The sequence below is a fragment of the Watersipora subatra genome, chromosome 3 (genome assembly GCF_963576615.1).
Source record: "Watersipora subatra chromosome 3, tzWatSuba1.1, whole genome shotgun sequence".
NCBI lineage: Eukaryota > Metazoa > Bryozoa > Gymnolaemata > Cheilostomatida > Watersiporidae > Watersipora > Watersipora subatra.
Window position 1 is genome coordinate 5,572,145 of NC_088710.1, and position 288,358 is coordinate 5,860,502.

Below are 288,358 nucleotides of genomic sequence, written 5' to 3' on the forward strand. Positions count from 1 at the left end.
GAGCCAGCTCAGTTCGAAACATGCAAGGTTTGAATGGACAGAGAAATGTAAGCTGGCGTTCCAAGAGCTTAAGGAGAGACTCACCTCTGCACCCATCCTTGCTTACCCGAACCATTCACTGCCCTTTCTCTTGGACACAGATGCCAGTGGAGTTGGCACTGGAGCAGTACTGTCACAAATCCAAGATGGCCACGAGCGAGTCATTGCCTATTTTTCTAAAATGTATACTAAAGAACAAAGGAACTACTGTGTCACGCGTCAGGAGCTTCTGGCCATCATTAACGCTGTGAAGCATTTTCGTCCTCTTTTGTTTGGAAGGGAATTCACCATTCGTACCGACCATGCCTCACTACCCTGGCTTCTCCGGATGCCCAATCCTGCAGGTCAGCTAGCACGGTGGCTGGAGATATTGACAGAGTATAACTTCCAACTGCTGCACCGCAAAGGTCTGAAACACTGCAATGCCGATGGACTCAGCCGGCAGGTCTGCCATGATTGCCAGCAGTGCCAAAGAATGTTCCCCGATCAGAAATCGATGATACGACAACTACAAGTTGATAGCCAACCTTTGGATTGTTCCACAGCTGCGTGTGCTACTCAGGGGAAGATTGATGTCGTTGATATTGCTCTGGCGCAGAAGGTAGATGAGCAAATCAAAGAGGTTTATCAGGCTGTGAAGGAACAGGCTACCATTTCTGGTAGAGAGCTTGGTTGGCATGCACACAAGCTGCTCAGACTTTGGGAGCATTTGAGATTGACTGAGGAGGGTGTGCTACAGGTAAATCTGCCTCAGAGGAGCTCGCGGATGTGGAGGACAGTCTGCCCTATGAGCATGAGGGCTGAAGTTATACAGGCCACTCATGCAGAAGCTCATCTAGGTTTCAACAAAACATTGGCGGTAGTGCGCCAAAGGTGGTATTGGCCAGGCATGACAAGTCAAGTGAGGCAGTGGATCCAAGCCTGCCTACCATGTCAGAAGTCCAAGCCTGCCTCTCATAAGAGCCACAATACCAGGAACAAACTCTGGGCAGGAAGACCCTGGCAGATTATCGCTGTAGACCTGTGTGGTCCGCTACCGGAGACTACACGAGGGAATACAGAAATTTTGGTGCTGGCTGATCACTTTACGAGATGGTATGATGCTATCCCCATTCCCGATGGACAGGCCAGCACAGTGGCTCGTGTGTTGGATGAGCGGATCTTTAGCTATTTTGGCATACCAGAAATCATCCACACAGACCAGGGATCACAGTTCCAATCGGAGTTGCTTGCTGAATGTTGTAAGCTGTGGAATTGTGACAAGACACAGTCCGCTCCATACCACCCTCAAGGAAACTCGGTGGTCGAGAGGTTGAACCGAACAATGGGAAACTCTCTGAGAGCTATGCTCACCGAGTCAGAACACTTAGAATGGGATCAACTGGTTCCCCAGATTATGCGTGCAGTGCGCGCCACCCCCCATTCGAGTACTGGTGAGACTCCAAACTACCTCATGCTCGGTAGAGAAACACGCCTGCCCCATGATCTACTCCTCAACTATCCGACTGGTGTAGACTGCTCTGAAAATGAGTACGCAGTTCGTCTGCAGAATGATCTACAGACAGTGCATGAGAGACTACGACAGCAACAATTCCGTGCCCCTAGAACTGATGACAGTGAAGAAGAATCTAAGTTTGTGACTGGCGACAGAGTCTGGCTCAAGTCATACTTTAAAGGAAAGGGTCGGGGAGCCAAGTTACAGCCGAAATATGTTGGGCCCTATTCCATAACTAAGGTACTCCCATTCCAGACCTACCAGATGGAGCGAAGAGGCAAACTGACAGTTCAGCACGAGGGCAGGATTAAGCTTTATCGAGGAGACTTGAATGAGCCGGTGTCTGGATCAGTGCAAGACAAACAGGATCCTCTCCCAGAGGAGAATAACCCTCCAGTAACGGTAGAAGAGAGGGCAACTTTGGCTGCACGGCGTTCTGGCCGGAATGTCAAACAGCCTGCACATCTCTCTGATTATTGGCTAAATCGGATGAAGCGTGTTTCGCTCCCAGATAGACCAATTCTGGGACAGAATTCTGTCTTAGGAGGGGACAGTGTAATAAAAATGGATGATAAGTACGACACTGAGTTTCTGCCATTGTCGACGCAGAACAAAACCCTTGAAATGGAAATGGTGGCCCTGAGAAGGGCTGAGGTGGTTGGTGAGACTACTGGCACTCAGAAATCGATTTTGACTGGTGAGTCCAGTAGCCCGAGAGGGTCACTGTCGTCCCCGATAGGATCTACCGATGGGCGAATGGTCTTGGACCCCACTTCATGCTTGTAAAAGCGAATGAGCTGTCAATCAGTGTGTACCCGTAATTGTAGACGTCATAATGCGCAAGAGTTGATGACGTCTTTTCTAAGCCTATAATCCGGCAGCTTCAAATTGCTAACTCAACGGATCTATATTACGCTCATCGCAATTCAGACAAATTTGAATAGTCATTTATAAGGCGCACGCTTAACACTTGTTCAATGTAGAGTGTATGTATGTGTGATACTAGCAATTTTTTTTATGTTAACCATTTATTACCATATTGTTCTAAGATTTGCATGTTACTATACAAACACACAAAAAATTATTAATACTCGTATTGCGTGATTAGTTAGTGACAAATGTTATCGTTTTTGTATTCGAAATATGTTATTGTGGAATTGGTTGACCTGATTACTGTGCAGCCAATCAATTTGTGGATTTTTCTTGGGATTGCTATATAACCTGCCGGTTTGATCATTGTTGGTGTGTTACTGCTTGGTACTGAGAGATATAACACCAATAAAGATACTGCGTTCTTTATAATAAGCTCTGTTTGATTTTCAAAAGCAAATAGGGTATAAAATTCTTGTCACTGTTTCTGCCTTTAGCATTGTGATATTAGCCAGCGTATCATAGCTGCTTTCACTATAAATGCTATTGACCGAACATCAAGAATTATTGCGCTTGGCTTGCTAGGGTGTAACAATTGAGAGAAGTCGCCATTGAGTCTGTTTATCGGCTCACTCCCGAGTCTGTTTATCGGCTCACCCACGAGTCTGTTTATCGGCTCACCCCCGAGTCTGTTTATCGGCTCACCATCGAGTCTGTTTATCGGCTCACCATCGAGTCTGTTTATCGGCTCACCCACGAGTCTGTTTATCGGCTCGCCATCGAGTCTGTTTATCGGCTCACCATTGAGTCTGTTTATCGGCTCACCATCGAGTCTGCTTATCGGCTCACCATCGAGTCTGTTTATCGGCTCGCCCTCGAGTCTGTTTATCGGCTCCCCCACGAGTCTGTTTATCGGCTCACCCCCGAGTCTGTTTATCGGCTCGCCATCGAGTCTGTTTATCGGCTCACTTCCGAGTCTGTTTATCGGCTCACCCACGAGTCTGTTTATCGGCTCGCCATCGAGTCTGTTTATCGGCTCGCCATCGAGTCTGTTTATCGGCTCACCCACGAGTCTGTTTATCGACTCGCCCACGAGTCTGTTCATCAACTCATGGAGTTTGCGTGAACTCGCTCTTGAGTTGGGAGTTGGCTATCCTCAACGACCAGAATTTACTTCAAACGCAACCAACTTTCAAATTGTGTATAGTACACAGTAGCTTGCCATTTTACTTCTAATTTTGCATTTCAGAGTTATAATAAACATATTTCTTTATTGTTGTTGAATTACATACATTACAGTAAATTAGGCCTACAGCTTTATAACACTTTAATAACAGCTTTTATTTTGCTGCAGTTTGCAGAAATCTTCGAGACGCATGAACGCTCATAGGTTTTCTATTATTGCTGTATTACTATATTAACAATATTGGTTATTTTAATAATATCAGTGCATTTTACTTATAATATTGGCCAACATTGCATTTCTCCTATTGCAAGGGAGAGATATAAACGTGTAATATTTTCCTTTCATTGTTGTTGTTTGTCATGACCAAACACTTTTTAAATAAATTTTCTAAAAACCTATATAAATACCACTTCTCGATATTGCTACCTATTACGTTTTGAAATGTAATCAAAATTGTGTATTGTTTTTTCTATTATTACTATATTAATAAAATTGATTATTCTAAGAATATCAGTGCATTTTACTTCTAATATTGGCCAATATTGCATTTCTCCTATTGCAGGGGGAAAATATAAACATCTTTTCCATTCATTATTGCTTATTGTTGTATATAATAACAACCACACCCAGTACATTACAGCTACCATTGCAGTTATCCTATTGCACTGCAGAGCCATTTGATTGCTAATGTTGCATTTCTCAACCATCAGTACCCTTTATTTTTTTGCCAGTATCTCTGGCCATCTCTTTGGTCGTGGGCTGTATGACAGTGGAATTTCTAGTACTATTGTTATTACTACTGTTGCTAACTAACTACTACAGTTTCATTTTAATTTTTAGACTTCCAAACAAAGTAACTGAGAACTCTTGTTATTTACAATGGTATCGCAACCGCAGAAGAGTGAATAAGCCTGATCCTTGGGCACTTATCTGCAACGAACATTTCAATGATCCATGTTTTGACAACAGGTTAAAACGTTCGGCTGAAGTCATTTAAAGGTAATATTTTTCAATGTTGAATGATGCTTTTCAATGATTGAATGTAAAACCATATTGTCAAGCACAGTGCTGCAAGGTTGTTCAACTTAAAGTAGACATATCTAAAAAAAATTTAGAAACTTCAAACAGCACGCAAAACAGTGACAGCTGCCACAGCAAATGCTTATGAATATGTCTGCAGCATAGCAACTGTGTGATCTGTTCTCTGTGATTCTTCATCTTCGTTTCTGGGATTTCATGTCCAACGCATAAATTATGCTGTCCTTTTTGTCGTGTGTTAACTGTGTAAATGTTTTTTCATTTCCTAATTGTTGTAATAAAACTACAGAATACCCCTGCAAATCATAAATTCTAAATTGATAGCAATAACTTGCAATTTAGAACACAAAACATCTGTTTCAAACAGAAAAAATCAAAAAATCGATTTAAATAAAAAAAACAAAATAAATCAATAGAAATCGAATTTTTTGATTTAAAAAAAATCATCGATTTTTAACAACCCTGCCTACAACACAACAGAGTAAAACATGGTGAATCTTTTGATACCAAATAACTGTAATGTGAATTTTGTTGCAAGTCAACCTTTAAGCTTTATGCCTAAGATGGTTGTGAATGACTTCCAGTGAAAATTGCCACATTTTCATTTTACATAGCGATATGGTAGCATTTTGAGCTGTTTTATTTTTGTTTATTTTGTTAGTTGTATTGTTGTATATTAAGGGTACTATGTTTATGTGAATAAGACATTCATTTTTGTTGATTTTATGTAATTGTTATAATTGATGCTTTTGTTTAGGTGGTTGGAATAATAATCCTACTGTTACTCAGTTTAAGGCTACCTTTCGCAAACTTATCAGCAAATGTGGTACAAAATCAAATGCTAGTAAGACAGGTAATGTTACTGCTCAAAACGAGATTCTCATCATACAGACTACTCCAGAAGTTGATCAGTTTGTGGAACTCAATGATTTCAGATGTCAAATTTCTTTTATAGGTAGCAGTATAGTCTATATAGCTGGCTACATTGTGCAAAAGCTAACTAAAGTGCTGTCGTGACATTGGCCGTCAATCGCTGGTTACCACTATGTCAAGTATCCAGTACCGACATCTCTATACTCTACTCAAGCTACGAAACAATGGAAGATTGGTGCGTCCATCAGATGGTGTCATCAGGATCCTGCTAGTTGCAGATCAATACTTTCGCATTAATACAAAGCCAGATCCACTCCATTGTGTGGTGTATTTTATCAGTAGTGTAAGATCTAGTAATGTGTTATGCTTTGGGAAACACCTTACGGATATTGCAGATGACATATCCAACCACTGCGTCATTGATGAAAAACCTTATTCAGTCGTTTTATGATCTCCGACAGCATCATTATGATAAAATCCTACACTCAAACTGCAAGGTGCATCTCTGTGGCATACAATACTAAAGTAGTACTTTTTAAAGGCCAGTAACAATGTAATCACTGTAATATTCATCTGCAGCTGTTGTTTTTCTGTTATTCCTAACCTAATTTAGTTCTAAGAAACTCTGATGCACCTTGGCTCATTATCCAGTGCTATACAAATCTCTTTTTACAGTTTCTGTAACGTGTATGTATAAGTTAAATCATCTGATTACACTAAATCCTGCATTTCCTTGTTTGCATTATTTTGATTATCCTCTATTACAACTGTTTTTAATTTCCGTTTAGTTGTTGCAGTAGTTCATTCCATCTTTTACAGATACTGTATTATACATATCATACATTCATATGCTATTATTGTTGAGTTATACTTTGGTGCTGCCATCTGTAATTTCTTATAGTTAAATGTCAATAAAATATGCAGGTTCAGTGAGATAATATTCGGTGTTTGAATCTACATGTATTGGCTGTATATCGAGTTGAATAGAAAACAGGAAGTTGATTATAATGATGATTGTAACAATTAATATAATTGGCCTATGCCGAAACTATTAGCAAGTAAAATGCAATGTAAGAATAATACATGCATGTAACAATGTATGAGATAGAATATAGCTAATTACTAATTTAGTTACGTGACATCGGTCCTGATTGATACCTAACAATTATCACTTAAATCTTTAAAACAGTTTCTGTTTTGGCAGCATACCTATGTGTTGTTTTTATCGAAATACTTCATGTGCTAAGTTTTTCCATATGCATTTATGCATATGTAATATAAATTTTAATATAATGGAACAGTTGTTATTTGCCTGAATGTATCATTTGCTGGGTTTATGCATCTGTAATACAACAGTTTGTATGAATAACATGGTCCACGAAAATCTATTTCACATCTACTTATCATTTGATATATCCCACTCCATATGTTATAAATAGGTTGTCTTCTATCAGGGCACTCTAAACGTTGTGTAGGAGGAGTTTTCATTAACACCCAGCTGGAAAATAACTATTCAACATGTACATTTCTGTCATTTTTCACTATTTGTTTACAAGCGGAACTAGCATTCGATTAGCTCTCCAATATGGCGCATACGTTACGTATCACTAGCAATGTAAAAGTCACGTGATTGCCATTCCAGGAGTTTTAAGTTCAATGATAACAACATATGGCATCAACGCCTTGGACATGCGAGCACAGCTAGTATTCAAACTGCCCACCAAAATAGGTTAGTACTGCGTGCTGACTTATTTAATGTGAACTTTGACTTATGTGAGCCCTGTATAGAGGGCAAGATGACAAGAAAGCCTTTTCTAAGTCGTGGTATCGTGAAAACTACTAGGCCACTCGAATTAGTGCACACTGATGTTTGCGGTCCAATGCAAACAGAGTCTCTAGGAAGTAGTAAATTTTTTGTCTCGTTCATTGATGACTTTACCAGATATGCATTCGTGTACTTTGTAAGCCAAAAGTCAGATTTTTTGAGCAATTTAGAGAGTTTGAGATGTTTGTTACAAACAAAACGGGGCTAAGCATTGGTGCGTATGTAAATGCAAAATTTGAACAGTACTTAGTCTCGAAAGGCATACATCATCAGCTAACAGTAAGATACTCGCCAGAACAAAATGGTGTAGCCGAAAGATTCAACTGAACTGTGTGTAAATCAGCGAGAGCCATGATCATTGATTCTGAACTGCAAAAGACATTTTGGGCAGAAGCTATTGCTACGGCTACGTACGCAAGAAATCGACTACCCACCAAAGCAAATTCAACTACTCCTCATGAATGCTGGTTTGGCTGTAAACCTAACATTAGTCATATGAAAGTCTTTGGCTGTACAGCTTATAGTCCTATTCCCGTAGCCCTGCGCCAAAAACTTGATAGCAAGGCAGAAAAGATGACATTTGTAGGCTATTCTAGCAGATCTAAGGGGTACAGACTGTGTAATCCCATATCGAATAAGGTTGTAACGAGATGTAATCTTTGATGAAGCGAAACTTGGACCAGGTGTTGTGAATAAAAGTGATAAGATAACTCCTAGCAAAATAGAAGTGCATACTGATAGCCTACCGCCTAGCAATTCAAACACATCAAGTGTTGAGCCTGTGTTACGTCGATCTAGTCGCACTCACCATCCACCTGTAAGATATGGTACTGACGAATACGCCGGTGCTAATCACAGTGCATGCTATGCTCTTGGTATCATTGAACCACAGACTTTTGCTGATGCTGTAAATAGCCAGCATTCCAAAGAGTGGCTAGCTGCAGCTGAAAGTGAGTACCGGTCTCTGGTTGCTAATGATACATGGGAGCTTAATGACTTGCCAGAGAACCGCCGTGCTGTCAAATGCAAATGGGTATTTCGTGCAAAGTATGATCAGAATGGAAATGTTGATATATTTAAAGGTCGCCTAGTAGCCCGAGGCTTTACTCAACAAGCAGGAGTAGACTATGATGAGACGTATGCACCCGTAATAAGATACTCATCATTAAGAGCCTTGCTTTCTTATGCTGTTGTTCATGACATGCATGTACATCAGATGGATGTGGTGACTGCTTTTCTCAACAGCCACTTAGAAGCAGAAATATTTATGCGCCAGCCGGAGGGTTTTGTAAAACCTGGTAGCGAACACCTAGTATGTAGACTCAAGAAATCGATTTATGGGCTCAAGCAGGCACCTAGATGTTGGAATGCTGTGTTAGATGAATTTTTAAAATCACAAGGCTACAAGCAATCATCAGCCGACCAGTGCATTTATACACATGACAATGCAATACTAAAACAATAATTGCTGTTTATGTAGATGATCTCGTTATAATGGCAAGTACAGAACCTGCTTTGTTACACGCTAAACAGAAACTGGCTGAGCGATTTGAAAAGAAGGACCTTGGAGAGCTGCACTTCCTGCTTGGTATGGCAATAAAACGTAACAGCGATTCTTTGAGTATCAACCAGCAACCATTCATTAAGCAAATCTTGAGACAATTTGGAATGGAGAGTTGTAATCCAGTGTCTACACCTGCAGCCACTGATGAAAAATTGCTCAAATCAGATGGAAGCAAATCAGTGGACCCAAAGCTTTATCAATCAATAGTTGGTAGTCTCCTATATCTGGCAGTTGGAACTCGACCTGACATAGCACATTCAGTGGGAGTTTTATCAAAGTTTAATTCTTGTCCGACTGTAACGCATCTCATAGCTGCCAAACGCGTGCTACGGTATTTGAAAGGAACTCCTGACCTTGGACTACACTACATTACAGTAAAGAAAATTCAGCTCTGTTTGGTTACTCTGATGCTAGTTGGGCTGATGATATTGATGACCGGCACTCGACTACTGGAGTTGCCTTTCTTCATACAAACAATCTTATCACATGGCTTAGTGAGCGTCAAAGCATGATTGCACTTTCAACCGCGAAGTCGGAATACATAGCGTTATTTAACGCAACGAAGGAAGCAATTTGGCTAAGGCAACTGCTCCTTGATATCGATGGCTCCATTTCTCACCCGACCGTCATTAATGTTGACAATCAATCGGCCAGTGCTATAGCCACCAATAACAAAAGTAACAAACGTCTCAAGCACATGGATATAAAATATGGCAAAATATCATTATGTTCGTGAAGCAGTTAATAACAAAATTGTAGCTACAAACTATTGCCCTAGTGAACTGATGCTAGCAGACATTTATACTAAACCACTGCCTCAAACTCGTTTTGTTAACCTCCGTCAAACGCTGGGCATAACACTTTAGTTTGCCACTTGGTTGTCTGTGTGTGAACTAAGTGGGAGTGATGGATATATCATTGTCTAGTTCCCAGAGTTACGTGTTTATATAAACTCATCATGCTTATTCATTGGTTTATCTAAGCTGTGCTTTATTGCTTTAAGCTTTATTGCTTTATGGGCTTTAAGCTATGCTTGTGCTGCATACCTTGACAACCCAATACGTAATGCTTGCTCTGTCTATTGTATCTCAGTTGGTTATGGTATCTTGACAAATAAACTTCAACTCATTTCACACAAACTCATAATTCTAACAACAGTAACGTACAGTTACTTTCCTTCATCTTACACAGACATAGTGATTATAGTCTGTGTGTTCGGTACTGCAGGTTCAGCTTTGAAAAATCAAAGAATTATACGTAAGTGTTCATTTGGAGACCGCAAACAAAATTGATTATAACATATTTAAGATTAAAGTCTTGTTGTTCAAAACTTGATAGTTGATCTCTGTTGTACGCTAGTACTAAGTCCAGGTTGACGGGCTATTACATAGAGCTAATCATTGTGCTCTTGATCTCCAGTCTCATTTGTGTCTGCTGCAGTCCGTAAATATACTTCTAACCTTTGCAACTTGTCTACCATTTCTTGCATAGCTGTAAAATATAAAATATATCAGTAACAGCCACTCACTGTTAGTTATACAGAGTAAAAACTCAAAATATGTATAGGTTAGGTGACTTCATCTAGATATTATATTTTCCAAACTTGCAGTGTTTCGCAATAAAATCTGTTGCAATAAAATCGCATCCTACACTTGCCAAATATTTGAAGAAAGCCACTGAAATTTGTTTATTGAAAGAGAATTTCCAATGACTCACTGTATGTGTGCTGATCTAACATTTGAGTTGCTTTCGAGTCCATCCTCTGAACGTTTTGCTGTAATCTTTGAGTATCTTGCTTATGATTGGCTATACATCGCTGCTGATTCATGAGCTCCATATTTTGCCTTAGTACACTCTCCTGTGTGTCCTTCAACTCTGCAAGAGACAGCATTTTTCACTCTACTCTCACAAGCTCACTGCAATCCATTGAGAACTTAACATATTGAATTGCTGACTTACCTTGTTCATGTTGTCTGCATGCTCTGGTTATCTCTTCAAATTTAATTTTCAGTTCACTCATTTCTTTCTTCTGTACTTTTACCTTCTTTTGAGCTTCCTGCAATTCTGCAGACAGAAAACAAGCAAGTAGAAATATGAACACAAGCTAATAAAGGTGTCTCAACTTGGAAAAATACTGCTGAGTATATAAAACAATTTATGCACTAAAAGTTTGCAGATTATTTTTCCAAGTAACATAAAATTTTTTATTGAACTCACAAATAAATTCCTGCTCCTTTATGCTGCACTTGAAATGTTTTCCTGGTACCAGTCAAAATTATTAGACAACCATAGAGAAAAAACTGCAATGAGTCTTTGTCGCTTGTCTCAGACGTCAAATAAGCTCATTAACAAGGAAACCTTACATGAGATGTGAGCATGAAATGTAAAAGATGCAATAGCCTTTGTTTCTATGTTAGCTCTGTAATCATAAAAAAAGGATTCAGTTGAACTTTCACTGATAGCCAATGGCCTTTTCATCCTGTCACCTTTGCCAAGCGTTGTTTTAAGGAAAGAATTGATTCAACCATCTGATATAAAGGACAAAAATGGGCTGACAAGGTAGCACCTGCACTTCAAGACTGAAACTAGCCAAAACAACAAAAACCAAGAATCAACTAAATTAAACAGGTTGGGTATGTCAGAGAATTTTAAGTTAATCAGAGGCCTATGCACAGTAGTTCAATAGTAATTAGGTAACTGGAAAGGGCTCACTAACTAGTTAGGTAGAAAAGATCTACTAGTAAGGCAGTAGAGAAGGTTACTAGCTAGTAAAGTAATAGAGAAGGTCACTAACTAGTACGCAAACTTAGGCTGAGTTAACTCACCAACCAAAGTGCTGAGTGTTGCTGGCACTGGCAGCATGTCTACAGATTCTTTCCTTGTATTCTTGATGCTTAGCAGCTCTTGCTGTTGATTGATAGGTAACGGTGAAAGTAAGTGAACCATCAGTGACGACTTTTTAAGCTCACCAGCGCTATGCAGTACAGTATTTCCATGACTGTTCTGTACCTTTAGCAGATTGAACCTGTCATCAATAGACAGACCCTGGAGTATGTAATCGAGTATTTCCATTTCGGTGTAGCCAGTGTCATAGCTGTGTCTGTCGTAAACAGCGAGGTGCATGCATGTGTTTCCGAGACGATTAGTCAACCTGGTAACTTCGTACCTTTGCGATGGATCTAAACCTTCTAACATGCTCGCCAAGCCCTCCATGTCATGAATATATGCTCCTCTGATCACGCATGTCTCACTGCTGTACTTGGCTCCCCTAATCTGGCTTAACAGCCTGCAACGTACCTCTGCCTCCGCCATGGTCAACTGTCGTTTAAACTTATCATTTGCCGGCTTTCGGGAGTCGATGTAACTTTCCATGAGCGATGACAGCTGATCGTCACCTGGTCCCATCACTATTCGTATCTACTGCTGGTAAGAGAAAAAGTATCAATGATTTACTAAACATGTATTGTATCTTGTCTGTAAGATAATGGCAACAGCTGATTCGCTTCTTGCACTTTGGTCTTTAGTCCAAGCTTGTTATCCATTGGTGATTGTGAACCGGCCTATTTCCTTATGCTTGTATAGGCATCAAGTCCTGCCATACGACTTCCTCATAAAGTTGTCAAACAAAAAATGGCTTAACAAGGAAATGTAATTAGCCTGAGCCCTATGAAATGGCTGATTCAGAAGGTCCGTTACCACATATTTGTTATGAACTTGGTGAAGACACTAGGCTATATGACTCGGTGTTGACACTCCCTATCTGCTAGGGCCACTAATGTAAATATGTGGTTTCCTATCACCGGTATTTCGATATCTACCCAGTTTAGTCTCAAGGTATTGCTAAAAGGAGAAAACAATTACAGTGGAGACCAGATCCTTAGATAGGATTTTCTACCTTTCAGACTGTCTACAATGTGTTGATCATGAGTAAAATAAAATTTTACTTGCGGGAGTAAATCTAACTCGCAATATAACACTGACAAGCAATGGAAAAATATACAAAATTTTAAGAAATAAAGAAAGTTTTAAAAATACTTCAAATCTGCAGATCTTAAACTAAGTGTTATGAACAAATTGCGTACCACATCTAACAATTGTTTTGAAAATATCATTGCTAGCTGCTTTAATTAACAACCTTTTACCTAATGTCTATTCGCTGATCAGAGAGACATTTTAAACCCTATTTGTCAAACCATTTATTTAATTTTGATGGGTAACTGCTGCCCTTTTTTTATGTTTGTTGAATGGCATAATTTAAAAAAACATTTGTTTGAAATTAAATTATTGCCTATAAAGTAATATATAATAAATGTTATATATATAATAGACGTTATATATATATAATAAATGTTATATATATAATAGACGTTATATATATATAATAAATGTTATATATATAATAAATATCATATATATATAATAAAAGTGATGTCTAATAAGTGAGCAGCCTTGACTGAAATACGTACGGCAATGTGTTGGTTAGAAACAAAAATATAAGAGACTTTAAAGAAGGTATGACTTTTTATATTCTATAGCCTATTTTTATAGTTCTTTTTCAATCACATAAGCATACATACTGGCCTTAGATATAAGAGCTTATACTGCCGATTCGATCACATAAGCATACATACTGGCCTTAGATATAAGAGCTTATACTGCCGATTCGATCACATAAGCATACATACTGCCTTTCGTTATAAGAGCTTATACTGCCGACTTGAAAAGCCTTCGCTTTGTTCTTTACGATGTATAATATTAAAATTGTTTTTAATGAAACGCATCTATTTTGACACAGCTATTTGATAAAGATGCTGGGAGGATAGTAGATGCAAATTTTGGGATATTTTTTCTCTTTGTACCAATTGCCTGAATTAGAATAGGTAGTCACACTTCATCATTTGAATAAGACTCGACAAAAATATATTGTCAATAAAAGTGAGCAATGGGATTGGATGGCAGCACAAAAAATAATGTAGCAGAATGAAGATCTACCTAAATCAACATTATTCGCGCTTGAAGTTAAAATCTACATACATGCAAGCACATATAACAGCACATATAAAAATAAAACAAAGAAGTCCATCACTTTGAAAAAAAATCTACAAAAATAACTAAGTAGTATATAAATTGGCCAAACAGGAAGCTAATATATTGGAGTTATTTCCTCCTGATGTACAAGACTAAATATGTTGAATAAATCTGAATGATCTCATCTAAAACAGACACTAATAGTCAACATTGCTATTGAGCCTGAGAGATTCGCTCGTATGATATATGAACAATGCTATAGATACATACATGAAACATGATAAATTAAGGGAGAGAGAGACATAGATCACACCACATTGGAATGTTTTAACAACGGGATCAGAAGCTAATGCTCCGTGTGCCCTTGGTTGGAGCTGGGGTCTGGAAGAACACCAGCCGCAATATTGTCAGGCCCCGGAGGCTCGACTATCAAAGGATGGTTATTGTATATGAAGTCGGCGCTCGGCGTCGGACCAAACTGAGCCCAGGCTGGCACCTCATAGCCCAGCCACTTGAGAAGCTCATAATAGGAGAAGACAAAAGCCCGGGTGATGTCTTGCGTGTGATCCATGCCTTGTGCCTCCATGTTCAAACTCCTCTGGAACATTAGCCTCTGCCTCAAAATCTCCTCCGCCTGTCTTCTTTCTGCCTCCCTCCTCTCTAGCTCCTCCATGACTCGCCTGTTCTCTTCCTCCATTCTTATCCTCGCCTCCTCCTTAGCGATTCGCCTCAATCGCTCCTCCTCTTCCTGTCTCCTCAGATATTCGATTCTGTCCTCTTCTGCCATTGCTGCTAACTTTGCCTGCTCTATCCGCTGCCTCTCCGCTTCTTCAGCTTCTCTCAACGCTTGCTCCTCTACAAATGAAACAGCGAGCTATCACTCTACTGTTCTATTAGCATTTCAATAAATACTTGCACGAGGTCCTGGGGCTAACTTAACAAGAATGTAGTACGACCGATAACTCAGCAATAGGCATATTTTATGTCTACCATCTCTCATTTATTTTTAAGGTAAAGCTTCCAGTTTCAACACTTATTACTTCAAGTCGGTTCAGATTTTCTAGGCAGTGTAGGTATATGATTGTAGGTAGGTATATGTGTAGGTATATGATTGTAGGTAGGTATATGTGTAGGTATATGATTGAGTAGGTAGGTATATGTGTGGGTATATGATTGTAGGTAGGTACATGTGTAGGTATATGATTGTAGGTAGGTATATGTGTAGGTATATGATTGTATGTAGGTATATGTGTAGGTTTATGATTGGGTAGGTATATGGGTAGGTATATGATTGTAGGTAGGTATATGTGTAGGTATATGATTGAGTAGGTAGGTATATGTGTAGGTATATGATTGTAGGTAGGTATATGTGTAGGTATATGATTGTAGGTAGGTATATGTGTAGGTATATGATTGTAGGTAGGTATATGCGTAGGTATATGATTGTAGGTAGGTACATGTGTACGTATATGATTGGGTGGGTAGGTATATGTGTAGGTATATGATTGGGTAGGTAAAATTGCGATAGTCTACCCTGCACATTTTTAAGAGAAATACAGTAGTTTTTGGGGCACATGATAACTGGATCAAGAGAGTCTGTAAAAAGTAGATAAGAGCACTCATGGCATTGCACCAGCAACGGCCATAGCCTGAGATCTCTACCAATATTTAATATTTATAGACCGTGATAATCAAATGCTCATCTTTATGACAAACGCTTTCAGTATACAGTAATCCTCCACTTTTCAAGGTTGATGGGGACTGGGGCATCCTCCTCGGTAATAAAAAATTTGCAAAATAAAAACTAATTTTTTAAAGTATATGTATTAGCCAAATTTTAGCACCAGAATAAGAAAAATGTTTTCTAAAAACAATGTATTTATTTCCTATATAATAAGTAAATTGAAGCTATCTTGATTGATTTTCAGTTATATTTTAAATCCAATCTCAGTATTTTAAGTTAGGAAATGCATTTGTAGAATACGGGCCGAGTTTTGACTTGAACTGGTCTGAGTATTCGTACTTGTGATTAACGGGGTTCGTCTTGAGAAGTGAGTCATATTTTAGTAATTGTGTTTTATGTATGTATATTCATGTATTTGAATTTTTTAATGATTTTTTTAATGAATTTTCTTTTAGTTTAAAATAATTTTTTTTTAGCTGCGAACTAACAAAACTGCAAAAGGTGAGCCTCAATGTAGCGAAGGATTGCTGTATGTTGAAAAGGTATTTATTGAATTGACCTTCAGATCGTTGACAGAATAATTACTAAGGCTAGTCTCATATAGCAAAAGGCGGTGCTTAAAAAATCCAAACTTTGTGGACAAACTAGATGAATGCTCACTGGACACCACAGATGTTTTTTTGACATTATGTTACGGGTGCTCCCTACGGCACACTTATATCAACCAAATAAACAAGAAGATGTATAACTAATAGCAAACAACTAATAATGAATTGTATAAAAATGTGACAGGCCTGGAAGGTGTGTATTTTACCCGATGCCTCCAAAGTTTGTTATGAATGAACGCAACAGCTCGAACCAAACTCAAGCATTTCCCGTGTTACAGTCATGCAATTCTTTGATTGCGTCCGTCCGGATTCGATATGAAATAAACGATTTGTGAAAACACGAAGTAATTCCTTTAAAGTGATTCCTTTAAATCATACAAGGCGTCCAATCAACAATGAGATATGGTTGCGCATGAGTGAGCAGAATAAGACATGGCCAAAGCTGTTTGCCTACAAATTTTTGAACATAAACCGCGTTGCCTGCACTCCAATCCAATATCTACTTTTCCATAATCTGTTATTTATCAGTTTCAATTCTATTCCATAACCTTAAAGCTTCAATACGGGCTATCGTTTATTGAAGCCGCTAGTCAGCTGTGAGAGCTGTCCATTAGCTCCGACTGATATGACAAAAATTTGAGATTGAGTCTCACTGTGAAATTTCTCGCACAAACGATTGCCATTATTTCACATATTGATTAAATCAGGAGTAGAGTTAAGGCCCTCAGGTTTTCATTGTCCCCCGCCAACTCAGTAGTTCCATGAATTTCAACTTTAGTGTCGACTACTGACAATTTGAAATGTCTGCTAAACTTTTTGAGCTATTCCAGTTTTTATGGTCAATCTTGTGCAACATCTTGTGAACAGTATGCATAGCTTGCTTGACTCTCCACCTCATAATCAGGTTATTCATAATATATTCATAATATATTATAATATATATAAGACGATATATAAGACAATACAATATACTATAATATATAAGACAATATATAAGACAATATATAATATACTATAATATATATAAGACAATATATAAGACAATATATAAGACAATATAACATACTATAATATATATAGGACAATATATAAGACAATATAATATACTATAATATATATAAGACAATATATAAGACAATTTAATATACTATAATATATATAAGACAATATAATGTACTATAATATATATAAGACAATATATATATATATAAACAAACCTTTACGTCGCTCCTCTTCTTCTATCATCCTCCTTCGCTTCTCTTCAAGTATTCTTACTTTCTCCTCCTGCCGCTTGCGCTCCCTCTCTTGGGCCTCTCTCTCCGCTCTTAGTCGTGACTCCTCTTCTCTTTCAAGTCTCTCGCGTTCCTCCTTCTCCATTTCCTTCTTTCGTCTTATCTCCTCCTCCCTATCAATGACCGAAACACCAGGCATTATTTGAGAAACCTGAACCGCGACAGAGTATCGGAGCATAAGCAGTAACTATATATGAACAAAGAGAGGCATTGAGGTGTGGAATATCTCACGAAACTTGTCCAAGGTCTGTCTCTACTAGTGAGTATACATAAATGTCTGTTTAAATTAAACGTAGTGTTTACTCTACTGGACTGGTAATTGACTGATTGATATTTGAGTGAAGAACCTTCCACACTTGACTGTCTATCGTGGCATTTAAGATATTTCATCAGCTATTTACTATCCACAAACTAAACTTGATCTCTCAAGCTACAGAGTGTACAACTATGTAATTATGTGGACCATATGAATACAGAATCTTTGTAAATGTTCATAATCAACAGATGTAAATAGACTCGCTACTATGCAAGAAGTTGCGAACTGATTGGGTGTTAACAGTGAATCTACTGTTACAATTGGTTGGTATTCCACTCTCGCTGATGCTTCAGGATCTCAGTGGTTTTGTAATGTTTTAGAATTTATAATAGACAATTTACTGAGTGTTTTAAAATATGAGCTGGCCCCCCAACATTTGAAGAGTTGCGGTAAATGCTTGGAAAAATATATGTAACAAAACACAATCTCTCCATAGAAATGCCATAGACCATACTGGAGTAATGATTACCTTGTTAGACACATCTATATAAAGCAAATGCAAGTGCTATCTGTAAGTAGGGGTCCAATACAAAAATGGGAAAACAATATATAGTAGGCGCTCCTACACTTACATAATTAGTTTCAGGAACACTTACTTTATAGGGATTGTATGTTATAAGAACAGTCAAATACATGTAAATTGTCTATTCTATTCGAAGATCTTTCCAAACTTACCCTTTTGGCCATTTAAAATGGGAAAACTTAATTTTTTTAATTGGTGGGCTGTGCCGTAACTGCAGTATTATTAGTTTGCATCGACAACTTTTTTCCTTTGTCAGATCAATCTCACTAGTTTTATAGACCACTTTTGCAATAAGTAGATGGGGAGTGCACATCTTTGACGTTGATTTACAGCAATTTTCGGATTATTTTTAAACAGCGAAGTCTATTCTGCAAAGTACAACTAATAACAAATATGTTATACGTCTACAATAAAGCAAAACAACAAAGTATTTTTACTGCAAAAAAGCGGTATTACCTTTTCATCGTCTATCTGTATCCAGGTTAAGATAAAAGAGAACTTTCGACGCTCTCCACCTCGTGACATTCAGATTGGTGGACTGCACCAATCGATCGCCTTTGTATTTTTGAACAATTGCGCAATTACCCTATTCTCTGTTTTTTTCAACATATCTGATGACCTATAGCGACGAACTAGAATGTCTCGGAAGTTGAATACATAATAAATATAGAGCTATGCGTACATATTTTTTTCTTTCGCAAGTTTGGCCAGATAAACTAACATTCAAATTGAATTTGAGAACTCGCCTCACTTGACACAACGTTTTATGGAATTTTTTACACAGTACGAAGCAAAAACTTCACATAAATTTTGTACATTATCTGGAATCTACGTTATAGGAGGCATATGTTATAGGAGGTATATATTATAGGAGGTATAATATGTTATAGGAGGTATATGTTATAGGAGGTATATGTTATAGGAGGTATAATATGTTATAGGAGGTATATGTTATAGGAGGTATATGTTATAGGAGGTATATATTATAGGAGGTATAATATGTTATAGGAGGTATATGTTATAGGAGGTATATGTTATAGGAGGTATAATATGTTATAGGAGGCATATGTTATAGGAGGTATATGTTATAGGAGCGTCTACTGTACGTACAAGTAAAGAACTAGTTTAAGGTACTGTAATAACAATATTATAGGCAATATTCAGATCTCAAAGGAGTCATATTAACGATGTTGGTACACGTAAAACAAGCGATTTGTATTCAAGCCAGTCACCTTCTCAACCTCTCCTCCTCCATTTGAAGTCTGATTCTCTCTTTCCTTTCTGCATCCTCTTTCTCCCTCTTTGCTGCCTCCTCCCTTTCTTTCCTCCTATTTTCCACTGCTCTCCGCCTTTTCTCTTTGGCAGCAGCCCGCTTGGCTGCCTGAGCATCTCTATTAGACAATCCAGGTGGTAACGAATCCTACAAAATTTATAAAATAATGAGAACTTATAGCTCTTAAACAAGGCATTTCCTGAAACTGATAGCTGAAAATGTATATCATTGAGTGAGTATTTTATGAAACTAATGGCAAAATTATTATTAATATTTTACCGCTCATTCTTAAAGCTGTATTGAGTGTGATATACGTGACACGTGACATCAATGATTCGCGGCAGTAAATCAGTCTTAATATACATGTAATAACTTCAGCTCAAATACAGTACTTGATGTAAAAATTGACAGCTAGATGTTATTATGCAGAAAATGTCAAACCAAAAAGCTCCCCAATATACATGTACAAACCACAGAGCAGTAAAACAACCTCACAATCTGAAACCTCCAAAGAAGAAATTTACCTGATCCATGGCACCCACCAAAAGCACACAAATCACTCATGCAGCCGTGTTGTATTAATCCAGCATTGATGTCCTAACCATGAACACAGACATAAGTCCACGAAATTATGCGTAAACGCAGCACCGAAAAATTACTCTTGATTTTGAAATAGCAATGGTGGTTTTCATTGTGTGAACTTGTGTCTGCAATGGTATTATTTTGGTTAAAAGTGTGATCTTAAATTGAGCTGTGATGAACAGGAAGGCAGTTGAGTGCCCGCAGTCAGTAAAAGCGCACATCGCTCAAACAACACTAGATACAAACCTCGTCATCGTCCGTAGTAATGTCATACTGGAGTCGCAAGATAAGATAACTCTAATTAGCATTTGGTGAGAACTAACAGAACAGACAACAGACACGTCTAGGGTAAAGGACTAGATATCTACTCTCCACCTAAATAACATCACATACCAGAGCTTTTTGAGGGAACGAAAACTATGGGATACTAACTATGTACTCCCAGCATCTACCGTTTAATATACAAATTTTATAATAAAAAAATTGTAACTTTATAAATTTTGGACATGGTTAAAAAGAATGTAGCAGAATCTTATCTTTATACTAGGATGTTTACTAGTGCATGGATAGGGCACTGTTATTGCACTAATTTTGCTGAAGTTCTCTATGATTTAAATCATGGAAAATATTGTCAGTAGAAATATTTGAAAAATAACAGCTTCAATTACTAGCTTCAAACTGCTTCAAAATCTCCAACAATGTGCAAGTTTTTTGTCTTGCAATACTCAAGAAGTTGCAAAAATATGCTGAAAAACAGATGTTAAAGCTGGGATTGGTTCTTGGTGATTAATTGGTAAAAACTACATATGCAATCAGGAGAATCCCCTTTACTAGTTCTAACACAAAGGTGTTCTACTACTTATAACATAAATAAATAGATGATTAAAGATGGAATCATTGTATGCTAAAGCTTTGAGTATTAAGGGATCTATAGACATACACTGATCTCATGCTAACCAGTCACTACCTTCTTTTGAGAAAGATTCTGCAATAAAAATAAAAGCTCTCTTGAATTAATATCATACATTGACTCCTGAGAATTAATTACAGTGAAACCTTAATATACAAATTAATTACAGTGAAACCTTAACATACAAATTAATGACAATGAAGCCTTAACATACAAATTAATTACAGTGAAACCGTAACATACAAATTAATTACAGTGAAACCTTAACATACAAATTAATTACAGTGAAACCTTAACATAAAAATTAATTACAGTGAAATCTTAGCAAATAAATTAATTACAGTGAAACCTTAACAAACAAATTAATTACAGTGAAACCTTAACATACGAATTCTCCGATATGAAACAATTCCAGCAAATAGTCGACTCTATACCAGAACTTCTTTTCAATAGACATTATCAGACGTTTCTTGAAGCCTTTCAGTGAAATGAGACAGTTCTCGGTAGGCTTCCTTAGATTGGAACTTTTGAAATATTAGCGAGATACCAAAATACATGTTTGATAAATACTTCACAGAGCCCAATCCTACATGTAAGATAAACAGAGCTGTCTGAAATTCTCTGCAACTTCAATTAAAACTTTTCAAACAATAAGCACAGTGTCGCTGGATCTGTATCCTAATTTTAGCGCAAGCTAAAATGCTATCAACAAATTGAACCCACCTCTTCATCGGCTGTGCTCACTGTACCAGTAGAAGCAGTAGGACTCGCCGATGGAAAACTAATTGGTTTAACTGAACCCAGCTCTGGCTTTAGTTCCTCTTCTTCATCTGAGAACTCGTCTCTCACAATTACAAATTCCATGTCAGCCTCTACCTCTGGCTCAGGCGTCTGTAGACAATTTCATACATATACCTATCTATACCATAAATCAGGGTCTCAACAGCAGGTGACTTCACAAAGTTTAACATCTCAGCACTCTATAAAAGCTTCACTTAAATTGCTTCTTGTCTTATGCCAGTTAGACGGAGGAAATATAAACAATGTGGAGATGATTAAGGGGTGATTATGCGAAAAACCAACCAAAGCTTCTGAAGTAAGCATATCTAAGCTTGAGAACCATGGTTTGCAAAAAGCGGCCACAAGAGTTAGAACCACGTTCAGAAAAGTAGTTTCGTTTGTGCCTCATAATTTAGCGATTATAGATTTTGGAGAATCGAAAAGATAGTGTGTAAAAAATCAATAATTGTTAATTTTTTGATAATTTGTTAATAATAATATTTTGTCCAATCAAATGTGAATTTTGATTGCCCTCATATTACACAAATTGGGCATGATCGGAGCTATACATTTGCGAGCCTTTACACTTCGAATACATCAATTACTTCTCAAACTGATGTTTTTTAAATTCATAGCTTCTCCTAACTTACTATGTGGCCACTCATTTATGGATAAATATTTCCTAATAAATCAGTACGATTTAAAAACTGTTATTCTGTAAAATCTGAATGGTAACAATAAACTCTGCTACAGAGAAATGAGCATCCTGTTTTTTAGGACTAAGATGATGTCACCACAACATACAGGTACATTCAATAAACAAGGTAATTATTAAGTGCGGTAAGAGTGATGCAAGCAGACTTGTTAGAGTTTTTTTCATGTCAGCTTCAGGCAAGAAACTCACAAAGGCTGCAGAGAGAGTGATGTGGGTATACAAAGCATTAAAACAGCTTTGAACAGTTATGTTTAGGTAGTGCAAAACTGATTAGTTGTCAATTCTAAAAAATTCAAACAAAATTAGACGAAAAAGTGCATATTGGATACACGTCAGACACAGGATGAGATTCCCTAAAACTTTCTGAACTTCCTCATTTCGATTTTTTAATGAGCTAGTTCCATATTATGTGAGCGTAACTAGCATCTAAAGAAAAAATGAAGCAATCAGAGGGCTGTTAGGAAGATAGTGGTTCTGTTTTTAAATAAATGGAATGGACCCCAAATTACATAGTAAGCTAATTAGAAGACTAATATGGAAGCTCATTATGCTATTTCCTATTGACATCAAACTTGTGTTGGAAAATCTCAACACAATCACACATTGGATCACTACAGGCTCCCGTTTTGTAGCCACAAACCTTCTTGCTATAAAGTTCTGATCACCTAAGTAGATTTACATGTATCTATAAATCACAACAGCCACACATTCTTAGTACTAAGGTATTACAATCACATGTGACCAACCAATTCTGTCAAATCATTGCCACATGTGTACCATGCTAGAACATAGCACTAGCGTGTGTATTTTACTAGAGTGTTATAAATCAGTAGTATCCCTTCATAGGGCATTATGGTCAAATCTACTGCTTATTAGGGATTGCAGCCATATATTATAGTTTTATGCACCTCTTTTGAGATATCGCAGCCATGTGACGGCACTGACCATCCATGGTAAGGCACTATAGTTATGCATTATTTTTAATTTTGACATAACAGCCATAGGTGGAACTTAATACAAATTTTCTTGAGCATTACAAACACATGTACATATATTCTTTTCTTAAACATTAGAATACCATGACTGCCTTACTAGTGCATTTTGAATACATGTCTGCCTTGTTATTTGCCCTCTTTATAAAGGTCGTATTGTAACATAACATTACAAATACACATTACATTTGTTTCTTTTCCAACAGTGATACAGTTGTATAAATCAATCACATGATAGTGTGTTTGATGACGCTTGAGATCATATAATATTGCCCACCCAGGCTTGCACTACTGTCAAAATACTGTCACTACATCAAGCGTAAAATAAAAATTTACGAAAATGACAGCACTTTGAGCAGTGGTGTATATTACAATCAGCAATGATGGTCTGTGCCTGAGTATTGCAGTTAAGTTTACTATGAGCAATAATAACACCAAGTAATGTGTGTGCATGTTGAGACACAGCGTAGTAATTTTTTGAGTTAATCTAATAAAATTTTTACAACCTTGAGAAGACTGTTGATAGAGTTTACTGCAGGTGACTCAGACCATAAAAAACGTAAATACAGTGCGCCCCTGGGTTACGAGATACCAATTATACCAATTTTTATTATGTGTTAATACCTTACAATGTAGAACATGTTTTTTTATCCTCGCCATACAAAATTTTTTCGCCATTTGATACTAACAAAATGTTTGCTAGAAATTAAAATTTGGCAGTTGGTGTGCTGAATACATCGAAATAGCGAAGGGCCGATATGCTATTTGCCAAAAATCGCTCTCACAATGTCTGAAAGAAATATGATACTCGCTCTCTCAGTTCAGCGTTATCTGTTATGAATTATAGAGAACAAAAAACCGGGAACAAATAAGTGATTAAATTTTAGACGATGACAGAGTTGAAGTCTCTTTTAGTCAAGTACAAGCTAAAACATAGCTTTAAGTTTGTGTTTAGCAAGCTAAATTCATTTTGGTTAAACTCAACATTTATGTTATACATCTGTCTCGAAGGTAAAAACTCCCTGCGGTACGCACTGCACGTAGTACAGTGTAACATTAAATTTTATTGCAGTATTTTACAATAAAACTAGTTGCCAAAGACCTACACTATTACCCTTGACCTTGATGCATACGTGAACAGTGCCAATAAACCAATAAATAAGTGCCATAACCAATAAATACACTAAAGTTACTGTAGGTAACCATAGTTACTAAGGTTAACATATTATTTTGTAGCCAACTTTTAATATGTACATTATGTTTAGAGAATTTTGATGATTTTCACCAGGGTATGTTTAGATTTGATAATTACTATGGGATTCTGTGCTTCTCTATACAACATTCTCACCATACGATGCAAACACTGGAACGAATTCAAATCGTATGGCGAGGGTTCAATGTACGACGATAAAATTAACACACGAGCATCAAATTAGACTATAGCTAATTCATAAACTTTTGTAAACTGGGTTTAAATTCTCCAAAATATTGCTTCGCACCGAATTGCGTGAGTTACACGGTGGAAGTTGTCATCGTGCTCATGTGCCTAGTAACAACAGAATCAAAGTTAGGATTACTCATGCAAGAACCAACACCAGTAGGTAGAGAGCCATAGCAGATCATAGCCGACCCTGTAGGTGTTTAGTAAACAAGCATTTGAAGGCCATTTAGGGGTCAAAGGAGACAAATATTAAGATTAGTGTTGGTTGTGAGCCTGCCGTTACCTTCCACTCCTCCTCCTCTGGTTCTGGAGTGGGTTCCTTTGGTTCAACCACCGGAGTTGGTGGCTTCGGTGTCTTAACCGGTGACACAGGCTTTAATACAAAAGCAATAGTACATATCGGATGCAACTGCGGCACCTACCTATGACCTTAGCGATCCAAGAGCAAGAATCAGGGTGGCAGCAAACAATAACCTAAAGCAACTGATAGTATTTGTATAGACACACAAACGAGAAAAAACTGTAACCTATATAGTGAAAAAAGTTCTACAAAAATCTTACAATGTAAGTGGTATAGTCACTAGGGTGGCTGTGGAGTAGAGCCAGTGGCTCTGTACATGGGACTACTATCTTCTACAGACACATAGATAAAAAACTGACTAAGTTTGCAGAGATTTATCGAATAATATGAAAGGGCTAACTGCTGCCCTTTTTTCAATATTGGTGTATCGCCTAAATTAAAAAACTATTCTATTTTTGAAATAAAATTATGGCCAATTAAGTCTTATATATATAATATCACTGTAACAGATACTATTAGGTATACAATATTCGATATTATCTACCCAATAATATCATAAACGATTAGTTAGATTTGGTCAGCATCACTCTATAGACACTATCTAGCGTCACTCTCTGTTCAATGTTTGCTAAATAAATCATTTAGGAGTAAAAATAATAAGTTTTATTTTATAAAAAGTTAAAATTAACGAAACGAATTATAGTGTGTAGCAAAGCAATATTCCTAGCTATATTATCTTATAATGGTCAAGTATTTATTTCAGACTCTCCTGGTGGTTAACTGTTATATGCTGGCAGTGCCACTGTCAGAACTGAGTGCTAGATTAGCCTCACCTTTATAACACAGTTTTAAATTTCACTAAAAACTATTTTTAAAAGATCTTGTAGCGAGTCTAATTATAGACGTTTTTTCATCCCACCAGCATTCAGAATAGATCATGGTTTATCTTATTACAATTCTTTGAAAGAACTTTAGCCATTTGTATCACCTTTTAATAGTTTTATCTCCTTTTATTAAACGTCATCTTGTGTTCAATTTCTTAACTAATTGCTTAAAAAATACCAATTATTCTAGCCAATGTCTTTGGCTGTTTGCCTGAAAAAGATTAGACAAGAGAAAACAACTACAAAATTCTCCATGAAAACAGCTATCGAGTTTCATAGCAAATATAATTGGACAAAAGTTGTACCAAGTCTGACATTCCCATGTATCATTATTTGTGTTATCTTTTATAAGCTTAAAAAAGTGGGGAACCATGAGACAAAGGTAGGTTCATAAAGAGAAAAAACTGGAATCATTATTTGAACATAATATCTCCCATCTAAATATAGCATTACTACGCCCACTCTCCGATTTTGCTGTCCGCAGGAAAGCCCGCTAACGCAATGTACAGCTACTGTATGCAATGTACAGCTACTGCATGCAATGTACAGCTATTTTATGCAATGTACAGCTAATGTATGCAATGTACAGCTACTGTATGCATTGTACAGCTATTGTATGCAATGTAAAGCTATTGTATGCAATGTACAGTTACTGCATGCAATGTAAAACTACTGTATGCAATGTGCAGCTACTATATGCAATGTACAGGTACTGTATGCATTGTACAGCTTCTGTATGGAATGTACAGCTAGCGTATGCAATGTACAACTACTGTATGCGATGTACCGTCAACTGTATGCGGCGTATAACTAGTGTATGCAATATACGACTATAGTATGCGATGAATGGCGCAGCACATGCAATGTGTGCCCAGATGTCTAATGCTCACCTTCTCTACAGGAGAGGCAGCATGTCCCTTCCCTGCAATGCTAGACGGTTTACCCTTCTTTTCTTTTTTACCGGCATTCTTCTTAGCTGGCTTCTTTGCAACTGACTTTTCTATCTTCTTTGTCAGCTCCTTCTTGGGAGGAGATGGTTTAGCGACAATAGGCTTAGCTGGTAGAAAAGATAACAATTCTAATCTAAGGTCTAAGGACAAAGAACTGCATCCATATGCAATACTTCAATCTATATACAGCAGTGCCTGCCATGACACGCCTTGCAATACAATGTATGTTGCAGCTCATTAAATAAAATTTGTCAAATATTTTTGTTTTTAATGCATAGTAAGCGCACATATTTTTTCCTGCAAAAAATTGATTTCTGTGGTCTATTTCTAAAATTAACTCCTGAAGTATAACATCACAACACCAGTCAGAAAGGAAAGGAGCCAAGCCAATGCTTGCTTTAAATAATACATGAAAACAAGTTGTCCAGTTTGCTGTACTGTGTTTGTAAGATGTTAAAAAATTTAAAAGCCTCTTTTATAACCTATAGCAGGAGCGCAACAAATCTATAGCATTTGAAAAGCAGAGCAGCGAACAATAATGTACTGGAATTATGCATACAACAACAATTCAACTGTACAGAGTGAAGTATATTGCAAAAGCATTGCTGTGACGCATGGAAACAACAAAGATAGCATTTGAAACCAGGGAAACAGGTTTGGAATACAGAGTGGTACAGAGAACGCTGGCAGTGTATGGCAACACAGTGCAGTTACGCGTAACACAGTGCTGCAATGCATCAGCGGTCGGGGATTACCAGGGATTCTCAGCTCAAAGATTGGATAGTCCTTAGGTTCAGGTACAGGGAAAACTATGCCGAAGAAGTGATGGTCGGAGCCAAACTGGAATGGCCGTGGGAATTTTCGATGATGATGCGCTTAAGATGACAAACAAAAAGCGATTGTTAGGAAGCACATTGTTAAGACACAGGGGTTAGTTCACGCAAGCTCTAAGGTCACATGATGAAAAAGAGAATGTTAGATGGAAACCTTGCATTACCTATAATCACATGTATTCAGAGACACTGAATGAAGATTTAAATGAAGACTCGTGAAAAACCTCAAAAAACAAAATTGTCCTGTTCTTTTGTTCACTTTTCAACCTAAATGTCTGGTGAGCCAAAAGAGGTGGACTACAAACTCTGAGAGAAATACCGGCAGCAACACAACCTATCTGCTGCCACTTAATGTTAATATGTTTACAAATGAACTTACACGAGATTTGTGGAGATTTGATCAGAAAATGTCAGAATTTTTCTATCATTTGCGATTGTTTTTGATGCCTAAAAGGATTTGATTGTCACAATCTTTCAAGGTTAAAATCGACGAAACTTGGATCAAGATTAAAACGCTCAGAAGAAAAATACATGCGGACTGACGCCACTAGTCACTATCATCGCTAGTTGATATCAGCTACTGCACCAAGTTGAAGCGTTTCCCATCTCTATTCTGTCGGTCTCTTAGCAACTATAGACATCATAATTGCACTTTCAATTGATCTGAACATTTTAATTGTGATCAAGTTATATAGACTTTAATCTTGAAACATCCTGGCATCAGATCACCTCAAACATAAAAAACAACTGAAAATCATAGAAAAATACCGATAACTTCTGAGAAAATTTACTAAAACTTTTGTGCAAGTTTATATTTAACAATCACTCTATAACAGCAAGCACTTGCTAGTAGTTATCAAACAGTTTTATAACAGCAAGCACTTGCTAGTAGTTATCAAACAGCTTTATAGCAGCAAGCACTTGCTAGTAGTTATCAAACAGCTTTATAACAGCAAGCACTTGCTAGTAGTTATCAAACAGTTTTATAACAGCAAGCACTTGCTAGTAGTTATCAAACAGCTTTATAACAGCAAGCACTTGCTAGTAGTTATCAAACAGTTTTATAACAGCAAGCACTTGCTAGTAGTTATCAAACAGCTTTATAACAGCAAGCACTTGCTAGTAGTTGTCAAACAGCTTTGATTAGAAACACAAAGCAAGCATTAGTGTATGAAGTTCTTTCCTTCCCACAATAGCATTACCTTTGCCAGGCTTAGTCTTAGTTTTAGCTGGAGGAGATTCTATCGGGGCGTAGAGCTGTTGCAGCTCAGTCTTGTCGGCCACTTTACCAACAACAAACTCAGTTTCGTGTTGTACTTTGGTCTCACTCTTCTTTGGAGTCGACACTGCACGAATATATCGACAGGGACGGGGTTAATGGTAGCGGACAGACAGAATGGTACACCTGGTCAGACGCAGAGTGCTTCTAGCTGAGACATAGAGTGCTGCTAGCTGGTGTAACGGATACACCTTGAGCAAAACCTTGTCGGTAAGCATTGAATGATGTTGATCGATAAACTGTGATGATGAAATCAGAAAGACTGAGTGAACTTAATAAGGAAAATGCCATGAAGCTAACACATTGACACACAGTGAGCGAACTACATAAACATAATTGGCATGCGTGGTAGGTAAGCATAGGGCCTCACTGGTGGCTTGACAGTGTTATTTCTACGCATGTAGTGAGTCTCTAGTGACCTAGAACATTCATTTCACGTAGAAATAGAGTGACATCAGTAAAAAGTTCAAAATAGTATCAGTGAGATGCTGCTGCATAGACATGAACTGATACCGGTGTTGGCATGCCACAATAGGTCAGGACACATGCTCAGTTGCAAACACAACCAAGTCAACATATATATTGAAATAAAACTGAGAGAATAGATCAGCCTTAGAAATATTTACCACCAGAAGAGGACTTCTTGGACAACACAGAGCCACCTTCACCAGATCCACGTCCAGTCTTTGACCCGGATGAACCGGGGGCTGCTGCCTCACCTGGCTTTGCAAGCTCAGCCGATGCAGTAGACTCTCCAAGCTCGCCTGGCTTCCAATGGCCAACGACGGAAGAGCGCTAGATCAGACAAAAATGTGCCTATAGAGACAATATACTAAAGTTGACGAACAACAAGAGCTTGCATAATGCCAAGAGCTCTGCTACAGCATACATATCTAGTAAATAAGCAATTTCTCCAATTATTGAGATGCAACTGGTGATAGTAAGTAATCTTGCGTATCTTATATGTAGGTCTACTGCAAAAAACATTGCAAAAAGGCAATAACAAAAATTTACAACTCATCAAAATTAAATGAGATAAATTATTTGAAAAATAATCAATGTGTAGAGGTATTAGTAAAGTGGATTTACAATTTAAATTTATGAATGTAACTTTTATTCAAATCACTTGCGGAACTAGCAACAAGAATTGCCATGCGATTTTGGTTTTTGATCGACTATTCTTAGAAATTCTTCTTAATTTTTTTTCCCGTTAGGTGTAGAGACCGCAAATATTCTCCCTCCTGATATAGGACTATTTGGTGACCATTTTGCCTATAAGATTTGGCCCAGAAGCAATTGTGGTTGAATGCCCTTCCTAACCCCACCAATGATCCTTATGTGACTCAAACAGCTAACATACTGATAATAAGTCAGCACCCTAACCACTGCAACACCGCTGCTCTCTAATTGATTACCCTTAGAAAGGGTAAACAGAAACCCACACTCAGCTGTCAGCAGTAATATGTCACTGGTGCTCAGCAGACCAACCATTTAGCAATAGATTATTGATTATCAACAATATAAAATGGCCATACGTAAACTAATAATTAAAATATATGTAATCCTAAAAAATTGCACAGCATCATTGGCCAATTAACGCAAGAAATCACTTCCATGCTGTGCAGACCGATTATCACAAATGTTGCTGGTGCAACCTCCAGTCACTGTTTATACACGAGACAGTAAAATTCCCACATAATGCTTCCATCAAATGATGGTACTAGGAGCTAATCTTCCAAAATTCAGCATTATCAGAGTCAACTCCGCTGTTACAAGAAATAACTACAGTACCTGAGACATAACTCTGCTGACGGAAGCGCTGCTATCAGTAGAACCTCCAAGAATTGATTCAGCAGCGGAATGTTTCGTAGCCCGAGAGCGTGAAGGAGTCTAAAAACAAGCCACACAGAAATAATGAAAACAGTAAAATAGTCTAAAACATCGCACCCATTGTAACTAGCGTGTGATGCTGAACAAGAATGAATAGAGAAACATGATTGGCCACCAACATTACACATTATGCGTATTAGCGATCTTATTTGATGAAATCTTTTACAGACCTCATAAGCCCAAAAAAGGAACGTTAGCAGGAAAAATGTAATAATGCCAAAATATCTTTAAATTAAGGAATATATTTCTATTTTGCGGTAAAATTAAAGATTAATTCATGCCATACAATGTCTCCTTGAACACCATGGCGCATAGGCAGTGGCCAACATGACAAAATGAATAGACCATTATGCGAATGGTTCTTGTTTAGAGCTGAAAACAGTGGTTATGTATTCATGATGTAATGAGCTAAAAACATGCCATAGCCAGTTGCCGCAGTTTGATGAGACGCTCAAAACAGACAGAAATTGGGCCTGCTCTACCTTAGTCATTGCACTGCCATTGCAGCGTCACAGCAGTCAGACTGTAACTACTACTACTAGCAACCATTGCTATTCCTACTGCTACTCTTAGGAAGATATAGAAACAAAAATAGATTGTCTTTGCTGAGCAGAAAAAGGAAGATACCAGATTTATCTCAACGATGTTGATACCGAGAAATTAATTATTTAGCAAGGAAAATATGCCAGACATAATTGAAACACATTTACTACTTAACAAAGACTTTAACAAGCTGATAGAGATAAAAACCCAGGGGACTCTAGTAGTTGAAGTATCAGTGACAAGAGGCTTTGTAACTGAATATGACAGATACGAAGACCCTCAGGTACCAAAGAGCCTCAGGTTGAACCCTTAGTGATTTTCAGGTGACCTTATGAGTGTATGAAACCGATGAGAGAAAAGCATGTATCCTACTGAAGTTCCTAGGTAAGAGAGACTGTCGCAAAACCCAAAGAGATTTTAAATGTTCGCTTGTGTCAGGCTAGAAGATAGCCATCTTATTAAAGATGAAGTAAATATAATATATACAACTTCGAATGAAACAAATACAGATAATAAAAAAGATAATACTTGAAAAAAAAGACAGTCAAGAAAAGCATTCCCAGTTTCTTTCCTACTCTCAAAAAAATTATTAAAAATATTCAGCAATAGTACATTAAGTTCACTAATAATATAGTTTACAGAGATCCTCACTGGTGTTAAATACAGTTGATTATAGCTCTTTATGTGTTTATAACAGTGAAGTCATGGTCTATCTATTGGAAGGTAAACTAAAGAGCAATGATATAACACAGGTGGGTATAAGTATACTAGACCTACTAAAATGGTTACGAGTGCATTTAGAATGACAAAAAGGGGTCTTGCATGTAGTGGGTTGAGAATAAGAGACAGGGAGTGGAATTTTCCTATAACTACATAGTCTGAGTAAGAGCTCAATCTCAGTGTGGAGTTAGCTAACTTTTTGTTACAGTTTGCTAGGGGATGATGAGCATTGTACCCTTAATCAAATGTAAAAGGAACTATGGCTAAAATTTTCAAAATTGAACTAAAAAATAATTTTATGCCATTTGCTGAATTTGAGCTCAAATGAACATTGTTTTGCCAATTTTTCAAATACTGCTTACCAACAAAGAGTATATTTCTATGTAGGTGGTAATAATATAGAACCAGACTGTACTAGTTTTCATAACTAGATAGTGCGTGTAAAGTATTGTGACCTGTCAGCTAAGCTTACATTGATAAGACACTAATGGGCTACCAACAGCTGGACAGCAGATCTACATGTACTTAACCTTTTCAGCAATCGCTGTCATTCCGTAAACTCCCATAATAGGTGTATGCAGTTTTCAAGAACTACTGACATGGATAAAGTGAATACCTACTCATCGTATAGCAAATAGCCTCTTTTATAAAAACACAACGTAACAACATTCCAATCAAGTTCTAGTGCAGCTATTATTGAATAGTAAAACCAACAGCTTGAATAATGAAGTCGACTCTCAGAAGTACTACCTAACCATTTAAAGTAACATTTACAATAGGTACTAGCCTTGCAACAGTCATCCCTGTTGAACAGAGTTAGTGAGATTAACTTTACAGCCATTTATAATGCTAAAGACAGTACACTAGTGAATAGCATTTCCGGGTTCTATAGCTTTTAAACACCTTCAAAGGATTGTTATAATAGCACTTAGGTTGAACTTACCATGCCCTCAGCATTAGGTATGGATGGGGCATAATCATTCGCCTTGCTGCCGGCAGCAGACCGCAGTGGAGTAGACATTTCTGTAATATGAAAATGGCACCATAACATGTGGTGTGGTATGCCACCAGTAATGAATAGCTCTAACTGTATTGGACAGTAAAATGAAAAGCACTCATACTACTGACTTTGTTCTAAAAATAGACGTAAGTCTTAAGAACAACTTACCAGATTGTTTTAGCAAAACTTGGCAACTGGTGAGTGGCTTACATGTGAGTGACTGATGATAAACACACCAATAGAAACTGCTAGAACAATATTCTCAGTTCTCAAACTCTATACAATAAGGCTGACCTGCTTGGGCACTGCTGCGCCTAGAAGACTTTACGGAAGGAGAATGGCCGTGAGTGCCGGGTACACTAGGTGTAGCTGCGGCTATACTCGGAGATTGAGAAGACAACTTCTCACCAGTACCTTCCTCAGCTGCTACATACTCATCTACTGTCTGAACTGCAAAGAGAATGTCAACTTGGACTCTGAGCCTATGAATATACGCACAACTATACACATACAGTATTTATATTATAAACCCTTCAACTTGATGACGAGAATTCATTCAGGTTGTTAAGTAGATACATGTAGACCAAGTGCTGAGAATCACAAGCAAAACCTTTTCTATTTAAGTCAGCGCCAGCAGCAGGACAACTCAATAAGGAAAGAGGCATTTGATTGGATAAGAATTTACAAACAAGAGGTTGAGTTGAGCCTTGTCAGTTATCAGAGTAAAAGAAAGTTTATAATATAGCATACAGTATACAGACGGTTCCCAACCTACGAACGAGTTACGTTCCGAACGATTGTTCGTAAGGTGAATTTGTTTGTAAGTTGCTTCAGTGCTATATTTTGTATTATAATTTATGTTTAAGGCCTATATAAGTATATTGAAGGTTTATATAAGTATGTTTAAGGCTTGTATAAGTAACCTGTATTGGTTTGTACTAAAAAAAAATTTAATAAAATGGAGATAATACTTTGGTGGACGCCGGGCCATGACACTGCATTTCTTATCTATTGTATGTCTTGTCTTTTTTATTATATTGTTGTTTTAATCGTTATGCTATCACTTATCGTTGTTGTCTTATTTTTTGTACGTGTTGTCCGTTTATTATATCGTTGTTTCACTCGTTATGCTATTGTTATATCTGATATACCGTCATAACACTATCACTTATCGTCACTTATATTGTTGTCATACCAACGCGCTAGCGGTCCTATTTATTCACCTTGTTAGCCGGTGTTCTTACCGTTTGCCGTTAGCCGGAACGGTTGATATTATTGAATATAAATGAGTGCGCTCATTTAGTTGAGCAGAGCAGATAGCCGCAAGCTCCTCGGCTAGTGAAATTTCCTTCGCTAATAAAAAGCTGAATGAAACTACAGGCAACATCTTCTCTTTATTTATTAGTAGAGATCATGCCAAGTAAAGGCCGGCAAATCCCTTTACAATACATATGTAAAGTTCAAACAAAGTTCAAACAAATAACTCAAAAGTTATTTGAGTTACGAACAACGGTACATACGTTTGTATGTACCGTTGTTCGTAACTCGAATGTTCGTAAATAGGGAACCGTCTGTAAACATAATAATATACAACACAATATATAATCTATACATAATAATACACAATATGACATATAATCTAACCATGCAAGCTTGTAATAATCTATGGAAAGCGCCAAATAAAAAGTTTGTTAAAGGAATTGGAGTGACAGCGTTAAAACGGTGGTTCTTCAAAATATGAATAATACTTCAAAGCAAGTACAAAAACAATGATTCAAAACAAAACACTGGTTTAATTTGCAGTCAATTCTGATTTGTGTCCAACTAGACTGGCTTATCTAAGTTTCAGCATGTCGTGGTTAATTTCACTAAAATATAAATAATGAACACCTACTGCAAATATCAAAAGGTGTACCACGAGTAGTAAGTGTACCACAAGTGACAAGTGCCCCACATGTGACAGGCGTACAACGAGTGAAAAGTGTGCCACAAGTGACAGGTGTGCCACAAGTGAAAGTGTGCTTTGAGTGACAGGTTTACTATGAGTGATAGGTGTACCATGAGTGACAAGTGTGCTAAAAAGTGACAGGTATACCATAAATGGCAGGTGTGCCACAAGTCACAGGTGTACCATAAGTGACAGGTATAGCACGAGTGCCAGGTGTTCCACCAAGTGACAGGTATAGCACGAGTGTCAGATGTACCACAATCATATATTTACCGAGATCTTCAAGACCTTCCTTAACAATTTGTCCAACCGTAGCGGCATCTGCCTCCGGAACCTGATCGGTACTAGTAGGAGACGTGTCCTACAAATTATTACATATGTTTTCAGGCAGACCACCCAAAATGTCAAATTTCAGCATTAAAATTTGTATCGACAGTTTAATAAAAGCAAGTCAAATTGGAAATTACTTGCAGCTCACTGAGAGCTGAGCTGGCACACGAGACAGTTCATGCCAGAATATCTCAGAGAAAAGACATTATATCAATTTTAAAGGTGTTTTAGAGATTGTATTCATGTCTGGACCCAAGCTGAATAATATAAATTGTTTGAATAATATCCGTGTGGCTCAGATTAACAGCATTTGTATTGTTTTTACTTTCTTATTTACTCAGCTGCCAGCTAAGCTCAACGAGACATGAACAGAGCAAATAGCTGATTCATAGCTGACTTAAAACTCGCTATAGTAAAGTATAAATTTGAAAGTAAGAAATTGCTGTGTTTTCAACTTATCTGTTGGTAAACAAAGTGTTATTTCCTCTAGTTTTGAAGTTGTACCTTCAACAATCTTACAGAAAACCAATACCACATTTTAAATATATCATATAAAGGTTTTGAATGTTCAGCCCTGCGGTTTACCGACTTCTTGTTTGATTATTATTAATAGCCTAAATATCCTATAGTGTCAAAAGAAACTGACTGGTTACTGAACAATAGCCTCAGAAACAGCGGTTCACATTTCATCCTTTTGTTAACTTATGAGATTTAGCTTTTTACTTTGAACTTGAAGCAATACTACTAAAAAGTGCTGTCTGACCTAACTTTAAGAAACTCTAAAACAGAAACCGACAACAAAAATAAATTTGATCAGATTACAGTTTTCATAAGTATGAACCACAAGCTGTCACAGAAAAAAAGAGAAGAAGAGGGAGGGAAGGAGGGTAGGGAGAGAGGAATCTAAGGCTATAGCCTGAACAGCTCAATAGCAAGCAAGCCATGCTGGCAGATTGTGGCAGTGGATGATATAAAGGATTAAGAATGGTTTATTTTTGACATCTGTTACAGTTTTTTTTAATTGCGGAAGCTGTTATTTAATTTATCAGATCATCATGATAACACGAAATCTTCAACTAAGTTAAACTTGTTATTCTACACATTATTGCAATAAGTAACTGACCATAAATCATAACATCAACTATTTTTTATTCCAACATACTTTTTATCAAATGCCAAAATAAATATAAAAAAATATTAAAAAAAAATTAATCTGTACCTTTTTTCAATTTGCTACTGACTATCCTTATTCATCTTGTAAAGCTTATATGATTTTGTGTTTTTCTTTTTACATAATTTTGTATTATTCACGGAAGCAGCTATCAGAGCTGCAGAAATAACCACACAGATGTCTAGTCATCAAAGAGCAACTTAGCAAATGTCAAGGTTAACTCAGACACACCACTAAAGCTCATTGATGATCAAAGTCGTAGCATAACAGAACAGGAAGTTGAATGAGAAAGCAAATTAATAAATAACACATCAACTTTTTGCAGATCATAAAGTTTTGAAGGCCGCACATTAATTCAAAATCTGCCATAGCATTTTATTGTCATTTTACCATTTTCCATATTATTTATGATATACACATTTATTATAATCTAACTCCAAGATATGTCACACATTACTTAACTTTGTTGCAAAAAAGAGAATTTCAACTAATTGCATATCTACATCATATTCCAGCATATCTTATTCCAATGAATGATCTTTGTAAATCTTTGTATCTTTTTACTTTAGCTTGCTAAATATTTATTTTACTTCAAATGAGTTTTCAATCAACAGGTTTTCAACTCATTTCAACTTACTTGATATAAAAAATTGCATAAAACATCTAATAATTATTTTGAAAATATCGTTGCCAGCTGCTTCAACAACCTTTCACCTGATATCCGTTCTCTTAGCAGAGAAAGGCATTTTAAACACTATTTGTCAAACCATTTATTTAGTTTTAATGGCTAACTGCCGCCCTTTTTTCTTTTTTTTTGTTTTATGATTGTTGTATGGCATAATTTATATAATATGGCAGAATATATATATATATATATATATATATACATATATATATATTCTGCCATATTATTTTGCCATTTGTGAGTTTATATATATATAACCTCAAAAATGTTTCACACAAGAGCGATGTTTGTTTTTAGGGTCAGGCTTGATGAAATCACAGGAACTATGAGAAACTGACCTAAAACCAATAAGAATTTGGTGCTATCTTTGCTGGCTATTTTACTACTGATATAAAAGGATACAAATACAGTGAGTATAGCGCAGTCTTTGCCCTAAATATATACTTCGTCTCTAGTCTAACACTATGCCTAGAATATTTGTATTTATTCTTCAACACATATGACAAACATCAGTTTCCATTCCGCAATACCAACATACTACATCCACCATCGTATGTTTCAGATTATGAATTTTCTGTTGCTACAACCTACAATACACTATCCTGACTCCTCCACAATACTATTAGATTATCAACTTTAAAATCATATTTGTTCAACTCACTCAATAATTCCTCATTTCTGTCTTTTCATTTTTGGCATGTAACAAAATACATCATTTTGTTAATGATTACAAATGCTAAGGAAGAGTTAGACATTCACGCACGGCTAGTACACTATTATTATGGCATCCATGGCAATATAGAGTCTTACAAGCAAGACTGCTGCGTAGCAGGAGCGGAGTTATGAGCGAGTTAGGGAGAGTTTGCACTGCATGCACGCAGACGACATTCAAGTTACTAGTCAAGGGCTACTAACTGAGGATAACTTTAACTTCCACAGGTTCTTCAAATTCCGAGGCTGAAACGTGACAGACATGATGAAAAGACTGGAAGCCCTAATGAACAACAAATGTAAGACCACTAAAGTTAAAATACATCAACATTTAGGAACCAAGGAGTGATATATGCAAATAAATTAATTTTCATTAAGGCTTGCTTACTCTAACAATGCATTTTGTTTATTTATTGATGACAGCGAAAGCCAAAAAATTCCAGATACGCTGTTCTGAGGATCTCAGCTGTTAACAAATTCCACTATCCCTTATCAGCAAATAAAATGTGAATGCTTGCAACTATTGAATGTGCGATTGTAATTTCTGGTTAAAAATTATATGCAATGCAAAAAAAATAACTTTTTAAGCGTTCACAATAAATAAAATTCAAGAGACTATTGACACCGAATGCTGATTGGCTACTATAATGAAATTTTTTGTTGCAATTGGTCACTTTTACATTTTTGCCGATAACCAGAAACGTTAATGCTTTTTTCTGTCATTTATCAGTTAGACTAGATAACAGAGCTGCGTCTAAATCAGTGGAGACTCAAATGCTTCTAAGCTCAAATATTGAGAAAAATTCCCTTAGTCAAATAAAAATAATTGGCAAGTGAAATACAGCGGACCCGGCTATACGACATTAATTTGTTCTGTTGTTGGCTTTGTAAAGCGAAAATTTCGTATAGAAGGCTATAGAAATTAATAGTAATTTTTTAATGCAAACATCCCTTGCTATAACAACATCAAAATTTTATATAAATGATGTACATATTAAAAATTAACAGCAAAACTGCATATTAACCTTAGTAACTATAGTTACCTACAGCGACTTTAATGTATTTAGTGGCTATGATCTGCAATAAAATATAACATTACAATGCCAGTATATACCGTAGGAAGTTCTTACCTTGAGACAGACGTATAATATAAACATTGAATTTAAATTAAACTAATTTAGCTTACTAAACAAACACTTAAAAAGTAAGTTTTAATATGTATTTCACTAAACTTTAATTTTGTCATGGTCATAATTAATCGTCTTACAAAGAATGCTGAACTGAGAGAAGAACAGAGAGCATCGTATCTCATTATGGATCTCATCGTATGTCATTACCTCCCGTCGTAACCCGAGGGTGCACTGTAGCTCGAATTTAATGACTGACATTGCTGATGTTTTTAACCTATGCTAGAACGGATCTTATGACATGTCTGTTACTACGTTAGCAGGTCTGTCCCCTCCCGAAGGTCAAACTACATGATAGAGAAAAAATTGAGCAGGGTTCCATTTCTATGGACTTTTGTAGCTACTACCATTCATAGTGCAATTTCATATCCTTACCGCTGATGCTGATTCGTCGGCAGACTCGGCCGCAGAAAGCGAGTGAGCCCTGCTAGAGGTCCCAGGAGAGTGTTCCTCAGGTAGGTTGCTCATCAACAATTCAGCCGCATTCTAATAAGGTATCCAGTTATAGTAGCAAGCTTAGAGGGCTCATGTTTTATTATGTGAACAGAGCAAACAATTCATTTCTAGCTTAAAACACCAATCTGTGGTGTTTTTGCTAGAAATAAATTGTGAACACAATTTATTACAATTGTTTTCACAAATTGCATTACTGCAATAAAACACCAATCTGTGGTGTTTTTTTATGACAGTAACATGGAGAATAAGGTTAATCAATTGAGTCATACTGTTGCCTTATGATCATTTGCTATGATATTCTGCTTTAGTTACTAAATATGTTATGTTTTGCTCATTCTCTAAGTAAACCCGTTTTTTATACAAAATATATGTGCGTCACAAGCCATAATGAAAACAAACAGGAAAATGATGTTCAAGTGAGTGACCAACGACCTTCACTTAGGGTACAGGAACAAGCTGCTGAGAGTACCTTGACATCGACAGCGAGATCGTGGCCCGCGTCTGGACTCTGTTGAAGCACTGCCTTAGCGATCCCCCTTGCTTGCTCGGTGAGCGCTTCCATGAACTCACTTTCCGAAATTTCTTCTGGCATTTCTGGCTCCGCTGTAATACAAAATGCTGAGAGAATGAAGGACAACTCGATGTCGAGTGTACCAACAGCATTTTGTAAGGAACATTGAAAGATAAATTTACAAATCTCTTGCTAACACTAAGGCATCCAATCATTAATAAGTTTAACAACATGTCAGCAAATCTCCTACTTTCTACAATTTTTAGCGGCCAGATCTCTGTTTCAAAAACAGAATTAAAATATAGATGTGATGCCAAACCTAAAGCTGTGAAATGCTTGGCATCAGAAAACTGAACATGCCACATACAATTACTACTCAATTTATTTATTTATTTATACTATATATTGCAGGTTGTCTCGCTACTCTATACTAATATTTGATTTTCAAGTTTACCATTGCTACATTGTCGGCTAAGTGTACAATGTGAAAAGAAAGTGCTTGAGCGGCGGCGTTAGTAATAGGCTGCTCGAAGTTGGAAATGAAAAGGGGTATCCGCCCCGTTTCATGGCAGTACCGTCAATGACTGTGTGTGTTGCATGAACAACGTATAACAATTATTTTGAAAATATTATCATTAACTGCGTTAAAGTTCAACCTAATATACATTCTGTTTGAAGAGAAAAGTATTTTAAATGCTATTAGCCAAACCATTTATTTGATTTTATTTACTTACTGTAGCCCTTTGTATGACTTGAAAAACATTTCTGTTTGAAATGAAATTATAGCCAATAAAAAACTAAAGAAAGAGAAAAAGCAATCATATAAAATAGTAACTATGAATCTATATATGTAAATCTCCAAGTTTGTTGTCTGTTTGTCCGTCTGTTTGGATATCTGTCGGTCTGTCCGACAGCTATTAAAATCTTGGATATTAAAATTTCACATTCTGCTGTACTCAAACTCACGAAGATTGCAACCACAGGTTTGCTATACAAGGCGTATTGATCAAAAATACTATCATATATCATATAGCGTGTGCACACGCTAAATGGCGTATTATTTGAGCATAGCGCTCATGCGTTACGATGCCCCTGTTATAAAATATTTTTTGCCTAACTCTAAGAAACTCGATGTTTTTTTGTTAATTTTTCCTTGGGGGGAATTTTTTCTGCCACACGATATCGACAATAATTTCTCTTGAAATTAAAATTTGGCGATTTGTGTACTGATTATATACATTTTTAAGAGATATAAGTTGCTCGCCATGTCGAGTTCAGCGTTATCCGTTATGTTAAAAACGAATTCACAAACGAATAAATGATAAAATTTTAGTTGAAAGTTTGAAGTGTAGTACAATCTGCTAGTCTAAACTAATAAACCTGCAAAAGAAATATGTAACAGTAAATTATGTACATTAACTATCAAGAGTGAAGTTACATTTGTACTCATTATTAGCTATTTGCTAGGTAGCCACTGCAGGTAGACCACTGCATTATGCACTTCTATCTTCAAACCATACAAAAGTTAGGAAGAGAAGATTTTAATACTGGCCCTACTCAATCTAAAGTAATCAAGGCTAGCAAATACAAGAGTTGATGGAATGGCATTACGCAAGAGAATAATCTATATATATATATATATTTATCAAAGTTTGTGTGTGTATTCTTGTATTCGTGTGTTTGTGTATTCGTCTGTGATTGTGATTGTCCAGCTATAGCTATTATTATTGCTTCTGTTAAGAAATATTTTGGAACCAAAGTATTTGCAATACGATGCTTCTTCGTCTTTTTTTCGTCAAAACTAATTGTTGGTTTCGTCCCATGATATCGATAATAATTTATCTCAAACTTAAAGTTTGGCAACTTGTGTACTGATTAGACACGTTATTAAAAGATATACGCTGCGGAAATTGCCAAGGAAAGTTATCCGTATCCGTTATCTGGTATATCCGGTATCCGTTATTATAAAAACCATTCAAAAACAGATAAATGATAAAAATTGTGCTAAAAGTTTAAAGTTCACTAATATACATACTAAAAATTCCTTCAAGTATGCGTTTAGTGAACTAACTTCATTTAAGTTATATTCAGCGTTTATTTTACATGTCTGTCTTGAAGGTCAGAACCAGCCATGTAATACATTGTAATTTTATATTATCTTGCAGATCATAACCACAAAATGCACGAAAATCATTGTAGGTACCTATAGCTACTAAGGTTAACGGATCATTTTGTTACTATTTTTTAATGATGTTGACTTTTACCAGGAGGTGATTGCATTACATAACTACTATGGGTTTCTATACCGCTCTTTTAACGTCTATAACCTATGATATTTTTGCATCACAATGCTGAAATAAACTAAAATCATATAACTATATCAAATAATTTTTCATTGTGATCGTAGCAAAAAAGACTATATTTAGCCATTGCTTGCTAATGATTTCACATTTACATTTAAACTTTACATTTTTATTTTTTCTCCTAATTTATTTCAATGAGACACTTCTTTCAAGTTTTAAATTTAATAACTTGAAAGAAGTGTCTCATTGAAATAAATTAGGAGAAAAAATAAAAATGTAAAGTTTAAAAGTAAATGTGAAATCATTAGCAAGCAATGGCTAAATATAGTCTTTTTTGCTACGATCACAATGAAAAATGACCTAAGAAAAAAAATAAAACAACTGTGAAGGTTTTCAAACATTTTCAAACAACTGTAAGTTATTAAATTTAAAACTTACAGTTGTTTGAAAATGTTTGAAAACCTTCACAGTTGTTTTATTTTTCTTCTTAGGTCATTTGAACTGCGCAAAAATACTTTTCTTATAATATAAAGCTTAAAAGTTAGAATGGAAAATGTTGTATATATTAAATGAAAATAATTTTTTTGTCCAAAGACCTTTTTATTACCAAGGCAACGCCAAGCATTCAACTAGTATGCTATAAAACAAGCTGTGAAATATTGATCCACAACCTTTTATTAACTGTATGAACAGACAGCCATTTTAGTGATACGGTAATTACTTTATAAGCGAATCTAATAAAACATTTTAGCATACGCTGACCGCGCTTGTTATAAGGCCAGCATTTGGTTAAAAATTAAAAGCATAAAATTTTTTACTATAATAAAAAACATGTCAGTCCATCAACTTTAAGCCACAGTTGGATATTGAAAAAATATCAGGTCACACGGGATTCAAACTCTCGCCTTTTGATATGGTAGAACTGTGAAGGGTAAGTGACTGGAGTCTCGACTCCTCATATACACTAAATAGACTACCTCCAAGCCTAGTGAATTCCTAATATCCCAGCCAGAGGGTGACAACTCCTAGTACTTACTAGTTATATTAAGGCAAAATATACAAGTGTAATTAACAACCAATCCAACTCGTTGCTATATTTGGGTCAATCAATATAAGTAGACAGATGAATATGGAGTGATTTGCCGGCAACACAGACAGTTGAGATAAATGTGAAAATTACCTGCAGGTGTTGTGGTCTTGCTCGACTTTACTGGTGAGCCTATAGGAGTAGGGGTAAAAGGCTCTGAGGCTAGGGGTACAGAATCGGGAGTGACAAGCTCTTGGACCACTGGCACAGATATAGTGTGAACACTTTCTTCTTCCTCTTCAAGAACAGGGGTTGGGTCCAAACGCGTTTCAACTACCTCATTTTGTTCTTCTATAAACCAGAAATATAATTAGGTGGCAAAACATTAAAGAACAAGCGAGAATACTTCATAAGCAGTAAATACCACAAGCAATCATGGCGGTATTGTATAGAAGGAACCTGTTGTCAAATGAGTTACTAAAGAGCAAATTGACATTAGACAAACTCTCAAGTTCATTGAATAGTTACCAACAAGACAGTTCAAACAAGAATGGCTACTGGCATAAAATATATACACATCCATATTTAAAAAGGATATACTTGATTGTAAACAGAAAATCATTACATATATAGATAATATCTACATATATAAATATCAAAGTTTGTCATCATTTCTCTGTCTGTCTGTTTGTCCAGCATTTAAAATCTAGAAATAAAAAATGCGCTTCGTTATTGGATTTGAACTCACAAAGAATGCGATCGCGTGTTTGTATACACGATGCAACAAATCACAAGGCCAAGCCGTTCTTACCACTCTCATCGGTCTTACCATATACTATATACCCTTTCCGCGATTGCACACGTTAAATGATTATTGAACTACAGTATGCCCTCGGGTTGCGATGCCCCTGTTATAAGATTTCTTTGCCTTACTATATGGAACACAATGCTTTTTGGCCTCGCCGTACGAGAACAAAATTGTTTTGCCTTTCCGCCATACGATATTAACAAAAACCTTTTGAAATAACATCTGGCAGTCTGTGTACTGATTACAATGAAATAACGGAAATGCTGATAGGCTATTCCCCAAAATCTTTCCCACAAGGCCTGAAAGAAATACAATGCTGCTCGCTATCTCAGTTTAGCGTTATTTGTTATAAGTTGTTTTAAAAACGAAACCGAAAAGAGATAAGCGATAAATTTTTAGCCCATAAAAAAACTGAAGGAAAGTTAGTTTAGTAAAATACATACTAAAACTTAGCTTTACGTATGTGTTTAGTAAGTTAAATTCCTTCAAGTTAAATTCAACGTTTATGTTATACATCTGTCTCAAAGGTAAGAACTCCCACAGTGCGTACTGCACATTGTACATTGTAAAGTTACATTTTATTGCAGATCATAATACACTAAGTTGACCAATGTCAGAAATTCATCTAGTATATATATATAACAGGTAACAGTGCATCTTAGGTCGGTACAACAAATGCGCAACAGACATTCAAGGCGCTTGCAACGCGCAAGCATTGTGGATACAACGCACATACACTATCATCACAATGCACATACACTATCATCACAATGCACATACAACGGTCAATTGAAAATAAATAGAATACTTTGTGTAATGTTTTAGACCTGTTTTATTAACAGACTATAAATAGAATATTGAATAATAGTATAATATTATTACTACTATTATTATTACACATTAATATTATTAATAGTATTAATGTGTTAACAGAGTCACGTTGTTAATTACTTGTGTCGGCGCGTTGTATCCACAATGTTTGTGCGTTTCAAGTGTCTTGTATGTCTGTTGCGCATGCGTTGTACCGACCTAAAATGCACCGTTACCATATAATATATATATCTAGTATCCATATATATGTAAACTAGATAAATTTCCAGTAAAAATGCCTTTGCATAGAAAATTTATTTTTATTCAACATATAACAGCAGTTACCATTCTAACCTTTAAATTTTTCAACCTTCATATCATGAGAAAAGTGTATTGTGCAGTTCATCTAAATTAAAATAAAAAATAAAACAATTGTAAAGGTAAATGTAAAATAACTAACAAGTAATGGCTAAGTAAAGTCTGTTTTGCTAAAATTACAATTAAAACTGATTTGATCCAGTTGATAAAAACTAAAAAAACCAAATGAAAAACACAAATATGTTAATATGTTAATAGGAATAATACCAACTAGAGCGCTTGAACTATTTGTTCGAAAACAAAATAAAAATTACGACTAGGTTGAATTATTAATAACAATGAGTAGATAGAAGTGTGTGTATAAAAGAGGTTACTGCTGCAACAGAAGCTATGAATCAAAACTTTGAATATGACGATACTGGTACATCTCAATACTGGTACATACCTAGAAATTAGATATCGAATTACTTTTGTCTGATACTTTGTCTGACCGAATGAGAAGAGAATGTAGAGGTATATCCTACTGGAGATAATACCATTGACCAAGTGAAAAGACTTTAGCTTTAAAAGATTTAGTTGTCGAACCTAAGGAAAAACTGAAAATAAGAATGTAACCAACATATTTGAAATTAAAACAGCACATTAGAAAATAACAAATTAAAACAATACGTAATGGTAAAAAAAAACCTTTTAAAAAAAATGCAAAAGTTAATATTAACAAATAATACAAAGTGCATGTTTAGTGTGCGCAATCACAAAAAGGATATACAGTATATAATAGGAGCAATGGGAAAGATAAGAACGGCGTAGCCTTGTGGTTCCACGCACTTGTCGGTAGACTTGCCATTTGAATGTCACAAGTTTAAATCCAGGACAAAGGTGATTTTTCGTCGCTATAGCTAAAGTGACGAACGACAGACAAACCCTGAGATGTATATATACTGTATAAACCTTAAAACCTCTATTTGAACGCCAAAGCGTTGTAATTTTCAACCCTTCTCCTATAGCGGCATTTTATTACAGGTGACGTTTAAAAAGAGGGTAGTACTTTTGACTAGCTCGTCAGAATTTTGGAAAAGCAAATTTAACCTTTTTATGGGTGAAGTGATGCTAATGTTGTCTATATTTTGCACTCTCTCTCGAGTGGAGTAACATTAATGATATCAACATCGGCATTTTTGCTAAGCCGTTTTTCATACACGGCAAAGTATCAGACCGAGTTAAACAAGAAACTAATTTGATTATAAAATATTAAATGGATACCGTTGTTAATTATTTCGACGGTGTCGCTTTCAACATTTTAAAGAAAAAAATGCAAAGCGTTGGAATTAGAAAATGGACTTTGATACACCATAACAATGGCTGCTACATTGTACAGTGTTTGTGAAAAGCTTTTCATTGTTCATCAGAACGTTTTAAAGTCTTCAGATCAGATTGTAAACCACATTATGGATGAATTGGAAGACTCGGATGAATCGACTGTAGACCTGAGTGACTTTGAATCAGTGTATAGCATAGACCTATTAACTATACTTAGTATAGGTAATAGGTTTATGGTGCATAGTTCTGATGATTGTGACGATTAATCATCTCGGGTACAGTGTCACTAAAGCCATGTCAACAACAAAACAATTAATTGTTATTGATGTAACCAAGTCATTATTAGTACTATTTTGTGGACAATTTTTTACTGATCATTTTCTTTAGTGGGCTTGTAAAGATCAAAGAATGTTAAAGTAGAGGTCAAATAGAAGTGGCGCTCAACCATAGGATGACGCTGTATTTTTCAACCCTGCTCTTATACTGGCGTTCTATTAAAGGGGGCGTTCAAACAAAGTGACATTCAAATAAAGCGGCATTAAAATAGAGGTTTTACGATATGGATAATATGGATAAAAAGAAGAAAAATACTTAGCTGATAGTCAGACTCCATTTTGTGTTTTGGCCAGATTATATTGAAACCTTTAGATTTTCATGATTTTTGGTAGAGTGAAATCGAAGTTGTTGAGCACTCTCTAATAGCTGGCAATGGACAAGATGGATTTAGGCTACTCATTGAACAGTGGCTATCAGCTAAGTGCTTTCATCCTCTTACCCATATTATTACTAATTTACTCCATGGAAATTTTGTTTTCAGTGTAGAGTTCTCTTTAGTAAGCATTTTAGTAACACCAACTGCGCACATAAACAGAAGCCACTTTTCATAGTGTTTCAGACCTTTTGGCAATTCAGTAGGATAGGGTTCCTCCTGCTCGACTTCGTATCTCCAAGATGTGATAGCGGCTCCTGGATCAAAGTCTCCAGCCATCATATCCACTAGAAATTTATTAAAATAACGGCTTGTTACACATAAAAAACTAAGCTGTTCAATAAAGCTGTTAGCATTGATATCGCAAGCAGGTAGGTGTCAACATGCGCAAGCCTGTCACACAACCTAATGTCAAGTGTCAACACGTGTGTTAGCTACATGCCACGCGTCCCTGAGTGTCAACATGTAGACACATTTCAGCCTAGTCTTTTGCAACACATGCAAACAATCATTACAGGAACTTTCAGAATATCGAAACTAATATCTTATTAAACCAGTGTCCGCTTTAGGGGGATAGTAGATGCACATGTCTGATATCATCAGATGTTCACTTATCAAATGACTGGCTCAGGTCTGATAGTGAAGTGTTACAACACTTACTGCAGATAGAAATAGAATACAAACTCAAACCATAGCAACAGACAAATTTTTAGAGAGAGAGATCATCCGATTGATACCTTCACACAAAACAATCAAAATATTTGAACGCCTAGAGATTTAGCAGAACCAAACAACACGCCACTCGTATTGCAAGCATAACAACAGATCCATAAAAACCACTCTATGCAATCGTATATGCTTTTACAGTAATAATATTCATCAGCGAGATCTGGCAGTCAAATAACAAACTTACAGAAGATAAATTACAAACAATTACGGACATACAAGTTATTATAGGAAAGATCAATTATTCAAAATTTATTAACTTTTGATAAAGGAAAGTGATGGCAAAAGACGAGTCTTGCATATTTAGAACTGTAAATACTCTATGTAAATAGACTAAATTTTGCATAATGTGATGATTAAGATATGGAAGAGGCGCATGCTGCAGTTACATGAACATTCTTTTGGAATTATCTACTCTATGAAAAAAAATAATATAACCGCATATGCGAAATAATAGGGTTTTTTTTGCACCTCTCAATCATGCAAAATAGTAAAATTCAAACTAAACTTTTGGCACCATTTATTAACGGAAAACAACCTAAAACAAAAGTGTGTAAGTGTTACTATGTGCTGCCGTAAAACTGTCGTATTGCTATCTATTGGCCATCAACAGAAAACGCAGCGAGCTTTACCAGAGATACTCACCTTTTAGCAAGGATGAGCTGGGATCTATTAAACATCATAACATGAATGAGTTAGGTTGGGGTAAAGATAAGACAATTGTTACAAGTGCACACAACTACCGAAAGACAGATTTATGCTGGGTAAAACGGAGCTGCATGCAGGAATAGAGTAAAACACAGATAAGCAATACAAACATGTATAAGCAGACATATACTAGCTGATTCAAATGAATGTTTTTCTGGTATAAAGTGGAAAACCAACTATAAATTCACCAATTTATATGAACAGCCTTTAATATGCCCTTTTTCACTTTAGGCACATACCAATAGTCTTTAATATTATACAGTACGGGAAAATTAGAAATTACAGTCCGATGTATCTACTTCCTCTTAATAAAACATTATAAAAGAATACAAATACAAATAGAAAGTATTATAAGAAAAAAACCAGATAATTAACAAAAGTTTAATTTCTGGAAAAATCAATACCGTTAGCTACTGGCTATCTAATGTGACGAATCACATTTACAGATATAAAATACTAGTGATTAATGATTTACTGTTTACACATCAGGTTTTCCTGAGTCAAGATTATAAAATTTCGCACAGAATTACTTACTATAAAACTTAGTTGAGACCCAACCTGACGTTACAATGTTAAATGATTGTATAAGGATGAGTAATAGCTAACTCGGAACAAGCATATAATTTTCACTTTTTTTGAAGTTCATAGTTAGGCTACCAATATTCTTAAACTAGCAAGTTTGAAGTTTAAACAATGAGCTCTGCAAAACTCTTAATGTATTAATATAAAAACTGTTACTCCTTTTCATTTATTAGACAGAACATTCTTGGTCCAATCATGCTAGAGTTATAGACTAGAATTACAGATTATAGAATAAAAATATGGATTTTCCTGAGGGCGTCACTAACCTTGTCGAGAGGTAATGCCTTTAGTATAGGGTGCGTCTAATCCCTGAGAGCTGAACCTGCTCTTTTTAGAGAGCATTGACATTGTAGAGATCACGGACTTCTTATCATCCATATCATGGTCCAAATCAACTATTTGATTGCAAAGAAAAACATATTGAAATAGATGAACATCTAGTGGACATCGCTATTAGCCTAAACCTGCTGCAAAATGATGTATTGAAGTCTTTTTAATAAAACAAATATCAAATAATTCTCTTTTTAGAAGAAAAGGTCTGTTGGTGTGAAAGCGTCGGGATCAGCCATTTTAATCGTGGCCAGAGCAGCGAGTGAAGCCAATCTATGACAAACACTCTATACGAGTAAGCATGAGAAGGTGAGGCAGTACATAGCTCAAGTCACTAGACATAGCCCCATGCACTCACTACCACCAAACAGCAGTATCTAATGTTCCGATGTGTGTAGGGTTCACTTTGCACAAACTAAAGCAGGTGATGGTACAAAACTTAAGCTTCTTTGTAACTACTGCAAAGGCGTGGGTTGCCATGACTGTACATCATGCTCTCTGATATAAATTATTGTTAACAGTAAAAGTTCAAAACTAAAAGCACTCTTTTTGAATCTAAGTTTCAGTCACTTCCATTGGTATGATCTAAAAACTCAGATAAGAAAGCAGAGAGCAAAATGTATAATTTCTCAAACAGTTGGGGAGAGCAAAATCAATGGGAGATAAGCTGACAGATGCCGTAGAATGACATGAATGAAACGTACAAAAGATATAAACAGAGTGTTTTTATCAGTAGAAACAAAAATGTGGCTTGTTCTGTCAGCTTGTCTCTTAACTACTAACTACTAGCCTTGCGAGAGCAGATCAATGCTACTCATTAAACTCCTTGATTGGCTGGAGAGCTTTGTGCCAGCTTCCACTGGCTCAGCAACTGGCTGCCTCGACAGGCCATCACCAAATCTAGAGTCAGCCAGATCTAAGTTGTTAGTAAGCTTGCGCAAGGCACTGTCACGCCGTGCAGCATTCTCATAAGGGAATGTGTTAGGTCTCACAGGGAGCTCCACTTCCATGTCGGTTGCATTCGCTAAATCATTCAAGGAAGAGCTGAGTCGATGATGCAGCATGGTGAAGGTCGAGTCGAAGACTGGTACGGATGCTGGTACAAAAATTGAATCAGCAGGCTGTGTCTGAACTCTCACTGCATCAGAATTGCGCTGCGAAGTGGCATGCTGAAGATTTTCTGAAACGTCGGACTGACTGCCGCGAGAGCTGGTTTTGGAAGTAGACTTGACAGCCTTTCTTTCAGGAGGGAGACTGAGGACTGCCAGTGCACTAGCGAAGTGACCATCAAAAGAAAGCCCAGTTTTCTTGCCTGGCTGATCTGTGTCGACGCTTGAAGCCTCGGAGTGGGAGACTGCTGAGTCCATTTCACCTCTTTTCACTATAATGATGTAGCCGTAGAAAGGAACAAATGTGACTCAGTCGACTTAGCAATAGTAATAAAGCAAATATTCATGAAAAGTACCTTCTATGAGGAATGTTAACTATCATTGAACAAACCAGTACAATTTGAATCTTCTGACTTTCAAACAACGACAACTGTACAACTTATGACAAAACCGAAGAGTTTTAGCTTTAAAACTATGACAGCAGTCCTTAAAAAGAACTTGTAAAAATTATTTTCAAATCTTGTAGAATTAATTAGACAGTAGCAAAGCCCAATAGAAAGAAATGAATAATAAGGGGTCTACAACTTATGACATTGATAAGTGCTTAAGACGCACGGCAACTTGAATTTTAGTGTAAGTCGGAAAATCATGCTTAAATTACTCTGCATCTACGGGAACGTACTTCACCGTGAAGAATAAAATAGAAATATATATATAATATAAAATTATAATATTAATATAAAGATAAAATATGAGAAAGGCCTAAAAAGTATTGGAAGGAGAGAAAACGACTCCTTATCACATGAATTGAAAATAGATAATAAAAAAGTTATCAAATGTGTGAGAAAGAAAGAACCAAAATGGTTTATCAACAAAACTGAGTGATGCCTCTTCCTCTCCCACAAACACATAATCTACATGCTGAGAACCAGTTCAAGAATGTTTATGTCGCTTATTGACAATAAGATGGAGCTACATAAAATATTATTTTAGATATTTGCATGGAGCGCATCCGCAACCTTGAAAAAGCCTAAGTAGGGAATGTCGTAAACTGACAACTCCCTGTAAAGAGATTTGTTAAAACGAGCTGATACAAATGATGAATAACTCCCATAAAAAATAGCAGAAGCTGAGAATTGAACCCAGGGTATTTTCCTTAAATCTGTTTAGATGCTTGTCACATCATTGCTTTATTGCGACTTTCTGTACGGCATAAATAAAAAGTGGTAGAAATGTCTCTAGCAGTATAGCAAATGCGCTCTGTCGATTCACTTTGAAATTTACGCCACAACGAGGTCATCTGAAAGCAGTAATTAATTGAATGAAGACAACTAGGAGGTAGTTGACAGGCCAGCAACAGGTAACGCTGACAGACAATGGGTAGCAACTGGGTTTAAGGTTAACTGACAGCAAGTTAAATTATACCTATTTATACCAATATAATTATATTTCTTTTTTAGCAATGATTTTGATGTTACAAGAATAAAAACCAGTTTCGGAGACAAAAACATTAGCATTACTCTAAGCAAGCTGTAACTTGAGGCAGCCATTTTTTGAGAAAACACAGACTTATCAGGTACGATGTCAACACCCAAGATTAGCCAAAAGGTGAATGCGAGAAAAAAGCACTTTTGTTGGCTGCCATTCTTAAAAATGCTTCCTATCCAGTTGTCAAGCTATGTTGTTTCGGTTACCCAATATGGCAGATGATAATAATACAAGGTCGAAGCAGATTTCACAAATGCAGAAAATTTTTTTGCCATATTTATATGTTGTGTTCAAACTTGCTAGTAATGATTCTAGAATTACAGGAACTAGCTTGTGTGGCTCATTGTGTAGAATGCACTAGCAAGAAATTCTTCTTTTACACCAATAACAATTTTAAAAAATTGTTCCTGCAAATAAACTATTCTTGGAATTCATCTGTTTCAATCCTATCAGCGCATGCTCTGCTTTCAAGTACATATATAATGATTTTGAATGGACAATTTTTAGATCTAGTTCAAAAAGTGGTCGAATGTCAATGTCAGTACAATGTCACAATTATACAGGGTCTGATACATATTTTTTAAAGATATAAAATTTTTCTGCCCATTTTCATGAATGAAAAATGCTGGTAAAACGTGATATTTGATTGTAATTACACAAAAATATTATCGAAACCTCAGTATGTGTTGTTATCTTCTGCTGCTAATGCAATAAACATTTGTGGTGTCAGTTAACCTTACAGATACGTAGCAGATATATAAATGTGTAGCAAAGTGTCGAACATAGAAAAAGAGAGTCAGCAATGTAGAAAAAAATTTAGTTGAAGAAAAACGGCTGTCTGTTGATTTCTAGCAAATTAGATTTACATAAAAAATGAAAGACAAGACAAATGCCAGACATAAATAGAAAGAACAAACCCACCTTTGCTGTCAGCTCCTCTGACTTGACTTTTTCTCACATCTATCATGACGTCTGACACAGAGTTAGAATTGCTAGCAGTTAAATTAAGCTCGTTAGTAGTGCTTTCAGCGAGGCTGATGCAATCACTGGCAGTGAGGCTGACATGACCATGGGCAGCATCTTCTGGACTCTCTAAAGGAGCAGCTCTAAGCTCAACAATGACACAAGCTCAGCAAGTCTACAGGAAACCGGCTGGTGACTTCTGATATAGATAGAATTGTGTATCTCATTAGCTTGGAAATCAACAGTCTGGTTTCCTATAGCGTGGTTAGTGAAAGCTTCAATTTTCAGCATAAAGCGGGGAGGGAGGATTGCAAGCGAGGTGAAAAGTAGGAAAATTCTTTAAGAGTAAAACAAGAGCCTGAGGCTATGAAAACACATGCACAAGGGGACGATATGAAACCACATGCTACACCCTATCACCATCAGCATTACTTACTACTCTCTTGGTCTATATTATTTATCCATACAACAGTATAAAGTTTATGAGGAACATTCTGGAACAATAATGTTCAAGAGCAACTTGAATACTTAGCAGCCTTGTGATTAATATACATCTCAAGTGAAAGTACATTGAGATTGACTTATGTATAGTACAACACTAATGTTCTTCCTAGCAATACTGGGTCTGCTATACACTAGATTACATATATTTAACCAGGTCTTGTATTCTGGATGCCATATACTTAGAAAAGGTTTAAATGACAACCTGGCCTGATGAGCACACAATAAAATAACCAATTATAAAATCCACCCTTCAGCATTTAAAATATTTTTGAAAAAAAGTTGCAATAAATAATTTGCCTTAAAATTGAAGTAATTAGAAGGATTAAACTAAAACAACTCATGTACAGAGAGTTCCAACATCATGAATGTTGTAATGAGAATTTTAGTTTTCCAAAAAAGGGTCCAGTTTATTTCGCACACAGGTGTATGAGTGACCATTATAAAGTTTAATCATTGTTAGAGTAGATAAGAGTTGAACTTGGAGGTCAAAGGGTCAGCGACATTGCTATAAACAGTTTAGCCATACTCCTCCTAGTTGAGGAACTCTAACTATTCGATGTACCTCACACATTCAGCTGTGTGGCGATATTCATGTAGATTCACTTTTGGCAGCCCGGTTATATTATAACTACAGTATATGTAAAATTTGGCCATAAACATGTGAGTCTAGATGCCACTGCGTGCAGTATGTACTAACCTGAGTCTAATGAAACCTTAGATACAGACTGCTGTTTGCTAAGTGTAGATGACCCATCAGCAATAGAAGCCAATGGTTTCTCCGCAGCAAGTGCTGACTCTCTCCAGCTGTTATATTCCAGATCTTCATCTGCAATGTTTGACCATAAGCCAAATACTCAATGCCTCTTGCGATCAATGTGCCCTTTCTAACAACATTATCACCACTAAAGGTTGAATCATGCTGTAAAATGGTATTTGAGTGGCAAGATGAGGCCTCTTAATGCTTAACTTTATATATAAATCTCAGATAAATCTCTCATTTGTCGTCTGTACATCCATTTACAGTAGATTTAGGAACGCAAAATCTGATTTGCATTGGATTTGAACTCAAAACCTACAACTCTGCAGACAGGCGTACTATCCATTACACTGTGCATCCAACTGGCGATACTAATGAATAATTGTGCACTTATTTATTACACCGGTTAAAATATGCATGCTACAAGTGCTTGTGAAGATACTATTGGTTGCTAATATTGTGCTTGAAAATCATGATTGGGTGAGAGATCATGAAACGTAACAATAATAAGTACAATTACAAGCACAATCTGGCTTCAGACGAACGGACAGCTCTTGTTATAGTAAAGATTTAGACTAGCTTAAATTACTCAAATATATTTGGTAATTATTTTATTACCCGCACAAGACTGGGAATTCATCTATTCTTGTATATACAAGCGTTACCCCTGGTTACCCCTGATCCGAGACAGTATTAACAACTTTCCAATTGCTGTGAAAACCCTTAAATAGTCAATTCCTTTTAAAATGAATATTCTTTAAAGCTAGCGGATTTGTTGGTCATTCGACTTGAAGCCTCAGAATTATGCTGAGAAGGTATTAAGCAGAAAACAACCAAAGATTTGTAATTCACCGAAAGTGAATTACAAAATTTTCAGCAAGTTAACTGGAAGCGGGTGAAAATAAAGCGAAACTACACTGTCAAGTTTTCTAGGGTACAGGAACAGATGATAAAACATATCCTCAAATTATTTTGGGTCAGGGTTAAAAGTGTTTACACCAAGAGTTGCAATGAGTAGATGACTCCTAGTTTGCTCAGTAATTCTTATTCTCTCTGAATAGCCAACAAACTCGAGGGAAGCGTTCAATAGTTGACGAATTTTCCTTTAGAAGTTGGAGACATTTTTAGTGATTATAAAAATAATTTTAATGTTCGTTGCTTATTTTGAAATAAATGTTACATAACAATAACCTTTACTATAATAAGATTGTGTTCGTCACTCTATTCGAAGTGAGGCTAAGAGGTTACGATGAAAGATCGCTTTGCCAAAGATCTGAACTTTCAATGTTCAGCTAAGCAGCTGACACTCTAACAACTGCGTCAATCAACTGCCTTCCAGGACTTTTTAATAATTGTGCAGATGTAGATGTTACTATCAGTGCTTTATCGCACATATGAGGGTCTCTCACTAGACTGTCATGGTGCTAGTAGCAATAAAAGCAATAAATAATTCAGCAAAAAATAATAGCCTTTGATAGAACGCAAATTAACAATTTCTGATACAAACAGCAGAAAAACATAGTAATCACCAAGCAGCTTAGTGATTGGCTGACAGCTGCACAAACCAATTAGCATATCATTTGTCAACAAATAAAAAGTGTGTGACTTGACTGAAAGCCAAAGAATCTAGTAGGAGCAACTTAGCCGAATTTGACCATGAGAACACAACTACCTAACCAGCATGCTGCAAACTTTACAAGCATTCCGATTAAGCATGTAACAATATTTTATTGGCTGTTTATCTAATTTTCAAACCATACATAGAGGTTACGTGGCCTGAATGTATTAAAGCTACGCAACTGCAAGTGATTCATTGTAACTGTACGCACCTGCAACAGTAGAAGGAGGGGCTTCATAATGAGCTGGCAGACTAGGTACGGATGGGATGTGCTCTCCTAGAGTCATTGGTTTAGAGATCTTCTGCTCGACCTTTGTGATTGGAGGGAGGATTTTATGCTTTGTGTCGAATGATGACCTTAAGGAACCAGCGGAACCCACTACAATGAATAACTCTTACTTATTGGTTACAGTCATAAGTTACAAGCTGTAGAATCGCAAAGTGAAAACTGCAACCTGATTTGATCTCTCCCTTATTTGGTGTATGTTTGTTTAAGTACATCATCATGGTGAGGCAGTTTTATGTCCGCATATCCAACACGTAAATGATGCAACAACTAAAGCTCATTGTGTCGTTGAACACTAGTAGAATGTAACAGTATCCAGATTTGACATAATGTTATAGAGGCTCCAATTTAGTACAAAATAGCCTCAGAACTGTGATAAACTAGTAGACAGTAAACATTATAAACATAGAAAGTGCTGTAAATTTATAAATCCCATGCTTTATGTAATACTAGTTTTATTGGCCATGATCACTACTTGACTATTAATGTAGCCATGAGAAAATGACTCTGGCTGTCAGCAACTAGACGTGGTACACCGTGCTATCTCGGTAATGGCAGCGCTATGTGGCCACACGAAGGTTTAGTTTTTGACTAATTTAACAGGTACAAAAGCTAACTGAGTGTCAATATATATACCTTTTGTTTGGATATTGAGAGAGTCATTTGAAACCTACTTGTTCACCAAGGAGTTTGCTACTAAATATTTATCGAATGACCTTGACAGTTTATATTTACTAAAGGTTAACTGAAGACAGAACATAGTATTGTGTTAACAATAGCAGACAACATTGCAGAAGTGGTTGCATAATATTTTTGTGTAATTTTTGAACCAAATGTCAGGTTTACCAACATTTTCAAGTCATGAAAATGTACAGAAAGATTCACTATCTTTGTAAAGTATCGACCAAAACAGTTGTATTACGATTGTTTGTTTTTAAACTGAATTATCTAATCTAAATTCCTTGTTCATGAAATCAGAGGATGTGTTGATAGATTTTAAACAGGCAGCGTCAACAATAGCTAATTTTTACAGACAATTTTCCAAATTCCCAATTAGTGTAAAGGAGAATTTTTTGTCAGTACACTTGAGAGCTGATACGAACAATCTTATTGGTGTAATTCCATAACCGTAATTCTATAACGTGTAATTCTATTGCTCAAACATTAGCCTCACTACACAGACTTTTCAGCATTAGTAGAATTTGCTTCGACCTGTCATTATAATTATTCGCCATGTTGGGTAACTAAAATGATACTGTATGCTGTTATATGGGGAAAATCTATCAAAATGGTGACCAACAGAAATGCTTTTGTCTCTCGTTTAGACATTGGCTAATTGTCTGCAGACGACATCGTAATTCATATATATATGTTTTGCCAACAAAAGGACATCCTTATGTCCCAGTTTAGAGCTTGCGTTGCGAGTGTTTTTGTCTTTAAAGCTTGTTTTTTTTTTGCAATAATAAAAGCATTGTTGAACAATGAAATATTGTGCTAACATCAATTAACCTTTAAGAAAACAATCTGAAATTCATGATGTATTATATAGGCCTACGCATTAACTTTTAGATTGGTCTATTTTCCATGGAATGAAAATTGCAAAAAAACATCTGACTCACAAGAGCTGGTAGTAGTTGACACTTGAAGTCCAAAACCTTTCGTGCCACGAAATCCTTTTTTGTCCTTCTTCACTTTCTGTTCTTCAGAGATGAGCCCCTAGAACAAGGTTTACAGGAAGTTTATGGCATGATAACATGTTACCACAACTGAAAATGCGTAAGTAACTTCTTTTGGAGTACACGGTATCATGAGCTGACAATCTTCAAGTTACTGTATTCAGTTATTCACTTCAAGTAAATTATTCAGTCACTCCAAGTTATTGTATGTGCTCAGTAGAAGGTCAAGGTTAAAAGTAGAAATTGTAGGTATTATTGAGCTACATATAGTCACATCTCAGAAAGGTTACCTGAGGGTCAAGGTTAAAGGTGGAAACTGTAGGTATTATTGAGCTGTCCAGAGCTGTCTGTATTGCATTCATCATATCAAACTCATACAACTTGGCACTAGCTTTACGTTTCATCTCCTCATCTTCAAGGTGTTTGGATACCGTCTCTTGGTATTCCTGAGAAAAGTGTATAAACCTGATTGTGTACTGCTTATAGCATAAGTGTAATGGCAGCGTTATTATGTAACATTATATACTGATGCATTAGTTTTTGAGAAAAGACCATCATGCTGACTTCTTGGCGGCTACACCGGCTGCTTATGTTTTCATCATCGTAGTTATACAAAACTATAAGTTCGCATAACGCCTGTGTTAGTTGCTTATTGACCAATAGAGTTATCCTTTCACGGATATTTTGAACACACAATTTTTAAGATGTTTTGAACACAATGCTAATTATGGCAATAGCAAATCATAGTTGTCATAACTTTTTAAAATGCAAAACATTGACTCATTAAAAATATTAATGAGTGAAATGTGAGGAATGAAAAAGTGCTCCAAAAGAACACCAACCTATTTTACCTCGCGATGATACCTTTGAATGAATATGACTAATACTGTAGGTGCTAGTGTCAATAACTGACATGTACAGCCAGTTATTCAAGGTGACTGATAACATTATATATATATAAATCTCAGTGTTTGTCATTTGTCATCCGGATGTCCAGCTATAGCAATAAATTTTTAGAACTAAAAACTTCACTTGGCACTGGGTTAGAATTTGGAACCTCTAGTTCTCCAGCCAGGCATTAAGCCCACTACACAGCCAATTGGTGCAAGTGATTTATAATTGTGAACATACTTATGCAGCGCTTGTGAAAATACTGGCAAAACTGATGTATGGCGTCATGACGCATCGTAAAATTAAGCTGACTTCACATCTCTCATTATAGTAAATATTTAGACTAACTCTAGTTACTAACTTAGATAAATACAGAAAGTAAACAAATAAAAATTTAACTAAAATTTAAAAACTAAATTTAATATTTAATTAAATTAACTTTCATTTAAAATAAAATTTGAATAAGAATTAATTTTCATTTATATAAATTAAAATGAAATGAAAATAGTTGCAAAACCCTTGGTTAAACTAGCAAAACAAGCCTAAATTACAAATATTACTCATAAGACTGGAGATGTTGAAGAGGCATTTAGCCAGCTGATTTGATGAAAAATTATGAAAATTTACAATTCCGACAGAGCCTCCTATAAGGTAAATGCCTCCTATAAGGTAGTTATATATACAACAGATGAACATACATTAGTGCTCTCTACGTGCAAACTGAATAAACAGACTCCTTGAAGTGATACACATTTATATATCAAAACAATAAAGAAGAAATTGTCAAATTAAACACCGCACAGTTGAAGTAACTATAATACAGTTATAGTTCCGCCGAAAGACATATTAGATCTGCAGCAGCAGACGTCTGATTGTAAACCGAGTACAGACCTGATATTCAGCAATCTGGTGAGAACTAAACAAGAGGGAGGTAAGGCATTAGGTCAGTTGTATAATCTCCAAAAAATTAAATAAAAGTAGTTTTAAATTCGAGATAGAATACAAAGAACCAAATAACGTGTCACTACTTACAAATGTAAGAGAGAGCATACGCCAAACTAAGGCATGAAGTGTAGAAATATAAAGTAGCTTAACTCAATTGATAAATAGATATACTTGCTGTCAGCCTAATGATTCTAGTATTAATTCGCCATTTCATTGATTCACAAAAACTGGCTATTTCCAACTGGCTATTTCCAACTGGCTATAAGTTATTAAAAGTACTGGAAAGGCGCCATTTACATATTGGTGTATTGAGAGTCGCCATATCAACATCAATACACATAAAGTGCATCTGTTAATTTACATACCAAATGGTTTGTCACATTTAAATTGGTTCATACTCTACACTACCTCTACTGTAGTTGTAGAAAAAGTTATATTTAGCATTGTAAAATACTGAAACAGCAAATTTGCAATATGAAGCATGAATATTTAAGCTGGCTACAAACAAAAAGGCAGTAATCTACATGACACAGGAGTGTAAGCTACTCCAAAAGCCAAAATCTTGGATCCAAGAGTCATTTAGTGAGTGATAATTGCGGTATATGAGCAAAGAACAGGCCTGACAAGCTGTAAGAACCATAGTCTACACTAGGACTCACGCAGTAACTGAGCAATCACTCAGTTATTATAGCCTTAGCGCTAAGAGAGATGGAGGTAAGCCAAACCTTCTGTTTTTTGATGGCGTGTGTAATGGCACTCTTCACTAGCAGCTCTGTGAGAATTCCTTCTTTGGTTGAACTGTCCAGTTCGCCGTAGTTTAGCTCTTTGTTGGCAAGGAGACTGGTGACCTTTATAGAACCTTGACTCATCTCTGACTCCATGCTTACAGGCCTCGGTGTCTCCTCTATCACTGATATACATAAAAGTACAAGAAAATGATAAACTCTTTGAAAGCTCAAAGACATGATAGCTCTATACATAGCTCTATGAAGGCCTACATAAATGAAGTATTGCATGACATGGACAGGAAGCAGCTCATTGTCCCTACTCAGATAAACAGTGATGGATAAAATTCAACTGTAAACATTATTCAATCACTCTGAAACAAGTCAGTTTAAAGTGGTTTCAAGCTTGTCTCACTTATGATATATTAGATTGAATGACAAAAATCCATTAAAACTGTTTGTTTAGAAAAATAAATAGATTTATTTTTAAACAAACAGTTGCAATTAATGTTGTAAAGGATTTTAAGTTGAGGCCTTTTACATGTCTGTAACAAGCCTTAATGCATATATTTTTACAACAAACAAAAATTTCCGCAGACAATGCTTCTAAGACCAAGAAGTATGTAATCATTGAAGACACACATAGAAAAGGAGGCAATGTTTCAATTTTAGACAGAAGCCTACTAAAATACTGCTAATGCGTATGACTACGTACCCACAACAGAGTCCTCCTTAGACAGAGAACCTGGGAGTTTGCTCTGTCGATAGAATGTGTAGCCATCTATAGAACCAGGGGCAAACAACCACTGTCGTAAGATCCGATAAGGTAGAGGTATTCCTGATACGTCATAATCACTTTTCTTTTGGTAGGGTTGTGGCTTTATGTATCCTGACAACCAAGAAATACATGAAAGATATACGGTAAATGATATACAGAGACGAAAGGCTTGAGATTACAAACTTTAAAAGCATCTGCAAGTGCTTTTTTATATCCATATTTAGATACCCGCTAAAATTGTGCATTCCTATCCATATTTAGACAACTGCTACAGGTTCTATCAAATATCTATATACATGAATATATATATATACAGTCAAACATGGATAATTCAAACTGCACGGGGCCGAGTGAAAGTGTTCGAATTATCAGAGTGTTCAAGTTATCAGAGCACTGTCACAAGTGCATGTATTTATCAGTAGATACATGTACATAAACAAACTCTACATAAATCAAAAGCATAGATTGCTTGTTGCAAATTAAGAGGCCTCTCAGGTAGTTTTACAAATTTTATCAGAAAGTATAGATACTTTTTTATCACTTGAGATTTGTTAGTTGTTTTAGGTGATGTGACTGCCAGGACATTTTTAGATTAAACATCCTTTATTAAAAACTTTATTACATGCCATTGTCATAAAGTTGACAAAATTTGATCGCGGTTAAATGCTCAGAAAAAGACATCTTTTTTTTCTGAGTGTTTTAACCGAGATCAATTTTGCCGATCAAAATCGAAAAAAGTCCTGGCAGTCACACAACCTAGAACTACAAGCAAATATCAAGTAATAGAAATAGATAAAAAATCTATTTCTGATATTTTATCCTTAAATATCCGCATATAATCACTCTTACAATATTTATTTTGCATGTCGAGTCTATCTTTATTATATTTATACCGCTAATACTTTCTAACATTTATAGTTTGGCCATAACTAAGCCAATGTGTGAGCAACTCTATTAATCACTTTTTATACGGTTTTTCACTTGATTCCATGATACGGTACAGGAGAAAATATATGTACACTACATACGTATAGGGAGCGTTCTCACTAGGAGAGCAAAGTAGTCGCAGCTCCGCGACTAATGAGAATTCCTTTGGAGTAAAACGAACAAAAACCATGTTTTTTCTTTTGGCAAAGAAACTGTTCGAGTTAATGATGTTGAGGTTGAGTTATCTAAAGCAATTTATCATTTCGTGGGAACGAACCAAACAAATCCATTCGATTTAACAATGTGTTCGAGCAATCCAAGGGCAAGTTATCCGTGTTTGACTGTATAGACATAAATGTACTTCTGCAGTTGCACTTTTATATTCATATCTGAACACCTCTGGCAAGAGCTTTTTATATCCATCTTCTGCCTTTGTGTTTTTATATACGTTTAGGCACCTGCTGCAGGTGCTGTTTTATAACCCATATCTAGATAGCTGCTGTGGTTGCCCTTTTATATTCATATTTAGACATCTGCTGCAGATGCCCTTTTATATCCAAATTTAGACTCCTGCTGCAGGCGCCCTTTTCTGTCTAGATTTAAACACCTACTGCAGGTGCCCATTCATATAACATATACCTAGTTCTTATAAGACTGTACAAGAACAATTGCTATTCTCATTTGCTGTAAGCAGCAGCCATTAGAGGATGCCTAACAAAGAACACTGCGCGCAACTATCTTTAGACTGGATGTGAAAGTGACCATAAAATAGCAGATGACCAAAACGGTCTAACCCTACACACCTTTGTTGGTCAGTTTGTTTAGGAGGTTGTAATCCCAGAGCTTAGACCAACTTGAGAGATATCGTTTGGCCGAGAAGCCTGGTTTGTATTGTCTTTCATAGTACTTTTTAGAACGACTGTGGACAAACCCGAGATATATGCCATCAGCATCCTCCTCATTGTACTTGAATGACTGTAACACACAATGTTGAACACAGTTTGTTATTCATGCTCTATGTAACACTTCGTGGCGGTTTAGCGTAGATTTTACTGCATCTACGCAGTGTGTCAAAGCTAGACAGTTTCTACTTACGGTACACAACCAGCTAGGCACTTAGCGTCGACATGCATGTAGACATTCTTAGATAGATAATAGATAAGGTTGTGTCTATCAAGAAATAGAGCCAATTGTATGTGAATGCCATAGAGAAAATACTCTTTAGGCATGTGGAGTCGGTAAAAAAGCCCACGGAGTGCCGGGACTTTTGGTGGAATGTTAACTGTATTGAGCAAATCCCAAAGCAGTCGCTCAAGGCTGGTTCACGTTATATCACAGTGTGCTGGTGTTCATTGTTGATTATGTGAACCGTAAACCGATGGCATCGACGAAGCAGCGCGGACACATTGGGAAAGTTTGTAGCTGTCAAACTTTCGTGATATTTTGCCGAACATCGATGACCGCCTGTACAATGTAAACCATGTCAGCGATAGCAATTCGCGATCCCTGATAGCGTGACTTATTTATTTCCATTTAAGATAGTTGCTGCGGGACTAGTATTCGATTCAAGCACAGGAAAACAAAGGGGTTTCTTCGCAAAAAATGAAAACACTACGTCACGGAGTGTTCGCTGATGCAAACGCGAATGGGTATGTGATAGTGTGAGCATTGCTATCATCGATGATCACCGAAGTATTATGGCATCAATGCCGAGATACGGCGATGTAGTGTGAACCATCCTTTAGGCATAGCTGCTTCTTTTCTCTAATAAAATGTACACTGAATACGGTGATGGTATACATGTAAGTGACCATGAGAATGTTATCCGTTAATGGTAGTAACAATGTGATTTACTAGTCTAATCTGTATGCAGGAAAGCTAAAGGAAAAACTTTCTGAAACACAAAAGGCTTTAGATAAAATCTCATCAATCTACAGATAATTTTTGAATACAGGTCTATGACAATATCTGATCAAGTCAGTAGCACTAATACTGATGACAGGTGTTAAGCAAATAAATTAAGATTATTCATATATGACAATTATATGTATTTAATTTAATGTGTTTCTGATGCCACTATAATCAATAAAAATAGAGATATTCAATGAAGACAAGGTATATGAATAAGACCTTAACACAAATATTAGACAACATGTCCCGTACGCAGAAATCCTATAAATACTAATATCATGTAAGTCTTTATTGGTGAAACCCTTGCATAGTATTGTAGCTCGATTTGCCAGCCGGCGGAAAATTGCTGATACACTTACAATAAATATTAATGAGTGAGTGATTTCATCTTTCTCTCACTAATCAATATCAAGGTTGAGGCCAGAAGACATCATGTCTTCTGGCCTCAACTCTCCTTCTGCGCTACTGAACTAGTCGATATTAGTGTGCAAACAATTTTTTTAATAGAGCAAATCTTATACGCGTTACATTTTACACAAATAATGATAAGCATTTAGCCCAAGCACAACTTTTTAGCCTAAAACTAGTCATTCATATAACACTGTAAATATAGACCGTTTTTTACATACGCAAAGGTATTAAAACCGCGCTAAACAAAGAACCACTATTGGCCTAATACAGATATTAATTATTTTTATAGTGTTGCTTTCAAAGTTTTATCAAAAAACCCAAAAATCTTTGGAGTTGGATAACGGACTTTGATACGAACAGAAACAATTAAAAAATTAATTGTTATTGTTGATGTAACCGAGTCATTATTAGTACCATTTTGCGGAAAATTTTCTACTGATCCCTTGCTATTTTTGGTTCGTAAAGATCAAAGAATGTCAAAGTAGTGGTCAAACGTTCGATTTAAGGGCGACTCCTATTTTTTAACCCTTCTCGTATAGTGGCGGTCAACTAGAAAAGGCGTTCAAATAAAGGTGGCACTCAATTAGAGGTGGTGTTCAAATAAAGGTGGCATTCAATTAAAGGTTCTACAGTATATTAAAGATATTTTATTGTATCTTCATCTTAGAAATGTGTAAATGGATGTGCAGGTTCAGCAGTGCAGACAAACCTAATTAAGAATAGTAATATAGATACGATGGTTAACTTACTACTCTAGTTTAGACTAGATAGAGTTTAACCTAACTTAGCTTACAGATTCGATATTCTTTTTATAAGTAGCAGATTATCATACCTTTATGTTCTAAAGTAACTCTAAGATTAAACATAGATAAAACTCGGAGCCACAAAATAACTGCACTAATAGTAATAAAATGAGTAACTGTAGAAACTTAACTGGAAAGTCAGATTTTAGTTCTGAGCGACAAATCTGTTTCGCGGCGTCGCTTGTTAAATGTTTTCATTGTCTATGTTTGGTCTATGTTTATGCTAGATATTCGTATGCTTATACATTTTATTTTCACCAGCCATTGAACTGACACTTTTAATATATTGTTTGTGAAACTCTAATCAACAATTATTTCAGGTTTAGTGTAAAATATTAGTTGAATTTTTACAATATACATGCTGGAGAATTTATATGTTGATATGACGGTAAGTAGAGGCTTGACTAGATTAAATTTATAATATATCAATACATAAATACAAAAGGTTGGCCATTAACTGCCAAACAAATTCCTTGAAGCCTGCATCTGATCTTTAAAAGATAAACAGGCTACATTCATTCTAACCAGAAATAATCGGGACTAAGACCAGAACTAACACATATTTATTAGACTGAGGTCTTAAAACTATATTTGCTATTGCATAGAACTACTCGCTATAGCATTCATATAACACATAAACTAGTAAAATCTAGGTGTAGATCTTGGCGCCCAACTAGTTAAAGACAGGCCTTCCACTCAGTGCCACACAAAGTACAATAGAATAAGAGCTCTAGTTACACAACTACCATAGAACTATAATAACTACAGCACACATAGAACAATAGATGCGTAATCAATAAGTTATATTAATTACTATGAGCCTATTGATTGTAGGTGACAAACAATCTCGCTACGCAAACCTTGGACGCTCCGTATGCCAATATTGATTTAGCCAAGTCATCTACAGTACGCAGCTCTGGACCACTGACGTGTTGTTTTTCTGAATTATGCTGCCCAGAGAGTTGTTTGTTGGCGAAGTCCTCAGAAAAAAGAAGCAGGGCCCCTTTTCTAGTGGTGAATGTTTTGGGCAGATAAACCTTGGACAAAGCCTACAATCAGGGAACTCACTCTATATTTTTATAACTTTACTGCATCGCTGTATAGCAAGATGAAAACAGCTTTGCCTCATATTTAAAAAACACCACTTTACTTTGTAAAACTTAGCTGGTCTCAACCCTAATACATGTATATCCAAAGCTCGTACCTACAAGTTATGAGCTTGAATGCACTTTCAAACAAAAGCAATTTACAGAGCTTCGTACAGATTTAAAAAGATCAAAGACTAATCGAATTTCTAAACTATTTGTAGTTAGCCTCTGGTGTTAGTGCTGCCGGTGTAATGTCAAATGTTACAGAATTACATCGGATCGCTGACTACCAGACAGATTGCCAAATGTCTAATTAAAGGAACAAGAAAGTAAAGGACCTTAGTCTTGATAACAAGATGCCTATTGAAAGTACAAGAGCATACTTGCTTGTTAGCCTAATTTCTTCTTAAAAGGTACTGGAAACTTACTTTACAAAGCGAGGACATTCATACAATCTAGTGTGTCACCAACTTATGTAGAGCTTCCACAACATGTTGCCTACAGTTACTAATGAGAAGAAAGCAGCGGCAGTGATGTGCCAATGATGTTTTAGTAGGCAGTATTAGAACAGATAAAGTGGTAAGCATGATCCCTTCTGACTAGCTGAGTGAAAGGTGCATACATGTATGTGTTGGAGAACTCTATTACTACCTACTGAGATCTCTATCAAAAATCCTACTATTTTTAATTAGCCAATATTCAAACCATTCTCAACTCAAGCCACAGTAAACTGATAAAACAAACTTATTGTGTTTATTTCCTACTAACAATTTAAAGTCAAAGAAAATCATTTGTTTTTCTTTAAAACAAGGAATGTGCAGCTCAATTGAAGACTTATCATTGAGGATTGTTTGCTCTCCTGGATAACACCGATGACCTCTTGCAAGACTCTGACCTCTAATTACATTCTGGGTTTGAAGACCTCTCGACTTGAATGGCCTCTTCACAATAACCAACAGATAACTAATAGTCTGCACTGAATTAGCTCACAATGGTTAACTTCTGGTAAAGGCTGTTACTGGCCTTAGATATGAACTTATAGTTGTTTAGGTGTTATAGGTGTAAACTGCAGATGCCACAATTTGGTATTTGTTGCAGCTGAACTAAATTATCACTAGAAACCAAGGTTACTATCTTTTGAACTAAGGCTACTATCATTATGAACCAAGGCTACTATCATTATGAGCCAAAGCTACTATTATTATTAACCAAGGCTACTATCATTATGAACTAAGGCTACTATCATTAATAACCAAGGCTACTATTAGTATGAACTAAGGCTACTATATTACAAGCTAAGGATACTATGTTATGAACTAAGGCCACTATTATTATAAACTAAGACTACTAGATAAAACTTACTGAGTCATGAGAAGCCACCGGATAGTTCTTGCTTCTGTGTGTGTCCGAGCCTGGCAAGTGCTGTTTTGACGTTTCATCTTCTTTAAGATGGTGAAACTGGGGAACATTGGAAGACTGAATTGGTGGAAGGATAGCTGGAACATTCCAAACTCTCCTTGTATCGTCTAACCAGTTATTATAGTCCTGAGGAACACAGATAGAACATGATAAAACTATTTAGACTTGACATATGAGTAATTTGGGTGCCGCTAAAAAGAACCATATTGTAAGGTAGCCCCAAAATAAATCATTGATTCCATCGGTATTATGTTATCTGAGCCAGAAACACAACAAATAGCCTGGGCACCTTAACGTGGCTAAGAGTCATGGGAGCCTCAAACCTGAACAATGATGATACAGAGAAACCAGAAATTAATGAAGGTATAGGAGGAAATTAGAACAGAAGCTACAATTGTTAGTCAGCAAAGAGGAAGAAAATCTATGACATGCATAATCTGTGTAACAATCCTTGGATTAAAGAATAAAATATATTAATATTTCTTACTTGCAGACTCAAAACGTCAACTTCACAAAAAAATATTTACTTTTGTCAGTATTGGCCGGTGAAGCAAAGTTATGAATAAATAGAATCAAAGATTAGATATAAGTAACACAATTCACGTGATTGGCTATGTAAAAGAGTTTTCCTAGTTGAAACTGTTTTACAAGACAATACCTCTGGCTCTAGCTTCACTTCAATCTTCTCATGGTTGCCAAGTTGCACTTCTCCGACACCTCTACTCAAGAGGGACAAGTTTGTCACTTGGGTAGCACTCATTACGCTAAACAACCAGATTTCCTTAAGAAGTGTACCATACTAAATTCAAATGAATCGTTCACTCTGCAAAAAGAGTAAATGTTAGTTTTGCAAATAAGATGAATGTGAATGGTAAAATTGAAGCAGATAACTTTATAAAAACACACGCATCTGGTTTTTCATGATTCATTAAGCATATCACAAAGGTTGCATTGAGATCTTGGTGTATTGAGAGCTTCAGTATGAACTTCAATACAAAATAATTGCATCTGTTAATGTATTAAACAGAATCGTTTGTCACACTAAAATTGGCATACGCTCTGCACTGTCTCTACTGTGATTGTGAATAGTCTGGTATACAGCACAGCAAACATAATTTGTACTAAAGCATTATACTTTAATTATCTTAATATTTGAAAGCATTTTAAAAACAATATTTTCCGCAAACTGCGATATGGACAAAAGTACTAAATATAATAAATTATACAAGTGAAAATACACGAAAGACACACATAAACTATGTAATCCTGAAACAAAATTTTATCGTCCCACATGTTTACATATCTCCACTAACTCAGCGGGTAACTTATTCAATTGATAACAATGCATAGCTATCCAGCTTCTAGGTCGTATAACGCATTAAAACATATAGATCTACTAAATCATGTAAACCCTATGAAATTAGGTATTGCGACACCATAACATTGCAACTATTGAGATGACAACAGTTGACAGCAATTTATTTTTTTAACAAATTAATGCAGGTAAGGAATTAAAAAAACGAAGCTATAAAAACGATACAAAGCACCTAAACGTAATGTACTTTTGAGAGATCACATGGAACGTAGCTAAGTAACGTGACCACAAACTGAATTTCCACAGTTAAGAATTCGATGGAGAAGCATGTACGGAGAGTGAAGAGATCAAAAGCGGAAACTTTAATACGCATGCGTGTGCTTCATATTTCCAAGTTACGAAGCGCTGAACAAAAGTTAACTGATGGCTATGTAGCTACACCAAATCTATAAAGAAAACGCTGTTTCTAAAGCGACAAGGTTTGGTTCAGCATAGAAAAATAATACCAAAGAATGAATAGTAAAAAATTTAGCAAAAACTCGATTAATTTTTTTTACAAGTTTCCTTATTTTGTATTTATTATATAGCCTTCGCTTCATGCGATTCAACTCGCACAATTTGTTAGTTTTGCATGCAATTTAACTGGTCTGTAAGTCGTTATAATGCTAATGTTCACTACAAGCATTGGACGAAATTGCTTTTTCGACACCTGCACTGTTCTGGTGGTCAATCAAAGATTGACTTTTATCACTAAAACCAATGATATACAGCCTCCCAGCATGGGGGGGGGGGCTGTATATCATTGCTAAAACTCTCAATGTATGAAGCCGGTTAATGCATTTTCACCAATGTCGAATAGAAAACTAGGCGAAGCAGGCTGGGTCGTTTGTAGCGTTAGTAACTAGTGCTTATAACATAATGCACTTTTTATTGGTTTTCATGTTGCACAACAGTTGCCTACTGTCAATTTTATTAGGTTTGCAATGTAAGTGAAAACCGAGAAACTACAAATGCACTTATTATTTTTCAAAAAATTGTGTAACATTTTTTGCAGAGCTTGTAGGTTTATACTTGAAATGATAATAGGCAGTTGATATTTTTGATATGTCACATGCGTTTAATAACTATGATAATATTTGCTAGCTGGTCATTTCTAGTTTTATCGCTGCTCAAATTGTTACACTGAAATTCAAAAAGGTATTTCCATTGTTACTGTAATGCAATTTTGCACACATTCTAGCCTGCACTGTAGCCATTCTATATTATTAATGAAATATAATTTTCACTGTAAAATTACAGGCGACGAAAAGAACAATGGATAGTTACCCTGTGCCAGATAAAAGTGGGCCATCTCGGCCTAAGAGACAGGCAACTTCTAACACCCTCTACAATGTTGGTACGGCATTTTTCTGCACTTGAACACACTATTGTAGGAATCCCATATGACAACTTATTGTAGTTATTACCCCAGACTGTAGGAATCCCATATGACAACTTATTGTAGTTATTACTCCAGACTGTAGGAATCCCATATGACAACTTATTGTAGTTATTAATCCAGTTACTCTATTACAACTTTTGGAGATTTAAACCACTTTCCTGCTGCACCAGTATTTGGCTCTCAACTGTTGCTCATCTTGGTATCTATTGGTAAGTCTGACCCTAGTTTTAGTACTGCATCACTATATGTGACTTTTTATTGTCTGAAGTTTGACAACTCCTTAGTATAAACTATCTGGTAATATTGAGTTCTGCATGGTGCAGAAGGTTATGCACTGTTTGGCCTCATTTAATATTAAATATTTTTACCTAATTAAAAACGTCGGTAATTTTCTGATTTATTTATACCAATGAGAAGATCGTCTAAAACTGGAACACAAATCATTGGACTTTTGATTGATAAGTTTCTGATTGGCTGATACTTGAAAGATTTTTAGTTTGACTGGCTAATCTGGTTTTCATCAAAATCTGTTTGATAATTGGCTAGGGTACACATAGTTCAACCATAGCTTTACAGCTTGGTCAGTAAACTCTGATCTTTTTGTGTAATCAGTAGACTCTGTGCTTCATTAGAAATAAAAACAAAAGAGTCTACTCTCTTTTACAGTATGGGTGTCTTAAATTAGTTGAAGGCTACTGAAAATCGGTGCAGAAATTAGTCTAATTTTTATAGATTGTTCCGATGCAAATCTTTTCATTTCCTACTTCAATCACAGACTTGATGTGCTCGTCTTTATAATGCTTTAGATCAAGTGGAGCAGCAGGCGATTAGAGACCGGCAGCAGATAAGCCGATGGGATAGAGATAGTCTTGAGGATAAGTACTTGAAGCTTCAAGAGGACAACCTTCTTCTTAAGAGACACTCTCGCAAGCAGGAAGAGAAACTAAAAAGGTGACTCAGACATAGAGATAGCATTCTGTTTTTCTTTATTCCATCTATAGGTATATGTCTATGAACAACATCAAGCAGAATCTTATTAACTGCCAGCAAGAATCAACTGTGAAAGCAAGTTTCATTTTATTCCTAGAGGTCACATATCCTGTGCGTGTTGTCTTAGTTGAATTAACCAACAGTTTTGTCTTACCTGTAGGTTTGCAGTGAAGCTGGTAAAACTGAACACGGACAAGAGAAAAGCTGAGGCAGCAGGTGTGTCAGCGATATTTATATGGTTCTGTGTTCTCTATTCTTTATTTTCTTTTAAGATTTGATCAGCTTTTGTTTTTACCCTAGCAGCTGGTAGGAAGCCAAAATTGGTAGAAGTTAAAATAAAATATCATCGGTCAGTTGCTATGGTTACAGCAGCAGTGTACTAATAGTGACATCTGTTTTGTATCACTAGTACACTGGCGGTCCCGTGCGCCGTGAGAGATCGTCATGTGTAATAATTATGTGCACAGTTATTCTATGATGCAGCAAGGTGGTGTGGTGGTAGCGCGCTTGTCATCAACTCTGAATATCATGTGTTCAATTCACGTGCGGTGCAATCATTTTGTGTAATACTCTTGGCACATGGCTCTTATTATAGTAAAAATCTGTCGCCTGAATAGCATTATTATAGATCTATTTTAGGTAGAAATATGGTGAATAATGGCATTGTCTATTTTGATAAGATATTTTTTCTTAAACGAAATATGTAATTTTGCGCCTAATGCCACCCGTGACTCCCCTACCAATTGAGGCAGACTTATATCATGAAGGAAAGTAATTGTAGTACAACCTGCAGTGCCTGTCAGTGTGGTTCCTTCGATTGTTGACTTGAAAACTATGCTGCTGTAATACTGCAAAATAAGACTGTCTTGTGATGAATAGATTTTGTGGCAGTAATTTTGAAATTTTTAGTATGCAGTTTGTTTCCTAGTTTTGCGATCATTTATGGATCTATATAGGCTTGGTTTGTCACTCTGGAAGAACTGAACAGAACTGATGCTGTTGGATACCTCTATAACTCTCAATGCTTCTATTTATTATACCAAACCTTATATTAACTTTTAGTTTTGAACCAATAGAGTTTTGTTAGCATCCAAAATTTCAACTCAAATTCCTTCAAACTACAGACCTTAAATTATGGGCTCCTATCGTGCACTCATTTTAAACAAGATAAAGTTTCTGTAGCAGTTCAAAGCACTGCACCATGGAGCCTTTTCTGTTCTTAGACTGCTGCTCGGATGCCTCGGATTCAAATCAAAAACTTATGGTTTTATAAACTCAGCTGATTGTTTTAACTATAGGTAAAATTCTTTTCAAACGAAAGTTGTTTTATATCTAAAACTATCTTTCTAACCAGCGGCAGCATCTGGAGTGACCAAAAAGCCGCTAAGAGATGTCACGTCGTATGAAGACCAGATAGAGAAGCTGACGATACAGCTACACAATGCGGAGACAGAGAAGGCCGCCCTGAGTCGTAATGTTCATCTCCTGCAGAGCCAACTCGACATCTCTGGGCACAAGCCTCTTGTCACCACTGATGTGCAGTCTCGCATAGACACAGTAAGTTGGCATGTGCGAGATTATAATGGGTGCGAAGTGTTGTTATGCAAGGTCTGTGTCAGCAAAACTGTAATTTTACAGACTTTCCAATGCTCTGCCGTGCGTGTCAGCCATATGGTTGTATAGTAAAGGCTATCTTTACAACTCTGACCAACTTGTCATTGACCAGTGCTTTTAAATTATTATTATCAAACATCACATGGTTTTTAGTTCCCAATATTGGCTGCATTCCCAAGGACATTCTAGTATTCGAATGTTTCTAAATTTCAATTGTCTGCATTTCTGATGAATGCATGCTCACCATGTTTATGCACACAATGTCTGAAGGACACATGAGTGGCATGTTGCAACTCGGGCTTGCATTCCGTTCAATACGAGCTGAAAATTATATAAATTTGTTTCTTGGTTTTTTGCGATCCAGTTTTTGGAGCAAAACATTCAGGTAACATACACTTACTCAAGTTTCCTTTGAATGATGCATTCATTTTAAACAGTTGAGTTTAAACTTTTCAAAAAACATTCTAGACTCAACTCCTTACAATGAATGCAACTAACATAATTCCAAGAACTGTAGTGTTTGTATAACAGAAGGGCCAGTGATACCCCAGGAACATAGGCTAATTGACTCCATGTTCATATTGTTTAACTATTCTTTGACTGTAAAGATGACATATTGGGGATGAGCTTTTATCTATGATAGAGTCAGCGCAGAGAAACCTTTCCTATATGGCATGCGAGGCAGCCTCTGACTTTTACAATCCAATGAATATGCCTTTGTATGCCTTCTTTCTAGGGTATAAAGAAGGATGGTGTGAAGCGGAACCTGAGAGTTGTTGGACCTCCAACAGCAAGGGGCGTTACAAAACCTTCCCCTGGCAAGTTCCCTCAGTATGGCCATGGTCTCTTGGAGGAAGCCAGACAAGCTAATTCCCAGCTGTATGTAGTGTTCACTTTATCCTGCTCAAATGCTGATGTTTCTGTAGAGGCTTTTGATCAAAACTAAAGGTAGTTTTGGATTGCCTGCATGTACTGGTAAACCTGAAAATATTGGTCATTACCTAGGTAGTACGATGAGTGATCATTGAGGTCTATGAATGCCCCTGAACTTCGGAGTTATCCTCTCAATAATACTTTAAGGATATTTCATTGATTATTGGTTATAGGAAAATTGATGAACAAATCTCATAACATCATTTTTAGCATTGACTAAACGCATTTGGAATTTGACAAGCGGCTAGTTAGGGTAGCTTACAAATATTAAACATTGGAGATCACAGACTACAGTTTTTAACAACTCATCGGAAAGGTATCCCTGACATCCATTATTAAAGGGGCCTAAATGATGGCATATCATAATGTATGCCCGCCAATGCAAAGACTGTATAATTCTTTGGCGGCTTATGAATATGTGATTGACATGCAGGAAAATCCAAAATCACCAATGTGAACGGCATGTTTTCTCTCGATGTTTTCATCTCCCTGCTAATAGATATTTGAGACATTTTCCCTGCTAACATGTTTAATAATCAATTGATTAAATATGTTTTTTATGTGTGGTTGAGTTTGTTAATATGACTTACCATATATGTCACGTCTGTAGCTGTCCATTACCTAGAAAATTATTTTTGTATTCGCTTTCGCATAAGCCAATCTTCTTTTCTGATTAGAGGAGCGGTGTTGGTCACTGTGTCTGTCAAAGTGTATTGGGTATAACCTACCGGTGAGTTCATTTGCAGGAAGAGAGGCACTAGGTTTGTATACCTTCCTCAGTGTGCCCAAGTGCAATCATAACCTGGTCGTGTGCTCCAGCTTGATTTGCTCGTGAATAATAGCTGTCAGATGGCAGCATGTGCCTTACGGTTGTAGGGTGTGCTGTTGTAATACAAATTTAGAACAGCTAGTAGACAACTATGTAAATATAATATTACTCTGTTGAATGCTGGAAACATCTGGATGTTATTACACAACCAGACATTTTGTAGACGAACTGACTGGTTTTACCTTCTGTTCATGCTTCTTACCCATGGCATTATATGAAAATGTTGTGAGCTCAGCATGTCATGTGTCATGATACCTTTCAATTGTGATTACAAAGTGACATATGGCCATTCCTTTGAGTATCTTCTATCATATGTCACATTATATGCAACCTATGTTGCGTAGTCTAGTACGCTGATCATAATATCTTGAGGAAGGGGACCTTTGGTTGACTTGTAGCAGTTCTTCATGTATCCCTCCATTAGCAATACTAAGTAATATTGAAGGTACATATGCAAATTATGCATTTAATCGCCCCAGCCCCGTGATACTAGAGAACACAATCTATAATAGTTAAAAGGTCATGGTCACTGCTCAGATACAAGCCAACAGTTGGTGTAAGACAAACAGAAGGCACTCTTGATCAGATTCTGGGGTTTAGTTTTGCTGATTCATCATTAGCTGATGTAATATCATGGGTATGAGTGCACTGGCATGACATCATGGGTATGAGTGCACTAGCATGACATCATGGGTATGAGTGCACTAGCATGACATCATGGGTATGAGTGCACTAGCATGACATCATGGGTATGAGTGCACTAGCATGACATCACTCAACTTTCTTCTTTATATACAAATTTCAGTTGTGTGATTAGATCTAGATTTCAGTGATATTATACTGTAATTTCACATGCTCACAATTCATACGCAAAACAACTTTCATGATTGTCACTGTCAACATCGACATATTGTCACTGTCAATATTCAACTGTCAATAAAGAGGGTCATACTTACCCTTAGCCCACGGCTCATAAAGTGGTAGTATAACTTTTCACATGAGGAAATCTGACACCTGTTGAATCTTTGTACAACAATTAACTGCTGATATAAAAAGTATAATTATTTTATAAATTGTACAAGAGGTTAATGGGCCATATTTTTAATGCATCTGTGACCTAAGGAAGCCATTTTGCTGAGAGTCTATGTAATAAACTATGTGAATGTTGGCTTTAACTCTGCTCTCTTATATTGTGTCTTGTTTTGTAACTTACCTTTATTAACATGAGATGTGTGGCTGCCTGTTGACTGCTTGCTTTTAGCTCCTCACCTCTGCCTGCTACTCATCCAAACACAGGAGTGTCTAGATCCATGTGCAGTAGCATCGGTATGCTAGTTTAGACCAGCTCATGCTAGGTTATCGTGACATGAAATCTAACTGATATCCAAAATAGATTTTCTGTACGCATTTGTGACCAAAACTGTCAGCTAATGGTCTGACCTTGACTCGTGTGATGTTCTACAGAGCCTATGAAATAGACCAGCTAAGAGGAGCCCTGAGGAAGAAGGATATGGAAATAGAGCAAATCCATGAACAGGTTAGTATTGTAAGTCGTCTGCAGGTCACAGCAGCCAATCAGTCGCCTGCCTGGTCATGGCAGCCAATCAGCTGCTTGCCTGGTCATGGCAGCCAATCAGTCGCCTGCCTGGTCACGGCAGCCAATCAGTCGCCTGCCTAGTCGCGGCAGCCAATCAGTCAACCGCCTAGTCACGGCAGCTAATCACCACAAGCTATTCGCATGATGACTCAAGTCTTGCTGTCATATTTACCTAGTAGATTCAATTTTCTATGACTGAGTGCACGACAAAATGACAACATAATTTGAACCCAGTGACTATTTGACATTGTGTGCTCCACATTCTTTTACAAGGCATTCCTAATCTAATATACTGTCGATGTAGCTCCTGTATGTTTGTTCACAAATTCCTTATAAGGTTTAAGAAATTGGCCTTTGCGGTTGTATCTATTATGAGCCAACAAAGTAATTGTTGGCTTAGAATAGAATAATTGTTGCAAGTACCTTGTACAAAAGTACAAGGTACTTACATAGTATAGATGTGTATAGTATATTAATAGTACCTTAATAATATGTTAATAGTATGTTATTAGTATGTTAATAGTATGTTATTAGTATGTTATTAGTATGTTAATAGTACGTTAATAGTACGTTAATAGTACGTTAATAGTATGTTATTAGTATGTTAATAGTATGCTAATAGTATGTTAGTAGTATAGGTGTGTATATTCGTAATATAGATGTGTATAGTATATTGATATTATAGATGTATACAGTTTTCATGAAAAAGTATAGAGATTTTTCTATCACTTGAGATTGGTTTGTTGTTTGAGGTGATGTTATTGCCAGGACGTTTTTCAGATTGACATTGGCAAAACTTGATCGTTGTTGAAATGCTCAAAAGAAAAGACATTTTTTTTGAGAAAGACAGTTTTTAGGGTTTATATCCTTTGGATTTAGATGAAAATCATTCAAATGGTAGCATCCAAACTTTTTAAATAAAATATATCAACACACTATACGCATCTATATTATCGATATACTATACACATGTATAATATCAATATACCATACATATCTAGATCTGTGCTATTAATTAATATACTATACACACATGTACTATACACATCTATACTATGAATATACTGTATACATCTATAATATCAATATACTATACACATCTATATTACGAATATACACACCTATACTACTAACATACTATTAACATACTATTAACATACTAATAACATACTATTAACATACTATTAACGTACTATTAACATACTATTAACGTTAATAGTACGTTAATAGTATGTTAATAGTATGTTATTAGTATGTTAATAGTATGTTAATAGTATGTTAGTAGTATAGGTGTGTATATTCGTAATATAGATGTGTATAGTATATTGATATTATAGATGTATACAGTATATTCATAGTATAGATGTGTATAGTACATGTGTGTATAGTATATTAATTAATAGCACAGATCTAGATATGTATGGTATATTGATATTATACATGTGTATAGTATATCGATAATATAGATGCGTATAGTGTGTTGATATATTTTATTTAAAAAGTTTGGATGCTACCATTTGAATGATTTTCATCTAAATCCAAAGGATATAAACCCTAAAAACTTGATAGATTATTGTTATGCCATATATCTATATATCTATATATCTATATATCTCTGTTTGTCTCTCGTTTGTCCAGTTATTAATGTTTTGGCAAAGAAAAATCACCTTCGTGCCATTGTTTATTTTTTCTTTTAATTTATTGGATCTTAAAAACACTTTTCTTGTGATGTGAAGTTTAAAAGTTAGAATAGTAAGTGTTGTGTATATTAAATAAAAGCAAGTTTTTTGCGCAAAGACTTTTCTACTACCCGGGCAATGCCGGGCATTCATTTGATTAGATTTCATTTGTCTTTTCATCCTTTGCACATGCATAATTGTAAATACAAGCGCAGTCTGATATAATAACGGCGCTATTAGATAATCAAATTTTATTTCAAAGTATATATAGGCGGCAATAAAATTGCAGTTTATAAATTAGAACTAAAATGTTGACATGTTTTTTTGCAAAAACATGTCAACGCGTAATTATCATTGTTAACAGTGTACTTATTCAACCTATTTAGAGACCTCATACTTTCAGTAATATTTGCTAAGATTCATTTTGACAGCGTCAATGCCAAGTCATCGGCTCTCTGTTGCAGATGCGTATGAGGGAAGTGCAGTTTGACGAGGATATCCTTGAATTGAAGCGGCAGGCAACTGGCCAAGCTAGGTCAAACCTGCAGGAAAATATTGACCTCATGCGTTTACAGCGTGAGGTCAAGGACAAGTCTACTAAACTCTCTGCTGTTCAGGCTCAATATGAAACTCTCAGTTCGGTCAGTATTTCACATTACTAGATTTCTGGTGGTTTCATGAATCCTAACGAACATGTTCTCACTTTAGCCAGTTTCCGTTCCAGGCATCTAAGTTTTAAATGTTGTGTACAGTTGAAAGAAATAGTGTGGAACCACTCACAATAATATAGTATTTCTGAAATTTCTATAACTAGTTGTAAGTTGTTTTGAAAAATGAACAAAAAAAAACAATACTATAGAAACACGGTATCATTTTAATACTCAGAATCGCTTCTATCTGTTTTTCTTATCTTGTAGTCTTTAAAAGCAATCCTCTGGCTGTTATGTCCTTAAGCAGTGTTAGGTGTGAATATATTTTCACTAGATGCTGTTTTGTGAAATTAATGCTTAAACTGTCAAAATGATGAATTAACACCAATTAACCTTTGTTAATATTTCATTAATACAGAGCAAATCTCAGTGAGTGAGAGTAGTATGCAATTAAGATAATTAAAATTTGACATTGTAAACAATACAACATTATCACAGAAAATAGTACATTTTACGAATAAAATACGTAACTTTGTTATATTTTAGTGATTGTATCGGGCTTATTTAGTCCTAAAGTTCAAATGTACGGAAAGTCTGCAAATTATAGGGTCGCTCCATGCTTTTGCACATGTGTCCATCATACACTAAACAGCCAACAGCTGAAGTTGGATCGTGTTAGTCACCAGAATCAAAGAAATATTCGAAAGAGTTGTATAATGTAATTTATGTCTGTCAACATGGCCTACTGGCTCTCATCATGGCCTTTTCTCCTATCAGACCTGGAACTTTGATTTATGCTGATGCTGAAAATATATTATGACTCCGGCTGTTCACTCGTCTAATTGTATCAAACTGTAAATGTGGGGGAGGGTCAAAACATTCCGTTAGTACTATAAGGGTTCACTGTTTGTATGCGATAGAAATGTGCACATTGTACAAGCTGTCGTGGATGCTTGGCAAACTATCAGAAAGGTTTGGCAGCTGCAAAACTTCTTGATGCATCTACATTGCCTTGACGATGCCATTGGTTTACGACGCACATAGTTGCCGAATACTCGCCAAGAGAATAACGTGGACATGTATGAACTATGCCTTGAGAAAGCTGGTACTAAGTAATTAAGCTTTAAGTGTTTACCAATGTGCCCGTATTATTCAATTTGACATCGACCAACGAGCGGCAGCAAGAGCTGCACTTTTTCTCATCAACTTCGTAGAATAACGCTTTCTCAAAAGGTTTTTTATTGGTTACTTGCAAAAACGGTCATTAAGTTTTGCTGACCCAGTTTATAGTAAGGTTACCATGTTTTGCCTTTCATAGAACTTGACCCACATGAAAGGCAGCCATGACGCGCTGCTTCGGCAGCTTGAAGACTCCAACAATCAACTCAAGCAGGAACAGTCGAGGGTTGTCGCTCTGCAGTCTCAGATGAAGAGGAGTCCTCCTGATGCAAACCGATTGGTTGAGTTGGAAGAGCAGCTGAATGCAATTGGCAGGGAGAACGCCATCCTTAAAGAAGCCAATGAGAACCTTGTAAACAGGCGAGCATCAGTAGTCTTCTCTTTGTAGTGGATGAGAGAGAGAGAGATTAACTTCACAGTTGCTGCTAATCAACTTCTTCCAGTGCTTCCTCTGCATAAGAGGCTCAGTGATTATAAGTTTGCTAGTCTTGTTTCAACTTGAGTTCTTTCCATGAGAGGTTCAAGTCTGATTATTAGTCATGTGACTTTGATCGCTATTTAGGAGGAGTAATAGTCACCCACTAGTAGGAGTAGAGGAAGTGAAGGTGTGGGTATATTGTGTACTTCTGGATGTTTATAACCATGCTGTTGATCGCTGTTCTGAATCCAGCCATACCAACAAGCAGCATCCAGTCTCTGCTCTCTATTAACCCGTCTGTAGCCAAGTGATTAGTTTCTACTCTTGTAATAGACACCGAATGGACATATGATGATAGCATATCTGTATATTATAGTGCATTTGATATGGAGAGGGAGAGGGAATGGAGGCAGAGAGAAAATGCTCTCAAAGTGCAGATTGCACAGCTTGAAGCAACACTCAAGGCAGACCTTGGTGAAAAAGGTAGCTTATTATTCCCTATATCTGTAGTACTATTAACATAGATGGATTGATGGACTAATATATAGGTGAACAGATTGACCATTAGATAGACAGGTAGATAAATAAACAGATGAATATGTAGTTTGACACATAGATGTATAGGCAGATAGATGGTTAAAGAGATAGATAGAGAGATGCATGTGCAGTAGATGGATAGATAGAAATATAGATGGATAGACACATATAAAATATGTTATAAATAGATAGGTAAATATATATTTTTACGCGGCTGTAACCTTCCGAACATTGACAATACAGGCCATCACACACTGGGGAGTGGATCAGCAAAGACTAACATACAAGTGCAGCTGGTTTTTAGTATTCACTTTAAGTTAATATATATAAAAAGAAATGACAATGGGTTAATATATATAAAGAGAAATTACAAGATGCACGCACAGACAGATTGACAGACAAACATATGATTAAAGCGATGCGGATATAATAAGCATAAGATATAATAATATATAATAGGATTAATAGACGAATACTGCAGATACAAACAGATGAGATATACATATAAAAAGTATTCTGTCGGCTAAATATGTTGTTCAGTCAGCCGCTAGTTTTTTGTATCTGCCTGGAGATTTTATGCACGCTCTTTGACATCAGTCTAGCCTGAGTTTTTTGGTATACAGGGAACATACTGGACAGGCTGACAGCAGAACGGGAGGCTACTGAGCGACAAGAAAAGCAGCACCGGGAGTTGCAGAGAGAGTATTACAAACTCAAAGAACAGCATGACGAACTCAAAGAGAAGATGAAATTCTTCACAAAGGTTCTGTTCTGTTAGTGCTGCCTTGTCCGCTGCCCTCACAGCTGGGGAGAGTTGATTGTTTGTTGCCCTCTCTCTCCTCTCCCCCTCTCTCCCTTTCTCCTCCTAATCTTTTAATATGCTGATTAATATGCTCAGATTAGATTCATGTGTAAAACATCGTTCTGCACTATTGACCACACATGCCCAGAATAGGAGTCTTCTCCTCATGATGATGGCTACTCAGTTGAAAACTACTAAGCTAGATAGTTTTAATAGAGAGGTCTGGTAGGTCCTGTCTCTACGCATAATGTATGAAGATACAATATAACTTATCGCTTTTCAGGAGTCAGCTGTTGACTTTACAGAGATTGAAGAAGCTCTGGTCTTGGTGAAGCAAAGAAAGGAGAGGGAAGAAGACAACCTGGACTTCCTTCATAAAGTCTCTGATGAGAAAAATAAAGGTAGGTTATGTGTTACGGTAATTATTTATTCTCAGCTATGTCTGTTATTAAAATATCTAATACTTTCATCGCAGTTCTCGGTTAATATTTCATTGGAACCTTATTAAAAAATCTGTAATGTGTCGGTAGTCATCAATTTATACCGGAGCTTATTAGTCCCTTTTTAGTCAGCTGAAGGTTTGTTTGGGTAGTTTGTCAGTGATTTGATGATATGTAGTCTAAGAAGCTGGGCAACCACTTACACGATGTTTGAGATTTTGCAACTGCTGACAGATACCTGCAGCTGCTGACAGGTACTGGCAGCTGCTCACAGATACACAACTGCTGACAGACACCTGAAGCAGCTGTCAGGTCCCTGCAGCTGCTTACGGATACCTGCAGCAGCTTTCTGTTTATAATTAATTGGAATAATCATTAATGTTTTGTAGTCTGACTTTTGAGCTATTTATACAAACAGATGTTTTATATTCTGAATTGAATTTCTTCCCATTTATATACATTTGAGTAGATTAATAGATAGTTTATCACTAAATGAATGCCTGGCATTGCATCAGTAATAAAGTAAATTTTTGCATGAAATGGTTTTTTCAGTTTAGTTTTTTTATTCAATGATTTTCAGTAACTTGAGCTAGTCTAAATCTTTACTATAATAAGACCCGTGTCTATCCTTCTAAAGCTGGCAATAGAAAAGAAGATTGCATCATAATCTTTCACGCAATCATGATCTTTAAGCATGCTAGCTGAAGGGTGCTATTTTAAGCAAACCGCATTAAAGATTGTCAGGTGCATAAGTATGTGCATAATGATTCCATAGTAATGCTATTTGGACTCGTAGTGAAATGGATAGAGTACCTGTCTGCAGAACTGGACGTTGAGAGTACAAATCCAGTGCTTTTTCATTTATCGGTTATTCAGTGGGTTTTTCATTTATAGAATTTTATCACTATAACTTGACACATGAATGAAAGACAAACAAACACTGCGATTTGTATATATAGTTTTATTATTTATGTCCAAATTTGCTTTGTTCTGCCACATTTGTTAGCATTAGCACCACCTGATGCGCTGTTTTTTCTTCCATATTCGATAGCCCTTCTGGAAGTTTCCAGCAGTAAGCCATTTTATAAAATGTTTCCCAAGCCAGGCACCCATAGCTCTGTTATATAATTGATAGTTTTAATGGTATTATATGGGATTACCACTGTTTAGACCCTGCTTTGAATAACTACTTTATTACATGGTAACACTGCTAAATTGTCACTACAGACTTAGAGAAAACTCTCAAGATGTTAACAGCAGACCACGCTGAAACAATCGAAGAGCTCGAGAAGACGAGGAACATGTTGATAGTCCAACATCAGATTAACAAGGACTACCAGCAGGAGGTGGGTCAGCTAAGTTCTGGTCTCATCCGTATATTATCAGACATACAACTCTATTGGCTATCTATGTATGAATAATCGAGTCTTTAAAGCCTTCAAACTAAGCTCAGATGCCTCATCGCTGGTATTTGGGAGCATTTATAGACTGATAGCCTGAGTAGGAGTTGCACATTCAATAGTGGAGTACTGTTATTAGTACCAATGGTAAACCTGCAGCAACTTGTGCGCGTTCAACCGATATCTAATAAAAATAGGTTTTTCAAGATTATACAACTCCAGATTTACTTGTGGTCTCTTGTCTCGTTTCAAAGATGGATATCAGTCAAACCATAAAATAGTTTCTGTTTATGCGAATCAGTCTATTGAAAAACCCGTTGGACTAGGTCACAGATGTGAGTATTAGTAGGTATACCATTAGTTCCATCCTGGTAGGGTAACCAACAAAGTATGCCATTGTGTCCTGGTTGGTCAGAGCAACTTTGTCCCTTAAATCATGCCTGTTTACTTGTAATGCAAACTGATTTTCTGCGGTATAAGATGATGAGATCTGTCCTTTAATAGGTGGATGCAGTCAACCTGAAGATGGAGGAGAACAAGGTGGAGTATGAAGCTAAGTTAGATGAATACGCACAGCTGCTTGATATTCGGGCAGCACGGATTCGAAAACTCGAGTCTCAGATGAAGGATGTGGCCTATGGTACCAGACAGTACAGTATCAAGCCTGATGATGAGCCCATGGGGGTAGGTTTATAGCCTGAGAACTATGTCACGGTATCGTGTCTCTGTCTCCATACCATGGACACTATGCAAGATATCTTGTATAAGATTGCATATTGGTATATTGGTCATATTGGTATACGATGTGATCTATGTCATCATTTTATTAGTACTTGGAATGGTTTGCATCTTTACGCTCTAGGTGTATTTACGTGACTGTCTGGTACACAGGCTCATTGCTGATGTGCTGACACTTGAGTATATTTAAATGTAACTTTATGGGTTGTAAATTGCAGTCAGACACGGAAGAAGTGGATGAAAGTGTCCAGTTGGAGAGAGGGCAAAACTTATTTGAGATTCACATTGGTGAGTTAATCTAACTAAAGTATAATGCACTTACTATGTAACTTTAAATAGTGACCCGTCGTCTGCTGAACTTCTAGAGCTTTCTGATATGTATACACATGTATATATCTAGTATCACAGACTATAAATTGCCTTAGCTCTCTTCATATGAGAATACCTGCAGACTGTTATCAGCATGTAATCAGATTGATTACATCAATCATAACTAATCATAACTAATCAATCAATTACAATGCACTGTACCTGACTACTGGACGCTGTTCAACAGGAGAACTACTCCTTAGATTATATCACTTTAATATATAACACATTAATATAGTTCATAAAGATTTTATGTGAGGCGAGCTTACCTCTTTGATTATCTTCTAAAATGCAATCCTTAAGGATAGCTGAAGGTTATGTCTCATGTGCATAGGAAGTAATCTGTCATTTGCATGGGTGAGCCATGGACTGCTTATCTAGTTAGGTATTGTATTGCTAGTATTCTAGTGTTTGGCTGCATCTAATCCTGTACATTGTCTACGACTGAAAGGCCCTTCAAGTTAGCTCTAGCACCTGCCCCCATTCATTGTAGGTAAGATGGACTTGTCTAAGGAAGGTCTGAAAATCATAGGGGATGAGGAACCGTCTCTCTTCTGCACCTGGGAATTCTTTGAATATGAAACACAGGCTACACCCGTAGTCAAGTCATCTAGGTAAAAGGCTTAATCATTTTGTATCTCCATCAATTACTAAATGAATGCCGAACGTTGCATGGGTAATAAAAATTTTTCCATAGAAAATCTAATTTTAATTGCTGCTAAGTTTCTTTACCCAATTAATTTGAGTAACTTAAGCTAGTAAATAAGAGCCATTATTAGAAAAGGAGTTAGAAAAAAGATTGTATCATGATCCTAAAGTCTTCTAGCTAAGGCATGAGTATCTTAGCCAATCGGCGTTAAAGATTGCTTTTACAATTGAATAATTGCACATCATACTTATTACACCTGCCAATGTATCCGCTTCGCCTAGTGATTTAGCACATCTGTCAGCAGATTGTGCAAAATCTAGTACAAAGCGCATCTTTCTTTTCTAAAACTTTTCGCTGTAACTTAACACGCGAACCACTGAGAAACACTGATGTTTATATAGGTATGTTAGCTGAATGCCTGGCGTTTCCCGGGTAATAAAAGTCTTTGCACAAAAAATTTATTCTTATTTAACATATAACAAAAGTTAGCATTCTAACTTTCAAATTTCATATCATGAGAAAAGTGTATTTGGCAGTTTAAATAAATTAAGAGAAAAAATAAAGCAACTATAGAGGTTTTCAAACTTTGTCAAACAATTGTAACTTTTAAACTTCATATTAAGAGGAAAATATTTTGCCCTGGTCAAATAAATTAAGAAATAAAATAAAACAACGATAAAAGTGTTTAAAAGTAAATGTGAAATAATTAGTAAGTAATAGATAAATTGAATCTGTTTTGTTACGATTACAATAAAAGATGACTCGGTAATGATACAATTAATACGAACTGAAAAAAACAAAATAAAAATCCTGAATACGTTGAATTAATAATAACAATTCTTGCATAGAAGTGTGTGTATAAAAAAGGTTACTGTTCCACCAGAAGCTATCCATCAAAACTTTGAATACGATGATACTGGTACCTCTCGATACTGGTACAGATGTAAAAAGGAGATATTGGACTGTCTTTGTCTGACCGAATAGAGAGAGAATGTAGAGGCTATTCTTACTCGAGATAATACAATTGTCTCTGTGAAAAGCCTTGACCACGATTTAGCAATTGAACCTTATAAAAAAGCCGGAAATAAAAGTTCACGAAAACACAAGAAAAGCATCGCGTTTCATAGGGCTTCAATTGATACGTCATTTAGAGCCTGCAATCGAGAAAAGGATGTATGCAATGTATAGTAAGAGCTATGAATCTTAAGAGCCTTCGTAGACCAATGGATTGCAATTGGATTACTAACCTTCGGTTGCGTTCTTAGTGAGCTCAAATCCAGCAGAATGCGAGCTTCTAATTCCAACTTTTAATAGCTCTAACTTGACATACCGAACCACACACATACATACAGACAGATGACAAACTTTAAGTTATATATAGATTGACAGACTATTTCAATTTCTCATGCAGGGTATTTACAGGCTAGGTTGGACAGGTCTTTGAAATGTACTTTTACCCATTGCTGGTTATAAAAAGAGACTGTACAGAGTTTATATGAACTGGTCTTGCAACGCTGGTTGAGGATTTTACATTTTCATGTTAGTTGTTGCTCCACTTCATTGAAGGCTCACGCTGCAGTGCCACACTGACATATTACTGAGGACTGATGCTGCAGTGTCACACTGAGATAATGATTGACAGTATAATTATGAGCTTTTATATCTATTACATCATCCAACTTTCTTCCATATATTTTTACTGACAGCATACCCTCATCCATACTGGGCCACACTAGGGTTTTTCAAGTTTTAATTGAGTTATCTCCCTTTTTCTTGTTACCTTCTTATGTAACATGTGTTTCTATTCCAGTCCCAGATTTGAGTTCACCTCTCAGTACATCGTCAAAGTGGATGATTTCTTCCTTCACCACCTTCAGAAGGTTTGTTTTCTCATTTTTACCTTCTTCATTTCGCATCACCTCTATTGATCACCTCTATTGATCACCTCTATTGATCACCTCTATTGATCACCTCTATTGATCACCTCTATTGATCACCTCTATTGATCACCTCTATTGATCACCTCTATTGATCACCTCTATTGATCACCTCTATTGATCACCTCTATTGGTCTGAAAAAACAACACCTGGGCAATCTCAATCTGTTAAAAACATTATTTCATGGTTGCAGTTGTTTCCAGATATAGATTGATAACTCTGGTTTATTTTTTATCAAATAGTATTTTATGATTGGCAGTCTCGTAATAAAATCATTTGCACAAGTCCTTATGGCCCAATGAGGGTACTTTTGATCTGATTGCGAGAAGTGGAATTTCAGATACCCATGTTTGTGGCTTCATTCAGTTTTTAAAAACTGAGAGTGATGAATAAGGAAGCCAAGCGAGATTGTTTAGACAACATTATAAGGAGTAACTTTCTCTTGTTTATGGCCAGGAATCAAATATACTCGAGGTCCACCAGGCACTTGGTACCGACTACAGAACTATTGCCTCCTGCAAACTAAGGTTCAGGGACATCTTTGACAAGCCGCATGGCCGAGTGCACGGCGTTGCTGATGTCATCAGTAAGTCAATGTTTCCTACAGCCTCTGCTTCTGAATACTGCTCTTGTACTACATGTATTTCGTGCTGTTTACCTTGAACTCGCGCTAACTTTTCAAGTAACAATAGGCATGTTAATGTCACATGTGTATTGCCTTGTATAAGGTTTTGCTTTTAACGAAATTGTAATCTTTCGTAAGGGGTTTCGACAAATTCAATGCATTTTATTTTTTATGCAGTTTAATCAAACCTGACTAGAACAGTAAGTGCAAGTAGCAAGTGTATTAAAGTATGAAACATTCTCCAATGACATGGTACCCAGGCTAATGTTGTTCAACAGTTGTTTGCTATTCTCAGGAGGCCATCAAACTCTGAAGGTTTTTGTAGGTTTAGACAGGAATGGTGCTGTGCTCGGTACTCTAGCATTCTGGGTGAGGCTTAAAGTACCGATGGACCAGGCACTCCGTCTGTATAAGGTGAGTTGCTGAAGTCTTCTTGTAGACATACCATATTAGTATGTGTTTTCTTATGTTCCCTTAGTACTCAGGCTATTTCTGCTCATGGGTGTCTAAGGACGGGAGCATTGCTTCCTCTAACAGTATCAGTAGGTATTCAACGAATTGCAAATACCAGATTCCCTGTTCATATGCGAACAAGTACCTCTATAAAAGTTTAATTTGGATCATGTCTATCTTTTCAATGGTGGGACAGAAAACAATATTATTCAATAGGAATGTGGAATGTTCATGGGCAATGTCTATGAATAGCTTCATGCACAAACTAGAAGCTAGAAACCTGGTCTATTTTTCAGCATAAAAATGAAGTAAACCCACTTATAATTGTTTTGAGTAAGGTGGTAGTTTGATAGTTATGATTGTTAGTAACTTGCTAAAGCCAATAATAGAAAACTCAATCTGAGTACATATTTCTTAGAGGAGATTTGACATTCACCTAGACAGGCTGTCAGGTAAAATTAGCCAGAATATATTATGAGCATCATTTTAGCATGACTATTTCTATAATTTTTCAATTGAACTAAAGATTATGCAGTACTTTATCGTTGCCGCCATGCATTATACAGGAGAGAATGAAAGCTCTTGGCTACATTAGCTCTAATGAGCGAGGTGAGCAGACGACCTTGAAAGCATTGGATGACAAGGCTCATTTGAAACCTCCAGACAATGTCAACCAGTTGCATGTCAAGGTCATTCGAGCCAGCAATGTTCATTCGAGACAAGCGGGTGAGTTTAGAAAGCTCGTAGTATGATTTTATGTATTTCTTAGAGTGATTTTTATACTACGAAAGCTGCCGGGTAGAGTGTGAATTCCCATTTATGGCACTTTATAGTTTATGAATGATGTGCATGAATCTATGGCTGATTCTTTAAAGATTGACTTGCAACAAAATTCATATTACAGTTATTTGGTATCAAAAGACTCTCCATGTCTGACTCTGCTGTGTTGTAGGTGCAAAATATGTGGAACTGTGATTACAAGCTTTTTAAAGCTCAAAAACGGACAGATTTGAGCTCAGATTTGTCTGCTCAGATTCACCATGTCTGACTCTGTTGTGTTGTAGGTGCAAAATATGTGGAACTGTGATTACAAGCTCTTTAAAGCTCAAAAACGGACAGTTAATCGCAGCCATCATGAAACTGCCGTAGATCGGAATTATTTTATTTTTCTGACATAGTAATTACATTTAGTTATTGTCTTGTCATGTGATGTTATCACTGAATTGAAAGGCCTATAAAAGGCTCAATATAAAACTTTTCATACCACTAGTTTCTGACAAACACTTTGGGTTTTACCAAAGAGCCCTTACCAAATATAGATGCTCGCGACTTTACAGTTTTGTTTCGGCTTGGTCTAATCATCTAGTCGTAATCTGATCATGTGACCAATACTTCGCGAACAATTTCTGCAGCATTATTCGATTATCACAGGTGACCAACAGGCTTGTCATGTTTATCAGACAATGGTATGTACTCCTTTGAGGTAAGGTTAAAAAATTAAACGAATTTTTACGGTAGGTTATAAGATATCAGTGCTGAACGTGACAGTATTACAATGACGATTGAATAGACTCTATTCTATCGTCATTGTAATGCTGCCACTTTACAATGACGATAGAGTAGTCATTGTAAAAGCAATAGAGCAATAGACATGGTTTTATTGAATGCGTGAAGTATATTTCTGAAAATATTTCGAAGAATGAGGTTGCATGAAAGTGTAAACAGAAGCCATGTTGTACAATTACGTCCCATTTGAGCCGTTTTGGAAAGAGATTCTAATCTATGGCGGTTTTGTGATGGATGCGATTACCGTAACTGTTCGTTTTTGAGCTTTTCAGAGCTTGTAATCACATTTCCACATATTTTGCACCTACAACACAGCAGAGTAAACCATGGTGAATCTTTTCATATCAAATAACTGTGACGTGAATTTTGTTGCAAGTCAACCTTTAAGTATTTGAACCTTTAAAGCCTTCCTGGCTTTTAGAAAATTTAGGAATGATAGTAAGAAACTTAAAGTACGGCCATACGCAACGAATTATTCGTTGATTTGATCGAATTCACGAAATTCACAGATTCATTTGGCCGAATTTCACAGAATTATTTGAGCTGTGCATGCACACTGAATTCGTCGATGAAACGCTTTTAATTGGCTGAACAATTTTTATAACTGGTGGTGCATCCACGGCAATTGTATTTGTAACAAAATCGCTCTTCCAACAGGCAGCATGTCACCGGTTGATGTTGGAATGAGTAAAACATAGGATTTGCTGTTATAAAGTTTGTTGAATAAAAACTGCATAGAAATTGGAATCGTCTGCTCTGGCTTCCTCAGTATCACTCTTAGTGCAGTTTCTGGTTCAGTTCCACCAGTGGAAGGCCGCTGCAGCATTTGCTGCAGACCTGTTGTTTGAAGGGGCTCAGTTGATATAAACACTAGAATAGGAGCTGACACGAGCATTTCCCAGCTCCTTGACTTTCATCATGAAGTTTTAAAAAACCAACATTCAAGAATAAAATGCTATGATTACTGATAATCATTGATTATTGGCATGGGTTATTGATAAATTTGACTGTCTACCAAATGAACAGGAGTTGTGCATATTTATAGTGTAATTCTAAATTGTTCTCTTGTATTTGAGTTTCTTTGTTTTGAGTCGTCCAAAAGATCTGCTACTTGACAAAATAGAGTCTTAGGACTCCCGGGATGCGAGTCCACAAAATGTTTCTTTCTTGCAGATGTACAGCCTTGTCCGTACTGCGTCTATAAATTTTTTGACTTCCCTGATCATGATTCGCCGACCATCAACAACTCCAACTCACCTGAGTTCAATGACCTTCACACCTTCCCTGTCACTATGGCTGCTGATCTTGACAGCTATCTCAAGTCGTCCGAGCTTGAGGTAGGGCTACACTTTCCTCTATACCTAAAACACTCTAGCTAACATCAAATGTTTAATTACTACAATGAATGATTGAGAGAGAAAGTAACTCTGTTTATGCTTTAGAGGTATATTTTAAATGGATGCAAAAAAGTCTACAAATGCATGCCGATTGGCTGGAATCTTATGCAGTCTTGCTGTTTTTCATAGGTGTATGTGTTTGACGATACGGACCCAGAGTTGGCATCGTACCTTGGTTTAGCCAGAGTTCCTCTCCTAGCCTTAGCTCATGACAAGGCCATCAAAGGCACATTTGAGTTGCACCAGGTGGGCAAGTTCATGACCTCTTGCACAGTTTGTTCTCTTTTTTTATAAAATTATTTATCCATCAGTTGTCTGTCTGTCTGTCTGTTCTAGAATTTGCTAAGATGAGTATCCAGCTTAGCTAGTAATTTTTTATCTATACTCTATATTTCATTCCTTTTAGCCGGATGGAAAGGTGAATGGTACACTTGATCTCTTCATCAAATGGCAGTACACTTACATGTCTCCTCCCGTAGGTACTCAGGTTAGAACTCAGGTAAGTTATCATCTAAGAGTATAAATATTATTTTTTCCACAATTTAAAGTAGTGTTACCAATGCTGCCCAGTGAACTGGGTCTTAGTTGTATTGCAACACAAAGTCTGTCTCACAGGTAGTGCACACAACTCCTAAAGCCAAGGGGAGCAGCTTGGCAATGATGCCCGGAGAGAGTCTAGATTCGACAATAGAGAGAGAAGGTGTCTCAGTTCCTCCGGCTGCACCTTTGCCAGCTGATTTTCATGATGACCTTCACCCCAGGAGTGCTGCTAGAGTGAGTCATCAGCAATATTGGCCAATAGCTGCCATATAGGAAATTATAGTTACATTATTAAATTTTATATTAATATGTTGTTCATAATGCCAACTTATGTAATTCATGTACAGCAATCTCTCACTACTTTGCAGTTCAACTTTCCCAGCTTCAGTACTTCGCGAGGTAAGAATATTCATAAAAAATTAAAAATCATTAATAAAAAAGTTTGAAAAATACTAAAATACATAAAATAAATAAATCTCTTTAATACTCTTGTTTAGAGCAATTCCAATCATCACAGTTTGCTGTTTTTCTTTTACGTTTTGTAAAGTGCCAAGGTGCAAAATGCTCCATCATGCCTCTTAAATGTTGTCGACCCTCAAAGAGGACAATGTTTACGACTAATGGAACAATGACTTTATGAGCTACGAGCATGTTAGCCTTTATTTTCCAGATTTTCAGTTTTGCGGGGCGCTGATCCCGATTAATAGCTAAAACAGGGCTACAATTACTGAATGTTTGTTGCATTTTGGTGTTTGATACTTAGCTACTTGATAAATGTCATTGGAACCATGTTTCTAGTCGTATTGCTACTGGTCAAGGACTAGGTTCTCAGATTGGCTGGTCATTCAATAGGAAAAAATTGTCATACACGACGTCTCACGTTTTATCAATTCCGCAAAGTTTCTGCTTGCATGATCTCTTACAGCTGAATATGTGACTGCAACAGTAAAAGTAGTGGAGAATTCGTAGAGTTTGTTTCGTGGTCGACATGAATGTAACACTGTTGTATATTACAACTTCTGTCCTATCTTAAGTAGGCAGTGTGGTAAGGTGTTGTTTTATTGTTGACTTCCGTTATAGACTCAGTCTCCGCCCACCGCCATGCGAGATTCTCCGCCCACTGTTATGAAAGATTCTTCTCCACCCAACGCAATGAGAAAGTCTCCGAAAGGGAAGAAACTAAAAACTGTAGAATTCAGTGAACAAGTTGTCATGGCTGAAACACCTGAGGGTTCCAAGAGCGGCAGCGGGGAGACCTCACCTTCCAATACCGCTTTTTCACAACCGCAGGTTCTCTCTGTGCACGACAGCACCCCATCGACACCTCAGGATACATCTTCATACTCTGTAGCCTCTGCTCACACATCTTCGGCTGATGGTCAAGCGGCGCGAGTGCAGAGTGCCACACATCAGCAAGGTTAGTTATGGATATAGTCTACGGTCGACATGTATATTCGGTACAGCCGATGCTATATGGTAAACGTTTAGTTTCAAATGAAATAACCAGTACATTATCATAAAATAACATATTATCATTTTGCGTGAAAACTATGAAGCTTTGTGGATATATAAATCTATGGCTAGATATAAAGGATTATTCTCTCTGATTATTATGACAAATAACCTACGTCAAGGTAACCAGATGGCAATCACCAATCTCAAGTCATAGTTCTATGCGACAGGTTGTATCCATATTGCGGCGGTAACGCTATCAACCATGTGTAAGAGTACTACTGTATTTTATTATATAAATCAAGACATCTGCCCTTTAGTCGTAAATCTCGGCTTATTTTGCTAGAGATATGATATTTATGAAAAATTTGAAATTCAACTTTGATGACACGTTGTATCTTTTTAATTGACTTTAAAATCGGAGATGAAGTTGTTAAATAATGTGGGCCGGAAGAATGCAGCAAACTTTATGCAGTAATAACCTTTATACAGTAATAACCTTTGTACAGTGGTAACCTTTATACAGTGGTAACCTTTATACAGTAATAACCTGTATACAGTAATAACCTTTGTACAGTGGTAACCTTTATACAGTGGTAACCTTTATACAGTAATAACCTGTATACAGTAATAACCTTTGTACAGTGGTAACCTTTATACAGTGGTAACCTGCATTAATACAGTAATAACCTTTATACAGTAATAACCTTTGTACAGTAATAACCTTTGTACAGTGGTAACCTTTATACAGTAATAACCTTTATACAGTAATAACCTTTGTACAGTGGTAACCTTTATACAGTAATAACCTTAATACAGTAATAGTCTGTATACAGTAATAACTTTGTATACAGTAATAACCTTTGTACAGTAATAACCTTTGTACAGTAATAACCTTTGTACAGTGGTAACCTTTATACAGTAATAACCTTTATACATTAATAGTCTGTATACAGTAATAACTTTGTATACAGTAATAACCTTTGTACAGTAATGACCTTTGTACAGTGGTAACCTTTATACTGTAATAACCTTTATACAGTAATAACCTTTATACATTAATAGTCTGTATACCGTAATAACTTTGTATACAGTAATAACCTTCGTACAGCGGTAACCGTTATACAGTAATAACCTGTGTACAGTGGTAACCTTTATACAGTGGTAACCTTTATACAATATAGTAATCAAAAGATTAAGATCAAAAGCCATAAGACATGTGCTATGTGAGCGGAAAAGTGAGAAAGTGCGAGAGAGGCAGAGAAGGGTGGAAGGGGAGAGAAAGAGAGATAGAGAGAAATGGGAAGTGGGGGGAGAGAGAGGAAGAGATGGAGTAGGTGGAAGAGGAGGGAGGAGGGGGAGAGATACAGATACAGATCACACCTTTTTGGTATAAACAAAACCTTTTTGCCGTATGGGTTATGTGTATTTCATCTCTTGCATGTGGCCAGTTAAAGCCAAATGGTTATGCTATGGATGTTTGCTTTATAGATAAGGCCTCTTCAAAGCACCAGGTAGCTACTGAGAAAAGACAGACAGTTGCTGCAGAAGTACACCAACCACCTGCTGTCACTCCCCAGCCAATACCCAAACTTAAAGGTAGGTTCAGGAAGGTCCTTTGAATACACAGCAGCAATTATAGTTAACACTAGTCTTGACTGATAATGCTTGCCTTAACGTCACTAGACTCTGGTGAGCTTTCAGAAGACCAAACTGATCATGGAACGTCAAAAAATTCTGGAGTTTCCGGTAACTATGTTCGTTAGTCATTTTTTGTGTTTCGTTCATACGTCAATCTTCGTCACTCTCATAGACTTATTCTTTACTCGTGTCTCTTCTTTCACTCAAGTGTGGCAGTTCGCACACAAATCCATGATACTCTGAACAAGTCAATTTGAGAGGCTCGATAGCAAAATCTCTTTCCAAAAACTGACATTTCAAGACTCAAAGTAAAAGCAGAAATAACATGCTATATTATAATAAAATATATATATATCACATTTTGTCTAGTGGCAGTAACATTATCTACTTTAAAATGTACATATATAGGCTATGGATGTTATTATACTGCACTATACTATTTATAGGTAACATAATTATATTATTGAGTTATTTATAGGTAATGTATTGATCACATTATAGGTAAAGTATTACATTGTTGATAAGATAATTGTTAACACTGTTTATAGGTAATGTATAATATTTAATCGCTCTACACTCATGGTAATTTCTATGTTGTTGAGGTGACGGCGCTTGTCTTTCATAGATGTAATTGTTATTCTACATACTTAATATATTACCTAAATTTGGTGTTATATAGGCATTGTTATGCATCATACGCTGATGAGCTAAATGCTTTATAACAATCATAGTGATTCCAATTGAGTATATACGCTTATCATAGTACAGAATAGCACGAGTTACTACTACATTGGTACATGGCTAGGACGAGTTACTACTACATTGGTACTTGGCTAGAATAAGTTACTACTACATTGGTACATGGCTAGGACGAGTTACTATTACATTGATACATGGCTAGAATAAGTTACTACTACATTGGTACATGGCTAGAATGAGTTACTACTACATTGGTACATGGCTAGGACTAGTTACTACTACATTGGTACATGGCTAGGACTAGTTACTACTACATTGGTACATGGCTAGGACTAGTTACTACTACATTGGTACATGGCTAGGACTAGTTACTACTACATTGGTACATGGCTAGGACTAGTTACTACTACATTGGTACATGGCTAGGACTAGTTACTACTACATTGGTACATGGCTAGGACTAGTTACTACTACATTGGTACATGGCTAGGACTAGTTACTACTACATTGGTACATGGCTAGGACTAGTTACTACTACATTGGTACATGGCTAGGACTAGTTACTACTACATTGGTACATGGCTAGGACTAGTTACTACTACATTGGTAAATGGCTAGGACGAGTTACTATTACATTGGTACATGGCTAGGACTAGTTACTATTACATTGGTACATGGCTAGGACTAGTTACTACTACATTGGTACATGGCTAGGACTAGTTACTACTACATTGGTACATGGCTAGGACTAGTTACTACTACATTGGTACATGGCTAGGACTAGTTACTACTACATTGGTACATGGCTAGGACTAGTTACTACTACATTGGTACATGGCTAGGACTAGTTACTACTACATTGGTACATGGCTAGGACTAGTTACTACTACATTGGTACATGGCTAGGACTAGTTACTACTACATTGGTACATGGCTAGTTGTTGGGAATATACAATATTATTTACCATAACTATGCTTGTACTTCGATTCTTCAAACTTATTTTTTGAAAAGAGAATTGTTTTGAAGTCCTTTTTTATTTTTTGAAGCCCAGCTGTTCAACAAGTGCTTTACAATAATAACTGGCATTTCACAAAAGAAAGTTGCTAATCTAATAACACAACTTGTATCTCTAATCTTTCTATTCTTAACTTCATCACTAGTCAATCTTCCCCTGTACAACCTGTTTTATTAGAACTACTTTTCCCTGTCCAATCTGTTTCATTAAAATTACCTTCCCCTGATCAACCTGTTTCATTAGAACTACTTTTCCTTGTCCAATCTGTTAAAACTACCTTTTTCTGTCCAACCTGTTTTATTAGAACTATCTTTTCCTGTCCAACCTGTTTCATTAGAACTACATTTCCCTGTCCAACCTGCTTCGTTAGAACTACCTTCCCCTGATCAACCTGTTTCATTAGAACTACTTTTCCTTGTCCAATCTGTTAGAACTACCTTTTCCTGTCCAACCTGTTTCATTAGAACTACATTTCCCTGACCAACCTGCTTCATTAGAACTACCTTCCCCTGATCAACCCATTTCATTAGAACTACTTTTCCTTGTCCAATCTGTTAGAACTACCTTTTCCTGTCCAACCTGTTTCATTAGAACTATATTTCCCTGTCCAACCTGCTTCATTAGAACTACCTTTCCCTGTCCAACCTGTTTCATTTGAACTACCCTACTAGTCAGTGTATTATAGTGATGCAAGTCCTACTAGTTGAAGCTGGTGTCTGATGATTATTTCTTCGTGTGCATTTGCTTGTCCATGGTGTTGTATACATACCACAATGCTGATTAGCTGATTAGTGCTAAACTTTCACCAATACAGACTAAATGACCTTTTGAGTTTGAAAACCATTAATAGCTGAAAAGCCCCTAGCCTAAGAGCTAATCTACATGTATGTTAACGGCCGGCTGCGTGGTGAAATTTCAAATGTTCAAAATCATATTTACATTGGTCATTTTACCTTGGTCATTGACCTTCGCTACAACCTTTTGACACGTATACTTTATTTAGTTACCAAGCCGTCAGTGGGCAGTGAAGATGGTGATGCAGCAAAGAGGGAGGAGGTCTTGAGTAGCACTGCCAGTGGTAATCAAGAGGCTGAGGACGAAGACACAGCGTTTGATTCATCCAGTAAGTTCTGATATGTTCTGATTTTAGGAGTAGCATCTCTATAGGTTTACCTGTTAGATGTTACCTGAGGATTACTGACAAGTAGGTTTACCTGTTAGATGTTACTAGAAAATTACTGACACATATAGGTTTACCTGTTAGATGTTACCAGAGGGTTACTGACACATGTAGGTTTACCTATTAGATGTTACCAGAGGGTTACTGACACATTTAGGTTTACTTGTTAGATGTACATTTTTGTAAAATTGTAGATTTTATTAGAAATTATTGACATTTTTCTATCATTCTCCATTTTTTTGTGTGTTTGAGATCATTTGACAGCTATGATGTTTCCAGATTAAAATCGACAAGACTTGATCACACTTGAAACATTCAGAAGACAAATACATGCGAAATGACTTCACGAATTGTTTTCATCGCAGTAGTTGATATAGACATTTGCTATCAAATTGAAGTGTTATGTGTCTCTATTGTCTGTCTCTGTGCAGTTATAGACATCACAATCATACATTCGCTTGATCTGAGCACTTCAAATGAGATGAAGTTTTATCGATTATAAAACATCCTGTTGCAGTCAGATCACCTTAAACCTTAAATCTGAGTGTTTTCATCGCGATCAAGTTTTACCAATTTTATACGTGAAACATCTCGGCAATCAGATCACCTCAAACATCAAAAACAATTACAAATGATAAAAAAATACTGATCACTTCTAATAAAATGTACTAAAAATCTTGTGGAAGTTCACCTTTAGTTATTCCAAACATCTTTTAGCTGCCATCTCAATTCTGTCAATGAGATTTCTGATGAATCTATGAATGGTTTTACACTTTTAACTTCAAATGCAAATCATCATTACATAGTGTCTATTAGCATAGTATGACTTTGGTGTTACATCTATTAGTAGTTTGACTAGTTGAGTCTCTTCACGCTTATATCTGTCTATAGTCACCGACATGGAAGAGGCAGATTCGCTCACCTTAAACCCTGAGTCGAGCACTCAAGGAGGTACGTACTTTGAAGAGTCTGATGCTGGGTCAGGCTCTCTAGATGAGGAAGTGGAAGAAGAGATTGAAGAGGAGGTGGTTGAAGAGGAAGGAACAGGAGAAATGAGTGGCAGCGATAGTGAAGGAATCATGATGCCACAGCAGCCAGACAAGCAAAGTCTGAATGCTTCAATGCAGGTGCTCTTGCTGACTCTACATTGAGTCTGTATTTCTGTCATGTTCAATCGTGCCTGTCCTCAAATGACTGTCCACCTTTTTGCAGAATTATGGTACAGCCACGCGTAACGATTTTATCATTGGTTCTGACTGAAATCACGGAATGAACGAAAAACACAGAATTGTTCGGCTGAAATTCACAGAATTGTCTGAGCCGTGTGTGCTCACCGAAATTGTCGACGCAACGCTTTTAATTGGCTAAACAAATTATTAGCAAGCACTATTCTAGCAGCTTTTGATAATTATATAGTCCAAGACACATAACGTGACACGCAAAAAATACTAAGCCGATTTGTCATAGTAAATACGATGCAACTGACTTAATTGCGCTAAGGAAGGCAACTCTTTTTATAACGGAACTTTTGTTACTAAAAAGAAATTAATATTATTAAAAAAGAAACAATTTGTAGCCATGTTGTCCAAACAATAAAGAACCAACAATAGCGCAATCAAGTTGGTTAAATCGTATTTACTATAGCAAATTGCGTCAGCATTTTTCTTGTGTGTTGTGCTACGTGTTTTGGACTATATAATTATCAAAAGCTGCTAGAATCGTGCTTGCTAATAATTTGTTTAGCCAATAAAAAGTGTTTCGTCGACGATTTTGGTGTGCATGTACAGCTCCGACAATTCTGTGAAATTCGGCCGAATAATTCTGTGTTTTTCGTTCATTCCGTGATTTCGGTCAGAAACAAAACGCTAAAATCGTTACGTGTGGCCATACCTTTACGAGTCATGTTCAAGTCTTCCGTCGTTACAGTCGTTGTGTTTCCTACTTGTGATATTTCATAGCTTTTCTGGCTTGTTACCACAGCTTTTCAATGGTAGGTCTTGCTTAGCATTGACATCTTCCCTATGTTTGTGGCAGGAGACTTTGGGTCAGTCGGTAGTAATAGGAGCTGATAACTCCTCATCACCCATGGTAAACTGGTGGAGTTATCCCGATTGTAACCCGTAACCCTTGCCTAACTCTACCTTACAATTACCAGTTTGTCTCATTACTATGCCTTTGCACTAGATTCACACTTTTCGCACGATTCTCTGAAACAAATGTCTGTCTGCTATTGATGTGAGGCTGGCTTACTTTGTCAATCTCCATGTTTGATTTTCTCATAAGCTTATTCATAATCTTACAATTATTTATTTTTGAAATGCGTCCTTTTAAATCAATTTTACTCCCTTTGACACGAAGGCTTATGCGTGTCATCTGTAACGCATTGTCACTTTGACACCTCGCAGACGTAAGGACCTGTAAACTTATGATTGACAGCTTGGGGAGATTGTGGTTGTCGAAGTGTCGCACTTAACCATAAGAGAAGATGCCCAGCTTATGTCAAACCCGGACATCAGGAGACTTTTTGTGGCATACAATTTTCTCGCCGTCAATCCCGCTGACCTGGAGACTCCTATTTCTTTGCCCAAACCAAAGAAGGCAGGACAACAACTCACATTTAACTTTAGAAAAGGTATTTCTATTTGTAAATGTTTTACAGATGTGTTCGGTCATGTATTAACTGTAGGAGTGCCTTTAGGGGCTATTATGTTGAGTCTATCTGCTTGTCAAGCATGCTTAACTTTTCACCTTCAATCCATTTTATTTTTATCAGTCATCTAATTTTAGAGCTTTTCATATTGATTTGAAAAGAACCAATGAGCATCCATTCATATCTGTGCCATCGATCTGTAATTAGTCCCTGTATAAACCTTTGTAAATACCTGCGCAGTTTTCACAAAGTTTAGCGCTAGCACAGGATTTCTTTAATCTTCAACTCAAATTGTTTCACAACAAAAATCCACGAAAGCGTTCATTGAGGACAATTGTCCTTAATGCATGCGGAAATGGATTCTTGAGTTTTTATTGGAGAGATCATGGCACATCTATACGTTACATGAGGGTTGTACGATTTCCAATTGATCCCGGCATTGCTTGAAGTGGACCTCTGAGAGGCCGAGACCTGTAAGTCACCTCTTATAACATTTTCTTCATAAGAGAAGGCAATTTCCTAACATCACCAAACATCACTCTAATTATAATAAACTTATTCTTCAACTATGGAGTGAGGTCGCATGGATATGTTGTTCGTCTGCCTAACAGAAGGTTATGATTTCATGACCTGTAGATAGAATTATTTTATCAAGCACCTTAATTACCATATATATCATTTCTTCAGTGCGACAGTTTCGAGATTACAATATGAGAGTTTCATTATGAGGTAGGTATAAAAACAATTTGATCGTATTAACACTTTGCTGTTTTAATCCTAAGTTTTGCATCATTGGCATTTCTTTTAGTGTTCCATGTGGATACAGAGAGCAATTATGAGAGAAGACAGTATCTGGCAAGCATGCTACTTCCCAACTCCCCTGACAATGGCGGGTCAGTACTTGTTTAATATTGACACTGGACTAGTGTTTAGTTTGGTTAAGTGATTACATATCCTGGCCAGTTTGTGCTTACAGCTGTCTCACTGGCCTGACTTATAGAACCAGCATAGACATCTCATGCCAATATAATTTTAGTTTATTGTTTAGATAATCTATTTGCTGATCAAAAAGGCCCGTGGCAGTACTTCTCTCAATTCACAAATAGAATATGAATAGATACATCTATTGCTTGGGCTAATAATTGTTCCAATAGTTTTGCTGGTTAATTAACTAGAGTTGGAGGGCATAAGATCTGCCCTTTAATGAGGCCAAGGTTTGAATATGCTGCAGGCGCAAAAAGCCTGGTAAAATTATGTCTTGTCGCGACCACTCTATGAAACACAATAGGTTCATGACCACTCTATGAAACACAATAGATTTATGACCACTCTATGAAACAAATATAGATCACTCTATGAAATGGAATTGAAGCAAAAGATTTTTGGGGAACTTTGTGTCACGGCCTTCCAGCATATCTGCTTTTGTTTTAAAGCTTTCGACAAAATGAGACTAGTCCCTTTTGTTTAATATTTATCTAATTCACCGTTTAAATATGGAATTTACTTGAGATCACGTTGAAATTTTGATGTACATGTAAATTGGTTTTTAATTTACAAGCAAATCTCTATTGATCAGTCCAGTAATGACAACGAAGTGTCACTATCAAGCACGGTTAGTGAAGATCAGCTCACCAGACCCATTACTCATTTGTATCACACCTTCAGTTATTTGGGAGTTTTTCTCATATTCTTACAGCTTTTTTCAATATTCTCGTAGATGTAGTTTTTTTAAATTTTAGAATTGTGTTCAACCTTGTCTGTGAACCTCCTGAGGAGGATGATGATGCCGATTGCTTTGACATAGGCACTGCTTTTGTCTCACTCGTAGACGCTCTTAAAGCTAAGAAAGACATCACCGAGGCGAACATACCAAGTAAGTGTTACCTCTCAACGCTATATGGATCTCACTTTCCTCTCTCGTTCTCTTCCCCCTACCTCATTTCTTCTCTCTCTCCTTTCTTCTCTCCCTCTCTCTCTTTTAGCCTTTTCTCTTTTTCCTCCCTTTCCTTCCTCATCTCTCTCTTTCTCTCTCCGTCTCCGTTTATAAATAATTATTGCTGCTAAGTGTGCCTTATTTTGTCAAATGATGTAGAAACAAATTGTAGGTTTGACTTTTTGCTTCACTCCTAGTCATCATTCCTAGCTGTGATCATGTCAGATGTTAGCTCAAGGATACTAAACATTGCTGAAGATATAATCTCTAAAAGTTACCTACTGTTAATTCTGCGTGAAGTTAATGATACAGTTTTTAGCTTTAATGAGGTTCTGTAGGTTTAATGGGAAGGCTGCTTCATTTCTTCATCTATGATGTTTTATTGATTATCAGCTTCTGATGAGGAGTTACATGTCTGTTACTTTCAATATCATAGCCTGTAATTGTTCACCAGCTCTCATCGCTGTTTTATAGTATTTGACATTGATGACGAGTCGACAGAGATCGGTACGCTGACTGTGTCAATTGAGTGTGTGGCAGCACTGCAGGCAGTTAAAGAAGAGCTGCCGAGTGACATCGCTTAGAGCAGCACTACCATATGTCCACTGACATCAACAAACACTAATGTGCTGTCATAGTCACTGTTCTAGTGGAGTTGGACAATCTTACATAGAAATGTATTGTGATACTTTTATACAAATGACCTCATCAAGCTAGTACTTCCTGTCAGTATTCTTTTTTTCATACTGCATTTTTTCCCTCCCAACCGTCCTTTTCTTGCTATCATATTGTTCTCGTACGACTGTAGGTAATAAATGCTCATAGATGAGAAAACCCTGTCTAGATTTTTATTTGAAAACTTTCATTTTGAGATCAGAGGTCAATACTTCAACAGTTACAAGTAGTAAGATGTTTAAACTCAGGCTTTTGGCTGGATTTCAGGCTATAACGCATATCTGAGTTGGTATTGACACAGTTATAGCACACATTTTTGTCATGCCTGTAAAGTTCCTGCTGCAAAAAGATCTTATTAGCTCGAGTTCCAATCTGGTGTTCTCCGTGGTTTAATTTAAAGTGACACGACCCCTATCTGGCTTCTGCTGGCTGTTAGTAGAACCCAATAAATATTATTTTTTTCAACTTTTAATATTGAGCCTCGATTGCTTGTACACAAAAACAAGGTTTCGGTTTCAAATATTGGCATAAATTGTAAAGCCTGGTTTTTATGCAAGTTTTTTTAGAAACATTAGTAAATTTATCACAGATCATGGAGCGCTGTGCACTAAACTCAATTGACCAAGGATCTTTTCTGTTAGTACCAAAGCTATGCCTTGTGAAATCATTAAAACTAGTATACTAGCAGTTCTGTGCACCGTAAGAGATCATCATCTGTAGTAAGTATGTGAACAATTATTCTATGATGCAGTAAGGTGGTCGAGCAGTACAGATGGTATTGTGTTTGGCTGGTAAGCTGAATATCTGAGTTTGGTTCCTGTGCAGGGCAATCATTTTTCCTAAAGCACTTAGTATGGCTTTGAACGAATGTGAATCTTATTATAGCAAAAGCTCCTGAAATTGAATCTGTGCAATCATGTGTGCATAATAATGGCCAGTTTTACCGCCATTGATAGAATGCGAGTGAACCTGGTCTCTGTCGTCACGGGACCAGCTCCCATTGAATGAAAGATAACATATACAATCGGTAAGACTTAAGTGTTGCTTCTTGAAAGAAATGATATCATGCTTGTGGTCTATGAAATGCTTGCGTTAACATCATGTCAGCATAATGTAGACAAGGTAGCCTGCTAGACAGCCCGGCAGCAATTAGAGCTGAGCATGACTCAAGTTATTAATGCTACTAAAAGTCCTCATCATATATGGCGTTGGCATTCTATGTACAGTGAGAGACAGCTTAGGCAGGTGCTTGTGACAGTATGTCTTATTTGAGACAGCTGTACAGTCTAAATATGTCAAATCCTATAGGGATATATTTTCGCAAGACGCATAGTAAGTTGATTAGACAGAGTAGCCTTAAAACTATCAATCACTGTGTTTGCTACAAGAGTTAGTAGTTGCCTTCTTCGTGTGTTTTTGTGTCTTTTCTACATTAATTTGCGATTTCTATTGGTGTCTTAATAATAATTATTATAATAAAAATTATTACAATGATAACACACTAACCTAATAGCAGTTATTATTATATAATAATAATTATTATTAGGTTAATATAATTATAATAGTTATTATTATTGCACTAACCTCCGAAAATAGATAAAGCAATGAAGTAAGCAATCTGTGAGCCAATTATATTTATAGGCTCAAATAAAAAAAAGTCACATTCTAAGCTGCCGTTTATAAAGCATGGACTCCGTAGTAAAAACTTCTAAACTAAAAAATTACATTAATATTTTCTTTTTTATTGCAAAAAGGAACAATGTTCAGCAAAGCTAGCTTTTCTCTAGCGTTGAATAACTCAAGCTGTAATCAGCTAATACAGCAGCAGTGCTGCCAGCCAAGCAAAAGAAACAGAGAGAAGAGGAGAGAGATAGGCAGCACTGGAGGAAACCTGATAGCCAGCTCCACTGCTGTAAGAGTGGCTCTTACCATTTGATTTTCCACCACTCTGATGTCCACCTCCCCCCTGGGCATACCCTCCTCCCTGGGCATACCCTCTTGAGTCATCATAGTTACGACTTGTTCCCTTGCTCCCATTTTTCTCCCAAGAATTCTTGTTGTGGCTCTCCTTGGATCTGTATCGGTCATTGCTTTTGGAGTTGTAACCCTTCCTAGTTTCTTTCGATTTCCTTGAATCCATGTGATGGTTATGGCTTGAATGGATTTTTCCATGTTTGCTAGGGTAAAGCTCTATGGAGTCGACACCATAGATTGATCGACGATAAATTTTTCCCTTCGGTGCTGAAATGATACATCATAATGAGATGATGATCATCATCAATTGACACTCTATTCAATGTCATTACAAAAACTAATTACACAGAGAAAAAGGGATTATTGCTTTTGTTAAAAAAGCATGAAAACAACAAATTTGCAGAACAGGAAACCTGTTTTAATCGGGAATAAGACTTTTAATAACTCAGTGATTGAGTATATTAAGAGTCAAGCTGTTTCTTACATTTTATGATTTTCCTCATTTTATACGACTTTTCTAACATTTACTGAATATATGGATCTTCTAATTCTAGCCAAAGAGCTGACGAATCGTTACCCAACTTCCTTTAATTGAACATTTTACCTCTATTGTTGTGAAAGCTGTAAACTATTTTTGGCTATTATAACATTTTCAACTACTTTACAAGTTAACAAACTGATAACATATGCAATAAATAGCTCGTTAGCTTGCCAGCACTGTTCACTGAAGACTGTTTCAATTTTACACAAAAAACAAAAGTTCTATATAAATATTATCTTAAAATTAAAAGTAGCCAATTTTTCCAGTTTTATGGTATGAACGGATGTACAAAAACTGCTAATACAGCCGCGCTGTTGTCCACCAGGCCTCGTTTCATTGAGCATCGTGCAAATGGCAGAATAGAGGAGACAAATCCAAAAATATCCCACATTCTATTCATCTGATGAAAAAGAAGCTTCTTGATAAATATTGTTGGATACTTATTTATACAATCTCACCTAGTGCATAGGATAATATGAACTTCACAAAAATTTGTAGAATTTTTCCTTTTGGTTGCAGTTATGCGGTGCTTCAAATAGTATTAGCATAAGTTCCACACACTCAACATGGTCAGCGCCATATTGACTAAATACCCATATCTTTTTGTATGGATTTGACTGAGGAAACACTTTGCTACAGGGTAACCATTGACAAAAGGCTAAAAGAAAAGCCTACAGCTATAATTCAATTCTGAGAAATAAAATTTAGCATTTCTTCTCTGTAGAGTCCTTATCTATTAAACTGATAGTCCAGGCTAAGCAAACTACAGAGTTGAAAGCACTAAAATCCCATTGAAATGCATAGAGCGATTTGATAGCAAAACTGATGGACTTTTAAAAAGCTCAAATAGTTGACTAAAAGAAGTCAGATGAGCTCACAGCTAAAATTTCCCTCTATACCAAAAATACAGTCATTTGAAACAAGCTTGCACTTTCACAACTATAGCCCTGGAATGAGAACAACTAAATGAAAGCTTATAAAAAATGTAAGATGTCCTCACCAGAGCATTGAAGTCTAACTTCAACAGCGTGCAGTAAGTGTGTGTTGGCACAAGCTTTGGTAGGGTGCTTGGAGACAGGAAGGACGATGTGGCACTCCTCTCTGTTCACACATTGAGACTGCATATGTTGGCCCAACCCTTGCCATTCCATTAGCCTGTGCTCACTGCAGAAGTCTTGGCCTACTTGTGTGAGCTTGCTGGTCTTGCATGGAGTTCTACAAGCATGCAATACATTGTTTTATCAGAAGGTGTTGTAAAAATCTATAGTATGGCAGTTTTTTCTTCGCCACATTGTTCGTGAGCACAAAATGAGTTTGTTTGCTGTGCTTGAGAGAAGAAAAAGACCAGCAATACAAACCTTTGACACTTTGTGAGTAAATAGCGATGGCAGCGAGTGGCAGCACATTGATGATGAAATACAAAACTATGCGTCAGCGACTGAAACTACAAACGTCACCAGAATAAGCTAGTAATAAAATTAAAGTTCTATAAATAGAATTTGTCTCAACTGCGGCAAAAAAACAGAAATAAGAACTTAATATCATTATCTAAGCTGATACATGTATAGGATGATACTAAATACGTGGGCTATACAGGATTATAAAATATAACTATAATTTGTACTTGAAGCCGTTATTGCAGTATGTCATGAAAAAAGTAAAAACCTTGCTAGACCTCTTGGTAGTAACAAAATCCCTAAATAAGATCAGCTGTAACACATTTGTACAAACACCTTTACAGCCAAACAGCCACCAAGTTTAGTTATATCGCAAATGTTGAAAAGAAGGAAACCAAATAGCTTTTGCCATACGCTATTAGATTTAAAAAGGTCAAACCTAACCTCTTGTATGATTAGACAATAATTTTTAGCTAAATACAATTGTCTCTTTTTATCGTAAACAACCTGTTCAATAGCGTTGTTTTCTTTCAGACAGGAAATAGTGTCAACAAAAGTACAACATAATTTGGCATGAGTATTTTGACACTATTAATGTAGCAACACTTTTCAACACCTGCCAACGCTTGTCAACAAGTATAGATAACTATAAGATAAATTACTATTAGCTAAAACAATTTTTAAATTATTTTTTACATTTTTGTGGCCAACGTTTATGTAACAAACTTGGCTATTCTGATTGAAGTCTGAGATCCTCAGATTGCCTCCTTTTTAAGGCAGTCAAAATAGACAATGGATATGCAATTCACCTAATTGGAAATGCTGTTGGTATGCATGACAAAATGCCCTATACTTGAGATCTCTTGATGACTAACAATAGATACGAAACTATCAAACTCTCTTTGTTATAACATGACTACCTATATACCTATTACCATAAATTGTAGATTGAAGCAGGAGGAATGAGCCTGCATTGGTTCATGCAAAGGAAGTACAAACTGGGTGTGTGATTGTGGCTAATTAATTAGCAAGCAGTAGAGCCGCCCTTAATGACAGAACAGTCGAGTGATGTTTTACTTAATTTAGCAAAGTTCTATACAGGCAATGTTAGTTAAATTAAAGGCACCATGACATTTCTTCCCTTTCTACTTCAGAACATTCTCAAGAATAGGTACAATGAATCGGTACACTGTATGCTTATTAACATGCTGTGTACTGATCTGTAATACAAGTGATTTTAGGAAAAACACCTGTATTACTGTTTTAGGTAGACTATGTTGCTATGAACATACAAAGAGACTTCACCTCTATATTGCTGTACTGTAACTATTTATAGAGACACTTACACATCAGCAGAAGTGTAGTATGCATAGGCATCAAGTGAAACAATCCTTTTGTTGCCAGAGCATCTGATCGTGACTTCCTGTCCGGCACAGAATGTTTTTGTTTCTACTCCAACTATCTCTTTCCTTTTGGTAGCACTGACCTCTTTAATAAGAAATAATAAAATAATAACATAGAATTATTAGCTATATAGAAACTAGTCAAAAATAATGAAATTTACATATGTTGAAGACCATCAAAATGTTGGACTGCATAACTGATAGAATGACTCATAGATAGGGTTGATGCGTTTTGTTATTTTTTTAATTGGATCCTCGCTATTACTGTGATATTCAACTGAAATAAACTAGACCCATTTGTTGGAAGACCAAAATTCTCATTTACGCCACTGATACTCATTATGCAATTAGTTAATAACCATAAATTATATATTAAATTAATCCTCATTTTGTCATGATTTCAAATATGTAAACCAAACATCTGTAAACTTGTACGTATTTGAATGATTGTATAGGCTTAATTTTGAACATTTTTTTAATGGTTGAAGATAACAGTCTGTACGGATATGATCACCCTACATATATTTTTATTTGCTGATTTTAAATCATATAGGCCTACATGCATATAACTTGAAATAAACAGATTTCACACACCTCTACCTGTAAGATTTTATGCTTTTTATAACAGTTAATCTGCATGAATATAGTTCATAAAGTTTTCCCTTTAACTTTTTTCCAAATGCATGAAAAGTTAAAAAAATTTGAAGTCAGCTGGGTACCAAAAAGCCACAAATGCACAGCCCAATGGGGATGTATTGCGCAATAAAAACTCTCATAGATGCATGTACAATAGAAGACAGAATTAACCGAGTTAACAAAATGAATAGACAAACGATAGCCCTAATTTGTAGCAGATAGGTACACATATACAGTGTAAAATAAGCATGTTTACAATTTACCTGAAAAGTAAATAGCATTTATCACTAGAAACGCTGTCCAAACTTTCATAATGCCAATTTTCAACTGCATCTCAGATGCCTTGATGTGATTCTTGGAGTATACTGCAGACTGAAGATGCTGAAGATGGTGCGTATTATTATATCATTCAATATCAGTTGCCATGGTTACAAGCTCTAATGTATTCATCTATTACGTAGACCCATAAGGCTGGACATGTTACACCCAAAGTAAACGGTGAACACCTAAGAATGTTGATAAAATATTTATTGCCTTTCATTGACCTTGGCTAAATTTAGCCAGACAGTGAATAACTATTGAGAAGACTTTAGGGAGTTGTGAATACATAACACTAAGTCTGAACAATAGATGTAGATTCTCAACATTTTTATATTCACTGCTGAGTTGTTGGTGTCTATGCAATGTTCTCTAAACTTTGTTAGAAATAGTTTCTTGACCTCTGTTTTTATTTACCTTTTAAAGTTATTCTCTAAATATTTGAACATGCATCAGTTTCGTTTTACAATTTTTTATAGAAACCTAGCTTGTGGAACCACAATTGAGGCTAATAACTTAAAATGTTCCAAAATATCAAAATGCTCTTGTGAAGTGTATATTTTAAAGGATGCCAAGCGACGACATTACACTATTTATAAAGCTGGGAGTTGTCCCACCATCTATGCATGATAGAATTCAAGACTCAAATATGAATAGCTGTGGTTGATTAAAATATTTACGGTTCAAAACATCACTGAGACAATTCTTTTTAATTGTCAGCTAGCTACTCATACTTCCAGAAAGTTACCTGATCAACATTTTTCATAAAGCTTAGACTGTGCTCATTAGCATTCTTAATATTCAATCTATTTTCAGTATAAATTCATTTACCTCTGTAATCAGTTTACAACCAACCATGTTAAGTTTACAAAAGAATTATTGATGCTAACGCAACACCGACCACCATATGATTTCAACCATAACATGAACTATCTTATGGCAAAACTTAAAAACATAATGTAAACAACTAGTTTGTGAATTTAAATCCAAGTTTTATTTAAGAAAAGCCATGAAACATTGGATTAGTTTAAAAGTTGATGATTCTCTGACTCCTTATACTGGGAAGGTTGCTATAGAAGAGAGGTTTGCGCATTTAGTCTGTTTTACAAAAGCATAATATGTGTGTTTTCTTTAGAATCATTTTAACTATTTGTCAGATGCTTGTCATGAATAGCTTAACTGGTGCATAAGTTTACTCTCTATTGTGTGAGTACAAAATAACTTGATAATTGACTAAACAGCATCAGGTGACCGTGAAACCTAGTAGCACAAGCATGAGCAATTTGCTCTTGAGGAACAGACAAAATGGCTGCCAACACTGGTGAACTAGAGAGTTTAGTGAAAAGCTACATCAAAGCTAGCAAGCCGGCGAGCTTGTCATTTAGAAAGAAGATGAAGACGACACCCGCACATCAAAGATATGAACTCATGAAGATAGGAAGTGGATATGACACCGCTGCATTGGTAGGAGCTTGGATCCACGATCTTGACGGTTTGACATGCATGATGAATGGACTATCTCCAGATCAGAAGTATGAGATACTGCTAAGCAGGAATATGTATAACTCTATTGTTTTAGAGTGCGCAGTTGCAAACAGAGGTACCTATGACACTGAGTACACAGCTAAAGAGGTAGCGAAATATCTAGTAGGGGATCTGTCTAATGAGCAAATATTTGAACTACTAAAAACTTACAACGACTTTAAAAATACACCTTTACACTCTGCAGTTGCAGAGAAGAACATGCAAGCGGTCGTATATCTTTTGAAGCGGTGCACAAAGGAACAACAAAGCATGCTGCTAAAGATGAAAAATGGAAAGGGCCAATCATTACAAAGCCTTTCAGTATCAGCAACAATTGGCACTACCGTAGGTCAATACTCTTTGCAATGGATCTACACTGACAATTCGTAGGGCAATGGAACAAAGCTGAGCTTGCATTTATAGTAGGAGTTCATCTCTACTAGTAGTTGCTGGTAACTAGCTAGATGCAATATTTACTAATTTAAGAAAAATAACACATTTCCTCTTTTTACTAAAATAGTGACAGCAAAAGAAAAACTGCCCTCGTGACTTAGGAACAGTTAGCTTATATACATGTACATAGATACAGGTATATAAGCATAGATAAATAGGTTTATATCGATGCTTATAGCAAACTCGCCCACTGAGCCGAAGAGACAGTAGTCTGCAGAAACAAGGCAGCATAGCCTTACTAAATTACTTGCTACTATCAATGATTTTTTTATTCCATGATAACTTATTATTAGGTAGTAACACATTATACTTCTTATTCATCGTCAACGAGAAATTGTTTCTACTTTGTCTTGCACAACAAAATTGGGTAGACAATTACTGCTTAACAAGTTTTGATGGTAGTCTGATCATTTTGTTGACAAAATTGTTTTGCATAAATCAAAAGCTGTGAGAGTCAACATACATGTAACAAACCTATTGCAGAGCAGATACAAGAAATCACTCAACTGCAAAGAGATAGTTTAGAACAGCAAAGAAAGATTTTGGTTGAGGAGAAGGTGAAATCTGATCTAAAAATGATGCTGGCAGAGCAAGCAGCTCAGCATACACAAGGTGTACTTATTAGAACTAAAGTCTGTAGTCTTTACTATAATAAATCTGTGTTCGTCCATCTCTATGAAGCCACGCTTAGAGCGTCAGAAAAAACTGCTATGCACAAGAGTCGAACCCAGATATTTGCATTCGAAACCAAACACGTTTTGAATGCTTTGTACTTTTGATCGTTCATTACTAAGAATTTTTATTAGTATATCATTAGAAACTAACGTCACAATTGCAGTTTTTTTATTTCTTAGCTGGTTACAAGTCCCCTCAGTGTTTTGGCAATACCTCAAGAACTAATAGTCCAATTGAATTATATTTGGGAAATAAACTGGAAACATTTATCACACAGAAATTCAAATTTTTTGTAATTCTATGTACGCTGAAAGTGTAGAAAAAGAATGCAAAGAACAATTCTGAGTTTACCAGAGTTTGGGATTACATGAAAAAATATATTTCCTAAATATCTTGGCCCCAGGCTTCAAAGTAATAAAAGCTATACAAACATTAACAGTCAATATATTAAGTGTCAATATATTAACAGTCAATATATTAACAGTCAATATATTAACAGCCAATATATTAACAGTCAATATATTAACTCTCAATATTTAACAGTCAATATATTAACAGTCAATATATTAACAGTCAATATAGTAACAGTTAATATATTAACAGTCAATATATTAACAGTCAATATATTAACAGTCAATATATTAACAGTCAATATATTAACAGTTAATATATTAACAGTTAATATATTAACAGTCAAAATATTAACAGTCATTATATTAACAGTCAATATGTTAACAGTCAATATATTAACAGTCAATATATTAACTGTCAATATATTAACAGTCAATATATTAACAGTCAATATATTAACAGTCAATATTTAACAGTCAATATATTAACAGTCATTATATTAACAGTCAATATGTTAACAGTCAATATATATTAACAGTCAATATATTAACAGTCAATATATTAACAGTCAATATAGTAACAGTTAATATATATTAACAGTCAATATATTAACAGTCAATACATTAACAGTCAATATAGTAACAGTTAATATATATTAACAGTCAATATATTAACAGTCAATATATTAACTGTTAATATACTAACAGTTAATACATTAACAGTCAAAATATTAACAGTCATTATATTAACAGTCAATATGTTAACAGTCAATATATTAACAGTCAATATATTAACAGTTAATATATTAACAATCAATATATTACCAGTCAGTATATTAACAGTCAATGACCATTAAATTGTTGTGACTGCCAAACGATGTAACTTGTGAATGGTTTTTGTTAGAAAATGGCTATTATCTAAAGTACGGTGTAAAAACATGAGCACAAATTACTTGCTACTCAAAAGGATGTTTGTAGTTTCAGTTTGAGCTTTGCAGTGATAGACATTAATAACTTTGAAAAGAATTTCAAAGCTTTTTATGACAATTTGTTAATTTCAAGTAAATAACAACCGAAAACTTATAGACAAGTCTAATCCACTTTATTTGGTACTCTTAAAGTTAGCTAAATGGTGTGAAGCAACATAATTATTTTTTCCTATAAAATCTGTGACTTTTGTCCATATATTACAATAACCGTTTTATCATTTAACCAGATATTTGAATTGCAAGATTCATCACACTAATTTTGCAGCTATGAAGAAGATGGAAACCAGGTTAGAAGAAATGGAAAAAAGGCAAAAAAAACTTGATGTGTATTTACGTACTGCTACAGCCACTGATGAGTCTGGAAACCAAGAACACGAATAAAAGCTACAAGTAACATATAAACCGATAAGATAATTCTAAAACACTGATTTAGCATGGCTCAAGGACTTTGCTTGTAACGTTTGTTCAGCAAGAGCTATGAACTGTATTTAAGATTTACATAATTTTTAAGATACATCTACTATTTGCTTAGCTAAGCTTAAATTACTTAACTGATGTACATTGAAGACCTGCGTTGATTTGTACTTTATCAGTCTACTTTGCGTTTCTCATCGTGCTTATAAAGATTCTGTTGGTTAACACACACTCACACACGCACGCACGCACACACACATATTAGAGAGAAAACTTAGACTATGCGATAAAAATTAAAGGAATATAATTTGGTAGTATTTTTATTTTGCACAGATGAGATTGAACTTTGACCCTAAAGCTGCTGTCTACCATTTTTTATTCTCAAGCTGCATTCAGTGCGCGGCAGCTTATTAGTTCCCGTAACATTTTCTCATCTAAACTTACTGTAGCAAGTTTTTTTACTAATTGATTACAAACCTTGCAAACTATTTGACAGTTTTTCTCTATATTAACTAAACTAGTGAATATGAATTGAATATACAAGGGGGAACAGAGAGGTGTCCGGTTTGTTATATTTTTAATTTATGTCCTGCAGTGCCGTATGATTTTGGGTCCCATCATTTACTATTTTGGTTTTATCTATAACACTAGTTGCTAATAATGAGCTATTAGTCAGAACACAGATATATGTGAATCCATCCCTCCAGATTTTGATTGGATAGTAACTTAACCTAGTCATAAACCAATTCACTTCCATGCCGAATGTCATGTAATGTTGCGTGTTGTACGCGTGTTGTATAAAAATTAATAATATGTTGTTATATGTTTAGATATGCACAATAAAATGGAATTATAATTTGTATCGGTTTATTTTTAGTCATGTACCTGGCTAAAAGTGTGTGGGAAATCAAGTTTGTGAAAAGGCATAAGGAACTGAATAAAAAAGGTTGGGAACTCCTGAATTAAAGGTCTGAAAAAATTAACTCAAGTGCAATTCAAAAGACTTTATAAACATTTTTTAAAGTCTTTAGACAACAGAGCATAAAGATTCTTATATTTCTGAACTCGGAAGGATGAGTCTGAGTCCAATTTCAGTCTTATGTTAAGAATTTGTAAGACGACCAGATGTGTAACTGTTTAGAGACTGGCCGTTCACTAGGTTTTTGTAATATACTTCAAATCACAGTCATTGTAAAGGAGTGCAACATAGAAGTAGAGGTCAGCTGACTGTATATTGAAAATAAAGCTGCAGTGCAACATTATAAAGAGAAGATTATGTTTGAACATGTTTAGCGAGGAGTGTCATCCACCATTAATTGGGGCTTGTCAATTGCAGATATCAATTTTTGTTAGGAGATGATTGATAAAGAATGGTAGATTTTCAATGAAACTTGTAAATATTATATAAAATATATTAGAGCTGATCATGATGCTAAAGAGGAATATACTAGCAACTACAAACATGCCGCTCTAAGATGGAAACTTTACTAATACAACTATAATGCCATTACATAATCAATCTAATGTACTGAAGTCTGGATGAAAACATGATAAAGGATATAATACAGCACTTTCATTTAATATGATAGTGTCTGTGAGCGCCCTAAATTGTGAACATAAGTCACTGCTCTGGCTGCACACTAAGATTTCAGTATAATCCATCCTTTCTCAGTCAGGACCAAAAGACTCCACTAGACAGTATAAAAGGGTTTAAGAATGAAGTTGCATTGCAATTAAGTTCTGTACCAATTATAACTACAGCTATTTACAGACTGTTATCAGATTCCGAATGATTAGCAAAATATTTGACATAACCATACCACAATAATTATTTAAAGTTGACTTTCCTGTAAATTTACAAAATAGTGTGCAATTCTTATACCTTACAACTAAATGCAAAGTTCAACTGTAAAGAACCTGCAAAAACACCTCACAGTTAGGCTTTTACTCATCCCTTAACTTTTTGTAGTTTCCGTCAACTCACCTTCTTTTTAGTGAGAACAAAGCAATTATCAATGATATGTTATACTTCTAATGGCTCATATCATATACAAAATATGATATTCATAATACTTAACGTAACATCATCGGCAAAAAGGGAAAGAAGCTATACTAGTGTACAGCAAACATCTTATAACAAGCTATTCTCCGCGCATGAGTCATAATTTGGCTTTTGTATGGTGACACGCCTAAAGCCAGTAGTAAGTTCTACTAGCTTTAATAGTTAACTAGTTTTATGTCAATAAGCCAACACTTAACACTTATCAGCTATCTGATAAGATAACAGTAAAGCTCTCCCAGGTAAACTGCGCAAAACTAGATTAGGCTAAACTCCACCAAACTACTAGTAGCAATGGCTGCCAAAATTGAGGTACTAGAAGAAGAGCTGAAATATTATTGCGCAGGGCCGACATGGAGCGTAGCAACGTTCGGCTTAAGAAACCTTCTTGACTCAACAGATGCAGCTACAAAGTATGAGCTGGTGAGGAGAAAAACAGAACATGATACTGGAGCCACGACAGCCGTCATAGTAGCAGCATATCTGCACGATTTAGAAGGATTGAAGTCAATGCTAGACGGCTTGAGTGTAAAACAGAGGTATAAAATCATGAAGGTCTGTAACTCTCATCACAATTCACCTCTACATGCAGTTTTTTTCCAAAGTTTCTCCTATTCTTTCGACTACACCGCACAGGAAGTAGTGGATTACTTATGGAAAGGCCTATCCAGTGATCAAAAGTTCACCCTGTTGAGATTAAAAAACGATGATGGAAGCACTGTATTGCATTTGACAAATACAAATGAACCAGAAAATCATGTTCTTTATCTGCTTAGAATGTTTACAAAAAAGCAGCGCAAGGCCTTGATAAATATGACAAATAATAACGGAGAAGCAGTAACAACTCAACCAAATCCATTTCCGCAAAGAGATATACTATCAGGTAAGTGTGCATTAAAAAGATATGTTTAGCACTGGTATAGCTGTTATCATGTAATGAACATTAAATTTTGTGACTTACTGATGTTTTCTAGGTCGCTTTAACATATGATTGTTTTCAATTTTATATGCGAGTATAGCTTTCTATTGCCATTGGTACTCATCAACAAAGTGTTTCAATACGTCAGCATATTGTCAGCATATTGTCAGCATATTGTCAGCATATTGTCAGCATATATCAGCATATCTTATCAGCATATTGTCAGCATATTGTCAGCATATATCAGCACCAGCGTATTGTATCAGAGTAATGTATCAGCATTTCGCAACAAAATATCACATCAGAATATTACATCATGGCTGCTGAACTCTGTCCACCATTATGTAGAGTTGAAGCAGAGCTTTATAAGTCATTTGTCTGTAATATGGTGTGTAGTTTACTTCACTCAAATGCAAAAGGTATTGTTTGACAGCCTAACAGTACTAGTCTAGGATGCAAGATCTACAACTGCTAATTTAACTAGGCTTGCAACTGCTCTCCAGGACACTCTGGCCCTATTTAATGTTTAATAAAATTTTGTAGGTAACACGCAAAAGCTTTAGATGAATTCTTTACATCATGTAGACTTGACGTTATAAGAGAGTCTATCGTAGTTCTGGTCAACCACTCTGATTGGTTCAATTTCTCTAATGTGCTGATTGGCCATTCCTCTGTTAATCAGCCAAGTTTGTAGTCGTATACCCTTCACCCAAACAAAAACAAAAGAAAACCAACAAGCATTTTACTTGAGGCTTGAACACTCAAAGAACCGAAATCAAAAGTCTGACAAATAATTATGCAAACATATAAGAAGCCCATGCTGACCTGTCTTGGAAAATATTTTAAGAAATTGAAAAGAAACAGACGAACACATTTAACCTAAAGCAATTGAAAATGTCTCTACTCAATGCTACTCACCTGACTCAATACATTTATTTTAGAGGTTTTCATTTATTTTTAGTCTAGCTTTGGTTTACAGCTTCCTATTACTCACAAGGATGCGTGTGGAGATAATTGTACTAAAACTTTAGTCTTTGAACATTCTGCCAAATATACTTTGTAATAATTTTATTTAAATGAAGATAAGTTAATGCAGAAAAAAAATTAAAGGCAAGAAGGTTGAGACGGGTTAGGTCTTGAGGAGAAATAACGAGTACATGAAAATTAAATGCTGAAGAAAAAGCCGTTCAAGGCAAGAAGGCAGTGAAAACTGCAGCATGTTTTTCGATAATTTCAAGGAAGACCTGAAAGATCTGAGAACAAATTTGACAATAGAAGGCCAAAAGAAATTGAAAATAAAAACTGCTGTGGTGACTCTAAACAGGTTATGTGCCACAACAAGAAGAAAGAGTTTTCGACTGACTGAAATATGGTTTGTTTAAAAATGCATCTGCCTTTGGTAGCCTTAGTCTTAAAAAAGGGTGTACAGTCATTAATATAGTTTTTTTATGTAGAGTGATGAAAACCTTCCTTCAAACGATGTTGGTGATTTAACTTTAGCTCATTAAAAATATTTAAAATTAAAGTTTATACTAAAAAACTTTACGTGCAGTAAGTGACAAAAGGTTGAAAGCATCTTTCATATAATATGAAGGATTGTATGATATCAAATAACTAACATGTGTTTATCATTTTCTCTAGAAAAAGAAATAAGAAACTGCTAAAACTAGAAACCTCAAGTAAATATATATGTAGTGTAGTTTGAAATGATCAACACTTTATTTAGAAAAAGTTTATTTAGAAAGAGTTTTATTACAATATGTTCGCAATTCTTAAAAAAAACTAACTTTCATAGTTTTTGGTTAATACTAAAACTTACTGTAGATCTGCCTCATTTTAGTACTAGACAAAACCATTCCACACATTCAATAACTTGATTCTCTCACGCCAAGAGTTTCTTTTACAACAAAGAGTTGAATCTATTACATAAGAAATGTGGTTTGCAGTTCCGTGCACAGTGAGAGATCATCTTCAGAAATTACTACATCCATAATTATTCCTTGACATAGTAAGTTGATTGAGAGACATGGTAGTAGTGTGCGTCTTTGAGTCTGAAGTTTTTCCTGATGCTTTGGACAGATGAACGGACAGACAGATGGACACTGGTCTTATTATAATAAAGATTGTAGGCAGGAGATGCTTTTAATCAATAATAAAGCAACTTTTGTTTTTCAAAAATTTAAAGTTTCAAGTGGAAAGTCTTAAAATAAATAGCTATAGAATTCATGCGAAACATGCAAAAATGTTCTAAGTTTTTGTAAAGAAAAGTTACTACTGTCAGTTTCTCCTGACAGGTAACATCTTGTGTCAGAGTATTTTTGCAAATCTAATAGCTTCCCTTACGTGTTGCTTTATCATTTGTGTTGATTTTATGGACAAGCAATAAATTAGTCTGAATAAAAATTGGCTACTGATTTTTGCTCCTCATGCTAAAGATTTTATCATTGGCTCAGAGGAAATGGTGAACTCAAGTTTTATGCAAAGCAAAATGATGAGCCCAAGTATGGCGTAGAGCAGCATGAGGAACTTAAGTTTCTAAAAAATGTGCTAATAGCCAATAGCCTACCAGTTTCAAAACTCTTAATTCAAGTAGTTTTCTCATCAAAAAGTAATCATTCATCTTTTATACCAGCAGTATTAGTAAAAAAATATAGGAGAGAGCTGTAGGAATATACATGTACATGTATTAATAATGTCAAAATTTTGTTTGGTGACAACCCAGCAAAATATGCCTGACCAGGCTACAGATTTAATTTAAGATACTTTTCTAAATCTGGATTAGCTATGATGGATGTTTTACGTACGTAATCAAGCGATGAGAGTTTTAAATTTTGGAAGGGTCTTTCTTTGTAACATTCAATTCCAGAGCTAAAACAGCATTTCCAGAATAGTTTACACATTTTTGATTGTAGATGCGCTGTCAGAATGGCTAGCGCACTTTGTATTGCAAAACTAATAGTTACGATGTGCTGAAAGCAATGAGCCAAACAAGCCATAAGCAGAAAGTTAAACTTTCTGTGAGTAATGACAGAGATGCAAGTAGTGAGACTTTCTAGACTTGACAGTATCAAGGATACTATGTACCATAAAGTAAACTCAAATATGAATAGATTTAAGTTTAACGAGAGCTATATGCTTTATATTACATAGTCACGTATATATAAATATGTTTATGTTGCAGATAGTAACAGCAAAAAGAAACACAAAAAAGAAGAAGAAATAACAGATATGGCAAAAGCAGAGAAAATAAAAGAAAGAGAAGAAATGAAGGAAGAGAAAGAAAAAAAAGAAAGACAAAAAGTGGAACAAAGAAAAGCGAATAAAGAGAAGATAGAAAGGAGAAAAAATGAAAGGGAAAAACAAGGTACATGGTAAAAGTGATGAAAAGTAAAGGAAAAGGGAATGGGGTAGGGAGGAGAGAGTAGAAAAAAAAGCAAAACAATCAAATTTAAGTTAAAAATAGTGAAAATGAGCTGACGAAGGAAGTGAAAAAGCAGAGAAAATTAGAAAAGAGCACAAGTTAGAGAGGGAAAGGGAAATGATTAAATAAGTGGGTAGCCAACAAGAATATGTGGTCATAAGATAATTGAAAAGTTGAAAAGTGGTGGAGAGGTTGTAGAGTAAGGAATATCAGTAGGAAATAACAGAGATTAAAGAAGGAATTAGGGAGAAGTAAAGGATCAGATGTCCAGCTGGTAGCGAAACACAATATAGTCAAAATAGAAGAATTAATATTAAGAAACTGTTAAAACTTGAGAGACTTGAAAGAAATTTGCTCCAGGTCGATGATAACAACAATGTCTCTTCACAGCGTTGAGGAAGACGCAAGATAAATTGGAAAAGCTAAATAAGCAAACAGAGAAGCAGCAGCAAGAACTTTCACTTCTAAAAAGAGAAAGTCAGGTGCAACAGAAAGAGATTAAGATACAGCAGAAGGAAATAGATGAGCTGAGAGCCATTTTAGCAGTTCAGTCAGACCAGCATAAACAGGGTATGCATGTTACTCGCTCTCTAGAAATTATATCTGGAAATGGTGCTTAGCTATTAATATACATTTTAATTCTATGGAAATCAGAAATAGCTGTTCAGTAGAATATTATAATATTGGTTTGTGGAACATCAGTATAACACAACATGTCTATTAAAGTCAACTGTCAATGGGATGTGCTGTAGTTAGAAACTGGTTTGATGTTGTGAAGATCCTTAAATGCTCCGTAACATGAAAAGAGTGAGTATGGAATATATCTTGGAACTCTGACAGTAGCGCTATTGTTCACAATCTTGTTCAGAGTGATTGAAAACTGTTTTTAAGTTTAAAAATCTGTGCATGATTTTTGCCAATAATGACGAAAGAGAGTCTACATAAACAAAAGGCTCTATAGTGCAGCCTAAACTTATTGTTTTGTAACAAAAAAGCTTCAGCAAAAAAACGAAACTTGGCTTGATTTAAAAAAAAATCTCAATTTATTGACAAATCTTCCACTTTCCACTGTACAATAGATTAATGAGCTATTCTATGTTTTTGTGTGAGCTAAAACACCAGTCATACATTTTTGTTTAATAAACTTTTAGAAAAGTTTTGTAGATTGTAAGCTATTAGAAAATATTGATTCTAAACCAATTTTTGCAGTTTGTGAAAAAAAGCTAAAATATCTTATATATGACTATGTATTGTTTTAGAAAACTTTCAATATTAACAGTCATTACAGGATATAATGATGGAATTCAACTAACATTTCAAATGAGCTGGTGTAAAGAATCCTTGTCAATGACTAAGGATTTAAAATTATCTTTTATTCTGTATTTTTTAAATTCAATGAGTATACTGCTATAATATTAGCTCTAAAAATTAAAGCATATGTAATTTTGTTTAAAGATGTTTCAACTTGATGGTAATTTTAATAAGCGCATTGCTTCTTGTAGTTCCTATTATATTTTTTGCTAGACAACCAAACTACTGCTTAATAATTGATAAAAGATAAACTTCAAACTAATTGGTCAATATAATTTAATGCAAATTCATTGCAAGCAGTCTAAAGGTGAATGACCTCAAACTTATACTATTCGTATTAGTGTGACTTTAGCCATTTGTAAATAAATATAGAGTGTCATATGAATGCTGCTCGTATACTCCTGGTTATCTTATTCTTACAGCTCTACAAGAGATGGAAGAGAAATTACAAAGGCTGGAGATATGCTTACGAAATCCAGTAAGCATTACTGCAACTGGGACTTTGAACTCAAGATTTTCTGAGATAGAAAACAACTACAAATAAATTTAATGGCTCAAGTGTTACCGAAAGGTATAGGTTTGACATCACATGCTTCAACTTTTAAAAGTTTAGTTTTTAACAGACGGTGGCAAACAAACTTTGCATGTTTGAAAAGTAAATAGTAGGTTTCAATATTTATCTCACAGCTTTACAATTCTTCCATTCTAACAGTGTTGCGGTCATAACTAGAGAATCATAACTTTGCATTGATATGTACTCACTAATGCCCAGATCTAAAATTCAGTTTCAATTGCAGTAAATACTTGTCAAGATATCCATGTGTTTGCACTGGCAGTGCAGTGGCAGTAGTAAACATGTCATTGCTGTGCAGTATTATAGCATTAGACACTCTTACTACTCAGTACACGGTATACATAGTGTACAGTGCAACTATTTGCCAATGCGAAGTAATTGAAAATACTGCAGTGGCGGTTTTACCTAATGCACGGTGTGAAGCATTAGATGCAGTTTGAGTGTTGCTTGTGTACATTTCACAGTGCTAGATGCAGTAGAGACTTCCATTACCCTACGCATACATGTACATGTATGCGTAGCAAAATGCATTAATTAATCCATTAATGATTGCTATCAATGCTATCAATGCTTTCTATTTCCTCTCATCGCCATCAGCTTAATCAACCACTGGAATAGACCCGATGCTTCAAAACTGACCAATTGAAACATACATAGAGCATGTACAGAGCATGTACAGAGCATAACAGAACATAAACAGAATAAGCACAGGCTTCATTTCTAGATTGCTGGAAGAAAAATAACCAACAACAACTGTTAAATGATTAACAGTTTGTTTTTAGCAATATTTGTAAATCTGATGACAGAATGAATGTTAACATTATAGTTCCTTTACACTTTCAGTGACTCATTTGCCAAACACTTTGATGATTGAATAAAAGAAAAAAGTTTGCAAGAAAACAAGACATAAGTAAAGCCCGCCAAATGACACGGTATTTTCTATTTCCCGAATAAATCCTCCTGAAAAATCATTTGTTAGCTTAGGTTTTGACATACCCATTAAATTAAAAAGTTTTCTTATGTTATTTTTATAGAAGATTATAGCTATTATTGCAGTCATTGTATTTTTTAGTACAATAATGTTTAGAACAGTGTTATTTTATGATTTTCAAAAACTGGATGAATAAAGAAAAGTTATAAAAACCAATAACAATGACTTTGGTAAGATTATATTAGTAGTGTGAATGGCTGTTCTGCTGGATGTATGAACCTTTGCGTAAAAAAATAATGCCCTTTTAAACAGAACATGAGAAGACAAGTTCTTACTTTTAAGCATTAATCTAATAATACAGGCCTTTCCCATTTGTATGACAGATAGCGTTTTTACTATTTGTGTTACCTACAACAAGACTCTAAGTAACAATCAGCATTGTTTTGAAAAAAAAATTTGGTGATGTGACGGAAGGCACAAAGCATATACGTGTACAGTTAAAAAGGAATTGACCAAAATGTGGAACTGCGTAGTGTTTACATAGACTGAAACAGAGGCAAACTGGCACACATACGCACATATGCACACACATATGCACACATGCACACTCACACATGCACGCACACACACATGAACACACGTGCTTGCATACACACATGTGCATGCACACACATGTGCACGCATACACACACAAACAGGTGTGTGCACACACAGGCACACATATGCATGCACGCTCACGTGCACACCCACATGCATGCACATACAGACACGCAGAATACAGCATGCGCTCACACACTTGTGTACATGCACTCATGCACTTGTGTATATGCAATCCCGCACTTGTGTACAAGCACACATGCACTTGTGTACATGCACTTGTGTACATGCACTCACGCACTTGTGTACATACACTCACGCACTTGTGTACACACACTCATGCACTTGTGTGTATGCACTCATACACTTGTGTACAAGCACACAAAACAACAAAAGCAACTTTATTAAAATAGATTAGCTCTTCTCTGATAGAGTTATGAAGCATCATTCAACTGCAAGTCTATTGTTAGAGAGCAGCGAGAAATACTCATCTCAAGTAGATACATTAAGAACCAAGCATATATACTACCACCTAACATGATGATGTAACTGCTATCATGCCTCACGGAGAGGGCATGGCGCAGCTGGAGACAGGCAGAAATGGTTAAGTGGTAAATTCATAAATGTGATATTTTGTGCTGAGTAAAAGCCAAATCAAATAGAACTTTTCACGCTATAGTTTAACCACTCAAGTTCAATCTGATAGACATGAAAGCCAGTTCTATGTGCCGTAACATGCAAACTATGGGATCAGTACATATACAAAAAATTAAACTGCACAAGCTTAATCCGTCTAATGAAAATACTTTTCGCAAAACGAGCGAGAAAATTGCTTGTCGTGTTAACCTTGCAAGAAAATACTTGGAAAATGTTCAAAGCCAAAACCTTGGTAGCATGCAGCCTTTGTGTAATTTTGCATCTATGTGTGCAGGTAATTTTATGCTGGCTCCATTCAAATAACCTTACGTATTGACATATTTAGAGTTGTGTTCTCTTTTCTTTGTGTTAAACTCCATCTTTAGTGGGTGATGAAAACTGGAGAGACTTGCCCCATTTGCTTGACTTGACTTGAGCAAGTTTTACCAATTTCAGTGGAGAGACTTTCTCTCCTGAAATGCTACGAAATTTTTTGGAAAACAGTGACAAAGTATTGTTAAAAGCCAGTATTCATCAGTTTCATGCTTCAACGAGGGGAAAAATGTTGAGATTAGTTTATGCCTTTATGTATGCAGAGAGGGTTGGTATATCATGATACAGGTTTAGCTACTTAATACTTAAAATCTTCCATCCTAGACTCAACCTATGTTTTTATTTTAACTCACAAGAACAATATTTTAGTAGTTTGTGAACAGTGATGTAATCAGAGTTACTGCAGTATTATGGGAAAGCATGCTGTAGCAAAATCTTTTGAAAATCTGATTGGGAACCGCTTTAGAAAGTTTTTTTGTAGTAAGAACTTGCTATAATAGAGCTTTTTTTATACCTAAACTCAGGCTACTGTGTTGTAAGTGATCAGATCAGAAGTCAATATAATTATGTGTAGTTGTCTTCGCATTAATAAGACGTTATCCTATGTTACTAGGACAGTAAACTAGTCTACTGGCGCTTATAGATACACAGTTCAAAGTGTAAGGTAGGGAAGTGGAAGCTATGCAAATAATATTTAATGTACATGCATGTATCAGTGAGTGTCTCGTGACAATAATAAAATCCTCTGATTTTTCTCTACCTGAATCTAGTTTGTAAAAGTTTTCACAATTTTGAAAGCTACGCCACATTTTCTGCTCAGATAAAAACTGTTGTGTGCCTATACACAACCTTAAATTTGCATTTCTGTAGAAATGTCTATAGAGTGTTACAAAAAGTGATTTTGTAACTTTCTAGAATTGAACAGTAGCTGCTTCTTCTAAACACTTAGAGCAATTGCTTTGAAGGAAAGCCTTTTTAGAAATAACCTTTTAGAATTCAAAATCATCACTAAATGCCATATCTTTTATACAAAATAAATACTACTAAAAATGCAAACTTCGTTTTGCTTTTTGATAGTTTATCTGTATTTTCAAACAAATCAACATTTGATCCAACTGCTATTCTGTCGTACAGTATAGTGTCATACTAGCAAGTAGAAACGGATATAACTGGTTCAGCATCTTAGACTAGCATAAAGCTGCTAGCAGTCATAAACTTTCAACGCTCGGTGAATTTTTGAGTTTTTATTACAATGTCTAAAGATCAGCTCTGCAACAAAAACAGCCTATTGCCACTTTTTATAAAGGCATGATAGCCACATGCAGTGCAAACAGAAAACTTCAGTCGTACTCTAGGTAAAGAGAACCTACTGTATGGAGCCAGAAACAGCTAATGAAAAAAGAGCTACACATTTCTGAATAAATATATAAATTGCTGCTGAAACCAAAATTTCAAAAAAAGTTCTCTAAAACATGGCTTCTGGTAACATTTTTAATGTACATACTATATGCAGTAGGAGAGAACCAATTCCACTCAAATGAGAATTTCCTTTCAATTTTGTTGGAAAGCTGGCAATCTTTCAAAGCTGTACATAGACAGTTAGATAGTTGCTGAGCTACCGCTATGATATGAATATAGCATTATTATAGCTAACTTTTCATCACTGGATAAAAAGCGGATATTTTCCAATATACATGTAGGCTATACTGTATTTCAATCGGATGACATTTCTGCTATTTTTAAAAAGCAAGCCTAATCTGCTATTTAGGCTGGCTATTTCTGCGCTTCAGCTTTATCTGCACTAATTATATGCCTCATTATGCTAGAGGTCTTCAGTTTAGTGTTTGACACCGTAGAGGATTTTTACTTGTAAACCTTTACTGTACTACCGCATTGTTGCAAAAGTATAAGGTAAGTTTTCTTTATGGTTTTGATTGCACATACTGTAGTTTTATACTTTTTCTATTAAAGCTACACAGATATACTAAAAATTATTTTCTCTGTAATTTTCAACTGCATCCATTTTTGAGTGCTGCAGGAAAAGTTCTATGTTATTTATTTATCAATGTTTGTCATGACAGTTTTAGTTTAGTTTCCTTATAACAGACAAGAAGTAGCAAAACTTAGCGTTTAAACATGATCAGTAGTCATCAAACATGAAGTCTGGTCATCAGAACTTCACACACTCAGGTTTGTGTTGATGAACACAAAATTGAGGTACAGTGCATCTCTGCCATACGACATTAATTCGTTCCGGTGTTGGCATCAAAGGTATAGCAGGGTATAAAAATCTAGAGTAATTGTTTAATGCGAACACTAATCGTTGAAAAACATAAGTTTTATATATGCACTGTACTTATTAAAAATTAGTGACAAAATGATATATCAATCTTAATAACTATAGCTAACTTATAGTTTTAATCTATTAACTTTAGCTTTGTTACAAGGAAACCCTTGTCTTCTTCCTTTAACATCATTATATCAAAATTAGGACCTTTGATTAATGAATTAACAAAACCAATTAATGTGTGGTTACATCATATGCGTGTAACAAGTTGAGGTTCATAGTAAATTTAAATGTATATATATATATGTATATACATATATATATGTACATGTATATATATATACACATATAATATATATGTATATATATATATACACATATACACATATAATATATATATATGTGTATATGTATATATATATGTGTGTGTGTATATATATATATATATATGTGTGTGTGTATATGTATATATATGTGTATATATATATATATATTACTTTGAGTAAGCTTCCCACACAGTGCTCGATATTATAAAATAGAACCTGTTAAACAGAAATGAAAGTTTAAAAGTTATGGTTAAAACCCTTTTGTTACTATTTAGTTTCATGATCAGAAGAAGCACTTATCAGATGATTTGTATACATATATATAACAAAAACCTTTCATTTCTGTATATGTATGTATATATATAAATCGCAATGTTTGTTTCTATTCTGTCTGTTTGTTCGCATGCCCAGTTATAGCTATAGAGTTTTGGGTATACAAAATTTGCTTTGTCCTGAATTTGAACTCAGAACCTCCAGCTCTGTAGATATGTATCTATACAATACATTACGCTGTCTAGCTAGTTATACTTTGAAATAATTGTGCACCTACCTATTACACCTGCAAATCTTTTATGACTTTATGCTTTACACTCCAGCTAGGGTTATGCATTTAACCATACAAAAAATGTCGTCCCCTATGTGAAGAAAAATGCACAAACTCATATTGCCAAAAAAACTGTTGCAAACAGTAAAGAGCTGCAAAAAGCACTGCAGCCAGTATAATATAAATTGCATAGAAATAAACGCAGTACACAGAAATAAACGCAGTACACAGAAATGAACAAACATTTTCATTTAAAAGTGAGAATGAGAAAGGTATATGATGATTAAAATTGTACTTTCTGTGCCAAAATTTTTTAATTGAAGCCAAACATCTAGCTAGTATTATATTACACGTAAATGCTAAAATGCTCAATGAACTTTTAATTTAACTCATTTTTTAACTAACTTTCATTTCACTTATGCATTATCGAGCATTTACAAAGTACGGAGAATGCTGAGCCAAAAAAGAAAGCGAGCATCACATCTCTTTAATGCGTTGTGGGAGGGATTTCAACACATAGCATATTGGCATCTCTATTATTCTGATGTATTCAGCAAACCAACTGCCACATTTGAAAATCTGTAAAAAATTTTTGTGTTGCTATCAAATGGCAAAAACAATGTCATATGAGGGAGGAAAAACATCGTGTTCCACATCGAGAGAGACTAAAACCCCGTGAAACGGGAACATCGTCACTTGCGGACGCACTGCACTAGTTTTACAGAAAAATTGGTTGAATTATAGACTGCTAATTAATTTTTTATCACCAATAGACACCATCAGGGTTTATCAAACTCAAAAAAGACACATTGTCTTTTGTTACAGGAGAAGCCACAACAAGTGCTGTCAAGTACTTGTAATGCTTGTTAAATAGTCAAATGTTCATGCTAAAAGAATTTGGTATATAATAAGTATCAAATCAAATTAATTTCACTTTTAAATTTTAAAAATTGAAACACTTCAAATAAATTTTTTTGCCTACTCGCAATTTATTTATTTATTATTGAATATTAGCTATACTAGTATTTTTTGCAGCAAACAAAATTAAAAAGCTTTCTTGAATAAGCAACCCTAAAATTTATGAGGTGATCATTTAGTTTGATATTGATGATTACGCGGGAGTCTCTAGATGTGTTAGGAAACTGATAGACTGCTATATAAGTCTCTACATGTGTTAGGAAACTGATAGACTGCAATATAAGTCTCTAGATGTTTTAAGGAACTGATAGACTGCTATATAAGTCTCTAGATGTGTTAGGGAACTGATAGACTGCTATATAAGTCTCTAGATGTGTTAGGTAACTGCTAGACTGTTATATAAGTCTCTAGAGGTGTTTGGGAACTGATAGAATGCTATATAAGTCTCTAGATGTGTTAGGGAACTGATAGACCACTTCCACAATAGCTCAAAGTGATAAAGGGATAGATTGCTATTTTTGTCCCTAACATTGTTTTCATGTGGTTATGGCAAAGAAAAGATATTACCCTGATGTACATTGTATGGGTATTTTGTGCTCTATCTATTTTTTACCCTGGTGTTATCTTCTGGCAGAATTGAAGACATGCATATAAAGTGCATTGCAAAAGTTCTCTAATAGCAAGGAAAACAAAAATTATGAAAATCTCTCCCAGATATTTGTTTAATTTGGCTGGTCAACTTGAAACCTTTATAGAATTTGAAGCCTGCGTGATTTTAAATAGATCAGCTGGTGAGCAATTGCTTCAATGAGTTTGTACTTTTTCTGCTGAGTAGATTTTGCCTAAAAATAATATAAATAATGCACATTACATGCGTTTGCAGAACACCTGACTTGTTGAGTACTGTTAGATATTACATGTGTTTGCAGAACACCTGGCTTGTTGACTACTGTTAGAGAGGCTCGACTTCATCTACAAGATGGGACCAAAGAAAGCGAATCGACAAACTAAAGCGAAGTAAGTATAACCCACTCAAGTGCTGACTGCTTAGAAAGGGTCAACTAATGACCAAATAGCAAACTGACACATTTCTAAATTTACCACCAACCCAAATTTAATCAAGTGTTTGTTTTGACGATAATTTTCAATTTTTACCATGACGCTATAGGTATGCCTTTGGAAACTAACACCCTAGAGGGGATTTTTTAGCTACGTGAGAAAGCAGTTTTAATCTGGCTTCTATGAGTTATCCACTCATGAGCAATGCAATAATTTGTAACATTAGGAATAGCTGAAAATTTATTCATTTATTATAAGTTAAAAGTACTTTAGCTTACAGCAGAGCAATAGCAAAGCAGCATGGTAGTAGTAAATCGTGAAAAAATGACATCAAACTCTATTAAAACCTTTTAAAAATAATTTGGTATCATTTGCTTGCATACAAAAGGCTTGTAACATCTTACAATTATTTTGCTAACTTCATTGCTAGCTGCTTAACAATGTTTCGGGTAATATCTGTTTTCTTAGTGGAAAAAGTTATTTAAAAATATGTGTAAAACTAATTGATTTTAGTGGCAAATCATTGCCCTTTTGTTTTATTTTTGTTATAACACATTTCAAAAAGCAATTATATTTGAAATGAATCTTCTGACAATAAACTATATATGATATATATTGTGAGAAAGGCTAGTTTTGTAAACAATAAAGAAAAAGTACTCAAAACACTAAGTGTAGAATGAATTATAGTATAATGTATAATATGAAGAACACTTTGCTGTTAGAGATAAAATAACAGCAAAGTATCTCTTATATTGTATACTACACATTATTTGTAGAACAGAGTTTGCTGTAGACTAGTTAGACAGAAAGACAAGTTTTTAGCCGCAATTTGATTGACTGTTGTTAACATAAAAATACATAAAATGATGATCAGACAAAAATGTCTAGTGAGAGCTCAGTCTGCAGGTGTTAATTTTCGCATGTCTGGTCCAACAGAAAAAAAGCATATCATTAGTCACTGCAGTACAACTACCAGCGTACTGTTAAACGCGCTCCCCCTTCATAACACCGCTTCTAAACGCCTCATAACATCTAGGTCTGCTTTAATTTTAATAATGAAGTGTGTTTGCTGTTAGTATGTGCCTTGTACAATATGGCCCTACAGAATGTGAGTTAAAATGGTAAACCATATGATATGACGCCATATATAATATGAACACTGGATAGTGCGCTAAAACACATGTTCAAGAGTAACTTTTAATATGAATTAATTTTGAATAAAGATTTTGTAACAAACTTTTATATGCATTAATTCTAGGCTTATGCTTATGGCTAGGCTTATGCCTTTATATGAATGACAGTTTTTGGCTAAGTTAATATGCCTGATTTGAAGTTGTCTTATCAATGAGCTTACTACTCTATGTACCAGTGAGACTACAGTTTATCAAACTTAATGATGCCTGGCAGTTGGCATAAACTTACCTTATGTTATGAAGTTGGGAAAAGTTAATTTTATCAATTTCTGCAATACTGTTTGTTATTTAGTTATCATATGGCTCTACGACTATTATAAGGCACCATAACTTTATTGATATGACTAGTCTAGTCATATCAATGAAGTTAAGACAGTGCATGAAACTCTTACTTTTTTAACTTCCTTATGCACACATATAGAAAAAAAGTCTGTACTGGTATTTAGTATATCTTGTCACTTTTGACTAAAGATAATACAGAGGTTATAGTGACAAGGGATTACTAAAACAAGTTCATTGGTCACCTAGTTGGAATTTTGACATCCTGTTTAAATATATTTTGGTTGTGTCAAAAGATGAAGTCATCTCGACTCAAACTAGGAACATTGACAATGCTAGGACTTGAGCGAATGAACTTTTTTTCCCTGAGTTAGTTTGACCTTGCATACAAGCATTGTTATGAGATAGTAACAAACAAGCCACTGTTTCAGTATTCAAAAGTGTTAGTTTATAACAACTTTGAATAAAAGATTTCAAAAATATTGCATTGATATACGCAGTAGGAGAGACCTAACTTAACTCGAATATGAGATCTTCCTTTCAACTTTGTGGGAAAACTAGTAATCCTTCAAAACTGTACATAAAAAGTTAGATAGCTAGTGAGCCACCAATTTGATATGAATATAGCATTATTATAGCTAACTTTTCACCATTAGATAAAAAGCGAAGATACTTTCCATATATAATGTTTTATCGTTTTTATGACACCTTTGCTGTTTTAGTAGTTCGAATATAAGTTTTATGTCATTTTATCGTTTCAGCCCAAAAAAAGAGCAGAAGAAACTAAAAAAGAAAGCAGCTGCTAATCTCCCAGAGAAGTGAGTAAACAGCAATTGATAATTTAGAGTGAGCTGACACAAACATGTTGTAGGTGGAAGGTGGCAGAATAACAGTACTAGTGCAGTAGCAATACTACCACTTTGATACAAAAATTAGCGTGTTTTAAAATATAGCTAATAAAATTTAAGAATTCAATCTTATGTTTTAAGTCTAAAAGAAAACTCGTAAGCTGAAGCCTATAACATGATAAGCAATATAGCACGGTATGTTTTATATAGCACGGTATGTTTTATATAGCATGGTATGTTTTATATAGCACGGTATGTTTTATATAGCAGGGTATGTTTTATATAGCAGGGTATGTTTTATATAGCACGGTATGTTTTATCGGTATACATGACAGAATGTTGAAAATGATGAACTAAATTTGAACTAAAGGATGTTAACAATGTGGTGTAAGTCAAAGCAGTTATTTATGGTATTAAGAAGGTCATAAGCATTGTATACCATACTGAAACATGTAAAGCAATTAACAAATCCTTCGATTGTGTATATCGAATATGTATTTGCTGATCTAAAACTGGAAGCTACAAAAACCTGCTGAAAGGAAATAGGATTGAAGTATTTAAAAGTTTCACACTGCCTTAGAATGAAAAGTTAACATTTATTTCTGTACAAACATACATATGATGAAAAATTGAATGTGACATCTTATTAGCTTCAAATAATAATACAGGCGCTTGCATTTACTTTTTTATAACTAAACTATATAACAAATATAATACAGCTACAAAAGATGCAGCTGGATTATCAGTCAATGCATTGGTTAAATCCGCAAATATGTCAAACCTGTAAGCTGGAGCTGCTTTAAAAAGGCTAACTGTAAATGCCACCTTTTCACTTATAAGGTCAGAAATGGGTTGGATAGGTCAAGGTCAAAGGTATTATATAATATACATCACAACACATGACAGCTGTAAGTTGTACCTATTGCTTAAAATATGAAAAATAATTGAATAGATATTTGCCTGAACCAGTAGATTAGAAAATTAAAATGTTTTAATTTTTTGCGATAAACAGTTGTAGGTTGAACGCTTTACATTTCGCTATTAAACTTAGTTTAAGGACCTTTGTCAATGTAGCCATATTTATTGAAATGTAGCCTTTTATAATGTTTTCAAATTGAAAAAGACACAAATCGTAAAAACACAAAGCATTTTTGGCAGTTTATAGTTCTCTATTTGTCTCTTTGATAACCTTGAAAAGGTCTGGTAGTTACAAGCGATGACAGGCCTTCATAATACTCTGACCGTCATTTTGCGTGTAAAGCTAACGCATTATTGACATGAAATAATGACGATGAAATAATGACATGGTTGTTATTTCCAGGAGAGACTGTTTAATTTCAAATAATGGGGCAGTAGTTGAACCTGCTGAAGTCTTTGCTAAAGACATTAATCACTATCCAGCCTCGAGATCCTGGTGAGTATTTAGATTTTTAAACTTGTGAGACAACTGATGACATAAGTTCTTCTCATTTTAAATGGCTTCCTCCATACTGACATAAAGTAGAGCCAGTTTTCAAACTAATGTTTTGGTTGTTGCAGTAGTCGAGGCTTTTTGACTAGTTTTTGTATTCAAACAAATCTAAAATCAACTTTCTAAAAATGTTTGATAAACTGCAATGGAAGGGTTCAGTAGCAGTCTAGCAAATCATTACATTCCACTCATGGAGATGTAATAGAATATTTACATAAAATTTGTCCTAAATTCACCTATTATGTTAGAAAAATAGTGTATTTGAGCGAGTTTTCTAATAAGAGTCGGTAACATGTTTTTTAATTTGTTTTATACCTCATAAAGTTAAATAGCTCCATTAAGGTGTGGAAACTTCTTAATAGGCATTGCAGGCTTTGCAACTAAGTATACAAATAAAGGCTACTACTAAAACAATAAACTAACAATATACTAATAAAACAATAAAAAGAGTTTTTGTTAATAGTAAATCATAGCGGCTCAGTGTAGACAATTCACAGGTTTGAAAGTGCAAGTGACAATAGAGATACGCACCATAACATACTATAACTCAGGCTAAACAATATATATCTTTGTTTCAATATTTACTTTTAATTTTCACAGAATTTTCCTTTTTACTTACAAAGTGAAGATATTTGAAAAAACTTGAGTCTGCTAAAAACTACAATGTTCTTGGAGTAAAATATCTGCTTGAGTTTATTTTTTTATCCTTTGGTTGGAATTTTAGCATGTTGAGATCAAACAAGTGGACAGTTGCCTATGTTTTATGATGGAGTCCTAACATAAGGATAAAATTATATAAATGCTCTGTTAAAATAAATTTTAATATTTCTTAACATTTTGCCTTTTATATGTACACATAAGAAATTGCACCCAACTATAAATGAAACATTACGGTTTCGGGATTTCGTAACTTGAATGATTAATTCTAAAAGCTACATAATTTTCAAAATAATTATGAAAGACTTCGAAATGTGTTTTTACCAGTCAGAAAAAATTTAAGATCATGAAAAGTTTAAACATGAAAATAAAAAATAGAACTGAAATATTTTAGGTACATGTTTGCTAAATTTGAAAAAATGTAACAGAGTTGCGAAATGTCTTTTAAATTCATTCTTTCAGAGTTGTAATTTTTTAACCAATTGTGTGCAAGTAGTTACTCCAATTATTTTAGACATTGCCAACTTGTCACAAAAGCTTTTGAAAAAGTAATGTCTATTTTTAACTTTAAGTTTAACTGCTTAACATAAAAATATAATCTCAGTTTTTTACTGTGTTTAAAATTTTTTAGCAACAGCAGTTTTTGGGAACAGGTTTTTAAATTTCAAACGTTTCACAATCTTAAATTTTTTTATAACTGTTATAAAACATTTAAAGACCTTTCATAATTATTTTGACTATGTAGGTTTTAGCCTTGGTCATTTAAGTTACTTTAAATACAAATCTAAAATAGATCTGAGCCTTTTTAGGTTTATTGCGAATAAAATAGTTTCAGAAGTGATTCTTTGCTATAATGAAAGTAACTTGTGTTTTTCACCGGTCAGGTTAAAGCAACGGCTTCGGGTCAAAGCAACATTATGCTGCGTATGGGTTTCGAGCCTGTCACCTTTGGCTTAACTGTGAAATTAGGAATAACCATCCGCCCTTCAGTATGTAATAGTTGCTCCAATATTTATTGTATATGTTTTATCGGCACCCCTTTGAGTCTTTCGCAAGACACTTGACTGTCACGGTACTAGTACGAATCGTCACTACAGCCACATTTTACATTCTGCCACTTATTAGACCCTGTTGTTGCTACTAATGCAAATAACTTATTTTGCATATATTGTCTGAAGTAATCTTCCCTGCAACCTCCTACACTTTTTGTGCAGTACCTCCTAAAATACATTTTGAAAACCTCACTAATCATACGGCTGATATGATATGTATATGTTGTACCTCATCATAAATGGCTGGGCGAGTGTTTAGGAATGTATACGGACTATAAACATCTGACATATCTTCTGAATAAAATTTTGAACTTGTTTTAGGGATTCTGAGCAAACAGCTTGGGTTGATGAGAACCAGACAATACTGCACGTTGAGGTGTTTAGCGATCTTGTTAATATCGATGCTCTCGACCTCTATTTGTATCTCCAGCCTTCAATGTCGTCAGCTAAAACTGTCTTATTTCAAAAAGATCAGGTTATGTAAGTACCATTCAGTAATTGTACCAGTGCTTGTATCAACATATCTAAGAGTACGTAAAATACTAAACACACTAAACAGTACACACGTAACAACTTAATACGTAACAACTTAATACGTAACAACTTAATACGTAACAACTTAATACGTAACAACTTAATACGTAACAACTTAATACGTAACAACTTAATACGTAACAACTTAATACGTAACAACTTAATACGTAACAACTTAATACGTAACAACTTAATACGTAACAACTTAATACGTAACAACTTAATACGTAACAACTTAATACGTAACAACTTAATACGTAACAACTTAATACGTAACAACTTAATACGTAACAACTTAATACGTAACAACTTAATACGTAACAACTTAATACGTAACAACTTAATACGTAACAACTTAATACGTAACAACTTAATACGTAACAACTTAATACGTAACAACTTAATACGTAACAACTTAATACGTAACAACTTAATACGTAACAACTTAATACGTAACAACTTAATACGTAACAACTTAATACGTAACAACTTAATACGTAACAACTTAATACGTAACAACTTAATACGTAACAACTTAATACGTAACAACTTAATACGTAACAACTTAATACGTAACAACTTAATACGTAACAACTTAATACGTAACAACTTAATACGTAACAACTTAATACGTAACAACTTAATACGTAACAACTTAATACGTAACAACTTAATACGTAACAACTTAATACGTAACAACTTAATACGTAACTTAGTACACACTGAATGAGTACAACTGAACAGACTTCATTGTTACGAGATGCCCAAATAACTGACGCAAGTTTATACCACTGTTAACATGAAAGCAAAGCAAGAATTGCGTTTAGGCTTTACAACCATGCTTGTGTAGCGATAGTTAGCCAATGATAAAATTCTTAGCAAAAGCAAGAATTGCGATACAATAACGTGCTGAGTTACTGCAGACACTAAGATAACATATAAAAAATATCAAAAACACAAACATACAGCAAAAGGGACTGTTCGATAGTTGGAGGCTAGCAGTAAAACAGTCCTGTTGGTAGTTTGAAAAAGAGCAGACACAGTTATGGCATTATACAGATGGGAGCACCGGTAGTTCATCATTATGCTAATAGTGCATGAAAACCGGTTGACTGTGTAACAACCAGTTGACTGTGTGACAACCGGTTGACTGTGTGACAACCGGTTGACTGCAAAAAATTGGTTGACTCCGTGATAGTATAATAATAAGGTCAAAAGTTTTTAAGCAACTTGAACTCAAATTCATAATCACAAATGATCAAAGTATTTTTTGGTTTGTAACAGGTCAATGACATATATAGAGCTGTTTTCTCTTCTTAATATGAACAACGATGAGAGAAATGCGTATCTTGAGCACCTTGGCGTTAAGAACAAACTGGGAGACGAAGATGTGAGATGTGTTGGAGATTTATTGCGGTTGGTACAAGATGAGCCTGACATGTAAGTATGAAGTTGTCGGACCTTGTGTAATAAAATGCTGAAGGGTCTCACTAAATTGTAATGTATGAGAGAGAGGTGTCTTTTCTTTGAGTGTAAGGACTTAAATGTTGAATAAATCTTTGAAAGCTAAAATAAAATTTCTCCTTGCATGTAATAATAGCAATATATTTATAATGAGCACGCTAATTATTATGAGAATAGAAGTGTAGCTATAATAAAATCAAAAGAAGTTGTTATTCCGGTTTATATCAAATTAAACACAAATTATTTTATTCATATAACTGAATTACCATTGTTAATATAAAAAAATCAAGTCGAGTCCATCATTCAATGAATATTTTTTAGCTTTTTGTCAGTTATAGTAATGAAATTTACAATTTGATCAATAATTACTTGAGCTGGTAACACATTTTTTCCATTAAAAACAATAAATCTCAAGGTGAAGCTAAAATAAGATAATTATACATTTAATTATCATCTTGTACATATGGTTCAAAAAGAAATTCACTTCTCAGTTGATGAGCTTGCAGTTTGCTTGCCTCAAAAATTTACAGAAAAATAATTGTGTAGTAAAACAAATATATAAAATTTTGAGTTAAGGTTATACATAATCTTGTATAATGTAAACATAACCAACTTGATAAAAATGGTTTTCATAATTTAATTTAATGATATCTTCACCAATGTTAACCAACATCTTGACCAGCCGGAGTGACTTTTGTGTATTATTATGCAGAACTCATGAAATGTTACAAATTAGCAGCAATATAAAATTTCTAATTTTTAAATACTTCCTCATTACAAGTACTATCTTGTTTCTTAAAGCCTTTAAGAACACAGAAAAAATGAGAATATATTTTAAACGTCAAACAATTAAATTAAAATCTCATTTGTATTTGGCATGCAGTACATGTGTATATGTGGAGCGCAGAAGGTTAACTGTGAACTATTAATCCCAGCATCTGAAACCTTTCCATACCGCTATACAAGAGCGTTGTCAGCACCAAAATGCCTACCTACAGTACTTAGTTTAAATTTTTATAAATACAAATGGGGATGTGTAAAAAATTTGGAATTTTTATCCACTCGACTGTAAATAGATTTAATGGAAATGTTCTTTTGTTATGTTGTACTAACACTAAATGCAGAAAGAGCAACGCGCCGAAAGGTCCATCGTTCAGTCTGTGGGTGGATCTGAGCAAACTGATTGATAATGGATACGATTTCCCTTTTGATATTCTACTGAAAAGGTGTACGAGTCTAGGACAAGTGATGACTCTATTCTATAAAAAGAAGTTTCGAATGTAAGTAAACAAAAGTACATGTGTATGTACGTAAACAAAATGCACAAGTGAATGCGGTATGTGAGTAATGAGATGCACATGTAAGTAAATACAATGTAGATGATAAGTAGTATTTAAGATGTTGGTAGTTATTTAAGGTGTGTGTAATTGTACAATATGCACGTGTAATTGTACAATATGCGCGTGTAATTGTACAATATGCGCGCGTAATTGTACAATATGCGCGTGTAATTGTACAATATGCGCGTGTAATTGTACAATATGCGCGTGTAATTGTACAATATGCGCGTGTAATTGTACAATATGCGCGTGTAATTGTACAATATGCGCGTGTAATTGTACAATATGCGCGTGTAATTGTACAATATGCGCGTGTAATTGTACAATATGCGCGTGTAATTGTTTTAATCAATCCCCCAGTTTTAAGTGAATGTTGTGCTCCTGTTTTCAAATTTATTTCACAAGACTTCATCATGCAAATTTATGACTCTACATTACAAACAATCACCACCTTCGCTAACAACAACCTTAAGTTGCTAAAATTATGTTGTTGGACAGGAGCTATTTTAAGGTAGTAGAAACATTCAACCTAGCACACTGATCGTGAGCAAGTGTAGAAAGACTATAGTTGTTAGCAAACAGTTGATTTCACAAAGAGAGTTCATCATTTTATTCATGAGTTAGCTGTTCTTATTTCTAATTATCGAGTGCAGCTGCAAGATTTGATAACAAGCATGAAACAGAATCAAAAAAGGTTTACTCATTCTGAATATAACAACACAAAGTTAGACAAGCACACGAGAATATCCGATTAGGTTTTCAGCACCCTTTACTTTACTGATGCGTATTTTCATAGTATTTGATGGGCTTTTGTCTTACCAGATAGCTTTGTAGAGAGCAACACAAGCATACTTCGATGTCTGCTTGTAGAGCTGCTACTCATGAAGAACTTTGGAGCTTACTTACCCTCTCAAACACGCGAAGAAACAGAATAATTAAATATTTCCGTAATTATTATTCTAATGATGAGTTTGGAGAAATTTCTGATTTAACTGAAGAAGATGTAAGAAACTTTGGCCAGCTTCAAGAGTGGATTAGAAAGTTGAAAATGGAAGGCTTAAGAAAAGAACTCATAGTGCACGAGTGAGTAGAAATAAGGGTGAATGAGGACAAACTATTTTATTGAACTGTGTAGATGAACTGTTTAGAGGGTCAAGTGCAGCATGACTCATCACAAACCTGTGTGAATAGCTTTATGAAATATATAATGCATGTTTAAAATATGAGATCTGAAAAAATCGCTAGATTCGAGCAAAGTCTGCAAAAAGTGTGAGTTGTAAAAGTTGAGAGAAGCTAATGTATATCCTCAACTTAGGAGTATTTTGTGATTTTAGAGGCTGAAAAAAGTGTGAGTTGTAAAAGTTGAGAGAAGCTAATGTATATCCTCAACTTAGGAGTATTTTGTGATTTTAGAGGCTGAAAAAAGTGTGGGTTGTAAAAGTTGAGAGAAGCTAATGTATATCCTCAACTTAGGAGTATTTTGTGATTTTAGAGGCTGAAAAAAGTGTGGGTTGTAAAAGTTGAGAGAAGCTAATGTATATCCTCAACTTAGGAGTATTTTGTGATTTTAGCGGCTGAAAAAAGTGTGGGTTGTAAAAGTTGAGAGAAGCTAATGTATATCCTCAACTTAGGAGTATTTTGTGATTTTAGCGGCTGAAAAAAGTGTGGGTTGTAAAAGTTGAGAGAAGCTAATGTATATCCTCAACTTAGGAGTATTTTGTGATTTTAGAGGCTGAAAAAAGTGTGGGTTGTAAAAGTTGAGAGAACCTAATGTATATCCTCAACTTAGGAGTATTTTGTGATTTTAGCGGCTGAAAAAAGTGTGGGTTGTAAAAGTTGAGAGAAGCTAATGTATATCCTCAACTTAGGAGTATTTTGTGATTTTAGAGGCTGAAAAAAGTGTGGGTTGTAAAAGTTGAGAGAAGCTAATGTATATCCTCAACTTAGGAGTATTTTGTGATTTTAGAGGCTGAAAAAAGTGTGGGTTGTAAAAGTTGAGAGAACCTAATGTATATCCTCAACTTAGGAGTATTTTGTGATTTTAGAGGCTGAAAAAAGTGTGGGTTGTAAAAGTTGAGAGAAGCTAATGTATATCCTCAACTTAGGAGTATTTTGTGATTTTAGAGGCTGAAAAAAGTGTGGGTTGTAAAAGTTGAGAGAAGCTAATGTATATCCTCAACTTAGGAGTATTTTGTGATTTTAGCGGCTGAAAAAAGTGTGGGTTGTAAAAGTTGAGAGAAGCTAATGTATATCCTCAACTTAGGAGTATTTTGTGATTTTAGAGGCTGAAAAAAGTGTGGGTTGTAAAAGTTGAGAGAAGCTAATGTATATCCTCAACTTAGGAGTATTTTGTGATTTTAGAGGCTGAAAAAAGTGTGGGTTGTAAAAGTTGAGAGAACCTAATGTATATCCTCAACTTAAGAGTATTTTGTGATTTTAGAGGCTGAAAAAAGTGTGGGTTGTAAAAGTTGAGAGAAGCTAATGTATATCCTCAACTTAGGAGTATTTTGTGATTTTAGAGGCTGAAAAAAGTGTGGGTTGTAAAAGTTGAGAGAAGCTAATGTATATCCTCAACTTAGGAGTATTTTGTGATTTTAGAGGCTGAAAAAAGTGTGGGTTGTAAAAGTTGAGAGAAGCTAATGTATATCCTCAACTTAGGAGTATTTTGTGATTTTAGAGGCTGAAAAAAGTGTGGGTTGTAAAAGTTGAGAGAACCTAATGTATATCCTCAACTTAGGAGTATTTTGTGATTTTAGAGGCTGAAAAAAGTGTGGGTTGTAAAAGTTGAGAGAAGCAAATGTATATCCTCAACTTAGGAGTATTTTGTGATTTTAGAGGCTGAAAAAAGTGTGGGTTGTAAAAGTTGAGAGAACCTAATGTATATCCTCAACTTAGGAGTATTTTGTGATTTTAGAGGCTGAAAAAAGTGTGGGTTGTAAAAGTTGAGAGAACCTAATGTATATCCTCAACTTAGGAGTATTTTGTGATTTTAGAGGCTGAAAAAAGTGTGGGTTGTAAAAGTTGAGAGAACCTAATGTATATCCTCAACTTAGGAGTATTTTGTGATTTTAGAGGCTGAAAAAAGTGTGGGTTGTAAAAGTTGAGAGAAGCTAATGTATATCCTCAACTTAGGAGTATTTTGTGATTTTAGAGGCTGAAAAAAGTGTGGGTTGTAAAAGTTGAGAGAAGCTAATGTATATCCTCAACTTAGGAGTATTTTGTGATTTTAGAGGCTGAAAAAAGTGTGGGTTGTAAAAGTTGAGAGAACCTAATGTATATCCTCAACTTAGGAGTATTTTGTGATTTTAGAGGCTGAAAAAAGTGTGGGTTGTAAAAGTTGAGAGAAGCTAATGTATATCCTCAACTTAGGAGTATTTTGTGATTTTAGAGGCTGAAAAAAGTGTGGGTTGTAAAAGTTGAGAGAACCTAATGTATATCCTCAACTTAGGAGTATTTTGTGATTTTAGAGGCTGAAAAAAGTGTGGGTTGTAAAAGTTGAGAGAACCTAATGTATATCCTCAACTTAGGAGTATTTTGTGATTTTAGAGGCTGAAAAAAGTGTGGGTTGTAAAAGTTGAGAGAACCTAATGTATATCCTCAACTTAGGAGTATTTTGTGATTTTAGAGGCTGAAAAAAGTGTGGGTTGTAAAAGTTGAGAGAACCTAATGTATATCCTCAACTTAGGAGTATTTTGTGATTTTAGAGGCTGAAAAAAGTGTGGGTTGTAAAAGTTGAGAGAACCTAATGTATATCCTCAACTTAGGAGTATTTTGTGATTTTAGAGGCTGAAAAAAGTGTGGGTTGTAAAAGTTGAGAGAAGCTAATGTATATCCTCAACTTAGGAGTATTTTGTGATTTTAGAGGCTGAAAAAAGTGTGGGTTGTAAAAGTTGAGAGAAGCTAATGTATATCCTCAACTTAGGAGTATTTTGTGATTTTAGAGGCTGAAAAAAGTGTGGGTTGTAAAAGTTGAGAGAAGCTAATGTATATCCTCAACTTAGGAGTATTTTGTGATTTTAGCGGCTGAAAACACTTTCTGCTTTATCCTTATTTATGGGGTTATGGGTTTAGCAAGTTTGACCTTCTAAATATAGTTGATGAGAATAGCAGATAGGTGCTAAAAACGACAAACAAGTTAGGCCATAAACCAGAAATGAATGACGCGCATTATTAAAGACTTGATGTGAAAGCACGACTCTTAACTGAGTAGCTTTAGAAAAATTGTGCTGGTGTCTGTTTCATTCAGTCTGGTGCTGGTTTACTTATGCATAACATGCCTTCAATTGGTTATTATTCTACGAGTAGTTCTTCGCTTCTGCCAAATGTTACACTCATTACTGATGCTCCGACTTAGCTTACAATAGTCAATAATTTTACAAATTCTGTAATATGTACAACTGGTGCATATTGATAACAATACTGACAGTAACAGTGCAAGAGTTTCGGTGTCACGTAATGGGTAAATTGTCATTCAATGTTTATCACAACAAATTTTTTATATGAGCTGAGGCTCTGATCACCACTTGACCCCTTGATTCCTATTTTATTTTTAGTTCCACCTGTTGGCTACCACCAAAATATCTTAAAGTAATGCTTGGCACGTTTATCAAAACTACAGTATTTGATAAATGTGCCAACTGTACTTATCAAAAAATTACTTATCAAAAAATTATCAAATACTATAAGGAACTTGTATTATTTTTATTATCCTACGACCAAACACGAGCAAAGCGATTGTTTGGGAGCTGTATGGTAAATGCATACGTGCACACAACTCCCGAAAAATTATCTGTCAACGGTCGTTACCATACCCTTGTACTGAAATCCCATCAAAAAACTTAACCATTTTTGTGTAGAGTCATTTAAGTATAATAATAGTACAAAACACATATACACATAGTTGAATATGTTACCAAGTCTTTTAAAAGTTGACACAATATCCTAAAAGTAACCCAAACGATTGAATTATACATAAATAGACAGATTAATTTGGCCTAAAATCGCACTAAAAACTTGACAAGGTTTTTTGATAAAAATTAAGACCAGCCAAAAAAACGCCGATAAGGCTGTGCGACAGAGTAGAACCATTAAGTCGTGCACATTTCACAAAAAAAATGTGCACATTTCACCAGTCTATGGCCTTGTCTAATTGCCGTTTTTGTAATTGACGTAGAAGTACCGAAAAGTAAGCATTTCTTTTTTGCCGATTCTACCGGACTCTGAATTTTTGAACACTTATAATGAGTACTTTGGTATTCCAACTGATGTCCAAAGCAGTGAAAGTAAAAGAAATGACGATATTTTTTTAACGATTCTTATTAGATTATTACAATATTCAGTTGTAAGAATAATTCTTCGATTTTATAAGATGATTATACGATTTAGTTATAAAAATGATCATTCGAATTTATAAGATTGAAGTATAAAGTGACCCGATGGTGTGCAATATATTACTGTTACTATTTTTCTAAAGATTTTGTTGATGATACTGCGACTGGGCCCAATATCGCGGTACTGCCAAACCAATTTTAATATCTGCAAAATTAAATAATAGGCCTACATTTTCTTATAGATACACATTTATTTCTATTACAAACAGCTAAAATCTGTTTTGATTTTTAAGGTCAGCATAATTTGTTAGATATAAATACAGAAATCTAGGTAAATATCACAACTTCTTGATATTGGTTGCTATGACCAATGATATACAGCCCCCCAGCCTGTGTATATTACACAGCAGTTTGCCGTTTTACTTCTAATATTGCATTTCTCCTATTGCAGGGGAGAGATATAAACATATAATCTTTTCTTTTCATTATTGCTGTTTGTTGTACATAATAACACCCAGTACATTGCAGCTACCATTGCAGTTATCCTATTGCACTGCAGTGCCATTTGACTGCTAATATTGCATTTCTCAACCAGCAGTACTCTTTCTTTTTCCAATATCACTTTGATCGTGAGCTGTATGATAGGGTAATTTCTAGTTACTATTACTATTATTATAACGCTTTCAGGAAAGTTAAACAGCATTTATACACCAGCCTGTGCGATTTGATTCAAGTGGAAACATCAAGTGAATGGTTGAAGTTACGTATGCTAAAGGGTCCAAGGTGAGAACAATGAATTGTAGCTCTAGCAGTTCATGAAAACTCAACCAAATTTAGTCTTGATAGTCTTTCAATGTTTTAATAGTAAAAATACTGTAGTACAGAAAGCCTGAAGTTTTTTCTTCTTGATATGAATACATATTAGCTTAATTGCCAAGAATGTAACAAAAAATAGAACGCCAAGTAAACACACGGTAGAGCTTAGAAGGGCTATAAGCTAGTGCTAGCATTGCATAAGTACAGATATATAGAAGTACAAGCTGCGCTACGCGGCATTGACTGGGTATTAGGGTATTAAAAATCAGCTTATAAACAATGAGAGGTAATGAGAGTTGCCTGGCATTACCTATTAGTCTAGCACATTGCCAATAGATAACTTGAGTAAGCTTACTAATCACAGCTACCCCTCTCCGTGGCTTTGCGCCATGACTTTGCGTGTGACCGAAAGCGGTAGCCTATTTGCTCCCATATATTAACATATATCTTCTAGCCCATCTACCAAGCTCTGTTGCTTAGTAACTTCACTCCGTAGAGATATCCCAATTCTAATTTCACCAGCCGATTCAGATACCGATTCGACATACCAATTCTTACCGAAAAATAATCCGATTCAGATCTTTTGGGTTGCACAGATAATTGTTAATTTTATTATGCGAATATAAATATAGTGCAAAAAATATAAATATTCATGTATTATTTGTTTGTATTTATGGAAAAAAGACATACATGTATATACATTCATATACTGCCATACCGTGCATATGAGCATCTAGTAACAAAACAGTCCATGGTTCTTGAAATCTGTTATTAATAATGGTAATTACTGCTAGTGGTACAGCTTTATCTGTGATAATTCAGTCTTTCTTCTACTGCTGAACTAACTGCTGCTAAATGAATGTTTCGTTTAATTGCTGTTAGTGATTCAACTATCTCAGTGAGACGTCTTTATCTTCTGTCACTATTGATGTAGCCAGTAGTACTGAAGGCTCGTTTGCCACAGATGACGGAAGACGGGCTAAACACCGATAAGCCACTGAGGTTAATTTATACGACACAAACGATACATCATATAGTCAAAATCAAGAGACAGATAACTTTATGGGTTTATGCATCGGCTGCTCAAATTAATTTCGTAATGCTAGTAAATGGAAACATTACACCGCATTCATGTTTCTCATGATTGGTCTATTGTTCATGATTGGCTGCAATAAATCATATGGCTGTAATTGGGAAATACCGCACTTTGTAATTACGTCCTGACTAAAGCCAAAATATTCCTCAGCTGTGTGGATGTTTATTAGGCTATAGACATGAAATAGATTGTGTGACAGGCTCGGAATTCATTAGGTAAAAATAAGGAACTTGCAGCTGATGATTTGTTATTAGTGTAGCAAGCTAAAATACGGGTTTCTGTTAAATAGTTGACATGTAAAAAGTATCTGAAGTTTCCGATTTTTAAGAAAAGATCGGCCGATACCGATTCAGATACTTAACACCCATATCGGCATCGATACCAATATTAGAATCGGGCAACTATTAGTAAGGCGTCGTACAGACAAATGGTAGAGTCCGCGATCAAATCTGCTTTGAGTATTCCTTATTTCAAAATCTTAATAGCTATAGCTAGACATATACATCAACGACAAACTTTAAGAAATATATATATATATTATATATATTATATATATTATATATATATATTATATATATTATATATATATATATATATATATATATATATATAAATAATGTAATTTGTGATTAAAAATGGCTAGAGATATCCAATCTTATTGCTTTTATATCTTTTAATGGCACATTCAGGATTAATTTTTTGAAGTGGCGTTAATTCTGCAGAATACTGGTAAGTCTTTGCATTTTATCACAGTAGACTAATTATAACAATTTGGACTATAGACCAATAGCCGTTATATACTTCATTTTAGAAATCATACCATTTTTTTCAAAAGCGAAGCTTAATATATTATTATATTGTAGCAAAAAGGAACTTAAAACACTAGACATACTGCATGTTGTTGACGAAGAAGAAAGAGAACTTATACTCAAAGAGTTTGGCCTAAAGTTAGAATATGTTTCTAAATTTACCACTTTCAGGGATGTGGCTTTCCTTCTATCTAATTTCGCGGATCTAACAAATCACAGGTAAGTGTTGAAACATGATATATGCTAAATATAATATAATTATAAATGATTGTTTTATGTAAATAGCAATTTTAAGTACTGCAGTAAAAAATACTACACAATATTGTGTCATAAAATCTATGAATTTGCTTTGTGAGTTACTGTGGTTGCTTAAACTATAAGAAAAATACTAAGTATGGTAATCTTTTTATTTTTTATATATTTGCAAAATAGTTATAATAAAGCTGTACAAAAATATCATATAATATAATATGTAATTTTAATTTTTTTATTTGCAAAATGATTATGATAAAACTATACGGACATAATGTAAGAAAAAAAAGAATTAAAAGCTAAATGACTAAAATAGCTAAAAGCTAAAGTTTTTTGACAAACAATTTGTTTGTTGTACATTTAGCTCGCGCACGAGCATCCTTATAGAACTGAGTCAACAAGCATTGTTATTCATCTGAGCTAGTTATACAATAAGTACCGCAATCAATGATGAAACAAGGAGTTGAATTGTAATACCGCGGAGTTTCTTAACAAGTTACTATAGATGCTTAAACTGGAAATTATCAGAATGTAAATATTAAGTTTTCTATGTTTACACCGCAGAATGATTCACGTGAAAGCTGTACTCTACAAATTTAGGCAATGCAGGTTACTAGATAAATGAAATTAAGTTCTGACCTTTTCACTAAAACAAAGTGCATTTTTTCAATTTTATTTACTGAGCTAGTGCATTAAAATCCTTATAAGTAAAGCGAATAAGCATTTGCTTTCATTTGAACTAGGTATATAGAGTAAACGACTTCTTGAAAGCTATCAGTTCTGATTACAAAGCAAAATGATCTGTTCGTTATACTGATGTGGTGTCTTATCTTATGACAGAGCTGTAGAACAGTTTGACATATTTTGGAAGTTCCAACACTCTTCTAAAGCAAGAGAAAACTTCTACAAAACGCTGAAACGCAGTTTTCCAAACTGCCATGCAGAGTTTGTGGATATCAACACTGTTGGTGACTTATTTGAATGGATGTTCAAACATGACATCATAAAACACGCGTGAGTATCTCAAAGTATTATATTCGCTTATTTACTAACCAAATCAAACTTCAGATTTTTAAATGTGCAATAATTTTGCTATCTTGTTCCAAAGTTGGTGAAGTATTCTGCAACAAATCATAAAATTTAGGAGTTGACTGTATTAGGTCTCATGTCTAGCATGCTGAGCTGGTCAGTCAAAATCTATAAATTTATATGATGATATATTCTTTAATACAATACTGTACTAAAAATACGAATTGTATTTAAGAGTTTTCACCTTGACCAGTTTCTACAAAAATAGGTCTCTTTACCGATGATGTTATCATAACATCAACAAAATGATTATCATTTTAGTCACTATCTCGATAAACCTTTCTCTTTTTTGGATGGCAAATAGTTGCTACATTGTTATACACAGACAAACATTTAACAAAGCTGCTGCTTTTGCCAATATTTCGGCGCTAAAATTTATTTCTTATAATGTAACAGTGAATATGTGTTTATTGTCTCATGAAAATGCCAATTTTGAGTTGATGAGCAAACACTAACATCTTTTTAAAACAATTTTTTTAATTATTGCTACCTATAAACTAAACAAAGCTATCACGTGTGCAAGGCTTAAATTTGCTCATAAACATGAGGAGGAAAGTATTAGGGAAAAGTACATTACTTAAATTTGGCTGTTATTACACAAATATGAACACATCAAAAATCTGCATTTGAACAAACAAAAAAATTATTAGGCGATAAAAAATAAAAACAAGGCTGAGACTTTTAAATGTTGCCATTTGATCTTTTAAATTTTTTATAAATGAGCAGTTTTCTTGAGTCAATCTAAGTTGTTACAACGCTTACTCAATCTTAAGTTGGCCATCTAACAAACAGAGACATAATGAAAACGTAAATGGTAAAACTTGATAGAAAAATCAAACATAGATCTGATGTCTACTAGAATATTGTAGTCACTATAGATAAATCATGAATAAGTCGACAAAACTCTGAATTTTGCGACTAAAGCAAGCTAAAGGTCTTTTTTTTATATTTTTTATATTTTCACATTAGACACTAAAAATGTGCTCAAAACAAGATAAAACAATATAATAGCAGAAGCTGCGTGCATAGTTTAATATAAATTGGAAAATTCTCTTGATGCTGTCCTAGTGAGCACATGATAGTAATACAACCATTGGACGCATGAGCTACATGTATGTTTTCAATAAACACTAAAACATCCGCATGAGAAACGTAGTGCTACAGCTTCCTTACAAAAGCTGAATAGATTTCATAGCTATATATACATGTATATATAAAAACAAGCATATATATAAAAACATACTTATGTGACTACAAATATGACAGTTGCGATTATCATTTAGATCTTCAACTGTTGTGTGAGCTGTTTCTTGCACTTTTAATGTTATTATTCCTTTGGGGTTTATCCTATTTGATTTAATCAAGTAAGTCAGTTGCTTATTAAACATTACATATACTTATTTTTTCATGTATAAATAAGTATATACATGTATATAAAACATATTCAAGTACGTAGTTGATTATGTATCTATAAGTATGTATATTTTTAACAAAAACTATATTAATTTATTGTTATAACATATATTACCATTTTGATATAATATACGTATATTATAATGTTATTAGATATGTGTATATATATTCATATTAATTTATATAAATATACAAATATAATTGCAGTCATGAAGATAATGCGTCGTGGAGAAAAAGACCAGAGAACTTGGAAAGAGCTGAGAAAGTTGAAATGTACAAAAGATATGATGAAGATTTAGAGATGTTAGCGGAGGAGCGAGACCGGTGGCTAGAAATAATCAAGTGAGTTACTCTAAAAACTTAAACACAACCATAAATTATAAGGTAAGCTATTTCAAAGAACAAATTTTTAAAGCTGTATGTACATGTATGATCCAATGATAAATCCTATACAAAAAAAACGAACAAAACAGGATTTGCATGATCTTTGATAGTATTCATATTCAAAGTTTACAATTTTACAATTTAATAGATTTAAAAAAATTATCATAAAACAGAAATAGTTGGTTTGCAGTCACAATTTAGTCTTTGCTTGCAAAAATTAAAAGATATTTTTTAATATAAATTTTATGACTTTTTTACACCATTCTTATTTAAGGGTCAGAAGTAAAATCAAAACTTTGCAAAATTTGTTGCTGATGGTTTGTTATAGCTCATAATTTAATGAAACAATTTTATGAAACAACTAAAACTAAAAAATATAAAACAGTCAACAAGATATTTTACTGTTAACTAATAGCATCAGTGCTGTAATACACCCTCCAAGTTGATTCGCTAAAAATGAAATGCAAGTTTATACAAGCAGTAATGCTGCAAGGAAATTGATGCTAGCAATCTTTGAAGTTGGTGTAGTGCCAAAAGTTAGTTTTATACTACACGACGCCATTAATATGAATAGCATGACTAAAATTTCTTCTTGTTTAGTACAGTTAACTGGCAGTTTGATTTTATAAACACTTCATTATTCCTAACATAATCAAACTTCTCTGAATTCACAAATTTAGTGTTAAATTTTCTTACATTTGGAAAACATTTTAGTCCACTCAAGAAAACTGGGCAACAGAACTTGGAAACTTCAAATGAAAACTCCCAGACTTTTGAAGCAGGAAATAATAAACCCGATCAAGCTGACAAACCCGATCAAGCTGACAAACCCGATCAAGCTGACAAACCCGATCAAGCTGACAAACCCGATCAAGCTGACAAAACCGATCAAGCTGACAAAACCGATCAAGCTGACAAAACCGATCAAGCTGACAAAACCGATCAAGCTGACAAAACCGATCAAGCTGACAAAACCGATCAAGCTGACAAAACCGATCAAGCTGACAAAACCGATCAAGCTGACAAAACCGATCAAGCTGACAAAACCGATCAAGCTGACAAAACCGATCAAGCTGACAAAACCGATCAAGCTGACAAAACCGATCAAGCTGACAAAACCGATCAAGCTGACAAAACCGATCAAGCTGACAAAACCGATCAAGCTGACAAAACCGATCAAGCTGACAAAACCGATCAAGCTGACAAAACCGATCAAGCTGACAAAACCGATCAAGCTGACAAAACCGATCAAGCTGACAAAACCGATCAAGCTGACAAAACCGATCAAGCTGACAAAACCGATCAAGCTGACAAAACCGATCAAGCTGACAAAACCGATCAAGCTGACAAAACCGATCAAGCTGACAAAACCGATCAAGCTGACAAAACCGATCAAGCTGACAAAACCGATCAAGCTGACAAAACCGATCAAGCTGACAAAACCGATCAAGCTGACAAAACCGATCAAGCTGACAAAACCGATCAAGCTGACAAAACCGATCAAGCTGACAAAACCGATCAAGCTGACAAAACCGATCAAGCTGACAAAACCGATCAAGCTGACAAAACCGATCAAGCTGACAAAACCGATCAAGCTGACAAAACCGATCAAGCTGACAAAACCGATCAAGCTGACAAAACCGATCAAGCTGACAAAACCGATCAAGCTGACAAAACCGATCAAGCTGACAAAACCGATCAAGCTGACAAAACCGATCAAGCTGACAAAACCGATCAAGCTGACAAAACCGATCAAGCTGACAAAACCGATCAAGCTGACAAAACCGATCAAGCTGACAAAACCGATCAAGCTGACAAAACCGATCAAGCTGACAAAACCGATCAAGCTGATGCAGAAAAAAAGTCATCAGAGAGCAACACAATTTTGTAAGAACAATCACTGTTGATAGTCAAGTAGTTCTTTTAGAAATATAGTTCTCTAGCTTTAGGCATTGTTAATTGCTGCATAGTCTTTGTTAATTGAGAGACTTCGGCATCCACAAATTTTTTCCATGTAACATTTTTCGTGTACTATGAATATTTAGTACAAACTCTTGAAAATGACTTCAATTTATATTTAGCCTATTCCAGTATAAAAAATAGAAAAGTTGAAGTAGATAAAAATAGAAGTTGAATAAGACAGATGTTTAAAAAATAGAAGCTTTGGAATGAGTGTTGGTAACGTTGTAACGAAATCTAATTGAAGGATTGTGTACAGGTTATTTTGATTATTTCAACCGAAATGGCCAATCAACTCACTCTTATTATTTTAATATTTCAATGCCACCTCAATATATTATTCTAAATTTGATTTTGGTATTCTACAGAAAAGAAACTAAAGGAAATATATTAGTGAAACCACCATTAACTGATCCAGATCAATGCCAGCCTAAGAGTGAGAAAATTACTCATGATACTGGTGAACCATCCACAACAACAGCTGATGTCGAGTCTCATGGAACGGATGAAAATATAGCTCTTGAAAAAACAACTCGATGATATCTAATTTCATGAGTTGTAACATAAAATTCTTTTTTAGGATGAATGTTTGACACTAAAAAATTGTTAGCAAATCTCACTTGATGAACGCCTACTGCATGTTTTGAATGCAAAGTGTGATCATACGAGGATGAAATTATATCTAACAGCAATATGACATACTAGTTTTAGTCAAATCGGTTAAAAAAAATTGAGTGCCATAACCAATCATTGTCAATTCAAGTTCTGCTGCTGAAATACAGACTCTTAAAACACATAATACAGGAATATGAAAATATTTACTTCAAAACTTAATTACGTCTACAGAAATGTGGTGAGCGAGTTGAATTATTGATGCAAAATGGCTAGAATATATTTTAAAAAGAAACATCTTAGAATATATGAATGACATTAATTTTATTTTCTATGTTTTGACCAGTAAGATCATACAAACACCTTGTTTTTAAAACAAAGCGGAAAAAAAGCCACTGAATTATCAGCTGATTCAAAAGAACCTCCAATATAAAACGCAAAAGGACCAAGGGAAAATGTTTAATAGACAACTCAAAGTTGTCTATTAAACTTAGACAAAAACATCCAAAAGTGTCAACCAAAGATTAGACACTAACCACATCTGGTTTGGAAAGGGCTGTACGTCTTTTTTGATAAGCTGTTACATAATATGATTATATATTACAAAGTTATTGAACAAGCATCAGATTTATTCGAGTCGGCAAAACTTATATTCATCAAGTAACACTTGTGGTAGTTGGTTGAATGGCCGGTATAATTCTATGCTTTATAAACTTGACATAATGTGAAGAGATTGAAACCATGTTTTAAAATTTTTAAGACACTAAATCTCTTATACTTACCTGCGAAAGTTTTTCGTGAATTTCTGATCACTTGAAGGCAAGTGATCAGTGATCACTTTATTGTACTTCACAGCACACTAATGTACCAAAATACTAGTAAAAGTAAAATGGATAGCCCTATAGATAATTTTCTACTCAAGGTGCAGCGAGACGGAAACCAAATTGAAGCTAAAAATATATTTTCGTTATTTAGGCTAAGCTTGAGAACTTGCACCTAAGTAATACTGTACATTATACAAAATATTTTAGGCAATACAAAACAACAGCTTTACATTAATAAGTTTACACGAATAGGTTTACACTACTGCAGCATCTGCTGTACACACATATTCATTGCAGCTTACAATATTTACAAAAAAAACCCAGTCAAAGTGTACAGTTTAGTGTACTTGCTCTGCGACAGTTGCATGTGAAGCACTATATGAGCATATACAGTAACTTGCTATGCAATGATTGCATAGCAAGTTTCATTCCTCTATTACATACCTCTATTATAATGCCTTATCAAAGCCTCCAAATATTGGAAGCTTTGAGAAGACATTCTAATAAAGATATGTGTGTTTCTTAAAAGTATCTTGCCAGTTAAAAATACATGGAAGATACATTGCTATCCTAGTAAGAAGGAGCGGACAGAAGTAGTTGTAGGTAAAGTCGCAAAAACACTATTCTCCTGCCTGGTTGATAATGGTGAAATACAGTGAAAGCTAGCAGAAGTCATTTGTGTCAAATAGCGCTAATTTTTATTTGTGGTAAATACAATGATACCTTTGGTAAAACCTTCTGCAATGCCTACCGATGATATACCAGAAAACAGGAGTAACTAGCTGATCCTTTGAACAGATTCGCTATAAGATAACAATCTAGGAACCAGTTACAATGCAAACTCAAGATTACATCAAAAATGATAAGGAGTGGCTTCACCTTTTGTTTATGCTCTGCGATTCCTGATCTATGTGGTCGCTATCTAGAGGTGGAACGAGACAGGTTTTTTAAGTTCGAGACGAGACTCGAGACACTGTCTTGTAAAAATTCGAGACTCGAGACACGAGACAGTAAAATAATGAGCATTTGGTGGTGATTTCACTACACAAGTACTAGCTACTTGGTATATATAAAATTGATAAAACTCTTTTTAAATTGAATTTTCACCTAGTGTAAACGATTTAAATACATTTTAATAGTGATATGCATGTAGTTTTTGTAAACAAAAGTGACACAAACAGCTCTAAAATACCGAAGTTGTATATTCTAAGAATTTTGAGCTTTATTGATCATGATTATTATAAACATATTGCTTTGTACATGTATATTTTACCATCTATTGAATAGGTCTTACTTTTTAATGTAATGTGTAATGAAACCGATAGCCGTCGCTCTACAAAGAAATATCCCAACTAAAGGAACACACGATAACACTTTTATTCTTATCGTTTCATTAATGTTAAGTTTTGTTTGTGTATTAACTGTAGTGTGTGAATTATATTTAAATTTTACTCAGGAAATTATATTAATTACTGTATACATGTACACGTATATTCTTATATTGAACTAACAATAACGTCATTGTTAGCCAAACACGGACTATGGTCGACACAGCCCTTCGTTCGTTTCTCGGTGTCCGGGCAACTTTTACCCGCGATTGGTAGGATATAAAAGAGGCCTGAATTTTATTAAGGGCAGTTGTTTAGACACGGTACACAGATTAGTGTTTAGACACGATACGATAAAATACAGACATTTTACCCGCAAGTCTTATTTATTAAATTGGATTATTCGAAGGGTAATTAGATACGACCCGATATCTGTTTTAAGAACCCAGAACCGAACTACAATATATTAACAGGGCTGTTGTCCGGACTACATGATTAGACTCCGTGGCCAACATAATCAATAGCAACAAATAGTAACAGACCGGGTATAAGGCAGTTGCCCGCAATCCATTACAATATATGGAGTTGTTGCTACCGCAAGAAGCCATGTTTTAACAACCGTGCGCAGGCGCTTTAGTTCTATTTCCTGTCTCGAGTTTGGCAATAGTTAAGTCGAGACGAGACCGATATGAGACGAGACAGGTCGATACTCGAGACGTCTCGTGTCTCGTTCCACCTCTATCTCTATCATATGAGCATGGAAAGTTTCTACTACAAATGAATTACTAGCTGGTTATATTTTTCCTATGTAACCACTCTTATATGTTTAACACACAAATGCAATTTAAACATCGGCTAAAGTTGTTTACCTGGTCGATCAGGACACGTGAGAGCGGTTCTGCCAAGAGAACATGAGGGGCTCCTTACCAATGGCTGCTTGCCCCCCCTCTACGACCAGGGGGAAAAAGCGACGCAGCCCACACAGAGGAGCACAGCAGCCGAGATACGGCCCCGCTCACCAGCTAGCACACGTCCTGTTCTGACAAGGCTGAGCCAGACAAACCAGGACCAACCCAGCCACCGCACTCGTGGCTGAGATGGTGGGTCAGGCACTCGCTAACCAGACGCTGCTGCAAACCCAGCGTAGCAGAGCTCGGTTGCTATCCCAGGATGCACAGGACTGGGAAAAGGCCAGAGAGGCCACACAAGGTCTGCTACTCAGAGAGCAGTTAGAGGGCCAAGAACGCCAGCTTCTATTAGAAGAAGCGGAGCGCCTCCGCTATGGTGCACGCCAGCACGAAGCCCTGGCTCAGCTAGCTCTCTCCCACGATATTAATTGGAGACCATAATCGCCAATGGGGGAGTGTGCAATGAATTGTATGTATGGTCCGAACCAGGCCGAGCCCAGTCCAATCGAGTGTAACAAGAGACAGGGCTACCCGCTATATAAGCTTGAACAATTGTCATAAAGAAGCAGAGCTGTTTGCGCTTGTATCATAGACTGTTGCATGATATTCATTGTAACCACTTTTGATTAAAGCAGAAATACATATCTATATTTTTTACACTGAGTCTCATGTTGGTGGGGTAATAAAGAACAGCGCACAAAACCTTTACAGTATGTGAAACCAATTACATAAAGTAAAGTTTATTTTCATGTCGATGTCACCCAAAGCATTTAATAATTGAATCACATTAACTAGTCTTAGAAAAAAACTGAATTTCTTACAGTAAACCACGAAGGAAGTTTTATAACTTACGATATAAATCTGCTTGGTGATGCACTAATTATCCATACTGAGGCTAAAACCTGTTTCAGAATTAATTAATTTGATTTGACCCCCACCTGATGCCCTATGTCAGTTACTAGCTCAACATAAAAATATCTGCCAGCTACAAGTGTAACTTGCTGATCATTGCCAGTTATTGCGCAACCTGTTATTCTCTGTCAGTTAGCTGTTAATCTTGATAATATTTTTTTCAGTTTGTAGCTAAACCTATTACTTTCAGATACTTACCAGTGCAACTTGCTCCTTACTGGCAATTACTAGACCAACCTGCTACTCTGTGTCTGTTATAAGTTAAACCTGCTTCACTGTGTCAGCTACCAGTTTAACTTGCTACCCTCTGCCAGTGGGCAGTTTAACATGGGATCCTCAGTCAGTCACATATGCAGCCTACATGCATTACTGTCTGTCAGTCACCAGTTTGATTGTCATTTAATTTAGACTAAAATGTATAAGTTAATGTTACTGTTATCTTCTTGTAATTCACTTGTTTTCTTTTCTTTTTAGATAAGGTTAAGTTTGTCTATTAAAAATCACTTGTTAGCAGGTCGTTTTTGCTAAAAATTAAGCATGTCAAAAAAAATTGTTAAATTATCATTTGTTTACAATTTCAAAATTTTAGCAACGCCAAGTCTATATACACAATTTTCAAAGTCTGTGTGTTGTGTGTATGTCGAGCTATAATAGCGGTTAATATCTAAAAATGAAAAATTTGTATAACAGAAAATTTGATCACGAAATCTCTAGTTTTGGACAAATCAAGCTTGTTCATTAACTTACCTTTTTAGTTTATTAAACTATGTGTAATCAATAATATTGAAGATGTTAATTACATCCGTTAAAATACGCATAACGAAAATGTGTCATACCAGCTGGCCTCACAGCTCTTGGCTTATAAAACAGCTTATAAACAGTCACTGGTAATGTTTATGCTTGAGATGTAATAGGTAATGTAGTATAAAGTTACTGTAGCAGGTAATGTAATGTAAAGGAACTGTAGTAAGTAATGCAATGTAAAGGTACTGTAGTAGGTAATGCAATGTAAAGGTACTGTAGTATGTAGGTAATGCAATGTAAAGGTACTGTAGTAGGTAATGGAATGTAAAGGTACTGTAGTAAGTAATGGAATGTAAAGGTACTGTAGTAGGTAATGGAATGTAAAGGTACTGTAGTAGGTAATGGAATGTAAAGGTACTGTAGTAGGTAATGGAATGTAAAGGTACTGTAGTAGGTAATAATGTTTATAAGCTCTTTTTATTACTCATGAAATGCAGGGTATTTGGCTAAATGTCTAATATTTGACTTTCTTTTGCGAAATTTCAGGTATCCATCAATCAAGAGTTTGGGTAAGAGGGAAAAAAAGAACAGCACATGATTTTGGAGGAGAAAACATAAAGATGCTATAATTGAAGTTGACTACTAGGAAGGTAAGGAACCAAATGTTAATTACCAATTACCATTGCATTTTGAATATACACAGCGGGTGACCATTTGCCTGCTCAAATGGACATCAGTAGCCGTTTCTTAACAAGGTGCGACTGGTGAGAGACATTGTCGCACAGCATCCAACTTCTGCACTTACTTGGCACTGCACTATAATTTCCCTGAAGGGTGACAAAGTCTACTCTGGGCCCTTTTTTGTCTTCCATATTTAGGTCGGTGTCTGGTTTGTCTCTTCATTTGGTAGACCCAAGTCAGCTGGAGCCGGTCTGCAGCTTTCAAGGCAAGCGTTCAATAAGCTGCTGGTCTAGCTTATTTGTTTAGAGTTGATCCAGTCTACTTCTGGCATCCAAGTCTGAAGTAATCCACGATGTGTCCAGAAAGTAATTCTTTTTTGACTTGTGGTTACACCCTGGAGGCCAGATTCAAAGGTTCGCAAAGTTTTTTAATAGTATTTGATAGCCAAAGAATGCTCCTTCCTACTCCCCTCCTTGCTCTATAAGTTTTCTGTACTTGAGTTTATTTTGCTCTTTGGGTCTAGTGGGCTAGCTTGCTCACCTGTTGCTGTGACTACGAGTGATAAGAGCTTTTATGCTCCCAGTTTTGGAACTACTGTTGCGGCTGTCTGGTTTAAGTGCTTCTTAGGCAACCAGACTCATTGGTAATAGCCCTGGCCATCAAACGTCAAGCCTAATGCACAGTGGTTCTAGCTATGGCCACCTCCTTAGCCTTTTGTCAGCGACACATCCTGTTTGAAATTGTCCAGCACACTGGGTATATCGGCTACATATTTTTATTGTTTGATATGGATGCAAAAAGGCTGCTATAAGTTGATTCCAACTTGTCATAGATCTCTAAATGAGTCTGTCTCATCAATTGTTGCGATTAGAGAGCAAGTCAGCTTGCAGATTGGTCATTTACCACCACTACTTGTTTAATGACTCGCTCTCCGACAGTCTCTGTAACAGTTTTGACAAGCAGTCGCAGGTGGTCTCTGGTCCTAATCTAGTAAACCTTGGTACCAGCTTGCACCCTGTATGAAAACTTTGAATTAGGTACAACCCCTAGATGCCTATGCATGCAGGAGTTGTTCATCATGCTGGAGAATATTTTTTTTATGTTGGCTTAGTGGATGGCCGACAGATCACCGTTGGCCACACGGACAAGCTGCCCACTAACACAGCATGCTCCTAGAGACTGGTCTGAGCATTTCTCCGCAAGAGACTAGGTTCTGCCTGAGCCTGCTTGAGGAACCAGCTGAAGCGAGCTTTGAGCATCTCAAAGACAGTTTCAACTTTGTTGGCCTTGCCACAGTTTTTCACATCTGCTTTTAACACCTCCTTCATTTGCAAAAGTATTGTGATCTCTGTCAACTAGATTTATCTGGCTACGTTCTAGAAAATTTATTAAATATTGCATGTCTCTAGTACCTGTGCATGGAGGCACTAGAGACTGTTAGGCCATTAACCAGAGACCGGGTCTTCAACACCATCATTATGTGGCACTGTTGCATGTGGCAATGTTGTTGGCTTCCGATTTTCAAACTGACCCCTTAGAAGTTAAGGGGCAGGCTGATACTTCAATGGTAGTGCACTTCTACCTGTTTGAATAGTGTTTCACTCCATGTCACTCTATGTGTACAATTTTACTTTTATCTAAAACCAGACTGTTTGAACATGAGTATGTTTTCACACATTTTAAAATAAGATAATAGTTATTTAGCTGGAAGAGATCAAATTTGGGATTCTACTAAAACACTAGTTCAAACTTATGTCTTAACTTACAAGAATTAAATTTTACTACTCCGTAATTTTAAGCTTAGAAAGATCATTAATATATAAAAGTACCAGATAGGTTTTTAGGTTTTATTTTATTGCCAAAAATTATAGACTTACAGCTAAAAGTACACGCAATATTATTTAATTTATAAAAAGTTTTAAAATTTGATGTTTATCAGTGACTTCAGCAAAAAGTAACTTTAATCTATACTAGTAAGAATGTTGAATAGAAAGTTACATGTTTTCAAATTTAAAAGCATCAAACAAGGCTAAACACTCGCAACAATAAGTAGCATGATGTTTTCTGTTGAAGAGACAAAAAGTTTAATATAAATATTTAAATATTTTATTTAGTTTTTTTCTATTAGCAAAAATGGAGCTTATGCAGCTTTTAAACTGGCTATATCTAGATTCATTAGCTTTGATGCAATTTATAGGAGCTTCTTTCACTCAGAATGAGACCTTTACTACCACTATCTTGTTATAACTTTTATCTTTTATCCCTGATCAACAGCTCACAGATACTCGGTTTTTAAATGAGTCATTGTACTTTGATAATGTCTAATTTGTTCATTTATTACAAAATATATCTGATTTAAGGTACTCTCTTTTTATCAGTTACACTTCATGGTTGCTGTTAGATTGCCATCATAAAGCTTAAATCAAGCGAACTTTGCTTGATTTGTTTAAAGGTTGACTTGCAACAAAACTCACATTACAGTTATTTGGTATCAAAAGATTCACCTTGTCTTACTCTGTTGTGTTGTAGGTGCCAAATACGTGAAAATGTGATTACAAGCTCTTAAAAGCTCAAAAACGAAAAGTCCAAAAGATTGGAATCTCTTTATTTCTCTGACGTATTCATTACAGTTTGGTTATCGTCTTGTCACGTGGTGTTCTCACGTGAATTGAAAGGCCAATAAAAAGCTTAATATAAAACTTATCGTAGCACTAGTTTATGACAAAAACTTCGGGTTTTACCGAATATCCTGTAACAAATAAAGATGCTCGCTACTTTACAGTTTTGTTTCGGCATTATCTAATTGTTAAGTCGTAATCTGATCATGTGACCCAATACTTCGCAAATAATTTTTGTAGCACTTTTTGATTATCGCAGGTGACCAACAGGCTCGTCATGATTATCAGACAATGATATGTGCTCCTTCAAGCTAAGGTTAAAAAGTTTAACAAATTTTTACGGTAAGTTATAAGATATTGCTGTTAAAAGTGACAGCATTACAATAACAATAAGACAGACGCGTAAGAACAATAGACATGGTTTTATTGAATGTGTGAAGTATTTTTGTGAAAATGTTTCGACGAATAAGGTTGCTTGAAAGTGTAAACAGAAACCATCCTGTAACAACTACGTCCCATTTGGGCCGTTTTGGAAAGCGAATCCAAACTACGGCAGTCTCGTGTGGCTGCGATTAACTGTTCGTTTTTGAGCTTTTAAGAGCTTGTAATCACATTACCATATATTTTGTACCTACAACACAACAGAGTAAGACATGGTGAATCTTATGATACCAAATAACTTTAATGTGAATTTTTTTGCAAGTCAATCTTTAAGCTTGCCCAAAATAGTAATATATTATTAGGGTTTAAAAAAAACAGAATATGACATTTAATCGGCTTTTAAAGATGTAGTTGCGTCAAAAATGAAATTAGGACCCATAAAAGGCTAAAACATCAGCTACAATTTGATGCCATTTTTTGTCTTTGTAGACCAACCCTGTCCAGAGATATATGCGTTTGAATGAGGCCCTCTTTTAAAAAGCTCACGTTCCAGCTGACGTCACAAGCTTGGTATCTGAAACGAAACCACGAGCGATAAATATGAGGTCGATTCGTTAGCCAATCATGCGTGCGAAATTTTTATATAGGCCGTAATAAATGTTATCACTCGTAAAACGCGTTGTCTGTGATCTCGAAGATTCTCATCGTTAGAGAATTCATTATCATCGTTACTGATTCAACGCGTTTCAACAATTACTAAGTTATACATAGTTTTAAAATGGCTTCAAGTTCGAGCGACCGCTACTCAGAGTTTTCTGAGCAACTTTTAGTAAAATATTAGAGTAGACAGCCTATGGCCAAAGCTGACAGGCGTCAGCAGCGTTTTGCTGCAGAAGAAGACAGAATAGAGGTAAATTAACTTAGAGTCTTCTATACTTTAGTAAATGTAATATTTTTTATAGTCATAAATACATATACTAATTAATAAAATGATAATTCTTTGCTATCTCCAATCATCGTTTCATAGCTTATCTGCCGTTTTACCTAGCTATAATATTTTTTTAGAATTTTCTTTGGTAAATTAGAGTCATGATTACAAATTATTTTCACTCGTAGGAAGTGGGTAAAATCGATTGATCATTGCAAATCTTTAATTTCCAGAACCAAAGCTTCGAATCGTTGGCTTGGCGTACTTGTGCCTTTATTAAATGTTTATTCGTTTTTAAAATTACACTCGCAATCTATTTAACTCCCAATTTGGAAGCTGTCAATAGATACGCTTTAGAATGACATATCTATGAATGACATATTTATTGCATCTACTTTGTTTACATTTACTTGTTTTACTGATTACAGAATGTTTATGTCGTCCCACCAGCCGAAGAAGCTTTGTCAGTGTGGAAACTGCTATAAAGGAGAAAGCAAGACTTGAATGCGTGCTGGATGATGTTTTGTTTGAGTTTGTTGCAGTAGATGAATTTGTCTTATTGTATCAGCTAATACTATGTGAGTGGCCACGACTTGATGAATATTTTTAATAAAAGCTTTATGCCGAAATGAAAATATTTTTGCTTGTAAAAATTATATAATAAAATAATATTGTTGAAGATAATGCAAAACATGATTTGCAGAATATTGTAGTGAATCGGATATGGTATATGGGTGTCCGCAGAACTGGAGAATGTGAGTTCAAATCCAGTTTGCAGCAGACTTCTCATCCTTAAAACTCTATCCCTGTCTATATTCTTTTCAAAGAGGGCTTGCTTATTTCACTTATTTAGTATTCGGTAAGAATACTACTAGCAATGATATACAGCAATGTATACAGCTGTATATCATTGCTACTAGTAAGAAACTAGTACGTAGGCAATAGGTAATAGGCGACATAATGTGGGCGGGGCTTATGGGAGGCTGTATATCGTTTGTATGTGTAGCTGCAGAACTGCTGATACAAAGACCGCCTTCTAAATAAGTGACTTGACAGAATTACCGTAGACCGGTAGAATTGGTAGTCGGTACCCAAATGTTTACACAACGTTTGGAGAAAGTGAGTAGAACAAATTTTCAATTTTCGTTATTTGAGGCCTTTTAAAGATTCATAATAATGCATCTGTAGCAGGATTTAAAATTTTATTCTAGCCAACATGAGCAAATACAAAATAAGATATATGCCAATAGAGCAGCGTAAGACTAGACTTTTATCGCAAATACCCGATGTGAATACGAGAGATAGAGACAGGTTGCCAAACGCGTGACATCATTTTGGGCAAGTCTGGGCACGTTTTGGTGGCCTGAGCGTTTTTACGGCGATCAGATTTTTTCGGTTTTAATCTTCAAATATCTTGGCAATGCGATCGCGTAACACAACAAACAACATATCAACTGATAGAGAAAAAAAATGCTTTCTCTTAAGATCAACTTAAAAATTGACTCAACTACATCTTTAATGGTAATTAGATTTTCAGCATTGTTTGAAGCTTATTTTGCTTACGTTTTTACTGATGATACAATTTTATTACACGTTTTAAAAATTATAAGTGTCAGTTTTTTAGAATTCTTTGAAAAGAACCACTAGATCAAATCTTTTATCTGATAAACTAAACTCATGACACAATGTGCTTGTTGAAAACTTTTCTTTTTGGGACTTGAGCAAAATCTTAAACTCTTTGTTATTCTACTGAGACATTTCAATTTACTAAAATTGATACTATTCTATTCCTATATTAAATTGGTAAAACCTATTTCTTGGTATTATTACGAAACATATTTTTGAACATGAAAATATGTAGACACTGTCAAAAATATCACTTTTAACACAGTTTTGTAAAGATTTCAGGAAAACCAAGTTTGAATACCAGCACTTTATTGTGAACAGTTGAACCGGGAGAAAACTGACACAAAATGCTTATTTAATATGGTTCACAGTTTATTCATATACAAATATACAAGATAATATTGTAATGCAGGTTTTTTGCTTTATTAAAATTTTGTGAAAATAGTTTAAATATATTAGATTCCAAAACTGATTAAAGCAGCTGGACTGCCAGAAAGAGACCATATCAAACAACTTACTAGTTAGAATGCCGCCTAAGAGAAGAAACCGTCCAGAAACAAGGGAGGAAATAATCATTAGAGAGTGAGCAAGAATGAAACACTAGCATTGCTATTGAAAATAAGAAAGTTAAGTGAGAAAATCCCTGCCATATTTTAAGCTGTAATTTTACTGTAAAGCCTATTTTCTTGTGAAATTTATAAATAATTTATTCACCAAAATATCAGAGCAAAAGGAATCCCATGCAGGACCAACTTGTACTAAAAAAATTTTTAAATTGACATTGGATTTTTGGTATTTGTAGGATATTATAAAAATATTCGAGGCTTTCCAGCAATTAGCTGGTAGTGCAGGAACTTGCTTTTATAGAAAACCAGGGCTTTGAAAAATTGGTTTTTTATAGGAAAGCCGAAGGACTAACTGGGTCTCGCTATATAAACAGATATGAATCTGATGCTTGACAGAAGCATCTGAGAGCTACGGTAACACTTTAGTCAGAGCATAAAATGCTTGACAGAGCAATAAGGTAGCTGATCTAGTGAATCGCCGTGCTTTTGCTGACAGAAAATATGCGAGTGGTGGTCGGGCTTAAGAGTCTATCGTATAGCAGTGAGGCTGCTTGTTTGATTTGCCTACAGGTTGGCTGTAGAGACTGCCAGGAGGTTTGTGACAGCATTCTGCTGTGGGCTTGCATTGCCGTGGTGGTGAAGGCTGGTGGCAAATGAGGGGGGGAAGGAGGGGGGGGGGGTTGGTGTGTCATCGTAGCAGCTTGATGTTGCTACGTCAATTTTTATATAGCCAACAACAACTAGAAACTTGGATGACCCAAATTTGATGTGGGATGACCAATCTTGTCTAATAAAGCTTGAGCAAAAATATTTTTTTCTATTTAAATCAGTGTTGGAACTAGGTGAAGTTTTGGCGTAAAATTTTATCTGGTTTTCAGATCAAGTGTGCAAAAAGTAACCTCGAATCACAAAACAACCGTAAAGCTAAAGTCATCTCTGAGGCATATACGCAAGGTTTTCACAAATGCTATATTTTTACATTTCACAAACCATAGCATAAAAACTGCAAACTTTAAGATGTAACAACAGCTAACACAATGATGGCCGTAGAGAGATCTCAATAGGCAATTATATGAGAAAAATTTATTTATTTTAGGTATCTCAGTTTTTTATTTCTTTTATTCAATTCATAATTTTTGATGTATATGTTTATCCAGCCAAGTGCCGAAGCGGCAAAGAAAGTAGCTAGGTAACATTGTATACATAAGTTCAAAGATGCCATGATTGTTTGTACTCAGAAAATAGGAAAGACCATTATTTTTATACAATGCTTATGTTTTTGAAAAATTTTGTCAGAAAAAAACTGCAAGTGAAAACAAATTCAAGTTGTTGGTATTTCTAAAACAATTCTACCAAATACGGACTAACGACATTTGACAATCTAAAAAACTAGTCTTGTTGAAAAATTTTATTTTTTTATTTTGATGGACAGACAATATTTGAATAAACTTCCATTATTGAATCAGTAACAGAAGTATATATCAAAACTGTTAAATTTATTAAATTACAGAGCAAAGGAGAGAAGAGTAAAAAATAAAGAAGAAAGGAGGAATCCTTACATGTATGCTGATGGGTCAGTATTTTAATGTTTGCGTTTGAATAGATATACATGTAAAAGTAAGAAATAGTGTAGTCAAACTTGGTTATAAAATGTCACTATAAACATAATAAACTGACCAATGTTTAAACATGATTTTTACTCAGTTCATGAGTATTTTACTTGCTTCGGAGCTCAAATTTACTGGCTAATTTTATTGGTAAATTGTTTTTTTAGGGACTTACAGAACTTTGAACTTTGTGTTTATATTTTTATATAAAATATAAAAATTGTATATTTTATGGGCCTTTGTACATTTTTGGGCTTTTGTATAAAACTTTGATAATATTACTTTAATAATTATTGACTAGCATTATTGATCTTTGTGCTGCCTTTTGATATCCATTGAAATTTCAGCAGTTTAAAGCTACAGCCCGTTATATTCACTGCAAAACTTGGTGGAGTTGCTCCAGGTTCCTATCATTGTTATCGACTGCATTAAACTGTTAAATGTCATGATGAGCTATTATCATATCCCACTCTACAAATCTTATATATATACCTCTGTAGAAAATGTCTGCTTGTTTAGTTTGTTATTAGTGGATGCTGCGCAGAGCTTATTTACAAATGCTGGTATGCTGTATTTGACTGCATGCGATAAAACATACTAAAAGCCTGCAGCATCATATACTCCTTAATCTTTTGATTTAAGTTTCTACTTATTTTAGCAAAGTGCCTCCGAGACTAGATTCTCAAAGGCAAGAAAGTTCTTCGAAGCCCGTAAACTATTTCAACAATCGAGTTAATATAAACAAAATTGAGCCATATTTGTATATACAAACCTGTCTAACCGATGTTCAAAGATACTTACGTAGAATAGATGTCAAATTGTAAGTGATGGTTTACTTTATGTACAAGCAGTACTACTATATTTAGTAATTGATAGCAAACCATAAAATAAGATAACCATAGACATGTCTTTAAAACACGACTTGATAATAAGATAGCTATGAAAATATTAGCAAGAAACCTATTCATGCCATTCTATACTCAAATAGCTAGAAGTTTGTAGTTCATTTTAGATATACCAACTATTCATGCTCTGGTGCTACTGATGAGCCAAAAATTAACTGTTTCAGATGCACTGTAATTAGACCATGTTCAGTTTTACTTGTCTCCGTTTTTGCTTTTCTCATCTTTTTACTCCCACAAACCTTTTGAAGTCCCGAGCTTTTAAACTTTTTACTGTTTTATATTACCTGCACTGCCATAAGTGTTTATTACCTGCGCTGCCATAATTGTTTAGCTGCTCACCAGCAAAACTAAGATTACAAGATAGTATTTATGAGAATTAGCTTTCATCGAATGTGAAATGAAGCATCAGCATTTTATCTTGATAACATGATCAAATCAATCAAGGTGCTTGAGAAAGTAAATTCAGATATGTGTGGTAATGCAAACCGAGTATTTATATGGAAGCGAATATATGTTGGCCAACTGCCACAGATGATTTTACTTGATATATAATCATGCATAATCTCTCTAAGATAAATATTGTGTCTATTAGTTTTTTAAACATATCAATCTATATTAATATATATTATATATAGTTATATATATGTACACTATAAATTCCACTGTCATACAGCCCACAACCAAAGTGATATTGGGAAAAAGAAAGGGTACTGTTGGTTGAGGAATTCAATATTAGCAGTCAAATGGCACTGCAGTGCAATAGGATAACTGCAATGGTAGCTGTAATGTACTGGGTGTGGGTGTTATTATATACAACAAACAGCAATAATGAAAGGAAAAGATTATATGTTTATATCTCTGCCCCTGCAATAGGAGAAATGCAATATTGGCCAATATTGGAAGTAAAATTCACTGATATTATTAGAATAACCAATATTATTAACATAGTAATAATATAAAATCAATGCACAATTTAGTTTACATTTCAAAACATCATAGCTAAAAATATCACGAAGTTGTGATATTTACATGTATATAGATTTTTAGAAATTCTGTACTACGTAGTCATTGTTCTGTAGTCATCCAAACTTATAATTAGTTATTGTAATAATCTCATAAGGGCCGTTAGAAAAAATATCATCGTCATTTTCTTTACTTACACTGCGTTGGACATCAGTTAGAATACCAAAGTACTCCAAATTGTCTAAAATGTCAGTTAATTTTAAATCGGCAAAGATGAAATGATTTCAGTACTCCTAACTCTCCCCTGCACTAGGAGAAATGCAATATTAGAAATAAAATGGCAAGCTGCTGTGTAATATACACAGGCTGGGAGGGGCTGTATATCATTGGTCATAACAAACAATATCAAGAAGTTGTGATATTTATCTAGATTTCTGTATTTATATCTAAACAAATATGCTGAATTTAAAAATCTAAACAGATTTCAGCTGGTTGTCATAGAAATAGATGCATATCTATAAGAAAATTTAGGCCTATTACTTAATTTTGCAGATATTAAGAACGGTTTGGCAGTACCACGATATTGGGCACAGCCGTAATATCATCAACTAAATCTTTAGGAAAATAATAACAATAACATATTGCACACCATCGGTCACTATGTACTTTGATCTTGTAAATTCGAATGATTATTCTTATAAATAAATCTCATAATAATTTTATACAATCGAATAATTAATCTTGCAATTAAATATTGTAACAATCTTATAAGAATCGTTTTAAAAATATCATCGTAATTTCCTTTATTTTCACTGCTTTGGACACCAGTTGGAATACCAAAGTACTCATAATAAGTGTTCAAAATGTCAGAGTTTGGTAGAATTGGTAAAAAGAAATGATCACTTTTCAGTACATCTACGTTAATTACAGAAACCTTCGGCTATTGGACAATGCCATAGACTGGTGAATGTGCATGTTTTTCTCATGAAATGCACACGACTTAATGGTTCTACTATCTGTCGCACGGCCTTATCAGCATTTCGTTGGCCGGTCTTAATTTTGATTAAAAAAGGCTTGTCAAGTTTTATTGCAATTTTAGGCAAAATTAATCTGTCTATTTTTGTATAACCCCATCAGATGGGTTAGTTTTAGGATATTGCGTCAACTTTTCAAAGACTTGGTAACATATTTAAATATGTTTATATGTGTTTTGTATCATTACTATACTTGAATGACTCTACAAAAAAAATTTTTAAGTTTTTTGAAGAGTTATTGGTACAAGGATTTGGTAATGGCCGTTGGCGGATAATTTTTTTGGGAGTTGTGTGGGCACGTATGCATTTATCATAAAGCTCCCAAACAATCGCTTCGCTCGTGTTTGGTCGTGGGATAACTACGAGTATATATGAATATAGTTATATATATGTTATATGTTATATATATGTTCATGTATAGTTATATATATTAAGTACATATGTATAACTATATATGTATCAGCTAGTATATATAAATTTTTTTTAGTGTGCGCCTGATGAGTGCATCACACGAAACAAATTTGTAGCGCGATTATTAAAAGTTTAATTTCTACTTGATATTTTTTTAAATATATACATAAAAAAATTGCTTCCTCAACCCGGTTAACTAATTTGGGTGGTAATTTTTGTTCTAATACGAGTCTCCTACCAGAGACCTGGGAGTTTGAGCACTCAACCATTTTTAACCAGTAGCCCATTTGTCACTGCCTTGTTCTGCTACAGGCATTGCAGACCTTGTTTGGTCAGGCAACTTCCAAGCCGGTATGGCTTTGGTTATTGCACTCATCATAGAGGTTGTAGACAATATACAGGCAAGGGTCTTGTCTAAGGACCTGCTAGAAGACTGCAGGTGTTGGGGTTTGAACCTAGGACCCAATGATCACTGTCCCAATACCTTACGAACTGCACCATTTATATATATATATATATATATACATATATATATATATATATATATATCGGCATTTATATCGGCATATATATATATCGGCATATATATCGGCATATATATATCGGCATATATATCGGCATATATATATATCGGCATATATATCGGCATATATATATATCGGCATATATCGGCATATATACATGTATATATATCGCCATATATAACTTATAGCGGCAAGCTCACAACCCGTTCTCTGTGGCCTGTTGGGTAGAGCGTTGGAATGGTGAAGGTAAGGTCTGAGATCAAACCTTCTTTGGTATGGATACTTTATTCTGAGATTTTGATAGCTATAGCCAAAATGCAGATGCACGACATACAGATATAAAACATGTTTTGAATAATATATATATTTATATATAATCGTATTAGTTGCATTAGCACTTACGCACAGGAAAAAGCTTTGGTCAGGGATCACAGAGCTGATGGAATACCTCAAATTTTACCACAGCAAATTTAGAATTCTGGTTTGCTATTTGGCAAATAAAGAACAAACCCGTTAGGAAACGCAGAAATTTAATTATTGCGTCACAGTTTCTAATTTTTCCGTTTCTATACAAAACCGAAACTGCATAAGTATAAGTTTTAGATGATGATTAAGTTAAGATTATGAAATTCTCCTGTCATACAGCCCACGACTAAAGTAATTTTGGATAAAAGAACGGGTAGGCCTACTGATGGTTGAGAAATGCAATATTAGCAGTCAAATGGCACTGCAGTGCAATAGGATAATTGCAATGGTAGCTGTAATGTACTGGGTGTTATTATGTACCACAAACAGCGATAATGAAAGGAAAATATTATATGTTTATATCTTTCCCCCGCAATAGAAGAAATGCAATATTAGAAGTAAAAAACACTGATATTATTAGAATAACCAATATTATTAATATAGTAATACAGTAATAATAGAAAACCAATGCACAATTTTGTTTACATTTCAAAACGCCATAGCTAACAGTATCAAAAGGTTGTGATATTTATATAGATTTTTAGAAAATCTATTTAACAAAACTATTTAGAAAAATAATAACAGTAACATATTGCCTAACATCGGTCACTATATACTTTGATCTTGTAAATTCGAATGCTTATTCTTACAATTAAATCTTATAAAATCGAATAATTATTCTTATAAATAAATCTTATAAAATCGAATAATTATTCTTATATATTGTAATAATCTCATAAAAGTCGTTAGAAAAAATATCATCGTCATGCTCTTTACTTTCACGGCTTTAGACATCAGTTGAAATAACAAAGTACTCATAAGTGTCCAAAACATCAGTTTCTTTGAAATCGGCAAAAAAAGGATTAGTTTTCAGTACTTCAGCGTTAATTACAAAAACCTTCCGCAATTGAACAATGCTATAGACTGGTGAAATTTGCACGTTTTTTTGTGAAATGCGTACGACTTAATTGTTCTATTCTCTGTTGCTCGGTGTTTTGTTTGCCAGTCTTAATTTAGATAAAAATAAGGCTTGTAATTTTTTAATAACGATTTTTGGCTGAATTAATCTGTCTATTTATGTATAATCCGATCAGATGGGTAAGGTATAGAAAATTTTCTACAAATAATAAAGACTTGGTAACATATTTAAATAGGTTTATATGTGTTTTGTATCGTTATTATACTTAAACAACTTCATTGAAAAATAGTTACATTTGTTGATGAGATTTTGGTATAAAGGTTTGCAACGGCCATTGATGAATAATTTTCGTGAGTTGTGTTCATATATGCATTTATTATGAAGCTACCAAACAACCGCTTTGCTCGTGTTTGGTCATGGGATAAATACAAAATACTATGTCCAGCCTCCATCGCTTAAAAAGTTTCAAATGGTTCACAGTCTGAAGAGAATTTTTAAAAGTGTTTAATTTCTAAACAAACTGTCTGAAGAATGAATGAAAGATTACCACCAAATATTTTTTCAAATTGATATGTAAATGCTTATTAGCTATGTTGAAATGTAACACAAATTCCCTTGATTTTTTTCAGCCTAAAAGCCATCTTTTGAAGCTTGTTATGGTATAAAGATCTCACTTCAAAATTCAGCACAAAGTTGAAATCATTTACTTTTGTTCAAGACTTTAGCAAGATTTTTATATTGTTTTTTGCAGTCAGACTTCACTGTAAAGTTGAACTAGTAAATTGAATTTCAGTCACTTTGTTTTGAAAACTATCAAATTACAAAAAAAGCAATGGCATTGTGGCAAACCCTAAATGTGACAGAATGTTTAGTTTGCTATTTACAAAGACCGCTGCCGTGCAATGTCAAGGATTTCAACCATATAAAAGAGTAGTGAAAAAACATTTAAAGTAATGTTTTTAATTAACAATTTGCTACATGTAAATTTAGGCTTGAATCTTTTAATTTAAGCAAGCATGTATGTACATCCTCTGTTGCAACTAAATCACCTTGTAAAACTTTTTGTTTAATAGTAATCACAATTTTAATGAACTACTATTGACAAAGTTTTATTAAGGAAAAAGTTTATTTTGGAAGGTCAAATCAGAATATAGAACTATGTTTTCTCATGACAATGGAGAATGATGAAAGAAATGCGTATCTAAAACACCTCGGTCTACCGAGCAAGCTTGAGGATGATGAAGCAAGATGTTTTGGAGATTTGGTGAAATGGGTAAAAACACAGCGTCCTCTGTAAGTACAAAGTTTTTTAGTGAATACAATAACAAGCATAATGTGTTCTTCCAAAGTGAAACTTTAACATATATTATATATACATTGTATATAATATTATATAAATGCTCCTCAAGTTTTATATTTGGCAGCTAGGCCGCCAGAAAACAATCTACAGAAATTGCTAATTTGTCTTTAAGCGTTTTTTTGCAAGTGGTATTAAAATGTAGTTTTAGCAAAGGATATTTACATATTTCTTTAAATTAATGATAGTTTTTTAAAGATCTTTTCATTGGCTTGCAACACTCGTAAAATGCTAAAAACATAAACTATTAGGAAAAAATATTGGGAAAAATGTTAATCCTTTTTGTTGCTTTCTCTGCTCACACAAAAACAAAATTCAGCATAGAAAAATGAAAATTAATTAGGTTTTCACTCTTTTTTTGAGTTAACTATTAATTGGCAACAACATAATTATAGCTTGAACACAAACTAACATATAAGCAACTGTAAGAGTTGTGGATTTATAGTAGGCACTCCGGTAGATGAAGTTGGTAAAATTTTTTGCTCCAGTCCAATTGGCAGCTTTATGACCGTTATTAAAATGATGATACACAACATTGTAGTAGATTCTATCAAATACTATTTGTATATATCATTTCAATTTGTTAATCCTTTTGAGTTTTTGAGTAGTCTGACTGCCAGCACAGTTCAAGATTAAAATAAAAAAACTGTAGCAGTTTAAACCCTCAGTGAAAGCATGATTATAGAGTCTGTATGATTTTCTTTCAATGCAAATTGCAGGTATGAATGGGCCCCAAGTAATGAAGAAAACCCCCAAACTCTTATGGATATCAATACTTACCTTGACAAAATCAGACACTCTCATTTTGAAGATGGATTGAAAAGTTGTAGCAGTCTCGGAGAACTTTTGGCTAAATGTCATGATAACAGTATAACGGTGTAAGTAATGATATATATTTATATATAAATGTAAATACGTATATATACACCAGCTGTACTACACATTGTTGCCCGGATAATAAAAAAATCTTTCAACAGAAAATCTATTTTTATTTAACATACCGTATAAAACAATTACCATCTTAACTTTCAAACTTCATATTATCAGAAAATATTTTTAAGTAGTTTAAATGAATTAAGAGAAAAAAGAAAACAGCTGTAAAGGTTTTCAAGCTTATTCAAACAACTACAACTTTTAAACTTCATATCATGAAAGAATTGTTTTGCTGAAGTAAATTAGAAAGAAAAATAGAACTGCAAATGTGTTTAAATGTAAGTGTGAAATCATGAGCAAGTAATGGCTAAATATAATCTGTTTAGCTATAATTACAATGAAAAATTATTTGGTATACGATTATAGGATTTTAGTTTGTTTCAGTGTTGACATCATAAAGTGAAAATATTGTATAGACATTTAGAGTGGTATAGAAACCCATAGTAATTATCTAATGCAATCACTGCCTGTTAAAAATCATCATCATTAAAAATAGTAACAAAACAATATGTTAACCTTAGCAGCTATAGTTACCTATACAATAAATTTTGAGAATTTTTGAATAAAGATAAAACATTTTGAGAAAAGTTAATCTTGATAGTGTTTTGCAGAAAACAAATTATGTTTTTCTGCAAAAACATAAACAAAAACAGAAAAAAGCATTATGTTTATAGTTGGAGTTAATATAGTTCATATAATATAATATATAACTTCAATTAACGAGTCATTTAGCATTAAAATACCCATAAATTATTGCACTGTTACATATTAGTGGTGTAAATGTGGTGATGATGAAAAAAAGTCTTTGGATCAGCTGAAATAAATTAGGAGAGCAAATAAATGTTGATGTGTAATAAATAGCGAGTATGCAAACTACGAAACAGATGATTTTGTAATGATACATTTGATACAAACTGAGAAAATATATTAGTTATATTATGGTAATCAGCACAAAAATTGTCCAATTTTAATTTCTAGAGAATGTATTGTTGATATCGTTTTGTCAAAAACAAATCAGCATGGAGACAGAAAATTAATAAGGTGAGGACGAAAAAGCATCGCGTTTCATAGAGCTAAAAGAATTCATAGAGTTTAAATAAATAGGCCTCGGTCATTTTGGTGTGAAAACATAATATTATATATACGTTAAGTATATATAATGGAAAGTACGCTATAATAGGAAGTACGCTAGCACTAGGAAAAGCTTACGCGGTCTTATGGTTGAAGTGTTGAATTATGTAACTGTGTTCGAAATCTTCGATAGTTCAAGTCCAGGAAAGTGTGGAATCTTATTTACAAAAGTTTAATAGCTAAAGCTTGACATACCGACAACAGATGACAGAAAACAAACTTTGAGAAATACATATACATATATATGTATATATATATACATATATATATATATATATATGTATATATATATATATATATATATATATATATATATATATATATATATATATATATATATATATATATATATATACCCATATTCCAGAGTTAGGAGTTGAATAAATATATACCAGTTAGGAGGTTTCGGAATATAAGGGATTAGGAGTTAACGCAAATATATATGGGTAAGCCTCCTATATGGTCTAATTTATTTACATTGTAGATATATATATATATTTATTCACCTCCTAATTATTATATATTTTTATGGAAATTTTAGGAGAATATGGTATCATACAATATATATTCATCGTCTTATCATAATTTGTATATATGCATACTAGAAAAAGTGTCAAAACTTGGACAATGTCTAGATGGTTGTTGTAAATTACATATCAATTAGAAGGTAAAATAATTCATACCTCATAATAATGATTACCAGTTAGCAGATTGCTACAAATTACACATAAATTAGAATGTTACCATTGTAACTTATGTAATATTTACAATGGAAACATTAAATAGCATGGCATAGCTTACATACCCTTTAGTAAGATATATCATTGTATCATTATATCATTTAGGAGTTTGCTATAACTTGTTTCTTTGAGAGGCTGCTCTGATTTACATATAATAAAATATGTTGCCATAACTTATAGATCACTTGAGAAATTGCTATACTTTGAATTTCACATAGTTGGTAGCAATTATCTATATATCAGTGAGGAGGCTGCTATAAGTTATATATTATTTAAGAGGCTGCTGCTATTTATAAATTGTTTTGGAGGTTGCTATAACTTACATATTATTGCAGAGGCTGCTATGAGTTACATATAATTTAAGATGTTGCTATCACTTATAGATCACCTAAGACCTTGCTATAATTTGAATTTTCCATAGTTGATAGCTATTATTTATATATCAGTTAGGAGGCTGCTATGGATAATATATTAATTAGGAAGCTGCTGCTATTTATATATCATTTAGGAGGTTGCTATAACTTACATATCATTGCAGAGGCTACTATGAGTTACATATAATTTAGGATGATGCTATCACTTATAGATCACCTAAGACCTTGCTATAATTCGAATTTTCCATAGCTGATAACTATCATTTATATATCAGTTAGGAGGCTGCTATGGATTATATATTAATTAGGAGGCTGCTGATGTTTATATATCATTTAGGAGGTTGCTATAAATTACATATCATTGCAGAGGCTGCTATGAGTTACATATAATTTAGGATGATGCTATCACTTATAGATCACCTAAGAGCTTGCTATAATTTGAATTTTCCATAGTTGATAGCTACTATTTATATACCAGTTAGGAGGCTGCTATGAATTCTATATTAATTAGGAGGCTGCTGATATTTTTACATCATTTAGGAGGTTGCTATATTTTACATATCATTGCAGATGTTGCTAAGAGTTACATAGAATTTAGGATGTTGCTATGACTTATAGATCACATAAGAGTTTACTATAATTTGAATTTCATATAGTTGGTAGCTACTATTTATATATCAGTTAGGACGCTGCTATGAATTATATATTAATTAGGATGCTGCTGCTATTTATATATCATTTAAGAAGTTGCTATATCTTACATATCATTGCAGAGGTTGCTATGAGTTACATAGAATTTAGGATGTTGCTATGACTTATAGATCACATAAGACCTTGCTATAATTTGAATTTTTCATAGTTGATAGCTACTATTTATATACCAGTTAGGAGGCTGCTATGAATTATATATTAATTAGGAGGCTGCTGATATTTATATATCGTTTAGGAGGTTGCCATAACTTACATATCAATGCAGAGGCTGCTATGAGTTACATCTAATTTAGGATGATGGTATCACTCATAGATCACCTAAGACCCTGCTATAATTTGAATTTTCCATAGTTGATAGCTACTATTTATATACCAGTTAGGAGGCTGCTATGAATTATATATTAATTAGGAGGCTGCTGATATTTATATATCGTTTAGGAGGTTGCTATACCTTACACATCATTGCAGAGGCTGCTATGAGTTACATATAGTTTAGGATGTTGTTATCACTTATAGATCACCTACGACCTTGCTATAATTTGAATTTTCCATAGCTGATAGCATATATTTATTTATCAGTTAGTAGGCTGCTATGAATTATATATTAATTAGGAGGCTGCTGCTATTTTTACATCATTTAGGAGGTTGCTATATCTTACATATCATTGCAGATGTTGCTATGAGTTACATAGAATTTAGGATGTTGCTATGCCTTATAGATCACATAAGAGTTTACTATACTTTGAACTTCATATAGTTGGTAGCTACTATTTATATATCAGTTAGGACGCTGCTATGAATTATATATTAATTAGGATGCTGCTGCTATTTATATATCATTTAGGAAATTGCTATATCTTACATATCATTACAGAGGTTGCTATGAGTTACATAGAATTTAGGATGTTGCTATGACTTATACATCACATAAGACCTTGCTATAATTTGAATTTTTCATAGTTGATAGCTATAATTTATATATCAGCTAGGAGGCTGCTATGAATTGTATATTATTTAAGAGGTTGCTGCTATTTACATGTATATATCATTTAGTCGGTTGCTATAACTTATTTATCTGTTATTATTACATAACAAACATAATTTATAGACTAGTCAGAAGGTTGCATGAAACTTTACAACTTGTATCTTATAGCGATATACCTTTCACATATGTAAAAAGCTATTTAACTTAAATATAGGTTCTAGAGGTACCTATGACGTATACAGTGTACATACTTCAGAAGGCTATGATCGATTATGTACTTTGTTAAGAAGATAGCATAACTTGCACACATTAGCTAAGAAGCCATAAAATCTTGTTCTCTTTTAACAACTTATACGCATAATGACTTATCTGACTTATGACATTTCAGAAAAGTAACAAAATTATCTAAAAACACTCACAACATTTTACTATAGAATCTACTATATCTTTGTGCCTATTGGTGCGATCATGAGTTGTGGGCAAACCGGCCTCTGTTGCACATTTCCAAATATTTTTTCTGAAATAATTTAATTGTTGTTAAAACTTACATATTGTATAGTATGTTAAACTTCAAGGTAGGATTCCATAAATGTGTATATAAAACAACAACAGCCACCATGCTTGATACCAAAAAATTCAACTAAAGTACCATAGAATGGTTGTTGCTTAGTCGCCAAAAGGAGTAAATTTATTCAGACGTCAAGTTTAATGCGATATTACAAAAGCCTCAACAACAACAAGACCCTGCTGCCAGTTTAATTTTGCAGCTTCTTGAGTAAGTTTTGGGCTCGGGCGTAAGTCATCATTATAATTTTCAAACACCAATTTCTTTTAACAGTACACAGCTCTGACTTGTTGGTAGTTCGCCTAAATCTTCCAATCATGGTTTTTTGAACTCTCCATTTTTTTTTAGGCTGCATAGCTTTCTGCTCACTAAAATAAACAAATAAAGTAACTCAATATTTATAAATATGGTCTATGTTATAGTTTCTTATTCAGTCACATATCGCTGCTGCACTGCATACAAAAACTTAAAAAAGTTAGTTGGAAACAATGCATGGACGCAACTCAGTTACTGTGATTGCTAAAATGAAACTCACACATTATTCCTTGCTGTGCATATTATCTACAGTAATAATATGATTTACTTGCACAACATACTTAGTTACTCAATCTAACATACAATAACAGCAATGTCTTTGTATTCATCTTAAGCCACTCTTAGAACGTTAAGTAAAAACATTTCCCCACTCGGGGATGGAACCTGGAGAGTCAGGTTGCAAAACCGGCGCAATACCGCAACACCATAAATTGGGTAGATTCCAAACAAGCCCATTGTGTCTATGTAGAAACCAGGAAAAAAATTAATGTCACATAGAGAGCCAATAAAATACAATAACATTCTATTTTGAGGGCATTTTCGCTTTTCAAAACTTTTTTTTGACTGCAATTTATTGTTAGCGATGATCAGTCGGGCTGAACCTAGCACGGCACAAAATTTTTTCTAACTTCAGATCTCTCGACTTTGGGTGGTTTTATTGATCAATAGTAATACTGAGTCCTATTATTCACATTTTACCAGTAATAATAATGCCCTGAACTGTCAAGAAATTGATAAAACATTCTACTCAGACACATTCACTTAAATTTGGAAAATGACCCAAAAAAGGTATTTCTTATTGTGTAGTGAATTTCTGATTTTTTTAGTTAATCCAGTAGAATACCTGACATAATTACTCAACATTTTGCTTGCATAACTAGTTCAATGGGATTATTGAGGATTAGGTTTTGCTTTGATCATTCAAAATAAATATGAACATTCTTTGTCTTGTAATACAGGTCTTTTGTAAAAATTAGCTCAGTTGATTAAATACTCTGGAGCGGCAAGCAGAAAAACTAAAATTTGGTTTAGTAACTAGTTTTACCAACATAGGGCAGAGTACTGGCAGCAAAAACTGAATAGAACATGGTGTTTAATTAAAATTTAACTTAAAAAACGTTTTATTTTGTTTTGGTAAGCTTGGAGAATATATACTAGCTATGGAGCAAAATATTATTTTGCTCCAAATACTTTACGAAACAAGTGGTAATAATTTTGTTGATGCGAATTGTACTGAAATTATATTTGCTACGAGCACCAATGAAAGTCAAAATAAGTAATAAATTTCTTACAGACCTTTTAAAAAACAATGGCCTTTGCTGCTACAAAACAGTGAGTAGACCCATAGGAAAAGAAGTATATGTTCTTATACTGCTAAAACTACCTTTGGCTCAGAAATCAGTTTTGAAAAGAGCAATGAATTATAATATTGGCATTGGCATAATGTTGTGATGGCTAGGAAACAAAGCTGGGTCTTGCACATGAGGGTAATTTAGCTAATGTAAATAGATTTCCTACACTATCTAATTGAAAGCATCAATGCAAAATCTAAATACATGTAACTACTTACTAGCCATAGTACAGAGTGACCTTTTATTGTTGGTCCACATAGCATCCGTCTGCTTTGAGCATCTTTAAACTCTATTAAAGTTGATTTCATTATGAGCTCCCATGATATTTTAAAGTATTAAAATGGGCAAATACAAATTGCAATTTCAGAGAACTATTCAATTGAAGTCATATGCCACAAAAATTTATCTACTTTGTTTGTAGAATATTCTATAAGTGCTAACACTACATTTGTTTTAATTTTTAAAGTTGACACCAATAATTGAGCAAATTATGTAGCTTATTAGTAAAACTTTTGTTAACATCAGTAAACAAACCGCATACATGCTGCCCAATACCAAAGGCCAATAATAACAATATATATTGCTATTTATATTTTTACCAATTGTATTTCAGGTTTGAGCAACTATGAGTATTAGTAGTGTTCTGACCCTTCCTATCAGGTTGTTTCAACATTTTGAGGTAACAATGAAAAGCCATGAGTGGAATTTCTAACAAACAATTAAAAGCAAGTCATTGCGCAACTTCAGCAGCATCTTATATATATCATTTGCCAAACTCATGGTCTTCAATCATCAGAGTTCACCAAATCATTCAAAAAGAAATACAAATATTTGTACCGCTAATTATTCTATAGCTTAAGGAATAGAGAAAACATAATATTATTATGTTTTATTAGTTTTTTGAGGCGTTGACCAATGTTCTAAAAAAATAATCAAGGAGATTGACCCACTAGGAGCTGAGATATAGCCAGCCAAACACAGGTCTACCTAATAACGAATCAGAGGAAAACTCTTCGAAAATCCGGAAATATATGACATATGAAATCGACTTATTGGTCATGTGCCGGTGTTGCGCACCCTTACCACCGTTACGTATAATGATTGTTTTAGGCTACGAGATGTGAAACGCTTCTCGAGATAGTAAAGAATTTACAGACTACATGTAGCTCTGGTTTCTCAGAAAAATCAAGCAAACATGTGGTAAAGGCATTTGCCCACAACCCCTTGCCATGATTTTTCAAAACAGAAGAGCAGATTTTGACTCTTGTGCTTCAAATTTCAACTCGATCTCTACGGATCTTCTCCGAAGATCCTCTGTTCAACGAAAAACCTGTGTATAGTCTACATGCGACATCCGTAATTTGCAGTTTGTTTAGAATAAGAAATGGGATTGTGGATTTTTGATCATTCATCATTTTTCTACTGTGTACCTTCTGCAGCATTCAGTAGATTATCATGATTATCGCCACTATTAACAGACGGTAAGTTCACTACAGCCATAATTTAAAAAAAGAATAACTTGACCGTTTTGCTCTGGCTGTATGAAAAGAAAACGATAACTTTTGATTTGATTTTTCTATTTATCTATTATCTTATCTATAATTATTTTTATGATTAATATAATAATCATAATGCATATTATACAAAATAATAATATAACTGCGAATGGAATAAATGATGTAACTGATATAATTTGTACATAAGTCCAATTGATAACCGAGATTAATGATTGATTTAATTGATTCCATTTATTAGCTATAGTTAAAGAAATCTGAAAAGCGCTAAATATGAGTCTGAATAAGGAAGCTAAGTGAGAGAACAACAAAACTGAACTGAACTAGCAAGATAGCGAAATGTTGCAAAATAATAGATGCGTGTAATCATTTTATGCTAAAACTAATCTACACGTCAGAGGGACTGGTTCGGAATTCTCAGAGCAATGATTGTTAGGCTCAATTTGATTGTTCTATACTTTCAGGGATTAAACCAATTAAAAGGCCGTGATTGTTATAGGAGAGCACATTAGTTGGTTTAATTGACCAATGCACACAAGTCGATTTCATACGTCATACAATGATGATTACCAGAACGCTTATGTTTTTTGGTAGACTTGGGTTTGGTTGGCTATATCTCAGCTTCTGGTTGGTCAATTTCCTTGATTCTTTTTTAGAACATCAGTCAACACCTCAAGATAAATAATAAAGCATAATAATATTATGTTGTAGTACAAGACTTTTTATGGTATTGACAGTGTTGTTCGAAGATTTCCCTGTAAAATTACCCTAAACTCACGAAGCAATTTGAAATTTTTGTTTAGGACTTTTCAACCTAAAAAGGAACATTTTTTTTTCTGATTTTCAAATTAGTTAGTGCTATTATAGCTTTCGCAAGTACATCCAGAATTGAAAAACAGAGAATTACTTATTTTAATGACATTATTGATGATTGTTGATGACTGATTCAGATTTTAGTGATTACACATATAATTAAAGTAGCAGCGCCAATAGTGACTCCAATGGTGGTCAAAGTAATAGTTTCGTATTGTAAGGAACATGGCAAAGCAACGTTTTTCGAGCTTCGAAGTGATCGTAGCTTCACATAGCTTTAGCAATGCACGAAGTAGGAATGCATTAAGTTTTTTGAATAGTGCTATTTTATAATGTGTTGGAAAAATAAAATCTATAACAAAAGTGTTTTAGATAGAATTTGAAGCTAATAAAAGTTGAACATATACTATGAAGCACAATCGACAATTTTTGCCACTATAATTGGAAGGGTTAAAAACTGCAGTGCCATGGCATTCAAACAAAGGTTTTACAGTAATCTTATTTCTTATAAACTTTGTGAAATAAAACTTTTATTAATGTGGCGCGCTCTTGTGTAAATTAACCGTTAATCAGCAACATACCCCCCTTCAAAAAAGCGTTCAGCTGTGCTTTGTACTATTTTCCATCATGTGGATATAGTGCTTGGATGCGGTGACCAGGTTTCTACCAAAATAAGCAAAACAATTTGAATAGCCCAAACAGATATTATGCAGATTAAAACTTGATGCAAAAGATGCCTGAATTTTTAGGTTTTTCAGCAAATCCGTGTCCATTCCTCCCATTACTAAAATTCCATGAAGCAGTAATATTTTATCTCATGCGATATTCTTCTACAAAATTGAAACATAGATTTTAAAGCTTCAACAATTTAAAGGGTTTCATTTACTCCAGTCACCTACTTGTGACTCAGCCTTTAGTTTAAATCCGTATCAAATTACCACTAAAGTGCATCAACTTGTTAATTACAATATAAATAATACATTATCATAACTTTATACTGCCCTAAGCAAGCAAAACGCCCTATCTGACAAGTTTTTCAAAATTCACTTTTTTGTGCTTATATGTAATTTAGGTTGAGATCTAACATGTCTCGAAATTTCATATATCTGAGACCACCAGAAATAGCACTTTTCACAATGTGCAAAACGCCCTATCCACATTTACCACACATAAAGTGGCAATCAAAGCGCTCTATCTGCAGATACAGCGTTTTGATTGACCTGAACATACACAAAGTTGGACATTATGAGCAGCATTATGTAATCAAAGAGTATATAAACAAAGGGAAGCGAAACTGAAGCACATACATTTGGTTGTTTTAAGGCAGCTCATACAAGCTAGTGCACTTCTAAGTGCTTAATCTTATTGCTATAGCAACATATATCATTTTGTTGACTAATTGCGGATTAATATCAGAATTTAAACTTGAAATCCTTTGATAATCCAGTAATGGCATATGGTCTTGTGGCAAACTAACAATGAGAAACCAGTCCAATTAAGCAATCAAAAGACCCTATCTGCTGTGATAGGGCGTTTTGATTGCCTAGTGCCAGCTTAGTAAATTGTCAATTTAAGCAAACAAAATGCTCTAAGTGAAATAACTCCTTTGATTTTAAAGTTTCACGAAAAAAACTTTTTCACTAAAGATTGTTGGATATCTCACCATAATAAATAAAAAAACAACTAAAATACTGCTAATACTGATGCCAGGCTCGACCAAAATGCGTTTGTGCTTGTGCTGAACAATTCACAAATATCAAGATGCGGCGTTTTGCTTGCTCAGGGCAGTATAGTATACTAATAATTCCGCCTGTTTGGTGCTATCAATCAGCTAACACTACTAATCAGAATAAAAAGCATCCATAATAATTTTAATGTTTTTTAAAAAGTTACAAAAGTTAGGAGCATCGACAGAGTCACAGATATTCATCAATTGCTGGCTACCATGCTATATGTTACCATAATTATTTTAATGTGTGTCGGTTAATCTCACAAAGCTACCCTCGTGTATAATTACAAAGTTATCATTTTATGAAAATTAGTAATAATTTCATTCTTTTAGCATTATGAAGTTGGGGTTTCTTGACCTTTTTAACTTGACAATATTATGATCCTGCAATTAAGGCAGTAAAGTCCAAATCCAAAATAGCTGCGAAAACCTACGCATTGTTGTTTGCCGTCACAATTTGATGACATGAGTAAGTTGCTTAGAACTAGTATTTAAACTGGCTCGCCCTAAATATCAAAATAGGCCACTACCGGTCTAACCTTTTGCATTGGTATTGAGGCGAAGTAAAATACTTTTCATGATGCCTTTTCACCATAATATGGTACAATTAATTCAATGACAAAATTGGCAAAAGTAATATAAAACAATTGTGACAAACAAATATACCAATTGTGACATGCTTAGTCTGTTCTTCTGCTGCTACAAAACCCTAAATGGCTAGATGCGTGAAAAAAGCAAAAGGCTTAGCGGCTATAATCTCGCTAGAAGGTTGAACTTATGTGATAAGTCTTTAGGTTGTGTAGGAATGAGAGGTTGACTTGTTTCTTCCAATCTATTTAATCAATTGACTAGCATGCAAGAAGATAGCAAGCCATGCCACATTAGGACAATGAGTCAAACCATTCTCCTAATGTGGCATGGCTAATGAGCCTAATGAGCACAAATCACAATTGCATAAGTACATAGGTGATTTCTGCTAGTGAGAAGACCTTGGAGAATAAGACCACATTATGCAATTCTGTGCAGATTTTATTACTGCAGTTATAATTGTGCTGCAATACTTCTAATAGAGTGAAAAGCAAATGAGCTGCCCAACCACAACCTCCTTCATTATAAAGTTACAAAGAATAGGAATAACAACAATAGCTTTCATTCGGAGGCTGAGGCTATTGAGAAGTAGAAAGTGAATTAGCTAAGCAGGCAATAGTAGAACACAAATAATAAGAGCATAGGTATCATGATTGACATGTATGCAGGCAATGAATTTATGTACAATTTCACTACCAAATTTTTTAGTAAAGCTACACACCTTTGGCTAAAGAGTGCTAGATATAGGTCAAAACAAGCCAGTGACAAATTTCATGTTATGCATCCTTGTTTGGACACTTTATTTTTAAGGTGTTTAATGTATTGGAAGTTTAACATAAAAGTGTGCCAAGAATGCACAAAGAACATTGACAGCAATAACTGCATAGTACTGACAGCAATAACTGAATAGAACATGCTGTTTAATTAAAATGTAACATAAAAATAAACGTTTTAGTTTGTTTTGGTAAACTTGCAGCAAAAATGTTTGTTGTGCACATAAAATATTGTTTTGCTCCAAATACTTTACGAAACAAGTAATAATAACTTTATTGATGCAAGTTGTACTGAAATTATATTTGCTACGAGCACCAATGGAAGTCAAAATAAGTAATACAATTCTTACAGACCTTTTAAAAAAATGGCCTTTGCTGCTACAATACAGTGAGTACACCCATAGGAAGTGAAGTATATGTTCTTATACTGCTAAAACTACCTTTGGTTCAGAAATCAGATTTAAAAAGAGCAATGAATTATTATAAGCATTGGCAAATGTTTGTGATGCATAAGAAACAAAGCTGGGTATTGCACATGCTGGTAATTTAGCTAATGTAAATAGATTTCCTACACTACCTAATTGAAAGCATCAAAGCAAAATCTAAATACATGTAAATACTTACTAGCCATAGTGCAGAGTGACCTTTTAATGTTTGTCAACATAACATCCGTACCGCTTTAAGCATCTTGAAATTATATTAAAGTTGCTTTCATTATGAGCTCCCATGATATTTTAAAGTATTAAAATGGGCAATTAAAAGTTGCATTTTCAGAGAACTTTTCAATTCAAGTCATATGCCACAAAAAAATCCTATGCGTTGTTTGTAGTTATTCTAAAAGTGCTAACACTACATTTGTTTTAAATTTTAAAGTTGACACCAATAATTGAGCAAATTATGTAACTTATTAGTAAAACTTTTGTTAACATCAGCAAACAAACTGCATACAAGCTGCCCGATACCGAAGGCCAAAAATAATAATATATATTGCTATTTATATTTTTACCAATAGTTTTGCAGTTTTGTTATTGTATAGAAAATTGTATAAAACCTACTGTATTTCAGGTTTGAGCAACTATGAGTTTTAGTAGAATTCTGACCCTTCCTATCACGTGTTTTCAACATTTTGAGGTAATAATTAAAAGCCATGAGTTGAATTTCTAACAAACTATTAAATGCAAGTCATTGCGCAACTTCAGCAGCATCTTAAATAATATTATATATCATTCGCCAAACTCGTTGTCTTGAATCATCAAAGTTCACTAAATCATTCAAAAGGAAATGCATACATTTGTATCTCTAATTCTTCTATAGCTTTTCCCTTTTACTGCCACCCATCTACAAATTAAGCTACCGGCCTACCGCCAGCCATTTCACCGAAAATTGCCAATTTAGCTTCATGATATGTATACAACTTTGTTTCAACTTCAAACTTTATCTTGAAACTTTTTGTAATATATTTTATTTTGCTAAAATATTAACATATAGTGCTATGCAAAAATCAATGTACCTTCACTTTGTGCATTGCTAAAGCTATGTGAAGCTACGATCGCTACGAAGCTAAAACGATGCTCTACAATGTCCCTTACACTTACAAAACTATTACTTTCACTATCATCAGAGTCACTGCTGCTACTTTAATTATCTGTGTAATCACAAAAATCTGAATTTGAATTGGCTATAATGTCATCAACATAAGTAATTATCTGTTTTCTGACTTGCGCGATACTTAACAAAACCTACACAAAAAATGTCCATTTTTATTTTGAAAATTCCCAAAAAAGAATTTGAAACTGCTTGGTTATCTTAGACTAATCTTTTAGAGAAATCTTTGGACCACACTGACAATACCATAAAAGTTTTAAAATCATCGGTTATGTTTTCAACGGAGAATAAAATTAGGTGACCACGCAATTGTTGGAAAATTCGCATAAATGTGCATACGGCAGTAGCTGATAGATTTAGCATAAATTTGCATACGGTAGAGTAAGAGTAAAAACAAACAAAATATTTGTCAATCACTTGTCTCTAAACATGATATCTCAAACCTGATAATTACTCTCAGTGTTGGCAGAGTAACTAAAAGTGGTAACGGGTAACCATAGAAAACTATTCATTTTATATAATTATGCAATTGCTAAGCAATTGCTACCATGACACATAAAGACTAAGAAGAGCAATACTAAATCTCTATGCTATGCTACATTCCTTTGATTGGTTTGCGCTATTTATATTATGTAATCTGCCAATAATAGATGAATAGAACACAAAAGTGGCATAATGGTTTATGTAAGCGTTTGAAATAATACAATGCCTATAAAAATTGACAGCTTTTCTTACTGAAGCTATGGCTATATCAAATTATCCCACTAATTTTTGGCTCATATGTATAATGTGCTATTTTACAGCAACTTATTGCAATATCGCATACCTTTAATTTGATGTCTGCAAATCAGTCTTTGGTGTGGGCCATCAATGCTTCTCATCCAGCAGTTATCTATAACTAAAGCGTCATTGATTATTTGCAACTATACAAAGAAAAACTACTTTTGGGCATGCTGTTACATTCTTACGTCAGGTATACATTTGCTAGTTACAGTAAAACTTTGTACAGTATATTTTGTGTTGGTGAATTTAAAGTTTTGCTTATTATAGTAACTTTGCCAAAACGTCAAACATTACTACATTTCAAAATACAACCTTACTGATATAATGTTTTATAGTTTGTAATCTATAATTATGAATATATGTTCAAAAATATTATAAAATTCGGTAGATGAAACCTTGATTATTTTGACATATTTTTTATGCAAACCAACGTGTAATTAGCAACATACCTTTTCTAGAAAAGAACATCCAACTTTTTCTAATACACTCTGCCATCTGATGAATATGCCATCTTGGCAATAATGCTTACCAAGTTTCTACAAAAAATGAAAAGATAATTCAAATAGCATAAACATATATACAAACCAAAATGAATGCAAAGTACACATTTTAGTTCACTGGTTAGGTTTTTTTGGCAAACTTGAATGTCTGCCTCCTACTTCTGAAGCTCTATAAAACAGCTAAGCTTTTAATTACTACACAATTACTACACAAGACTCAAACTAAATACTAAAAGTTTTAAAATTCAAATGCTACATGTGCTACATTCCTTAAAAATTATAATAATTGAAACATACTTTTTTCACGCTAGTCCTATTTCAATATTAAATAAAATTTATACTGCTTTTATACAACTGTATGTTTCAAGTAAATAAACTGTAAATTGACTAAAATAACATGAACAACTTACCAAATGTGACGTGCTCCCTTACATGTAGTTATTCTGCTGCTACCAAGCTCTAGTAGACTACATGGGTGACGAACCAATAGTCCTAACAGCCACAGCAACATTATAACAGCCACATCTCTCTAGCTGTTATATACTGTTGTTATACTTTTGCCACTTTACTTCAATAAATTTAAAAAATCTATTCTTCGACTAAAAAACCATCTCTCAGGTATTGCTTTCGGATGCAAAGTTTCAAAAAAAGATTTATTTTGTGGCTGGATGCAACGGCAGCAAAAATATGAATTGTACTGATTATAGACTTATTTAAACTTTTACTACAGCCATGCTTAAACATCATTTGAAACCATAATGTGCAATTATTGTGAATTTTCACAAAAAAGAGCAGATCAATGAGAAACCCTGCAAAAAAGGGAGTGCTTAAATGGCAGTCTTGAAAACCATAAAGAGTGTCAGCAAATAAATTGTAATGTATTGTAGTTTGTTAATATACAACTTTATTTCTCAATAAAGCTACATATCATGAATATTAGCAAAACTGACTGTATCCGACATAGCTGCTAATTCCTTGTATTGGCTGATGCTTAGTCATAAACTTATTGCAATATGTTTTTAAATAGATTGTGCTATTAACTGAAACGATACCAAAACAATTAAAAGTAAGAATGTTTTAAAATTGATATATGCCTCCTAGTTCCATATATAAGAGCCTCCTAGAGTTGATAATTTATTGATAGAAAATTACACATTTTCGTTGGAGTTGTCTCCTCTTTTCCATATATATGAATATAGATATATAAGGTGATTATGGGAATCATGTTTAAAATACTTCTATAGGGTTGTTAAGCACTATAAACACTGCTAGAATTAGGAGGCTCCCTGGACGCCTCCTAATTTTTCAGAGCCTCCTAACATGGATTATATATTGATAGAAGCCTCCTAGTTGGGAAATATAGTTCTATATATATATATATATATATATATATATATATAGGTGCATAAAGATTATATGCTGTGCAACAAATATAAACATATACATCTTTTAATATACAAACATAATGTTTTTTTCTATATTTGTATATATTTTTTTACATCTGTAAAATCACTCTTATTTCACATTAACAAGAAAAAAATGATTCGATGACCGCAGTATAATAGTGTAAGTAATATTATAGTTATACATTTACTTCTATCTCTCAAAGCTTGTGTGTATGCGTGTATGTGTTTATGCATCTGTGTTTGTCTAGCTACATGTATAACTATTAAAATCTTTGAATTTAAAATTCCGCTGATGGATTTAAACTCACATAAGTTTGCAGTCCGTGCGCTGTACCACTGAGCTACACAAGGCGCATTGATCAAAGGTAATATCATATACAGTATACCGACTGCACACACTAAGTGACATATTATTGGAAACTATGAATTCTATTCTTTCTATCAAACACGATGCTTTATCATATTTTCTTGTGCTTCTAATTTTTGTTTACGTAAAGTTTCAATGCTATATCCGCGATCATAGCCGATATTTCCACAAGGACAATTGTAGCATCTTCGTCAAAAGAGCCTCGACATTGTCTCACTGTTTGGTCAGACAAAGACAGTACGATATTTCATTTTGACATTTGTACCACTATTGAGAGGTACCAGTATTGTCATATTTAAAGTTTTGATGGATAGCTTCTAGTGGAACAGTAGCTGTTTTACACACGCACAATTCTAAGCAAGAATTGTTATTGTTGATTCAACATATTCAAGACTTTTATTTTGTTTTTTTTTTTAGTTCAGAATATTTGCACTAATACCTAATCATATTTTATTGGAGTCGTAGCAAAACAGACTTAATTTAGCTATTACTTGCTAATTATTTCTCATCTACATTTAAGCCATTTTCCAGTGATTTTATTTTTTTTTCATCTATTCACCCTGCACCAAACATTTTCCTCATTATAAGAAGTTTGAAAATTACAGTTGTTTGACAAAGTTTTAAAACTTTTACAGTTGTTTTTATTTTTTCTCCTAATTTAATTCAACTAGACAAAAGCACTTGTCTCATGATATGTTATTAGAAGGTTAGAATGGCAAATTTTGTTATATGTTAAATACAAATCAATTTTCTGTCCAAAGACCTTTTTATTACCTGGGCATTGCCAGGTAGTACAGCCAGTAAACATATGTAAATCTAATTACAGCTAAGGTTTTGGGTAGTTTATTTGTATAAATTACATAAATAATGTATTTAAATAATTCCTACAAATATATGTATAAGCATAGATATAAATATATATATTCATATACAGCATACATACACACTATATTATGTATTTATATATAACTATATACTTAGGCCTATACACATATTTATAAATAAATATATATAAAACACATTTTCTGATATATATTTTTACATTTTAAAATAAATATATAGTTTTTTGATGAATAAAATATAATTATCTAATTGTTTTTTATTAATTATTTTATAATTATTATGATTATTGTTACATTTAAAATAAATACATAGATGTTTACCTACTATAAATATATAATTCTCTACTAATTTATATGTATATATTTAAATTAATGGAGAATTAAATGATGTATTTATCTTTGTCATCTAAGGTTAGTTTCTTGTTTACACAGTCATCAGGCTGTAAATCTCAAATTGATTTCAATTTGAGATCTACATGTATAGCCTGATGACTGCGTAAGCAAGAAAATGACTGTAGCTGGCTGTGATATTATTGGCTCACTACAATTCTGGCTTGACCGGAAATGGAGGAAAAACGCGAGACCATTAGGATAGATCCTCTAATCGCTCTTCTAAGTCTTGAAGCTTGGCAAGTAAAGACTTGCTTGTTTTTGTCTCCGGCTAAGTACCAACTTTTTAAGAACCCAATGATTTAAAGCTTCTTTAGTTCACATGGTACCACAAGTGTTTACTTACAGGGAAAGTGTAATATGATAGTGTAGTATTAAAGTGAGGTGAGTATAGGATCTGTGTTGAACAATTGTTGAGTGTGCATAAACGCTCGCGAAGCGCATTGCGGTGTAGTGACTACCCATAAATACACGAATGAATTATACTTGACCATTCTGTTCTATTTCTGTTTAGTAAACTCTAATTAATTTTTTTGAATTGATATAGAATAATGGGTGAAAAAGGGAGAAATACTAAAATTTTTGCTAGCTTCCCTGTGCTAAGTATTTTAGCTACTGATGTGTTTGGTAGTTGGAAAAGATTTGGTGAGGAGTTTTTACTCTGTATAAAATGAAGGCTTTCAAGGTGTGTGAGAAGGAGGCAGCTGTGGAGAATGAGTCCATCATAGAGCCGAGCTTCACACCTAAGGCTCAATTACATGTACTAGCTTTCTTAAAAACTGTAGGACAGGACGGTAAGGAAACCCTAAGGTTGTATGAATTTGAGTCTAACAACCCAGACTCAACTTTCTACTAGGCTTGGGACCTGCTGAGAGAGCATTATGTAAAAAAGGAAAACGTCTACATCCAGACAAAGTTTGTTTCCGCAAAGCAACTTGCTAAAGAAGGCAATAGAAACTTTCTCCCAAGGGTAGAGCGACTTAGTAAGCTTGGTTTGACACAATTGGTGATTCACGAAAAATCTTTGTTCTCTTCATTGCCGTGAATAGACTACGCGACAAAAAATTGAGTAGAGACTTAATAGCCCAAAATAATCATGAAAGGGAGAGGTTGACAAACCTTCTCCAAACCAGAAATGTAGTGCAAGAGGCATCAAATATGCTCAGGGCAGAGCCTAGTTCTACTCAACTTGCTGTCACTCAACCTAATGTAACATTGGAAGTTGCAATGTCAATCCCAAGGGTTAGTACTTTATTGGAGGCTATGAGCAAAGGGGTTACTGCACAGCAGTGTATCAATCATAAGTTTGGCAAGATACAGAAGCCAGAGGGCCAAGATTGTCGACCAAAGATAAATAATAGTAGTAGTGACAGCTATAAGATTCGAGGACACTATGGGCATTATGATGGCTACAGACGTGGTTCTAGCAGCCATGAGGGTAATCAGAAACACTATGGACATTAAAGTGGCTACAGAAGCGACTCTAGCTGTGAAGGTAGTCACGAAAGACGTTATCACTGGAACCGTCATGGTCTTAGCAGCGATTCAGACAGCCCCAAAGACTGTATAAGCAGGAATAGTAAACGACGAAGGGGTTGAGACTCCCTGTACCAAAAAAGTAAGGACTGCTGCAATGAGTGTAATTCAATAAATCACTTTGTTAGAAATCGTTTCTAAGTCAGAAGCAATAATTGCAAAAAGTTGGGCACATAGCAGGTACATGCGACAGGCCAACCCGATGCTGTACATGTGACAGCAGATATCCCATTGAGCGCAAGTGTCCTTTTAAATCAAGTCTAGTCCGCAGTAGTGATATGAACGTTTGGATAGTTTTCAACCGAGACTCAAGTTGACTAGCTGATGATTTCAAACTCACTTTTACGGACTATGCCTCAAGTATTCCTTTCTATTTAGACACTGGACCGGATGTCACTGTGTTGACAGAAACAACTCAAAAGTCTTTGAACTTGCTACTCTTTCCAAGTTCTACAATTTAGTTGGCAAAGATGGAAAAGGGTTGAGAGTGGTAGGAGTTGCTGATGTCAACATCAAAAGCAAGTGAAAGTTCACTAACTGCAAAGATCATGTGGTGCTAGGTGCTAATAGAAATCTATTGAGAGCACAAGAAACTATAGACATAGATCTTTTGGCGATTGTCAATGCTATAAACATAAAGGTATTTGATCCAGTAAATGAGTTTCCTAGACTTTTTGGAAGACTAAGAACTGTCAGGCCTGTTTAGCATTGAACTAAAGGAAAAACTGAACCTTGTCATCTCTTTTTTCCAAGGTCTATAGCTGCCAGTCTTAATGACAAGGCAAAGGTTAAAATAGAGATGTTACAGCTGGGAGTTGTTAAGTCAGTAGAACAACCAACTGATTGGTGTTCGAAACTAACCATAGCTATTGCTCCAAAGTGTAATAGCGCTATAAGAATGTGTGTAAACTTACCCACCTCAATAAAGAGATGAAAAAAGAGGCATATCCACTCCCAAGGGTGAGTGACACGTGGTCAAGACTAGCTGAGAGTTGTATCTTTTCCAAGGTTGATGCAAATTCAGAGATTTCGCAAATTAAAGTCGATCATAAGAGTAAGTTACTGTCGACCTTCATCTTTCCATGTTGGGAGGTATTGCTTCAAATTAATGCTTTTCGGCATCTCATCAGCTCCTCGGTATTATCAGAAATGCATGGAAAAGATATTGGGCAAAATGGATGGAGTTATCTGCCTAATGGATAATGTCCTAATCTTTGGTAAGGATGAGACCACTCACTAAAAATGGTTGAGCATGGTCCTATCTAAGGACAAAGCTGCTGGAGTGACACTTCCCAAATACAAATGTGAGTTTGGCTGTACTTCAGTCCTGTTTCTCAGACACCTTGTCTATGCTGGACAGAGTAAAAGCATTTTGTCAATTAAATCCCTAAAAAGTAAGAAAGCTGCTAGGTCCTTCAATGCTAGGAATGACTGTTCTCCCGAGAAGGGACAGGCTGCTGAGGCATCGCTGACAATTTCCGCGAACTAAAGAACAGAGAATATACTGGTGAATGTTCTCTGACTTAAAAGGGCTTTGAAATTGTACAATTTTTTCACTAGGTTTTCTACTCTTGAGTTGATCAATGTGCCTTTTCCACTTTTTTCCTTCTACTTCCACAACATTGCAAAGTGGCCCTAGCATATTTCAGACTACACCAGGTTTCCATTTAGCATCACTCAAGTAGCATCGAGCCCATGTCAATGAACCTACATTAAACTCTCAGGAATGTGGTCTATCGGCTCCTTATTACGTTTAGATAAAATCTCGGGTCTAATGCAGCACAACCTCGTTCCCAAAGGGCACCCGATCATGAGTTCAGAGGTGCTCAAACCTGGTGTACTAAGGGAGGGGGAGCATTTCAGTTTGCCAAAAGAAACTTATCCAAACTATAAACTAAATGATGTCCCTCGGATTGAGCATATTTTAAAGCTTTTTTAACAGTTTGTACGAATCGTTCAGCCATACCATTTGTAGCCGGATGATACGAAGCATCTCTTCTGTGTTTCACACCCAGGTGATTCATAAATGTTTCAAACTCAACCCTAAGGAATTGTGGACTATTATCACTCACTAACTCAACAGGCATGCTTCATCTAGTAAAAACTGACCTAGGCATATTAATAGTAGATGTAGAAATTGCTGATAAAGTGATGCATAACTCTGGCCATTTTGAATACGAATCAACAATAATCAACAACATGTAATCTCCAGAAATATGACCTGCATAATCAATATAAACACGCTGGTAAGAGTGTGTTGTGGGTAGCCAATAATGTGTATTGGTTGCCTTTGGATCATTACTAGTAATTATGCATGCATCGCATAACATACAAGCTTCTTCGATATCTTTTTCAACTTCGGGCCACCATACACATGACCTAGCTACAGACTTTATTTTTGACATGCCGAGATGTCCCACATGAAGCTTTTCGAGATTCGTGCTTTTTAAAGTATGAGGTAGTACAGCTCGACAACCCCACCTAATCACCCCAGGCGTTGCAGACAATTCGGTTTTACAAAAAAAGTGCCTCCAAATCTTCATCTGTTGGGCGTAGTTTTTCTGGCCAACTCTCATTTATTAGTCTACGCACTTTTGACAATAATAAATCCCTATTTGTAGCTCTAGCTACTTGCAATGAGGTTACTGGAAGTGAGAGATTGTCAATCTTGCAAACAAATGCTTTTTGCTATTCATTAATGATAGACGAACTTTCACAAGATGAATAACGAAAAAGGAAATCGACCTGGTTGTCTGCACTACGACGCCATTCAACACAGTAATTATAACTAGAGAGCTTAAGTGCCCAGTGCTGTAAACATTCGGCTGTCATCACAGGCAGACCATTATTCAGAGCAAATATCCTACTAAGTGTCTGATTATCTGTTACTGAAGCGAACTTACGACCACACAAGTAGTGTCTGAATTTATCAGCACCGAATACAATGGCTAGACCTTAGCATTCAACTTGTGGATACAGTATTTGCGCCGAGGTAAGCTTTTGTGACGAAAATTAAATTGGACGTTTTTCACCATCAACCATAAGAGGAAACACAGCAGCAATATCTACTCTCCAAGCATCGCATGTTAAAATAACTAGAAAACCTGGATTAAAATGAACCAAAAAGACCGATTTTCCTCAATCAACCTTGTGATTTTTCAAATGAACAGTTAACGCCGTCTGACCATTCAAACCAGACATTGTCTTTTAACGGTGCTGACATCGGATCTACGGTTGTAGCAAGATCAGGCAGATTCCTTCTATAGAAATTCAGAAGGCCCAAGTAAGATCTAATTTTTGATTTATCTCCCGGAGTGTCAGTCTGTAAGATTTTGTCGAGCTTAGCTTGTATTTGGTGTGTACCATGTTTGTCTATAATATGCCCTAAGTAATTGGCCTCAGATTTAGAAATGAGCATTTGGACTGTTTTAATTTTAGCCCATGTTCAGTTAATTTTTTGAAAACCAACTGTAACCTATGATTGTGCTCAGCTTTAGTGCGACCTGTCACTAATATGTCATCATAGTATATGTGAATGCCTTCGATACCTTCCAAGATACGTTCAACTTCCTTCTGCCACACAGAAGGAGCAGTCTTAATGTCATACAGAAGTTGAGTGTACTAAAAAAACTTCTTGTGAGTAACTACTGTCAGTAATTCCCTCCACGACTCATCAATGGGCATTTGGTTATAAGATTGAGTAAAGTCTAAATTAGAGAAAGACTTATTACCTGCTAAGTCACACAGTAATCCTCAAGGTTTATTTGTGGTGGATATACCTCTTTTAACCATGGGTTCAGCTAATTTACAGTCTCCCTAGGGTCTTACCGAGCCATCAGACTTAGGTACAAATAACAGGCTCGTTAACCAATCACTATGTTCTACAGGTGCTAAAATACCTTCACTAACTAATCGATCAATTTCTTTATTCACGGCAGGTTGTAATGCAAATGGCACATGATAGGGTTTAGAGCATTTTTGGATCTGCACTATCAATCAACTCAAGAGTAGCTAGTGAACCGCTCAACAAACCTTGCCCTTTGAAAATGTTAGAGTACTTTTTAAACAGTTTACTTACCTCAAGATCCCTTACCTTCGTTTCACTCACACTGTTGATAGACTGCCAGTCAATGCGAGGCACCCTCAGCCAATCTCCCTCCAACAACAAAAGGCTAGAATCCCTCAACACATGCTGCTACACAACCTCTTTGTTTGGTTAAAATGCCTAACCACAACCAACATCCTGCTAACACACCTAACCATATCACCATATCACCTGTGAAACTACAAAAATTTACATTAGGTTTGTACAGCTTGAAATTTTCAAAGTGTTCTTTGTAAACAGTATATGGAATGAGAGAAACTGAGGCACTGGCATCAATTTCCATAAGCAATTTAGTATCATTAACAACAATGTCAATTCTATAAGGATTATTAGCCGACGATAACGTCTTAGTAGCTAATAAAATGTTAGCAGAGTCAATATTGGTAGACAGCCAATTTTGTTCCTGTTTGATCACGCCAACTGCATTTGCTTGCCTATCTCCTCCTTTTTTGTTACGCATGGATTGGATGTGACCAACCTGACTGCAAGAGTGGCAGGTAGAATCTGTAAATCTGCATTCAGAAGGATTATGTGAAAAAATTCTACACCGTCAACACTTATTGTGAGTATACTTAGCTTTAGAAGCGGTGGTCTCAGGTTTGAGGCTGAGTGTGAAGGACCCTGAGACCTAGTGGCAGCTGGACTTTCCCTCTAATGTCTTGCCTGGTAAGAGCTAAATTTTACTTCCATCACTTTTGCCTGCTGTGCCATTGCGCTAGATTGGTAATCATCCATTTGAGTGGCAATTGTCACTGTGTTATCCCATGTAAACGCTGCATCTTCTCTTATTAAAGAATGGCGAAATCTGTTGGATCTGACACCGACCACAAGTCTGTTAAAAGGTTTCTGTTTTAGCTGAGCAGTAAGACCAAAATTAAAATGTGTGCTCAATGTTTTAAGAGCTAGAACAAACTCATTGATGGATTTGGTAGAAGACTGCACATGTATACTAAAGACATAAGCTTTGGCGACCTCATTCCTTTTCCCAAAATGGTCGTCAAACACTGTCACTAGCTGATCGTACGTTCTATCTTCTATATCATCAGGTGTCGATAAACTTACTAACAAACTACCAGCCTGACCACCAAATATTGCACTAAGTGCAACCTTCTTCTTGTCAACATCATTAATTTCATTAACTGTCAACCATGAAGACAATCTCATCTTATATGTAGATCAATATTTAGATTCGTGTTTAAGCTCAGCAACATTTCCCACAGGCATGTTAATAAAAGTCAATTAGCCTACATGTAAAAAAATCCCATCCTTGTCACCCGCTTTGTTATAAAGTTGGGGGAATTATTGTGCCAACTTTATTAGTAGTCTATTCAAAACCAGGACACAAGAACAACTGATGTTGCAAGATCTTGTAGCCTAATTAGCTTAAACCGAATATACAACAAAATGTAAATGTGAAAATATTAGCAAGTAATGGCTAAATATAGTCTATTTCGCTACGACTACAATAAAAGGTTATTTGGCATTTACATGTAGTTATATGATTTTCATTCATTTCAGTGTTAGCATGCAGAAATTGGCATGTAGGATAATGTCGTAGGCTATAGGTACAAAGCATCAGCATCATTAAAAATATTCCAAAATATTATGCTGACCTTAGTAACTATAAATACCTACAATGACTTTAGTGTATTTTGTGGTTTTGATCTACAGGCTCAAGATAATATAACCTTTCGATGTACTACATGGAGAGTTTTTACTTTTGAGACGGACGTGGAACATAAACGCTGAATCTAACTTGAATGAATTTAGTTTACTACACACATGTTTGAAAGAGGTTTTAGTGTGTATTTTAGTAAACCTTAAACTTTCAACATTCATTTTATTTTGCAAAAAGTTTTTATTTTGAAGTATACCGGATATACTGTGTAACGAATCTGGATAACTTGTTATGGGAAGTTCAGCAGTGTATATCTTTTAATATTGTATATAATCACACAAATCGCCGAGTTTTAATTTTGAGATAAATTATTAGCTTCTACGAAAAAACGACAAAAAAGCATCGCGTTGCATATACTTACTGTAGGTCCCAAAATATTTCTGAATAAAGGCATCGTATCTCATAGATGCAAAACTAAAATAATTAGCAAACGCATGATGTATGCGGTATATGAAAACACATCTGGTCCCTGTGCCGTTCTAGCTCAGTGGTAATGTAATGACTCCGTCAGAGAAATAAACTGATTCCAATCTACGGCAGCTTTTCGTTTTTGAGCTTTTAAGAGCTTGATAAAGCGTCTGGAAAAGAAAATTTTTGAATGCGTGTCATAAGTTCAAATCCATCAGAATGAAGAATTTAAATACCAAGATGTTAATAGTTGTAGCCGCAAGGCAGACAAACGACAAGACGACAAGAACGGAAAACTTATTCTTTTTAAAATTATAACAACAGTTACTATTTTAACTTTCAAGCTTGAAGCTTGACTTGAAACAAAATTAAAATTGCAGTCATCTGCTATTAAAAAGTTTCACTATGTCTTACTCTACTGTGTTTTAGATGCAAAATATGTGAAAATGTGATAACAAGCTCCTAAAAGCTAAAAAATGAACAGTTAATCGCCACCATCACAAAACGGCCTTAGATTAGAATCTCTTTCCAAAACGTCTCAAATGAGACGTAGTTGTACAAAATGGTGTTTGTTTACACTTTCAGGCAACATCCTTCATCGAAATATTTTCACAAATGTATTTCATGCATTCAATGAAACCATGTCTATTGTTCCTACGCGTCTATTTTATCGTCATTGTAATGCTGTCACTTTCAGCACTGATATCTTATAACTTACCGTGAAAATTTGTTTAATTTTTTAACCTTAGCTTGAAAGAGTACATATAATTGTCTGATAAACATGACAAGCCTGTTGGTCACCTGTGATAATCGAAAAATGCTGCAGAAATTATTTGCAAAGTATGGGTTACATGATCAGATTACGACTAGACGATTAGACCAAGCCAAAACAAAACTGTAAAGTAGTGAGCGTTTATTTTTGATACGGGGTCTTCGGTAAAACCCGAAGTGTTTGTCATAAACTAGTGTTACGAGAAGATTTATATTAAGCCTTTTATTGGCCTATTAATTTATGTGATAACATCACGTGACAAAACAGTAACCAAATGTAATGACTACGTCAGAGAAATAAACTGATTGCGATCTACGACAGCTTTTCTTTTTTAAGCTTTTAAGGGCTTGTAATCACATTTCCACATATTTTGCACCTACAACACAGCAGAGTAAGCCAGTTTGTTGCAAGTCAACCTTTATTATTATAATAAAAAAAACGTGTTTTGCGGAGCTCCAACAATTTAAGAAAGAAACAAAATGACTGTAAAGGTTTTCAAACTTTTCAAGCAACTATAACTTCTAAACTTTATATTGCGAAACAAGGGTTTGCTCAAATACATTAAAAATAATTAAACTGTAAATATGCTTGGAAGTAAATGTAAATAAATAGCAATTCATGACTAAATAAAGTCTATCTTGTTACGATTTCATTGAAACGTATTTGATTTGATTTATTATTAAATTATAAGATTTTAAGTTGTTTTAGTGTTGCCGTGGTGAGGCAAAAATATTGTAGAGCAGTATAGAAACTACCTAATTATCTGAAACTATTTTAACCTCCTGTCAAAATCATCAAAACTTTATATATGAACTGTGCATACTAAAAATTAGTAACAAAACTTTACGAGTAATTTTATTGAAATTAAATTTAAAAAACTACAGTCACCTACAGTGTCTTTAGGGTATTTAGCAGTTATGATCAGCGAAAAAATGTAACATTACATTTTACTACGTGCAAATCTTTTTACCTTCAAGACAAACGTGTAACATAAATGCTAAAAATCTGCTATATAAACAGCAATCGTTGTCTGTGTATCTGTGTATGTATGTGTGTGTCTGCCTTGTAGAGTACCGTACTTTTTGGACTATTAGCCGCTGCTAGGTATCTGGGGTGCATTAACGTGAATCTCCGGTTAGTGCGCTTCTACATAACCTATGCATCGTTTTTACACAAAAATCACGTCATCTCTGGTTAGCGCGTAGTAATTTACATGCAATTAATATTTACTGCCAACGTGTACCGAGAAGGTCGCGTAAACGTTTGTTTCTTGAGGTCACTGGAAAAAATGCAGTTCTCACCTACTAAATTTCCACATCAAAAAGGTAAGTGCTTCTTATTTAATGTTGTAATGTCTATGAATTGCCACACTTCCAATACATAACCCTTTCACTAGCATCTATGTACAAAGTTAGCTACCGGCCTATACTGCCAGCCAGCTTGCCGATACTGCTTCATGATATTTTTTCAAATTGAAACTCCATCTAGAATATTTGTTTTTATTTTGCCAACATGTTAACAAGCACTGCTATGCAAAAAACTCATCAAATCTATACTTTGTGCATTGATAAAGCGATGTGAAGCTACAAAGCAAAATGATCCTCTACACTGTTTCTTATTCTTACAAAACCATTACTTTTGTTAGCATCAATGTCAGTGCTGCTATTGCTATTTTAATTATCTATGTAATCACAAAAATCTGAATCAGCTATAATGTTATCAACATAAGTAGCTATTTGTTTTCTAACTCGATGGCGTTTTCAAAACTTACACAAAAATGGTTGTTTTTAACCACTTTGGGTACAATTGCATAATCCAATTTCGCGTTCAGGCACAATTAAATCATGATGCTCTACAGATTATGACGTGGGTCAACAAAATGCCATTTTAACCATAGAAGCCTCACATTTTCACATAGAACATCTATACTTTTTGGAAAGCAGATAAAATTTCGTATCTGATCATATTATCTTTATTGCAAAAATTAAAAATAATAAATATTGAAAGTAGCATGAAATAGCGGTTTTATTAAAGTTCGTGTTCTACGAACATATTCGACTAATAAGGTTAGCATATAAATGTATAAAAGTGTATATAATAACAAGCAATTAAAGCATTATACTGTGTATAAAATGCAATCTACAGCTTCTTCCCTAGCTGGTAACTTATCTTTGTCACCACTCCACTGGAAGTCTGCCATTTCTATTGCTGAATTGAAGTCTATACGCATCCACTACCTGCTACTATGCGTTGTTACTAACTGATCGCGATGTTGAACTTTGAACGCAAATTACTCGAAATTCTTTCATTGGACCATAGCTGTTGACCAGTCCAATGTCTGCAAACATGTCTGAAGGTCTTGCCTAGCTTTGTAGATAGAGTGTAAATGTAAGCAGGCTCTAGATATAGATGGATGAGTAACGCAACTACGCAAAGCCTAAAAACCGGCTGATGAACTCGGAAGGAATATACTCGAAGCCGCTATAGCGGCGCATGCACCCGAAGTGGTCAAGTTAGAAATTTTCAAACAAAGATTTAAAATAAAATTTTTGGCTAATTTTATTGAGAAATCTTTGGACAACACTGTCACTACCATAAAAGTCTTAAGAATCGTTGGTTATATTATCAACGAATAATAAAAGTCAGTTACTAGCAATTGCTGAAAAAGTCGCAAAAATGTGTTTATGGCGGTCGACTATAGAAAACGCATGAATGAGTCTACTTCAGTGAAAGGATTCTTCTTTAAAATATATTAAAATATTTTGGGACTTGAGTATATGCAACACGATGCTTCTTCGTCTTTTTGTTAGGGAAAATTTGTTTGGCCTACCCCAAAATAATTACATATATATATACATATATACCACTGCATATATATATATATATATATATATCACTGCATATATATACATATATATATATACATTATAATTTTGTAGACATGCGTAAACACATTAAATGTTCATATTTAACATTTTAAAGCATCATTTTATGTTTTGGCTGAATTTATACCTGAAAAAATAGAGTTTATAGGAATAAACCGTTTGCTTTGATAATGCATCGCGTAAGTTTACTATAGGGGTGGAACTCATGAGCGTATATGGTCACTACTTACTCTTTCAAATGACCGAAGAAATCGAATAGTTGTTCAGCTGCGCCAGCTTTTCTCAAAAAACGAACCTGAAAGCATGTTCATGGATTTTGCTGAAAGCGATTTGCGGTCTGCTGGACATCTTCTACAGTGGATGATGCTAGCTATATTAACTGGATTTATAGGAAGCGGAATACCTATCTCGTAAGTAACTTTTTTAGTAAAATGCTAAAACCCTTGCATGGTGTTTAGAACTTTTTGCAATCAACATAATTTTTATGCTATTTTCCGGAACTGCTCTATCAACAGCACAGCTTGCAGGCTTTTTGAAAGTATTAGGTCAAACTTTAAAAACTAAAAAAATATGATTTTTTGTGTGTCTTTAATGAAAAAACAAAAAAAAATAAAATTTAACGATGAACAAATTACAAATCAACAAACATGGAAATTTCCTATCTGGATGTATTATTCTTCAAAAAAAAAAATTTTAGTCACTATCATGATTTAATTAATATAGCCACTATGGATGAAATATTTGAGCACCGCCTTTTGAGAAAGATTGCATAAATACTTAAAGTGTATTTTCGAATCATATTAGCTATTAAACATGATTTTTTACAAAATTTTAGTTTTTTGAAAGGCCTTTGTATATTTTTATTTTTTATTATTGTTTTAAACGCTTGAAGTTATCTGACTGCAATGTTGTTTCTAAATTGAAATCACCAAAACTTCATTGCGATTAAAATGTTCACAAATAAAATTCATGCAAACCTATATCACTACCTTTTACTGTTGTGATACTCGGTATTGGCAATTTTATGTTGGCTGCAGTGTTAAGTGTCTCTAAAATTTTTGCTTTTTTCAGCTAAAAACATCATAAATGCACTATTGCTTGATCAGAGCATTTTAACTGCGATCAAATTTGGTCAAATAAAATCGTGAGACATACTGGCAGTCAGATCACCTTCAACATCCAAAATAATTGCAATTGGTGGTGAAATACCATAACCTTCTGATGAAATCTACTAAAATTTAGTGCGAGCTCATAGTTAACCCATTCAAGCCTGTTCCCGGTTACTACGGGAAGAGTTGTGTTCTCCAGGGCCCATTCCCGGATTCTACGGGTTAAATTTGGATTCACTCTATTGCTTAGCTGTTTAGGTGCATCGGTTTTATTCATTTACTAAACGAAGTTTAAGAGACTGGGCATCATTTTGATACCAAATATGTGATTGGACAAGAGAGTTTTAACTAACAAATTGCATGATAGATATCAACTGTTTTAAAGTTTGCTATCAATCTAACATAAGTTCAACAATGTCAGTACCAAAAAACTGCTTGTGAGCTGCTATGAAACATAAAAAACAACTTTGATCAAAAAAGGTTTACAGAAGTATTAGAAATTGTAGTTAATAAAAGTTGTAAAGGTGCACAGAAATTTATATCAAACTGTAGCCTGGAATGTCTTCGTTAAGCTGGAAAAACAAATCAAAATTATTTTGAAAAGAACTCTAGTTATACTCAATTTTGTGTAGCTCTATTTTAATTGTAAGGCTAGTAAAAAATTAATTAGGCTGGGGGAGCAGTCAACCAATAACTAATTAGTCCTGAATGGGTTAAATGACAAGTCTAACCAAATTTTGCCAATTTGTAATGACCAAGATTGTAAGATTAAACGATTCAAATGTCAATATTATATTATATAATATATAATAATTATTATATAATAATATGTTAATGTTAACTATATTTTGTTCAGACTCTATACAGATTTTTAAACATCAAAACTTTTAATTCAAAAGCAAAATGGTTGAAATGAAATTTTTTGTACAGACAATATTCATTTTCGGGTTCAGACAATTATTTCGTCGTTGACAAACAGATTCATAATCATACGTGTAAATACTAATTTTCTATTAAGTAACAGTATAAATACCACCAAGCATCATATGAAATAACTTTGAGGTATATTGCCAAAATATCGGAAAGTGAACTTCAAAGATACTGATGTGAGTTTGGTTGTATACTTCTTTGTAAGCTTCTACAATGCTCAAAGCGGTAGCAGACTTGTTTTTGAATACCATTCACAATACTAAAGGTATATAAAATGGCCTTTAGCGAATAATCAGTCATTTCATTACGATTCAGACAATGTGAAGTCTAATTTAAGTAATTAATTACAAAGACAAAATTTTAGTTTTGGTTAAATCACTAATGTTTTGTAGACTTTAAATAAATTGTGATTAAATCATTTTACTCTTGTAAGACAGCGACAGCGGCTCTTTTTACTGCTTTTTAACTCTTTGGTTGTGATGGTTTGGCTTAGAGTTCTAAGTGTAGTAGTAAAACATAATAGTGCAAGTATATCAAAATAATTATGCTACAATGATCTATTAAACTTTTTAAAATGCTCTAGATACTATAATTATCCTAAATGTACAGTAATTGATGCACAAATGAAAAACTAAATGACAATTTGTAACAGGTTAGCTTATTATGTAAGCTTTGCAGCTTGCAAACTGTGGTAGACTTTGCACTTCATTTAAGCTTAGATGCTATAAAAAGATTTGGCAGCTTTAAAATTGGCTTATCAAGTTACAAATCTTATTCAGTTTCTTTAATGAAGACCAAGATTTTTGACATGTCATTAATAATAAACTTACTAAAGCGGTGTTTCTGAAACCAAGATGAAGTTGTCTAACCAATGAATTGTGGTAACAAGCACATTTGCAATGCATGACTTTTATTATAGTAAAGATAGTATTCTAACCAAATCTAAAAGATTCTTCTCTGTACAAATGTAAGGATTAAACTGTTTTTCTTATTAAACCTTTTTTATGTCAATTATGGTTATATTGATCTCTGGTACTTTTGAAAACTCAACTTTTGTATCTCTTTCAAAGCAATAAAACGCTTTTACTGAAGTCAGCTTTACTGGGTTAAATTTAAATCCCGTAAGTGTTCCATCATAGGCAATCTACTGAGAGAAATAGTTTGCAATCTTGTGTGACTCGTATATGCTTTCAAATTGTAGCGAATTTAGACAGTATTTTTGGAACAACCTTAGTAAATTTATCTACTTGGAGATTGGAAGTGAGTGGAGTAAAATGCGTCAGCTGAAGTGCCCAAGGTAAGAAGAATTCTATTAAGTTTAAAAAATGTAAGCTGTAACGTTATGTCAAAGTCATGCCAGAGTTATATCTGAAACTAATTTCCAATTCTGATGCTTGACTCGTTTCATGGTAATTCTAGAGTAATTTTAAAGTTTATGTTTATAAGGGTGAATTTAATAGAAAGAACTCGTTTTACCAGATTGTGATGGACAATTTTAATCCTCCAATTATACATAGTTTTTCAGGCATTAGGCTTTTTCTAGTTATCGTAACATTATTCCTTTAATAATTTCTACATAATTTAAATGAGCCTCACATAAGATTGTAGATACATTTTTACTAAAAATTGAATATTTAATATATGAAAGGATGAGATTTATACAACTTTTTAAAATTCTGTCTCAAATAGAAGCAAAAAGAATCATTTACAATTATTTTATACTAGCCAATAATTTTGCCTATCCATAGTCAGTTGTTTGTGTGTTAGATAAATCATATGCTTAGCTATTAAACATATGCTGTCACAGCCTAAAAAACTAGGAAAAACTCAATTAAGCTCTTAGTCCAATGTTAGCTCAGCTTTGTCACTTTAAAGACACCGGATAGATTTAGGTAGCATGAGTACATTTTATCTTTTTATCGATAGTATGGTTTTCTAACTAGATTAGATAAACATGAAGCAGCAGGGTTCATTTGGTGAAGAATTTGATCCGATGCACATATTAATAGGCATTTGAAGTTATACAGTTTTAAATGCATCTATCACACAGGTTCAAAGCTAATATTGTTTTTATTCATTCATTGCTAATTATTTGTTGCAGCAGTTAACAGTTCATCCTTAGGTGTTTTACTCGCTGGTCTTAAAAAAAATCTTTTGACCTTTACATCATAGCTAAACAACACTAGTCAATCATTTCTTTCAAGTTCAAATTTAATCTCACATGATTTTCAAAAATCCGCCGTAATATTGTAGCAAGAAAAAACTAAAAACGATCGATGTCTTGAATGTTGTTGATGAAGAAGCGAGAGATCTTATACTTCAACAGTTCAAATTGTCGTTACCATATGTTTCGCAATTCTTCAGCTTCGACGAGATTAATTTGCTTTTGTGTCACTTTGCTGACCTCTCAGAGCACAGGTAAGGTTAAACCAGTAATAGGTGACACCTGAGCCGCTGTACTAATAATTATAACTCAATTTACACTAGTTGTAATAATCATTATAATTAAAGGTCTAATAACTGTTTACCCTTTAGTAAGTTTGCACACACAGCTTTTAAGCAGTTTACTAACACTCAAAGCCAATTAATAAATTGAAACAAAATCTTTTTTTTCAAAAAATAGTTTTATAAGTGAAGTAGTTATGATTACATTTTTGATGTTCTCTTTTGTTCTAGGTCTAGCTGAAACATCTCCATAGTAAAAATTGTAAATGGTAAAAAACATAGTAAAAAACTAAATGCTGTAGAGTGGTATTCACAGAATAGTGTAAAGGTATAAAAATTTTAATAACAGAGGCTATAGTCAAAATTGATTGGCACCTGTAGCACTTTCTAAATTCTAAAAGTACTACACTGCAGTAAAGATGTTTAAATGTCAAACTTAGGAAACATGAATAAAACAACTCATGCATACCAAACAATAATTAGAAAGTAATTCGTCAGTGTAACGGTGAGGAGATAACTTCACCTAGGTCTCTGTAATCTAAAATGCAAATCTAAGTATTTTTTGCAACCATAAACTACTATAAATATAAAATATAAAATGTGATTCAAAGTAGTTTGCAAAAAATCTTTAGATTTTGATCTTTTTATTTGTGCTCTAAGCACCAAAACTTTACAAGCACCTTCAGCTACAGCCATTTTGAAATCAGCAAAATAGCATCCAAATCTTTTGTTGTTTGAACAATGACGTTTACTAACCACTATCGTAGCATGCATTAATAATTCACCCAATTTCATAAGTTTTGATGACTCTTGGGTTTTAAGTGTGAAATTTCGCTGCAAATGGGAAGGACTTTATTGAACAATTTTTACTATACGCTATATTTTTACTATTAAACTCAATTAATATATATTAATAATAATATACTTTATATAATATAATATTAATATATAATAATATAATATTATATAATATAATATTAATATATAATAATAATATAATATTATATAATATAATATTAATATATAATAATATAATATTATATAATATAATATTAATATATATAAAGTATAAAATGTGATTCAAAATAGCTTACACAAATCTTTTGATTTTTATTTATGCTCTAAGCACCAAAACTTTAAAAGTACATTCAGCTACAGCCATTATGATGTCAGCAAAAACATCTAAATCTTTTGTTGACTGACCAATGTCTGCATCGTTTACTAACCCATATCTTGGTATGCAATAACAATTCACCTAATTTCATAAATTTGGATGGCTCGTGAGCTTTAGGTGCAAAGATTTGCTGTAAATGAGAGGTACCTTTTTGAACTGTTTTTACCATAGTAGGAACAAACATTAGACAAATATTACACATTCAGAAAGAAAACCTTATTTAGGTCCGCCTAGAAAATGTTTATTTTCTGAAAGTAAAATATTCAGAATGTTGATTTTGAATGTATTGTTTGATTCAATAAATATATTTAACATGTTGTATGAAAGTTCTTTGTATACTGATTAATTTGTTTGTTATTGTTTTCAGCACCTAGCTAGTCATTATGTCGTACAGAAATTGAGTAATGAGTGCTTATTCATTGCCAGCCCTATTTAAAATACAGCCTTGGAGCTGTCAAACACTTCTGCAGAATCTGCACATTTGTTGGATAAACAAAATGTAACTCTTAAAAGTCAGAATAATTCATTAACATAAAATAATACACGACAAATTATAATGCTTTCAGAAACAGAAACAAAAGCATTTCAATAAACTTTTAGGATTGTTGGCTTTTTGACTTGCACTACTAGTTGAAATCTAGCTAGCGTGTTCACTTACTTTGACTTTCAGTTTTTTAAAGTGATTCTAAAATTATTTTCTTTTGTTCTATTGGTCAATATTAGCATTGAAAACCAATTTATTGGCAGACATAGAATTTTTACTGGTACCACTTTTAATGATTATCACAGAAAAGAAATATTAAGCACATGCGCTGCTTGCAATGTACGCGTATGTTAAGCATGCTGTAGTATTATCATACAAGTATTATCCTTAAATTTGTAGCAGCGACTGTATAGTATATTATACTCAAGTTGATAAACCAGCACTTGAATAAAATTTTATAAATAATTTGAGAAACTTTAAAACAGTCTTTTTAAAAGTGAGTTGAGATCAATACTGTTAGAGCAGAAGCTTAACTTGATATCGCCAGAATAGGTTATACATTTAATCAAGTGTTATAAATCTTTCTTTATAAAGTACAACACTCTCAAGCTTGTCAATATCTGGGCAGCTCGTTTCAGAAAAAACTTTTATAGCAAGTTAGAAATTATTCTAGCTTTTCTGGCACTTATCTGATAACTTGCATTCACTAGTAATCAATCGTAGATTGAGGCTTCATAGTTTAATTTGGTTAAAAAGTACGTACCTACCTAGGATTTTTGAAAGCTCAATCATTTATCAATTTTATAGAATACAAACTTTAGTGTCTTGCTTTATTGAACGTCTTTTGGAAGTAAAGTTTTGTTTCTAAAATTATTAGTACGAAAATTTAGTTATAAAATGCAGTGTTATGCCAAATATCTCTGTCATTAGAAGAGTGAAACAGTTTGAGGACTTTTGGAACTACTACAAACCTTCAAGTTTGAGAGAAAATATTTTAAAAATAATGAAGAAAACGTTCCCAAACTGTGAAGAAGATTTTTCTAAAATATACGACATCGGAGATTTATTTGATTGGATGTACAAACATCAAGTTATTCAACAGGCGTGAGTATATTTTGCATATTAACACATCTATTAGTTGCTAGAATTGTCAAATTCCTTTTAATCGCACCTAAAAAATTACAGGAAAAACCCAACATCTTTGTGCAAAAAATCTCAGTTTATTTAAAAACTTAACGAAGTTTTATTTTAGTTCTAAACCAATTTGAGCCTGATTTTTGCATATCATCAGTTGTACTTTTTAATTAGCCAAAATAGAATTTAGGCTATAGATATTTAAAATAGAAAAATACTGACATATTACACAAAAAATTTGAAAAGATTAGAAAAAATCCAAATAGAGCAAACTCTCTTAATTCAATTAATTGCACTGTTGTGAATTCACTTCATTACAGTTTTTGAAGGCCTCGATTTAATTTTCGTATAGCAGTACATTGCCAGTGTTATCACTGAAGCTGTTTATAAAATATTCGTGTTTACAACCAAGAGTTGTTCCCTTATTTCATAACCACAAATATGAGACTTCCTTATCTCAGTAAATCTAGTTAATTAGAAAGATGAATGTTCAGACTTGTTCAAGTCTATATTAAAAATTTAAAGTATTTTCTGGCTTAAACTTTTGAGACTGAAGTTAAAACATAACATGACAGACAACGTAAAACTTCTTGGTAATCGATTGGTTGCTTACAAACCTCAGAAACTATGTTTGAGTTTCCAAAGCAGCTCAAGTGTTTTGAAATGAGGGGATTATGGGTAAAATCTCATAATAGTTGTTATTACACAAAATAGATATCTTGTTCTAGCATGATCATGCTTGTGGTATCCGCTGGAACTAAGTGTGGCCTAGCTTGGTAGCCCTTGTGGTATCCGCTGGAACTAAGTGTGGCCTAGCTTGGTAGCCCTTGTGGTATCCGCTGGAACTAAGTGTGGCCTAGCTTGGTAGCCCTTGTGGTATCCGCTGGAACTAAGTGTGGCCTAGCTTGGTAGCCCTTGTGGTATCCGCTGGAACTAAGTGTGGCCTAGCTTGGTAGCCCTTGTGGTATCCGCTGGAACTAAGTGTGGCCTAGCTTGGTAGCCCTTGTGGTATCCGCTGGAACTAAGTGTGGCCTAGCTTGGTAGCCCTTGTGGTATCCGCTGGAACTAAGTGTGGCCTAGCTTGGTAGCCCTTGTGGTATCCGCTGGAACTAAGTGTGGCCTAGCTTGGTAGCCCTTGTGGTATCCGCTGGAACTAAGTGTGGCCTAGCTTGGTAGCCCTTGTGGTATCCGCTGGAACTAAGTGTGGCCTAGCTTGGTAGCCCTTGTGGTATCCGCTGGAACTAAGTGTGGCCTAGCTTGGTAGCCCTTGCGGTATCCGCTGGAACTAAGTGTGGCCTAGCTTGGTAGCCCTTGTGGTATCCGCTGGAACTAAGTGTGGCCTAGCTTGGTAGCCCTTGTGGTATCCGCTGGAACTAAGTGTGGCCTAGCTTGGTAGCCCTTGTGGTATCCGCTGGAACTAAGTGTGGCCTAGCTTGGTAGCCCTTGTGGTATCCGCTGGAACTAAGTGTGGCCTAGCTTGGTAGCCCTTGTGGTATCCGCTGGAACTAAGTGTGGCCTAGCTTGGTAGCCCTTGTGGTATCCGCTGGAACTAAGTGTGGCCTAGCTTGGTAGCCCTTGTGGTATCCGCTGGAACTAAGTGTGGCCTAGCTTGGTAGCCCTTGTGGTATCCGCTGGAACTAAGTGTGGCCTAGCTTGGTAGCCCTTGTGGTATCCGCTGGAACTAAGTGTGGCCTAGCTTGGTAGCCCTTGTGGTATCTGCTGGAACTAAGTGTGGCCTAGCTTGGTAGCCCTTGTGGTATCCGCTGGAACTAAGTGTGGCCTAGCTTGGTAGCCCTTGTGGTATCCGCTGGAACTAAGTGTGGCCTAGCTTGGTAGCCCTTGTGGTATCCGCTGGAACTAAGTGTGGCCTAGCTTGGTAGCCCTTTATCAACTCGGTGCGTAACACATCCCATTTCTTCTCAACACAGTTTAATAACAGTGCCGTGAGCAAATCATCCAACTTACCGTTTTTCCGCTGTACTATTCAGATTATGTGGCCGAGATGGACACTCAAGTCAACACTCTTGCTCTAGTAAGCCTTAGGGCTCATCTCATTAATAAACCAGGTTGAACTGATTCTCTGGTATCTTTTACCTACTGTAGAAATGTATTAAGTTTGAGAATTATACCTGTAAGAACTTATCGAGTCTTCCCCGTTACCACAAAGGACTTAACTCAATTCTTCATTTTCAATAAGCGAAACGGCTCGTCCAAATGTCGCCATCTTTCCTTTTATTATTCCTTTTATTATACGTTTTAATTACTTAAAATAGACTTTAGATCATCGATAGCTTAAATAGGAAGTACTGCCATATTACACAAAATATTTTAATGATTAAAAAAGATTAAATTAAGCAAACTCTCCTAGACCAGCAAGTTCAACTATAATGATTTCGCTTTATCGCAGGTTTTTTGGTGGCCTCAATTTAATATTTGTATACAGTGTAGCAGTACATTGCCAGTGTTATCACTGAAGCTGTTTATAAAATAATCGTGTTTACAACCAAGAGTTGTTCCCTTATTTCATAACCACAAATATGAGACTTCCTTATCTCAGTAAATCTAGTTAATTAGAAACAGGGTGTTCAGACCTGTTCAAGTCTATGTTAAAAGTTAAGTGTATTTTCTGGCTTAAACCTTTGAGACTGAAATTAAAACATAACATAACAGACAACCTAAAATATTTGGGTGATAAATTTGTTGCTTACAAGAAAGTTTTACTAAATGCTTTGTCTTTTCCCATGAGCAAACGAGCGGAGCGAAGTGTGGGAGTTTTTATGATAAATGCATGTGCACACAACTTACGAAAATTATTCATCAACAATGAGACGAACCCTTGGCTAGGAATTTCATCAACAAATTTAAGCATCGTTTTTTAAAGTCGTTAAAGTATAATAACGATAGAAAACACATTTAAACCTATTTGAATATGTTACCAAGTCTTTGTAAACCGTCGGTATTATCTTTAAACTTACCCATCTAATCGGATTATACCCAAATAGACAGATTAATTTGGACGAAAATTACTACAAAACGCTTGAAAAGCTCGGTATAATAAAAGTTAAGACCGAAAATTGAAACGCCAATAAAGCCGTGCGACAGATAGTAGAACTATTTAGCAGTGCGCATTTCACGAGAAAACCGTGCTCATTTCATCAGTCTATGGCATTTTGTACTTGTAATCGAATTTATTCGAAGGTTTCTGTAATAAACGTAAACCGTTTGAGGCGTAGACCGATTTACAGGTACGAAATTGTGGTACACAGTTTATCAGCCTGTGTTTTTTGTCCAATCACCGAAGGTTTCATTATTTAAAACACTAGCCAACATTCTTTGCAACTTATGTACTAGCTAGGGCCGAACTACAACGCCCCTTCATGACGAAAGCATTTTTTATTTTGCTACATTTTTAGACGCGTGAATGCTCCAACTCGCTTTTTGTTAAGGATCGCTTATCAAAACCATTCTACATTCAACGCAACCAACTTTCAAACTGTGTATAGTACACAGTAGCTTGCCATTTTACTTCTAATTTTGCATTTCAGAGTTATAATAAACATATTTCTTTCTTGTTGTTGAATTACATACATTACAGTAAATTAGGCCTACAGCTTTATAACATTTTTATAAAAGCTTTTATTTTGCTGCAGTTTGCAGAAATCTTCCAGACGCGTGAACGCTCATAGGTTTTCTATTATTGCTGTATTACTATATTAACAATATTGGTTATTTTAATAATATCAGTGCATTTTACTTATAATATTGGCCAACATTGCATTTCTTCTATTGCAAGGGAGATATATAAACGTGTAATATTTTCCTTTCATTGTTGTTGTTTGTCATGACCAAACACTTTTTAAATAAATTTTCTAAAAACCTATATAAATACCACAACTTCTCAATATTGCTACCTATGACGTTTTGAAATGTAAACAAAATTGTGTATTGGTTTTCTATTATTACTATATTAATAAAATTGATTATTCTAAGAATATCAGTGCATTTTACTTCTAATATTGGCCAATATTGCATTTCTCCTATTGCAGGGGGAAAATCTATTTGGTCGTGGGCTGCATGACAGTGGAATTTCTAGTCAATATATATGATTCACATTTATTATGGCTGTCTTGTTTAAAGGCTTACATATGACTTAGTGACACAATCATAATCTGTCAGCTGTAATGTTTGTGGTACAAAACTTTTTTGATAATTTTTTCTGAAGAATTCAATGTCATATCAGTTTTCTTTTGAAGTATCGCCGATTAAACATCACACTGTGGCTTATTTCGAATGCGGTTCCGTCTGTGTCACTGACATGGAGTTTGCTTCAAAGCGTCCTAAACCTTGAGCTTCAAAAATACAACTCTATTCATTTCCCTGGTCAAAATTTGGTGTTTTTTCTTCACAGTCTGGCTGCCTCAATGTTTGAATGCCTTTTTGGCTCCACTGCAAGCAACGTCAAGTTTTTTTTGAGCAGGTGTGGTGGGCTTGAGTTGACCAGTCTTACTGCTGTTGCTGTCAGACCTGGCAAAAATTAGCTCAGAAAGTGGCAACTGGTTGTCTTGCCCACTCCAAAGTGTGCTAAAGCATATGTTTGCTACACAGTGGGTTTTTAAACAGCCAGCTGATAGAGGGTGTGCTATTTAAGCTTGTCATAAGGGATATCCAGGCTAGCAACACTCCATCCGGTTGTATCCTAAGGGTTTGCAGAAATTTGTACAGCTTCAAGAAATTTGGCCGCAAGCTCTAATTAATTCTTGTTTAACTCCTCCTTATTCAAGAGCTCCAATATGAGTTGCTTGCTGAGCTTCGGCTGGTTATCTGTCGCTCTACAAGCTCCCATCTCGTGATGCAACAAGTCTAGCCAATAGCCCTTAGCCGATATTTTCGACATTCCCTTTAGGGTGTAGTGTTGGTCTAAATGACCCAGCTCTTTTGCCAGCAATCCTGGTAGTATGTAGTAGTAGTGAGTAGTCATGGGAAGCCCTCCCTTCTCACTTTACTTCACTCTTCAAAGCATTTTGGCATGAGCTTATCCTGGCTCTATTGGTATGGTCAGCAGACCAGAACGCCTGTTACCAGAGTTACGATGGTAAATAAACCTTTGGTCAACCACTAGTCAGCACTAATGTTGCAACACCTGGTTGTTTTTCAGTTGGGGAACTTTTTGCTTGAGCAGTTTTGCCAGACATGCCCTGTTTGTCTGCTTCTCTAGCACTGAAGAGTCTTGGTCAAGATCACATCTTTAGAGCCATGATGATTATCCTGCATCTGTTGCAAAGGCTTTGTTAACTGTCAACTCAATACTCCAAGCTGGTCAATAATTTGATTCTGCACCATTGATACGTGTCTATCTCGTGCCTTTTTCACAACCGTGATAAGTGACTACTGGTATTTTCCAGTTTTGATTTGAAAGAACATCGTTACTATATGTAGGCATAAGTGCCGCCACCAAATGACTGCAAAACATCTCCTTTGCTATTTTGGGCTCGCAGGGGCTAAGCAGAGCGTCATAGGTTTCTCAGACTAGTGGTTACATGCTGACGACACGATATTTTAGGTTGGTATGTGAATCTTTTTGGCCAAGTACTCAGTTCTGCTTGAGCCAGTCTGAGAGACAGGCCAAAACACACGATTTTTGCATTGTGGTTTGGCTCCTCCCTCAACATTACAGCAGTTCCGTCTGCTAGTTGGCTCTATGAATCTCCCTGTGGCAACTTCTGAAGTGTTTCACATACCCGGTTTATGCATATTAAAGTACTTCACACTTATGAGCTGGAACATCGGTTTTCATCACTAGCATCAGCCTTTCCAATGAGTTAGTCAAACAATCCATGTCTCTCCGGGTTCTTCAAACATGCTTGATGGCCGAGCTAGTTGATTTAAACTTGTGAGCTTGTTTAGAGGCAGGTTTGGAGGCAGACCTCCTTTTTTTAAGGCACCTTAAATTCCACTAGTTTTAAGCTTTGTGTCACTCAATCTCACTGAGTTTGTGCTACGACCTTGCAACCGAGCTGCAACCTTTGGTGCAGTGGCAGGAAGTTTGTGCAAGGAGTTGCTGGCATGTGTGAAATTAGAATATTAGAGCTATCACTGCTGCCACCATTGCAATCAATCTGCAGTAACCTTTTATTTTTCCACTTGAACTGTTTACTTGCTTAATCTCTAAGAATATGTTTTATATGAACCTGATGTTAAAAATTGAGCATGCAATATATAATAACAACCAATATCCAACAACTACATGTACATGTATGTGCTTTGACGACTGTTGCAGTTCAACTTAATTTCTTTTTTTGGAGCTTTGCATCTATCGCTTATACAGCAGGCTCTGCCTACCTTGTCTTGAAAACAGGGCAACCTCTCAGAGGCCGGGTAGTGTCCTGCTGGTTGCTCTATTGGCCAGGGTTTGCATATCTTGCTTCCACCCAAAAATTCCAAGCCATTTTTTCATATTTTTTACCATCTAAATAAAGCTGTGGCTAGCAGGTACCTCATGCACTCAGCCATTTTACAAGTGATATACTGTTTTTTACTTGACAAAAATATAGCAAAAAGCTGTTTCTAAGGACATGTATGCATGATTTTTGATCAAAAGTGGTCAACATGAAGACGTAAAAAAATTTAACAATCAACAATAACAATGGCATTCATGAAAAATAGGACACTAAATAAAATAGAGGAAAATGTCCTGTCAAGTCTTTTTGGGTTTTTTTACACGAAATAAAATACTTTCTTATGCGATGTAAAGTATTTAAAGCAAATCACACTTAGCAGGTTTAATCTAAAAAACTGTTGAGTAGCACAAAGATTACTTCTACTAGTCAAATGTACATCACTAATAACACTTACACATAAATTAATTTTATGTCTTTGTATGTCCATACTTACCAATCAAGATAACAACTGCCAGCAATATGATGTTTATTCAGCAACATATTTTAATTTTAACATAATTCATGTTTGAATATAGCATTGAGTACAACAAATTGGAAAAAAACAAAAAAGCAGACATGAGCAATCAAGAGAGGAAAGACTTGTTCCAAATATATGATGATGACCTTGAGATGCTTATGACTGAGCGAGATTACTGGCTGGAAACCATAAAGTAAGATTAACCATTGCATCAACTCTGCACCCTGCTAAAAGCATTCTGCAGCCCAACATTATGGCTTGTGCAAAAATCTACAAAAAAGGTTATATTTTTTGAGGCAGAATTCTAACTTTGCAATTTATTAAGTTTTTCCAGACATTTAATCCTATTTTTTGAGAATATATTTAAAATTAAATGCATGTATTTGCTAGCTGATGCGATACCATTCTCTTGATTTATCTTTAAATTCTGACTTTGTGATTTTATGATTTTTCACATTTGTAAATGAAGATGGAAAAAAACTTAAAACAAAGTTGACACATTATTGATCATGTCTAGTGTTCTCAGAAGTAGTAGCTGTAGATGGACAAGTTAGTTAAAAACTAATGGTTTTTAATTTACAGTTTCACCACTAAAAACTTTAAAAGTAATGCTACAAAACAGGTAGAATGTCTTGTAAATTTGCATCCAAAACAAAAAATATTTTGTTTACCACAGGAAAAAAAGACTTTAGATGTGGTCCAAAACTAAGGAAAATCGCAAATAACTATCAAAGATGCAACGTATTGCGAAGAGTATATAACGTCACCATATAATTTGGTTGCACTTGCTCTTTGTCATAGTGCAGACTTTTTCTTTGTATAAACTCACCTGTATCCGTATTCAAATTTTCTTCTTTTTACCGAACTTCACTTTGTCGATGTTTTAAAGCATCCCACAGTACACTCCTTACAAAATACTTCCTCAATTTTTCTTCAGTTGTCAGAGATGACTATTAGTGAACAGTAAGATTGTTATGCTATGCGATTCTGCTTTTGCAAAAGATACTTCATAATTTCTATTGTATATGTGTAGAATGCTAATATATATGTTATATGTTGTAGCATTTAATTATACTGAATACTGTTCATTTTGCTTATAGTGGTGTGATTGATGACTTATTGGGAAATACTAAAATTATTTAATCTGAAGACCTTCAATATTTTTAGGCCTCTGCGAAAACCTGTCCCTGAAGTTCCAAATGCTGCTGATGACCCTCCACAAAAATTGATTGCAGAAAATAAAGTTGTTAAAGTAGAGAAATCGTAAGAACAAATCATTATTTGTTACCAAATTTTGATTAAACAGCCAGTTGATAAAGATTTCTAAGAGGATTGTATAGTTATCTAAATCAAACTGTACAATCCCTTAACCTCGCAAAGATAATGCTGAATCACAAACTTATAAAAATGTGCTGCACAAGATTTTATCTGATGAGCCGGAAGGATTAAGTGAAATTCTATTTTGTTTGTTAAATTTATTGAGAGATTGATTTAGTTCAGCAACAAATATTCTTGACTTATTTAAGCTGTCATGCATTATATACAGTACTTGTCAAATAGCTGCACTTGAATGAGTTTGTTCACACTTAAAGGTAATATATGAAGTGCATGAAAAATATCTTTAAAACACTTAATTAATTTCAGATGGCTGCTTTACAGTATTAAACAATTTTTATTCCTTTGTTTTATAGAGTAATTAATAATAAATATTAAATAATATTAATAATAATCAAATATATATATATATATATATATATATAACTAACTAGAGTGTTGGAATAGGTTAATGTTACTTGTCTTTTTTCCATATTGATGTTTTACTCTGGGTTCACAACAGATCTGTTTCGCGCTGGTGCACTTTTCATGTGACTCTTAACGCAAGGGACCTGAAGAGTGCACCAGCACAAAAGAGACCTGTCGTGACCCCAGAGTCAAACATCAATCTGGACAAAAGATAAGTAACCTTAACCTATTCCAGCACTTCAGTTAGTTATAACACTCCACACTTTATAGAGCGTAGACTGCTGTTAGCAGTAGGCTTGACCACTTATCTATGATATATATAATATGTACCATATTATATATATATGGTATATATATGGTATATATATATATATATATATATATATATATATATATATATCGGTTCAAACCCCAACAACTGTACTTTTCTGGTGGTCCTTAGACAAGACCCTTGTTTGTATAACGTCTACAAACTCTATGATGTATGCAATAACCAAAGCCATGCCGGCTCGGACGTCGCCCGGTCAAACAAGGTACGCGCTGCCTGTAGCTGAACCAGGACAAGGCAGCGAAAAATGGGCTACTGGTTCGAAACGGATGAAATGGACTCGGACTGATAACACGGACCTTATGCAGTGCTACTTTATGAGTGAACTTCAAAAGTGGGGCTACATGAGAAGGATGCGTCAACTGTAGATAAACATGCGCCCTGAATTGCCAATAACCGCTAAGCAACTTGTAGCTCAGAGGAGTAACATAATCAAGCAGCACCTCATATCGGAACTTGAGGTAGATGAAAATAGGGAACAGTTCACCCAAGTAACCTCAACCAACGAGGAGTGCATGTCAACACACACTGTCACGCATACACGATCATGTGTTGACTCACAGTTTGAAGAAGACATGCACTTGGACCTTGACCCAAGAGTGAGAGAGCTTGCTGAAAATACCATCAACAAGTTGTCAGCTGCTAATGATTATGGAAGCAGGGTACCACTACGAAGAGTTAGCAAGGCCATACCTAAGAAGCTGTTAGAAGACATTAACTTGGCACTGGAGTCGATCTCAACTGAATCAATCAGTGAGACTAATGCCTTAATCTACAGTACAGCAACCATCATCTTGGAGGAGATGGATATTAAGCCACTGCCAACAAGGCTTCAAGCCATTCCATCCTGGCAGCTGAGGCTACAAAATAAGATCAAGGACTTGCGCAAGAAAGTTAGTAGGCTCAGTGAGAGATCTAACCACAGTTTGGAGCGTCCAAAAAGGGAAGCCACAATAGAAGCTCTAGAATCTGCCAAACAGCAGCTAGTAGCACTCTCAGCATGACTGAAGTGGTACACCAAAGAGCGGGATAACAAGAGAATGAACAAACTGTTCATCAATAATCCATCTAGAGTGTATTCCCAGTTCAAAGGTGAACTGCAGAGGCCAATGTCTGAGCCTCCCCAATCTAGCACTTCAAAGTTCTGGAAGGACATCTGGGAGAAAGAGACTACTCATAACACTACTGCAAATTGGCTGAAGAGGCTTAAAGAGAGCCATCAACACACTGTGGCTCAGCAACGACTCACCATCAGCAAAGAGGACATCAAGTGCAGAGTGCAGCGTATGAAGAACTGGGCAGCATCTGGCCATGACGTGATTCAAGCCTTCTGGTTGAAGAAATTGACATCACTTCACAGTAGAATGGCTAAACAGATGGAATTCCTAATAGAACAAGGTGAACATCCAGAATGGCTGACCAAAGGACGAACTGTTCTTCTGATAAAAGATCCAAAGCAGGGGCCGATTCCCAAAAACTATTGACCAATAACTTGCTTGCCCACCACTTGGAAACTGCTCTCAGGAATAGTTGCAGACAAACTGGAAGAGCACATGAGTCACTATATGACCAGTGCTCAGAAAGGAATTGGGCGCAACACCCGAGGAGCCAAACATCAGTTACTGGTGGATCGGACAGTCTGTCAAGACAGCAGGAAAAGGCAAACCAATCTTGCCATGGCTTGGATTGACTACAAAAAGGCCTATGACTCAATTTCCCATAGTTGGATACTTGAGTGCCTCAGTATGTACAATGTTCACCCTGCTCTTGTGGCATTCATCAAGATGTCAATGACCAAATGGAAGATGGAACTGGAGGCTAATGGCAAAAAGCTGGCGAATGTAAAAATTAAGCGAGGCATCTATCAAGGTGACTCCTTATCACCGCTGCTTTTCTGCATATGCCTAAACCCTCTAAGCAATATGCTGGAGGAGACTCAATATGGGTACCAGTTTAAAAGTGGCACCAAGATAAACCACCTCTTCTACATGGATGACATCAAGCTGTATGCTAACAAAGAAAGGGACATTGATTCGCTAATACACCTCACTCAGGTATACAGCAAGGACATCGGAATGACTTTCGGTATTGAGAAATGTGGAAGGCTAATTCTTAAGAAAGGCCATTCTATGTTCACAGATGGCCTAAGAATGCCAAATGGTACCATCAAAGATATAGAAGAAGGGTGAAAGTACTTGGGGATTATGCAAAGCAACATCAACCACAAAGCCGAGGTACGTCACAAAGCCATTACCGAATACAAGAAACGCCTTCGGCAGGCCTTACGGAGCCAGCTCAATGCCAAGAACCAAGTCATGGCAATAAATACCTACGCACTGCCAGTAATAAGATATCCAGCAGGCATAATAAAGTGGACTGAGGAAGCCATCAAAGAAACAGATATAGCAACTCGTAAACTGCTGACCATGCATGGAGCACCCCACCCAAAATCTGATACTACTACATTTTATCTTGATAGGAAAGATGGCGGTAGGGGACTCAAAAGTGTACAGCAGACAGTGAAAGAAGAGGAGCAAAGCATGAAAGCATATGCAGCCTCCATGGCCATTTCAGATAAGTTGCTAGCTGAATTTCAATCGGCTGCTCTTACAACGGACCTACGCCTTGATGATGAGGAAATTGACTGGCACACGAAACCTCTTCATGGTGCTTACCACCAACGAATATCTAAGGTTGGCGATCTTCACCAGACATATATGTGGCTGAACAAAGGAAACCTAACGGCCAATACAGAGTCGCTAATCATGGCAGCCCAGGAGCAAGTGCTCCCAACAAGACAACTCCAAACGAAAATCTATCACACTAGAGACGATCCTAGATGCAGACTGTGCAAAGATGCACCTGAGACCATCCAACACATCATCAGTGGATGCAAGCAGCTAGCAAGAAACGCATACACTGAGTGGCATAATCATGTCGCAGGTGTTGTGTATAGAAGTCTATGTGATGAGTATGGCCTTAATAAACCACAAGACTGGTGGGAAGCTCCTGGTAAGGTCAATGAAAATGACCGCGCTAAGATCCTCTGGGACTTTTACATCTGAGCTGACAAGCATGTCCTAGCAAATCAACCAGATACAGTGGTGGTGGACAAGGAAAACAAGATGGCTACTATAATAGATATAGCAGTACCCAATGACTACAATATAGCCAGCAAAAGAAAAGAAAAGGTAGAGAAATATCTCTCTCTTGGAGAAGAGATTGAAAAATGCTGGAATGTAAGAACAACTGTAATCCCGGTAGTCATTGGGGCACTGGGCGCAATAACACCAGCGCATAAAATGTGGCTTGCCCAAATACCAGCAACAATCAACTCAGGTGAGTTGCAAAAAAGTGCGCTATTGGGAACAGCTAAGATCTTGAGGCGAGTGCTCAAACTCCAAGGTCTCTGGTAGGAGACCCGAGTTAGAGCAGAATTTACCACCCAAACGGAGTATCCGGGGTGAGGAAACAACTTTATATATTTATATATATATATATATATATAAAATTGTTTCCTCACCCCGGATACCCCGTATGGGTGGTAAATTATATATATGTAATTTACCGCCCATATGGGGTAAATATATATATATATTGAATATATATATATATATTGAATATATATATATATATATATATTGAATATATATATATATATATATATATATATATATATATATATATATATATATATATATATATATATATATATATATATATATATATATATATATATATATATATATATATTGAATTCTTTGATCCTTGCTTGGCAAACTCAAACTTGGCTCTACATTTGGCATTTTTCTCCCACTTCCTGACTCTCGGATTTTCCATGTTGGGGCTTTTGGTGTTTCATGGTGGCAGGCAGTAACCCAAATTTTTTTGGGCAAGCATGTGAATGCTTCATCTCAATCTCGCTATGCAATAACCACTGGCTCTGTAGTTCTATCAGACAACAGTGATTTGACTAGGCATTTATGACATGGAAGGGCTCGACAAACTTGGCTAGTACCACACACAATACTTTCGGCACTCCTCAAACACTCTAAAGTACCTAGTCCAATTTTTCACTCGCCACTAAACAACAAGGCACACAAACACATCAAGCATTTAGCAACAAAAAGTGTATCCTTGACTTTTAATATTTATACATACATGTAGTTTGATGCAATAAAAAGTGAACAAACAAGCAGAGAGTGAGTGCATTATTCTCCCTCAATGGTTTTAACAGGCTTATTTTATATCATTTCCTTAGCGCAAGGCTCCCCTCCTCTATCTTTTTGCATGATCTCTTCTTTGTTTTCGTCGCCTCACCAACTGGGCTTACTGGCAGCCGTGTTTTCTGCCATAATAGGAAGACTCGACTTAGCTGTGCGAGCGCTTGTATTGTCGGTCTCGCCACCCCTGGTAACGATGCTTTGCCATAACAATGCTTTGCCTATCAACCTATTGAAGAACACCAAAGCTCAATCTAGTCCATAGAGTTCAGAAGCTTTAGCTAACTCGAACAAAATTTTGATCTACCTAAACAAGGTATTGCAGTAACAACCCTCTGCCCATCAACCTACAAAAGAGCAATGAAGCCCTAGCTTGTCAAAAGAGTCTGTATGGTTAATACAGTTATGCATATCTTATATTTTGTGCTTAAAAACTTTACATGATAACATTGAAAGAAGAAAAAAATTTCTAATATTAAAAAAGTTCACAACATTTCTGTTCAGCAAATCCACTGAGGAGAACTCACCAGCAGGAACTACACCCACTAATCAGCCAAAACAGACAGATGCTAATGTAGCTGATAACAAGATTACTCCTGATGCGGCTGAAGTGAAACAGACTACGGCTACAGCACGGTTCGTACATTTTGCTATTAATGTAATCGATCATGTAGTTTATGGGTCATTAATATCATTTTAATGCTAGTTGAACAAAGATACTTCAAAATTCTAACAAAAACCTCCGTTTATTATATTTAATCAACGATTTCTCATTTCTTCAATTTTTTTATAAGTTTAGCTGTTACCAAGCTTATAACAGCTGGCTGACATGAGTGGCTATGCATTATTTTTAGTTTGTTGCAGAATATTGGTGAATTTTTTTTAACCAGGTTGATATTCAGTTATGAATATAATGCAAATTTATTTTTTACTGGTATTGTTCTGTTCTTGCATATCGAGTGGCTAAATAAATTCCCAGAGTTGCATGGATTATAAAGCTTTTGCTCAAGAAAGTTTAGCATTATTTGCTAAATTTAACTGCTACTGACTGAATTTCTTTACTCAATAAATTTGAATAACTAACGGTAAAAACTTATGTTGGTAACTCACTATAATAAGAGCTATCTAAAGCCAGTGTGTTTATAATCCGCAGTTGCTTATAAGTGTTATGCTTGATATTGCATTTGATGTACAGCTCCAGACGAGCAAAAGATGTTGTAGGATACATGTGTATGTGCAGCTACTGCATAATTGTGTGAGCAATAATTCCATGGTAAGGAAATAACAGCTTAGAGTAGCGGTTCACACGTTTCTGCAGAGCTGGAGTTTCTGAGTTCAAATCTGGTATGCAGAGGAGTTCTTGTTATTAAAATAGTATACCTATAACAAAATTGACAGACCAAAACTAAGATTTGTATTAATAGATTAGCACACATAAACATGTGATATATTTTTTAGGAATGGAAACCCTTCTGGTAAATATGGTTCTCTACTCTTCATGATTTATTTTACGTAATTGTTGGTATCGTGTTTAATACTAATGTTTTCTATAACTGCTACTCTTGCTGCTACAAACTAGCTATGTATCTTACATTTTATAAGTAGATTCTTAGGAGACTTGAAAACTAAAACAGACTGTTTTTAAGAGCATGCTTCAGAAACTGATATACTTTTGCAGGTATTTAAATTGATTGACTGAAAATAGACAATATGTGCTAATCTTTATGGTTTCAAAGTATTGAAACTTGTCAGAATTAATAAAAATTAAAATTTGTTTGCTGTAGCTATGTTTAAAAGTTGAAAATAAAAGTAAACTGCCTCAAATAAAACAATTAGGTTATCTAAACCAAGTCAAAAAACTCCATCTTGTTTATTTACCTTTTTTCGAAAATTGAAAAACAGTTTTGCTCAGTGTAGGAAATTTATTGATAAGTTGGTACATAAACTAATTGAAGGGCCTGTTAACAACAGTAATCACCGTCACTGCTATATGATCGCAGTATTTCAAGCTCTGACCCATCTACCTGAATTCATGGAAGCAGCTTACTGTAAGTATAAAATAATTACATAAACGTAATGCAATTATATATGACAAAATCTTTAGAAGTTAAGGAACTTTACTTACAAAAAGTACACCTTCTATTGTCAAATATTACATACTATTCTCAAGAAAACTTGACAAAAAATTGTGAAATTCCTGTGAGTTTTTCTAAACAAATGATACATATCATCAGCAAACAAAAATGTCACAGAGTTATTGAATTTGATTATTTAAACATGTCTTACAGCCTCAACTGTTTTCTTTCTATTTTGTTTAATCTTGCTAAATTTTGCTAAAAGTTGTGTTGCGGTGAATAACAGAGCTTGGTTAGAAACAAATTACCATAACACTTATAAATATACTTTGTCAGAGTGTGAACTGTTCCAGGATATATTTGTATACATTTCCTTGTCCATGTTTATCATTTTATCTTTATCTGAAATTTATTTCTACATAGAGCTCAACAAAATCAGTAAAATTTGCTGGAAATAACAAAAAAAATTCACTTTTAATGTTTGCTAGTGATATAGTATCTTTTGAGTTAGACTAGTCATAGCTTTTGGTGAGTACCTGCTAAAGAGTCCAAACTTGTAAATGGTTCGACTATAAAGGCTGACTAGGGTGCAAGAATTATTGAAATTATTAGCAGAATATAGTATACAGTAGCTATCTGCAGTGACCAGGTTAATAATGGGTCAGCAGGAACATCTCTACCGCAACTGGCTGAGTAACATCACATAAAGGAGAAAGTACAGCACAGTTGCTCAACTTCATTTTTATCATGTCATAAAACTAAGTAGGGTTTTTATGTTGACAGAACGAGTCAAAAGCACCTGCCCTGATAAACCTTTATGTAAGAAAAAGTACAAAAGGAAGAGACTTAAGCTGCTACACTAGAAACAGTGTCAAAAGTAAAATTAGTAAAGCAGATAAAAACAGTAACAAAATTTTATGTATTTGATAGCAGCTACTTTTGTTTATGTTTTACTCTTGACTTTATGAGACTTGAAAACTTGAACAAACTGTTTTTGAAAGCCTACTTTAGAGACTGATATATTTTATGTAAATTCAGTAAAGATGACTGAATGAATATTTGAATTGTATGCATAGTTGTACAGGCTTTAAGTTATTGACATTTTTTTGCTTTAAAACTGATATTTAGTGGTTGTAGCCATATTAAAAATTAGAAATTAGAAATATATTGCAGTAAATGTAAAAATCTTACTGTTTAAAGAAGATGCGGGACAATTCAAAATAAGTACAAGACAAATAAAGGCCTAAAAATCCTTCAGAGTTGGTGCAACCAAAATAAACTAACAAATAATTTTAATAAAACTTGCTACATTTTATTAAAAAACCCACTTTAAATTTAATTACCACTTTAATGAACAATCCCTTCTAATTAATGATCATCCAATAAATAAGTCTGACAATATAAAATTTTTAGGAGTACTTATTGACCCTCAGCTGAATTGGAGCAATCATATATCCAAACTGTTAAAATACTTCAAACCTCATGCTGGGTTGTTTTTTCGATTGTCTCAGTACCTCTCTAGGGATGTTTTGCTAATTCTGTACAAATTCCAAACTCTCATATTGTGTTGAGGCATGAAAAAATGCTCCAGACTGCTACTTAAACAAAATTAAAGTTTTTAAAACCGTTTACTCAAAATAATTAATAAGAAAGCTTATTATTTTTCTGCTAATCCGCTATTCAACCTAAATAGAATTTTAACTATTAAAAAGTGTTACAAATACAAAGTAGTGATAAAAGCACACAACACATTTTATGAAACAAACCAAAACAGGATGATAACACATTTAACTACTCGTCAAACACACATAAACCTAAAATACCATTGTTTAAATCAAAAGCTGGTCAATGTTGTTTGGATTATCAGGAGTCATTGCTATGGAATCTACTACCGGTTACACTGCGTAAAATTGTAAATGCTAATTCTTTCAAAAATGAACTGAAGCGCTACCTCAGTTAACCAGACTAGACTAAACTAACTAGACAGACCTCTGCTGACTCTACTTTCAGGTTCCATGCCTTGATTAGCCTTGCTATTGCACACAGAAACCTCATCATCACCTTCCCTGGAGTGACATTTTTTTCTATTTCTGTTATCCTTGTATACTGTAAGAAACACTCTTCATATTATTTTTTGTAGTTATATTATAGATATAAATAAACAAACAGAACAAAACAAATTCCAGAAGTTTTTATTTTAAAAATTTGGGGTCATAAGAAACCAAAACCGCCAACGCTGCACTGATGAACTTATATAAATTTGCTGATGGTGCTGACAATAAGCTATTTTATTTCCAACTGTGTTGGATCCTGCGACCAACACGTAGAGGCGACTAGGTCGGCTTATTCTACCGGTCTGCATTCACCCTTCACCGGGGCTGTGTGCGGGTTGCCCGTGACCAACACGCGGAGGCGACTAGGTCGACTTACACCACCGGTCAACATCAACCACCTTGCACAAGGGATAGCTCCCAGAGTGGGTTTTGTACCAGGTCGACAAGGTCGACCGGAGGTCGACGGGGTCGACGATGCTTCTATGAATTTATCACCACAGCACAGTCCATAGACTAGGTCTTTGGAGTTAGCTATATGCTTAGTGTGGTTCTGCTATCGCTCAAGGTAACAGAAGAAGTATGGTTCCAAATGCAATGCATATATTTGAACAGCATAAAAGAGCCGAGGCTCTGCCTTAAATACATTCAATTATGCAAATAAGGTAGCAAAGGCCAGCCTCCTTTAGGGGCGTGGTTACACAAATAAAAAAGGGAGCACAACTCCAAATGATATAAAGAAAAAGGGGATGGCAACATAACGTTTCCATCACACAACCAACTGACGAAACCCAAAATAGTAATATAGACTTTTGCAAAAATAATATTGAAACATACTTACAGCAACTGAAAAGGGTGATCTCTGGACATTTTTAAGATCACCTAGAAGTTACATCATTGTTATGGTAGTCAACTAAACACAAGTCATCAATAAAACCATAAACTCATATTGTAGGCTGTCGAGGGCAAGGCACTTGTTTAACTTGCAATCTCCGAAAGTTGGCATTTAAGTCTCTAGCCATGAAAACAGTCGAGTCTGAAGATTTCTGGACTAATCAAGGTAAGTTAATTCTGGGCACTTAAAGTGAGACTAAAAGATTCAACTATAGTTGATTATAACACACTTATGAACTTTTTCGCATGTTAATATGCACCTTCTGTGTCAATTAACCATATCTATCAATTATACACACTTTCTTCTAGAAGTGATGCAAATTTTTTTCTAGGCGAGATAACACTAGTTGGTCAAAATTTAATTTGTGACCTTTGCAGTTTCCAAATTGATGTATAAAAAACTGAACTTAACGACAAACTAGAAATAAATTAATAAAAACAGCAAATAATTGTTTGATGATAGAAAAGGTTAAAATGTCGCTTTAACAGCCTCAAATCAAACAATAATGAGTACGAGTTTTGTCTAAAAGTTTTGCTACAACATTTCAACATCAAGGCAGCAGAATCTACTTCAACTTGATTTTATATTTACATATTAAGTCAACATTTCCAGTATACATGGAACTCTCAGCTACATGTCAACAAAGTTGACCATCCATCTTATTCATCTAACCGGATCAGTCATTTTATACTTTAAATACTATATACTATAATAATTCGAGATTTTACAAAAAGCTGACTCACGTTCTAGATTAAATGTGAGTCAGCTTTATGTAAATTGAAGTTTTCACTTGCCATTTCTTTCCTTACTTTATTGACTCACAAACAGATAAGCTCTGGCGTACTTAACCTCTTTTTAAGTAATAAAAGTTATGACTGCTGAAAATGCAGAGAAAATTACGTTTAGTCGCAAAAATGACTTGTTTTGAAACAAGGAACGATTAAAAAACAACAAAAGTTTTCAAAAATGAAAAAACTATAAAATGAGTTACTAAACAGTTTTCCTGCAACCAAACGAAGGTCTATTAAATCTTTTTTTCTTCAGCAAGTATTTAAAATAGTAGTTTATGATAAGCAGATCAACATGGGAAGAAATCACCTAACAGTATTTTGTTTTATACATTTGAACAATCTAATCAAAACTGTTAGCACAAAACAACTGATATGATACAAAAAAACATTACAAACATTGATAATATCTGTAGGCGCATGGAATAGCAGCACCTTGAGAAACCTTCAGTATGGATTAGAAGATGATGCTTGTTTATTTCTATCAGCACTTATGGATGAGTGTGGAAATAACATGTGAGACATATGAATATTCCAATAACCAAATGGTAGACATATGATCATTGTTGCAACTAAGAGAATAGCTTTAGCTGCATTAGTAAAAGTCAAATTTAGTCATGACTCACTATGCTCAAATGTTTCATATACTGTATAGAAAACCAGTTCAGGGCTCCTTCAAAAACCGTCAAATTATAACACAAATCCAAATAGGGATATAATGTGTATATATATATATATATATATATATATATATACATGTATATATATATATACATGTATATATATATATATAATTCTTAAGAAAGACTATTCTATAGAGGTGGAACGAGACGTCTCGAGTATCGACCTGTCTCGTCTCGTATCGATCTCATCTCGAGTTAACTATTGCCAAACTCGAGACAGGAAATAGAACTAAAGCGCCTGCGCACCCACGGTCGTTAAAACATGGCTTCTTGCGGTAGCAACAACTCCATATATTGTAACGGATTGCGGGCAGCTGCCTTTAAAGTTATATCCGGTCCGTTACTACCTGTTGCTATTGATTATGTTGGCCACTGAGTCTAATCATGTAGTCCGGACAACGGCCCTGTTATATTTTAGTTCGGTTCTGTGTTCTTAAAACAGATACCGGGTCGTATCTAATTACTCTTTGGATAATCCAATTTAATAAATTGGATAACTTTTGCTGGTAAAATGTCTGTATTTTACCGTATCGTGTTTAAACACCAACTGACCTTCATAAAATTCGGGCCTCTTTTACGTATATACTACCAATCGCGGGTAAAACTTGCCCAGACACGGAGAAACGAACGAAAGGCCGTGTCGACCATAGTCCGTGTTCGGTTAACAATGACGTTTTGTTAACTCAAAATAAGAATATAAATGTGCATGTATACAGTAATTAATATAATTTCATGAGTACAATTTACATATAACTCACATACTACATTTAATACATAAACAAAATTTAACATTAATAAAAAGATAAGAATGAAAGTGTTATCGTGTGTTCTTTTAGTTGCGGTATTTCTTCGTAGAGCGACGGCTATCAATTTCATTACACATTACATTAAAAGTAAGAACTATTCAATAGATGGTAAAATATACATGTACAAAGCAATATGTTTATAATAATTATGATCAATCACGCTCAAAATTATTAGAATATATAACTTCGGTATTTTAGAGCAGTTTGTGTCACTTTTGTTTACAAAAACTACATGCATATCACTATAATAATTGAAATGTTGTATTTAAATCGTTTACACCAGGTGAAAATTCAATTTAAAAATAGATTTATTAATTTATATATTCCGAGTAGCTAGTACTTGTGTAGTGAAATCATCACCAAATGCTCATTATTTTGCTGTCTCGAGTCTCGAATTTTCACAAGACAGTGTCTCGAGTCTTGTCTCGAACTTAAAAAACCTGTCTCGTTCCACCTCTACTATTCTATGCTCACAGATGGCCTAAGAATGCCAAATGGTACCACCAAATATATAGAAGAAGGGTACTTGGGAATTATGCAAAGCAACATCAACCCAAAGCCGAGGTACGTCACAAAGCCATTACCGAATACAAGAAATGCCTTCGGCAGGTCTTATGGAGCCAGCTCAATGCCAAAAACCAAGTCATGACAATAAATACCTAAACACTGCCAGTAATGAGATATCCAGCAGGCATAATAAAGTGGACTGAGGAAGCCATCAAGGAAACAGATATAGCAACTCGTAAACTGCTGACCATGCATGGAGCACCCCACCCAACATCTGGTACTACTAGATTGTATCTCGATAGGAGAGATGGCGGTAGGGACCTCAAAAGTGTACAGCAGACAGTCAAAGAGGAAGAGCAAAGCATCACAGCCTATGCAGCTTTTATGGCCACTTCAGATAAGTTGCTAGCTGAATTTTAATCGGTTGCTCTTACAATAGACCTTCGCCCTGTTGATGAGGAAATTGACTGGCACACGAAACCTCTTCATGGTGCTTACCACCAACAAATACCTAAGGTTGGCGATCTTCACCAGGCATATATGTGGCTGAACAAAGTAAACCTAACGACCAATACAGAGTCGCTAATCACGGCAGCCCAGGAGCAAGTGCTCCCAACAAGGCAACTCCAAACAAAAATCTATCACACTAGAGACGATCCTAGATGCAGACTGTGCAAAGATGCACCTGAGACCATCCAACACATCATCAGTGGCTGCAAGCAGCTAGCAAGAAACGCATACACTGAGCGGCATAATCATGTCGCAGGTGTTGTGTATAGAAGTCTGTGACGAGTGTGGCCTTAATAAACCACAAGACTGGTGGGAAGCTCCTGGTAAAGTCAATGAAAATGACCGTGCTAAGATTTTCCGGGACTTCTTCATCCGGACTGACAAGCGTGTCCTAGCAAACCAACCAGCTATAGTGGTGGTGGACAAGGAGAACAAGATGGCTACTATAATAGATATAGCAGTACCCAATGACTACAATATAGCCAGCAAAAAAAAGAAAAGGTAAAGAAATATCTTCCTCTTGGAGAAGAGATTGAAAAATGCTGGGATGTAAGAACAACTGTAATCCTAGTAGTCATTGGGGCACCGGGCGCAATAACACCTGCGCATAAAATGTGGCTTGCCCAAATACCAACAGCAATCAACTCAGGTGAGTTGCAAAAAAGTGCGCTAATGGGAACAGCTAAGATCTTGAGGCGAGTGCTCAAACTCCCAGGTATCTGGTAGGAGACTCGAGTTAGAGCAGAAATTACCACCCATGCGAGTTAACCAGAGTTGGGAAACAATTATATCTATATACATGTATATATATATATATATATATATATATATATATATATATTGAAACTTTCATTTTGTTTTCTCAGTTTGTATTAATTGTATCATTACTGAATATGTTTTATTGTAATCGTAGCGAAGCAGAATTAATTTGGCTATTACTCGCTAATTATTTCATAATTACATTCAAACCTTTATATAGTTGTTTTATTCATTGTTTTACTCTACCTACACAAAACATATTTTTCATTATTTAATGTTGGAAAGTTAGAGTTGTTTGATAAAGTTTAAAAGCTTTTACAGTTGTTTTTACTTCTCTTTTAGTTTATTCTAACCACAAAAACACTTTTTGCGTGATATGTTGTTTGAAATTCATGTAATAATATTATATATTTAATACAAATCGATTTTTTTCCAAAACCATTTTTATTACCCGAGAAACACTAAGTAGTACAGTTAGTATGTGTGTGTTTTGTATATATTTTATGTGTATTCCCATGACCAAACAAGAGCGAAGCGATTGGTTGGGAGATTTATAATAAATGCACATGTGCACACAAATCCCGAAAATTATTCATCAACAATGAGACAAACCCTTGTATCAAAATTTTATCAACAAATTTAACAATCATTTTGTAAATTGTTAAGTCGTAAGTATAATAACGATACAAAACAAATACAAACCTATTTAAATATGTTACCAAGTCTTTGTAAACCGTTGGCATTATCTTAAAACTTACCCATCTGAGCGAATTATACACAAATAGACAGATTTATTTGGACGAAAATCGTTATTAGAACTTGCTAAGCCTCACTTTTATTAAAGTTAAGACCCAAACATTGAAACGCCGAGAGACAGGAAATAGAACGATTAAGTCGTGCGCATTTCACAAAAAAACGTGCACATTTCAACAGTCTATAGCATTGTCGAATCGCCAAAAGTTTCTGTAATTAACGTAGGAGTACTGAAATCACTTCATTTTTGCCGATTTCATTGTAACTGACATTTTAGACACATTTGAGTACTTTGATATTTTAACTGATGTCTTACGCAGTAAATGAATTAAAGGAACGTGTAAGTAAAGGAAATGACGATGATATTTTTTTCTAACAATTCTTATGAGATTACGATCTTTAATTATCAGTTTGGGTATTCTTCTTGATACTTTTTGATATTGTTAGCTATGACGTTTTGAAGTGTAACCAAAATTGTGCATTGGTTTTCTATTATTACTGTATTACTATTACTAAGTTTAGATATTCTTTTTGATACTTCTTGATATTGTTAGCTATGGTGTTATGAAGTTTAAACAAAATAATGCATTGGTTTTATATTATTACCATATTAATAATATTGGTTATTCTAATAATATCCGTGCATTTTACTTCTAATATTGGCCAATATTGCATCTCTCCTATTGCAGGGGAAGAGATATAAACATATAATCTTTTCCTTTCATTATTGCTGTTTGTTGTATATAATAACACCTACACCCAGTGCATTACAGCTACCATTGCAGTTATCCTATTGCACTGCAGTGTCATTTGACTGCTAATATTGCATTTCTCAACCATCAGTACCCTTTCTTTTTTTCAATATCATTTTGGTCGTAGGCTGTATGACAGTGGAATTTCTTATTTTACATATATAATTTACAGACAATTACTTTTAAAAATTTTAATAATCTTTTTTTGACGAAATTGATCTGGAACAAAAGGATCTTGGACTAATGGATTTTGGTATGTTCAAATACATTTCCTTATAATAGGCAGTTTTCTGAAGATTTCTCTTTTAAATATTGTTGCACTTGTTTATTTGAAAGCTAAACAGCAACTGACTTACTACATAAGTGAGACAAGAGAGTAAAAGTATTATTACATAAGAATTACATAACAGATGAGCAAGTCAATATGAACAGAGAGTCTGACAAAGGCTATATACAAATACAAGATAATGACTGTAGTCAATGTCAACAACTAGTACATGTTCAACACTCCCACATAGTTTTGACACGTTGAGCCTGGCTTACATACTCATCAATTCCATAGCGAACCGGAGGTCTACGTTCGCGAGCAGATAAGCGTCGCTGTTGCCCTTCACCAATGCATTGCCAAGAGAAGATATGAGTCGCCTGTTCATTTACTGAATGTTCAACAACAATAGATTTCTGCTTTGTATATTGGTCACATGATGGTTTAACGGTGTTTGTAAAGTTCGCTTCATCAAATACCACGTCTTGCCTAGTAGTGACTTTACCAGTCGATCCATCAAGCAGGCGGTATGCCTTTGACTGTTTGCTGTATCCTATAAACTTTAGTTTCTGGCACTTCTCGTCAAGTTTCTGTCGCAGTTGATCTGGAACATGAGCATAAGCAATACATTCAAACACCCTTAGATTGTCTATGTTGGGTTTGCGTTCATATCACTTCACAAACGGTGTGAGATAATTCTTGTGTGAGGAAGTGGGAATCCGATTTCTAACGTAGGCAGCAGTAAAAATGGCCTCAGTCCAGTATTGCTTTGACAATTTAGCATGGCACAACATTGAATGTGCTGTTTTACACAAAGTTCTGTTCATTCGCTCAGCAACACCATTTTGTTCCGGGGAGTAGGCTGATGTGAGTTCATGATGAATACCCTTAGATTTCAAGTAGTCAGTAAATTCTTGAGACAAATATTCATCACCTCTATCTGATATCAGTGTTTGAATGGTTTTTCCAGATTGGTTGGTTGTATATGCTTCAAACTCTTTAAACTTCTCAGGTACCTCAGATTTGTTTCTGAAAAAATACACAGCACAACATCTAGAAAAATCGTCAATAAAAGTAACAAAGTATATGCTACCTCCAATTGATTCTGTTTCCATCATACAAACGTCAGAATGCACTAGAGTAGTATATAGAGAGCAGATCTACACATAAAAGTGACGGATCCAGCGGGGGGATAGAAAAAGGGGTTGTGAATTAAATTGGCTAGGGGTGTAGATTGAATCGTGTGGAGTTGAATGAGATGTTGGGGTTTGGGGGAAAATTGTGGTGTAGAGTAGGGGGTTGAATTCGAGGGGTTACAGATCCGCTTCTGGCGTAATCGGCGGATTATCTGTGGATGAGTCATCGGATTAGCGGGGGATGAGTCATCCGATTGAACGCGGATTATCGCAGGATTAGTCGGGGGAATCGTCGCGGATTAGTCGGGCGAATCGTCGCCGATTATCGGTGGAATAGTGGGGGTGAATATCTGGGACATCGAGGGCTGGATGGTTTTCCGGAGTGGATCTCGCGGATTATCGAGGAGAGCGAGAGATTACCTAGCGGATGAGTGAGGGGGTTAATATCTGGGACACCGAGGGGTTGATTTTCCGGAGATTGTTATATATTTGAAACATGGAATATATATGAGAAAGTGTTTATGTGCAAAGTGGAGAATGTTATATATTTGAGAACGTTGAATATATATGAGAAAGTGTTTATGTACAAAGTTATTTTTTTTGAAGATTTGATGTTTTTGTAATGTTGAAGCTCTTGAATGGTTAAGAATTTTAAGGATTTTTATTTTCGGTTTTTTTATATATGTTGAATGAAAGATCAGTTTTATTACAAAATTATTCACTTTAAAAGATATATTTATATGTATTATTCATTATTTCCATCATCATTTCGTTTCAATAAAAATAAAATAGTTTATGTTTAACTTGAAATATATGAAATGTACAAGTAGATAAGTCACAATAAAGATAATATAGTATAAATGAAACATTGAATATATATAAGAAAATGTTCATGTACATTCTTTAAAACGAAGTGTACAAGTAGATAAGTCAGAATAAAAATAATATAGTATAAATGAAACATTGAATATATATAAGAAAATGATCATGTACATTCTTTAAAACGAAGTTTGTATCGAGTTGTTCATCAATCACTCATCGTCATCGGAAATAAGTGAGATAGCAGGATCCTTTTTGCATTGTACCGAACTCTCGTAAAATCTGCTTGCTTCTTCATGTCCCATGACTATTACATCGTAGTATTCGCGAGTATTGTGAGATGTTACTAGCCCCTTGTATATAATGATACCCGGATAATTTTCTTTCAACGAAAGGGCACATCTCGAAGGCATCGTTAAAGTTCCTTGAACTTCCTCTCCATCAACTTTGGTTGAAAATGCTACAGTTGGTACCACATCTACATTGCCTTCACCATCTTTGTATTCACTTGCTCCAACATTGTGATAGTGGAAAATAGATGGTGCTTTGAACTCCTTGAGATGACGAATCTCGAAATGTTGTATAAGTTTTTCAAGTTTCTTCGATCTCAGATTGGCTAGAGTACATTTCATGTCTGAGGGAGTTGAGGTTCCTTCTGTTACTCTTCTTAAGTCATGGTAACTTCCCTGTCCATTAGCCTTAGGTTTTAATCCAAGATATACCATAATACTTGGATAAGACAGCGATCCATCCAGAAATCGTTGTGGAGCAAATACAGCAGTAGATTTACTAATCCCATTTTCCACATAGTTGAAGTGAATGATACAGCACGCTCCATGGATCGAATGAGCTTCTTCCGTTTTTGTCACCTCCATAATCAATCCTATTGAAAGATCTGACATTCTCTGCAGTGATTTTGCTTCCATTAAAGTAGCCTTACTTAATGTTCTTAACTTGTCTGCCACATCTTTTACCCTTTGCTCCAAATTCGTTTCGATTTGGTTGGATTTCTTCTTCTTCGTTGAAGGAGTCGTGTTAGAAAGAGTTACAGGTGAAATTCTCTTTTTCGTCATCTTCACTGAACTATTCGATCCAGGTTTTATCACTCCAGATTGAGTATTATCCTCCATAGTTGTGTAGTGTGTTAATTCTCTGAGTTTGAATGAAGAACTGATATCGTTTTAGTAAAATTCTGCTGGTTATATACAATTCTCCTCATCAAATGATTAATGAGTTTTGATAAATTTAGTTGCATCATCCATAATATCAGAAGACTTTTCGCGAAATTGAAAATCGCGAGATTCAATTTCGCGAAAGTTGACTATATAATATATATAATGCGTAATTTCGCGAAATCCAATTTCGCGAAATTCACTTTTCGCGAAATTCAATTTCGCGAAAGTTGACTATATAATATATATAATGTGTAATTTCGCGAAATCCAATTTCGCGAAATTCACTTTTCGCGAAATTCAATTTCGCGAAAGTTGACTATATAATATATATAATGTGTAATTTCGCGAAATCCAATTTCGCGAAATTCACTTTTCGCGAAATTCAATTTCGCGAAAGTTGACTATATAATATATATAATGTGTAATTTCGCGAAATCCAATTTCGCGAAATTCACTTTTCGCGAAATTCAATTTCGCGAAAGTTGACTATATAATATATATAATGTGTAATTTCGCGAAATCCAATTTCGCGAAATTCACTTTTCGCGAAATTCAATTTCGCGAAAGTTGACTATATAATATATATAATGTGTAATTTCGCGAAATCCAATTTCGCGAAATTCACTTTTCGCGAAATTCAATTTCGCGAAAGTTGACTATATAATATATATAATGTGTAATTTCGCGAAATCCAATTTCGCGAAATTCACTTTTCGCGAAATTCAATTTCGCGAAATTCAATTTCGCGAAAGTTGACTATATAATATATATAATGTGTAATTTCGCGAAATCCAATTTCGCGAAATTCACTTTTCGCGAAATTCAATTTCGCGAAAGTTGACTATATAATATATATAATGTGTAATTTCGCGAAATCCAATTTCGCGAAATTCACTTTTCGCGAAATTCAATTTCGCGAAAGTTGACTATATAATATATATAATGTGTAATTTCGCGAAATCCAATTTCGCGAAATTGACTTTTCGCGAAATTCAATTTCGCGAAAGTTGACTATATAATATATATAATGTGTAATTTCGCGAAATCCAATTTCGCGAAATTCACTTTCGCGAAATCCAATTTCGCGAAAGTTGAGTGAGACAAGTTGGATTAGAAGTGATTTATAGCTTTTGTGCAGGTTCCACCTCCTTGAACTTGACTAGTATAAATACAGCCAAGTTTGATGGACTCACCATTATCGAGAGTTTTTTTCGAACTATTTCTATACCTAACTGGATTATATATCTCACAAAAGTTTGGATTAATTCTACAATTTGGATATCTACGTATAATCTTCTCTCAGAACTTTGGATTATATTTCTCCGAACTAACTGGATTATATATCGCACAAAAGTTTGGATTAATTCTACAATTTGGATATCTATGTATAATCTTCTCTCAGAATTTTAGATTATCTCTGTTTCACTGGATTATATTTCTCCGAACTAACTGGATTATATATCTCACAAAAGTTTGGATTAATTCTACAATTTGGATATCTATGTATAATCTTCTCTCAGAACTTTGGATTATCTCTGTTTCACTGGATTATATATCTCCGAAATTTGAATACATCAAGGAAATGTATCCGGCATCTTCCCATTCAGAAGGAGACTGGAGCAAATCTGATGAGGTGAGTTGATTTACAATAATTGGTGGAAAAAATTTTTAATGAATGAATAAATGTAGAGAGAATAGTAAAATGAGATTTTTAATTCTTGGCAGCTGGAAATCTTCCTCAAAGATGTTCAAGCTTTCACGAGAGCATAATTTAATTTCATCGGAAAATTCTGCTCCTTCCACTTCAATTGATAATAGAGAAAGAAGCAGAAGTAGGGAAAGAAGTGTTTCATCCGTTTCAGCTAATAAATATATCTGCTTAGAATGTTCGACTTCATTTAACAAAAAATCAAACCTCAAAAGACATGTTAAACACATTCATCTCCAATCGAATGAAAGTTCAGAATCGTTTACAACATCAACTAATGATTCTTCGGAACAATATCACGAATATGATGATGATGCCTCGATTATTATACAAGTTTCCAATCCCCCTTTCATTTTCGAAAAAGTAAAGATTGTTTCTCATCATTCTTCATTTCGTTCTGCTTCAACTCAAATTGGAAGAGGAGATCTTAGTCGATCTAAGATAACAGTAACTCCTATTACTCGAAATCTTGCTGATGATGAATCCGATGAATCAGATGTATCAGAAGAAGAAAATACAAATGAAATCGAAGAAAATAGATATTTATCTGATCAACCTACAAATCAAATCGAACGAAAATGAAGTGGACGCTGATGATGACAATTTAGTTGGTATTAATGATAGAGTCGAGCCCATCGTTCCTATCGAAAATGAAAGAGAACAAGTTGATCAGGATATCATTCCTGTTAATGATGATGAGGAATGGGATGAGTTAATAAGAAGATATTGGAATGCTATGAAAACAAAAAGACGACGAGGAAGAGTTGTTGAAACGTTAAACGTAAATTTATGGAATGGAAATATTCCTCAAGCAGAACTTCCAACTCCAAACCATTCGGAAAGAATATGGAACGAGATGTTGACAACTTGGAATGGGTTACAAACAAGAGCTAAGTTAAATTGTAGTGTGGGATGCATTCTTGAACATAAAACTTCAGGAGAATTAAGATATTTTCATGCTTCATCGAATAATGCTACAATTTTCAAAAAAGCAAAACTGATTACAACAAGACAGGAACTACAGAATTTCTTTGAAGAATTGACAAGACAAGATCTTGCTGCTATAGCGATTCGAGAACGCCCGAATACAGCTTGGAAATTGAATGTAATTACCAATATTTCATTCTATTTCTATAAATTGATTGGAATGGGGCAAATAGGAATGGCTTCAGATCTTCCGACTCACATTCTTAACAATCGACATGTAATCACTATGCATAACATTCCTCATAGCTGCACTCCTTACACAGACAATCTCTGTTTCTTCAGATGTTTAGCATTGAAGGTAATGTGTAAGTGTTCAAACCGATGTAGTTGCACCAGACAAAGACCAAAACAGCTACTTGTGAAGGTGCTATTTCAAAAGTACTCGAATCACATTTTTTCTTCCTCATCCAACAAAGTTCTGATGAATAATTTTCCTGGAATTGAGTTAGGAGACTTAATTTCTCTTGAGAAATGTTTTGACCTCCGTATAACCGTATTTTCTCTGAATGCTGATGAAACCTCAACAGTCATCTGGACATCGTCCCAAAAAGAGGGAAAGGAACTCTTCCTCGATTTGCAGAACTCTCATTTCAGTTTCATCAAGGATGTTAATGCTTATACTAAAGGGTTTAGTTGTCCTTCCTGTGAAGTGAGCTTTACAAAAAGAGGAAATTTCAATAGACATAAATGTAGTCAAGAAGTAGTAACAAACTTCATCTTCGAAGGAGGAAAGTTTAAGGCAACACCTACAATTTTCGAACAACTGAAACGAGAGATAGGAATATCCGTGGCTGAGGAAGATACTTATTATCCCTTTTTAATCACCTATGATATCGAGTGTTATCTTCCAAAATCCGACCTTCCACCAAATTCCAATTCGGTTACATTCACATCGAGACACGAATTGATGAGTATATCAGTTTGTTCAAATGTACCCGGATTTAAGGATCCAAAGTGTTTTGTAAGTGAGGGAGATACTGATTCTTGTATATCTTCTTTTGTTCAGTATATTTCCCAAATTGCTGATGAAGCCCGGGATATCCTTGAAAAAAAACTTTACTACATTAGACAGTTGATGAAGGCAAAAGCTGAAAAGCAAGGAAAAGTTGAAGAAAGATTTAAATCCTGCAAATTTTCCAATCCTCGAGTATACCATTCAAGAGAGGAATTTTGTCATTTATTTAATCGTTTCGACAAATTCATCTCATGTATTCCGATTCTAGGATTTAATTCACAAAACTACAACCTGAATGTGATGAAAGGACCTCTACTTCGATGTCTTCAAGACACAGAAGACGAAGATTTTGATTTTGTAGTGAAAAGAACAAACAAGATGAGCTGTATTCAATCAAGAAGATTCAAATTCTTGGATATTTCCAACTTCATTGCTCCAGGATTTTCCTATGCAAAGTATCTCAAAGCTTTTAAATGCTCTCAACAAAAAGGATTCTATCCTTATGAATATATGGATGATCTTGAGAAGTTGAAACAACCGTTTCTACCAGCTAAAGAATGCTTTTACAGTTCTTTGAGAGATGAACATATTTCGGATGCTGATTATGAAATCTGTTTAAACATTTGGAAACAAGAGAAGATGAAAACGTTAAAAGATTTTCTAGTATGGTACAACAATCTCGATGTAGTACCATTTGTTGAAGCTGTAGAAAAACAAAAAGAAGTTTACAGAATCATGGGAATCGATATGTTGAAAGATGCCATTTCACTTCCTGGATTGGCAGTAAAATGGATGTTGAAACTTTCAGATTCGCCTCCTCATCCTATGAGTTCTCATCATCAGACAATCTCATCACATCATTTCAAAGCTTGTCAACCTGTCTGTCTGATCAAGGAAAGTGATAAAGATATTTACTTTACTATCAAGGACAATATCGTAGGTGGACCTAGCATTGTTTTTCACAGACTTCATGAGTCGAAGAAAACACTGATTCGAGAAAGAAAGTTTGGAAAGGAATCCAAACTTTGTGAACTTATTCTAGGAGTTGATGCAAATGCATTATATTTGTGGAGTATGATGCAAGAAATGCCTACTGGAAACCCTAGAATAAGACGATTCGAAAATTGATTTGCATACACTCATTCTCGAAAAAATAGCATGGCTGCTCATGGATGGTTACAATTTTTGACTTGGAAGGACAATATTCAAATCTTACATGAAAACAACGATAAAGAATTTAGAATTGGACAACATAATCTTCCTGTTGATGGATATTGTGAAGAATCGAATACAGTGTTTCAATTTCATGGATGTTTCTGGCATGGACATAACTGTAACAAGACCAAAGGAATAAGTATACATCCATATAAGAATCGACCCATGAGTGAAGTTCTGGAGGAAACGATAAAGAAGGAAGAATATGTTAAAGAACTTGGATATCGTTTAGTAAGAATCTGGGAGTGTGAATGGAACAAGATGATTGAGGATAACACCGAGATTAAGAACTTTATTAGTATCTTCAACGAAGAGTTTTATCCTTCCAATTCCTTTGCTACCGAGGATGAGATTATTCAGCAGATTATAAAAGGGGAGATATATGGATTCATTGAATGCGATATATCTGTTCCTGAAAACTTATACGAAAAGTTTTCAGAAATGAGCCCCATTTTCAAGAATACATCTTTGAATAGAAATCATCTTAGTGAAAGTATGAAAGAATTTGCTGAAAAGGAAGGAATGCTACCTCAAGAACAACGAACTTTGGTGGGGAGTATGTTTGGAGAAAAAATTTTACTACTCACCACTTTAGCAAAATGGTATCTTAATCATGGATTGATTATAACCAAAATATATCAAGTCATAGAATACACCCCTAGAAGAGTTTTCCAGTCATTTGGAGAATCTGTCTCAAATGCTAGAAGAGCTGGTGACAAAGATCCTGACCAAGAGTTGATAGCCACAACCAATAAACTCATTGGAAATTCATCGTACGGGAAAACAATCACTGAGAAATTAAAACATCGAAATGTCAAGTATATTCAAGGAGATTATGAAGCATCCTTGAGAATACGATCACACAGATTTGAATCTTTGGAGGAAATCGTTGATAGCTTCTATGAGTTGACTCAACACAAGCCTTCGGTTAGTAGTATATATTTATTATCTTATTGATATAATTGAATCATAATGAAAAATTTACTTGAGCTAATATATGTAAAGGAATCTAATAGGACTGTATATATATTTATTCAGATGAAAATGGATATACCTGTACATATCGGATTCTCCATATTACAACTGGCTAAACTTCGGATGTTGGAGTTCTACTATGACTTCATGGATAGGTAAGTAATCTCATTTGTATCTTTTAGAAAAAATATGTATAATGGTAAACATTTGAATGATAATTTTTGAAATGGGAGTATTGTAATACTAAGATAACAAGAATTAAGGATTGAAATTTTTTATTTTAGATACTTCGACAGAAAGGACTTCCAGTATGTGGCGATGGATACAGATAGTGCCTACATGGCTCTTTCAGCACCTATGGATAATATCGTTAGAAAAGAGATCGCTGATATATACTACAAAGAATATGGAAAATGGTTTCCTAGGATGTATTGCGATCGACACGCGGATGATTTCCAACTCTGTAAATCTGTTCCTACAAAGTTGTGGGAATTACAAAATTGTTGCAAAGAAGTATATCAATATGATATAAGGACTCCTGGTTTATTCAAAGTAGAATTTTCAGGACATGGAATAGTAGCCTTAAATTCTAAGACTTACTTTTGCTGGAATGATGAAACTCATTCTACAAAGCATAGCAGTAAAGGATTAAGTAAAACTACGAATAGTTTTACAAAAGACACTTTTTTAAAAGTATTACATTCAAGATCTCCTAAGGAAGGGGTAAACAAAGGTTTTGTAAAAAAAGACAATAGAGTGTTCTCATACACTCAACTTAGAACTGGATTAACATATTTTTATTCAAAAAGAAGAGTATGTAACGATGGAGTGAGCACAGAATATATTTTAGCATAATTTTTAGAAGTGAATTTGTTGTTAAGTATATATGATAGTAGAGTTTTGCTCCTCGATGTATTATTACTATAAAATTTTATTTTCTTCATTGGCTCTTCTTTTCGTATATACAATATCAATAATATATAACTAAGCTCATATAAATTCAATATACTATCCAATGTAAAATCATTTCGAATGTAGACTTTCTCATAGTAACATGACTCAAAACATTCTGATTAAAGATTTTGTTCCATTCGAGGTTGCAGAAATAATCCCAGATAACATCTTGGTTCATCTTGACAAAAATGAACAAATTCGTACACATCTTACCGAGGAATGTTTATACTACATTCTAGGAACAGCTGCTTTTAGAAAAGTTGTGTCATTGAAAAGATTAAAGTCCAACTGTGTCTGCAGTGCGTTGGAATGCAGGGAATGTTTGGAATCAACATTATGTGTAAAAGAAATATCGATAACACCCTCAGATTTGAAGATGACCTTTGAATGGGTTGATCTTGAAGCTACCATTCGAGAAGGTAAAATTGGAAAAGAGGTTGATTTAGAATGGATTAACAGATTTATCGCGACCGATTTTAAAACGATGGAAGAAACGATTTTTGAAACCGTGTTTTGGAATAGAATTCGGCACTACATGACTCATCCTACTCAACGTGATGAAACGAAACAACTGCTCTTCAGAAGACTCATTCATATAGCACAATTTCCATTAATCGGAGAAAGCGTGGAAGAGGAAATCGAGCATGAAATTGATGATGTAATTATAGATGAAAAATCTGTTGGATGAAAATAAAAATAAAAAGATTCGGAATGATATTAAGTCTACTCCTCTAGATTTCTCCACCATTCTTCAATTTAGCTCTGTTGGTGAAGGAACCAAAAAAAAAAAAAAAACGAAGAAAACAGAAACAATGTCGGTTATATTTCTAGAGGAGTTTATTCCAGCTCATCTTAAGGATGGACAATTATCAAGAGTGGTTGTAAAGAAAAACACAAAAAAATTCATCAGAAGAGTTACTGAAGAAACTTTTTACTATGTTATCGGATTCTATATCTATAAACGTTTCGTAACATATTTAGAAAGTCGGTGTGGATGCTTCGAGGGAGCTCGAGGATGTCAATATTGTATTAGAATAATGCAAATACGATATGGAAATGAAGGATTGACTCGACAAGAACTTCATGAGACTTTTGCCGAACTCGATATTGGAACGTGTTTGGAATCTGCTCAAATCGGACCAAGGAGTGACAAAGTCCAACTATCATTATTATCCTCACTTGATTGGAACACACCTTCAAACATAATATTAACCGAAACAAGACTTTATCCATATTTGAGAGGAGAAGCCAATGATCAACATGCTACAAATCGTTACTTCAGTGAACTCCTACATATCAATGGGAAGAATTGATAATCATCACAGTTAGACTTTGCATAATTCTTTATATTTAATCACTTTATATCCAAGAAGGATTGACTCATCAAATAGAATTGAATAACTTTTTTTTTGTATAGTATTTCAAGATAATTTTGAAGAATAAACTATATATATTATATTGACATACTTTTTTATGCATTTTCTTTGCCTACTTCAGTCAAGAGAGTAGTATTTTAAAAAGACACTATGACTATAATGAATTTGCACATTATAATATTTCTCATTTTACGCTTTACGGGAATAATAAATGGAAATCAAAGAATTCAATATGTTACCGATGCGAATAACTGCTTAAGCAGAACACTCAATGAATTTGAAGTTTCATTACTACTTCCATTCAAAGAAACTACTTTATATCACAAGAATAATGAAACATGCGGAAGAATATTTCCATTGGACTACATTCATTGTGGTTATCCATTACCAGGCAATCACAGATTTGCGTGTAAAGAACTACTAAATGAAGATGAAACAGATGGAAAAAACCTATACCTTAATCCTATAGTGTCAGCTTCATCGGAGCAAGTTCTAACATATTCTGAATGTGAATATTCAGTTCAAAATTCCACAATCGATATTCTAATTGATTTCAAATTATTCTACAGAGGAGAATTATGTGGATATAACTCTACTCTTTCAATGTTGCAATGTCCTCCAGGATCGAATTTTCAAGATATTGACTTTATCTGTAATCTTCAACCTATTTCAAATTCTACTACACCTAAAGATACCTTCATATATGATAATATTGGAAATAATGAAGGATTAGATTTGTTACTTCCTGTTCAGTTTCTCAATTCTTTGGGAAAATCAACTCTTATTTTAGTTCTTCGATGTGACACAGAAATTGATGGAAGATGTATTCCAAAACTTTCCTTTTTAAAACGAATGACAGAATGATTTTGAATTTTTTGTAACATTTATAGTTTATATTTTATAATAAAAACTTATCTCTCATTCAACCAAATATATAACAATCTCCGGAAAATCAACCCCTCGGTGTCCCAGATATTAACCCCCTCACTCATCCGCTAGGTAATCTCTCGCTCTCCTCGATAATCCGCGAGATCCACTCCGGAAAACCATCCAGCCCTCGATGTCCCAGATATTCACCCCCACTATTCCACCGATAATCGGCGACGATTCGCCCGACTAATCCGCGACGATTCCCCCGACTAATCCCGCGATAATCCGCGTTCAATCGGATGACTCATCCCCCGCTAATCCGATGACTCATCCACAGATAATCCGCCGATTACGCCAGGAGCGGATCCGTAACCCCTCGAATTCAACCCCCTACTCTACACCACAATTTCCCCCCAAACCCCAACATCTCATTCAACTCCACACGATTCAATCTACACCCCTAGCCAATTTAATTCACAACCCCCTTTTTCTATCCCCCCGCTGGATCCGTCACTTTTATGTGTAGATCTGCTCTCTATATACTACTCACTAGTTCCAGCATTGGGTAGCCTTGATATCTCCCACAGGTTTGAAAGGTTTACGAGTCATCTTTCCTTCAACACAGCCTTCACAGAAGGAGATGTCCATTGCTGGTAAGCTTGTAGCACAGACTATGTTTCTTTTGCTCAGTTTTTTTAGAGTAGAGTCGTTCACATGTACTAGACGTTGATGCCAAATCTTTGCGCTGGCAGTGTTTGCATATTGACTTTCCGTTTGTACACAGTCTAGACTGAACAGCTTATTAGCTAGTGATCCCATGGCCCTTACTCCACCACTAGCATCTTTAATCCAACATCGAGTATGGCCGAACTGAGCAATGTAGCCTTTCTGAGTGGCATCTCAAACTGAAAATAAATTGCTAGCTAGCTGAGGGATATGAAGCATATTGTAAAATACAGCTGCACATCGAACTCTACGATTGAGCTTTAGCATCAATTTTACATCATCAACTCCCACAGCTTCAACTATTTGACCATCACCTAGGCTAACCATTTCTATCTGTTCTAGCTTTTTGTAGCTATTAAAACTTACCCCGTTAGGTGAGGTATGACACGATGCTCCAGAGTCAATTAGCCAGGGTGAGCTACTGTGCAATAAAAATGTGCTGTCATGATGAGTGATAAATGTAAATTCATTGCTTACACAACCATTGTCACTTTCACATACAATTTTTTTACATCCACTTACTAACTGCGCGTTCTGTCGGCATCTGTCCTCTTAGCATTCTGGTGATTTGTGCCCAGGCTTATTACAGTTGTGGCAGTTAAAAGGTTTTCTGGTTCTAGGCTGCTTTCTTGACACCAATGCAGAGTCAGATGCACTGGCAGAACTAGATTCATCTGAGTTTTGCTCATTGCGTTTCAACTCTTCATTTATTAATGACTGCTACGCAAACTCAAGACTCAAGTTGTCTACTCTTGCTTCTAATGCTGTTGCAAGATGAGCATAGCTGTTTGAAAGGCTGCCTAAGAGGATGACTACTTGATCTTTTTCAGAAATTGGCGCATCGATAGCAGCGAGTTTATTAGTAAGTCCTTTAGTGTGTTTCAAGTGCTGTTCTACAGGTGTATCCCCCTTCATTACTGTTCTGAAATATCGTTTCTTAAGAAATAGCTTGTTTTCTAGTGTATTGTGTTCAAAATGGTTTTGAAGCTGCTTCCATGCTACATCAGGTGCTTCTGTATCCGTTATTAAGTAGAGAAGTTCAGTACTAACAGACAGAGCAATTACTGAGAAAGCCTTACGATATCTAGATTTACAAGCAGTTTTCAGCGCTTGATCAGCCGAACCTTTTGGTGCTTTTTCAGTCCTATCCACAATATTGTATAGATCTTTTTCCAACAAAATGTGTTTCATCTGAAACTTCCATGTCTGATAGTTCCGACTGTCCAACTTATCTATTGTCCATTTATCACCATCCATTGTAGAATGAGAGATAGAATCTAAGTTCTGGTATCAAATTCGTGTACCACATCTTTGGTTGCCTGTCTGGGCCCATAACCTGTTGCACTTGTATGTTTGAAAGCTAAACAGCAACTGACTTACTACATAAGTGAGACAAGAGAGTAAAAGATTATTACATAAGAATTACATAACAGATGAGCAAGTCAATATGAACAAAGCGTCTGGCAACGGCTATATACAAATACAAAATAATTACTGTGGTCAGTTTCAACAACTAGTACATATTCAGCAAATATGACACAAAGGTAGTTTAAAAATTGAAAGGATTCAAAGATAATTTAACTTTAACCGGTTTAGTTTTTTGGCATTTATATAAGATTTTCCAATCTTGCTGTATTTCCACAAAATGTTTTGAAATATAATGAATGATATGACATAACTTCTAGTAATGAACACTTGTGTATGCAGTGCTAAGAAGGCTGCATTATTTTATTAACCGAATGTGAACTTGACAGTTAAACACTGTTTTAGAAAGGTCAAGGCTAAAGGTAAAAATAATAGTCATACTCTGAAGTCTTGTTTACCAACTTAGAATTAACAACTACAGAGGTTGTATTTATAAATGCAGCTGATTTATTTAGAATCTTTTCTATTAAATATAACTGCTCTAATAGCAGGAGTACATTTATCATGTCATATAGTTTATACATTAATCCAGGCACTTTCAAAAAATGTTTTAGCGAAAATGTATTTGCCATGAATTATGTAACTATAAGGAGATGTTTGACATGTGAAGATATATCCAGTTCTGGCTTCAATGTTGGGTTTACAATGGATGTTGAAGTAATACAAACAGCCTGTGATGAGCAGGTGAGTTACTCAATACTTGTCATTTTACATTCTGCAAGAAATAATAATGGCTCTTCAAATTAGTAAAACTAAAATGCTTGAAAACTACTTCTGAAACATTTTTGATGTTAGCATTTTTCCTATAACTGTTATTAAAGGAATATCTCTTAATGTCCTGAGAAGCCTAAATAATCTCACGTGATCGACACAACAAGTCAGATTATTTGCTTTAATTTTTATTGTCGGATGTTGCCAAAAAGATGCAGAAAATTATGTTAACGCGTTTGCTAAGATAATAAATTAAAAGGAATGATGTTAACATATTATCTTTTTGTTCTTCAATAGGGTTGTACCATTCACCACGCAGCAATAAGTTACTTGATAGAAAACTATAGGAAAAGCCAGATATTACAAAGTAGCTGCGCTGTCTGTAGGTAAGTAAAAATAGGTTTGATATGTTACTATTTTACTTGCTTTCACTGTAAGAGATATTTATTTAGAAATGGTCTTTTTAAACAAATTGAGGAAGTCCTGAATTTGGGTTCGTTAAGTGTTGCTGCTGTGAACCTATACAACAACTCTCTACGCTTTGAAAATAACTGATTTTGTGGTACGCTGTCGTTGAGTAGAATCTTCAAAACAATTGAGACAATATATGGTTACAAATTTATCTGTTAAGAGTGTCACAGCAAACAAATACATTTATTTGGGTAGAATGCATAAAATATTTACACTCCAATGGCTGAACTGATCTTCTTGTTCCTTTAAGTTTTTACAGCTGCATATCATAAACTTTTTATGGCAGCAGCCAACCATCTGAACCACCACCACCTATTGTGGTTTAAAGCATTTCAGAAATACTTTACAGAAATGCTGACTACTATACTTTGAGCTAGCCAGAAGAGTTGTAGAGTTAAACAGACAATGTTATATTAGCTGTTCATCAAGTATCATTGACTCTATCTAATAAGTTTAAATGAACTACAGACAAAAGTTTTTATCAGCTAAAAGTTGTCATTATTATTAGTCTGTCTCTATAGAGGACCAAACTGTAAGAGGGCTTCATACGCAAATTGATGCTTTCTAACGAAAAGAAAAAGATTTTTTTTGTAGAGTACAAACTTTCGTTAGTTTATAACAAAAAATTCTCAATATAACAAATGAAAAGTTAATTTTTTGCAAAAACTTACAATAAATTAAAATATACGCTCATTACCAGTGTCAATTGAATCAGCAATTCATGATGATATTGTTCCTTTCAATTACTAGCCAAATTAGTAACAAACTTAAAAGTTGAGAAATAGGGATGTTAGCTCTTAAGGTACGCTGCACAAGTTCTTCAATAAGACAGCAGTTTCATTGTGTAGTTTTCAACTTTTAACTGTCACATAGTTAAATGCATAGTTTTTCCTGTTGGCAGATTACTGTAATGAAAAATGTACACGTAATGTCAATATTAAAAGAAAGCAAAATCGCATATGAAATAGTGAATACAGCTGAATTTTAAAAGGGAAATTGCTTATTTGGCAAAAAGATGCTCTATTACTTCTAATGAAGTGTCTTAGTATCTTTCTTAAAGTAATTTTTCAAATAATAATCAGTGCTATTTTTAAAATCTGTGTCATGATTTACGATAATATTTAGAAAAATTGCAAACATTTATATCAGAAATTGGCATAAAAAACTCTGGGTGAATAAAAGTAACTTGAACTAAATGACTTTCTAAAAAAATAAATTATGGTAACAGTTTTTTCTTAACTTTAAAACAGTTTTGTCATAACGGCATAATCTCTTAATGTCCAGGCAAGAAACTCAAGTTGAAGAAAAAAAAATAATTGAAAATCCTGGTAGAGTCATCATAATACAATTATTAAGAGAGGCCGGACAGGCGGCTGAAGCTGGAAAGAAGATATACGTAAATGAGAACATCTCTGTAAGAATTTATGTTTGTTGATTATGATTATACTCTACATCTACTTGAAGATGAGAGAGTTATATAACACACTAGTTCAATGCTAGGTGACAGCTCGACAAGCAAATGTATTATTAGGAGAAATAAAAGTTTAAAAATGGATTTCTGTAAATTGATGAATGCTAATAATCTTTTTGCAAACTTGAGTCCATGCAATGAAATTGCATTTTTAGCTAGCTAAGTAAAGTTGAGCTTTTTTTAGTTGCTGTAACATTGACATGTGAGGCTATTCAGCACGCCTTATAATTTTGCAATGTTTCTGATCATACTGCTCACTAACGAGTTTCAGATTAAAGTTTTACTGTTACGTCTGGAATGTTTTGCTGATCGAAAATAACTGATCATAGAGAGTGTGTATGCAATTGTTTCCTGTGACTGTAAAACTACAAACTAATGGTGCTTGTAAACTGCAGATATACTGGAAGTATGTGCAGAAAATGAGTCTTAAACCATATTTAACAAAATATAACACCTTGACTTGTTAAAAAAACAGATTAAACCTATACCTCTAATTACTTGTCAAACCAGACGAGCAAAACTGCATATTTAGTTCTTAACGACAGTGTAATAATTATGATCTTCAAGAAAAAGAGTTTTTTATGAAGTCTGCCTTTGTGCCTTCTGCAAGTACAGTATTGCATGCTTTTATATGGTCTACCTGACATGCTCGGCTGAAGCATATGGTTTGATCTAACCCATTTTTGCCTATTTATCATCTGTATCAAATATACATGGAAATCATCCTCTATATCTATTATCAATATATTATTTACCTAAAACTACTCTCAACTATTTACGTTTTTAATATATGTAAGATATTGTGGAGGACCGGGACATGCCTGTGTACTATTTACTGCACTCATATATATATCCGCACTATCATTTAACCGAACCTCTCGAACTTCCTTTATTGCATACTTGAACTGCCTTTTTATTATTATATAACTGTATTACTGAACTGCCTTTTTATTATATAACTGTATTCCCGAACTGCCTTTTTATTATATAACTGTATTACTGAACTGCCTTTTTGTTACATAACCATCCGGTTATATCTGGCATATCCTTTGTGATATAAATAGATCAGTAGGCGGAGTTAAACGATAGGCGCTGGCTATATAAGCCAGCGCGGTAGACAGGCAGGGTGTGCTTGATTCCACTCATACTTGTGCATACTTGTATTGAAGACATCATTAATAAACTGCTATACACTCATACGAACTGCTTCTATTGACGCCTGCCTGGTTGGCTCACCGATTGTACAAGCAGGCTCAGTGCAACCAACAGACGGAACTGCCAGGGTGACTCTAAGAAGGCTAGGAGTCGATCCACGGCCTTGTCTAGACTCGATCGGGTGTGCCATGGCACAAGAGATCCTGTCTTTAGACCAGCCATTAGTGGATCAAGACTAGCCTGAGATAGAGATCCAGAGGCAGGCCGGGGGGTTTGGTTTCGGAGCAAGCCTGGCTACTAGGTTCTTGTCTTGGGCTGACTTGACCGCCACAGGCAGGTCAATCAGGCCTCGGACAAGGTCAGCCAGTAGCCCAGGTTGCGACTCCCTTGTTAGGAAGTAAAGCTGACTCAGCTACCGGAGTCAGATCCTTTACAATATTCATCAGTGCCAAAAACGGATGCAAGATAAATATTATCTGTTAGTAATAGCCCAAGTCACATTTTAGTAAGAAAACCTACTATGAGCTCAATATACATGTAGTCAATGGAAGGAATCAAAGCTTCCTTGTTCCCACTTTCCATTTTTTCATTGTCTACTAAATGTAGATTCAAGGGCTCATCTTACTAAGAATCTTTGAATTATAAATATTTTTATTCTTTTGATTCTCGTACTCTTAGAGAAACGGACGATCATGTGTTAAAGTTTAATTGATAGTCTATTAGAACTATTGAAAGTATAGATTAGAACCAATTGATAGTCTATTAGAACTATTGAAAGTATAGATTAGAACCAATTGCCACTTTATCTGCTAATAAAAGTTTATTACAAAAGTCTGCACTTATCGATTACGATCGAAATAACATTTAATTTCTCATTTGTACATATACCTGTATATATACATGTACCGCTTACAAACAGCATACTATTTTTAAAAACCTGTCCGTTACTTCCATAGGTATAGGCTTTTGTTCTAAATAAAAATTGAAGATTTATGATAATCAATTTATTTGATGTTCAGAAATATGTTTAAGCAAGTTTTTTAATTTAATTACATATCCATATACTTTCAGCTTAATAATTATTGTATTATTTAGATATGCGGGATGACCTATTATCTACGTGCAGTATTATTTTTCATACAAGGAGGTATTGGTCACTATATATCTTTTGTACATACCGATGGTAGCTGGTGGAAGATGAATGGAACAAATGTAAGTAATTTAGCATTTATTCCTTCATTGTTCTTAATTTAAAACAGAGCTCCGGAGGAAGAAGCTTCGCCTTCTCTTGGATGTCAGCCAATGTTCCTAACACTGACGGAAACCTTTACGGTTGTGTTTTGGCCAAACCGATCTCTTCATGGCTAGGTGATGGCGAGTAAGTTTTCTCTCAGCTTGATAAAAAGGAAAATCCGGACGCCAAACTGTCTCCTTTCTGACCAATAAGGGCTGAGGCCAGCAGAGCTGCCAACTGTTCTGGCTGAGCTGGGATTGGCCAATGCTGATCCCAGTACTAAATATGAAATATAATTATACTCAAAACTTCAAAGTTTCACAACGTTGATTTACCTTCATTGCTGTGCTGCTGTTATTTGAATATTATGCTGTTTAGCAAATTATCAGTTATTCTTATGTTTTAACAGATACAACGAGCCAGCTATAGTAATTTTAATAATAACGACAGTGTAATGAAAATCGCTATATACAGAAGACATTCCATGCCAAATGAAATGATGTAAGTCATACATTTTATTTAAGCATTCATTACTCATTGATAAATTATTAAATCTGTTGAAGCGAAACTATTTATTAGCAGGGTGTCATGTTGAAAAGCCAGTCGCATCTCGTTAAAATGTTTAACTACCTAAATTGTTAGAGTTTTTGAAACTTGTTGAAAATGAAGAGACTCGATTAGAAAGAACCTTAAAGGTATTACCATTCTAAAGCACGACTTGATAATATACACACATTTATGTATGCTGTTGTTTAGAGTGGTTCACTTATATTATCTTTTAAATCATGGTGTACAATTGAGGGGCGAATTCCTTCTACATATTAGTAAGTAACACTGTCAGTATTTTTTGATAAATTTTAATGATAATTTTCAATCTAATAGTGAGTATGCAAACGTTAACAAAACAAAAATGTTGTGTGAGGCGAATACGTGGTAAATTCGGTTCGAGGCCAAGCCTCATACTAGCCTCTGCACAACAATATGTGAAGCTGATATGAAATTCTTACTACTGTTTTACTAGGGTCAATAACCAGCACAAGAAAGGTAAGTTCATAGTTGAAGTCGCTTATATATAATTTGTAAACAATGAAATTGATAGTCTGCATGAATCTTGGGATAAACTGTGAAGACTTCGAAAGATAAAAATACCGTAGGTAAAAATATATAGATAGACATTTTACTAAGTTATAATAGAAAGAACCCTGCATGAAAAGATAACAGTTTTGTAAAAATGTGCAAAGCATTTGACTACAAAAACTGATCTGATCGGCTGTTTTATGACATTTTACTATCACCTCTGAGTCTTTGATCAAGCACGTGAATTTAACTTATCAAATTTGAGTCTACAATGTAGTTCACTCATTGATTACAAAAAATTGCTTACTTAGAAATAATCTTACCCACTCAATTAAATAAAAAATCCACTTTGTTCAACGCATTTTGAAATAATCCCAATTTAGATAAATAGCAAAAAGATTCACTTTGCTATCGTTGAATGCTCCTTTTATACCTTTTAATCCTTTTAATGGCCCAAAGTACATTGACGTGCACCATGCCCTTCACATCTATTTCTTTCTGTTCAAACGCAAACAAAATATTGTATGCAGAAGAGTTTTACGGTTAAATTTGTATAACAAAAAAATTTTAAATTATTTATTTAAGATATGCCAAGTTTTCATGAATGAATACTAAAAAAACTTCGCTAAACGAAATATCCAAAATATCTAAACTTAAAAAAAAAGTTTGCAACTCCCATTTCGATTTTGGCTGACTAAATAAAATTTTAAAAGAGTAAAGCTTTTGCTTAATGACTAATTTGAACATAATTTGTTCAATTGACATATATATGTATGCCTCAAGTGTATTTAACTATTTTCACTTGTTAATAAAAGAATGAATCACAATAAATTGTATTGCATAAAAATTTAGCGCCAGTAAATTAAATTTTCTTTTCGAATTGTATCAGTTCACAATTTAAATTATAGTTTCAATAAGACTAAACCACAACTTATAAATTTTAGTAGAGTTTCAAGTGCACCAAAGAATACTGAAGTAAAACCCATTGAAAGACAACAGTATGAAGAGCTAAAAAAAGAAGTTCAACAAATGGTCAGTTTTGATAAAATCACAGAAAATGATATGAATCCAACCAACTGGCAACAATTAAATGACTTGGGAGTTGTCGTAACTGCTAATGATGTTAAAATAGCTCAACTATTGAGAGCACAAATAGCTACGGACATTTTAAACCAGCAAAACCCAGCAAACAATCTAAAAAATATTTTAAAAGGTCATCAGACAAGAAGTTCTGACCAAACCGCAACACTTGAAGATTACGAATTCATTGTGGAGATAACTCCTCTAGATTATGGTAGTTCACTAAGACAAAATGAAGAAAATGTTCGACGCCTATTGACAGAGTGGCACAGAAAGAAACAAAGACCAATAAGGCAAGAGCAGTATGAATCATTTTTGAAGATATTCAATCAAATCTATATTGCTTATAAGTCTTACAGTTGGCCGGAAAAAGTGGTGAGACTATGCAGAGATCAATCAGATATGTTTAAAAACCTTCAATCAAGTCATCAAGAGTCTGCTGAAGCACTGATTATATCATTGATTGCTGATAAAACTATGATGATAGCACTTAAAAAAGAAGTAATTGAGGATATCATTCAAAATCACTCTATTCCAATGTTTGAGCTGATAAGACTGTTTGCAAGCTATTCGAATGAAGGTAGACGATTAGAACTGGAGAGTTTAGCAAAAAAAATAAATGAAATAAGGAATATAGTGGTTCATCAAGTGACAAAGCATACATTCGCCAGAGAGGAACAAAAACAGGAGTTTCTAGAAGCTTTTACAGATTTCATCAGTGACTTTGACTTTCAGGAATGTTTTCCCTTTGCTGATGAAGACATCATGGTAAGACACCTTCACACTATATAAACTGTGCTGACTCAGCGTGGTACAAATTCAAGTTTCTTTTTAATCAGATCCTTATGCATTGCATCGATGATTTCTTACACTCTCACCAACAAAATGATGTGATTATGTTACGTTTTTTTTTAGAAAGAAGAATACACTCAAACTGAAGTCAATTACAACTTGTATATAGACATACTGACTACCTACAGCGAGTAAGGAACACACTATTATCCGTTGTGAAACCTTTGTTGCAAATCTTTTGAATTCTGACATATGATCTATGTTTATTGAGTTATATTGCACCAGAACAGAATGATCAACTCAATTTCTAGCCTTTGTACAATTTTTGTAATAACAGCAGAAGTTTACGTTGCACATGATCAATCTACCCTTTCTAGGGAACTGTATTTTGACCATAGATTAACACATAAGCTTGAAAAGGAGTTTAAACATGACACAATATTTGCCTAACCTAGTTGGCCAGAAACCACAATATTGTACCTGAACCTTGTCGGATAATTGATCAAGCACTTTAATTTTAATTGCAGATTTTACCAAGCCTACCAGCATTTGAAAACACAGTTCAAGTAAGTTAGCATTTACTAAGCAGACATCTTACTATGAATGAGTTAGCTGCTAGTTTTTTTTACAAATGGCTTTGTATATTTGATCTAATACTTGCCTGAATACTTGAATGGGGTCTTTATTTAAAGAAAAGTAAACCACTAAGTAGATCAATAAAAAGCTTAATAGATATAGCTCCTTCTGATATGAGACTAGATGAGTTGTAACTAGGAGTAACGAAAGACTACCAGGCCTAGAACTAGAAATTTCAGGATTAGAACTCTAAAGAATACTTCATTATGTTTGTGTTTCAATATATATTTAATTAGCTTATCTATTGTATTATACAGAATACAAAAATTAATAGGCAAGTACAGCCTTGCTTTGCCTTTCTGGTCCACCTCATCCTGTATACAACCATCTTGTCATAAGCTCCACCTTCTTGCCCTTGAAACGAGTTGCCCTTGAGCCGGGGCTACTCAAGCTGGACTGAGTAGATCTGAGCCAGTACAGTGAAGTGCTGACCCAGACATGGTCCAGCTTATTTTCATCACAAATATTCAGACTGGCACACCCGCTAGCCAAATATTATTTTGATTAGTTTTCATATTAACTTATTTCTTTACTAACAACTGTAAGAATAACCTGGTACTACCGTGTTTATGTTAACTTTCTTATTTGATTGTGTTCTAATACCTGTATTTAGAAAAAACAATTGGTTCATTCTTCTTGTTAAGTCATGTGGGTTACTGTCAGACCTTCTACAGAAAAATTAAGAGAATGGAGAATTTGAGTTGCCAAAAATCTTAGCCAATCCCTATCGCTTGTGCTTTTGCAACTGAATTGTGTCAATAATTGGTGATGTTCAGGCAAGCCACATTTGATTCAAATGTGATGTTGCAGATAATGCTCTAACCACTATTGGAATCACAGCTATTGTTACCTGCCAGCACATTTTGATTTCTTCTCTGAGTGTGAGATATTTTACACTTTTTTGCTGACTAATTTTGGTCACTTGGTACAACAAGATCGATATTATTAGTGATGTAACCTATATTCTGGTTAGTCCATGACTTATTTTGATTAAAAATCTAAGTACTTTAGTTATTTTCACCAACTTTAAAAATTCTTGTGGCAAAAAGAAGTTACAGCAATCCTATCCTTTATTTATTTAAAGACAAATATGTTTTTAACAAGGACCAAACTGCTACTTGTCGCTACAAGCATTGCTACTGTGAACTCACTGATCGTTGTGCCCACTTTTTTATTTTTGGCTCTATTGTAAGCTGAGTTATCTACTGGTTTGATAAATTGCCTTCTAGCTGCTACTTTTTCACCTGGCCTGAAACGTCCTGGTCTTTCAGGTATATAGGCAACAGAATGATACCGTAGCAAAACAGTCGGGTTCTATGGTAGAATACTATAGAAAAGGTAGCCAGATTTAGACACACCTACACCGACTCGACGAAATATTCTAGCGAGTGAATGGAGTCGAGTTCTAATTCAAGTTATTGGTTGTAGTAAAATCTGTCAAACGCCTCCAACTGTACTTCTATGGGTGACAGTTTCTAATCCACACCGAGCTTGCTTCACTCTACTGGCTATGCAAACTTTGGGATCTATTCAACGAGTTAGCCAAATACTTAGAAATTTTGGTGGAATTTAAGTAAACACTAAAATGTCAAACTGGCTCCGCTATGAGAATGTTAACGGGTTGGCATGACAGACATGCAAGCACATTGGCGTTGGCGAAAACTGGCACCTAGGATAAATAGCCTTCTGCTACATGAGTTTGCCAGAGCAAATTAACACAGATCAAAGGTCACAGTCCAAGTGTCAATTAACGACAAAAGAGTGCCAGATTTAGCTGGTAAAAGCGCAGCACATTACCCCATATTATCTTTAAGCTAATAGAGTGGTACAGTGCAGAAGCAAACAGCTATGCAATTTAAAAAGGGCTCAACAATCAACAAGAGGCCAAGAAGAGTGAGATGTGTTGTTCTTACAAGTAATGATGGCATGGCGGAGTACACAATACTTAGCAAGAGAACATATCAAAAACCTGCTCATGCTCAGACGAGAACTGCGCCTGCCAGACCAGCTTAGTCTCACCTGCGTAGTCCCAGCCGACACAAATTTATGCAGGAAAGTTACCCATAAAGGTGGATGAGCTATTAAGCAGTCTCTGTTAAGTGCAGCTGAAAGTCTGTTAGGAGGGACTAAAAGGAGACATCCCTTTATGCCTTGCAGACTGGGTATGGACAATGGATGATTGTTGAAAAGGGAAGATAACCCCAAACTGCAAACTAATTTCTTGAAACTCTATTAGATCCTCTGAGCTTGGTCAAACCATACCTATGCAATCAAAAGGATGAGGCAGTTGTCCATGTAAAAAGAGAACTGGCTCAGACCCTATCATGCTTGCCAGGAATATTGGGGCTGGGTCCCAGCAATCTTGGAACTAAAGAGCGAGCCAAACATAAAAGGCGCTAAACCTATCTACATGGAGAAAAATCTTTGGGGAGAAAGAGAAACCTTGATTCAATTTTGCTACAGAGAGTCATAATACAGCCAAATAGTGCACAATAACTGCCGAATAGAAAGTTTTTAGAGGTCACAGAAAATAAACTCGGAAACCAAGCACTCCACCACCAAATATGATCAAGAATGACTGGGCACATCACAAACATTGACCATGACTGTTGCCTGCCTAGACTGTAACACTCAAACCCATTCTGAATTGAGTCTAGTACAACCCCAAGAGACTTGGACTACAAAAAGGCAAAATACGTATGGGTATCCGGCAGACCAGAAAGTGACAAGGCTGAAGCACGAAGCCGGCAACAGTGGTCATGTGTTTGGCCGGCCATTCTATTGCCAACTAGTCAAACAAAACATTGGAGTCATTAATAGGGAAGCGTGTATAAGAAGTTAGCAAAATACTAGCACATGGTCAGCTGGCTAAGAAATCATTAAACCTAGCATGCATAGCCAGCCAAAAAATTAACCGGTCAGCTAAGTAATATTGGCACAGTTATATCCAGCTTGTCTAATAAAACTTAAGTTGGCATGCCTGATATTAAGATATTAGGAGTAAAGTATATTTTAATCAATAAAGCTGTAACCAGATTGGCTAAAGCTTGGCAGATTATTGGTAAAATAACTGAAGCCGTGTCACATGTGCGCAGCCAGCCAAATCAGCAGGACAAGAACATAAAAAGAGCATATGAGCAGAGAAGGCAGATATTCACTTTTTCTTTCAATCAATACATCAACGATGTTTGGGATATTAACAAGCTACCAGATTTTGTGACCTTTATTAATCAGTGGTGACCACAAGAGGCCTTAAAGCACAATGCACATGCTCGGCTACAAAACAACACATCCGGTATAAACACTTCCTATAACATTATCTTTTTTTCTCAACTAGCAGAAAAGAGCAAAAAGCCACACAAAAGTGGATTTACAGGGAGTAGTAAAGAGGTATAGAGTAAAGCAGAAGCAGCTAGCTACAAAGCTACAAAGTATCAAACTAAACCCTACCTAAAGTGAGTTGGTAGTAGGCCGGTAATGCAATAGCCAATTGCTTGCAGCCGCAAACAAGAGAAACAAGTATGAACAAAAATTATGCAGATGAGTATTTAACTCCTACTACTGCAACAAGTGAGTATGCATATTTGACTGAGCATCCTTTTCGAGCCATTATTGAGCATATGAGTGAGTACATCTCATAGTCAATGTATGTGACTGGTAAAAGTACCTGCTTGCCACTACAAGTGGCTTGCTCCAACCCTGCATCCTCCGGCACTGTAGCTTTAGCTGGAACATTCTCTCTGGTGCCATGTCATCTGCGCACCGTTACATTCTCTCGTTGACTTGATTGCCTAGCATTTTCTGGAGTACCCTGCTCAACAGTTGGTGTTTGCCGTACAACTTAGGGTGATTGCAGACCTCCTTGAAGATTAGTCACTAGGCTTGGCCTAATGTCTATCCTGTTGCGACTAAATGTATTTTCACTCGGTTTATGAATCACATATAACTTTGCACTGTTAATATCCTGCACTTTAGCTGGTATCCATGCTCCTTTTGCTGTCTTGAACTAACAGTCTTGACCTATGTCTAACGAAGGCTTTTTCAAACTACTCTTGCGATCACGATAACAACTTTGCTTAGATTGTATTTCACCTAGTTGTATCATCAAACTATCTATGTTATATCCACTTACCAAGTGCTTACTCTGAACAACAGAGATATTGTCTCTCAACAACCTACCTTGGAAGAGTTGTGATGGAGAAGGCAACTGCTGGTCTACCAGTGTGTTCCTCCACAGTAACTAAGCTTTGCCCCAATCCATACTTTCTGCATTACACTTTTTGATTATATCCTTAACAGCACCTACCTATATTTAAGCCTGTCCACTTTCTTCAGGGTAGTGAGATAGTGCAATGTTCTACTGATCGTTCCTTGCAAAACTGCGCAAATTCATTACAATAGAATTGGGGACCAATGTCTGAAACCAATACTTCAGGACACCCAAAGTCTGACAAAACCTAACCTCAACAGCTAATGACCTGGGCCGCTTCAGCAGTTTGCTTATGACATTTGATTACTGGAAACTTACTGAGATAATCAATTACAAGAAGATAGTCACAATCCTCTAAAGTAAAAAAGTCCACACTCACCACTTGAAACTGATAACTGGAAATTGGGGTCACTATCAGTGGCTCCTTGGTTTCTGCTTTTTCATACTCTCTACACCATTCACACAATAGAAATTTTTTATAATCCTTCTTCTCAACCCAGACCAAAAAACTGAATTTTGAGCTCTTTGCAGAGTTTTACTGACACTCTACTGAGTCATATGTAGGTCTCCAAGAATTTCATCATGCAAGACAGCTGGAATTACCAGTTGCAACCCATAGAACACCACACTATTGACTGCCGTAAGCGATTCCTTAAAACTTCAATATGGAAGAGCCCAACCTGCACAGCCCTTATGCATGCTTGGCCACTCCTCTAGGATGTACCAAATCAATACTGATAATTTTTCATCCCCAGCAGTAGTAGCTCTGGCACTTGAAAATAACTTCATCTGAGCGAATGATTACGGCAAATACCTGTAACAAGGGGTCAAGCTGACCATTAGCCTGTGCCTCAGTGTCAGGAAGACAAATTCTTGACAAGGTATCTGCCCAAGTCCTATCCTTGCCTGGCTCAAAAACTAGTTGCATTTCTATAGGGAGATCAATCAATTTTACTCTCATTTTTGCGAGCCTAGGTGTCCACTCTCCCACATTCTTGTGAAACAGTTCTAAGGAGTACCTATGATCAGTTTCTGCTCTGATAGATACTTGCCCTAAATGTAATTTTTAAGTGCCTACATGCAAAGACTATTGCCATCAACTGTTTCTGTAACTAAAAATATTTTTGTTGAGCCCGAGTGCGGAATTTGGCTAAAAACTCAACTGGGCGACCTTCTTGGAAGAACACAGCTTGGTGTAAGATCACAGCTCTTTGACTGTGGGCACTAACATCAGAAAAAAGAGTAATTGGTTTGACAGGATCAAAATATGCCAAAACATAGCGTTAAGAATGGATTGTTTAATCTTCTCAAACACATCCATTTGTGATTTTTTTCACTGCATTTGAACACCCTTCCTACAAACTTGCCTGAGAGGCAGAGTCAGCTCTGATAAGTTCTCAACAAATTTTGCCAAGCCACGAACCCCATATAGCTTTCCAACTTTGTTTTTCTTTTTTTTCATACAATTGCATATAGTCGTAGCTTGCCTTATTGTAGTTGTATGCCAGTCGCTGTCAATCTATGGCCAAAAAAGTCAACTCTCTCCTTACCTACTACACTCTTCTTTTGATTTTGAGTTATGCTTACCTGTTTAAGCCTGATGAGAATTTGCTGGAGTCTAGCATTATGTTTGTCAAGTAACTTACCGTGAACCATAATATCATCAATAAAGATTTCTAGATCTGGCACTTCTGCTAAAGCGTCTACCACTAGCTGGTGAAAGATGTCTGGAGCCACACTAATGCCCATTGGTAACATGAGGTAGCTGTACTTACTAAATGGTGTGAGAAAGCCAACTAGTGTAGATGAATTTTCACCCAAAGATACTTAGTGAAAGCCTTGCTTAGAGTCTAAAGTGCTAAAATAACAGGAATCCACTATTTGGGAGAATATTTCCTCTGTCGCAGTGTGACCTAACCAGCTGCAGGTTTAGGTGTTGAGGTTTAGACAAATTTTTATCTCACCATTGGGCTTGGTAATCAACTACTATAAAGAAGCCATTGTGCAAGTTCATTATCCCTACAAATGATTTCCTTTTGCTTCAAGTTATCTAGCTTTTTTAGTTCAGCTCTGACCCCTGAAGGAATGTGCTAAAATGTCGCAGTGAGACATTGCCGCTATATTGCGACAAGGTAATAACCCGAGGGCTTTACTAGTGGGTAGGCTCAATAGAGTAATTGCTGACTGGTCAATGATGTAAAGTTGGGCCTCAATGCTATTGCCCTCACTTGACCCAACTAAAGATATTGGCAGTTTTACTTGACCCTAAACTGGTATGCTATAGCCTGAGTACCCTAACACTGCAGCTTTTGAGCTCATCAGTGTATCAACCCATAGTTTTTTTTTCAGATTTTCCACTAACATAGCATTTACTTCTGCTCCTGTGTCGACCTTGGCCTGTTGAGAAAAGCCTTTGATAAGTAACTCTATTAGTCACTCACTCACTATCTACACTATGTGACCTATTCAGAGGTGAAATACAATTAACACTAAAATACTCTTGACTATCTGAATCATAACTGTCTGTATTGTCCTGCACAGTAATAGCATGTGCCTTTTTACTAGATCCTGCCCTGCACACCTTAGCAAAATCATTGAGCTTATTACAACATTTGCAATGTTTATTATCCGCGGGGCACTGTCATTGACTATGACAGTATTTGCACAGTATTTGACAATATCTACTGTGGACATTTGACAATACCTACAGTATTTGCATTCCTTTATATACAATGTAGGTTGATTTAGCTGTGTGGGTAGATGTTGACTGTCCGGGACTCTTGGCTCCTATACATCTGTTTACTTTGCCATCTTCTTTGGCCCGCTGACTGCCTTACTCCAAGGTCTTTTGGAACATCGGGCTATCATCTCTATAAATATCTGTCTTTGACATTTGGTGAATTTCCATATCTGCTACTGCTATAGCAGCTCCAACTAGCTCACACTTTTGATTTTGTAAGATAACTTATTTTGATCTTCCAGATGCTTTGATCTCCTCTAGAGTGACATCTGCTTTTACATGCAGTTTTCTAGATAATGTCTTATCTGGTATACTGAACATTCTGGTTTCACCCGTCTCAAGTTTTACTGCATCAGTCAGGCAACATTTAATTGCCAGTTCATAAACTTTTCTAATAAATTTCTCATTAATATCTTTACTAAACTGCATTCGTGAGATGAACATTTTTCGGTAGTACAATGCATTTTCCTTGGGATTGAAATAACTATCAAAGGCTTCTAATGTCTTTACATGTATATACATGTATATAGTATTAGTAGTTACTGAAGCACCGCTTCTAGTAGTCTTCTGGTCATGTATTGTTAACTGGTTGTCGATTGACTCTGCCTCTTTGACCACCATGTATATTAGCATACGTTAACTTGCTGCTTAACACTCTTCTCTATAAGCCAACTGGCTCTTCTGTATTGTTCAACGCGTTGTTTTTATGCATCTCATATGCTTCTAGCATTGGAAAAGTTTAACCCCTCAGATGTGTTTATAACAGATAATAATAATATCAAGTTTTACTTTGCCACAACTTCCTTGGCGATGTAAAAAAGTTAGTGCAAGCTTTCCTGTTTCTGATGAGTGACTCCATATTCCAAAAGCGCCGGCAATCCTGCTCACAACGCCATGTATTATCTTTTCAATCATTACTTTGAAGATGTTTGGGATTTTAACAGGTCACCAGATCTTGTGGCCTTTATTAATCAGCAGTGGCCACAAGTGATCGTATGAGCCGTGGGAACAAGGTATAGTCACAGTATGTTGCATAAAATGAATCATAATGGCTCACATCGCCTCAGAATTCAATGAATGCATCTTGTGTAGCATAATTGGTAAGACAATTGCATGGTGAACAGGAGGTTCCTATCTTCTGTGATACAAGTTCTTCATTCCAATATTTTTGTATTAGAAGCTAGAGAAACCAAAGTTTGCACATGTAAACAGACAAACTTTGAGATTTTTAGATATACATGTATATATTTATCCAGTATAGCTTTTCCATGGTACTCAAATGATTTTGATTTTTGTTGGGAAGTCAATAAGCCTGTCAGTTTTTTTTTCGCATATGTTTGGCTCTGTGATAGGCTCTACACTCCTTTCACCTTTTTGATTGTTATGCACGCCTGACAGCTTAGCCAGCCAGCTATCTGCAGTACTCAACTAGCTGACTTCCTCTACTCGTCGTTGAATTTGTTTTCTACCACCAGAATGCTTAGAAGTAGCCAACTAAATGTACAATTGGTTAAAAAAATAGTTTGTAATTAGCTTTAAGCTACTATCATTTTCAAGGTCATATATTTTTTGGACCAATTTCTGGGAAACTCCAAAAATATTATAAGTTGTTTTGACAAGTTTTTTTTCTATTTTACATGCGTTGTCTGTTTTGCTTTTTCCTCCTTAGCATTTGCGTACAATAAAGAAAAGTATAGCTCCCACCAGTTATAATGTAGAGTGATGAGTGCAATTTATTTTTATTATGAGTATTATCATTCCAGTTTGTTTACAGTTTAATTTTTCACTAATATGTATAAACTCATTTTTGTACTGAAGTAATTTTATTGTTTTACATGTTTTTGAATAGAGGAGTTAGTTTAGAGTTGATGTCAATTTCTATTAGGGCCTAAAGTTATCTACTCAATTTTGTTGCATTTTGTTCAATGCTATGGTTCATACTGGATTTTGATTTCTGAATCTAGGTTTAAAGTCAGTTCCACACAGGCCTTTTAAACATTTTGCCATTTAGTTGTCAAGTTTTATTACATTTTTTTAGTACCTATATTACATTATTTCGAAACAGATTTTTGAAATTTGGAAAAATTTTTCTTGCTTATGTACTGTACTATTAGGTTTTACAGTTTTCAAGCGAGCTGTCATTTGTGTTGAGAAAACAACACAAATGACAGCTCGCTTTGGTGGATTTTGGTTACCAGGTATGTGTTTGCTGAACAAATTGGGGAATAGCTGAAAGTCACAGAAATATGTTAAATAAAATTTTAAAAAGTTTGTATTTGATTGCAAACTTATTTAGTAACTCAAAGAACATTTTCCAGTGCTGGTTTTTGACCTCGCATTAATAGGTAGGTTGAACAAAATTGTATCGCTTTGCTTTGATCTTCTGCCTTTTCACCGGTAAGCAAAGGTCAAGGCTAAGGCTGAAAATTAATCTAATTTTATTCGCTGTCATTGAATGTTTTCTGGTGTTGATGCTTGCAAGGATAGCAGTGCGTGAAATTTTACTATATAACTAGCTTTACTGTCATTTAAAGAATTCCGAAGGCATAGTATGAACAAATTGTTCAGCTTGTCAATTTTTATAGGAACTGGAAGCATTTGGATAAAGTCTGTTTTACTCTTTATAAAAATAACAATCATTTTTTGGTCAACTATAATGTGTCTGAACATTGTAGACTAAATGTGATAATACATTATTTTAACTGTTTTCTGTAGACAACAGATGACCTTGAAACTTTATGATTTTTTAACATAACTTGATGGTACTGTAGTAGAATTTAGGCTCACGTTTGCAGCTAACTTTGTGATGACCAAAATTTTGCACTTTTGTTTGGAAAATATGTGAAGTTAATTTTCATTACGTTCACAAAATACATAAAAATGCTAAAAAAGTTGCAATATATAATAGTTACTTATAAAATTGAATGCAGCTTAGAGAGGTTAGACCTTTCAATCTTATCCTTTTCATATGAATAATTATATAGTAGGAATATGCATTTTTACACCATCATTTTAGGCTTCATTTTTATTATCATTGTGTTACACGTTTATAATTTTAGTAAAGTCAAAAAAGCAACAGATGAATGTATGACAAAGCTAGCTACCTGCTACAGTGATGTCAAAAAAGAGAATGAATATATCAAAGACCAAACGTATCATTAATTGATGAAAGGAACTTTAAATATCGATTGTGAAAGAGCTTTTTCAAATGTTATAAACATATATTAAAAACCAAATTACATAAATAAACGTATTTTATAATACATAAAAGATGATTGCTTTCATTGATAAGAAAACGACTCCATAATGAGTAAGATAGCAATAGTGTGAAGATGTTGAAAAGGAAATCTCAGCTAATCAGGAAACCATAGCTCACTAATATTTGGTTGTAGCTTACCTTCCTAGTCATTATTGTTAGTCATCTAAAACGATTGGCTACACATCGTTATTTAGATTACACTAGATTTTAAACTGACTGTTACTAATTTTATTATTGAATGTACATTAGTTTTCTGTCAAACTACAATATTGCTTTTGTTTTGCTATGCCTCTTTTATGCTTTGGCCAACTGGCCTAGCCAGCATAAGCTCCAAAGGCAGGGGTGGCAACCAACGTAGACGATCTGTTTCAAACAGTGATGAAAAGCTGAGAGGAACCGGGCGAACCAAATGATTGGCCAGAGTCCTGATCTTATACCAGATTTCATTAGATTCAAGAAACAAAAATATTGGTCGGGCTTTTTAAACCAAACACTCCATTCCATAATTTAGGAAACTTGGCTCACTCAGAACACCGACTAGAGGAAGTGTTCTAGCAGCTGAAGGGGGCGGAACTCACGCTCAGGCCAGGTAAGTGTAAACCCCTCAAGCCACAAGTTTGCTACTTGGGCCAAGTTGCAGGTAAAGAAAGGTTTTCAGAAAGCACGAGTGGTTCGGGGTTGGCAAACTCTCGAAGACTCATGAAGCTGCAAGGCACATTGGGCATAGTAGGCTGCTGCTGACAGTACATTCTGACTTTTGGCACCACGCAAAGCCCTTTGTGCAGACTGACAGCTAAACCAGCCAACCCTAACAGGCAGGTTCACGTCGCTGAAGAGACACGAAGATTGTAACCATTAGTAAGAGATGTAATCAGCAGGCTCAGTTACAACAGCTCTTGTAAGCTGTAGCATGTTGTGGTAGTTTCTGACCAGCCTGGAAAAAGCCGAGCTGCCAGACAAAGACCTGCTTGCCACCCGCTTCAGTTTAAAGACAACTACCACCAGGAGTAACAGACAATTTTCAGATTAACTAATTTCGTAAAGGTAAGAAAGTATAAGAAAGAAAGTCACCACTTACACCCCCTTCCTTGCACAAGCCCTTTTTTTCACTGGCACCAAAGACAGTATGGCGAAAGCTCGATCAAGTCAATGCAGAAATGCCAATGTAGCAAACTTCTGCGTGCTTGAAGCTGCAGCTTTACTTTACCAAAAAAGGCTATGTACCCTTTCATGACACACAGCTCCCCAGCTCCACAAAGGCCTGTAGGACACGCGGTCAAAAAAATAGGCCCGCGCCCAAAAGGAATGAGGATAGACACAAGCCCAAGGAAAAGGAGGCAATTGCTAAGGTGCAAGAAACCTCAGTCCACCCAACTGCTGGGGAGCCAAGCAAACAGCCAATGGATAATTTACCAGGTTGTGGCATGTTGAATGACCTGCCACATTCTACAAAACTGTTAATGAAAGAGGACCAACCAATTTTTGATAGATGAACACTTCTGGCTGGATGCCGCAAAGGTAACAGCCAACATCGCGTTTTACCCAAGACTAAACCTCCAATACGGAGATATCTCACCGGAAGAGCAGAGCATTTGCATATTAGAGCATGGAACCAAGCAGAGTGCTCCTTTGGGAACGGTGCTAGGCACCTTGCTTGAAGGCCTTTGGGAGCAGTGGGCTTTAGGCTTTTGAACTTTTAACTATTGAACTTGAATTATAGTTTTTAGGCTATCAGGTAAAGACAAATACAGCTAAAACACCGTTGGATGCAAAATTCTTCTGAGCTGAATTAATATATTTTAAGTTACTTTTTCTTATGCTAACATAATATAAATGATTGCAGGCGCATTTACAATAATTATATATCTACCAATAAAAATTAAAGACTGCTTTGGGCTCTTTCGGTTTAACCGATATACTTTCCAGGGTACATATTAGAGCTCTCAACACCCTGCAATAGAAAGAGAAGACTGTAAAGGACTTTAAGCAATTGCTAGCTTGACTGAAGACACTGCCAATTAGCAGCCTCAAGTATCAATCAGCTAATAGGATAATGAGCGAGGTTGTTGGTGACCGCACTGAATTTTTGTTTTTCTCTAAATTATAAATTGCTTTAGGACTAGCAAATATTTTGCATCGGCAGCTTTTGCACTTTGATGGTAAAGTAGTAGCAAGTTGCTACCTTAATTAGTAGTAATCAAATTGGGTGTCTTTGAATTTGCGGAGCATACTCATTATCAAAGAAGCGCCAATATTTGTAATAAACATTGCAGTCTAGAATTTGTACAAAGAATTCAAGAACATAATACCCTTTTTAATATGATCACATGTGTTCTTGCACTGTCAATATTTTGTATTTAATGTAGCTCTAGGTAGTTATAGCCAATTATTTTATCAATAGCTCCTAATTTTCTTTGTCGCTCAACCATTTCTTAGTAATGTACAATAAACTATTTCAGAACTTCTATTTACAACCCTCTGAAGCCCATGCACAGAGGTTTTGCTCTGAAAATTTACAGTTGTTTGAAAATCTTTACAGTTGTTTCATCTTTTGAAATTCAGTTGTCTTGCACAAAGTCTTTTCCTCGTGATATGAAGTTTAAAAGTTAGAGTAGCAAATGTTGTTATATGTTAAATACAAATCAATTTTTTGTTCAAAGACTTTTTATTACCCGGGCAACACCGGGTAGCACAGCTAGTATAATCCTAAAAGGAAGTTTTTCTGAGCCACAGTAACATTTGAAGGGAATATACTAGTGATACATTTGCTATATATGCATTCAGAATAAAGTTATTTTACTGGCTCAAATATTTCATAACACTACTGCCTACTGCATAATGTATATAGCGTTAAAGCCAAATGTTGCGTGAGCGCAAAATTTAGTATCTCAGATCAGGGTGATAGTAGAAAACAAAAAAGTTAGGAAAACACTCATATATATATATGTATCCAGAGACTATCCAAGAAGTTTGAAAACCTCAGAGTAAAACCTTGTTGTGTTCTCACTGTAATGTTCTTTATTCCACTACTGAGTTTACAATGAATTGGTAAGAGAAATTCCAAGTATATATATATGTATAGAGAGCTGTTATAGCAAAAGTATTATCCTGAAATTATACATTAAGCAAGTAAAAGTAATATGTAATTATGCCATGAATAACCAGCTATGTATAATACTATAATGACCTAGCCAACTTCAATTGCAATGTAATTCACAGGTTGTCCATTGTAATGTCCCAACAAACCTCAGTGTATAATGGGTCTCAGAAGGTTAATAAAACCACATGACTTGTCACCACTTTAGACAATAAACTGCAATTGTACTAATTTTAAAACAATCTGTTAAGGGGTTAGCCTTGAGCATTATGATTTCTTTTGTTCTGTAACCACACGGCCTTTGGATGTAATACTCAGTTGCAGGCCCATATTCCTTGGAGCCGCTGGCTGGCTGAGCTGCCCCAACTCTTCAGTAATTTCCGACAGTCAAGTACTAAGAATTGCAGTCTAAGCTCATTTACTTGGAATTTCTAACAACTAACTTATTAGTAAGTAGCGTTATATATGTCTTCGCAAAGGTCCAGAACTTGAAGGCGTTGTCCCAAACCCAGTTTGGTGGCTGACACGGTAGTCTTTGGCATCATAGGGTTTTTGACACCACCTATATAGCAAACAAAGCTGCAAAGCGCTTACAGGGCAAAATAGTAAGCTTAAATAACGACTGGCAACAAAATTCACTGTCATGCAAGTGCCAAGTATTACTGGTACTTTGCCAACAAACATTATGCTTTTTAGCTAAAGCTTTATACAAGCTAATATTATATAGTACTGTCTCATTATAGCTATTAATAATGCTTGTAGCTTTTTACAAAGCTTTTCTATGACCAAACATATAAATACTTGGGCTTTCTGTTATCAAATCAGTTGTCTCTGGAGTGTGCAATAAACCATTCCTCTAATTTAATACTCTATTTAATTGCTTCTGTGCAGAAACATAACAGAAGCTAATTGGCGACAAGGATTTCTCTTTTGATCAGTTACAAAGAGTTTTGTTCAGATTTTATCATTGATAAAATCGATACAAAGAGTTCTAGTTTATTACAAGAGTAACTGTTCAAAATTGCACCACTACAATGGCAGAAGTAGCAGACCTGATCAAGCTAATGCAGAAGCAGCAGGAGGACCAGAGACAGCAGCAAGAGGAGCAGAGAAAGCAGCAACAAGAGCATAGACAACAGCAGCATGAGGAGTTCAAGCAGCAACAAGAGGAATACAGACGTCAGCAAGATGAAAGAATGGAGGAGAATAAGAAACTGATGGAGCTACTACTACAAAACCTACAACGGAAACAAGAAACAGCTGCAACCGCTGTTCCAGCCTTCCCAGGTTTTGACCCAACAGCAGAGCTACTAACAGATTACATAGACAGATTCAACACATTCATTGCAGCAAATTCTATTCATCAAGACAAGATTGCTGGCACTTTTCTCACCAACCAACAGCCTACACTCTACAAGCAGCTTAGTAATATGGCAGCTCAGCTTTCAACACCCAAGCAGATCAACGACCTCAACATGGATGAAATACTGGAATTTCTCAAAGACCAGTATGACCCTAAGCGCTTCATTGTTAGAGAGCGTTACAAGTATTGGAGTGACATGCAGAGGAAACCTGGAGAAACTATTCAAGAGTTAGCTGCCAGAATTCGTCAGGATGCAACTACATGTGCCTTCATAGACATTACAGATCCATTAGATGAGGCTCTCAGAACAAGATTTATCTGCTCTGTAAACAATGAAGCAGTTCTAAAATCTCTCTTCAAGGTCAAGGACAATGAACTCAACTTCAACAAAGCTATACAGGTAGCACAGGAAACAAGTTGCCAAAGAGACAGTTTATGGAAACTCGTCTAAAGTCAACAAGGTTGCTCAACAGAAATCAAGATACAAACCAATCCAGAAAAACAACTTTACACCTGACAAGCAGAAGGAAAGAAAGCTATGCTACAGATGTGACCAAACTAACCATACAGCGGATGACTGCAGATTCAAAGCAGCCACCTGCAACTTTTGTTCTAAACAAGGTCACATAGATAGAGCATGCAAGAAAAAGAAATCATCTGCAGCAGAAAAACCAGTAAAGATGATAGAATGCACATCAACCAAGATGGTGAAACTTGCTGAAAACATCAAACTGGAGGGAGACAACTTCACACTTGAACTGGACACTGGAGCATGTGACAACTTCATCTGTAAATCAATATGGGAGAAGCTAGGAAAGCCAAACCTAAAACCTACTACAGTTAACTACAAATCAGCCTAAGGACATCTCATAGAGACGCTTGGCAGATGTGAGCTAACTGCCCAATTGGATGCACAGAAAGAAGTCAGACTACCATTTGTGATTAGTGCTGTACAAGATCTCAACCTACTAGGAAGAACTGCTATACAGCAACTAGGCATCTCTATTGATGACAAGCTACAACAGAACCTTGTATCAACAATCACAGAGAACCAGCCAGATGGGAGGTTACAAATCAAGTGTAAGGAGATGTGCAAAGAATTTCCAGAAATATTCAAAGACGAGCTAGGATGTCTCAAGAACTTTGAACTAGAGATAAACTTCAAACCTTCAACAAAGCCAGTCTTCTGCCGACCCAGACCAGTTCCTATTGCCTTGACAGAAGAGCTCAACCAAGCATACGAAGCAGGTGTAGCTAAAGGCATATGGGAACCAACTCAATTCAACCAGTATGGAACACCAGTTGTACCTGTACGCAAATCTACAACAGGTCAAACTGCAGGGAAGATCAGAGTATGTGGAGACTACTCCAAGACTATCAATAATCAGCTAGAAACACATAGGAAACCTATCCCACTACCAGAAGATCTAATCAGAAAACTAGGTGGAGGCTATTGCTACACAAAGATTGATTTAGCAAATGCCTACAATCAAATATTGTTGGCACCAGAAAGTCAACGACGACTAGCACTATCAACACACCGAGGAGTACTACTACAGAAGAGGTTGCCCTTTGGCATAAGCTCAGCACCAGGGTATTTTCAAGAAATCATGGAGCAACTGACACAAGACCTCCCAGGAGTAGCAGTATACCTAGATGATATACTAGTGAGTGGAGCCAATGCAGAGAGCCATCTACAAAACTTACGTCGACTTCTTCAAAGATTAGAAGAAAGAGGGCTCAGATGTAGAAAAGACAAGTGCTGTTTTGCTCAACCTACAGTAGAGTATCTGGGACACAAACTCACTTCAAAGGGAATCACTAAAGGAAAGAAGGCAGATGCAGTACAACAGATGCCAGTCCCAACAGACTTAACTCAGCTAAGATCTTTCTTAGGAGCTACACAATTCTACAGCAAGTTCATACCTAATCTGTCACAACTCACAGGACCATTGCACAAACTGACACGCAAAGGAGAGACCTGGAAGTGGGGCACTGAACAAGAAAAGAGCTTCAACAAACTGAAAGATATGCTATCAACTGATAGTGTCTTAGCACACTTCAACCCAGATCTTGACATTGGAATCTCATGTGATGCTTCAGAAACTGGACTGGGAGCTGTACTATTTCATCGTTATCCTGATGGAAGTGAGAGACCAATAGCCAATGTTTCAAAAACACTGACCAGCACACAGAGGAAATATGAACAAATACAAAAAGAAGCTCTCTCAATCATATTTGCTCTAAAGAAGTATCACCAGTACCTGTATGGTCGACGGTTTATCTTGGTAACTGACCACAGACCTCTTCTCACACTTCTAGGACCTACAAAAGGAGTTCCAGCTCTAGCAGCCAACAGACTAGCAAGATGGGCACTGGTACTAAATCAGTATGACTACACCATAGAATACAGATCTACCCAGCATCATCAAAATGCAGATGTCCTCTCAAGATTGCCAGTTGGACCTGATAAAGAGTTTGATGCAAGAGAAGATGAGGATGATGTTGATACAGTATGCACTATTCACACTATTGGACAACAGCTCAACTCTACAGACTACAATGTTCTAGCAAAGGAGACAAAGAAAGACCCAACACTAGCCACAGTAATGCGCTACACAGCAGAAGGATGGCCTGGTAACAAAGAGATGAAGGAGACTCAGCTGTCACTCTTCCACAAGATCTCAGATTCACTTTCTATCACTGAAGGTTGTCTTCTATATGGCAACAGAGTAGTCATTCCTGTCAAGTTACAACAGGAAGTATTAAAGATCCTTCACCTTGGACACTTTGGAATGGAAAGAATGAAGAAGCTAGCTCGAACTGCTGTCTATTGGCCTCGCATTGACTCTGATATAGAGGAGACAAGCCGACAGTGCACTGCCTGTGCTGAACACCAGAAGCTTCCACAGAAGTATCCTATACATCCCTGGATGCTACCTGAGAAGCCATGGAGTCGTCTTCACTTAGATCATGCAGTGAACTTCATGGGCAGCCAATGGCTAGTGATGATAGATGCCTACTCAAAGTATCCATGCATACACAGGACGTCATCTACTTCTACCAGAGCTACCACAGACATCTTAGAGGAGATATTCGCACACTTTGGATACCCTCACACCATAGTCACTGACAATGCTACCAGCTTCACCTCAGGAGAGTTTCAGCAGTGGTGTCAAGAGAGAAGCATTGTTCACCTCACTGGAGCACCCTACCATCCAGCTACAAATGGCGCAGCTGAAAGACTAGTACAATCCTTCAAACAAGCCATGAAGAAATCGTCACTCTCACCTAAATCTGCACTACAACAGTTCCTGATGCACTATAGAAGGACACCATTTCCTACAGGATACTCTCCCAGTCAGCTGCTGAATGGAAGACAGATGAGATGCAAGATTGACACCCTGTTGCCATCACCCGCACACATAGCACAGTTTCATCAATCCAGAGAAGTCAACCGATCGGCAGAAAAGACAGTTAGCAAGATACACAGCTACAATCTTGGAGCACCATGCTATGCCTTGTATCATGGACCTAGACGCAACAGACAACCTAGATGGGTTCCAGCCATTGTTACTAAGATATATGGAACTCGTAGTCTCAATGTCAAAGTGGTACCAAAGGGACCTACTTGGAGAAGACATGTTGAACAACTCAGACCAAGATACTCAACAGAAGAAGATCAAGACCCTGGAGATAAACCTGATATAACAGAGGAGACAAAACTGCAACTACCAGCCCCTACAACTGTAACAGAGCAACCTCCGTCTAGAAGAAGACCACGCAACCCTCGTCTACCTGATGGAGATGAGTATAGCAGAGACAAACCCCGAAGGTCTAAGATAACCAGAAAGAACCTTTAGCTTAGTGAGGAGGTGTCATGCAAGTGCCAAGTATTACTGGTACTTTGCCAACAAACATTATGCTTTTTAGCTAAAGCTTTATACAAGCTAATATTATATAGTACTGTCTCATTATAGCTATTAATAATGCTTGTAGCTTTTTACAAAGCTTTTCTATGACCAAACATATAAATACTTGGGTTTTCTGTTATCAAATCAGTTGTCTCTGGAGTGTGCAATAAACTATTCCTCTAATTTAATACTCTATTTAATTGCTTCTGTGCAGAAACATAACATTCACATTACAGTTATTTGGTATAAAAATATTCACTATGCCTTACTCCGCTGTGTTGTAAGTGTAAAATATGTGGAATTGTGATTACACGCCCTAAAAAGCTAAAAAACGAACATTTGATTGCAGCCATCACAAAACCGCTGTAGATCGGTTACGGTTACGGATCGGTTACGGATCGGAATTTTTACGGTCAGTTATAAGATATCAGTGCTGAAAGTGACAGCATTACAGTGACAATAAAATAGACATGTAAGAACAATAGACATGGTTTTATTGAAAGCGTGAAGTATATTTGTGAAAATATTTTGACGAGTGAGGTTGCGTGAAAGTGTAAACAGAAGCCATCTTGTACAACTACGTCCCATTTGAGCCGTTTTGGAAAGAGATTCGAATATACGGTCGTTCCGTGATGGCTGCGATTAAATGTTCGTTTTTTAGCTTTTCAGGGCGTGTGATCGCATTTCCACATATTTTGCACCTACAACACAGCGGAGTAAGGCATAGTGAATATTTTTATACCAAATAACTGTAATGTGAATTTTGTTGCAAGTCGTTATTTAAGCTTACTATTTTGCCCTGTAAGCGCTTTGCAGCTTTGTTTGCTATATAGGTGGTGTCAAAAACCCTATGATGCCACAGACTAGCTAGCTTGTTGGTTGCTGAAGGCAAACAGTTCAAATGACAAAAAGAGGAAACATCAAGTAAGTCAGTTGTTTGTGTACTAGTGGCATGGTTAGTAGAAACAGTGGCATATGATTCTATAGCCAACGTGGTATTGACAGTTTTACCAACCTTATTACCCATGATTAGGTTTGCAGTTTTGCATAGGTTTTAATCAAATACTATAGTTTGGTGACTGTGCAAATTTTTGGTGCGAACTTTCCAATAGAAGCAAGCAGCCCATATGTCTGCCAAAGCATAGAAAGCAAGGAAATTGTTGTGCAATAACGTTCTATACTGCTGAACAGGGTTTTTTTCAAAATAAATAGCAATTTTCAACGGAATGTTGTACAAGTTTTAAACTTGTTTGGTTCTCAAACATGTAGTTGTTTTATAACTAAAGTGTTGATTTGATTCTACTTGTAAAGCAAAAAAATATTGAGATTTGAAAAAACTTATTTGAATTCAACAATAACCCTAGTAGCAGTCAGAAACACTAGTAGCAGTCAGTAGTACTAGTAGAAGTCAGTAGTACTAGTAGCAGTCAGTAGTACTAGTAGAAGTCAGTAGTACTAGTAACAGTCAGTAGTACTAGTAGAAGTTAGAAGTAATAGTAGCAGTCATAAGAACTAGTAGCAGTCAGTAGTACTAGTAACAGTCAAAAACGTAATGCACATTAAATAACCATGTGTAGCCAATTGCGTCATATTATAAACAATAATAACTGGGAACCCTAAAAAACTTGTGAGTGAAATGAGCTAAGAAGTCCTGACTAAATGGGATTTCTTTTTCAGCACTTTTGCTGTATTACGATTTTATGCATAATGCAGTAATTTTCTTCTTATTAGCCAAGAATTATATTAGTTTGCAGTAGCCATGTTGTAGCTCCGCTAGTTAAACTGTGATAAGTGGTATCGATATATTAATACATTTATTTATAATGCTCAGTTTTTTTGGCAAGGTAAAAGTTGAAAGTGTTTTCAAAACCAGTTATCTTATACAAATGATTCTAACCTCAGATCTTGTTTACATTAACAATTTAAGCCGCAATACTAATGTCCTCTGTTGGTAAAACTAGTTACCAGACAAAATTTAGTATTTCACCTCGCCACCCTAGAGATTTCAAGCAACTTAGATGATTTTCACAACATACATGTATTACAAGACAAAGAATGCTCATCTTTGTTTAGACTAATCCAAATCAAACATAATCCTTAATAATCCAATTAAACTAGTTATGCAAGCAGAATGTTGAGTAAGTTGGTCAGGTATTCTGCTGGAATAACTAGTTAGCAACACTTACAGGGTTATGAATGCAGTTATGCAATGAATGAAGCTGTGGTTTCTGCTGGTAAAACTAGTTACGAGGTTTGCAAAAGGTTTTATTATTCATAAATTACATCAAAATTCACATAATCATGATATGTAAAATTGAGAGCCATGCCACACTGTCACATTGCATTTTGTGATTCTCCAAACATGGTCGAGAAAAGTACCATGAGCCGTAGACGTGCGTTAAAAGACAAGCTGCAGCATGGAAAGAAAACACACTGTTTGAAGGAGCCATGCAGTGAGAGTGAGTGTCAGAAAAGATGCACTGCGGTCGTCAATCAGCGCCGGAGAATTCAAATTTATATCGAGTTTTGGAGCATTTCTTACATTGAGCAAAAATTTTTTATTCATCATTCAGTTGACAAAACATTAACCAACCTGAGGATAGGTGGCACACCAAAAAGATCCGTAAGTGCTCTGTTCTACAATATTCTATTACAAAAACATCAGCCAAGTCTGCATACTGTCCTAAGCAACAACATTTGCCTTCTGTGCAGTCATAATTTTTAGTTGTATAACACATAACATTACAAAATTTGGCAATATTATACTCACACTTACAATGTTGATGCACATCAATTAGCCTACAATGTAATTTGTAACACAATTCAAGCTACTTTTAATCAAACCAACTCTTGCAGTAATGCTACACACCAATGTTTTTTCTGATGACTTCATGAGCTTTAACTTTTTTTAATGCATATAATATTTTTAACATGTACATGCGAGTTGTATATTCTTATTGTAGGTTTATTACACCTACCATTTGACTGATGATGCTGGCAAACGTCATATTGTCCGCAAGACATTTTTTATGCACACCTTGGGTTATCATGTTGGCTCCACAGCGGTAGCGACAGCAACAGCGAGTCCGGCCTGTGTAGCTGTTGCTGCAGACGGTAGAGGAAAAAGAAAAGCAGACCCCAACCATCTGCATTTGCTCATTGATGAACACATCAAAAGCTATAACCCAAGCATCTCCCACTATCGACGTGAGCATGCACCGAAGCGCCTGTATCTTCCACATGAGCTAAGCATTGCTGAGATGCATAAAGACTTTGTTGATACTTGCCAGAAAATGATCAACTACTCAACATACATGCGAAGAGTACATAGCATGAATATTTCCTTTGCAAAGCTTGGGGAAGAGGAATGTGAGGTTTGCACGAAACTAAAGACAGACCATGGGCACAAAGACTTCACTGACGACTGTGAAGCCTGCAACAAGCTAAGGGTTCATTTGAAGGCTGCAGAGGAAGCTCGATTGCAATACAAGGCCGATGGGGAGGAAGTCGTACCAGGGAGAGTAGTGCGGAGTATTGACCTCCAAAAAATTATAATGTTGCCTCGTCTCCCTGGACTGAAGTCTGCATGCTCCACTCTTCGTCTGGTCACCTTTCACCAGACATTCGCTCTGGTAGGCAACTACTGCAAAATATTCAAGGTTGAAGCCATCATTTGGCACAAAGGAATTAGTGGCCGAAAGGCTGAGGACATTGTTTTAGTGCTGCTAAGAGCTGTAGAGACTGATCGAGACGTTGATGAAGTTGTATATTATATGGACAACTGCGGCGGCCAAAATAAAAACTATGTGCTGTACACCTCCTTAGTCGGCATCATCAACAGTAGCAAGATATGTACCAAGACTATTACATTGAAGTACCTGGAAGCAGGTCATACGTTTATAACTGCTGACAGCTTCCATGCTGCAGTCGAATGATCGATGAAGAAGCGTATGAATCTGTTCGGTTTGTAATGACTTTTCCACTAGTGTAAAGACTGCAGGCATTTCAAATGTTCAAGAAATTCAACATCAGGACTTCAAAGAGTTGACTGGTGGTCAGAGTGTTGCAATGCTAGCTAAACCATGGCGCCCCTTGCTAGCCGAGATACGTCCAGTGCAGTTTAGGCGTGGCGACAGGCTTGCATACTACAAAACACAATTCGACGAAGACTATCTGCCATTTGACTTCTTAAAAGCCAGATACAATTCAGCTCAGCAGCAGCTGGGAAAAACTAGACCGAGGGGAATACCTGCTAGCAAAAAAGCTGACATCTCGCAAAACCTCTGTCTTCTTATGCCAGAGAGCAGAAGATTGTTTGGGCACAATCTGCCAGAAGAAGAAGTTGAAGACCTTATAGACAATGAGTAATCGTGCCATGTCATGTTCAATTGTAAATATCATTACACATGACATACATGCCTTTGCAAACCAAGTCGTTGTGCTATTTACTTTGTTACTATCATCAAATTTTATTAATTTTTTTAATTACATATTACATTATTCTGAGAATATACAAACATATTGGCATTATTATTTGTTCTTTTAGATAATAATAACTTGTTCAAAACCCCTAACTAGTTTTACCAGCAGAAACAACCCCTTTATTCATTGCATAACTGCATTCATAACTATGTAAGTGTTGCTAACTAGTTATTCCAGCAGAATACCTGACCAACTTACTCAACATTCTGCTTGCATAATCAGTTTAATTGGATTATTAAGGATTATGTTTGACTTGGATTAGTTTAAACAAAGATGAGCATTCTTTGTCGTGTAATACATGTATGTTGTGAAAATCATCTAAGTTGCTTGAAATCTCTGGGGTGGCGAGGTGAAATACTAAATTTTGTCTGGTAACTAGTTTTACCAACAGAGGGCGAACTGATCTTGTTTACATTAACAATTTAAGCCGCAATACTAATTATACTATATGATTGTAGCTTTGCTTAATGCAAATATTATGTGTATTTATTCAAAGCCAAAATACAGTATCTAATTTGGCCACAGCAGCAATACGATCACAGTGCTTCAAGAGCAAATCCACCTATCTGATATGTCAGTTGTATTTAGTTGTAGACAGCTCTAGCCATCAGAGAGATAGTTATACATCTTAAATTAAAAATCTATGAAAATGTGGTTATCCAAGTAACTTGCTCTCTTCTATGATGATGTTAAAATATCATTCCGGGTATAAATCCTTTACAATACAACATTATCAGAATTCTAGTTTGACATTTTTTCTTCACGATATTTGGAAAATTGAGTAGTTTGTTACAGTACTTCCTGGATTTTACTAAACATATGATGCACTAATCATAAAACACATCATTGAATAGATTTATTATTGTTATCCAAATTGTATGTATATCTTTTGCTATTGCGAGCATAAAAAGTAATTATACAATTGAATCCACGCAACATCTTATTCAAGTACAAGTTGGTTCGCAATTGATATTTTAAGTTCATTTCATCAATTAATGATACGTTTGGTCTTTGATATAGTCATTCTCTTTTTTGACATCACTGTAGCAGGTGTCTAGCTTTGTCATACACTCATCTGTTGCTTTTTTGACTTTACTAAAATGATAAACATGTAACACGATGAGAGAAAAATGAAGCATAAGAGGATGGTGTACAAATTTATATTCCTTTAACTATACAGTTTTTAAACAAAAAATAATAAGATTAAAATACACTAAACAGTCTTTAATTTTATTGCTAATTGCAATTACTTCAGTGATATTTCATATTATGCTTACGTAATGAAAATTAACTTAACTTTCTTCATAATCAAAAGCCCAAACTGGTAGTCATCCCAAATTAACAAAAGATTTAAGTCTAATCTTCAGCACTTTAAAATTATGTTAGACATTTTTTAAGTTTCAAGATTATCTGTAGTCTACAGGCAAAAATTAAAATTTTAAGTCGTCACATTTAGTCCGCAATGTTTAGAGACCTTATTGACCAAAAAATAATTGGTAGTTTTAAAAATAGTAAAACAGACTTTAGTCTTATGCTTTTAGTACCTATAAAATGGACAACCTGATCCATTTGTTTACATCTGGCCTTCGCAAATCTTTAAATGCCAGCAAAGCTAGCTATATAGCATAACGTCATATTCTGCTTTCATTGCCGTTAACGATAGCATAAAAAATACTGATTCCGATACCAAACAAGTTAAATGATATTGGACAAAAAAAATTTTGTTGCTTTGATCCTAGCCTACCTAAAAAAGGCAAAAAATCAAAACATAGCAACATAAATTTGTTCGACCTACCTTTTAATGCAAGCATCATAACAAACATTTAAAAAAATATTTTTAGCACTACTAAAAATGTGTCTATCAAATGCATCCCTTTCAAATTTTATTTGTCATAATGCTGTCACTATCATCTATTTCACATATGTTGATAGCAATATAAGACATTCCAATTGTTTTGTACATCTGTGTTTAGCAGTTTGGCATGTTTTACAGCTCTTGACAAGTTTCTCCACTGTTGCTATTAATCATGACTAGTTCCACGTCAGACGGAGGCATCTGGTTATTTTTCTACCACAAAGAGATTTTCTACATAAATTTCCTACGCAATGGTTCTGTTTTCATAGCTTGCAGACAGCTTGCCCACCGTCGAGATTAATTGTGCGGTGATGTTTGGATTTCCTACACTTTTTTGGTCATGTTCGGAGAAATGGCTAAGTCTTGTGTCAATTTAAAAAGTCATAGCTTTCCAGCTTTAATTGATTCTTGGTTAGTTTTTTTTACGAGAGTGCTTGGTACATATAGTAACTACAGGTTCCTGGGTCATGCAAGCTTTGCATGGAAAGTTTGCATGAAAGCTAGTTCCTTGTTAATGAAGCTCGAAGTCTTCGCTAGATGCCCTGTCACATATTCACATTGTTGCTTTTGTCAGTCGTGGACCAGTCCTTCTAGTTACCAAGTGAGAGTGATTTGGCCCAAGCAAACAGTCGCTTTGTGCCTAGTCCTGGCAACTCCTAAAACTGCTTTTGGGTTTCTCCCGAGTCTACTCGGAAAAGTCCAACTTCCCATGACAAGCTCTTTCCTCTTTCTTGGCTCTATGAGCTCACATTGCTGGCAGTCTTTACATGCTTGTCATTTTAACTCATGATCGTTCTCATAGTAAAGCCCATAGACCAAAAAACTATACTGTATAGTTAATGGTCTATGGTAAAGCTAGCTCGAAGCTCTAGGGTACACTGAAATTCTGCCGATATCTCCAACTATCTGGTTAGCTCATTAGATGATTCTTTCCTTTTGCATAGCCAGTAAAGCAAAATGTCTTCAATGCGAAGTAGAAACTGTCATCCAAAGAAGTACGGACAGAAGCATTTGACAGCTTTGACTACAACCAACAACTCTTTTTGAGTGACGCAATAGTTTGTATTTGCAGGTGCCAATGTTTTGCTGATGTATACAATACCTTGCTCAGCTCTGTCTTGAGCCTAGGATAATACAGCCCTTACTCCGAATCAACTTGCATCCGCATCCATTATATTCAGCAGAGTCAAATTTGAGTAGTGTGAGACAGGTGCCAAGGAGATGCATTCCATCAGCTTCTCAACTATTCTCTGCTTTTCGTCACTCCACATCTACTTTTCGCTTTTTCCACAACCTAGTGCAAGGGCTCTGCTGTAGACGATTGTAGTCTACTGAGCCAAAAAAGCCTTGCTGCTCTCTGAGCCTTCTTTGGGTCAGTCATTCCAAGACAGCCGTTGTTTTTCAGAGTCAATAATAATCTTTTCAGCAATGACCAAATAGTCTAGACAGCATAGTTGTGACTGGAATAGCCCACATTTGGCTAGATTGAGCTTGAGTTTGGCTTGATTCAACCTCTAAAACATCTCTTATAGTTGGTATGGGTGTGTGTCGATTTTTACAATATGCTACTATATTTCATTCCCGAAAAAGTGTAAGGCTGTTCCATGCATTTTAGGAGACATGGAAAGTACTACCAATCAGCAGAGTTGACAGTGTTCAACCGGCTCCCAGAATGGTTTCGAAGCAGTTGAGGGAGAGCGATAGCCATGAGCTATTGAGCGCTATCCCCCACTTGCTTGGCTACGATATTATCAAGGTGCTTATATACATATACCTGGGAGACTAGAAATTTATAGGCAAGGCAGACTGGTGGCCAGCTGGCAGGCAATTCATCAGGCAAGAATAGAAAATAGCTTAACATAGAGCAAAATAAATAAAAGACAAACAACAGAAATTTGCTGCAGAAACACAAGCAATAGGAATGGTTAATATCTTCGGCAACTTAAATGTTCAATTCACTTAGTGTGTTTTGGTAAGAGCTTTGGCAGTAACCCACATGATTTAACAGAAAGCAGGAAACAAATTTTTTTTCTCATATAAACAGATATTAGAACACAATCAAATAAGAAAATCAATATCCTAACATTGTATTGTGAATGATTGAACATTTACACTCGTCACTGGCTACGAGTATATCTATTGGCATCCTTAACAGCACAATCGTCTAACATCCGTGCCATATTACATAACCTTATATACCCCTTTCTTGTTTTCTCTTGTTGTATGACGTAACCTTTTATATATAGCCTTTTACACATGCAAACCTTATATCAACCATGTACTCTTACGTAATATTTGTAATGCAATCATTTTATGGGCAGGAATTGAATAGTAGGCGGAGAGTGCCAGTATATAAGCCGGTGCACAAGTTGCACTGGCGGGATTGATAACTTTATGTTGTTGTACGCACATGTTCACGATTATAAATAATAAATAGACTAAAACTTTGTTCAAAAGGACTGATTGCATTCACGCCTGCCTGGGTGGCTTAAAGGTGATAGAAAGCAAGGATCAATCTGACTCCAGACCAAACTGTCTGAGGGGGACCTAGGGAAGGCTAGGCGTTGGTCTACGCTTCAACTAGACCTATCATCATAGACCTGATCGGATATACAATAGCATGAGGGATCAGGCCCTAGAGTGAGCTAATCAGGGACCTAGTCTAGCCAACGATAGGGACACAGGGGGTGGCTGCATTGGGTTCAGAGTAGGCCTGATTATTGGGTAGTTGTCATGGACTGATTTGACCATCGAGTGTGTCAGGCAGGCCTAGCAGAGGGAACACCCAGAGTTCAGGCTGTGTCCGCCTGTTAGTGCAGTAAAGCTGGCTCAGCTACCGGGGCCAGACCTTTACAGTATTATCAGGCTGTTCTCAAAGTTGGTAATAAATAAATACGGTAATTCGAAAACTAATAAAAGTGATATTTTGCTAGTTGATGTGCCAGCCTAAATATTTGTGATAGACATGTCGGCCAATGTCTGTTTCAGCCTTTAACTGAACTGACTCATATCTCCTCCGTCCAGTTTGAGTAGGGTCAGCTCAGCCTAACTCATCTCAAGGGCAAAGAGACGGAGCTTACGACAAAACAGTTTTATACAGGACGAGGTGAACCAAAAAGTTAAAGCAAGGCTGTACCTGCCTATGAATTGTTGTATTCTGTATCACACAATAGATAAGCTAATTAAATATATATTGAAACACAAACACAATGAGGTATTGTTTAGAGTTCTAACCTTGAGATTTCTAGTTGTAGGCCATGCAGTCTTCCTTTACTCCTAATTACAACTCATTTAATCTCATATCGATAAAACGATGTCTAATTAGCATTTTATTGATACACTTAGCAGTTTACTTGTATTCAAATAAAAACCTCATTCAAGTATTCAAGCAAATATTACATCTAACATATAAAACCGTTTGTAAAAAACTAGCAGCTAACTCATTTGTGATAAGATGTCAGCTTAGTGAATGCTTACTTACTCAAACTGTGTTTTCAAATGATGGTAGTCCTGGTAAAATCTGCAATTAAAATTAAATAGCAGTATAAATTATCAAACAAGGTTTAAGTACAATATTATGGTTTCTGGCTAGCTAGGTAAGTCAAATATTGTGTCATGTCCAAACTTGTTTTCAAGCCTATGTGTTAATCTATGGCTAAGATACGGATCCCTAGAAACATTAGATAGCTCATGTGCAGCGTAAACTTCCACTATTACTAAAAAAATTGTACATAAACTGAAAAATAAATTGATCAATTTGCCCTGGTGCAATTAAACTCAATAAACATAACATGTGTTAGCCTTTAAGGTGATTTGCAACAAATGTTAAACAACCAATAACAGTGTGTTTCTTACTCGCTGTAGGTAGTCAGTATGTCTATATACAGGTTATAATTGACTTCAGTTTCAGTGTATTCTTCTTTCTGAAAAAATATACATGTATATAACATAATCACATCAGTTTGTTGGTGAGAGCGTAAGAGAAGAGAACATCGATGCAAGGCATAAGGATCTGATTAAAAAGAAACTTGAATTTATACCAGGCTGAGTCAGCACAGTTTATATAGTGTGAAGGTGTCTCACCATGGTGTCCTCATCAGCAAAGGGAAAACATTCCTGAAAGTCAAAATCACCGATGAAATCTGTAAAAGCTTCTAGAAACTCCTGTTTTTGTTCCTCCCCGCTAAAGGTATGCCTTGTCACTTGATGAACCACTATATTCCTTATTTCATTTATTTTTTTGGCTAAACGCTCTAGTTCTAATCGTCTACCTTCATTCGAATAGCTTGAAAACAGTCTTATCAGCTCAAACATTGGAATAGAGTGATTTTGAATGATATCCTGAATCACTTCCTTTTTAAGTGCTATCATCATAGTTTTATCAGCAAACAATGATATAATCAGTGCTTCAGCAGACTCTTGATGACTTGATTGAAGGTTTTTAAACATACCTGATTGATCTCTGCATAATCTCACCACTTTCTCCGGCCAACTGTAAGACTTATAAGCAATATAGATTTGATTGAATATCTTCAAAAATGATTCATACTGCTCTTGTCTTATTTGTCTTTGTTTCTTTCTCTGCCACTCTGTCAATAGACGTCGAACATTTTCTTCATTTTGTTTTAGTGAACTACCATAATCTAGAGGAGTTATCTCCACAATGAACTCGTAGTCTTCAAGTGTTGCGGTTTGGTCAGAACTTCTTGACTGATGATCTTTTATGACATTTTTTAGATCCTTTATTGGGTTTTGCTGGTTTAAAATGTCCGTAGCTATTTGTGCTCTCAATAGTTGAGCTATTTTAACATCATTAGCAGTTACGACAACTCCCAAGTCGTTTAATTGTTGCCAGTTGGTTGGATTTATATCGTTTTCAGTGATTTCATCAAAGCTGACCGTTTGTTCAACTTCTTTTTTCAGCTCTTCATATTGTGGTCTTTCAATAGGTTTTACTTCAGTGTTCTTTGGTGCACTTAATACTCGACTAAAATTTATAAGTTTTGGTTTAGTCTTATTGAAACTATAATTTCAATTGTGAACTAATACAATTTGAAAAGGAAAACAATAAAATTCAGTTTACTGGCATTAAATTTTAATGCAATACACTTTACTGTGAATCCTTCTTTTATTAAAAGTAATAATAATTAAATACACTTGAGGCATACATATGTCTGCCGATTGAGCAAATTATGTCCAAATAAGTCATTAAGCGTTCTTTGCTTAAAATTTTAATTAGCCAGCCAAAAATGAAATCAGGTTCCAAAGGTTTTTATCAAAAGTATTGAATTTTTGAATATTTCGTTTAGCACTTGAATGTTTTTTGAGTATTCATTCATAAAAACTTGGCATAACTTAAATGAATAACTTAAAATGTATTTGTTGTTTAATTTTAACCGCACAACTCTTCTGCATATAATATTTTGTTAGCTTTTGAACAGAAAGAAATGGATGTGAAGGGCATGGTGCACGTCAATGTACTTTGGGCCATTAAAAGGTATAAAAGGAGCTCTCAAAGATGGCAAGGTGAATTGTTTTTGCTATTTATCAATACTGGCATTATTTCAAAAAGCTTTGAACAAAATGAATCTTTTATTTAATTGATTGGGTAAGATTATTTCTAAGTAAAAAAGTTTTTGTAATCGATGAGTGAGCTAAACTCAAATTTGATCAGTTAAATTCATGTGCTTGATTAAACACTCAGGGGTGCTAGTAAAGTAAAGCGTCATAAAACAGTCAATCAGATCTGTTTTTATAGTCTAATGCTTTGCACATGATCACAAAACTTTTATTTTTTTTATGCAGTGTTCTTTTTATTATAACTTAGTAAAATCTCAGTGTATGTATTTGCACCTACGGTATTTTTAACTTTCTAAGTCTTCACAAATTATCACAAGATCAATTCAGACCACCAATTTTCATTGCTTACAAATTATTATCTAAAGTTGCTGAGAGGCTTGTGCTGGTTATTGACTCTCGTAAAACAGTAGCAAGAAGTTTATATCAACTTCACATATTGTTGTGCAGAGGCTAGTATGAGGCTTGACCTCGAACCAAAATTACCACGTTTTCTCCTTACACAACATCTCTGTTTTGTTAAAGTTTGCATACTCACTGTTAGAGTGAAAATTATCAATAAAATTTATCAAAAGATACTGACAATGTTACTTGATAACATATAGAAGGAATTCACCCTTTAATTGTACACCATGACTTACAAGATAATATAGGTGAACCACCCTAAACAACAGCATACACGTATGCGGGTATATTATCAAGTCGTTCTTTACAGTGTAAATAACGTCTTGCTAACTGGTGGAATATAATCTTCCACCAGTTACCATCGGTATGTACAAAAGACATATAGTGACCAATACCATCTTGTATGAAAAATAATACCGCACGTAGATAATAGGTCATCCCGCACATCTAAATAATACTTTTAAGGTTCTTTCGAATCGAGTATATACATTTTCAACAAGTTTCAAACACGCTAACAATTTAGGTGATTAAACATTTTAGCGAGATGTGACTGGCTCTTTAGCGTGACACCCTGCTAACAGATAGTTTCATTTCAACGGATTTAATAATTTATCAATGAGTAATGATTGCTTAAATAAAATGTATGACTTACATCATTTCTTCTGGCATGGAATGTCTTCTGTATATAGCGATTTTCATTACACTGTCGTTAGCATTAAAATTACTATAGCTGGCTCGTTGTATCTGTTAAAACATAAGAAAAACTGATAATT

At 35.2% G+C, this 288,358-nt stretch overlaps 7 protein-coding genes and 1 long non-coding RNA gene across 8 annotated transcripts; 5 read left to right on the plus strand and 3 right to left on the minus strand.

The window, feature by feature from the left end:
• Positions 1–9,952: 9,952 nt before the first annotated feature.
• Positions 9,953–12,502, minus strand: LOC137391550 (uncharacterized). The gene is made up of 4 exons (XM_068078058.1): positions 11,716–12,502; positions 10,850–10,954; positions 10,607–10,765; positions 9,953–10,381 (listed from the first exon to the last, which is right to left on the minus strand). The coding sequence occupies exons 1-4, from the start codon at positions 12,293–12,295 to the stop codon at positions 10,284–10,286; spliced, it is 942 nt and encodes a 313-aa protein (XP_067934159.1). The 5' UTR covers positions 12,296–12,502; the 3' UTR covers positions 9,953–10,283.
• A 1,285-nt stretch (positions 12,503–13,787) lies between these two features.
• On the minus strand, positions 13,788–50,122 carry LOC137390278 (uncharacterized protein KIAA2012 homolog). Its single transcript, XM_068076613.1, has 17 exons — positions 50,011–50,122; positions 47,917–48,015; positions 43,917–44,114; positions 40,392–40,525; positions 39,842–39,952; positions 35,656–35,743; positions 33,729–33,884; positions 33,378–33,457; positions 31,073–31,171; positions 29,908–30,076; positions 29,205–29,348; positions 27,110–27,276; positions 25,318–25,407; positions 21,830–21,997; positions 19,574–19,761; positions 17,428–17,615; positions 13,788–14,773 (listed from the first exon to the last, which is right to left on the minus strand). The coding sequence occupies exons 1-17, from the start codon at positions 50,120–50,122 to the stop codon at positions 14,265–14,267; spliced, it is 2,700 nt and encodes an 899-aa protein (XP_067932714.1). The 3' UTR covers positions 13,788–14,264.
• Positions 50,123–50,263: 141 nt separating this feature from the next.
• LOC137391936 (uncharacterized) lies at positions 50,264–66,864 on the plus strand. Its single transcript, XR_010978189.1, has 4 exons — positions 50,264–50,383; positions 58,506–58,575; positions 61,709–61,862; positions 66,701–66,864. It is a non-coding gene; the product is annotated as an uncharacterized lncRNA (long non-coding RNA).
• A 4,127-nt stretch (positions 66,865–70,991) lies between these two features.
• LOC137390280 (protein fantom-like) lies at positions 70,992–75,467 on the plus strand. The gene is made up of 6 exons (XM_068076614.1): positions 70,992–71,084; positions 71,936–72,080; positions 72,280–72,335; positions 73,474–73,676; positions 74,470–74,612; positions 75,413–75,467. The coding sequence occupies exons 1-6, from the start codon at positions 71,003–71,005 to the stop codon at positions 75,465–75,467; spliced, it is 684 nt and encodes a 227-aa protein (XP_067932715.1). The 5' UTR covers positions 70,992–71,002.
• Positions 75,468–76,988: 1,521 nt separating this feature from the next.
• LOC137392171 (protein fantom-like) lies at positions 76,989–103,877 on the plus strand. The gene is made up of 27 exons (XM_068078807.1): positions 76,989–77,032; positions 79,236–79,412; positions 80,740–80,960; positions 81,395–81,501; positions 82,179–82,318; positions 82,641–82,758; positions 84,025–84,143; positions 84,702–84,881; positions 85,154–85,223; positions 85,798–85,918; positions 87,764–87,833; positions 88,348–88,477; positions 88,842–88,930; positions 89,536–89,695; positions 91,709–91,872; positions 92,062–92,178; positions 92,339–92,431; positions 92,548–92,706; positions 93,553–93,889; positions 95,416–95,523; positions 98,284–98,403; positions 99,352–99,587; positions 100,495–100,548; positions 100,897–101,092; positions 101,919–102,003; positions 102,850–102,983; positions 103,518–103,877. Exons 1-27 carry the CDS (start codon positions 77,006–77,008, stop codon positions 103,625–103,627), a joined length of 3,642 nt encoding a protein of 1,213 aa, XP_067934908.1. The 5' UTR covers positions 76,989–77,005; the 3' UTR covers positions 103,628–103,877.
• A 1,451-nt stretch (positions 103,878–105,328) lies between these two features.
• LOC137392172 (uncharacterized) lies at positions 105,329–110,040 on the minus strand. The gene is made up of 4 exons (XM_068078808.1): positions 109,933–110,040; positions 108,977–109,118; positions 107,234–107,448; positions 105,329–105,959 (listed from the first exon to the last, which is right to left on the minus strand). Exons 1-4 carry the CDS (start codon positions 110,000–110,002, stop codon positions 105,532–105,534), a joined length of 855 nt encoding a protein of 284 aa, XP_067934909.1. The 5' UTR covers positions 110,003–110,040; the 3' UTR covers positions 105,329–105,531.
• Positions 110,041–116,745: 6,705 nt separating this feature from the next.
• On the plus strand, positions 116,746–152,077 carry LOC137390281 (titin homolog). The gene is made up of 19 exons (XM_068076615.1): positions 116,746–117,334; positions 120,552–120,734; positions 121,182–121,361; positions 122,525–122,580; positions 129,156–129,180; positions 130,205–130,265; positions 132,541–132,597; positions 133,949–134,041; positions 136,129–136,287; positions 137,626–137,781; positions 138,930–139,085; positions 140,016–140,228; positions 145,163–145,258; positions 147,251–147,415; positions 148,289–148,462; positions 150,158–150,292; positions 151,049–151,838; positions 151,930–151,982; positions 152,074–152,077. The coding sequence occupies exons 1-19, from the start codon at positions 116,746–116,748 to the stop codon at positions 152,075–152,077; spliced, it is 3,345 nt and encodes a 1,114-aa protein (XP_067932716.1).
• A 90,289-nt stretch (positions 152,078–242,366) lies between these two features.
• Positions 242,367–243,767, plus strand: LOC137391752 (uncharacterized). The gene is made up of 3 exons (XM_068078287.1): positions 242,367–242,657; positions 242,769–242,860; positions 242,990–243,767. Exons 2-3 carry the CDS (start codon positions 242,769–242,771, stop codon positions 243,558–243,560), a joined length of 663 nt encoding a protein of 220 aa, XP_067934388.1. The 5' UTR covers positions 242,367–242,657; the 3' UTR covers positions 243,561–243,767.
• The last annotated feature ends 44,591 nt before the right edge of the window (positions 243,768–288,358 follow it).

Coding starts and splice junctions, on each gene's coding strand:
- LOC137391550 (XM_068078058.1), bottom strand. CDS start 12,295: ATGGGACCAGGTGACGATCAGCTGTCATCGCTCATGGAAAGTTACATC. Junction 10,955..11,715: donor AACACTCAGCACTTTGGTTG/GTGAGTTAACTC, acceptor TTCTGTCTGCAG/AATTGCAGGAAGCTCAAAAG. Junction 10,766..10,849: donor ATGCAGACAACATGAACAAG/GTAAGTCAGCAA, acceptor TGTCTCTTGCAG/AGTTGAAGGACACACAGGAG.
- LOC137390278 (XM_068076613.1), bottom strand. CDS start 50,122: ATGGATGATAAGAAGTCCGTGATCTCTACAATGTCAATGCTCTCTAAA. Junction 39,953..40,391: donor ATCTCGCTGTCGATGTCAAG/GTACTCTCAGCA, acceptor ATACCTTATTAG/AATGCGGCTGAATTGTTGAT. Junction 33,885..35,655: donor GGAAGGTCTTGAAGATCTCG/GTAAATATATGA, acceptor TTCTCTTTGCAG/TTCAGACAGTAGATGAGTAT.
- LOC137390280 (XM_068076614.1), top strand. CDS start 71,003: ATGGATAGTTACCCTGTGCCAGATAAAAGTGGGCCATCTCGGCCTAAG. Junction 72,081..72,279: donor CAGGAAGAGAAACTAAAAAG/GTGACTCAGACA, acceptor TCTTACCTGTAG/GTTTGCAGTGAAGCTGGTAA. Junction 74,613..75,412: donor AGACAAGCTAATTCCCAGCT/GTATGTAGTGTT, acceptor GTTCATTTGCAG/GAAGAGAGGCACTAGGTTTG.
- LOC137392171 (XM_068078807.1), top strand. CDS start 77,006: ATGGAAATAGAGCAAATCCATGAACAG. Junction 77,033..79,235: donor TAGAGCAAATCCATGAACAG/GTTAGTATTGTA, acceptor TCTCTGTTGCAG/ATGCGTATGAGGGAAGTGCA. Junction 102,984..103,517: donor CACCGAGGCGAACATACCAA/GTAAGTGTTACC, acceptor GCTGTTTTATAG/TATTTGACATTGATGACGAG.
- LOC137392172 (XM_068078808.1), bottom strand. CDS start 110,002: ATGCAGTTGAAAATTGGCATTATGAAAGTTTGGACAGCGTTTCTAGTG. Junction 107,449..108,976: donor TACTACACTTCTGCTGATGT/GTAAGTGTCTCT, acceptor GCATGCTTGTAG/AACTCCATGCAAGACCAGCA. Junction 105,960..107,233: donor AGTTAGACTTCAATGCTCTG/GTGAGGACATCT, acceptor GTATCATTTCAG/CACCGAAGGGAAAAATTTAT.
- LOC137390281 (XM_068076615.1), top strand. CDS start 116,746: ATGGCTGCCAAAATTGAGGTACTAGAAGAAGAGCTGAAATATTATTGC. Junction 120,735..121,181: donor AAATGAAAGGGAAAAACAAG/GTACATGGTAAA, acceptor GTCTCTTCACAG/CGTTGAGGAAGACGCAAGAT. Junction 151,839..151,929: donor AAGCTGACAAAACCGATCAA/GCTGACAAAACC, acceptor AAACCGATCAAG/CTGACAAAACCGATCAAGCT.
- LOC137391752 (XM_068078287.1), top strand. CDS start 242,769: ATGAAAATGGATATACCTGTACATATCGGATTCTCCATATTACAACTG. Junction 242,861..242,989: donor TACTATGACTTCATGGATAG/GTAAGTAATCTC, acceptor TTTTTATTTTAG/ATACTTCGACAGAAAGGACT.